Source organism: Malaclemys terrapin, chromosome 3, assembly GCF_027887155.1.
Source record: "Malaclemys terrapin pileata isolate rMalTer1 chromosome 3, rMalTer1.hap1, whole genome shotgun sequence".
Classification (NCBI taxonomy): domain Eukaryota; kingdom Metazoa; phylum Chordata; order Testudines; family Emydidae; genus Malaclemys; species Malaclemys terrapin.
In genome coordinates, this window is record NC_071507.1 from 207,806,996 (window position 1) to 208,087,433 (window position 280,438).

The window sequence follows — 280,438 nt, forward strand, 5'->3', positions numbered from 1 at the left end:
CTCAAAAAAGCCAGAGTTCTCCGAAAGTTAAGTGCCAAGAAACAAAAATAGAGGGCTTTGTGAGTTTGTTTTGTTTGCTTAAGGACCTTGAACCTTCTGAACACTGCTAAAACTGTTAAATATCTGTGTCTTGAAACCATATGGAATCGGAGTATTCCCTCTTTTGCAGCACATTCTTTCAAAGCATATTTCCAGTATGAAGCCTGATTAACTTTTAACTGAAACCAATCATCTGATTAATAGCAGGAAAGATAGGAAATGAACATAACATAGAGCTGAATTTAACAGTGTGATCATGAGAAGATGTTTTACAAATCTATGACAGCAAGGAATACTCCCAGTTTTACACACAGGAATGTCCTGAATCTCATATGTCATTCATTCCTGGCAAAGTCTGTCCTTTGTCTACATATACTTCATATCCCGCCCCCTCCCCCAAATACAACAGCAGTCAGTTATATAAGTGCTGGTCTAATTTGTGCCAGATTTAACTACTGTCTACAATAACTTTTAATGAAGCATTTCATCTTCCTATCTGAACAGTGGGCTAGATGAGCAACTTAATCATACTACCAATTACATCTGAAGTGTCATAATACACAAAATATTTTAAAGCAATGCAAAACAAAATTTGCCCATGCAGATCTTTCTTTAGTTTTAATAAAATGTCTTGACTCAGAGGAACTTTCATACCAGGGCAAATGTGAAAGCGAGAACATTTTCTACACAAGCAAGCAATCCTTTTACAGTCCTTTGCCTGAAACTTGCTAAATCCCCAGTTTCTACCGTTTTAAATGATCTAGGCTCCATCCTTGAAAGTCACTGGGAGTTTTGGGTGCCCAAGGACTGCAGCATCACCCCTTTTAACTATTATAAACTCTTTCTGCTTTTCAGCCTCGCTCCTCTTTCTGCTTAATTCTGCAGTGAAGTCATCATGAAATTCAGAGTCTGTTGCTGTAGAAGCAATCGTGATGTCACAAATTCAGCACTGCACTGTAGAAATATGGAGAAGATAAGCTAGGACAGAAACAACGTGAACTGAAACTCAAATTAGCAAAAAAGAGCATGGTTTGAAAAATATTTTTGTCATGTTGTTAATGGTTATTTAAAAGTGCAGCCCATTTGTGAAATTTCTGCCTAACGGGTTAAATCCTTTGCCATCCCACAGCGGAGTAATAGTCGGCTTGGGCACAAAGTGTTTCTCGGGGGCTGCGGGAAGAAATCCAAGCCCACTATGATAATCCCGAGTCTGCAGTAGCTCTTGTCACTTCTGCAGTCCAGCTCCACAGAGATCAGTGACTGCTGAACCCATGTAGCAACAGGTCTGTGCCCCCAGCATCTGGCCATCCTATGGCCCAATCATTTTTCATCCTCCTAAATACCATTGCATGGGGACATCTAGGAAAAATCCCTTCCAGTGCTGGGGTCCATGACCGTGTGTGGGCTACCCAAATCCTGCTATTCCTGCACCACAGAACCAGGTCAGTTCCACTGGGCCTGTGGTGTTTTGAAGAGGAAGAGGCAACTACTGCTGTTAACTGAAGGTTGTATCATTGGTGGGTGTGTGGATCTATATCGTCTGGAGCAAGCGGACTGAAGCAAATTTGTTCAGGTGCACCCGTCCCGTGTTGCTCAATGATTTGAAGTTTGTCTACATTTTCACTCATAAAGCCATCATGAATTTGTATTGAACAACTCGTGGCTCGCATATCTCAATACTCAGACACCAATTTCTCCTTTAGACTTGCGTTTGTCACTTATAAGTCTCAGACAGACTGCTTGCAGTATTTTGAAAAAGAGAAATTTCCCCTTCCCAACAATACTTGATTTTAAATGCTATTTTAATTTTTATTCTAGTTATCTGATAATGATGCAGCTTTTATCTTAGTGTTAAAATGCTTTGTTTCACTGTCTTAATTCACTAATACTGACAAGGTTCCAATTTCTAGACTGGTTACTCATATAATAAACATCTGTAATGAACAAAATACATTTAATAACTCAGTGCAGATAGGTGAATGGAGTGAAACTACAGATCTTCATATACAGCATTTCTTTTTCCAGATATATTTACTTACTAAAAGAAAGAATCCTTTAATCTCAAGAAATTATAAAATCCTCTACTGTGCTTGAATAAAAGAATCAAAACATTGAAATCTTTGCTCCTTCCTATACAAACAAGTCAGTCTTTATTAAAAGAAAATTATTTCAAACACTCCAAAATGATACATAAAACTCCACCTACTCAAAAGATAGCAATGAAAATAACAGAGGTATGCTTTTAAACTTGCTTGTAAGGTGTTTTTGGTACATGATTATATTCTGTTAGGAATGTTGCTGCAATTCAAAATGGAGATTAGAAATTCAAGATGGCGCCTATGTTAGGGAGGGTTTGAACTCCATCTTGGTGCCCTTCTTCATGGCATTTTCCCGCCAAAACTCTGTTTCCAGGCAGAACTTGAGGGACTGAGAACTGGCTGGAACCGGTTGGGGGCAGGGCCTGTCAGTGTGGGCCTCAGAAAGGCGCTCCACAGAGAGCGTCTAAGGCTCGCTGTCAGCTCAGATCTGTTGATCTCCTGCTTCGGCAGTAGATCCTCCGATGTTCCAGAGATCCCAAGAGGGATCATCCGTTGCCGGTGTCCTCCATCTGCAGTTAGAAGAGAGACAGTTATTATTTGGGGGCATTTATTAGTTTAGCCAAGGGAGAGTTTAAGGGCCTGGGCTTTATGTTCCCTTATTGGAATCTATTTGTGGGTAGTTGTATTTGTAGTGTTCCCCATAGTGAATCTTCCCCCAGTTGTATCTATCCCTTAATAAATCTTCTTTCTGTTTAAGGTTGGATTCTTTCTATCCTTCAGTTCAATGCAACAGGGGTGGGAGGCACACAGATTTCTAATTCTCCCAGTTGATAGATGCTGGTAGGAGTCGAACCTGTTGTATATGTCACCTCCTTATTATTCTACACAGAGATTTGGGGTAACAAAACCCATGTGCAATGAGAATTACCTTTTAGTTTTACCATGACTGCTCTGAAATTTCAGTTTCCTTTTCTTTTACTTTCCTCCATCTTTGCACATCAGCTTACCCCTTCTGCCTGCTGAGAATCTTAGATTCCGACAATAGAAATGTACTAATTTCTCTCTCTCTCTCTTTAGTGGCTTGTCATACATCACATAAAGAGTTCTATAAAAAATAAATTGATTGCGCGATGTTGACCTGTAGGAATGATGTTACACACTAAAAGTTACACCATTAGTTTGTGAGGAAAAGCAAGGAAGGAAATAGAATTCACTGGAGACAACCACTCCCTAAAATAGAACTGTTACACTTTAAAGGATGGAGCTTCCGAATGGCTTTAGTAGACTGTCCTTTAAGAAGAAGAACAGGAGTACTTGTGGCACCTTAGAGACTAACAAATTTATTAGAGCATAAGCTTTCGTGGACTACATATACATATGCATCCGAAGAAGTGGGCTGTAGTCCATGAAAGCTTATGCTCTAATAAATTTGTTAGTCTCTAAGGTGCCACAAGTACTCCTGTTCTTTTTGCGGATACAGACTAACACGGCTGCTACTCTGAAACATGAAATTCACAGTCTGTTGCTGTAGAAGCAATGGTGATGTCACAAATTCAGCACTGCACTGTAGAAATATGGAGAAGATAGTGTTACCAGATGTGCCCATTACTTTGGGGTATGCTCATTTATTCAGGTTACTCTTCTGGGGAAGGGGATTCTGTAATTCTATCAGTGTACTGTTTGTGTCACTTGTATTTTCATATGGAGCTCTACTTCTCTCTTCTGCAAGTCCCCTCCCAATGGAGCTATCCTGCAGGACCAAGGTTCCCCAGGGCTGGGTTACTGCAGCCCCAGAATCAGATAAACACCCACCCACCCACACATACATTAACAGAGCAAGTCTGAGCAGACCGGGTCCATCAGCACTGTCAAGCTGACGCCTTATATGTCTCTGGACTCATTGGGCTGGAGGAAGCAGCACTTTCAAGCTGCCTCTCCTTATATGCCCCTGGGCTCCATGGACTGGGTCAAGCAGCACTTTCAAGCTGTTACCCTTATGTGTCCCAGATTCAGCACGTCCCTATCCCCAATCTCACAACACAATTGTACTGGCAGTAACCTAATCGATGAGCAAACCCCACAATATTTTGGGCGCTGCAGGGATCTTTAGTTTATGTAAAAGAAGCGTTGCTGTAGAGTGAATGGGGGAAGCTAAAAACACAAAAGAGTAAAGTTCAGCAGGAGAAAAAGAAGCAACCAACTTAACCATAAAAGTTATTTATTGAATAATAGTGATAACTACACAAGGAGGGCTAAACCAACATAACCATACATGATTAAAGGTTAATACCTAAGGTAGAAAGGAAAACAGAGAGAGAGAAAGAGGGGGGATCTCACCCACTCCATGAGGCTTGAACTGGTCGGGGTTCCCAGATGATGGTGGTAGCTGAGGGTCCCGAATGCTGGAGACAGGCAGAGCCCCCAGCACGATCAGTCAGGAGAAGATGGAGTTCCAGTGGAACTGATGCATAGTTTGGATCTAAGCATCAGAACCCTGACTGGAGGGTGAGTAGGGATTTTTGTAGAGAAAATACAATGGTTGAAGGGAGAACACTAGATTTGTTTCTAGGTAAGCTGATGACTCAAGGGTTTTCTTTAGACTAGGCAATAGGAGCTGATGCCTCTTGGCTATGGGTGGTGTTTTCTTCCAGGGAGCTCACAGTGCAACTAGGCTGCTTCAGTATTTGGATATCAATTAAGGATTCATTACTAGAATTGGTCTGATAATTGCTGAGCTGGGTGTGTGCAGACATAGGTTCATTAGCATCTGGAGCAGAGATTCCCAGGATGCAGTGCTTCCCTGCTTTTTCTGGTCCCAGAATTCAGTGTGGTTCTCTGTTCTCCATTCTGTATGTAAACTGAGATGTCTTCCTGTCCCATCTTCCATGAAGATGAGGCTAGGGGAGTTGTCTCTGCTCTCCATTCTGTATGCTAATGGAGATGTCTTCATCTTGTCACCCTTGTCAGGAGGGGTCTAGGTGTGTCTCCCAACGCCCTTCACTGCTCTCTGCAAGTTTTGTCCTCTGATATGTTTTGGTTTATGCAGAGGATGGGGGGGCGGGGGTCTTTCATGAGTCAGGCTGGATACTGCACCCTGGTTCCCCAAGAACACAGAGGTGTCTGGTATCAAGTCCCCCTGTTGATGGGGTGCTTGCGCTGAGCGAGTATCCCCATCACATCCTTCCTCCGTGGTACCGGGTCTGATCCTCCATCCATTGCAGCCGCCGCATCAGTTCTTGTATCCAACAAACCAGCAGAACCAGACCAATTGCTAGTATAATTTGGAAACCGATGATCACCACAATGGGGTGAAGCATGAAATTTAAAAAACCTGTTGCTCTGGGGCTCCACCCAAGCAAAGTCTCCCACCAAGAGTGATGGCCTGTGTTTTACCTTAATGGCAATGAGACCCATTCCCAGTGACATGGGGGAAACCTCCTTGTTGAGCTCAGGATCGGCATTGAAATGTTGTACAGTCCATCTAGGCACAGAAAACTTAACATCACAACTAACAATGGTGGTTACATTATAGAAACCGTGATTAACGTAAGGCACCATAGGTGGACCCAATGTCCATTAATTAATACAATATTACATCTTGTCCTTACACACACACATGCTTTACCAATATAGACAATAACAGACCCCTCTTCCTGGATAAATCTAAGGAACGTTGAGACTCATTCCCAGGTTACCCACTCATCCCAACCCTTATGGCTAGTTCCAATCAGGGGAGCACATGCAGGTGCAATGTGAATTTAAACCAAATTGCTGGCATGAGCTCATCACCATGTGTGCCCTTTAATGGAATTACCCAGTCTGGGGGACCTTGCTGAATCAAGTCATGTCCAGCTAAAGTCCAGTTCAGCAGTTCCCAGTTCACAACGAATTGTGTGATATTCTTGCCTGTTGGCGTGATCAGAGACAGCTGCAGTTCCTCTCCAGGTAACGGAGGTGTCTGAGTTCCAATGACAATGATGACAGGTAGGGGCATGGTTGTTCCCCAAACAGCGGAGGAAACTCTTCCATCGCCAGGGTAGCGCTGGCGCAGGTCTGCCACCCGGCACAGCAATACTGAGAGGTGCCAGTGTAGACCCAAACCACTGCCCTCAGCCCCCGCCCTGACCCTGTTCCCTCAGCCTCCCCTGCAGTCCCCCCTGTACCTCCCACCCCAAACCCACTGCCCTCAGCCCCCGCACTGACCCTGTTCCCTCAGCCTCCCCTGCAGTCCCCCCTGTACCTCCCACCCCAAACCCACTGCCCTCAGCCCCCACCCTGACCCTGTTCCCTCAGCCTCCCCCGCAGTTCCACCTGTATCTCCCATCCCAAACCCACTGCCCTCAGTCCCTGCCCTACCCCAAATCTCTTCTTCAGCCTCTCCCGTCATCCCACCCCCATCGCTCCCCCTGCTGTCCCACCCCCTCAACTTCCCCCCCATTCCAGTCCTGCTCCCCTCCATCTCATCCCCTCCAGACCCTGTCCCTCTCCCCACCCCGTCCCACTCTACACAGCTCTCTACCCTGTCCCATTCATGCTCCCCTCAGCCCCTACCCTGCTCCCCCCATCCCAGTCCTGTCCCATCCCCCTCAGCCCCCCTAACTCTCCCAGTCCTGTCCCCCTCAGTTCCTCCACCCTGCTTCCCCTGGTCCATCCCCACTCACCCACCGACTTCCTTGACCTCCCTCTCCCCAATCCCACTGCCTGGACTCACCCCCGTGCCACTTAGGTCATGCAGGAAAAAGAAGCAATGGGCTTAAATTGTAGCAAGGGAGATTTAGGTTAGACATTAGGAAAAACTTCCTAACTGTAGAGATAGTTAAGCACTGGACAAATTACCTAGAGAGGTTATGGAATAGCAGTCATTGGAGTTTTTTAAGAGGTTAGACAAACACCTGTCAAGGATGGTCTAGTGTTGTTGTTACTCAGTCCTGCCTCAATGCAGGGGTTTGACTAGATGACCTGTTGATGTCCCTTCCAGTCCTACATTGCTGTGATTCACACTGAATTGCCTTGTGCCCATGTCTAGTAGTAGTGGCACACAGTTCTCTGACATGCAGGTTTATAACATTGTAATTAATATACACTTTAGAGCAGAGCAATTTTAAAGCCTGTTCAGACCAACTGAGCTGAAAATTGTGATCTATAGTATTCAAAACTATTCAGATGTGGGCGGAAATAAAATCAGCCTGAATTGCTCAACGATATCAATGGAATCAGCATTGCGCTGCTCTATATTGTAAAACATTCCAGTGAAATCTTGCAAGTATTCCATAGCACGCCGCCTTGCCCACGTGGTAACTAAGCAGAACATCTTCCTGTTTCAACGTTCTTAACTTGTATCCCAGAGCTCCTAAAAGTTGGGGGTTTTTCAAACACTGAATACTGTTAAGTTATGAGTTTTAACAGGTTTTTTTCTGTTAAACCACAGCACTGAATGTTATTCTAAATTTTTTTTCCAAATTTTCTTAAACTCCCAGTTTATCCCCCGCTGATGTTCATTGTGAAAAGTATTGCAGGTCTAATAATAATATTTGGCACTTCTGTAATTCACTGTCCAACCTGTGTTTTGTGCCCTCCTCTGGTGGATTTTTAGAGGATAACTGTATAGCTACCAGCTAAGGGAGTTAGATCTTGAACTCAAGTAGTAGAAGCTCATGCTTCTAAGTCTGGATGGATCGGGTTCAATCTTTGGTGACTAGCTATGATGGAGGTTGCTACACTTATAATCCCTTTAATCAGAGGTTCTGAATAGGCTTTGTTGTAGGCAGAGCTAGCCTATAGTTAAGCAACTGAAAATTTAGAATGGGAAGTGTTGAAATGTTGGGAAGCCTTATAATTTTGCCAGTCTGGAACGAACATCCCATCTGAGGGATGGGGGCGGGGAGAGAGGAGAGTGAGACAGGACCAGGAAACTGGGACAAGGAATCCAGAGCGGTAGTGGGGGGCAGTTGAAATCAGATGAGGAGGTGGGGCAGGTTAGACAGCAATAGGATAGACATAGACTGGAGGGGACGGGGAAGAAGGGTCTTTGACTACTAGAGACCACTCCATTCAGGAGCCTGGAATAGACCCAGGATTCCTGAGTTTCACAGTTACTCTTCTGTCAGCAGGTATCTGTGAAACCCACTGGCAAAAAAAGGTGTCTCATCCCCCTATAGGATGACAACCTACTGCCTCTGCCATCACTTACTCCATTAGCTCAAGTGGCAGAAGTCTGTGCAGTGGATCTAAAGGTTCATCGGCAGGGTTGGAGCCATGCGAGTTTCAGGATGATTCCACATGCCAGAACTTCTGGGGCAGTTCAGTTTTGATTTTTACAAAAAAACCTGGGGAAATGCATACAGAAATAGGGTGAGCAGATGCCTAAATTAGGGAATCTCAAGTAGGAGTAGAGAGGTTATTTTATCTCTGTATTTGGCACTGGTGCAACCACTGCTGGAATCCTGTGTCCAGTTCTGGGGTGCACAATTTAAGCAGGATATTGATAAATTGGAGGGTGTTCAGAGAAGAGTCACAAGACTGATTTAAAGGATTATAAAACATGCCTTATAGTGATCGACTCAAGGACCTCAATCTATTTAGCTTAACAAAAAGAAGGTTAAGAAGTGACTTGGTTATAGACTGTAAGTATCTACCTGGGGAACAAATAGTTGTTAATGGGCCCTTCAGTCTAGCAGAGAAAGGTAGAGCGTGAGCCAATGGTTGGAAGTTGCAGCTAGACAAATTCAGACTGGATATAAGGCATACCTTTTCAATGGTGAGAGTAATTAACAATTAACAGTATACTAAGGGTTATGGTGTTTTTCTAAAAGCTATCCTCTAGGAATTATTTTGGGAAAGTTCTATATCTGTGCTATACAGGCGGTGAGACCAGATGATCACCGGATCCCTTCTGGCTTTATAATCTCAGAACTGGGTACATCAATTCACATGAAAAATTCTCACTGAATTCAATAGGTGTCCTTGCCCTGTGGCTTGTGGTGCGGGCTGCAGCAGGGGCCGTACAACCCCTCTCGCAGCTTCCTAGGGCCCCCTCTCATGGCTCTGTGCATCTGTGTCTGTCATTGTCGTCCTCTCCCCTGCCCCTGCCCCGCTCGCCCAGTGTGTCCTGATATTTCACTCTTGCGATCTGGTCACCCTAGCTGAGGATCCCTGGACTGGAACCCGGAGTAGAGGGCAGGCCCCGGTTCCCCTACCAGCCACCGAGGGTGAGGCATAGACCAGTGGGGCAGTGAACAGGAAGACTGCCAGGGTCACTGCAGGAGTGACAGAGAATTGAAGGACTGTACTCCAGCAGGGGGGAAATCCTGAGTGACCTGACCAGGGGGCTGAGTCACAAAGAGGAGGATGTGGTTCCCGGAACAAGAGAGGAGCTGCAGCCTGAAGAGAACAGACTGTGTGACGACATGCAACCATGGAAAGGGTGTTGACCTTGGAGCTAATCCACAGAGTGACCAGCAGGAGGTGTCAAACGAACACCCCATGAGTGGCACACCCGGTCACACTCCCATTGTGCCACGTGCTGAACTCACATCTACAGGAGGACACGGTCCCTGCCCTGAAGAGACTCCAATGTCCAGCTCCTGCTCCCTCTGCAAAGGGGACCTGAGCCACCATTAAACAAAGAGACAGAGGGTGAAAAATCAGCCACGTCTCACTCAATCTGTGACACACCCAACAGCGGGGTCAGATTCCCTTGCCTTCAGGGGAATGAGGCCTCCAGGGAACCCGACCCAGACAAGATGGAAAAGACTAATCCCAACTATCCATATAAATGACGGGGTCTGTATTAGCTGTTACCACTCAAGAAAGAGATGGGACCATCCGCAGGCACAGCCACCCGCAGCGCCCAGTGGCTGCAGTTCAGCATTCCCGGCCAATGGGAGCCGCGGGAAGCAGTGCAGGCCGCAGGGATGTGCTGGCCGCCACTTCCCGCAGCTCCCATTGGCCAGGAATGGGGAACCACGGCCACTGGGCGCTGTGGGCGGACGTGCCTGTGGACGGTCAATGTAAAATTGTCTCGCGACCCACCACTGGATTACCCTGATGAGCTGTGTGCGGCCCACGGGCTGCAGGTTGCCCACCACAGGGCTAGACTGAAACCAGACACCTCTGTGTTCTTGGGGAACCCGGGTGCAGTATCCAGCCTGATTCATGAAAGACCCCCACCTCCCCCCCATCCTCTGCATAAACCAAAACATATCAGAGGACAAAACTTGCAGAGAGCAGTGAAGGGCGTTGGGAGAAACACCTAGACCCCTCCTGACAAGGGTGACAAGATGAAGACATCTCCATTAGCATACAGAATGGAGAGCAGAGACAACTCCCCTAGCCTCATCTGCATGGAAGATGGGACAGGAAGACATCTCAGTTTACGTACAGAATGGAGAACGGAGAACCACACTGAATTCTGGGACCAGAAAAAGCAGGGAAGCACTGCATCCTGGGAATCTCTGCTCCAGATGCTAATGAACCTATGTCTGCACACACCCAGCTCAGCAATAATCAGACCAATTCTAGTAATGAATCCTTAATTGATATCCAAATACTGAAGCAGCCTAGTCGCATTGTGAGCTCCCTGGAAGAAAACACCACCCATAGCCAAGAGGGATCAGCTCCTATTGTCTAGTCTAAAGAAAACCCTTGAGTCATCAGCTTACCTATAAACAAATCTAGTGTTCTCCCTTGAACAATTGTATTTTCTCTACAAAAATCCCTACTCACCCTCCAGTCAGGGTTCTGATGCTTAGATCCAAACTATGCATCAGTTCCACTGGAACTCCATCTTCTCCTGACTGATCGTGCTGGGGGCTCTGCCTGTCTCCAGCATTCGGGACCCTCAGCTACCACCTTCATCTGGGAACCCCGACCAGTTCAAGTCTCATGGAGTGGGTGAGATCCCCCCTCTTTCTCTCTCTCTGTTTTCCTTTCTACCTTAGGTATTAACCTTTAATCATGTATGTTATGTTGGTTTAGCTCTCCTTGTGTAGTTATCACTATCATTCAATAAATAACTTTTATGGTTAAGTTGGTTGCTTCTTTTTCTCTTGCTGAACTTTACTCTTTTGTGTTTTTAGCTTCCCCCATTCACTCTACAGCAATGCTTCTTTTACATAAACTAAAGATCCCTGTGTGACGTTGTGCAGTCTATATGGTTTTATAAAAACATAAGTGAATATAATGTAACTGGGATATGCTTCATGCAAAAGGTCTCTTGTAAGGTATCATTACAAAGCTCATAATCTACTGAGTGTGTGTCACGGAGTATTGGGGAACTCAGGGCCCTGCACCCCCGGCTTCCTGCGATTCACCATGACTCTCAGCCAGCCAGTAAAGCAGAAGGTTTATTTGGATGACAGGAATACAGTCCAAGACAGGTCTTGCAGGCCCAGACAACAGGGCCCCCCTCAGTTAGGTCCAGCTTGGGGTCCCAGGGCATGCCAGCCCACCCCCCTTTGGGGGGTCAGAGCCATCTCTGCCTCCCAGCCATCTCTCCAGCTCGCTTCCAGCACTCTGCCTTCAGCGACCCCTCCCACAGCCTTTGTTCAGTTTCCCGGGCCCTGGAGTCACACGGCCTCCAACCCCTTCCTGGGTTCTCATGTTACAAGCTCAGGTATGTTCCCTCGGGCAGACTCCCATCCACCGATGCAGACCATCCTAGCCACACTCGCCTGTCAGCATTCACACACCCCAGTAAGAACAGACCCAGTTCGTCACAGTGTGATCATCCTATTTGTAGAAATGTACCACTCTTGTATCTAAACTAGAAATATAAAACATAACTCTGAGGGCCTATTGTAATCATGTAAAGTATGGGCCATTAATGATGGTTTGGAATCTTGACGACTCCCATTAACAAGGACCATTGTCTGCAGATGGCTGTATTTACCTGTGAGTCTTCCTGTATATGTGTGTGCTGGCAAGTGGGCAATGAAGTCTTGCAGTGACATGTGATCATGTCACCTGAACTGGAATCCATCTTTAACCTGGTGCTTTTCCAGTGAGGGAGGGGGGTGGAAACCCAGAGGGACAAAGGGTTCTCGCCTTATGCAAAAGATCTATAAAGGGGTGGAAGAGAACAGAGGGGAGAGGAGCCATCATGAAGAATCCCCTAGCTGTCACCTGAGCTGCAACAAGAGCTGTACCAGGGGAAAGAATTGTGCCCAGGCTGGAAGGTATCCAGTCTGAGAAAAACTTACTGAAGCATCTCGGAGGGTGAGATTCTCTGTATTCAGTTTGATTAGACATAGATTTGCGCATTTTATTTTATTTTGCTTGGTGACTTACTTTGTTCTGTCTGTTACTACTTGGAACCACTTAAATCCTATTTTCTGTATTTAATAAAATCACTTTGTATTTAGTAATTTACTCAGAGTATGTATTAATACCTGGGGGAGCAAACAGCTGTGCATATCTCTCTATCAGTGTTATAGAGGGCGAACAATTTATGAGTTTGCCCTGCATAAGCCTTATGCAGGGTGAAACGGATTTATCTGGGTTTAGACCCCATTGGGAGTTGGGCATCTGAGTGCTAAAGACAAGCACACTTCTGTGAGATGTTTTCAGGTAAACTTGCAGCTCTGGGACAAGTGATTCAGACCCTGGGTCTGTGTTGGAGCAGACGGGAGTGTCTGGCTCAGCAAGACAGGGTGCTGGAGTCCTGAGCTGGCAGGGAAAACAGGAGCAGGGGTAGTCTTGGTATATTAGGTGGCAGCTCCCAAGGGGGTTTCTGTGATCCAACCCGTCACACCCTGCAACGCCCAAAATACTGTGGGGTTTGCTCATCAAGTAGGTTACTGCCAGTGCAATTGTGTTGTGAGATTGGGGATAGGGACGTGCTGAATCTGGGACACATAAGGGTAACAGCTTGAAAGTGCTGCTTGACCCAGTCCATGGAGCCCAGGGGCATATAAGGGGGGACAGCTTGAAAGTGCTGCTTCCTCCAGCCCAGTGAGTCCAGAGACATATAAGGGGTCAGCTTGACAGCGCTGATTGACCCGGTCCGCTCAGACTTGCTCGGTTAATGTATGTGTGGGTGTGGGTGTGTTCATCTGGTTCTGGGGCTGGAGAAACCCAGCCCTGGGGAACCTAGGTCCCGCAGGATAGCTCCATTGGGAGGGGACTTGCAGAAGGGAGTAGAGCTCCATATAAAAACACAAATGACACAAGCAGTACACTGATAGAATTACAGAATCCCCTTCCCCAGAAGAGTAACCCGAATAAATGAGCATACCCCAAAGTAATGGGCACATCTGGTAACAAGACCCAATCCACCCAGTCCTAATTGCAATCCATTCATAGTCAGCCATGTCAAGCAATGATCCCCAGCCCTACATCCCCAGGGGACTGTGTATGGACATGCACTGCTGTCCTGTGTTGCACAAAGCACATCAGACCAGATTAAGTATCTATTAGATTCTATTGTTTTCCTCTGAATAGCGGAGGAGCTGCTCCTTTCCCTCCTCAAGGGCTGCATTTCTGGAGCTCAGGGTCATGGGCCCCATTTCCAACTGCCACAGGTAAGTGGGTGGCTAACGAGTGTGATGCCGCCTGTGTATCCATCCATGGAGCATTACGAATGGATCTGCAGAGCAGTGGGTTTCAGAGGAACTTGATTAATGGCAGGAAAATGCCAAACAGTCTAAAACCAATAAAACTGATAAACCCTGGGATGAAATGTAGCGAAAGCCATTCCTATCCGCTCCGGGTTTCTGTCGGGATATTCAGAGGACCAGAAAATGTAAGTGGGTGATTTAAATTATCTGCAGTTAATTTAACTCCATAGTTAATCCATGGACCACAAATCTTCAATTACTGGAAGAAACTCTTCCACTCAAGAGAGAAAGGCGAATGACGCGGGTGGAACTGAGACTGGATTGATTATAGACTGATCAGGCATATGTGTGACTTGGGTTTGAGGGCAACGGTCCTGAGGTTCGTTCTCATCATAAAAAATACCAGGCAGTTCGGCAAGATGATCTGTCCCCTGCGCAGGTCTAGCGTCGCCAAGGGTGATGCAGAGCCGAGCAGAGCGGGATGCAGCAGCAGAGCTCAGCGGAGAGGGGCAGAGCAGAGGGCAGTTGCACATCAGGACTGAGAGTTGTGTGTTCAAGCCCATCACCCTCCAGGTGCATTGTTTGGACTGGACTAGCAGGGGCATGGCAGGCCACGGAGGATGGGTGATGCCTTGACACAGAGCTGTGTTGATGGTGCCCGTTGGATGCTAGTGAGATGGTGAAATTTGTGGGCCCCTTCTGTTAGTGGGCATGCTGGCAGGGTGGGATTCAGTAGTATGGAAAACGGTAGTATAAGGACCCTACCGTCAATCAAACCGTAACACCTCCCCTTGGCCCCTTAAACCCCACCCCCTGACCCCTTAAGCCCCGACCACCTGTCACCTGAAGTCCCACCCATGGGGGTTATTACTTCTGGGTTCAAGGCGGACACATGACCGGAAGCATGTGACCCCTCTAAGAACTCCTCCCACTTCCCTCTACCAATCAGGAGGGGTTTCAACCACGTAGGACTGCCCCGAGAGCAGATTTGACCAATCGGGGGTGTCCCGGGGCGGGGTGACCCGTCCGGAAGTGGATAATGTGACCTCTCTAAGAACTCCTCCCAGCGCCCTCTACCAACTGTGATGGGTTTCAGTCGCATAGGACCACCCCGAGAGCAGATTTGACCATTCGGCGGTGTTCCAGGGCGGGGTGACCCGCCCAGAAGAGGGTCGTGTGACCCCTTTAAAAACTCCTCCCAGCGCCCTCTGCCGATCAGAGTGCAGCACCATCACCCCATAAGTCCCAGCGCCGGGGCAGAAGGGCCATCTTTTACCAGGAATGCGTGCTCTAGAAATCGTGGAAACGTGGACTCCTTCACCACCCGTGTGAGAACTTCGGACTTTGTTTTAGCCCCGAGGGCCTTTGACCATCCATGGAGAAAGCGCTACATCAGCGACAGTTCCGAGGAGGAGGAGGGAGCGACCGAGGGGAGCCCTTTGGCCCAGCCGTTGATGGATACGCCAGAACCCGAAACGCAACTGCTTGTGAGACACCCTGATGAGCGTGGTGGCCTCTTGTCGTCCACGCCCGTGGAGGAGGAAGGCGAACACAGCTCGGGGGAGTCACCGGAGGACAAGGTGAACGGAAAAGACGTCACTCAGGTAAATGAGTGATTAAGAAGTGATGGTTGATGATGGGGTGTAATGGGGTTAGGAACCGTCGGGTTGTGTAAATCTAAAAACAAGCAGTGGGGTGCTTACTTTCTTTTCTGAAAATCTCTCAACAACTCAACAATGCCTTTCTAGAAGCCTTTGAGAACTTACACATCGATAGCCCCGTGGGAGTAAATAGACATAAGCAAAAACAGCTGATGCAGGATATGAGACACAGATATCAAGACGAAAATCTGGAAAAGGACAAAATGGAAGAATGAACCAGCGCAGACTCCCTTATGGAGTCCATTTTTACAGGCGGCTGTAAAAGGTCGTGTTAAACCAGGCGATTAATAAAACGTATTTATTGAAATGTGTCAATGTGAATGTGTCCCCTTTCATATTTGTGTTAGTAAAAGACGGTACCAGTAAGAGTCATGTCTACACAGGCAGCTCTGTTAAAAAAAATCTATTACACCCCCAGGGAAGTTGGGAACTTGAGCGCTATTTCTGAGATGGCCGCTACTAAATCGTCAGAGGCCGAACATAGTCTAGCCCTCCTTTGCTGCGGGGACGATTTGCTAAGTCATTTTAAAAGGACCAGGTTTCTCTTTACACAGCTAGACATGTGTTCGGTCAGCAACCCCAGCTGTTACAAGCAGTTCTTTATACAGAGGTTGCCAACAACTGTAACACCACAATATTCTCAAGCATAACAGACAGTGTTTGTTTGGCATTATCCAACACATTTTTTATAAAGTAACTTTTCCCGCAGTTGCTAGGCCCCGCGAGAATTGCAGAAAAGGGGTGTTTCCACCTCGTATCCATTTTTAAAAGCCGTAGGGCAGGGTTTTAAACCCTTCTCCTAGGACCTCTTGTTGTAAACGACTTTCAAGTGAGTTTAGGACCCTGCAGTGGTGAGCAGCAGCTGGGTGGGGGGTTGGGAATCCCAGTGGGGCCTGATTCTGGCAGTTAGGTGCCTAAACCATCAGTTAGGCACTTAAGCCCTTTGGTGAATCTGGCCCCAAGAGGTACCCTGAGTGATCAGTTCTAGGCACATCTTTTCCTTCAGTAATTTCTAACGATGAAGTACGCATCGTAACCTTTGGAATTGTGCGCTAGGAACGGGTAGTCCTGGAACTCTTTGCCAATAAAGGTCTCAACAAACATAGAAAGACACTCGTCGCCCTTAAATTCCCAGGATTTTTCTGGCTTTAGGGACATAACAAAAATGTAATTGGGCGTGTGCAACCCAGTCTCCTGCATGCATTCAAAATCATAAAAAAAGATCCTTTTCTGATGATTCGGGCTTTCTAAGGCTGTCCATAAAACACAGGTGACTGTCTACATCACCAGCGATCAAACCCTGACACTGCTTACACCGCCTCCCTTTACACCTGTGCCGCTTGGCCACATAAGACTGACACTTATCACACAACGTTTTAGACAGGCATTCGACCTGTTTTTTCGATGCACAGTCGACGTGTCCGTCTAAACTCTCTTTGGATCGACAATACGGTCTACAGCTAGGACACCTCAGCTGCACGCCCGTGCTGTCCAAGCATGTTACGCTCAAACAGAGGCGGCAACGATACCTGTAGGAGTGGTCGTGACTGTACACCGTGTGGCAAAACTCACAATAATTCTTCACACCAAACAACCTTTTCACATCCAGAACCCCGTAGTAATGCTCATCGTGCAACAGGATGAAAAAAGTCTTGGGGTACACTGGGCCCCCCGTTTTAAAAAAGCCCCATCCGCCTTTCGCCGCATACAGCACCACCTGTATATTAACTCCTAAATGCTGTTCAAACGTTGCTACGTCACTGAGCAGAACCTTTTTTTGATCTGACCCCCCCAGTTTCTCATGAAACTTTCTTGCCCCCGCTAACAATTCCGCGTCTGTAGGTTGACGGTCGGACATAACGGCCAAGAGCCCACCCACAAAACACAGATTGGTACCGGTGTAAATCAGGTCTACTAAGCATTGTCTCTTTTTATGGAGGATTTGACTACCGCGGATAGAATTTAAAACTCTACGAGCGCCCCCACCCCTGTTTTTTACAACTGTCACAACGAGGCACAATGTCCCATCGAGATGCAACTCTCTATTGCTCTGTAGCAGCTTTCAGGCCTGAGCTAAGAAATCCTCAGCAGACCGCTCATCCCTAGTTCTTCTGACCGAAAACAAAGGGTTAGTTACATTTCGGCTCTAAACGTAACTGAACATAATCATCATAATCACCATTAACGTCATCCAGAACTAACTGTATTCCCCTGTGTATGGCTTCAACAACCTGCTGAGCTGAATTTATTCCCTCGGGATTGACAAAACAAAACTCCTCACAATACACCGACCCCCCAAATCTAGGTAATCCACGTTGCCAACTTCTCACTCTCTCCATATACACCTCTGCATTTTCAGGGTTACGTGGGGGTGCCTCTATGGGACCGTCAGCGGCATCTTCTACAGCAGATGCTATTTGAGAGTCAGACTCCGAGGGGCCTCCGTGAGGGTCATCAGGAGGAGATGGGGACCTTCTAGAGAGCCCTCTGGGGAATTTTCTAAACCAGACTCTGCGTGAGAGTCGGGTTCCACCTCCCCATTTTCAGACAAGCCAGTTTGAGAGCCTCCAGTAGGGGGCATCTCTTTTTGTTTCTTTTCCTCATTACCTCTCCGGGTTTGTGAATTTGAGCAGTTTTGCTCAGTTTTCTCAGGGTTTGGTGTGGTGGTGGCCGCTGAGGAACTGGAGTTGTGTTTGCGTGGCTGGTCTTTACCAGAGTCTTTTGTTTTGTCCTTGGGTTTGACGTATATGAGGTTTGGACTGCCCTGATGCTTCTTCTGCACCCTTGTGCTCAGGGCCGGCGCAACCCATTAGGTGACCTAGGCGGTCGCCTAGGGCGCTACAATTTGGGGGCCGCTGACCGCGGTGATATTTCAGCGGCGGGACCTTCTGCCGCCTCTGTGGGGGGGGGGGGGGGTGGCATTTCGGGGCGGGACCTTCCGCCCCCTAGGGCGGCAGAAAAGCTGGCGGCGCTCCTGCTTGTGCTGTTTTGTGTTAGCGTTGTTAAAGGTCTCAAAGCAGATTCCTGGTTCTTTGGCGGTTCTGGTGGAGGTGTCCCTGTAGCTTCGACTACAGCATTGTCAGGAAAGCTGCCCGTGCCTATGAGAGGGAGAAAAGACATTTTACGAAACTGAACTTTACCATCTTTCTCACCCACACCTATGGATTTACTTAAAATACAAAACCTCATGAAACAACCAAAGAAATAAGCAAAATATATTTACTGGGCTTCATCCATCCATCAGTCATTGATGCTGGTGAATTTTCCTTTTCAGCTGTCTCTTTCCTTTTTCTTCTGAGCTTGTTTCCCCTCTCGTGTTTTGACCGTACTGTGAAGCAAACAACATTATAAAACACATGAAACTGTCTTGTAAACTTAAAAAAATAAAATATTTGTTACGGTGTTTTTCTATTTGAAAAGTCACAGCTTTAACACAGAATAATGCATTTCAGGCTGTACAACAAACACAGGTTTTGAGTTTATTTCTCCCGCTTTAAAAACCAAACCCACAAACATTTTGTAAAAAGACATCTCATTTTGCAAAATAAAAACCAAACTGTTTTTAAAATCCATAGAAAATACTTTTCAATAAACCCACATGCATTTAAAAGGCACATGGTTGTTCTGTCCACCACCACCCCGCCCTCACCCCTGCCATGTGTGTTTGGGCCTTCAGGTTAAAGAACAAACAAAAATGTTAAGTTAGGATTACCCCCAAATCCCTATACAACCTGTGTAATAGCTGAAAGTTTTTTTTTTTTAATTTAACAGTATTAAGCACATCTATAGTTAAAATGGTTTTTACCTTGGCCTGGTGGTGAAATGCAGCTTAAAGTTCCTGGTTCCATGCTAAACAGATCACACTGCAATAAAGCCAGGCACCATTATTTACTAAGACAGCATGGCCAAAGAATGGCATTATAGAATATCTATTTTCAGAGTTCAAATCAGGGCGCATACCTCCTCTTGCAGTCCAGCAGCAATTCAAGAGCGTTTCTGTTGGAAGAGACAGGCTCCAAGCTCCCTGAGGTTTTTATACCATCCTAACTCTTTGTTTCAAAATAGTCAGCAGGTTGATGGGCTCACCCCTCCCTAGCATTCCCTTTTGTGGGCTGGGCTGGGGGAATACGTTGTCTGCACAACTGGGCTGCTTTTCTTTTCTATTTTTTTTTCTTTTAGTTCAAATACATTTTTCTGTAGGGCCTCTTACAGTGCCCATTCCAAGTGGGGGCCCTTTGCAGAGCTCAATGAATGTCTTGGGGCTTGTTTTTTATCAAGGTCCCCCCTGGCGCTAAATGTTCTGGGGTTAGACACAGACATTGCGTAGCATAACCAATGGCAATACCAGTGTTTAATAGGATTTCCAAACACAGCTCAGCACACAGGCCCCCGAGTTTGCAGTTTATAGCCACTGAAGTCCAAGTCACACAGTCACGGTGCCGTTGGGCTGGCGCATCTATGACACAGCCCTCACAATCTTCAAAAAGCTTTTCCCTAAGGCAGTGATTAAGGACAGCATGAACAGCAACGCGTACAATAGTCCGCAGGACTTTTTTTACGCTCACAACGTGGCACTGGCTCAGTTAGTTCCATGCCAAGCCTCCTCCTAAACTCCTCATAGCCGTCATCCTCGGAGTCCTCTTCAACAATTTGTATCGGCGTTGAGCAGAACCAAGGTGGGCCCAGTTCATCTTCGCTGCTTGATGCAACGCTGTCCAGGGCCTCCTGCTCCTCTAGAAAGGCATCGTCGAGCTGTCGAGAGATTTTCAGAAAAGAAACAGTGTAAATTCCCACTGCTTGTTTTAAAATTTACACAACCCTCCCCGCCCCCGGTTCCTAACCCCATTACACCCCGTCATCAACCGTCACTTCTTAATCACTCATTTACCTGAGCGACGTCTTTTCCGTTCACCTTGTCCTCCGGTGACTCCCCCAAGCTGTGTTCGCCTTCCTCCTCCAGGGGGATGAACGACAAGAGGCCACCACACTCATCAGGGTGTCTCACAGGCAGTTGGGTTCGGGTTCTGGCGTATCCATCAACGGCTGGGCCAAAGGGCTGCCCTCGGTTGCTCCCTCCTCCTCCTCGGAACTGTCGCTGATGTAGCGCTTTCTCCACGGATGGTCAAAGGCCCTCGGGGCTAGAACAAAGTCCGAAGTTCTCACGGGAGTGGTGAAGGAGACCACGTTTCCACGATTCCTAAAGCACGCGTTCTTGGTAAAAGATGGCCTCTTCTGCCCCGGTGCTGGGACTTATGGGGTGATGGTGCTGCACTCTGATTGGCAGAGGGCGCTGGGAGGAGTTTTTAAAGGGGTCACACGACCCTCTTCTGGGCAGGTCACCCCGCCCTGGAACTCCCCCGATTGGTCAGATCTGCTCTCGGGGCAGTCCTATACGACCAAAACCCATTGCGATTGATAGAGGGCGGTGGGAGGAGTTCTTAGAGACATGGCCGGCTCCAGGCACCAGCCCACCAAGCATGTGCTTGGGGCGGCGCCTGGAGGGGGGCGGCGCGGCAGGGAGCTCTGGCCCGAGAGCGGGGCCACGACTGGGCTCGCCGCCCTCCCTGCGGCGCTTCGGCCGCCGGGGAGAGCAGAGAGCCTCGGCCGGGCTCTCCGCCCTCCTCCCGGTGCTCTGGCCGCTGGGGGCTCTCCGCCCTCCTCCGGGCGCTCTGGCCGCCGAGGGCTCTCCGCCCTCCTCCCGGAGCTCTGGCCGCCGGGAGGGCTCTCCGCCCTCCTCCCGGCGCTCTGCCCACCAGGGGCTCTCCTCCCTCCTCCCGGCGCTCTGGCCACCGGGGAGAGCAGAGAGCCCCGGTCGGCTCTCCGCCCTCCTCCCGGCGCTCTGGCCACCGGGGAGAGTGGAGAGCCCCAGCCGGGCTCTCCACCCTCCTCCCGGCACTCTGGCCGCCGGGGACAGTGGAAAGCCCCAGCTGGGCTCTCCGCCCTCCTCCCAGCGCTCTGGCCGCCTGGGGCTCTCCGCCTTCCCCCAGACGCTTTGGCCGCCGGGGAGAGCGGAGAGCACCAGCCGGGCTCTCCGCCCTCCTACCGGCACTCTGGCCGCCGGGGGCTCTCCTCCCTCCTACCGGCGCTCTGCCCGCCGGGAGGGCTCTCCGCCCTCCTCCCAGCGCTCTGGCCGCCGGGGGCTCTCTGCCTTCCCCCAGACGCTCTGGCCGCCGGGGACAGTGGAAAGCCCCAGCCGGGCTCTCCGCCCTGCTCCCGGCGCTCTGGCCGCCGGGGGCCCTCCGCCCTCCTCCCGGCACTCTGGCCGCCGGGGACAGTGGAAAGCCCCGGCTGGGCTCTCCGCCCTCCTCCCAGGGCTCTGGCCGCCGGGGGCTCTCCGCCTTCCTCCAGACGCTCTGGCCGCCGGGGAGAGTGGAGAGCCCCGGCTGGGCTCTCCGCCCTCCTCCCAGCGCTCTGGCCGCCGGGGGCTCTCCGCCTTCCCCCAGACGCTCTGGCCGCCGGGGAGAGCGGAGAGCCCCAGTCGGGCTCTCCGCCCTCCTCCCGGCACTCTGGCCGCCGGGGACAGTGGAAAGCCCCGGCTGGGCTCTCCGCCCTCCTCCCAGCGCTCTGGCCGCCGGGGACAGTGGAAAGCCCCGGCTGGGCTCTCCGCCCTCCTCCCAGCGCTCTGGCCGCCGGGGGCTCTCCGTCCTCTTCCCGGCACTCTGGCCGCCAGGGGCTCTCCTCCCTCCTACCGGAGCTCTGCCAGCCGGGAGGGCTCTCCGCCCTCCTCCCTGTGCTCTGCCCACCGGGGGCTCTCCGCCCTCCTCCCAGCGCTCTGTCCGCCGGGGGATCGGACGCTCTGGCCGCCGGGGAAAGCGGAGAGCCCCAGCCTGCTCCCGGCGCTCTGGCCGCCAGGGAGAGTGGAGAGCCCCGGCTGGGCTCCCCGACCTCTCCCCGGCGCTCCGGCCGGTTGGGGATTGCTCGGCGCCCTCCTCTGCCGCGCTGGTGGTGGTGAGGGGGGCAGCGGGTGGCTTTTTGCCTAGGGTGGCAAAAAAGCCAGAGCCGGCCCTGCTTAGAGAGGTCACATTATCCACTTCCGGACGGGTCTCCCTGCCCTGGGACATCCCCAATCAGTCAAATCTGCTCTCGGGGCAGTCCTATGTGGCTGAAACCCCTCTTGATTGGTAGAGGGAGGTGGGAGGAGTTCTTAGAGGGGTCACATGAACCCCTTCTGGATTGGTCACCCCGCCCTGGAACTCCCCCATATTGGTCAAATCTCCTCTCGGGGCAGGCCTACGTGAGCAAAACCCCTCCTGATTGGTAGAGGGCACTTTGCTTTCGGTCATGTGTCTGCCTTGACCCCGGAAGTAATACCCCCCATGGGTGGGACTTCCGGTGACAGGTGGTCGGGGCTTAAAGGGTCAAGGGGCGGGGTTGACGGTAGGGCTTTATACTACTACCAAACACCCTTGGAGGCCCTTGCCTTCCAAAAGGGTGGCTTTGTAAATTTAGTATCAGGTCTTCTTGAACGAAAGTCCTTGGACATTTGGGACTTCACTTTCTTTTTTAGCTCGGAGAAGGTTTTCTTGAGGCACATTAAGATCCGTTTGAGAACTGGAACTTTGCTCCTTGAAGGGGATGGTGTCCGAGCTCTGGAGGCCTTTGCTGGCTTTGGAGGAGAACCGTCAGGACTCTCAGTTGTTTTCTCCCCGGCTTGCGAAAGCCCTGTTGTACTCGTAGCAATGGACACCATCTGTGGTTGCTTGGTGGGGGCCGTTTTCCCCATTCCATCCTGCGTCTTGCTCCTGTCTTCCAGAAGGAGCCACACCACTGGCATCTTGTTGTGGTTGGATGACGCTGAGGAGTCTCCTGGAGTCCATCGCTGTGGAATTCCATGGGATCTTCTGGGCAAGTCAGCACCTGCAGAGACAGCAGGTCTCTTCTGTCGAACCTTATTGCACTTCTTGCAGACTCTGATTGGCGGCTGGTCCCTGGAGAGCTTTGAATTCACAGTTCCATCGAACCCGTGTGGAGCCGTGATGTCTCGAAGACCATGCGGCTCAGCAGATCCTTGTGTCTCCTGAGTTTTCTGACCCTTCATCGTTCCTGGATGTGCCTTGCGGCACAGCTGGCAGACTGAGACCTGACCCGCCAAGGGGCAGGAGCTGCTCAACATTTCCATCAGGTGCTTGATCTGCCGGTCGTGCGCAGCCTGCCCAGCAACGAGAGAGTCAAGGATGGATCTTGTCAGCTGCCGAGAGCCTGGTGCCTCTGGGGCAACCTGGTGGCATTGGGTCCTGGGAAGATCTGCCCTGCCCTCACCTGCCTGTGCCTCTGGCCTCAGGCAGGAGCCTTCTCCCGAGATAACCTTCCTCTCCATGTGCAGCTCCAGCGTCTCTTCGGTTCCTTCGGTGCCACTCACACTGGTCAGGGGCTTTCTCAACTCGCTCCTATAAATGTGGAGTGTCACTGCGAGCGTCTTCTCTGTTATTGCGGTTCCTGGAGGTGGCGATGTCAGATCCACCCCTGCTGGCAGAGTGCAGCGATCTGGGTTAGCCTGGTTTCCTGCCGCACCCTCACTCCTGCCCGTCTCCATGGTGGTATCTTCCACTGGCGTTGGAGGACGTGTGGAACAAGAGGAGCTTGTGCTTTGCTTCCCTGTCTGCGATGCGCTGCCATGGTCTGGGGTTTCGTTCCCTTTCGAAGCTGCTGCCCCAGGATGCTTCCAGGAGTAAGACCTGGCCATTTGCTGCCTTCTGTCGGTGGGTAGGGCATGTACATCCTCCAGCCACCTCTGACTGGGGGCCCTTAGAGGCAACTGAATAGACCGAGCCTCCTTGGAACGCACCTGAAAGGGTGACCGGTACGGAGTCACGATGCCCCCGCAGGTAGGGTGAGAGAGCCGGCCTCTCTCCTCTGGGGAAGGAGACATGAACCTCCTCAGGGAATCCTGGATCCTTATGGGCAGTCCCCATCTTTGCTGCACTTGAATCTTTGTAACGTGGAACACCAGCTGCTTTTTAATGTCCCTCCCAAGGAAGAGCGGCTCCCCAAGGATGGGAACCACCTCAACCTCGGGCTTTGCCTTCAGGGAGGACAGCTTGGGAACCGGGGGTAGGAAACCCCGCAGGGATTTCCACAGGGCATCCGGCAAACCCCACTCCTGCTGCAGCTTCTTCTGCTGCATGTGCCAGTCCCAGTTCTCCCTGACCTCATCGAGCAGGAAATCGGTCTCCATCTCACTGAACTCCACCCCAGCTCCCCTGGCTGGGACGGCGGGAGGCAGCTTTGCCGGGGGCTCTGGGTCTAGGGTGAGCAGGCCCCGCTGCATGACGAGATGCTCACGCCATATGTGGAGTGTGATGGGGTGGGCAGGCTGTTGTCCCATCGTTGGCAATGCCACTGTCCTGGGCTTGCCTGGCTCCCCAGGGGGGCGGAGTGGCCTAGGCAGGGCAGTCTCTCTCACGAGGGGAGCATCTCTGTGCGACTCTCTCACCATCTTAGGAAACGCCTTCATTTGGATCTCCGAGCATTTCTGAGCCACGTGCTCCTGCAGCTTGATCACTGCCGTGGGCACAAGCCTGGCGAGGATGGCACCAGGGGATGCCATGATCCTGTGGGCCTTTTGGGGCAGGGATTCCGAGGGGCAGACACATGGTTCCTGGATCTCCAGGGCACGCTGAGGGCTGGTGTTGGATCTCAGGGGTTTTGTTTGTGGAGCTGGAGGCAGAAGAGCCGTGTGGGGTTTCTGGGGGGTGAGGGGTAAGCCCTGCTCATGCTGGAGTCTCCTTGAGTGCACATGACAGTCCAGCTCCTCCTGGACTTCATCGCTTGGGAAAGGGCCCCTGTTCATGTAGAGCTTCGCCCTGGGGTCTCTGTCCGGTATTTGCGGAGCAGGGGCGTTAGGGATCACCTTGGCCAGCGACTCAGTGGATAGGGTAGGTGCCCCCAGTTGGCTCTCCAAAAGCTTCTGTCGGATGTTGAAGTCTGAGCCATGGGCTGACGTCTGGTCCAGACCCGTGATCTGCTCTCGCCGGTCTCGTCTGCTGTGGACAGGAGGCCTAGGGAGAGGTTGGGCTTGGATGGGATGAGTGGATCCTTCCCAGCCCGCGACAGGCACGATCTCCCTTGTGCGGCAGAGGGGCTCTGACCGAGTCACGGAGGCTTCTCCCAGGGAAAAGGAGCTGTGACTCCAGAGGGAAGAGGGGTTGCATTCCATAGACAAATAGGAGAACTGGCTCACCGCAGATGTTGTCACACTCGGCCTGTGGGAGAGAGCAGACAAGGACCGATGGGACATGGCCCTGCTGAGCAAAGGCGGGGCTTGGGCACAGCCTTCCAACTGTACAGCAATGGGGCCGTGCCTAGGCATGCATGGCACACCACACTCTGACACAAGGACATCAACTGGCTAACAGCGGACTGAGAGGGGGAGCTGGCACTCAATTGATCTATAACGATAACCCCTTTGTCACACGCACATGTGCAGCACCTAGCACAATGGGGCCTTGAGCATGATTGGGGACCTAGTGCTATTTTAATAGAAAGATTAGCTACAAAAATTGGTCTGGGTGAGGAAGATGTGAGCGTGTGTGTAACCCTTGCCAGAGCATGTTGTGAAGGCCAAGACCATAAACAGGGGTCAAAAAAGAACTTTACAGCAGATTCCAGGCCAGGGACCCTCAACCCAGCAGTTCTGGGCTTTCCTCTCCCAGCCTTCCCTGCTACTTCCCTGGACTGCTTCCTGCCACTCCTGGCTCCCCTCCTTGCTCTGGGTGCACCAGCTCCAAACACGTCCCCCTCGGCCCAGGGAGGGGCTGCCCTTTCCCAGTAGCAGCCCCTGTCTGTTGCCAGCTTCCTGGCTTTAGGGGCCCCGCCTATTCCTGCCCAGCTGAGCCTGCTTGCCATCAATTTCCTGCTCCCTGGCTCTTCCTCCAGGGGCACCCTGTGGAGTTAATGGGTCTGCCTGGCCACCTTAGCCCCTTCCAGTCCTGTGTGGGGTGGACACCCCGTCCCAGGGGGTCATCTGATTGCTGTTTCTTTCAAACACAGCAGGAAGCAGGGGCAGGTTCTAGACAGTCGCCTGCTGGGAGATATTGCCGGACAGAAGGATTTGATCCTACTCACAACCCAGCTTGTGGTCTCTGCATTTAATTTCTGATAATCCCTCACCTCACTGTCACTGGTATCTCACCTTGGAAGCTAAAGCCTCTTAGTGGCTTTCCCCTCTTATTTTAGGATCCTGGAGTGTCTGGTTTTCTCTGCTCCCGCCTCTCTCCATTCACTATCCCCTCCCACCCAGCCCCCAGGCTGGTGCCCCCCCGTGCAGTTGCCTTACGGTTTCAGATCTTCATCCAGGTGTCTGGCCAGGTACTGAATATTCCTCTCAATGATCCTGAGGCGGTGAGCCCAGGGGAGCTGCTCCAGGTGCATGAGGCAGCTGTGGAACAGACAGAGCAGGTAGCTGAGTGCCGGCCCTGCCCTCAGGCCCTCTTTCACCCAGAGGGGCGGCACTGAAAGGCTCCCTGTCCCATTCTCCACTGAGGCAGCCTCCTCCCCTGCAATACCCAGGCCTTGGATGTTGGGGTTTTGGATTAGCTGGATTGTTAGGTGACCCCTGTCTAGTGCAGAGAAGGGGAGAGTGTATCCTGCTGGCAGCGTGTGTGTCATGTCCCTTCCGCAGAAGCTATCAACATATAGGATAACAGCCTACTACAGCTACCAACTAATGCAGCTCCCTCTTTAGCTCTAAGGGGTGCTTTCTGCTGCAGAGCTGAAGGTCCAGGTTCCAATCCTACTGGGAACCCATGCTGCGGGGTGGAGTAGGGGCCATTACACAGGTGCTACCGGATCCTTTTCACCCTACTCACCGTACCAGAAAAGCCAGCCTTCCTCCTGAACTCTCCACCTCACCTCCCTGGTGTGCACGGGGCCGCTCCCAGAAAACATGTTCTCCCCCTCTTGGGAGGGGAGGATGGTCCAGTCCAGTCGACACAATCTACCGCCCCCCCCCCCAACCCCAGGTTAAATGAGCCGCATGATGCTAGAGGAAGGAATGACCCATTGTACGACGCATGGGGGTGGATTAGAGATGGCAGCTTCTGCTGGGTGGGGATGAATTGCATGATTCTAAGGAGAATAGTTGCTTGCCTGGTCTATAGGTCGGGGCAGGGGAGGGATTACTAGGGCTACTGCCCCTGGGGGGGGATGACGCGAGAGGAGGGGACTGACCCACTGCAGATTTACGGAGGGGGGCATTGCTTACCATGTCTCTAGGGGTGCACAAGTCTCCTCCAACCCTTCCTCACAGCGTCCAAAACCTGCCAGAAGTGAGACATAAAGGAGACCTTGAGCTGCTTGGGCACCCTCTGCTTCCTAGTGCCCCAGAGCCCCAGATTTCAGGGGCCCCAGCCAGCGCCTCTGCACGACTGTGGGCATGACTGTGGGGTCAGGGGCTGCTTACCTTTCGGCTTCTTCCTTTTGTCCCTGTGCCTCGTCTTCCTCGGAGAAGCCTGCCACACACAGAGATAGCAGCAGGGTTATAAGGGAACTCCAATAAAACAGGGATAACAACGAGCCAGAGGTGATTGCCATGTGGGGCCAGGGGGCAGTTTTTCCCATCCCCGCTCCCTCCTAGTGGAAAAATACCACCAGTCCAAAATGATGTCCAGTACCAGGTGACAGGATCACATGACCCTGCAATGTCAAAGCAGCATCCCAGGAAACTTCTCAGGAAGGAGGAAGTTTAGTATCTTCAAAGTCCTACTGGCCCATCCAGGCGGATTGCCTACTGTTTGGTGGGCATTCCCCTGGTACAAGCACTTTTGTAATTGATACAGAGCCCGTATTCCTAACTTCAGATACAGAAATGATACATCCATACAAATAGGATAATCACATTCAGTAAATCAGAACCTTTCCAATGATATCTCACATGACCCATCTTGCATAAAACATACCTTAGTTATGCCATATTCATAGAACAATATTTCTATGAAGAATATAGGGCGTAATGTCACAGGGGTGAAGAAGCATGTGGACAAAGGCGATCCAGTGGGTATAGTGTTCCTGAACTTTCAGAAAGCTTTTAGGAAGATCCCTCCCCAGAGGTTCTTAAGCAAAGTAAGTTGTCAGGGGATAAGAGGGAAGGTCTTCTCATGGACCAGTAACTGGTTTTAAAGATAGGAAACAAAAGGTAGGAATAAATGGTGAGTTTCTGGAAGAGAGATAAATAGCAATGTCCCCCAAGGATCTGTACTGGGACCAGAGTTGTTCAACATTTTCATAAATGATCTAGAAAAGGGGGGAAAGAGTGAAGTGGCCAGATTTGCAGATGATACAAAACTAAAGATCGTTCAATCCAAAGCTGAATATGCCCTCCTTCTTCCTAGATGTAGAACTCTGTGTTGGGCTGTATGAAATCACATTTTGTTTGACTGGGCCCCATTTGCCAAACAAACTCTCCAGAACTCTCTGTATGACTGCCTCTGTATGAATGCCCTCATCGTTATTTCCCATTCTGCCAATCTTTGTGTCCTCAGCATATTTTTATCAGCAGCAATTTTATATTGACATCCAAGTCATTGATAAAGATATTGAAAAGCATCAGACCTAATATTGATCCCTGCAGAGCCCCATTAGAAACACCCGCATTCGACGAGCCCTTTGACAATTACTTTTTGAGATCTGTCAGTCAGCCATTAGCCTGGTCTCAGTCCATGTAACCTGTGCTCCATTGATATTGTATAGTGCTAATTTTTTAATCCAAATGTCCTGCGGTCCTTGAATGCATAAACAGGGAATCTCAAGTTGGAGGAGAGAGGTTATTATCCAGCCTTCTGGAATTCCCTCAGGAATCCTACATTTGTTAAAAATTCATGTCAGTGGGCCCATAACCTCCCGAGCCAGCTCTTTGAGGACTCTTGGGTGTAGCTGATCCGAGCCTGCTGATTTAAAAATACTTCTGTTTGGTCCCTGCATTCAGCTGGCATCAATCCAGCCTTTCCCTCTCTCTAGGATTCTCACTTACCTCAGATCTGAGGCGCCTCAGCACAGCATTCAAGATGAGAACCAGGAGCAGTATCAGGATCTCTAGACAGGGGGTCATTTCCCCTGCTCAGACACTCTTACCGTTCTGACCTAGAGACACTCTTAAACCAGCAGCAAGTGCCCAGGCTACACCTGAGGGCAGGTTGCTGCTCTGGCATCTGGCAGGCGCTGATGTCGTCTCTAGGTCAGAATGGGGCTGCCCTCCTGCAATGTCCCCCTAGCCTGTGAGCTGTCAATGCTGTGCTTACATCAGGAGATAGGATGTGGCAACAGCCCAAGGGGGCTGAGCTGCTGAGCTCAGAACTAGGCAGGAGAGAGGGCATCAGATTTCCCAGGAAAACCCTGCGTCTTTTCCGAGCTTTATGACTCTCAATCCCCCAGGCAAGGGACGTTTTTTCCCTACTTGTGAAGCAGAATCTCCCAGCCTGAAGTGATAATCTAGTGTTACAAGTGCAGAAAAGCTTTCACGGTATCGCGTGCCCAAGCATTCCAAAACCATGAGCTGGGCCCCACCAAAATCATGAGATTGACTTCAAAATAATGATATCTTAAAAAAAAATTCATCTGGGGAACTCTTCATTTGCCTTCTGGTGTCTGAGCCACTAGGGTGCACTCAATTTACATTTTCCAGCTTCTCTTTGCAACCATGAGGGCTTAAAATGTGCTAACAAATAAAATGAAATGAAATCAAATCAAATAAAAACCCGAGATTCTCATATAAATCACTTGACTCCAGCAGTGGGAGCTTTAAGAAAAGCACTCTATATCATGAGATAATAAAGAGCCCTTCCTCTTATCTAACACTTTTAGTCAGTGGATCTCAAAGCACTTTACAAAGGAGGTGTAGCATTAGCCCCCTTTTAGAGATGGGAAACTGAGGCACAGAGAAGAACAGTGACTTACCCAAGGTCACCCAGCAAGACAGTAGCAGAGACAGGACTAGCACTTATGTCTCCTGAGTTCCGTCTAGTGCTCTATCCACTAGGCCACAATGCATTTGAAGTAAGGGGTCATAGTCAGTACATTCCTGTGGTGTGTTGTGGTTATTTTGGGCTCTCCCAATGCCATGGTTGTTGAAGTGACACATTTTGACCTGTGACCTGTGCTGGCACAGGGGCATCATTGTTAAAACGAGTTTCTCACAGCAGGTTCTTGTTAGGCCTGAACACAAGTTAACTGGACCATGTCTCCGATGTCCCATTGGGAAAGTTTAAAAGCCACTGAAGGCCTTGCAGTGCACTGACATACTGGGATTTTCAGAAAGCCTTTGACAAGGTCCCTCCCCAAAGGCTCTTGAGCAAAGTAAGCTGTCCTGGGATAAGAGGGAGGGTCCTCTCATGGATCAGTAACTGGTTAAAAGATAGAAAACAAAGGGTAGGAATAAATAATCCATTGCTCAGAATGGAGAGAGGTAAATAGTGGTGTCCCCCAGTGGTCTGTACTGGGCCCAGTCCTATTCAACATATTCATCAATGATCTGGAAAAAGGGGTAAACAGAGAGGTGGCAAAATTTGCAGGCAATACAAAACTATTCAGGATAGTTAAGTCCAAAGCAGACTGTGAAGAGTTACAAAAGGATCTCACAAAACTGGGTGACTGGGCAACAAAATGGCAGATGAAATTGAAGGGTGATCAATGCAAAGTAATGCACATTGGAAAACATAATCCCAACTCTACAGATAAAATCATGGGGGCTAAATTAGCTGTTACCACTCAACAAGAGCTCTTGGAGGCATTGTGGATAGTTCTCTGAAAACATCCACTCAATCAGCAGTGGCAGTCAAAAACGGAAACAGAAAGTTGGGAATCATTAGGAAAAGGATAGCTAACAAGACAGAAAATATCCTATTGCCTCTATATAAATCCAGGGTACACACCGATCTTGAATACTGCCTGCAGATGTGGTCTCCCCATCTCAAAAAAAGATATCTTGGGATTGGAAAAGGTTCAGAAAAGGGCTACAAAAATGAGTAGGGGTCTGGAACAGCTTCTGTATGAGGAGACATTAATAAGACTGGGACTATTCAGCTTGGAAAAGAGACGACTAAGGGGGGATATGATTGAGGTCTATAAAATCATGACTGGTGGTGAGAAAGTAAACAAGGAAGTGTAATTTACTCCTTCTTATAACACAAGAACTAGCGCTTACCAAATGAAATTAATAGGCAGCAGGTTGAAAACAAACAAAAGAAGTATTTCTTCGCACAACGCACAGTCAACCTGTGGAACTCCTTGCCAGAGGATGTTGTGAAGGCAAAGACTAGAACAGGATTAAAAAAAAAACTACATAAGTTCATGAAAGATAGGTCCATCAATGGCTATTAGCCAAGATGGACAGGGATGCAATATTACGCCCTGAGTGTCCCTAGGCTCTGTTTGCCAGAAGCTGGGAATGGGCAATGGGGGGGTGGATCACTTGATGATTACCTGTTCTGTTCATTCCCTCTGAAACACCTGGTATTGGCCACGGTGGGAATACACGATAGTGGGCTAGCTGGACCATTGGTCTGACTCAGTCTGGTCATTCTTCTGTTACAGTTGTTCAGTCTCCGTGATACCTGTGATGTCATAATCCTGCTCAGGTCTCCAGTCTTCCATGGAGTCTGGATGGAAAGACAGGGTAGATGTCACATGCTGAGCTGGGCCTGTAAGAGCAACCTGTGTTCAGGCAGAGAGTGGCTCCTGGGAGAGCAGAGTCAGTGCTCCGTTAAAGAGCCGGAGACCAGGGCCTGGCCTGAGTGTAACCCACCCAACTTGGATTCCACCCGTGCCCGTAATAATTCCATTTTCCTGCAGGGCCGGGGAGCAGGGTCAGTCTGTTCTGACAGCGGAACTCCCAGCTGTGGAGAACACCATAAATCTGCCAGTTGGGACAGGTGGGGATGCCAGTACCCTGAGTTGCTCCGATTTGGAGGAAAGACGCCACAGTGTAGTAAAGCTGCTCAAACGAAACAAAAAACTCCTTCCGTTGCTAAGAAGACAATTTGTGGGTTAACTAAGACGCCTCATAAACCTAAACATGCTCTTAGCATTCCAGCAATACAGCCCATACCGGTCAAAGAAAAATAACAGGATCCAACATAGAGATTTCTTCAGTACTGACAGGTACACGGGCCACTAATCCCATGCATTGAAAGCATGCGCTGCTTATTTGGCATTTATGTCCTCACACCCTCCTGAGCTGACCAGGCCGCAAGCACCTTGTTCTTTGACTAGGCCGGGATCCTTCTCCGGGCAGTTATCTGCTCGCTGCAGGTAGGCAAAGCAGGCCTGCGAACACCAGCCCTCAGGGCAGAGATCTTCACCGCCCCCCATACGCTGTCTCCCTCTGGGGCTGGCTGAACTGGCCGAACAAGTTGGCACCCCCTTTTCTTTAAATTTGGGAGTGGAATTGGCCTTTCACCCTTGGAGATGCCCTACTGAGCATGTGTGACCCAAAGCAGCCCTCTAGTCACACCCTACATGCTATGGTCATCATCTTTGTACGAAATATGCCTTGTGAGGTACCATTTGAAAACTAACGACCCTCTGGTCAATAAGATCATGATGCAACATTACATAGAGAGTTATGAGTTCCCCCTGTATGCCATTACTTGTGAAAACCCCACAGCCCCTCCTCGGTAACGTTGTTAAAGAGGTCTGTCCTAAACAAAGGAATGGGGTTTCTATAAGCAGCAAACAGGGTCCTCAAGACAGCCGGGGAAGGAGATGGTAGTGAACAGAGCGATTTACATTTCAGCAAACACAAGTGGGGGGGAAAAGAAGCGCACGTGTAATGTTGACAGACAGGATCAAACCTGGGACCTCTGGAGCTTAGTGCATGAGTCTCTACGCAGGAGCTAAAAGCCAACAGGCTCTTAGCTAAGGCTGCAGAGACTCATTTTAGCTCTCTCTCATGAAGTGGTCTTGGTGCCACTAGCTGGGACAGGACACCACCCCCAGGAGGTGTGTGGGTTACACACGGAGCCTTCACCACCAGACTTCAGGCGCCTTCCTCACAGCTTGGATACACTTTGCTTTGAGGGGTCTCCTTTAGAACAGTGACTCTCAACCTTTTCAGTCTCCGGTGCCCCTTTCAGGAGTCTGATTTGTCTTGTGTACCCCCACGTTTCACCTCACTTAGAAACTACTTGTTTACAAAATCAGACATAAAATACAGATGTCACAGCACACTCTGACTGAAAAATTGCTGACTTTCTCCTTCTGTCTGTAGGAAATTTTAGTTTGTACTTATTTCACTAGTGCTTTTTATGTAGCCTGCTGTAAAACTAGGCAAATATCTACAGGAGTTGATGTACTCCCTAGAAGACCTCTGTGTACCCCGTACCCCTGGTTGACAACCACCGCTTTAGAAGAACCCACTTCCAAGACTCAACGGACTATAAAAGAAAGGGGCAGAGAACCCCACCTTCTCTCTTTAACCTAAGAAAATAAAAATACCAGCACCTTTGGGCCCCTGGAAGAGAGCCTGACCAAGGGGAGAGCCAGTCACCATTTAGCTGGGAGACTATGGATGAGAGAAACCATCTTGAACAGAGCCTGTGTCTTGCTAGATGAAGTTTTAGACCTTTACAAGTGTATTTTGTTTTGTTTTACTAGTAACTCTTTCTAGTTGCATTACTTATACTTGAATTCAAGGAATTCTTTGTATGGTTTGTTAATAGACTCATTTCAGTTTGATCATCAACTCAGTGCTGCGTTTCAAGGGAAGGGTCTAGTTACCCCCAGTTAAGTTAATAAGCTGTGAAGGGCTTTGGTGTCTTTAAAGGAACAAACAAACCATATGATTTCTCTGGACTGTCCTCGGGTTGAGGAAAATCCAGGACTGGGCGTGTGTTGGGGTTGCCCTGCATGTAGTAACCAGGCCGCCTGGCACACACAAACTCAGGAGGTGGTTGGCTGGTTGCCAAACCAGACAGTCTCTACGCAAAAGAATGAATGGACACAAATCTGACATCAGGAATCATAACATTCAAAAATCAGTAGGAGAACACTTTAACCTGTCTGGTCATTCTATGACAGACCTGCGGGTGGCAATTTTGAAACAGAAAAGCTTCAAAAACAAACTCCAATGAGAGACTGCTGAGCTGGAATTGATATGCAAACTAGATACAATCAATTTAGGCTTAAATAGGGACTGGGAATGGCTGAGCCATTACAAACATTGAATATTCTCTGGGAAGAAGGATAAAGGAGTTTGAGGCGCAAGTGGTGTTCTCGTCCATCCTCCCTGTGCAAGGAAAAGGCCGGGGTAGAGACCGTCGAATCGTGGAAGTCAACAAATGGCTATGCAGGTGGTGTCGGAGAGAAGGCTTTGGATTCTTCGACCATGAGATGGTGTTCCAAGAAGGAGGAGTGCTTGGCAGTGACGGACTCCACCTAACGAAGAGAGGGAAGAGCATCTTTGCCAGCAGGCTGGCTAACCTAATGAGGAGGGCTTTAAACTAGGTTCATCGAGGGAAGGAGACCAAAGCCCTGAGGTAAGTGGGGAAATGGGATACCGGGAGGAAGCACAAGCAGGAGAGCGCAAGAGGGGAGGACTCCTGTCTCATGCTGAGAAAGAAGGACGATCAATGAGTTATCTTAAGTGCCTATACACAAATGCAAGAAGCCTGGGAAACAAGCAGGGAGAACTGGAAGTCCTGGCACAGTCAGGGAACTATGATGCAATTGGAATAACAGAGACTTGGTGGGATAACTCACATGACTGGAGTACTGTCACGGATGGATATAAACTGTTCAGGAAGGACAGGCAGGGCAGAAAAGGTGGGGGAGTTGCATTGTATGTAAGAGAGGAGTATGACTGCTCAGAGCTCTGGTATGAAACTGCAGAAAAACCTGAGAGTCTCTGGATAAAGTTGAGAAGTGTGAGCAACAAGGGTAATGTCGTGGTTGGAGTCTGCTATAGACCACCAGACCAGGGGGATGAGGTGGACGAGGCTTTCTTCTAGCAACTAGCAGAAGTTGCTAGATCGCAGGCCCTGGTTCTCATGGGAGACTTTAATCACCCTGATATCTGCTGGGAGAGCAATACAGCGGTGCACAGAGAATCCAGGAAGTTTTTGGAAAGTGTAGGGGACAATTTCCTGGTGCAAGTGCTGGAGGAACCAACTAGGGGCAGAGCTTTTCTTGACCTGCTGCTCACAAACAGGGAAGAATAGAAGAAGCAAAAGTGGATGGGAACCTGGGAGGCAGTGACCATGAGATGGTCGAGTTCAGGATCCTGACACAAGGAAGAAAGGAGAGCCGCAGAATACGGACCCTGGACTTCAGAAAAGCAGACTTTGACTCCCTTAGGGAACAGATGGGCAGGATCCCCTGGGAGAATAACATGAAGGGCAAAGGGGTCCAGGAGAGCTGGCTGTATTTTAAAGAATCCTTTTTGAGGTTGCAGGAACAAACCATCCCGATGTGTAGAAAGAATAGTAAATATGGCAGGCGACCAGCTTGGCTAAACAGTGAAATCCTTGCTGATCTTAAACGCAAAAAAGAAGCTTACAAGAAGTGGAAGATTGGACAAATGACCAGGGAGGAGTATAAAAATATTGCTCAGGCCTGCAGGAGTGAAATCAGGAAGGCCAAATCACACTTGGAGTTGCAGCTAGCAAGAGATGTTAAGAGTAACAAGAAGGGTTTCTTCAGGTATGTTAGCAACAAGAAGAAAGTCAAGGAAAGTGTGGGTCCCTTACTGAATGAGGGAGGCAACCTAGTGACCGAGGATGTGGAAAAAGCTAATGTACTCAATGCTCTGTCTTCACGAAGAAGGTCAGCTCCCAGACTGCAGCGCTGGGCAGCACAATATGGGGAGAAGGTGACCAGCCCTCTGTGGAGAAAGAAATGGTTCGGGACTATTTAGAAAAACTGGACGTGCACAAGTCCATGGGGCCGGATGCGCTGCATCCGAGGGTGCTAAAGGAGTTGGCGGGTGAGATTGCAGAGCCATTAGCCATTATTTTTGAAAACTCATGGCGATTGGGGGAGGTCCCAGATGACTGGAAAAAGGCTAATGTAGTGCCCATCTTTAAAAAAGGGAAGAAGGAGGCCAGTCAGCCTTACCTCAGTCCGTGGAAAAATCATGGAGCAGGTCCTCAAGGAATCAATTATGAAACATTTAGAGGAGAGGAAAGTGATCAGGAACAGTCAGCATGGATTCACCAAGGGGAAGTCGTGCCTTCCTAAACCTAATTGCCTTCTATGATGAGATAACTGGCTCTGTGGATGAGGGGAAAGCAGTGGATGTGTTATTCCTTGACTTTAGCAAAGCTTTTGATACGGTCTCCCACAGTATTCTTGCCGCCAAGTTAAAGAAGTATGGGCTGGATGAATGGACTGTAAGGTGGATAGAAAGCTGGCTAGATCGTCGGGCTCAACGGGTAGTGTTCAATGGCTCCATGTCTAGTTGGCAGCCGGTTTCAAGCGGAGTGCCCCAAGGGCCGGTTTTGTTTAATATCTTCATTAATGATCTGGAGGATGGTGTGGACTGCACTCTCAGCAAGTTTGCAGATGACACTAAACTGGGAGGTGTGGTAGATACACTAGAGGGTAGGGATCGGATACAGAGGGACCTAGACAAATTAGAGGATTGGGCCAAAAAAAACCTGATGAGGTTCAACAAGGACAAGTGCAGAGTCCTGCACTTAGGACGGAAGAATCCCATGCACTGCTACGGACTGGGGAATGAATGGCTAGGTAGCAGTTCTGCAGAAAAGGACCTAGGGGTCACAGTGGACCAGAAGCTGGATGAGTCAACAGTGTGCTCTTGTTGCCAAGAAGGCTAACGGCATTTTGGGCTGTATAAGTAGGGGCATTGCCAACAGATCGAGGAACGTGATCGTTCCCCTTTATTCGACATTGGTGAGGCCTCATCTGGAATACTGTGTCCAGTTTTGGGCCCCACACTACAAGAAGGATGTGGAAAAATTGGAAAGAGTCCAGCGGAGGGCAACAAAAATGATTAGGGGTCTGGAGCACATGGCTTATGAGGAGAGGCTGAAGGAACTGGGATTGTTTAGTCTCCAGAAGAGAAGAATGAGGTGGGATTTGATAGCAGCCTTCAACTACCTGAAGGGAGGCTTCAAAGAGGATGGAGCTTGGCTGTTCTCAGTGGTGGCAGATGACAGAACAAGGAGCAATGGTCTCAAGTTGCAGTGGGGGAGGTCCAGGTTGGATTTTAGGAAACACTATTTCACTAGGAGGGTGGTGAAGCACTGGAATGCGTTACCTAGGGAGGTGGTGGAGTCTCCTTCCTTGGAGATTTTTAAGGCCTGGCTTGACAAAGCTCTGGCTGGGATTATTTAGTTGGGGATTGGTCCTGCTTTGAGCAGCGTGTTGGACTAGATGACCTCCTGAGGTCCCTTCCAACCCAGATATTCTATGATTCTATTCTATGACCTTAGCCACATTTTTAAAAAGCACTTTGGTCCCATTTTCAGAAGCGATGGAGGTGCTTAAGAGCTTGTTTCACTGAAAGTCAATGGGCCTTAGGCTCTTAAGAGCCTGTTACTTTTGAAAATTTGAGGTGGGCACCTAAGTCACATAGGAAAATACAACTTCCCTGACTACACTCGAATTTAAAAATGTATTAGTTAAAACAGGCCCAGAGTACTACCCTGACTGCAATGGGACTACTTATGGTATGAGGTACTATTCAATGTGAATGAAGGTATCACATTGACCCCTAGGTTGTACATTCTTTAGGGCAGGGGTCTTCTTTTCATTATATGCGTTTGCACAGTGTCTGACACGATGTGACCCTGATCCTGACTGGCCTCTACAGGCTATTGTAATAAGAGTAATCATAAACAGGAGAAATGACCCTGCATGAGAAGTTCCTCCCTTCAGATGTGTGGGGCTTGGCGGGTCTGATGTTAGGATATCATTAGATGTGACATCCCACTAATAAAAAGTCTTGGATTAGGAATCATTGTTCACGTGACCGGCCCCTCTTCAAACAACATATGTATGTGTGTGATTTATTATTTATTTTCGTTATTAACAGGGGAACAAGGATCTTAACTTATTCCCAGAGAAACCCATCCTCTTTTTCTTGCATCCAGATTGCTTCAGCCCCAATTTATCTCTGGTATTGAATAATCTCATGCACACACTGGGCCAATTTAATCCCAGGAGTATTTATTATTATTTACTATTTGTATTACAGTGGTGGCTTGGGGCCCAGCATTCCCTGGTGCTAGATGCTGTATGTACACATAGTAAAACACAGCCTATGCCATGAAGATCTTACAATCTAAATAAACTAGACAAAGGGTAGAAAAAGAAAGTGTTCTCACCTTTGGACAGATGGGAAACTAAGGCAGAGATTAAGGCCTTGTCTGTACTAGAAAAATTGCATTGGTTTGACTAAATTAAACTGGTGAAAATCCCTAATATAGAAGCACTTAAACTGGTTTTTCGTTGATTCCAAGGCCAAAAGGGGCCACCATGATCATCTAGTTTGACACAGGCTACCACTAGAGAACCTTCCCTAAATAATTCTTAGAGCAGATCTTTTAGAAAAACATCCAATCTTGATATAAAAATGGCTAGGATGGAGAATCCACCACAACTCTTGGTGTAAATTGTTCCAGTGGTTAATTACCCTCACTGTTAAAATGATGCTTTATTTCCAGTCTGAATTTGTCTAGCTTCAGCTTCCAGACATTGGATCGTGTTAGACCTTTCTCGGCTAGATTGAAGAGCCCATTATCAAATATTTGTTCCCCATGTAGGTACTTTTAAACTGTGATTAAGTCACCCCGTAATCTTTGGTTTGTTAAACTGAATAGATTGAGCTCCTTTAGTCTATCACTCTAAGATATGTTTTCTAATCCTTTAATCATTCTCATGGCTCTTCTCTGAACACTCCATAATTATCAACATCCTTGAATTGTGAACATCAGAACAGGACACAATATTCCAGTAACAGTTGCACCGGGCTGAAGATAGAAGTAAAACAACTTCTTTACTCCAACTCAAGAGTCCCTTGATTATGTATCCCAGGATGGCACTAGCCCTTTTGGCCACAGCGTTGCACTGGGAACCCATATTCAGCTGATTATCCACCACAACTCACAGATCTCTTTCAGAGTCACTGCTTCCCAGGATAGAGTCCTCCATTATGACCTACATTCTTTGTTCCTAGATGTATACATTTACCCATATTAAAACATATTGTTTGCTTGCACCCAGTTTACTAAGTGATCCAGATCATGCTGTATCAGTGACCTGTCCTCTCGCCGTTTACCTCTCCCCCAATTTTTGTGTTGTGTGCAAACTTTATCCGTGATGGTTTTGTTTTCTTCCGTTGATAAAAAGGTTAACTAGCATAAGGCCAAGAACTGACCCCACTAGAAACAATCCTGCTTATTTTGATTCCCTGTTGACAGTTACATTTTGAGACCTATCAGCCAGTTTTTAATCCATTTAACGTGTGCCATATTAATTTTATATCATTCTAGTTTTTTAATAAAATGTTGAGCAGTATCAAGTCAATTTAAGCATATGTCTTAGAAGTCTACTTTGAACCCTTGCTTAATTCTACCAAAACAAGCTACATTGATTGAGTCAGACTAATACCACTTTTCTGGCATAGGCAAGGGCTATGGGACTTGAAAAGGTCACATTGAGTCAGCTCTCCTGAGCCCCAATCCAGTGCCTTAACCACAAAGTCATCTTTGCTCTCTGATTGACATTAAGGGAGTTAACTGAGGGTATGTCTACACTACGAAATTAGGTCAATTTTATAAAAGTCGATTTTGAAATTGATTTTATACAGATGATAATCCCAGGTCTGCAGTAGCTCTTGTCACTTCTGCAGTCCAGCTCCACAGAGATCAGTGACTGCTGAACCCATGTAGCAACAGGTCTATGCCCCCAGCATCCGGCCATCTCATGGCCCACTTGTACATGCTTTTCATCGTTTTAATTAAAAAACGCAAAAACAAAATGTTAATCACCCTGCAAAGGGAATTATCAAAATTCTGCAACTACATGTTCTGAATGCTGCCAATCACCACGCTAAACAGGGGTATTCAACACTGAAAACTCAGTTATATTTTTACTGTTAGACTCTATCCTCTATTTTTATGTGGTCCTATTACAATGTAATGCCACAGGAAGCATCAAACGATTAAACGCCTCTGACATGTTGAGCTAGTCTACAGGGAGTGAAGCAAACATTGACCTTTTCCTAGAGAGCATAGCTTGCAAAGTTGCTACTACTGTCTTTTGAAATTTACATCCTTTGGGACAATATTAAAAGACCCCTAGTCATTGCCAAATTGCGCAAATAGAGTAAAAAATGATACTGATTTGGTTTCCTATAGACTGGCTCCATGTTGCAGGGAGATCCTTGAATAATGTAATGCCTCCAACTGGCTAAACCATCATGTAAGAGCTGGAGTCAATTATCCGGGCTACATGTCTTGGAAACTAACAAAATCAGAAATGAGATTTTCAGTATTTGTGTGCTGAGTGCCCTTGTTAGTCTGGCAATTGAGACATTCAGTGAATACAAGCTAAAGGGGCCAGAATTTTGACAATTCTTTTAACAGCAAAAGCACATTTCAGATCACCAAATTCTGAGAAGGATTTGTCTGTCTGGAGCCTTTGACACCCGTTAACTCCCAACAATACTAAAAAAAGCCAGAGTTCTCCGAAAGTTAAGTGCCAAGAAACAAAAATAGAGGGCTTTGTGAGTTTGTTTTGTTTGCTTAAGGACCTTGAACCTTCTGAACACTGCTAAAACTGTTAAATATCTTTGTCTTGAAACCATACGGAATCGGAGTATTCCCTCTTTTGCAGCACATTCTTTCAATGCATATTTCCAGTATGAAGCCTGATTAACTTTTAACTGAAACCAATCATCTGATTAATAGCAGGAAAGATAGGAAATGAACATAACATGGAGCTGAATTTAACAGTGTGATCATAAGATTTTCTGACAAATCTATGACAGCAAGGAATACTCCCAGTTTTACACACAGGAATGTCCTGAATCTCATATGTCGTTCATTCCTGGCAAAGTCTGTCCTTTGTCTACATATACTTCATATTCCCCCCCCCCCCCCCCCAAATACAACAGCAGTCAGTTACATAAGTGCTGGTCTAATTTGTGCCAGATTTAACTACTGTCTACAATAACTTTTAATGAAGCATTTCATCTTCCTATCTGAACAGGGGCTAGATGAGCAACTTAATCATACTACAATTCCATCTGAAGTGTCACAATACACAAACTATTTTAAAGTAATGCAAGACCAAATTTGCCCATGCAGATCTTTCTTTAGTTTAATAAAATGTCTTGACTCAGAGGAACTTTCATACCAGGGCAAATGTGAAAGCGAGAACATTTTCTACACAAGCAAGCAATCCTTTTACAGTCCTTGGCCTGAAACTTGCTAAATCCCCAGTTTCTACCGTTTTAAATGATCTGGGCTCCATCCTTGAAAGTCACTGGGAGTTTTGGGTGCCCAAGGACTGCAGCATCACCCCTTTTAACTATTATAAACTCTTTCTGCTTTTCAGCCTCGCTCCTCTTTCTGCTTAATTCTGCAGTGAAGTCATCATGAAATTCAGAGTCTGTTGCTGTAGAAGCAATCGTGATGTCACAAATTCAGCACTGCACTGTAGAAATATGGAGAAGATAGGCTAGGACAGAAACAACGTGAACTGAAACTCAAATTAGCCAAAAAGAGCATGGTTTGAAAATATTTTTGTCATGTTGTTAATGGTTATTTAAAAGTGCAGCCCATTGTGAAATTTCTGCCTAACGGGTTAAATTCTTTGCCATCCCACAGCGGAGTAATAGTCGGCTTGGGCACAAAGTGTTTCTCGGGGGCTGCGGGAAGAAATCCAAGCCCACTATGATAATCCCGAGTCTGCTGTAGCTCTTGTCACTTCTGCAGTCCAGCTCCACAGAGATCAGTGACTGCTGAACCCATGTAGCAACAGGTCTGTGCCCCCAGCATCTGGCCATCCCATGGCCCAATCATTTTTCATCCTCCTAAATACCATTGCATGGGGAGATCTAGGGAAAATCCCTTCCAGTGCTGGGGTCCATGACCGTGTGTGGGCTACCCAAATCCTGCTATTCCTGCACCACAGAACCAGGTCCGTTCCACTGGGCCTGTGGTGTTTTGAAGAGGAAGAGGCAACTGCTGCTGTTAACTGAAGGTTGTATCATTGGTGGGTGTGTGGATCGATATCGTCTGGAGCAAGCAGACTGAAGCAAATTTGCTCAGGTGCACCCGTCCCGTGTTGCTCAATGATTTGAAGTTTGTCTACATTTTCACTCCCAGTTTTACACACAGGAATGTCCTGAATCTCATATGTCGTTCATTCCTGGCAAAGTCTGTCCTTTGTCCACATATACTTCATTCCCCCCCTCCCCCCAATAGAACAGCAGTCCTTTCCCAGGGGCATTTCCCCTTTTTCATTACCCATCTCTCTATTAAATGCCAACCACAAACTATACGGAACATGTCTCAGAATCATCCGGCAAATGCTGAGATGTTCTGGGCTGACTTTATGCTCTAACATTCCATTCAAGTGATGGGCCCCGCTGCAGGGACCTGTGGTCAAACCGCCCATGAATTCCAGACGCAGCAAAAGCTCCTTTAGCGGTACCCTGCTTTCAGGGAACACACCACGTGCCGCTACCTCATAGCCTCTCCCCCAGCAGTTCCACATCACAGAAGGGGAAAACTGGTATATTTTGACATGGTCATTGTCATCTTACCCATAAAAGCCCCAGCGGTGTGGGCAGAGGAGCACAGGGCCGGCCTTAGGGAAAATGGCAGTCTGGGCGAACTTGTATTTGGGGCCCTTGGCCCCCATGGGTGTGGTACACCCCCCATTTCCCCTGAACCCCCTCCTGCGCCCACATGAGGAAACTGACCTGGATGCACGGAGCGCACGGTGTTGCTCCTCGCTCCCCCCTCACAGCCCCTGGGGGAGGACGTAGGAATGTTGGAGGGGTGAGCAGTATCTGTATGTCATTGCTGCTAACCCCGCCCCTATGTTCCTCCACCGGGAGGGAGCAGGGAGAAATCTGGGCGCCTCCCACCTGGCGCTCCCCTGCCAGCCGGGAGCAGTTTCTAACTACGCCGGCAGTGCACACCTCTGCACTGCCGCATGACGCTTCCTGGTGCTCTGGGCAGTTGCCCGGAGGCCCACCCGTAAGGCCGGCCCTGGAAGAGCAAACTGTGCCACAGAGCACACCTGTCCCTCCCACCCCCTCCCACACTACAGAAGAACTGGCACAAGGAAAGGCGAGGAGATGTGCTCTGTGGGTGAGATCCTCAGCTGGTGTGAATCAGCAAGTTTAGGCACCTGGTTTAGGGCAACAAGATCAGGAGTAGGGGGAGCTCGGAAGGCCTTCGAGCCAGGGGGTTTCTGAGGCCCGGGGTGGTGTATTTCATAGGGCCCACGCGTAATAGGGAAGGCTGAGACAAGGAAGTGGTTTGGGGATTGGGCTGGGGAGAGGGACTATCCGTATAATAATCAGGCTTTCAAGCAATGGCTCCCACCAGCTGAATGTGGAGAGGAGAACTGCTCCTCATCCTTCCCTTCCCCAACGCATGAGTGATCAGCTAATCCACATCGCTCACATTTCAGATAGGGAGTACTGAATAATTCCAGCAGACGAAGAATGAACTGCAAATGAAAAAAAACTGTGGGCACAATTTGCTAATAGCTAAATGTCTAGCCACCTGCCCTGTGTGGCCAATCTAACAGCTCGACATTTAGGGGGATGTTTTCAAAGGCATAAAGGGGAGCAGTGAGACACCCAACTCATTGGGAGTTGTTGCTCTTGGCACTGAAGAGTAGCCCCTTAATTTCTAGCACTTGCATTCTCCATTAATTACATCCCTAACACCGAAGGCAGTTTCTAAAACAAGTCCCATCTCTTGGGGAAGGGGCTCTTGAAAAACATTTGCCAGCAGGTCCTTTGCTAATTTGGGGTTTGTTTGGATGGAGGTCCGCAGACGAGCAACAGAACATTCACAGGTTTTTCCATGTCACTGAGAAAAGTTTGTCTCTTATTCAGTGATTTTATTCTTCTTGCATGACTTTAAATAACAGCTACCACTGATCAGTCTCATTGTTAACCTCTTATCCCAGTCGAATATTTGAAGTACTCTCGGAAACTGATATCAGACAGTCAGTTTGTGCAGCCCATCTGGTCACTGTGGAAAGAGCTTGATTCACTAGGTCCTGTAGTCCTTACCATGATTGGGGAAAGACTGGAGTAAGTTCACTTCCAAAGGAGATCTCCGTATTTTAAAGACTGAAGATATTGATGGGAGGCCACACAAAGAGTTCACACATAGCTCAGAAAATACTCAAGTTGTGTGCCTTTTTTTCCTATTTAAATTTTTAATTAAAAGAGACATAGTGCAGCAGAGAGATACACCTGGAATATCATTAACGATAGATCGTCTTTTCTTTATCATAAAATATGGCGGTAACACGTCTCCCTCCGTCGCCCCGATAGTCGGACCTCGTAGTCCACTGGCCCAGCTCGCTGGACTACCTCGAAGGGGCCCTGCCATTTGGCCAGAAGTTTCGACTCAGCTGAGGGCAGCAAGAGCAAGACCCGGTCTCCTGGGCCGAAACTCCGCCCCCTAGTCCCGTGGTTACAGAGGCGTTCTTGGCTCGCTTGGCCTGTATCAAGTTCTCCCGGGCAAAGGCCCTTAGTGTTTGGAGCCACTTTCGGATGTGTAACGCGTACTGGGTGGTCCCAAGAACTCACGTCTCCTGGGCTTCCCACTCCTCCTTCAGGAGGTCCAAGATCCCCCTGGGCTGCCTTCCGTACAAGACTTGTTCAAAGGGCGAGAACCCTGTCGAGACCTGGGGTACCCCCCTTATGGCGAACAACAGTGCTGGCAACAGTGTATCCCAATGTGTAGGGTCCTCTTCCACGAACTTCCGTAGCATGGATTTCAAGGTGCCATTGAAACGTTCCACCAGGCCATCTGTCTGCGGATGGTAAACAGACGTCCAGAGCGTTTGTATGTGGAGGAGGTGACACAGTTCGGCTATCAGTTTGGAGGACACATTCATGCCCTGGTCTGTCAGGATTTCCGCAGGTATCCCGACTCTAGCAAAAATCTTAACTAGTTCATTAGCAATTGCAGGCGCTGTTGCCGTTTTTAGGGGAACGGCTTCCGGGTAACCTATCGTGTAGTCCATGATCACTAGGATGAAGCGATTCCCCGTCTTGCTTCTTTCAAGGGGGCCGACGAGGTCCATCCCAATCCATTCGAAGGGTATGCCGACGACCAGCATGGGTACCAGGGGTGCCCGGACTATCCCCTTCGGTCCTGCCAGCTGGCATTCCGGGCAAGACGCACAATAGTCCCGAACCTCTTGGTGTATGCCCGGCCAGAAGAACCGGCGAGCCACCCTCTGGAGGGTCTTCTCCCGCCCCAGGTGTCCTGCCCAGGGGTTTGCATGGGCTAGTTGTAGGAGGCCTTGCTGCAGCCTCCTGGGAATCAAGAGCTGGCGGAACGTCTCTTGGGTCTAGAGTTCTTGGGCGATCCAATAGAGACGATCCCGCCATATCTCAAAGCGGGGACCCTGTGGGGCTCACGGAGGCGGGTCTCCATTGGAGTCCGGGCTGGTGGCTTGTTCCCAGGCTCTACTTAGGGTTCAGTCTTCCCTCTTCTCCTGAACACAGTCCACGTCTCGCTCCAGTTCCGCCTGGGCCTCTCCCACCGAACGGGGCCTGGCTGCGGGAGGAGTTGCGGGTATCTCCTCCGGTGCCGAGGTCCCTTCTCCGGGGTCGATCCTCATCGTGCGCCCGAGCAGCCCCGCTCCCGGAGGCCTCAGCCTGCCCGTTCGTGGGTCGGGCAGTTGGTACTTCTGGAGAACCTCCCCGAAGCCTGGCCAGTCTCGCCCCAGTACCACCGGGTAGGCTAACCTGGGGGCCACGCCCACCCGGAGGCTCCCCTCGCGGCGGCAGACTTCTATCTTCACCAAGGCCGTGGGGTAAGGGTGGATGTCCCCATGTACACATTGTAAATGGATCGAGGGGCCCGAGTTTGAGGTTGGGGACCAGCCCCTCCCATATGAGGGTCTGGCTGCACCCCGAGTCATGAGGGCATTTGTGCGGATCCCCTCGACCCGGACGGGGACCACGAGCTTTCCCAGTCCTCTCTTCCGGGCCCTTCTTCCGGCAACCCAGGCTTGTCCATAATTGCAGTCCATAAATGGGCAATCCCGCCGAAAATGTCCCTCTTGTCCGCACTCCCAGCACCCCTCTCGGGCCGCGGGCTGGCCGGCTTCCGGTGCTCCGGCCGGCGGAATGGAACCACGGGCTGGCCGGCTCCCGGCGCTCCAGCCGAACAGAACGGGGATGCGGGCTGGCCGGCTCCCGGTGCTCCAGCCGAACGGAACGGGGCTGCGGGCTGGCGGGCTCCCGGTGCTCTGGCCAGCGGAACGGGGCCGCAGGCTGGCCATTAAGCTGGCCATTATCTGCTGGCAAAGTATGGACCTTGAGTCCAGCTATGACGCCAGCGGAGGCAGCTCTGAAAGCCCCACACCCCCGTCCTGCCCGCCTGGCACTGCCCCAGCCGGGGGGCGAACTCCCCTTGCCCTGAGCGCCTCCGCAGGCACCTCAGAATCACTCCAGCTGGGTTCTTGCCCGCTCTCGGCAATGCCGCGGGCTGGCCGGCTCCCGGCGCTCCGGCCGACGGAACACAGCCGCGGGCTGACCGGCTCCCAGTGCTCCGGCTGGCGGAATGGGGTCATGGGCTGCTCGGCTCCCGGCGCTCCTGCCGGCCGGCGGAACGGGGCCGCGGGCTGGTCGGCTCCTGGTGTTCCGGAGCTCTGGGCCTGCTCCGAGCTATGGGGGGCTGCAGGTCAGGAGTGAGGGGCATGGACATGGCTGTGTGGGGAGCCCAGGGCTGGGATAGCAGGGGGGCTGCAGGTCAGGAGTGAGGGGCACCAGCATCCCGGCTGGAAACAGCCCGTAGGCCAGGCAGGCTGCAGGGCAGGGAGCCCATCGGGACTGTGCAAGTAGGCGCTGGAGATTAAAAGAAGCCCACTGACGACTCCCAGTTAGTTTTGCTGGGAGCGCTGCTGTTTGCTAGACAGAGGCAGCAGCCGCCCTGCATAATGCCAGATGAGCTCATCTGGGCTGAACAATGAGGCGCCCGTGCGGCTGGAAGGGCAGGTGCGATTTGCCTGCACAGCCCTCCCCAGGTGGGGAAACCTCCAGCCTCCCCAGGGCTGGTTCAGCTTTTAAAAGCTCGATGCATTTCTTGGCCCTCCAGCTGCTGCCCAGTTCTCCTCTCTCTCACCTGCCCCTCCCCCATCTGAAATAAATATTTAAAGACATCACAAGGAAAGAACGTTTCCTGCCTCCATCAATAAAGCAGACTCCCCTCCGCCCCAGCTTTCCAGCACTGACAGCACCCCCGTCCCCTGGCTGCTTCCTCACGTCTCACTGCTTTCGTGCCTGCTGTTCCCATCTAGCAAGGCAGGGGAAGCCTCTTTGGAACGCTCCGTCTCTGGGACGTCCCACCTGGGAACCCCCGGGCCAGGCCCCAGCAATCCCGTCCCACCCCAGCTGGCTCTCAGGTGGGGCTGCCCCCAAAGGTGACATCCTCGGGGCATGTTCTGGAACTGGGAGTGACCCTAACTAGCCCCAGTCGGGGCTAATGGAGTTCCCCCCCCAAAGGTGGGTGGGGTGCGTGGACAGGGAGGCAGCTATTTGCAGCCAGATGGGAAGTGGGATCAGAGACCCGCCTGTGCTCTGGGTACAGCCCGCGAGCCTTGAACGCAGCGGGCCTGATCCTGATCCCACGTACACTGACTTTACCCCACGCAAACTCACTTCAGTGGGGCTACTCCTCATTTACACCAGCTGGAGATCAGAATCAGGCCCAATGCACCTATTGTGGGGTTGAGAAGGAAAGAAAGACAGAGAGAGAAACCCCCATGCAATCCAGTTATGGCTAGACAGATTAGTAGGAAAGAAAAAGTCAAATATACAGAATCCAGCCCCAGAGTAAACACTGGCCCCCACTTTTGGAAGGAAAGAACCAACCAGTGCATTTAGATTTGGACTCACTGCACTTTCTCCCTGCCGGGTGGATGCACCCACCAGCGGGGCACAGGCAGCCCTGCTCCAAGCACAGATGAGCTCTGGGATGATGAGGAAGAGGAAGGAGCTGGCGCCCAGCTGTTGGGGTGGAGCTGGGCGTCTCTCTTGGAGTGGTCCAGTGGCTCCCACTCCTGGATGCTGCTACAGGCACCGGAGCCTGCACCTCGCCAAGCAGCAAAGCAAAGTGGGCCCTCCCAAGGGGTGAGAGCGAGCCAGCACGTGGGAGTCAGACAGGACAGACAGACAAAGAGGGAGCCGGCAGCTGGACACACCCAGTGACGGGGAGCCACTCTGCATGGGGGGATCGCGGCGCTTTCAGCCCCTGCCCGGGCTTTTAGGAGACACGGAATAGAAAGACGGTAAACGGCGCCAATGGGTTTTGTAAAACCCCCTCGCGCCACTTCCTCCCGCTGGGATTGTCCTGCTAACCCAATGCCAGGCACAACCCACCTGGGATCCCAGGGTTCAAACCCACCAAAGCAACAGACCCCCCCGCTGGTCTCCCTCCCTGAGCTCCTCACTGCTTCGCTCCCACTGCCTTCCTTTGCTACTTACCCCCAACGCCCAGCGCCTGGGCTGTCGCGCCCAGTGCTACTCACTTAATGCTGTTAAATGCTTCACCAGGAAGCCCAACATGCCAGGATCTCGCTATGACATCACCCCCAAACCAGCTGATCTGCCGAGCCAATGGCCTTTCCTGATTGGGCAGCCTCTTGTCCGGGAAGCAGGGATTGGCTGAGTAACTCCTGGCAGGCCAGGTACCCAAAGGAGGATGTCACACAAAGAAGCTAGTTTCAACTCGGGCTCTAGGGTGAAAGGGGCTGGGGGAAAGCAAAGCTGGCTGGAGAGATCCGGGGCAGCTTTGGAGAATCTGGCCCTGCCCCCTATTAATGGACATTAGAGCGGTGCCCAAACGCACCAGCCAGGATCATGCTCTGTGACGGGTGTCCACACCACACAGGACTGGAAGGGGGTAAGGTGCCCAGCCAGGCCTATTAACGCCATAGGCTACACCTGGAGGAAGAGCCAGGGAGCAGAGAATTGATGGCAAGCAGGTTCAGCTGGGCAGGAATAGGCCAGGCCTATGAAGCCAGAAAGCTGGCAACAGCCAGGGCTGCTGCTGGGAAGAGGGGGACGTGTTTGGAGGCTGCAGAGATGCATAGGCTGCAGTCACTCCCTGGGAGGAGGAAGGAGTATTTGGAGCTTGTACTCCCAGAGGAAGGGGGGTGGAGGAGAACCAGGAGTGGTAGGAAACAGTCCAGGGAAGGAGCCGTGAGGACTAAGAGAGGAAAGTCAAGAACTGCTGGGCTGAGGATAGGGTGACCAGACATCCCGATATTATCGGGACAGTCCTGATTTTAGGGGACTTGTCCCGCGTCCCGACCTTACATTGGTCGGGACGTCTGGTCACCCTATATGAGGGAGACTGCGGCAAGCCGGCGCCACCGGCGCCACCCACCTTCCCTCCTGGGGCAGCGCGCAGCTGAGCTCCCCGCATGGGGGCGCCAGCCCATGGGGCCCCCTGCCTGGCCGGCCTGTAGGAGCCTGCAGAGCACAGCCCTGACCCTGCCCCGGCCCACAGAGCGGCAGCGAGGAGGTCTTGCTCCCGTGCATGCTGCAGCAGGGTGGGGCTTGTAGACTAGGGCAGGGAGCCCGCCCCAGCCTCCCTCCCCTCGACCCGACCCTAGGAAGGGGCCAGAGGGACTGGGAGGGACCTGCCTGCTGGATGCTTCCTGGGAGCCGCTCCAGGTAAGCACTGCTGGGCTCACCTGGCCCCCTGGGAGGTCCCTCTGGGGGGGCTCCCCTCAGCCCCCACCCTGACCCTGTTCCCTCAGCCTCCCCCACAGTCCCCCTTGTGCCCCCCACCCTCAATCCACTGCCCTCAGCCCCCCTGACCCTGTTCCCTCTGCCTCCCCTGCAGTCCCTCCCCTCCCCCCGATCATCTCACCCGACCCACTGCCTTCAGCCCCCACCCTGACCCTGTTCCCTCAGCCTCCCACACAGTCCTGCCTGTGCCCCCCACCCTCAATCCACTGCCCTCAGCCCCCACCCCGACCCTGTTCCCTCTGCCTCCCCTGCAGTCTCCCCTGTGCCCCCCACCCTCAATCCACTGCCCTCAGCCCCCACCCCGACCCTGTTCCCTCTGCCTCCCCTGCAGTCACCCCTGTGCCCCCCACCCTCAATCCACTGCCCTCAGCCCCCACCCTGACCCTGTTCCCTCAGCCTCCCCCACAGTCCCCCCTGTGCCCCCCACCCTCAATCCACTGCCCTCAGCCCCCACCCCGACCCTGTTCCCTCTGCCTCCCCCACAGTCCCTCCCCTCCCCTCCCCTCCCCCCATTATCTCACCCTGCATGGATGTGGAAATCTGTCCTGGATTCCAGGCTGTCGTTAGCCCCTGGGGCAAAAGATCAGCAGAGGCTTCCAAAGGGAAGTTTGCAGCCTTTGCTCAGACCCAAACATTTTCACTTAAATAACTAAATAAATAAATACCCAAACCCATCCTGGCACCCATCTGCTCTTTCCAGATTTGCTGTTATCCCTGTTGAGGCCAAAGTGGTTTGAAAAATTAAAAATCCTTGACACCATTGTGTTGCTTCCCCCTGTGTTGCTCGTTAATCTGATGGACCTGCCGATAAGGAATGAAAATGAATGCCCTGGGAGCAATGTGTCAAGCAGACAGTTTGTGAAGTAGGAATGTGAATGCTGAAGCCCTCACAAAATGCAGAGGCTTTTCTTAACCTGAGAACTGAAAAAGAGCCAGATCCCCTGCATGGGTTTGAAAGTGACAAGAGCCTAGCGACTGACCAGAGCAGCATCCGGTTTGACGTGTCGAGGAGGGTCTGTGTCATGAAGTCTGCATTTCCACTGAGGACTCTTCCATCGCCAGGGGAGCGCTGGCGCAGGTCTGCCGCCCGGCACAGCAATGCTGAAAGGTGCCAGTGTAGACCCGACCCACTGCCCTCAGCCTGCGCCCTGACCCTGTTCCTCAGCCTCCCCCGCAGTCCCCCCTGTACCTCCCACCCCAAACCCACTGCCCTCAGCCCCCGCCCTGACCCTGTTCCCTCAGCCTCCTCTGCAGTCCCCCCTGTATCTCCCACCCCAAACCCACTGCCCTCAGCCCCCGCCCTGACCCTGTTCCCTCAGCCTCCCCCGCAGTCTCCCCTGTACCTCCCACCCCAAACCCACTGCCCTCAGCCCCCACCCCGACCCTGTTCCCTCTGCCTCCCCTGCAGTCACCCCTGTGCCCCCCACCCTCAATCCACTGCCCTCAGCCCCCACCCTGACCCTGTTCCCTCAGCCTCCCCCACAGTCCCCCCTGTGCCCCCCACCCTCAATCCACTGCCCTCAGCCCCCACCCCGACCTTGTTCCCTCTGCCTCCCCCACAGTCCCTCCCCTCCCCTCCCCCCATTATCTCACCCTGCATGGATGTGGAAATCTGTCCTGGATTCCAGGCTGTCGTTAGCCCCTGGGGCAAAAGATCAGCAGAGGCTTCCAAAGGGAAGTTTGCAGCCTTTGCTCAGACCCAAACATTTTCACTTAAATAACTAAATAAATAAATACCCAAACCCATCCTGGCACCCATCTGCTCTTTCCAGATTTGCTGTTATCCCTGTTGAGGCCAAAGTGGTTTGAAAAATTAAAAATCCTTGACACCATTGTGTTGCTTCCCCCTGTGTTGCTCGTTAATCTGATGGACCTGCCGATAATGAATGAATATAATAATGGAGATATCCCATCTCCTAGAACTGGAAGGGACCTTGAAAGGTCATCAAGTCCAGCCCCCTGCCTTCACTAGCAGGACCAAGTACTGATTTTGCCCCAGATTCCCAAGTGGCCCCCTCAAGGATTGAACTCACAACCCTGGGTTTAGCAGGCCAAAGCTCAAACCACTGAGCTATCCCTCCCCCCCGAAAATGAATGCCCTGGGAGCAATGTGTCAAGCAGACAGTTGGTGAAGTAGGAATGTGAATGCTGAAGCCCTCACAAAATGCAGAGGCTTTTCTTAACCTGAGAACTGAAAAAGAGCCAGATCCCCTGCATGGGTTTGAAAGTGACAAGAGCCTAGCGACTGACCAGAGCAGCATCAGGTTTGACGTGTCGAGGAGGGTCTGTGTCATGAAGTCTGCATTTCCACTGAGGACTCTTCCATCGCCAGGGGAGCGCTGGCGCAGGTCTGCCGCCCGGCACAGCAATGCTGAGAGGTGCCAGTGTAGACCCAACCCACTGCCCTCAGCCTGCGCCCTGACCCTGTTCCCTCAGCCTCCCCCGCAGTCCCCCCTGTACCTCCCACCCCGAACCCACTGTCCTCAGCCCCCGCCCTGACCCTGTTCCCTCAGCCTCCTCTGCAGTCCCCCCTGTATCTCCCACCCCAAACCCACTGCCCTCAGCCCCCGCCCTGACCCTGTTCCCTCAGCCTCCCCCGCAGTCTCCCCTGTACCTCCCACCCCAAACCCACTGCCCTCAGCCCCCACCCCGACCCTGTTCCCTCAGCCTCCCCTACAGTGCCCCCTGTACCTCCCACCCCAAACCCACTGCCCTCAGCCCCCGCCCTGACCCTGTTCCCTCAGCCTCCCCCGCAGTCCCCCCTGTACCTCCCACCCCAAACCCACTGCCCTCAGCCCCCGCCCTGACCCTGTTCCCTCAGCCTCCTCTGCAGTCCCCCCTGTATCTCCCACCCCAAACCCACTGCCCTCAGCCCCCGCCCTGACCCTGTTCCCTCAGCCTCCTCTGCAGTCCCCCCTGTATCTCCCACCCCAAACCCACTGCCCTCAGCCCCCACCCTGACCCTGTTCCCTCAGCCTGCCCCGCAGTCCCCCCTGTACCTCCCACCCCAAACCCACTGCCCTCAGCCCCCACCCTGACCCTGTTCCCTCAGCCTCCCCCGCAGTCCCCCTGTACCTCCCACCCCAAACCCACTGCCCTCAGTCCCTGCCCTGACCCTGTTCCCTCAGCCTCCCCCGCAGTCCCCCTGTACCTCCCACCCCAAACCCACTGCCCTCAGCCCCCGCCCTGACCCTGTTCCCTCAGCCTCCCCCGCAGTCCCCCCTGTACCTCCCACCCCGAACCCACTGCCCTCAGTCCCTGCCCTACCCCAAATATCTTCAGCCTCTCCCATCATCCCACCCCCATTGCTCCCCCTGCTGTCCCACCCCCTCAACTTCCCCCCCATTCCAGTCCTGCTCCCCTCCGTCTCATCCCCTCCAGACCCTGTCCCTCTCCCCATCCCGTCCCACTCTACACAGCTCTCTACCCTGTCCCATTCATGCTCCCCTCAGCCCCTACCCTGCTCCCCCCATCCCAGTCCTGTCCCCCTCAGTTCCTCCACCCTGCTTCCCCTGGTCCATCCCCACACACCCACCGACTTCCACGACCTCCCTCCCCCCAATCCCACTGCCTGGACTCACCCCCGTGCCATTCAGGACATGCAGGAAAAAGAAGCAATGGGCTTAAATTGTAGTAAGGGAGATTTAGGTTAGACATTAGGAAAAACTTCCTAACTGTAGAGGTGGTTAAGCACTGGACAAATTACCTAGAGAGGTTATGGAATAGCAGTCATTGGAGTTTTTTAAGAGGTTAGACAAACACCTGTCAAGGATGGTCCAGTGTTGTTGTTACTCAGTCCTGCCTCAGTGCAGGGGTTTGACTAGATGACCTGTTGATGTCCCTTCCAGTCCTACATTGCTGTGATTCACACTGAATTGCCTTGTGCCACTGTCTCGTAGTAGTGGCACACAGTTCTCTGACATGCAGGTTTATAACATTGTAGTTAATATACACTTTAGAGCAGAGCAATTTTAAAGCTGTGCCTGTTCAGACCAACTGAGCTGAAAATTGTGATCTATAGTATTCAAAACTATTAAGATGTGGCTGAAATAAAATCAGCCTGAATTGCTCAACGATATCAATGGAATCAGCATTGCGCTGCTCTATATTGTAAAACATTCCAGTGAAATCTTGCAAGTATTCCATAGCACGCCGCCTTGCCCACGTGGTAACTAAGCAGAACATCCTCCTGTTTCAACGTTCTTAACTTGTATCCCAGAGCTCCTAAAAGTTGGGTTTTTTTTCAAACACTGAATACTGCTAAGTTATGAGTTTTAACAGGTTTTTTTCTTTTAAACCACAGCACTGAATGTTGTTCTAAATTTTTTTTCCAAATTTTCTTAAACTCCCAGTTTATCCCCCGCTGATGTTCATTGTAAAAAGTATTGCAGGTCTAATAATAATATTTGGCACTTTTGTAATTCACTGTCCAACCTGTGTTTTGTGCCCTCCTCTGGTGGATTTTTAGAGGATAACTGTATAGCTACCAGCTAAGGGAGTTAGATCTTGAACTCAAGTAGTAGAAGCTCATGCTTCTAAGTCTGGATGGCTCGAGTTCAATCTTTGGTGACTAGCTATGATGGAGGTTGCTACACTTATAATCCCTTTAATCAGAGGTTCTGAATATGCTTTGTTGTAGGCAGAGCTAGCCTATAGTTAAGCAACCGAAAATTTAGAATGGGAAGTGTTGAAATGTTGGGAAGCCTTATAATTTTGCCAGTCTGGAACGAACATCCCATCTGAGGGATGGGGGCGGGGAGAGAGGAGAGTGAGACAGGACCAGGAAACTGGGACAAGGAAGCCAGAGCGGTAGTGGGGGGCAGTTGAAATCAGATGAGGAGTTGGGGTGGGTTAGACAGCAATAGGATAGACATAGACTGGAGGGGACGGGGAAGACGGGTCTTTGACTACTAGAGACCACTCCATTCAGGAGCCTGGAATAGACCCAGGATTCCTGAGTTTCACAGTTCCTCTTCTGTCAGCAGATATCTGTGAAACCCACTTGCAAAAAAAAGTGTCTCATCCCCCTATAGAGCTGATCTATCACATATAGGATGACAACCTACTGCCTCTGCCATCACTTACTCCATTAGCTCAAGTGGCAGAAGTCTGTGCAGTGGATCTAAAGGTTCATCGGCAGGGTTGGAGCCATGCGAGTTTCACGATGATTCCACAGGCCAGAATTTCTGGGGCAGTTCAGTTTTGATTTTTACAAAAAAACCCTGGGGAAATGCATACAGAAATCGGGTGAGCAGATGCCTAAATAGGGGAATGTCAAGTAGGAGGAGAGAGGTTATTTTATCTCTGTATTTGGCACTGGTGCAACCACTGCTGGAATCCTGTGTCCAGTTCTGGGGTGCACAATTTAAGCAGGATATTGATAAATTGGAGAGTGTTCAGAGAAGAGTCACAAGACTGATTTAAAGGATTATAAAACATGCCTTATAGTGATCAACTCAAGGACCTCAATCTATTTAGCTTAACAAAGAGAAGGTTAAGAAGTGACTTGGTTATAGACTGTAAGTATCTACCTGGGGAACAAATAGTTGTTAATGGGCCCTTCAGTCTAGCAGAGAAAGGTAGAGCGTGAGCCAACGGTTGGAAGTTGCAGCTAGACAAATTCAGACTGGATATAAGGCATACCTTTTCAATGGTGAGAGTAATTAACAATTAACAGTATACTAAGGGTTATGGTGTTTTTCTAAAAGCTATCCTCTAGGAATTATTTTGGGGAAGTTCTATGTCTGTGCTATACAGGCGGTGAGACCAGGTGATCACCGGATCCCTTCTGGCTTTATAATCTCAGAACTGGGTACATCAATTCACATGCAAAATTCTCATTGAATTCAATGGGTGTCCTTGCCCTGTGGCTTGTGGTGCGGGCTGCAGCAGGGGCCGTACAACCCCTCTCGCAGCTTCCTAGGGCCCCCTCTCATGGCTCTGTGCACCTGTGTCTGTCATTGTCGTCCTCTCCCCTGCCCCTGCCCCGCTCGCCCAGTGTGTCCTGATATTTCACTCTTGCGATCTGGTCACCCTAGCTGAGGATCCCTGGACTGAACCCGGAGTAGAGGGCAGGCCCCAGTTCCCCTACCAGCCACCGAGGGTGAGGCATAGACCAGTGGGGCAGTGAACAGGAAGACTGCCAGGGTCACTGCAGGAGTGACAGAGAATTGAAGGACTGTACTCCAGCAGGGGGGGAAATCCTGAGTGACCTGACTAGGGGGCTGAGTCACAAAGAGGAGGATGTGGTTCCCGGAACAAGAGAGGAGCTGCAGCCTGAAGAGAACAGACTGTGTGACGGCATGCAACCATGGAAAGGGTGTTGACCTTGGAGCTAATCCACAGAGTGACCAGCAGGAGGTGTCAAACGAACACCCCATGAGTGGCACACCCGGTCACACTCCCATTGTGCCACGTGCTGAACTCGCATCTACAGGGAGACACGGTCCCTGCCCTGAAGAGACTCCAAGGTCCAGCTCCTGCTCCCTCTGCAAAAGGGACCTGAGCCACCATTAAACAAAGAGACAGAGGGTGAAAAATCAGCCACGTCTCACTCAATCCGTGACACACCCAACAGCGGGGTCAGATTCCCTTGCCTTCAGGGGAGTGAGGCCTCCAGGGAACCCGACCCAGACAAGATGGAAAAGACTAATCCCAACTATCCATATAAATGACGGGGTCTGTATTAGCTGTTACCACTCAAGAAAGAGATGGGACCATCCGCAGGCACAGCCACTCGCAGCGTCCAGTGGCTGCAGTTCTGCATTCCCGGCCAATGGGAGCCGCGGGAAGCAGCGCAGGCTGCAGGGATGTGCTGGCCGCCACTTCCCGCAGCTCCCATTGGCCAGGAATGGTGAACCACGGCCACTGGGCGCTGCGGGCGGCCGTGCCTGGGGACAGTCAATGTAAAATTGTCTCGCGACCCACCACTGGATTACCCTGACAAGCTGTGTGCGGCCCGCGGGCTGCAGGTTGCCCACCACAGGGCTAGACTGATACCAGACACCTCTGTGTTCTTGGGGAACCAGGGTGCATTATCCAGCCTGACTCATGAAAGACCCCCGCCTCCCCACCATCCTCTGCATAAACCAAAACCCATCAGAGGACAAAACTTGCAGAGAGCAGTGAAGGGTGCTGGGAGAAACACCTAGACCCCTCCTGACAAGGGTGACAAGATGAAGACATCTCCATTGCATACAGAATGGAGAGCAGAGACAACTCCCCTCGCCTCATCTGCATGGAAGATGGGACAGGAAGACATCTCAGTTTACATACAGAATGGAGAACAGAGAACCACACTGAATTCTGGGACCAGAAAAAGCAGGGAAGCACTGCATCCTGGGAATCTCTGCTCCAGATGCTAATGAACCTATGTCTGCACACACCCAGCTCAGCAATTATCAGACCAATTCTAAGTAATGAATCCTTAATTGATATCCAAATACTGAAGCAGCCTAGTCGCATTGTGAGCTCCCTGGAAGAAAACACCACCCATAGCCAAGAGGGATCAGCTCCTATTGTCTAGTCTAAAGAAAACCCTTGAGTCACCAGCTTACCTAGAAACAAATCTAGTGTTCTCCCTTCAACCATTGTCATTTCTCTACAAAAATCCCTACTCACCCTCCAGTCAGGGTTCTGATGCTTAGATCCAAACTATGCACCAGTTCCACTGGAACTCCATCTTCTCCTGACTGACCGTGCTGGGGGCTCTGCCTGTCTCCAGCATTCAGGACCCTCAGCTACCACCATCATCTGGGAACCCCGACCAGTTCAAGCCTCATGGAGTGGGTGAGATCCCCCCTCTTTCTCTCTCTCTCTGTTTTCCTTTCTACCTTAGGTATTAACCTTTAATCATATATGGTTATGTTGGTTTAGCCCTCCTAGTGTAGTTATCACTATTATTCAATAAATAACTTTTATGGTTAAGTTGGTTGCTTCTTTTTCTCTTGCTGAACTTTACTCGTTTGTGATTTTAGCTTCCCCCATTCACTCTACAGCAACGCTTCTTTTACCTAAGCTAAAGATCCCTGTGTGACGTTGTGCAGTCTATATGGTTTTATAAAAACATTATATTCACTTATTATCATGTAACTGGGATATGCTTCGTGCAAAAGGTCTCTTGTAAGGTATCATTACAAAACTCATAATCTACTGAGTGTGATCATCCTATTTGTAGAAATGTACCACTCTTATATCTAAAACCAGAAATATGAAATATAACTCTGAGGGCCTATTGTAATTATGTAAAGTATGGGCCATTAATGATGGTTTGCAATCTTGACGACTCCCATTAACAAGGACCATTGTCTGCAAATGGCTGTGTTTACCTGTTAGTCTTCCTGTATGTGTGTGCTGGCAAGTGGGCAATGAAGTCTTGCAGTGACATAGACTCATAGACTTTAAGGTCAGAAGGGACCATCATGATCATCTAGTCTGACCTCCTGCATGATGCAGGCCACAAAGCCGTCCCAACCCTTTCCCTTGACTCTGCTGTTGAAGTCCCCAAATCCTGTGGTTTAGAGACTTCAATTAGCAGAGAATCCTCCAGCTAGTGACCCCCGCCCCATGCTGCAGAGGAAGGCGAAAAACCTCCAGGGCCTCTGCCAATCTACCCTGAAGGAAAATTCCTTCCCGACCCCAAATATGACATGTGATCATGTCACCTGAACTGGAATCCATCTTTAACCTGGTGCTTTTCCAGTGAGAGGGGGTGGAAACCCAGAGGGACAAAGGGTTCCTGCCTTATGCAAAAGATATATAAAGGGGTGGAAGAGAACAGAGGGGAGAGGAGCCATCATGAAGAATCCCCTAGCTATCACCTGAGCTGCAACAAGAGCTGTACCAGGGGAAAGAATTGTGCCCAGGCTGGAAGGTGTCCAGTCTGAGCAAAAGCTTACTGAAGCATCTCTGAGGGTGAGATTATCTGTATTCAGTTTGATTAGACATAGATTTGCGCATTTTATTTTATTTTGCTTGGTGACTTACTTTGTTCTGTCTGTTACTACTTGGACCCACTTAAATCCTATTTTCTGTATTTAATAAAATCACTTTCTATTTAGTAATTTACTCAGAGTATATATTAATAGCTGGGGGAGCAAACAGCTGTGCATATCTCTCTATCAGTGTTATAGAGGGCGAACAATTTATGAGTTTGCCCTGCATAAGCCTTATGCAGGGTGAAACTGATTTATCTGGGTTTAGACCCCATTGGGAGTCGGGCATCTGAGTGCTAAAGACAAGCACACTTCTGTGAGCTGTTTTCAGGTAAACCTGCAGCTCTGGGACAAGTGATTCAGACCCTGGGTCTGTGTTGGAGCAGACGGGAGTGTCTGGCTCAGCAAGACAGGGTGCTGGAGTCCTGAGCTGTCAGGGAAAACAGGAGCAGGGGTAGTCTTGGTATATTAGGTGGCAGCTCCCAAGGGGGTTTCTGTGATCCAACCCATCACACCCTGCAACGCCCAAAATACTGTGGGGTTTGCTCATCGAGTAGGTTACTGCCAGTGCAATTGTGTTGTGAGATTGGGGATAGGGACGTGCTGAATCTGGGATGCATAAGGGTAACAGCTTGCAAGTGCTGCTTGACCCAGTCCATGGAGCCCAGGGGCATATAAGGGGGGACAGCTTGAAAGTGCTGCTTCCTCCAGCCCAGTGAGTCCAGAGACATATAAGGGGTCACCTTGACAGTGCTGATTGACCCGGTCTGCTCAGACTTGCTCTGTTAATGTATGTGTGGGTGTGTTCATCCGGTTCTGGGGCTGGAGAAACCCAGCCCTGGGGAACCTAGGTCCTGCAGGATAGCTCCATTGGGAGGGGACTTGCAGAAGGGAGAAGTAGAGCTCCATATAAAAACACAAATGACACAAACAGTACACTGATAGAATTACAGAATCCCCTTCCCCAGAAGAGTAACCCGAATAAATGAGCATACCCCAAAGTAATGGGCACATCTGGTAACAAGACCCAATCCACCCAGTCCTAATTGCAATCCATTCATAGTCAGCCATGTCAAGCAATGATCCCCAGCCCTACATCTCCAGGGGACTGTGTATGGACATGCACTGATGTCCTGTGTTGCACAAAGCACATCAGACCAGATTAAGTATCTATTAGATTCTATTGTTTTCCTCTGAATAGCGGAGGAGCTGCTCCTTTCCCTCCTCAAGGGCTGCATTTCTGGAGCTCAGGGTCATGGGCCCCATTTCCAACTGCCACAGGTAAGTGGGTGGCTAACGAGTGTGATGCCGCCTGTGTATCCATCCATGGAGCATTATGAATGGATCTGCAGAGCAGTGGGTTTCAGAGGAACTTGATTAATGGCAAGAAAATGCCAAACAGTCTAAAACCAATAAAACTGATAAACCCTGGGATGAAATGTAGCGAAAGCCATTCCTATCCGCTCCGGGTTTCTGTCGGGATATTCAGAGGACCAGAAAATGTAAGTGGGTGATTTAAATTATCTGCAGTTAATTTAACTCCATAGTTAATCCATGGACCACAAATCTTCAATTACTGGAAGAAACTCTTCCACTTAAGAGAGAAAGGCGAATGACGCGGGTGGAACTGAGACTGGATTGATTATAGCCTGATCAGGCGTATGTGTGACTTGGGTTTGAGGGCAACGGTCCTGAGGTTCGTTCTCATCATAAAAAATACCAGGCAGTTCGGCAAGATGATCTGTCCCCTGCGCAGGTCTAGAGTTGCCAAGGGTGCTGCAGAGCAGAGCAGAGCGGGATGCAGCAGCAGAGCTCAGCGGAGAGGGGCAGAGCAGAGGGCAATTGCACGTCAGGACTGAGAGTTGTGTGTTCAAGCCCATCACCCTCCAGGTGCATTGTTTGGACTGGACTAGCAGGGCCATGGCAGGCGACGGAGGATGGGTGATGCCTTGACACAGAGCTGTGTTGATGGTGCCCGTTGGATGCTAGGGAGATGGTGGAATTTGTGGGCCCCTTCTGTTAGTGGGCATGCTGGCAGGGTGGGATTCAGTAGTATGGAAAACGGAAGTAGTATAAGGACCCTACCGTCAATCAAACCGTAACACCTCCCCTTGGCCCCTTAAACCCCACTCCCTGACCCCTTAAGCCCCGACCACCTGTCACCTGAAGTCCCACCCATGGGGGGTATTACTTCTGGGTTCAAGGCGGACACATGACCGGAAGCAAATTGTGTCATGTGACCCCTCTAAGAACTCCTCCCACTTCCCTCTACCAATCAGGAGAGGTTTCAGAAACGTAGGACTGCCCCGAGAGCAGATTTGACCAATCAGGGGTGTCCCGGGGCAGGGTGACCCGTCCGGAAGTGGATAATGTGACCTCTCTAAGAACTCCTCCCAGCGCCCTCTACCAACTGTGATGGGTTTCAGTCGCATAGGACCGCCCCGAGAGCAGATTTGACCATTCGGCGGTGTTCCAGGGCGGGGTGACCCGCCCAGAAGAGGGTCGTGTGACCCCTTTAAAAACTCCTCCCAGTGCCCTCTGCCAATCAGAGTGCAGCACCATCACCCCATAAGTCCCAGCGCCGGGGCAGAAGAGGCCATCTTTTACCAGGAATGCGTGCTCTAGAAATCGTGGAAACGTGGACTCCTTCACCACCCGTGTGAGAACTTCGGACTTTGTTTTAGCCCCGAGGGCCTTTGACCATCCGTGGAGAAAGCGCTACATCAGCGACAGTTCCGAGGAGGAGGAGGGAGCGACTGAGGGGAGCCCTTTGGCCCAGCTGTTGATGGATACGCCAGAACCCGAAACGCAACTGCTTGTGAGACACCCTGATGAGCGTGGTGGCCTCTTGTCCACGCCCGTGGAGGAGGAAGGCGAACACAGCTTGGTGGAGTCACCGGAGGACAAGGTGAACGGAAAAGACGTCACTCAGGTAAATGAGTGATTAAGAAGTGACGGTTGATGATGGGGTGTAATGGGGTTAGGAACCGTCGGGTTATGTAAATCTAAAAACAAGTAGTGGGGTGCTTACTTTCTTTTCTGAAAATCTCTCAATAACTCGACGATGCCTTTCTAGGAGCCTTTGAGAACTTACATATCGGTAGCCCCGTGGGAGTAAATAGACATAAGCAAAAACAGCTGATGCATGATATGAGACACAGATATCAAGAGGAAAATCTGGAAAAGGACAAAATGGAAGAATGAACCAGCTCAGACTCCCTTATGGAGTCCATTTTTACAGGCAGCTGTAAAAGGTCGTGTTAAACCAGGTGATTAATAAAACGTATTTATTTAAATGTGTCAATGTGAATGTGTCCCCTCTCATATTTGTGTTAGTAAAAGACGGTACCAGTAAGAGTCATGTCTACACAGGCAGCTCTGTTAAAGAAAATCTATTACACCCGCAGGGAAGTTGGGAGCTTGAGCGCTATTTCTGAGATGGCCGCTACGAAATCGTCGGAGGCCGAACATAGTCTAGCCCTCCTTTGCTGCGGGGACGATTTGCTAAGTCATTTTACAAGGACCAGGTTTCTCTTTACCCAGCTAGACATGTGTTCGGTCGGCAACCCCAGCTGTTACAAGCAGTTCTTTATACAGAGGTTGCCAACAACTGTAACACCACACAATATTCTCAAGCATAACAGACAGTGTTTGTTTGGCATTATCCAACACATTTTTTATAAAGTAACTTTTCCCGCAGTTGCTAGGCCCCGCGAGAATTGCAGAAAAGGGGTGTTTCCACCTCGTATCCATTTTTAAAAGCCGTAGGGCAGGGTTTTAAACCCTCTCCTAGGACCCTCTTGTTGTAAACGACTTTCAAGCGAGTTTAGGACCCTGCAGTGGTGAGCAGCAGCTGGGTGGGGGGTTGGGAATCCCAGTGGGGCCTGATTCTGGCAGTTAGGTGCCTAAACCATCAGCTGAGCTGAATTGATTCCCTCAGGATTGACAAAACGAAATTCCTCACAATACACCGACCCCCCAAATCTAGGTAATTCACGTTGCCAACTTCTCACTCTCTCCATATACACCTCTGCATTTTCAGGGTTACGTGGGGGTTCCTCTATGGGACCGTCAGCGGCATCTTCTACAGCAGATGCTATTTGAGAGTCAGACTCCGAGGGGCCTCCGTGAGGGTCATCAGAAGCAGATGGAGACCTTCTAGAGAGCCCTCTGGGGAATTTTCTAAACCAGACTCTGCGTGAGAGTCGGGTTCCACCTCCCCATTTTCAGACAAGCCAGTTTGAGAGCCTCCAGTAGGGGGCATCTCTTTTTGGTTTTTTTCCTCATTACTTCTTTAACCTTTTTAAAATTTTTACTGAGACCCTGGCCTGGAACTTTTTGGCTGCCATTTGTTTGTCCACCAAGAGCTGTCCCCACTTTTGTTTACACCTGAGCTGATGAGTACCCTTGAGGGTGCCCTTTTTACCCAGGCCCCTTTCCACGGGTAGTCACGCCTGCTCAGAGCCCCCTTTTGGAAAAATTGAGGCATTTTTCAAAAAGTCACCCGCCAGAGCTTTTGCATTTTTGACGTGGTTTCCAGCTCTCCTTTCTTTTAGACCCCTGAGGATATAGCAGCCACCAGTATTCTGAACAAAGCCTCATATTTTCCCCTGAATGAAGCATCATACTTTCCCCAAATACTAGAATATGGGGGAGCTGTGACGAGCTTATGGTGTTGGGAGAATGGTTTGTCAGTCCTTGGTTTTTTATTCACAACCCCTAGAGCGCGTGCTCCGGGTTTGTGAATGTGAGCGGTTTTGTTCAGTTTCTCAGGGCTTGGTGTGGTGGTGGCCGCTGAGGAACTGGAGTTGTGTTTGCGTGGTTGGTCTTTACCAGAGTCTTTTGTTTTGTCCTTGGGTTTGACGTATATGAGGTTTGGACTCCCCTGATGCTTCATCTGCACCCTTGTGCTCAGGGCCGGCGCAACCCATTAGGTGACCTAGGCGGTCGCCTAGGGCGCTACAATTTGGGGGGCGGCGACCGCGGTGGTATTTCAGCGGCGGGACCTTCCGCTGCCTCTGTGGGGGGGGCGACATTTCGGGGCGGGGCCTTCCGCTGCCTAGGGCGGCAGAAAAGCTGCCGGTGCTCCTGCTTGTGCTGTTTTGTGTTAGCGTTGTTAAAGGTCTCAAAGCAGATTCCTGGTTCTTTGGCGGTTCTGGTGGAGGTGTCCCTGTAGCTTCGACTACAGCATTGTCAGGAAAGCTGCCCATGCCTATGAGGGGGAGAAAAGACATTTTACGAAACTGAACTTTACCGTCTTTCTCACCCACACCTATGGATTTACTTAAAATACAAAACCTCATGAAACAACCAAAGAAATAAGCAAAATATATTTACTGGGCTTCATCCATCCATCAGTCATTGATGCTGGTGAATTTTCCTTTTCAGCTGTCTCTTTCCTTTTTCTTCTGAGCTTGTTTGCCCTCTCATGTTTTGACCATACTGTGAAGCAAACAACATTATAAAACACATGAAACTGTCTTGTAAAGTTAAAAAAATAAAATATTCGTTAGGGTGTTTTTCTATTTGAAAAGTCACAGCTTTAAAACAAAATCATCCATTTCAGGCTGTACAACAAACACAGGTTTTGAGTTTATTTCTACCGCTTTAAAAAACAAACCCACAAACATTTTGTAAAAAGACATCTCATTTTGCAAAATAAAAACCAAACTGCTTTTAAAATCCATAGAAAATACTTTTCAATAAACCCACATGCATTGAAAAGGCACATGGTTGTTCTGTCCACCACCACCCCGCCCCCACCCCTGCCATGTGTGTTTGGGCCTTCAGGTTAAAGAACAAGCAAAAATGTTAAGTTAGGATTACCCCCAAATCCCTATACAACCTGTGTAATAGCTGAAAGTTTTTTTTTTAAATTTAACAGTATTAAGCACATCTATAGTTAAAATGGTTTTTACCTTGGCCTGGTGGTGAAATGCAGCTTAAAGTTCCTGGTTCCATGCTAAACAGATCACACTGCAATAAAGCCAGGCACCATTATTTACTAAGACAGCATGGCCAAAGAATGGCATTATAGAATATCTATTTTCAGAGTTCAAAACAGGGCGCATACCTCCTCTTGCAGTCCAGCAGCAATTCAAGAGCGTTTCTGTTGGAAGAGACAGGCTCCAAGCTCCCTGAGGTTTTTATACCATCCTAACTCTTTGTTTCAAAATAGTCAGCAGGTTGATGGGCTCATCCCTCCCTAGCATTCCCTTTTGTGGGCTGGGCTGGGGGAATACGTTGTCTGCACAACTGGGCTGCTTTTCTTTTCTATTTTTTTTTCTTTTAGTTCAAATACATTTTTCTGTAGGGCCTCTTACAGTGCCCATTCCAAGTGGGGGCCCTTTGCAGAGCTCAATGAATGTCTTGGGGCTTGTTTTTTATCAAGGTCCCCCCTGGCGCTAAATGTTCTGGGGTTAGACACAGACATTGCGTAGCATAACCAATGGCAATACCAGTGTTTAATAGGATTTCCAAACACAGCTCAGCACACAGGCCCCCGAGTTTGCAGTTTATAGCCACTGAAGTCCAAGTCACACAGTCACGGTGCCGTTGGGCTGGCACATCTATGACACAGCCCTCACAATCTTCAAAAAGCTTTTCCCTAAGGCAGTGATTAAGCACAGCATGAACAGCAACGCGTACAATAGTCCGCAGGACTTTTTCTACGCTCACAACGTGGCACTGGCTCAGTTAGTTCCATGCCAAGCCTCCTCCTAAACTCCTCAGAGCCGTCATCCTCGGAGTCCTCTTCAACAATTTGTATCGGCGTTGAGCAGAACCAAGGTGGGCCCAGTTCATCTTCGCTGCTTGATGCAACGCTGTCCAGGGTCTCCTGCTCCTCTAGAAAGGCATCGTCGAGCTGTCGAGAGATTTTCAGAAAAGAAACAGTGTAAATTCCCACTGCTTGTTTTTAAATTTACACAACCCTCCCCCCCCCCCCCGGTTCCTAACTCCATTACACCCCATCATCAACCGTCACTTCTTAATCACTCATTTACCTGAGCGACGTCTTTTCCGTTCACCTTGTCCTCCGGTGACTCCCCCAAGCTGTGTTCGCCTTCCTCCTCCAGGGGGATGGATGACAAGAGGCCACCACACTCATCAGGGTGTCTCACAAGCAGTTGGGTTCGGGTTCTGGCGTATCCATCAACGGCTGGGGCAAATGGCTCCCCTCGGTTGCTCCCTCCTCCTCCTTGGAACTGTCGCTGATGTAGCACTTTCTCCGCGGATGGTCAAAGGCCCTCGGGGCTAGAACAAAGTCCGAAGTTCTCACGGGAGTGGTGAAGGAGTCCATGTTTCCACGATTTCTAAAGCACGCGTTCTTGGTAAAAGATGGCCTCTTCTGCCCCAGTGCTGGGACTTATGGGGTGATGGTGCTGCACTCTGATTGGCAGAGGGCACTGGGAGGAGTTTTTAAAGGGGTCACACGACCCTCTTCTGGGCAGGTCACCCCGCCCTGGAACACACCCGATTGGTCAGATCTGCTTTCGGGGCAGTCCTATACGACCAAAACCCATTGCGATTGATAGAGGGCGGTGGGAGGAGTTCTTAGAGACATGGCCGGCTCCAGGCACCAGCCCACCAAGCATGTGCTTGGGGCGGCGCCTGAAGGGGGGCGGCGTGGCGGGGCGCTCCGGCCCGAGAGCGGGGCCGCGACTGGGCTCGCTGCCCTCCCCGCGGCGCTTCGGCCACCGGGGAGAGCGGAGAGCCTCGGCCAGGCTCGCCGCCCTCCCCCCAGCGCTCTGGCCACCGGGGGCTCTCCACTCTCCTCCCGGCGCTCTGGCCGCCGGGGGCTCTCCGCCCTCCTCCCGGCGCTCTGGCCACCGGGGGCTCTCCGCCCTCCTCCCGGCGCTCTGGCCACCGGGGGCTCTCCTCCCTCCTCCCGGCGCTCTGCCCGCCGGGGAGAGTGGAGAGCCACGGCTGGGCTCTCCGCCCTCCTCCCAGTGCTCTGGCCGCCGGGGGCTCTCTGCCTTCCCCCAGACGCTTGGCCGCCGGGGAGAGCGGAGAGCCCCAGCCGGGCTCTCTGCCCTGCTCCCGGCGCTCTGGCCGCCGGGGAGAGTGGAGAGCCCCAGCTGGGCTCTCCACCCTCCTCCCGGCGCTCTGCCCGCCGGGGGCTCTCTGCCCTCCTCCCGGCGCTCTGCCCGCCGGGGGCTCTCCGCCCTCCTCCTGGCGCTCTGCCCGCCGGGGGCTCTCCTCCCTCCTCCCGGTGCTCTGGCCGCCAGGGGCTCTCTGCCTTCCCCCAGATGCTTGGCCGCCGGGAAGAGCGGAGAGCCCCAGCCGGGCTCTCTGCCCTGCTCCCGGCGCTCTGGCCGCCGGGGGCTCTCCGCCCTCCTCCCGGCACTCTGGCCGCCGGGCAGAGCGGAGAGCCCCAGCTGGGCTCTACGCCCCGCTCCCGGCGCTCTGGCCACTGGGGAGAGCGGAGAGCCCTGGTCGGCTCTCCGCCCTGCTCCCGGCGCTCTTGCTGCCAGGGAGAGTGGAGAGCCCCAGCTGGGCTCCCCGCCCTCCCCCTGGCGCTCCGGCCGGTCGGGGATTGCTCAGCGCCCTCCTCTGCTGTGCTGGTGGGGGGGGGGCGGCGGGTGGCTATTTTGCCTAGGGCGGCAAAAAAGGGAGAGCCGGCCCTGTTTAGAGAGGTCACATTATCCACTTCCGGACGGGTCTCCCTGCCCCGGGACATCCCCAATCAGTCAAATCTGCTCTCGGGGCAGTCCTATGTGGCTGAAACCCTTCTTGATTGGTAGAGGGAGGTGGGAGGAGTTCTTAGAGGGGTCACATGAACCCCTTCTGGATTGGTCACCCCGCCCTGGAACTCCCCCATATTGGTCAAATCTCCTCTCGGGGCAGGCCTACGTGAGCCAAACCCCTCCTGATTGGTAGAGGGAGGTGGGAGCAGTTTTTAGAGGGGTCACATGAACCCCTTCTGGATTGGTCACCCCGCCCAGGAACTCCCCCATATTGGTCAAATCTCCTCTTGGGGCAGGCCTACGTGAGCGAAACCCCTCCTGATTGGTAGAGGGCAGTAGGAGGAGTTCTTATAGGGGTCACAGGACACACTTTGCTTCCGGTCATGTGTCTGCCTTGACCCTGGAAGTAATACCCCCCATGGGTGGGACGTCCGGTGACAGGTGGTCGGGGCTTAAAGGGTCAAGTGGCGGGGTTGATGGTAGGGCTTTATACTAATACCAAACACCCTTGGAGGCCCTTGCCTTCCAAAAGGGTGGCTTTGTAAATTTAGTATCGGGTCTTCTTGAACGAGAGTCCTTGGACATTTGGGACTTCGCTTTCTTTTTTAGTTCGGAGAAGGTTTTCTTGAGGCACATTAAGATCCGTTTGAGAACTGGAACTTTGCTCCTTGAAGGGGATGGTGTCCGAGCTCTGGAAGCCTTTGCTGGCTTTGGAGGAGAACCGTCAGGACTCTCAGTTGCTTTCTCCCCGGCTTGCGAAAGCCCTGTTGTACTCGTAGCAATGGACACCATCTTTGGTTGCTTGGTGGGGGCCGTTTTCCCCATTCCATCCTGCATCTTGCTCCCGTCTGCTGGAAGGAGCCACACCACTGGCATCTTGTTGTGGTTGGATGATGCTGAGGAGTCTCCTGGAGTCCATCGCTGTGGAATTCCATGGGATCTTCTGGGCAAGTCAGCACCTGCAGAGACGGCTGCTCTCTTCCGTCGAACCTTATCGCACTTCTTGCAGACTCTGATTGGCGGCTGGTCCCTGGAGAGCTTTGAATTCACAGTTCCATCGAACCCGTGTGGAGCCGTGATGTCTCGAAGACCATGCGGCTCAGCAGATCCTTGTGTCTCCTCCTGAGTTTTCTGACCCTTCATCGTTCCTGGACGTGCCTTGCAGCACAGCTGGCAGACTGAGATCTGGCCCGCCAAGGGGCGGGAGCTGCTCAACATTTCCATCACGTTCTTGATCTGCCGGTCGTGCGCAGCCTGCCCAGCAACGAGAGAGTCAAGGATGGATCTTGTCAGCTGCCCAGAGCCTGGTGCCTCTGGGGCAACCTGGTGGCGTTGGGTCTTGGGAAGATCTGCCCTGCCCTCACCTGCCTGTGCCCCTGGCCTCAGGCAGGAGCCTTCTCCCGAGATAACCTTCCTCTCCATGTGCAGCTCCAGCGTCTCTTCGGTTCCTTCGGTGCCGCTCACACTGGTAAGGGGCTTTCTCAACTCGCTCCTATAAATGTGGAGTGTCGCTGCGAGCGACTTCTCTGTTATTGCAGTTCCTGGAGGTGGCGACGTCAGATCCACCCCTGCTGGCAGAGTGCAGCGATCTGGCTTAGCCTGGTTTCCTGCCGCGCCCTCACTCCTGCCCGTCTCCATGGTGGTATCTTCCACTGGCGTTGGAGGACGTGTGGAACAAGAGGAGCTTGTGCTTTGCTTCCCTGTCTGCGATACGCTGCCATGGTCTGAGGTTTCTTTCCCTTTCGAAGCTGCTGCCCCAGGATGCTTCCAGGAGTAAGCCCTGGCCATTTGCTGCCTTCTGTCGGTGGGTAGGGCATATACATCCTCCAGCCACCTCTGACTGGGGGCCCTTAGAGGCAACTGAATAGACCGAGCCTCCTTGGAACGCACCTGAAAGGGTGACCGGTACGGAGTCACGATGCCCCCGCACGTAGGGTGAGAGAGCCGGCCTCTCTCCTCTGGGGAAGGAGACATGAACCTCCTCAGGGAATCCTGAATCCTCATGGGCAGTCCCCATCTTTGCTGCACTTGAATCTTTCTAATGTGGAACTCCAGCTGCTTTTTAACGTCCCTCCCAAGGAGGAGTGGCTCCCCAAGGATGGGAACCACCTCAACCTCGGGCTTTGCCTTCAGGGAGGACAGCTTGGGAACCGGGGGTAGGAAAGCCCGCAGGGATTTCCACAGGGCATCCGGCAAACCCCACTCCTGCTGCAGCTTCTTCTGCTGCGTGTGCCAGTCCCAGTTCTCCCTGACCTCATCGAGCAGGAAATCGGTCTCCATCTCACTGAACTCCACCCCAGCTCCCCTGGCTGGGACGGCGGGAGGCAGCTTTGCCGGGGGCTCTGGGTCCAGGGTGAGCAGCCCCCGCTGCATGATGAGATGCTCACGCCTTATGTGGAGTGCGATGGGGTGGGCAGGCTGTTGTCCCATCGTCGGCAATGCCACTGTCCTGGGCTTGCCTGGCTCCCCAGGGGGGCGGAGTGGCCCAGGCAGGGCAGTCTCTCTCAGGAGGGGAGCATCTCTGTGCGACTCTCTCACAATCTTAGGAAACGCCTTCATTTGGATCTCCGAGCCTTTCTGAGCCACGTGCTCCTGCAGCTTGACCACCGCCGTGGGCACAAGCCTGGCGAGGATGGCACCAGGGGATGCCATGATCCTGTGGGCCTTTTGGGGCAGTGATCCCGAGGGGCACACACATGGTTCCTGGATCTCCTGGGCACGCTGAGGGCTGGTGTTGGATCTCAGGGGTTTTGTTTGTGGAGCTGGAGGCAGAAGAGCCGTGTGGGGTTTCTGGGGGGTGAGGGGTAAGCCCTGCTCATGCTGGAGTCTCTTTGAGTGCACGTGACAGTCCAGCTCCTCCCAGACTTCATCGCTTAGGAAAGGGCCCCTGCTCACGTTGAGGTTCACCCTGGGGTCTCTGTCCGGTGGTTGCGGAGCAGGGGCGTTAGGGATCACCTTGGCCAGCGACTCAGTGGATAGGGTAGGTGCCCCCCGTTGGCTCTCCAAAAGCTTCTGTCGGATGTTGAAGTCTGAGCCATGGGCTGACGTCTGGTCCAGACCCGTGATCTGCTCTCGCCGGTCTCGTCTGCTGTGGACAGGAGGCCTGGGGAGAGGTTGGGCTTCGATGGGATGAGTGGATCCTTCCCAGCCCGCGACAGGCATGATCTCCCTTGTGTGGCAGAGGGGCTCTGACCAAGTCACGGAGGCTTCTCCCAGGGAAAAGGAGCTGTGACTCCAGAGGGAAGAGGGGACGGATTCCATAGACAAATAGGAGAACTGGCTCACCGCAGATGTCGTCACACTCGGCCTGTGGGAGAGAGCAGACAAGGACCGATGGGACATGGCCCTGCTGAGCAAAGGCGGGGCTTGGGCACAGCCTTCCCACTGTACTGCAATGGGGCCGTGCCTAGGCATGCATGGCACACCACACTCTGACACAAGGACATCAACTGGCTAACAGCGGACTGAGAGGGGGAGCTGGCACTCATCTGATCTATAACGATAACCCCTTCGTCACACGCACAGGTGCAGCATGTTAGGATATAGATATCCAGGCCTGTCTGTAAAGGCCTAGACTTTAGGAATTGACGTGTATTGTGATCACTTAGCTAGTTCTAGAGGTGTAAAAGAGAGAATCAGAATCACTGTCTGTCTGTGTCAGGGCCTTGTCGTACTGGGACAGTCTGAGGCCCTGTTCTTAGGCTAAGTAAGGCCTTTGGCGAAGCAGCAGAGGCAGCCCTGCGCTGAGAAGTGACCGGTCACATCCTCACACCCCAGACTAGTCCCATGGAAATAAGGTGCTATTGGGCTGTTAGGAATCCAATCCTGTCCTGATATTCCTGTCACCTCCAGAGAAAGGGAAGAGCCTAGAAGGTGTAAAAGGAAACTTCGGTTGATAGTTTTCTGTCTGGTAAGAACTCACTTATCAATAGACACAGCTGGAAAACCCTTATGTCTGTATAGATGTAGTTGTGAAATTCTTACTTTTGTATTGTTTTGTATGTTTATTTGCATGGTTTCCAGGGCCGCCCAGAGGATTCAGGGGGCCAAGTGCCCCGAAGACCCGCGGCAGGGGGCCCCCGCCGCCGAAGTGCCGCCGAAGACTCGGCACTTCGGCGGCCAGTTCCGGGCGGAAGGACCCCCTGCCGCCGAAGACCCGGAGTGGAAGAAGCTCCGGGGGCCTGAGCCCCGCGAGAGTTTTCTGGGGTCCCCGGAGCGCGTGAAGGACCCCGCTCCAGGGGCCCTGAAAAACTATCATGGGGGCCCCTGCAGGGCCCGGGACCTGGGGCAAATTGCCCCACTTGCCCCCCTCCTCCCCCCGGCGGCCCTGATGGTTTCTGTCTGGTTCTGTAATTGTTTCTGTCTGCTGTATAATTAATTTTGCTGGGTGTAAACTAATGAAGGTGGTGGGATATAATTGGTTAGCTAATCATGTTACAATATGTTAGAATTGGTTAGGTAAATTTGAGTAGAATGATTGGTTAAGGTATAGCTAAGAGTATTACTATATAAATTAGGGGCAAACAGGAAGTAAGTTGGGATTCGAAATTAAGAAAAAAGGAACTTAAATTTAAGCTTGCTGAAAGTTCACCCCAATAAACATCGAATTGTTTGCACCTTCAGACTTCGGGTATTTTTGCTCTCTGTTCATGCGAGAAGGACCCGGGCAGTGTAAAAGTAAAGGAACAAGCTCTCTAACACAGCACCTAGCCCAATGGGGCCTTGAGCATGACTGGGGACCTAGTGCTATTTTAATAGAAAGATTAGCTACAAAAATTGGTCTGGGTGAGGAAGATGTGAGCGTGTGTGTGTAACCCTTGCCAGAGCATGTTGTGAAGGCCAAGAGCATAAACAGGGGTCAAAAAAGAACTTTACAGCAGATTCCAGGCCAGGGACCCTCAACCCAGCAGTTCTGGGCTTTCCTCTCCCAGCCTTCCCTGCTGTGACGAACTGGGACTGTTCTTACTGTGGTCTGTGAATGCTGACAGGGGAGTGTGGCTAGGATAGTCTGCATTGGGGGATGGTGGACTGCCCGAAGGCGAATACCTGAGCGTGTAACATGAGAACCCAGGAAGGGGTTGGAGGCCAGGTGACACCTTGGCCCCAGAAACTGAACAAAGGCTGTGGGAGGGGTCGCTGAAGGCAGAGTGCTGGAAGCAGGCTGGAGAGATGGCTGGGAGGCAGAGATGGCTCTGACCCCCCAAAGGGGGGTGGGCTGGGATGCCCTGGGACCCCAAGCTGGACCTAACTGAGGGGGGCCCTGTTGTCTGTGCCTGCAAGACCTGTCTTGGACTGTATTCCTGTCATCCAAATAAACCTTCTGCTTTACTGGCTGGCTGAGAGTCATGGTGAATCGCAGGAAGCCGGGGGTGCAGGGCCCTGAGTCCCCCAATACTCCGTGACACCTGCTACTTCCCTGGACTGCTTCCTTCCACTCCTGGTTCCCCTCCTTGCTCTGGGTGCACCAGCTCCAAACACGTCCCCCTCTGCCCAGGGAGGGGCTGCCCTTTCCCAGCAGCAGCCCCTGTCTGTTGCCAGCTTCCTGGCTTTAGGGGCCCCGCCTATTCCTGCCCAGCTGAGCCTGCTTACCATCAATTCCCTGCTCCCTGGCTCTTCCTCCGGGGGCACCCTGTGGAGTTAATGGGTCTGCCTGGCCACCTTAGCCCCTTCCAGTCCTGTGTGGGGTGGACACCCCGTCCCAGGGGGGCATCTGATTGCTGTTTCTTTCAAACACAGCAGGGAGCAGGGGCAGGTTCTAGACAGTCGCCTGCTGGGAGATATTGCCGGACAGAAGGATTTGATCCTACTCACAACCCAGCTTGTGGTCTCTGCATTTAATTTCTGATAATCCCTCACCTCACTGTCACTGGTATCTCACCTTGGAAGCTAAAGCCTCTTAGTGGCCTTTTCCCTGTCATTTGAGAATCCTGGAGTGTCTGGTTTTCTCTGCTCCCGCCTCTCTCCATTCACCATCCCCTCCCACCCAGCCCCCAGGCTGGTGCCCCCCGTGCAGTTGCCTTACGGTTTCAGATCTTCATCCAGGTGTCTGGCCAGGTACTGAATATTCCTCTCAACGATCCTGAGGCGATGAGCCCAGGGGAGCTGCTCTAGGTGCATGAGGCAGCTGTGGAACAGACAGAGCAGGTAGCTGAGTGCCGGCCCTGCCCTCAGGCCCTCTTTCACCCAGAGGGGCGGCACTGAAAGGCTCCCTGTCCCGTTCTCCACTGAGGCAGCCTCCTCCCCTGCAATACCCAGGCCTTGGGTGTTCGGGTTTTGGGTTAGCTGGATTGTTAGGTGACCCCTGTCTAGTGCGAAGAAGGGGAGAGTGTATCCTGCTGGCAGCGTGTGTGTCATGTCCCTTCCGCAGAAGCTATCAACATATAGGATAACAGCCTACTACAGCTACCAACTAATGCAGCTCCCTCTCTAGCTCTAAGGGGTGCTTTCTGCTGCAGAGCTGAAGGTGCAGGGTTCCAATCCTACTGGGAACCCATGCTGCGGGGTGGAGGAGGGGCCATTACACAGGTGCTACCGGATCCTTTTCACCCTACTCACCGCACCAGAAAAGCCAGCCTTCCTCCTGACCTCTCCACCTCACCTCCCTGGTGTGCACGGGGCCGCTCCCAGAAAACATGTTCTCCCCCTCTTGGGAGGGGAGGATGGTCCAGTCCAGTCGACACAATCTACCGCCCCCCCCCCAGGTTAAATGAGCCGCATGATGCTAGAGGAAGGAATGACCCACTGTACGACGCATGGGGGTGGATCAGAGATGGCAACTTCTGCTGGGTGGGGATGAATTGCATGATTCTAAGGAGAATAGTTGCTTGCCTGGTCTATAGGTCGGGGCAGGGGAGGGATTACTAGGGCTACTGCCCCTGGGGGGGATGAATTGCATGACGTGTGAGGAGGGGACTGACCCACTGCAGATTTACGGAGGGGGGCATTGCTTACCATGTCTCTAGGGGTGCACAAGTCTCCTCCAACCCTTCCTCACAGCGTCCAAAACCTGCCAGAAGTGAGACATAAAGGAGACCTTGAGCTGCTTGGGCACCCTCTGCTTCCTAGCGCCCCAGAGCCCCAGATTTCAGGGGCCCCAGCCAGCGCCTCTGCACGACTGTGGGCATGACTGTGGGGTCAGGGGCTGCTTACCTTTCGGCTTCTTCCTTTTGTCCCTGTGCCTCGTCTTCCTCGGAGAAGCCTGCCACACACAGAGAAAGCAGCAGGGTTATAAGAGAACTCCAATAAAACGGGGATAACAATGAGCCAGAGGTGATTGCCATGTGGGGCCAGGGGGCAGTTTTTCCTTGTGGGAGAGTATTGCACTAGGAGGCATCATGGGTAGGCATTGTGCTTTCCTATGATGCAGCCAATATAGGACACACAGCACAGCCCATAACAGGGGTCACTGGGATAATCCAGGGGTTGGAGAAACAGGGATGGCGGGTACCAGGAGCCTGCAGAGTTTAGAAGCATTGCAGGAGAGAATAGAAGTGCTGTTGCTGGGTCTGGTGTCTAACATTCAGGAAGGACGTTGATAAATTGCAGAGGGGTCAGAGAAGAGCCATAAGACTGATTAAAGGATTAGAAAACCTGCCTTGTAGTGATAGCCTCTAGGAGCTCAGTCAGTGTCGCTTAAAGGGGTTAAGGGGGGTTTGATGAAAAGTCTATAAATACCTACATGGGGAACAAATCATTACAAACGGGCTCGTCAGTCTAGCAGAGAAAGGGCTAACATGTCCAATGGCTGGAAGTTGAAACTAGACAAATTCAGACTGGAAATAAGGCGTCCATTTTTAACAGTGCGAGGAATTAACCATTGGAACAATTTACCAATTGACAAAACATTAGCACACTTCCAGCCTTCTGGAATTCCCTCAGGAATCCTACATTTGTTAAAAATTCATGTCAGTGGGCCCATAACCTCCCGAGCCAGCTCTTTGAGGACTCTTGGGTGTAGCTGATCCGAGCCTGCTGATTTAAAAATACTTCTGTTTGGTCCCTGCATTCAGCTGGCATCAATCCAGCCTTTCCCTCTCTCTAGGATTCTCACTTACCTCAGATCTGAGGCGCCTCAGCACAGCATTCAAGATGAGAACCAGGAGCAGTATCAGGATCTCTATACAGGGCGTCATTTCCCTGCTCAGACACTCTTACCGTTCTGACCTAGAGACACTCTGAAACCAGCAGCAAGTGCCCAGGCTACACCTGAGGGCAGGTTGCTGCTCTGGCATCTGGCAGGCGCTGATGTCGTCTCTACGTCAGAATGGGGCTGCCCTCCTGCAATGTCCCTCTAGCCTGTGAGCTGTCAATGCTGTGCTTACATCAGGAGATAGGATGTGGCAACAGCCCAAGGGGGCTGAGCTGCTGAGCTCAGAACTAGGCAGGAGAGAGGGCACCAGATTTCCCAGGAAAACCCTGGGTCTTTTCCGAGCTTTATGACTCTCAAGCCCCCAGGCAAGGGACGTTTTTTCCCTACTTGTGAAGCAGAACCTCCCAGCCTGAAGTGATAATCTAGTGTTACAAGTGCAGAAAAACTTTCATGGTATCGCCTGCCCAAGCATTCCAAAACCATGAGCTGGGCCCCACCAAAATCATGAGATTGACTTCAAAATAATGATATCTTAAAAAAAAATTCATCTGGGGAACTCTTCATTTGCCTTCTGGTGTCTGAGTCGCTAGGGTGCACTCAATTTACATTTTCCAGCTTCTCTTTGCAACCATGAGGGCTTAAAATGTGCTAACAAATAAAATGAAATTAAATCAAATCAAATAAAAACCCGAGATTCTCAGATAAATCACTTGACTCCAGCAGTGGGAGCTTTAAGAAAAGCACCCTATATCATGAGATAATAAAGAGCCCTTCCTCTTATCTAACACTTTCAGTCAGTGGATCTCAAAGAACTTTACAAAGGAGGTGTAGCATTAGCCCCCTTTTAGAGATGGGAAACTGAGGCACAGAGAAGAACAGTGACTTACCCAAGGTCACCCAGCAAGACAGTAGCAGAGACAGGACTAGCACTTAAGTCTCCTGAGTTCCGTCTAGTGCTCTATCCACTAGGCCACAGTGCATTTGAAGTAAGGGGTCATAGTCAGTACATTCCTGTGGTGTGTTGTGGTTATTTTGGGCTCTCCCAATGCCATGGTTGTTGAAGTGACACATTTTGACCTGTGACCTGTGCTGGCACAGGGGCATCATTGTTAAAACGAGTTTCTCACAGCAGGTTCTTGTTAGGCCTGAACACAAGTTAACTGGACCATGTCTCCGATGTCCCATTGGGAAAGTGTAAAAGCCACTGAAGGCCTTGCAGTGCACTGACATACTGGGATTTTCAGAAAGCCTTTGACAAGGTCCCTCCCCAAAGGCTCTTGAGCAAAGTAAGCTGTCCTGGGATAAGAGGGAGGGTCCTCTCACGGATCAGTAACTGGTTAAAAGATAGAAAACAAAGGGTAGGAATAAATAATCCATTTCTCAGAATGGAGAGAGGTAAATAGTGGTGTCCCCCAGTGGTCTGTACTGGGCCCAGTCCTATTCAACATATTCATCAATGATCTGGAAAAAGGGGTAAACAGCGAGGTGTCAAAAGTTGCAGGCAATACAAAACTATTCAGGATAGTTAAGTCCAAAGCAGACTGTGAAGAGTTACAAAAGGATCTCACAAAACTGGGTGACTGGGCAACAAAATGGCAGATGAAATTCAAGGTTGATCAATGCAAAGTAATGCACATTGGAAAACATAATCCCAACTCTACAGATAAAATCATGGGGGCTAAATTAGCTGTTACCACTCAACAAGAGCTCGTGGAGGCATTGGGGATAGTTCTCTGAAAATATCCACTCAATCAGCAGTGGCAGTCAAAAACGGAAACAGAAAGTTGGGAATCATTAGGAAAAGGATAGCTAACAAGAGAGAAAATATCCTATTGCCTCTATATAAATCCAGGGTACACCCAGATCTTGAATACTGCCTGCAGATGTGGTCTCCCCATCTCAAAAAAAGATAACTTGGGATTGGAAAAGGTTCAGAAAAGGGCTACAAAAATGAGTAGGGGTCTGGAACAGCTTCTGTATGAGGAGACATTAATAAGACTGGGACTATTCAGCTTGGAAAAGAGACGACTAAGGGGGGATATGATTGAGGTCTATAAAATCATGACTAGTGGTGAGAAAGTAAACAAGGAAGTGTAATTTACTCCTTCTTATAACACAAGAACTAGCGCTTACCAAATGAAATTAATAGGCAGCAGGTTGAAAACAAACAAAAGAAGTATTTCTTCGCGCAACGCACAGTCAACCTGTGGAACTCCTTGCCAGAGGATGTTGTGAAGGCCAAGACTAGAACAGGATTAAAAAAAAAAACAGATAAGTTCATGAAAGATAGGTCCATCAATGGCTATTAGCCAAGATGGGCAGAGAGGCAATATTATGCCCTGAGTGTCCCTAGGCTCTGTTTGCCAGAAGCTGGGAATGGGCAATGGGGGGGTGGATCACTTGATGATTCCCTGTTCTGTTCATTCCCTCTGAAACACCTGCTATTGGCCACGGTGGGAATACACGATAGTGGGCTAGCTGGACCATTGGTCTGACTCAGTCTGGTCATTCTTCTGTTACAGCTGTTCAGTCTCCGTGATACCTGTGATGTCATAATCCTGCTCAGGTCTCCAGTCTTCCATGGAGTCTGGATGGAAAGACAGGGTAGATGTCACATGCTGAGCTGGGCCTGTAAGAGCAACCTGTGTTCAGGCAGAGAGTGGCTCCTGGGAGAGCAGAGTCAGTGATCCGTTAAAGAGCCGGAGACCAGGGCCTGGCCTGAGTGTAACCCACCCAACTTGGATTCCACCCGTGCCCGTAATAATTCCATTTTCCTGCAGGGCTGGGGAGCAGGGTCAGTCTGTTCTGACAGCTGAACTCCCAGCTGTGGAGAACACCACAAACCTGCCAGTTGGGACAGGTGGGGATGCCAGTACCCTGAGTTGCTCCGGTTTGGAGGAAAGACACCACAGTGTAGTAAAGCTGCTCAAACGAAACAAAAAACTCCTTCCGTTGCTAAGAAGACAATTTGTGGGTTAACTAAGACGCCTCATAAACCTAAACATGCTCTTAGCATTGCAGCAATACAGCCCATACCGGTCAAAGAAAAATAACAGGATCCAACATACAGATTTCTTCAGTACTGACAGGTACACGGGCCACTGATCCCATGCATTGAAAGCACGCGCTGCTTATTTGGCATTTATGTCCTCACACCCTCCTGAGCTGACCAGGCAGCAAGCACCTTGTTCTGTGAATAGGCCGGGATCCTTCTCCGGGCAGTTATCTGCTCGCGGCAGGTAGGCAAAGCAGGCCTGCGAACACCAGCCCTCAGAGCAGAGATCTTCACCGCCCCCCCATACGCTGTCTCCTCTGGGGCTGGCTGAACTGGCGGAACAGGTTGGCACCCCCTTTTCTTTAAATTTGGGAGTGGAATTGGCCTTTCACCCTTGGAGATGCCCTACTGAGCATGTGTGACCCAAAGCAGCCCTCTAGTCACACCCTACATGCTATGGTCATCATCTTTGTACGAAATATGCCTTGGGAGGTACCATTTGAAAACTAACGATCCTCTGGTCAATAAGATCATGATGCCACATTACATAGAGAGTTCTGAGTTCCCCTGTACGACATTCCTTGTGAAAACCCCACAGCCCCTCCTCTGTAACGTTGTTGAAGAGGTCTGTCCTAAACAAAGGAATGGGGTTTCTATAAGCAGCAAACAGGGTCCTCAAGACAGCCGGGGAAGGAGATGGTAGTGAACAGAGCGATTTACATTTCAGCAAACACAAGTGGGGGGAAAAAGAAGCGCACGTGTAATGTTGACAGACAGGATCAAACCTGGGACCTCTGGAGCTGAGTGCATGAGTCTCTACGCAGGAGCTAAAAGCCAACGGGCTCTTAGCTAAGGCTGCAGAGACTCATTTTAGCTCTCTCTCATGAAGTGGTCTTGGTGCCACTAGCTGGGACAGGACACCACCCCCAGGAGGTGTGTGGGTAACACACGGAGCCTTCACCACCAGACTTCAGGCGCCTTCCTCACAGCTTGGATACACTTTGCTTTGAGGGGTCTCCTTTAGAACAGTGACTCTCAACCTTTTCAGTCTCCGGTGCCCCTTTCAGGAGTCTGATTTGTCTTGTGTACCCCCAAGTTTCACCTCACTGAGAAACTACTTGTTTACAAAGTCAGACATAAAATACAGATGTCACAGCACACTCTGACTGAAAAATTGCTGACTTTCTCCTCTTGTCTGTAGGAAATTTTAGTTTGTACTTATTTCACTAGTGCTTTTTATGTAGCCTGCTGTAAAACTAGGCAAATATCTACAGGAGTTGATGTACTCCCTAGAAGACCTCTGTGTACCCCGTACCCCTGGTTGACAACCACCGCTTTAGAAGAACCCACTTCCAAGACTCAACGGACTATAAAAGAAAGGGGCAGAGAGCCCACCTTCTCTCTTTAACCTAAGAAAATAAAAATACCAGCACCTTTAGGCCCCTGGAAGAGAGCCTGACCAAGGGGAGAGCCAGTCACTATTTAGCTGGGAGACTATGGATGAGAGAAACCATCTTGAACAGAGCCTGTGTCTTGCTAGATGAAGTTTTAGACCTTTACAAGTGTATTTTGTTTTGTTTACTAGTAACTCTTTCTAGCTGCATTCCTTATACTTGAATTCAAGGAATCCTATGTATGGTTTGTTAATAGACTCATTTCAGTTTGACCATCAACTCAGTGCTGCGTTTCAAGGGAAGGGTCTAGTTACCCCCAGTTCAGTTAATAAGCTGTGAAGGGCTTTGGTGTCTTTAAAGGAACAAACAAACCATATGATTTCTCTGGACTGTCCTCGGGTTGAGGAAAATCCAGGACTGGGCGTGTGTTGGGGTCGCCCTGCATGTGGTAACCAGGCCACCTGGCACACACAAACTCAGGGGGTGGTAGGCTCATTGCCAAACCAGACAGTCTCTACGCAAAAGAATGAATGGACACAAATCTGACATCAGGAATCATAACATTAAAAAAACAGTAGGAGAACACTTTAACCTGTCTGGTCATTCTATGACAGACCTGCGGGTGGCAATTTTGAAACAGAAAAGCTTCAAAAACAAACTCCAGTGAGAGACTGCTGAGCTGGAATTGATATGCAAACTAGATACAATCAATTTAGGCTTAAATAGGGACTGGGAATGGCTGAGCCATTACAAACATTGAATCTTCTCTGGGAAGAAGGATAAAGGAGTTTGAGGCGCAAGTGGTGTTCTCGTCCATCCTCCCTGTGCAAGGAAAAGGCCGGGGTAGAGCCCGTCGAATCATGGAAGTCAACAAATGGCTATGCAGGTGGTGTCGGAGAGAAGGCTTTGGATTCTTCGACCATGGGATGGTGTTCCAAGAAGGAGGAGTGCTAGACAGTGACGGGCTCCACCTAACGAAGAGAGGGAAGAGCATCTTTGCCAGCAGGCTGGCTAACCTAGTGAGGAGGGCTTTAAACTAGGTTCACCGGGGGAAGGAGACCAAAGCCCTGAGGTAAGTGGAAATGGGATACCGGGAGGAAGCACAAGCAGGAGAGCGCAACAGGGGAGGACTCCTGTCTCATACTGAGAAAGAGGGAGGATCAATGAGTTATCTTAAGTGCCTATACACAAATGCAAGAAGCCTGGGAAACAAGCAGGGAGAACTGGAAGTCCTGGCACAGTCAGGGAACTATGATGTGATTGGAATAACAGAGACTTGGTGGGATAACTCACATGACTGGAGTACTGTCATGGATGGATATAAACTGTTCAGGAAGGACAGGCAGGGCAGAAAAGGTGGGGGAGTTGCGTTGTATGTAAGAGAGGAGTATGACTGTTCAGAACTCCGGTATGGAACTGCAGAAAAACCTGAGAGTCTCTGGATAAAGTTGAGAAGTGTGAGCAACAAGGGTGATGTTGTGGTTGGAGTCTGCTATAGACCACCAGACCAGGGGGATGAGGTGGACGAGGCTTTCTTCTAGCAACTAGCAGAAGTTGCTAGATCGCAGGCCCTGGTTCTCATGGGAGACTTTAATCACCCTGATATCTGCTGCGAGAGCAATACAGCAGTGCACAGACAATCCAGGAAGTTTTTGGAAAGTGTAGGGGACAATTTCCTGGTGCAAGTGCTGGAGGAACCAACTAGGGGCAGAGCTTTTCTTGACCTGCTGCTCACAAACAGGGAAGAATTAGTAGGGGAAGCAAAAGTGGATGGGAACCTGGGAGGCAGTGACCATGAAATGGTCGAGTTCAGGATCCTGACACAAGGAAGAAAGGAGAGCAGCAGAATATGGACCCTGGACTTCAGAAAAGCAGACTTTGACTCCCTCAGGGAACAGATGGGCAGGATCCCCTGGGAGAATAACATGAAGGGCAAAGGGGTCCAGGAGAGCTGGCTGTATTTTAAAGAATCCTTATTGCAGTTGCAGGAACAAACCATCCCCATGTGTAGAAAGAACAGTAAATATGGCAGGCAACCAGCTTGGCTAAATAGTGAAATCCTTGCTGATCTTAAACGCAAAAAAGAAGCTTACAAGAAGTGGAAGATTGGACAAATGACCAGGGAGGAGTATAAAAATATTGCTCAGGCGTGCAGGAGTGAAATCAGGAAGGCCAAATCGCACTTGGAGTTGCAGCTAGCAAGAGATGTTAAGAGTAACAAGAAGGGTTTCTTCAAGTATGTTAGCAACAAGAAGAAAGTCAAGGAAAGTGTGGGCCCCTTACTGAATGAGGGAGGCAACCTAGTGACCGAGGATGTGGAAAAAGCTAATGTACTCAATGCTTTTTTTGCCTCTGTCTTCACGAACAAGGTTAGCTCCCAGACTGCTGCACTGGGCAGCACAGTATGGGGAGAAGGTGACCAGCCCTCTGTGGAGAAAGAAGTGGTTCGGGACTATTTAGAAAAACTGGATGTGCACAAGTCCATGGGGCCGGATGAGCTGCATCCGAGGGTGCTAAAGGAGTTGGCGGATGAGATTGCACAGCCATTGGCCATTATTTTTGAAAACTCATGGCGATCAGGGGAGGTCCCAGATGACTGGAAAAAGGCTAATGTAGTGCCCATCTTTAAAAAAGGGAAGAAGGAGGATCCGGGGAACTACAGGCCAGTCAGCCTCACCTCAGTCCCTGGAAAAATCATGGAGCAGGTCCTCAAGGAATCAATTATGAAACATTTAGAGGAGAGGAAAGTGATCAGGAACAGTCAGCATGGATTCACCAAGGGGAAGTCATGCCTGACTAACCTAATTGCCTTCTATGATGAGATAACTGGCTCTGTGGATGAGGGGAAAGCAGTGGATGTGTTATTCCTTGACTTTAGCAAAGCTTTTGATACGGTCTCCCACAGTATTCTTGCCGCCAAGTTAAAGAAGTATGGGCTGGATGAATGGACTGTAAGGTGGATAGAAAGCTGGCTAGATTGTCGGGCTCAACGGGTAGTGATCAATGGCTCCATGTCTAGTTGGCAGCTGGTTTCAAGCGGAGTGCCCCAAGGGTCGGTCCTGGGGCCGGTTTTGTTTAATATCTTTATTAATGATCTAGAGGATGGTGTGGACTACACTCTCAGCAAGTTTGCAGATGACACTAAACTGGGAGGCGTGGTAGATATACTAGAGGGTAGGGATCGGATACAGAGGGACCTAGACAAATTAGAGGATTGGGCCAAAAAAAACCTGATGAGGTTCAACAAGGACAAGTGCAGAGTCCTGCACTTAGGACGGAAGAATCCCATGCACTGCTACAGACTAGGGAACGAATGGCTAGGTAGCAGTTCTGCATAAAAGGACCTAGGGGTTACAGTGGATGAGAAGCTGGATATGAGTCAGCAGTGTGCTCTTGTTGCCAAGAAGGCTAACGGCATTTTGGGCTGTATAAGTAGGGGCATTGCCAACAGATCGAGGAACGTGATCGTTCCCCTTTATTCGACATTGGTGAGGCCTCATCTGGAATACTGTGTCCAGTTTTGGGCCCCACACTACAAGAAGGATGTGGAAAAATTGGAAAGAGTCCAGCGGAGGGCAACAAAAATGATTAGGGGTCTGGAGCACATGACTTATGAGGAGAGGCTGAGGGAACTGGGATTGTTTAGTCTCCAGAAGAGAAGAATGAGGGGGGATTTGATAGCAGCCTTCAACTACCTGAAGGGGGGTTCCAAAGAGGATGGAGCTCAGCTGTTCTCAGTGGTGGCAGATGACAGAACAAGGAGCAATGGTCTCAAGTTGCAGTGGGGGAGGTCCAGGTTGGATATTAGGAAACACTATTTCACTAGGAGGGTGGTGAAGCACTGGAATGCGTTACCTAGGGAGGTGGTGGAATCTCCTTCCTTGGAGGTTTTTAAGGCCCGGCTTGACAAAGCTCTGGCTGGGATTATTTAGTTGGGGATTGGTCCTGCTTTGAACAGGGGGTTGGACTAGATGACCTCCTGAGGTCCCTTCCAACCCTGATATTCTATGATTCTATTCTATGACCTTAGCCACATTTTTTAAAAGCACTTTGGTCCCATTTTCAGAAGCGATGGAGGTGCTTAAGAGCTTGTTTCATTGAAAGTCAATGGGCCTTACGCTCTTAAGAGCCTGTTACTTTTGAAAATTTGAGGTGGGCACCTAAGTCACATAGGAAAATACAACTTCCCTGACTACACTCGAATTTAAAAATGTATTAGTTAAAACAGGCCCAGAGTACTACCCTGACTGCCATGGGACTACTTATGGTATGAGGTACTATTCAATGTGAATGAAGGTATCACATTGACCCCTAGGTTGTACATTCTTTAGGGCAGGGGTCTTCTTTTCATTATATGCGTTTGCACAGTGTCTGACACGATGTGACCCTGATCCTGACTGGCCTCTACAGGCTATTGTAATAAGAGTAATCATAAACAGGAGAAATGACCCTGCATGAGAAGTTCCTCTCTTCAGATGTGTGAGGCTTGGCGGGTCTGATGTTAGGATATCATTAGATGTAACATCCCAGTAATAAAAAGGCTTGGATTAGGAATCATTGTTCACGTGACCGGCCCCTCTTCAAACAACATATGTATGTGTGTGATTTATTATTTATTTTCGTTATTAACAGGGGAACAAGGATCTTAACTTATTCCCAGAGAAACCCATCCTCTTTTCCTGCATCCAGATTGCTTCAGCCCCAATTTATCTCTGGTATTGAATAATCTCATGCACACACTGGGCCAATTTAATCCCAGGGGTATTTATTATTATTTACTATTTTTATTACAGTGGTGGCTTGGGGCCCAGCACTCCCTGGTGCTAGATGCTGTATGTACACATAGTAAAACACAGCTTATGCCATGAAGATCTTACAATCTAAATAAAGTAGACAAAGGGTAGAAAAAGAAAGTGTTCTCACCTTTGGACAGATGGGAAACTAAGGCAGAGATTAAGGCCTTGTCTGTACTAGAAAAATTGCATTGGTTTGACTAAATTAAACTGGTGAAAATCCCTAATATAGAAGCACTTAAACTGGTTTTTCATTGATTCCAAGGCCAAAAGGGGCCACCAGGATCATCTAGTTTGACACAGGCTACCACTAGAGAACCTTCCCTAAATAATTCTTAGAGCAGATCTTTTAGAAACACATCCAATCTTGATATAAAAATGGCTAGGATGGAGAATCCACCACAACTCTTGGTGTAAATTGTTCCAGTGGTTAATTACCCTCACTGTTAAAAATTGATGCTTTATTTCCAGTCTGAATTTGTCTAGCTTCAGCTTCCAGACATTGGATCGTGTTATACCTTTCTCGGCTAGATTGAAGAGCCCATTATCAAATATTTGTTCCCCATGTAGGTACTTTTAAACTGTGATTAAGTCACCCGGTAATCTTTGGTTTGTTAAACTAAATAGATTGAGCTCCTTTAGTCTATCACTCTAAGATATATTTTCTAATCCTTTAATCATTCCCATGGCTCTTCTCTGAACACTCCCTAATTATCGGTTTCAGAGTAGCAGCCGTGTTAGTCTGTATCTGCAAAAAGAAGAACAGGAGTACTTGTGGCACCTTAGAGACTAACATTATTTATTATTATGCTCTAATAAATTTGTTAGTCTCTAAGGTGCCACAAGTACCCCTGTTCTTCTTTTTTCCCTAATTATCAACATCCTTGAAGTGTGGACATCAGAACTGGACACAATATTCCAGTAACAGTTGCACCGGGCTGAAGATAGAAGTAAAACAACTTCTTTACTCCACTCAAGAGTCCCTTGATTATGTATCCCAGGATGGCACTAGCCCTTTTGGCCACAGTGTTGCACTGGGAACTCATATTCAGCTGATTATCCACCACAACTCACAGATCTCTTTCAGAGTCACTGCTTCCCAGGATAGAGTCCTCCATTATGACCTACATTCTTTGTTCCTAGATGTATACATTTACCCATATTAAAACATATTGTTTGCTTGCACCCAGTTTACTAAGTGATCCAGATCATGCTGTATCAGTGACCTGTCCTCTCGCCGTTTACCTCTCCCCCAATTTTTGAGTTGTGTGCAAACTTTATCCGTGATGGTTTTGTTTTCTTCCGTTGATAAAAAGGTTAACTAGCATAAGGCCAAGAACTGACCCCACTAGAAACAATCCTGCTTATTTTGATTCCCTGTTTACAGTTACATTTTGAGACCTATCAGCCAGTTTGTAATCCATGTAACGTGTGCCATATTAATTTTATATCATTCTAGTTTTTTAATAAAATGTTGAGCAGTATCAAGTCAATTTAAGCATATGTCTTAGAAGTCTACTTTGAACCCTTGCTTAATTCTACCAAAACAAGCTACATTGATTGAGTCAGACTAATACCACTTTTCTGGCATAGGCAAGGGCTATGGGACTTGAAAAGGTCACATTGAGTCAGCTCTCCTGAGCCCCAATCCAGTGCCTTAACCACAAAGTCATCTTTGCTCTCTGATTGACATTAAGGGAGTTAACTGAGGGTATGTCTACACTACGAAATTAGGTCAATTTTATAAAAGTTGATTTTGAAATCGATTTTATACAGTTGATAATCCCGGTCTGCAGTAGCTCTTGTCACTTCTGCAGTCCAGCTCCACAGAGATCAGTGACTGCTGAACCCATGTAGCAACAGGTCTGTGCCCCCAGCATCTGGCCATCCCATGGCCCAGTTGTACATGCTTTTCATCGTTTTAATTAAAAAACGCAAAAACAAAATGTTAATCACCCTGCAAAGGGAATTATCAAAATTCTGCAACTACATGTTCTGAATCCTGCCAATCACCAGGCTAAACAGGGGTATTCAACACTGAAAACTCAGTTATATTTTTATTGTTAGACTCTATCCTCTATTTTTATGTGGTCCTATTACAATATAATGCCACAGGAAGCATCAAACGATTAAACGCCTCTGACATGTTGAGCTAGTCTACAGGGAGTGAAGCAAACATTGACCTTTTCCTAGAGAGCATAGCTTGCAAAGTTGCTACTACTGTCTTCTAAAATTTATATCCTTTGGGACAATATTAAAAGACCCCTAGTCATTGCCAAATTGCGCAAATAGAGTAAAAAATGATACTGATTTGGTTTCCTATAGACTGACTCCATGTTGCAGGGAGATCCTTGAATAATGTAATGCCTCCAACTGGCTAAACCATCATGTAAGAGCTGGAGTCAATTATCCGGGCTACATGTCTTGGAAACTAACATAAACAGAAATGAGATTTTCAGTATTTGTGTGCTGAGTGCCCTTGTTAGTCTGGCAATCGAGGCATTCAGTGAATACAAGCTAAAGGGGCCAGAATTTTGACAATTCTTTTAACAGCAGGAGCACATTTCAGATCACCAAATTCTGAGAAGGATTTGTCTGTCTGGAGCCTTTGACACCCATTAACTCCCAACAATACTAAAAAAAGCCAGAGTTCTCAGAAAGTTAAGTGCCAAGAAACAAAAATAGAGGGCTTTGTGAGTTTGTTTTGTTTGCTTAAGGACCTTGAACCTTCTGAACACTGCTAAAACTGTTAAATATCTTTGTCTTGAAACCATACGGAATCGGAGTATTCCCTCTTTTGCAGCACATTCTTTCAATGCATATTTCCAGTATGAAGCCTGATTAACTTTTAACTGAAACCAATCATCTGATTAATAGCAGGAAAGATAGGAAATGAACATAACATGGAGCTGAATTTAACAGTGTGATCATGAGAAGATTTTCTGACAAATCTATGACAGCAAGGAATACTCCCAGTTTTACACACAGGAATGTCCTGAATCTCATATTTCGTTCATTCCTGGCAAAGTCTGTCCTTTGTCTACATATACTTCATATTCCCCCCCCCCCCCCCCCCCAAATACAACAGCAGTCAGTTACATAAGTGCTGGTCTAATTTGTGCCAGATTTAACTACTGTCTACAATAACTTTTAATGAAGCATTTCATCTTCCTATCTGAACAGGGGCTAGATGAGCAACTTAATCATACTACAATTACATCTGAAGTGTCACAACACACAAACTATTTTAAAGCAATGCAAGACCAAATTTGCCCATGCAGATCTTTCTTTAGTTTAATAAAATGTCTTGACTCAGAGGAACTTTCATACCAGGGCAAATGTGAAAGCGAGAACATTTTCTACACAAGCAAGCAATCCTTTTACAGTCCTTGGCCTGAAACTTGCTAAATCCCCAGTTTCTACCGTTTTAAATGACCTAGGCTCAATCCTTGAAAGTCACTGGGAGTTTTGGGTGCCCAAGGACTGCAGCATCACCCCTTTTAACTATTATGAACTCTTTCTGCTTTTCAGCCTCGCTCCTCTTTCTGCTTAATTCTGCAGTGAAGTCATCATGAAATTCAGAGTCTGTTGCTGTAGAAGCAATCGTGATGTCACAAATTCAGCACTGCACTGTAGAAATATGGAGAAGATAGGCTAGGACAGAAACAACGTGAACTGAAACTCAAATTAGCCAAAAAGAGCATGGTTTGAAAATATTTTTGTCATGTTGTTAATGGTTATTTAAAAGTGCAGCCCATTTGTGAAATTTCTGCCTAACGGGTTAAATCCTTTGCCATCCCACAGCGGAGTAATAGTCGGCTTGGGCACAAAGTGTTTCTCGGGGGCTGCGGGAAGAAATCCAAGCCCACTATGATAATCCCGAGTCTGCAGTAGCTCTTGTCACTTCTGCAGTCCAGCTCCACAGAGATCAGTGACTGCTGAATCCATGTAGCAACAGGTCTGTGCCCCCAGCATCTGGCCATCCCATGGCCCAATCATTTTTCATCCTCCTAAATACCATTGCATGGGGAGATCTAGGGAAAATCCCTTCCAGTGCTGGGGTCCATGACCGTGTGTGGGCTACCCAAATCCTGCTATTCCTGCACCACAGAACCAGGTCCGTTCCACTGGGCCTGTGGTGTTTTGAAGAGGAAGAGGCAACTGCTGCTGTTAGCCGAAGGTTGTATCATTGGTGGGTGTGTGGATCGATATCGTCTGGAGCAAGCAGACTGAAGCAAATTTGTTCAGGTGCACCCGTCCCGTGTTGCTCAATGATTTGAAGTTTGTCTACATTTTCACTCCCAGTTTTACACACAGGAATGTCCTGAATCTTATATGTCGTTCATTCCTGGCAAAGTCTGTCCTTTGTCCACATATACTTCATTTCCCCCCCCCCCCCCGCAAATCGAACAGCAGTCCTTTCCCAGGGGCATTTCCCCTTTTTCATTACCCATCTCTCTATTAAATGCCAACCACAAACTATACGGAACATGTCTCAGAATTATCCGGCAAATGCTGAGATGTTCTGGGCTGACTTTATGCTCTAACATTCCATTCAAGTGATGGGCCCCGCTGCAGGGACCTGTGGTCAAACCGCCCATGAATTCCAGACGCAGCAAAAGCTCCTTTAGCGGTACCCTGCTTTCAGGGAACACACCACATGCCGCTACCTCATAGCCTCTCCCCCAGCAGTTCCACATCACAGAAGGGGAAAGCTGGTATATTTTGACATGGTCATTGTCATCTTACCCACAAAAGCCCCAGCAGTGTGGGCAGAGGAGCACAGGGCCGGCCTTAGGGAAAATGGCAGTCTGGGCGAACTTGTATTTGGGGCCCTTGGCCCCCATGGGTGTGGTACACCCCCCATTTCCCCTGAACCCCCTCCTGCGCCCACATGAGGAAACTGACCTGGATGCACGGAGCGCACGGTGTTGCTCCTCGCTCCCCCCTCACAGCCCCTGGGGGAGGACGTAGGAATGTTGGAGGGGTGAGCAGTATCTGTATGTCATTGCTGCTAACCCCGCCCCCATGTTCCTCCACCGGGAGGGAGCAGGGAGAAATCTGGGTGCCTCCCACCTGGCGCTCCCCTGCCAGCCGGGAGCAGTTTCTAACTACGCCGGCAGTGCACACCTCTGCACTGCCGCATGACGCTCCCTGGTGCTCTGGGCAGTTGCCATTGAAACGTTCCACCAGGCCATCTGTCTGCGGATGGTAAACAGACGTCCAGAGCGTTTGTATGTGGAGGAGGTGACACAGTTCGGCTATCAGTTTGGAGGACACATTCGTGCCCTGGTCTATCAGGATTTCCGCAGGTATCCCGACTCTAGCAAAAATCTTAACTAGTTCATTAGCAATTGCAGGCGCTGTCGCCGTTTTTAGGGGAACGGCTTCCAGGTAACCTATCGTGTAGTCCATGATCACTAGGATGAAGCGATTCCCCGTCTTGCTTCTTTCAAGGGGGCCGACTAGGTCCATCCCAATCCATTCGAAGGGTATGCCGACGACCGGCATGGGTACCAGGGGTGCCCGGACTATCCCCTTCGGTCCTGCCAGCTGGCATTCCGGGCAAGACGCACAATAGTCCCGAACCTCTTGGTGTATGCCCGGCCAGAAGAACCGGCGAGCCACCCTCTGGAGGGTCTTCTCCCGCCCCAGGTGTCCTGCCCAGGGGTTTGCATGGGCTAGTTGTAGGAGGCCTTGCCGCAGCCTCCTGGGAATCAAGAGCTAGCGGAACGTCTCTTGGGTCTAGAGTTCCTAGACGATCCCACCATATCTGAAAGCAGGGGCCCTGTGGGGCTCACAGAGGCGGGTCTCCATTGGGGTCCGAGCTGGTGGCTTGTTCCCAGGCTCTACTTAGGGTTGGGTCTTCCCTCTTCTCCTGAACACAGTCCACGTCTCGCTCCAGTTCCGCCTGGGCCTCTCCCACGGAACGGGGCCTGGCTGCGGGACGAGTTGCGGGTATCTCCTCCGGCGCCGAAGTCCCTTCTCCAGGGTGGATTGTCGTCGTGCGCCCGAGCAGCCCTGCTCCCGGAGGCCTCAGCCTGCCCGTTCGTGGGTTGGGCGGTTGGTACTTCTGGAGAACCTCCCCGAAGCCTGGCCAGTCTCTCCCCAGTACCACCAGGTAGGCTAACCTGGGGGCCACACCCACCCGGAGGCCCCCCTTGCGGCGGCAGACTTCTATCTTCACGCAGGCCATGGGGTAAGGGCAGATGTCCCCATGTACACATTGTAAGTGGATCGGGGGGCCCGAGAGTTTGAGGTTGGGGACCAGCCTCTCCCGTATGAGGGTCTGGCTGCACCCCGAGTCATGAGGGCATTTGTGCGGATCCCCTCGACCCGGACGGGGACCACGAGTTTTCCCAGTCCTCTCTTGCGGCCCCTTCTTCCGGCAACCCAGGCTTGTCCATAATTGCAGTCCATAAACGGGCAATCCCGCCGAAAATGTCCCTCTTGTCCACACTCCCAGCACCCCTCTCGGGCCTCGGCGGGTCCCAGGCCTCCACCCGCTGGGCTCCCTCTCTCTCTCGTGGGAGCGGGTCCCTGTGGGTCGGTACCCGGTGTGTCCTGTGTCTGGGCACTGGGCTGGGGAGCTTCGGGGCCATGGGACGGGCGCCGGACGATGGCTCCCAGGCCCCCAATCTCTGGGGATTTCCTTTGCCCAACCCGTCCCTTTGTCCAGAACTTCCTGTTGCCCGGGGTGGCGCCTCAGCCCCTTCGGCGGACAAGTAGTCCCCCATCAAGGTTGCTGCCACTGAGAGGATGGCCGGTCGATATCGGCGTGCCCAGGCCTTTCCTCCCGGGGGCAGGATCTGGGTGAACTGCTCCAGAGCCACCATCTCTGCTACCTGGGGTCCGGTTAAGCCTTCCGGGTTCAACCACTTCCAACAGTGGTCCCGTATCCATTGGGCCACAGCCCGGGGCCGGGCCCCCGGAGGGTACTGTTCTTTGTGGAGGCGTTGGCAATAGATCTCAGGGGTAATGCCACTGTGGTCCAGTATGGCCGCCTTCACCCAGGGGTATTCCAGGGCCTCCCAGGGGTCAAGGCTACAGTAGGCGGCCTGGGCCTGTCCCGTCAGATACGGGGGCTAGTAAGGTGGCCCAGTGCTCAGGGGGCCACCTGGCGGTGGTGGCCACCTGTTCAAAGGTCACCAGGAACGCCTCCGGGTCGTCCTCTGGCCCCATCTTAGTGAGGCGTACCGGCAACTCCCCTACATTCTCCCTGGGACCGGCCCCAGCAGGTACGGTGGCTGCGGCTCCCGCCGGGTGCAATAGTGTGGCCATCTGCTGCACCAGGCGTTCTTGTTTCGCCTGCTGTTGGACTGCCAGTTCCCGGAGGAGCTGCTGCTGGTGCTCTTGGTGCTGGGTTATCAGCAGCTGCTGCTGGTGCTCTTGGTGCTGGGTTATCAGCAGCTGCTGCTGGCTGGCCGTCTGCCGCATCATCTGCACCACTTGCTGCTGCTGTTGGGCCGCCTGCTCTTGCTGCCGTTCCAGCATCCATTTTAGGAGCTTCTCCGTCTCCATCTTGGGGTTCAACGGGGTTCCCACGGTGCAACCCTGTTCTCACAGACCTTTCAGCAGGCCCGGATCGTTGCCTGCATTCTCCACCACGTGTGAGGGTTTGCGCCCCGCGTCACAGGGCAGCACGGCCCAGTGGCCAAAGTCCAGAGAATTGCCCCTGGTTATAGGGCAGCACGGCCTAGTGGCCAGAGTCCACAGAAGTAGCCCTCATTGCAGGGCAGCGTGGCCTAGTGGCCATAGTCCATAAGATAAGCCCTGTTCCGAACCCACCCAATACGGTGTCCATAATATCTCTTTTAACTCTGGGGTGAGATGTATTCGGGAGGGACAATTTATGCGTCCTTATCCAGGCTAATAATATGGGGAGAGAAAAGGGTGTACACTTGGGCTTTATTTCTGGGACAGCGTGTACTGGCTGGATGAGGATCTCTGGGCCTGAACCCAGCTGTGAAGGGCCAGCTCTGGCTGGCTGGACGAGGAGCTCTGAGCCTCCTCTTGCCTGCGAAGGAGAGTCTCATCCCAGAGAGAGGAGCAGCAGAGACATTCCTCCTGCTCCCTGGAGGAGCCTGGGGCCTGCTGTGGGCGGGGCAGCCCCTCCTCATCCTCCCTCGGCAGGCGGCACTCCGTTTGCCGGCTGGCTGCCTGGCGCTCAGGAGGGGAGCGGGCGGGAAGGAGCCCTGCGTGGGTGGGAGGACCTGGTCGCCTACACGTGTCCTAGAGCGGCACCACTGCAGCACGTCCAGGCCTCTCCACGTGGAGCTGTCCAGCAGGTTCCTCCCTTTGGAGCCGGAGGGACCCACGCGCCGGCTCTGTCGGTGTGCAGCAGCCACTCGGCTTGCCGGGCCACAGGGCCAGTAGTGTAGTGGTGCTACGGCCGAACGGGGCCACGGGCTGGCTGGTTCCCGGCGCTCAGGGCAAGGGGAGCTCGCCCCCCGGCTGGGGCAGTGCCAGGCAGGCAGGACGGGGGTGTGGGGCTTTCAGAGATTCCTCCACAGGCACCTCAGAACCACTCCAGCTGGGCTCTTGCCCGCACACGGCAATGCCACCGGGTCCCTGTCCTGCGTTGCTGCCTTGTGTCCGCGGGAGCCGTGTGGCCCAGGCAGGGCACCCGGCTGCTCCCCTGGTCCTGGGGTCGGGGCGTCCGGCCCAGCAGCTCCTCCCGCCCCCATTCCCCAGATCCCCGCAGAGTCACCCTGCGTGCAGAGGGAGAGGGGGAGGGTGGCTTGTGGGAGGGCTGGGCTGGGGGGGGGGTGTCATGAGCAGGGGCAGCAAGTTATATGGGCCCATGGTACCCAGGCTCCAGCAATATTCAGGGCATGAGGACCCGGTGCGGCAGCAATCCAGCTTTTTCACTTACCTCAGATCCGGCGAGCCTCAGCACAGCACACAAGATGAGAAGCAGCAGGGTGAATGTCAGGATCTCTAGGCAGGAGGTCATTTCCCCGGGCTCAGACACTGGAAGCAGAGAAAGCACTAGAAAGCTCAGCTGTGACGCACACACGGGACTCCTGGCTCTGCCGGGGACGCAGGGGGCTGGCTCCGGCTCGCTGGTTCTTGGCAAGTCCATGGTGTGGTTCTAAGCCCTGTTCTGTGCCCGTCGGCCCGGCCTCGGGGCTGCGCAGGGTCAGGGGTGGCAGGGGGCCGGAGCTCCGGCCGGCCGGCGGAACGGGGCCGTGGGCTAGTCTCCAGCAGGCTGTTCACCAGGTCTGCCACGAACTCGCAGGTGCTGGCCAGGTCCTTGGACGCTCCCTGCAGGTGCTGTTTGTAAAAGTGCTCCAGGGCTGCTCCGTCAGGGGAGTCGGGATCCCGGGTGCAGGTGTAGGGATATTAAAGAAGGTTTATATTAGACATGGTTTATATGAAAAATGATTTATTGATTTATTGTTGGTTGATACCTTATACCTGAAGAAAGAAGAAAAGGAGTACTTGTGGCACCTTAGAGACTAACTAATTTATTAGAGCATAAGCTTCCGTGGACTACAGCCAATCAACTACAGACTAACACGGCTGTTACTCTGAAACTATACCTGAAGGTTTATGTTAGAAGTAAATTTGTGGTTCCCAACATTTAGCCTCTAACCTGCAAGCCCCGAGCTGTGTGTGTGTGACGCCTGCTCAAAGAAATACTTTGTATAAAACTTAGAGAATTTTTCACTTGACCAGAGCTCAAAGAGCTGGGAAGTAATGGACTCTAAGGGCCTGTTCTCTAAGTGGCACTTTGTAGTTGCTACCTTACTTTGTATCGGCCGCTGCAACCTGCTCATTGGTTAATTGACTCAGCGCCCGAGCCGTCAATTGACCCTGAGCCTGAGGCAAAACTGTACAATTACTACTTTGTAACCACTGCAGTAAGCCAAAACAGTGGCTATTATAGTATAGCAATAGAGACCCCCCCTCTGTAAATTCATTTTTAGCTCACTTTCTGTTTTTAAAAGACAGGGAGTCTCACACCCCAAAAGGCAAACAGACAGTGAAATAACTGTGATTAAGATGAAGAATGTATGGGAATGAGTGCCTAGTTTAAATAATGAATGAATGGTTCGGGAGTTACCAGCCTGAAAAATTCAGTGCCGGCCGAAGAAGGTGACAAGTGGAATCAACCAGATGACCCCCGGAGGGCGAACTGGAATCCACCCCAGCACCTCAAAGGAAGGAAAAAACCAAACATCTGACAGAATGGAGCCAGCCACCTGCTGATTGATTTAGCAACAGCAGAATGGAACAACTCCCATGAACTAACATAGGGAAAAATCCCTATAAAGCTGCACTCTGAAGAATAAGGACTTGGAGTCTCTGGTTCTGCTGCCAGCCTCCAGGAGCATCAGGTGCACCTGCCCCGGACTCGGCTCCACCTTTGTGTACAGGACACCTGGCCAGTAGTCTGTCCCAAGCCACTTTAGGCTGGTAACTAGAATATCCATACCGAACGTGTACGAATGATTGTGTGACTGGATATATATATAAGTAATCACAGGAATAAGTAGCCAAACAACGTTGTTTACTGTTAACCTTTATTATGCTATTTACAACAAATGTGCCAAATTTCTTGTCGTCCTATATAATCTCGCTGCTCCGGCGTCATCCTCCTGCTCCTGCTCGCTGCTGGAGTCCCAGCTGTACCCAGGCTCCAGGCTTGGCCAGCCCGGGATCGGACCCCCCAGCCCGGGATCGCACCGCCCAGCCCGGGATCGCACCGCCCAGCCCGGGATCGGACCCCCCAGCCCGGGATCGCACTGCCCGGCCCGGGATCGGACCCCCCAGCCCGGGATTGCACCGCCCGGCCCGGGATCGGACCCCCCAGCCCGGGATCGCACCGCCCAGCACCGCCCAGCCCGGGATCGCACCGCCCAGCCCGGGATCGCACCGCCCAGCACCGCCCAGCCCGGGATCGGACCGCCCAGCCCGGGATCGCACCGCCCAGCACCGCCCAGCCCGGGATCGCACCGCCCAGCCCGGGATCGCACCGCCCAGCACCGCCCAGCCCGGGATCGCACCGCCCAGCCTGGGATCGCACCGCCCAGCACCGCCCAGCCCGGGATCGGACCCCCCAGCCCGGGATCGCACCGCCCAGCACGGGATCGGACCCCCCAGCCCGGGATCGGACCCCCCAGCCCGGGATCGCACCGCCCAGCACCGCCCAGCCCGGGATCGCACCGCCCAGCCCGGGATCGCACCGCCCAGCCCGGGATCGGACCCCCCAGCCCGGGATCGCACCGCCCAGCACCGCCCAGCCCGGGATCGCACCGCCCAGCCCGGGATCGGACCCCCCAGCCCGGGATCGCACCGCCCAGCACCGCCCAGCCCGGGATCGCACCGCCCAGCACCGCCCAGCCCGGGATCGCACCGCCCAGCACCGCCCAGCCCGGGATCGCACCGCCCAGCCCGGGATCGCACCGCCCAGCACCGCCCAGCCCGGGATCGCACCGCCCAGCCCGGGATCGCACCGCCCAGCACCGCCCAGCCCGGGATCGCACCGCCCAGCACCGCCCAGCCCGGGATCGCACCGCCCAGCACCGCCCAGCCCGGGATCGCACCGCCCAGCCCGGGATCGGACCGCCCAGCCCGGGATCGGACCCCCCAGCCCGGGATCGCACCGCCCAGCCCGGGATCGGACCCCCCAGCCCGGGATCGCACTGCCCAGCCCGGGATCGGACCGCCCAGCCCGGGATCGGACCGCCCAGCCCGGGATCGCACCGCCCAGCCCGGGATCGCACCGCCCAGCCCGGGATCGCACCGCCCAGCACCGCCCAGCCCGGGATCGGACCGCCCAGCCCGGGATCGCACCGCCCAGCCCGGGTTCAGACCGCCCAGCCCGGGATCGCACCGCCCAGCACCGCCCAGCCCGGGATCGGACCGCCCAGCCCGGGATCGCACCGCCCAGCCCGGGTTCAGACCGCCCAGCCCGGGATCGCACCGCCCAGCCCGGGATCGCACCGCCCAGCCCGGGATCGGACCCCCCAGCCCGGGATCGCACCGCCCAGCCCGGGATCGCACCGCCCAGCCCGGGATCGCACCGCCCAGCCCGGGATCGCACTGCCCGGCCCGGGATCGCACCGCCCAGCCCGGGATCGGACCGCCCAGCCCGGGATCGGACCGCCCAGCCCGGGATCGGACCCCCCAGCACCGCCCAGCCCGGGATCGGACCCCCCAGCCCGGGATCGCACCGCCCAGCCCGGGATCGCACCGCCCAGCCCGGGATCGGACCCCCCAGCCCGGGATCGGACCCCCCAGCCCGGGATCGGACCCCCCAGCCCGGGATCGGACCCCCCAGCCCAGGCCAGGTGCTGCCCCCCCCCCCCCCCCCCCCGGCTCTGGTTCCTGTTCGAAGTCCGGCTGCAGGAATGTCCCCGCCAGGGCCCGCGCTGCTCCCGCTGCTGCGCCCGCGGCACCGTCCCCGGGTCCTGCCTGTCGCGGCCCGTCGGGGGCAGAGCCCGATGCCCAGCGCGCCAGGAGGAGCAGCTGCCCAGCCATGGCCTGGAGCAGGGGAGAGAAAATCACTCAGGGGGCGGAGGGAAAGGGGGGGGTATCCCGCCCCCCCCTTCCACCTCTGCCAGAGTGCTGTCGTCGGGCCCCTACGGGGTTAAACGCGGCCAGCCTGGCTGCCCCTCACAAACATGGCTGCCGGCCGGGGCGGGACCTGCCCCTCACAAACATGGCTGCCGGGGCGGGACCTGCCCCTCACAAACATGGCTGCTGACTGGGGGGCGGGGCCTGCCCCTCACAAACATGGCTGCCGGCCGGGGCTGACAGGGGCGGGGTCTGCCCCTCACAAACATGGCTGCCGGGGCGGGACCTGCCCCTCACAAACATGGCTGCTGACTGGGGGGGCGGGGCCTGCCCCTCACAAACATGGCTGCCGGCCGGGGCTGACAGGGGCGGGGTCTGCCCCTCACAAACATGGCTGCCGGCCGGGGCTGACAGGGGCGGGGCCTGCCCCTCACAAACATGGCTGCCGGCCGGGGCGAGGGCTGCCGGAAGCTGCCGGACTCAGGGGGCTGCAGGATGCGCGGGGCGCTGGGGTCCCTGCCCGAGCTGCTGCTCCGGGGCTGGGGGGAGCCGCTGCCGCTGCTGCTGGCCGCCAGCGCCGCCTTCCTGTGCTACTACTGGGTGCGCGTCCCGCAGGTCCGTCCGGTCAGCGCTGGGGGGTCTGTCTGTCCGTCCGGTCAGCGCTGGGGGGGCGGGCGGTCGGTCCGTCCGGTCAGCGCTGGGGGGGCGGTCGGTCTGTCCGTCCGGTCAGCGCTGGGGGGGCGGTCGGTCCGTCCGTCCGGTCAGCGCTGGGGGGTCGGTCCGTCCGTCCGGTCAGCGCTGGGGGGTCGGTCGGTCCGTCCGGTCAGCGCTGGGGGGTCGGTCGGTCCGTCCGGTCAGCGCTGGGGGGGTCGGTCGGTCGGTCCGTCCGGTCAGCGCTGGGGGGTCGGTCGGTCGGTCCGTCCGGTCAGCGCTGGGGGGTCGGTCGGTCGGTCCGTCCGGTCAGCGCTGGGGGGGGTCGGTCGGTCCGTCCGGTCAGCGCTGGGGGGGGGGTTGGTCGGTCGGTCGGTCCGGTCAGCGCTGGGGGGGGGTTGGTCGGTCGGTCCGTCCGGTCAGCGCTGGGGGGGCGGGCGGTCCGTCCGGTCAGCGCTGGGGGGTCTGTCTGTCCGTCCGGTCAGCGCTGGGGGGGTCTGTCTGTCCGTCCGGTCAGCGCTGGGGGGGCGGTCGGTCCGTCCGGTCAGCGCTGGGGGGGGGCGGTCCGTCTGTCCGGTCAGCGCTGGGGGGGCGGGCGGTCGGTCCGTCCGGTCAGCGCTGGGGGGGCGGGCGGTCGGTCCGTCCGGTCAGCGCTGGGGGGGCGGGCGGTCGGTCCGTCCGGTCAGCGCTGGGGGGGCGGGCGGTCGGTCCGTCCGGTCAGCGCTGGGGGGGCGGGCGGTCGGTCCGTCCGGTCAGCGCTGGGGGGGCGGGCGGTCGGTCCGTCCGGTCAGCGCTGGGGGGGCGGGCGGTCGGTCCGTCCGGTCAGCGCTGGGGGGGCGGGCGGTCGGTCCGTCCGGTCAGCGCTGGGGGGGCGGGGTTAGCTGCCGCGTGGCGGGGGAGCTCCCCGGGCGGGCTGTGACGTTGTGCAGTCTATATGGTTTTATAAAAGCATGATAAGAAGTGAATATAATGTAACTGGGATATGCTTTGTGCAAAAGGTCTCTTGTAAGGTATCATTACAAAGCTCATAATCTACTGACTGTGATCATCCTATTTGTAGACATGTACCACTCTTGTATCTAAAACTAGAAATATAAAACACAACTCTGAGGGACTATTGTAATTATGTAAAGTATGGGCCATTAATGATGGTTTGGAATCTTGACGACTCCCATTAACAAGGACCATTGTCTGCAGATGGCTGTGTTTACCTGTGAGTCTTCCTGTATATGTCACTGAGCTATCCTGTGCTGGCAAGTGGGCAATGAAGTCTTGCAGTGACATGTGATCATGTCACCTGAACTGGAATCCATCTTTAACCTGGTGCTTTTCCAGTGAGGGGGGTGGAAACCCAGAGAGACAAAGGGTTCCCGCCTTATGCAAAAGATATATAAATAGGGTTACCATATTTCAGCAAGCAAAAAAGAGGACGGGAGGAGCCCCGCCCCTGCCCCTCCCACTTCCCGCCCCCCCAGAACCCCCAACCCTCCCCCCGTTCCTTGTCCCCTGACTGCCCCCTCCTGGGACCCCTGCCCCTAACTGCCCCCCAGGACTCCACTCCCTATCTAAGCCTCCCTGCCTCTTGTCCCCTGACTGCCCCAACCCTTATCCACGCCCCCACCCCCAGACAGACCCCTGGGACTCCCACGCCCCATCCAACCACTCCCCACCCCCTGACATCCCCCCCACAGAACTCCCAACCCATCTAAACCCCTCTGCTCCCTGTCCCCTGACTGCTCCGATCCCTCTCCCCACTCCTGCCCCCTGACAGCCCCCCCCCAGAACTCCCAGCTCCCCACCCCCTGCTCCTTGTCCCCTGACTGCCCCCTCCTGGGACCCCTGCTCCTAACTGCCCTCCAGAACCCCACCCCCTACCTAAGCCTCCCTGTTCCTTGTCCCCTAACTGCCCCCTCCTAAGACCCCCCCCCCAACTGCCCCCCAGGACCCTACCCCCTACCTGTACCCTGACTGCCCAAAACTTTCTCCACTCCCCCCAAAAAGCCCCCCCCGTTTCTTGACTGCCCCCTCCAGAACCTCCCTGGCCCCCTTACCCTGCTGCTCAGAACAGGGTGTTGGGCTCTGTGCGAGCGGAGCCGGACACATGGCTGCGCTCCCCAGCACAACAAAACCCGGTCCCTGGCCCTGCACAGTGCTGCTGGACCGGGCTGCAGGGGAGAGCTGCCGGCTCAGAATGCAGGGCGGATCCGGCTCCTCTACAGCTGCTCCAGAGTCCAGCCCGGGACTTTCCTGCAGCCCTCCCAGCTGCTCGCTCTGCTCTGCCGGGGGAGGGGGGGAATCCCGGACATTTTGAGTGTTTTACAAATTCCCCCCGGACGCTATTTTTAGCACAAAAAGGAGGACATGTCCGGGTAAATCCGGACGAATGGTAACCCTAATATAAAGGGGTGGAAGAGAACAAGGGGGAGAGGAGCCATCATGAAGAATCCCCTAGCTATCACCTGAGCTGCAACAAGAGCTGTACCAGGGGAAAGAATTGTGCCCAGGCCTGGAAGGTGTCCAGTCTGAGAAAAACTTACTGAAGCATCTCGGAGGGTGAGATTATCTGTATTCAGTTTGATTAGACATAGATTTGCGCATTTTATTTTATTTTGCTTGGTGACTTACTTTGTTCTGTTACTACTTGGAACCACTTAAATCCTACTTTCTGTATTTAATAAAATCACTTTGTATTTAGTAATTTACTCAGAGTATGTATTAATACCTGGGGGAGCAAACAACTGTGCATATCTCTCTATCCATGTTATAGAGAGCGAACAATTTATGAGTTTGCCCTGCATAAGCCTTATGCAGGGTGAAACGGATTTATCTGGGTTTACACCCCATTGGGAGTTGGGCATCTGAGTGCTAAAGACAAGCACACTTCTGTGAGCTGTTTTCAGGTAAACTTGCAGCTCTGGGACAAGTGATTCAGACCCTGGGTCTGTGTTGGAGCAGACGGGAGTGTCTGGCTCAGCAAGACAGGGTGCTGGAGTCCTGAGCTGGCAGGGAAAACAGAAGCAGGGGTAGTCTTTGCACATCGGGTGGCAGCTCCCAAGGGGGTTTCTGTGATCCAACCCATCACAGGGGGGGTAGCTGCTGCCGGGGGGGGACTCCTCGGAGAGGGGGGCTGGGTTAGCTGCCGTGGGAGGGAGGGCGCAAGGTGGAAGTTTTGCCTAGGGCACGAAACTTCCTTGCACCAGCCGTGCTCCACCCAGCCTCTCCATACTGACTCTGTGGAGGTGTCTCCCTCTCTAAGGGAGGGCGCAGCTTAAGCCAGAGCTGGCCTATGCCAAGAGCAGGCCTCCAGGCCGATCCACTCGCATTGTGCTGGTTGGCCCGTCTTCCCCAGCCCTTCCGGCCCACTGACACCACCCACCTTCCATTATTACCCACTCTCTGTGAAGGCTCCAGGCGGAACGGGGCCGCGGGCTGGCCAGCTCCTGGTGCTCCAGCCGGCCGGCGGAATGGGGCCGCGGGCTGGCTGCCTCCCGCAGCTCCGGCCGGCCAGCGGAACGGGGTCATGGGGTGGCGGCTCCCGGAGCTCTGGGCCTGCTCTGAGCTCTGAGCTGCCTTTTCAGCTAAGGGGGAATTTCCCCCTGCTGCAGCCGTGCATGGGCTGATCCCCTGTCAATGTAGTTACCAAGGCTGGAGGGGGCTCTGACATTCTATGCAGCCCGGCCACCTTGATTGGAAGCGCTCTGCTCCGATTGAAACGCACGTTCCCCAGCTGCCAATGAAGAAGTGCGCTGTAGGGGCCGCGGGCTAGCCCTTCTGAAGGCCTGATTGAAGTGAATGCTTGAAACGATTCCTCCCAGACCCCAGTGCATGTCTGTCTATCTCTCAGCATTGCCACACAAATCTCCACATTGTACCTCTTTACTCAAGAGAGGCTAAGAACTGGGATAGCCGGGGGGCTGCAGGTCAGGAGTGAGGGGCATGGACATGGCTGTGTGGGGAGCCCAGGGCTGGGATAGCAGGGGGGCTGCAGGTCAGGATTGAGGGACACCAGCATCCCGTCTGGAAACAGCCCGTAGGCCAGGCAGGCTGCGGGGCAGGGAGCCCACCAGGACTGTGGAAGCAGGCGCTGGAGATTAAAAGAAGCCCACTGATGACTCCCAGTTAGTTTTGCTGGGAGCGCTGCTGTTTGCTAGACAGAGGCAGCAGCCGCCCTGCATAATGCCAGATGAGCTCATCTGGGCTGAACAATGAGGCGCCCGTGCATCTGGAAGGGCAGGTGCGATTTGCCTACACAGCCCTCCCCAGGTGGGGAAACCTCCAGCCTCCCCAGGGCTGGTTCAGCTTTTAAAAGCTCGATGCATTTCTTGGCCCTCCAGCTGCTGCCCAGTTCTCCTCTCTCTCACCTGCCCCTCCCCCATCTGAAATAAATATTTAAAGACATCACAAGGAAAGAACGTTTCCTGCCTCCATCAATAAAGCAGACTGCGCCCCCCCCCATTTCCAGCACTGACAGCACCCCCGTCCCCTGGCTGCTTCCTCACGTCTCGCTGCTTTGGGGTCTGCTGTTCCCATCTAGCAAGGCAGGGGAAACCTCTTTGGAACGCTCCGTCTCTGGGACGTCCCACCTGGGAACCCCCGGGCCAGGCCCCGGCAATCCTGTCCCAGCTGGCTCTCAGGTGGGGCTGCCCCCAAAGGCAACATCCTCGGGGCATGTTTCGGAACAGGGAGTGACCCTAACTGGTCCCACTCAGGGCTAGGGGAGTTTCCCCTCTGTGACGATGCGATTCTGGCGGAACCCAACTGAGAGTGCCAAATCAGGACAAATTGCTTAAAACAGGGCAGTTACAGCCCCAGGCTGGGGTTTTTCTACCTCTAAGGCAAACCAAACCAGCCAGACTAAAGGACTTCGGTCTCACCCCACTGGCTAACCGCAAGTCTCACAAGCAATCTCCTTAGACACTCCAGTTTCCCAGTACTCCCACCAGTGCCACACGTTATGGGGACAAATGGTTATGAAAACCAATACCCCAGTAAAAGGAAAAAGGTTCTCCTGATCCCAAAGGACCAAGCCCCAGACCCAGGTCAATATACAAATCAGCTCTTACCCACGAATCACGCTGTTGCCAATCCCTTAGAATCTAAAATCTAAAGGTTCAGAGCTTCAGTTTGTAGCAAAGTCCCTCCAGAGGTCAGAAGCAGGATTGAAGACAAAATGGAGATGAGGCATCAGCCTTATATAGTCTTTCCCAGGTGTAAGAATACCTCTTTGTTCTTACTGTGGAAAATTACAGCAAAATGGAGTCTGGAGTCACATGGGCCAGTCCCTGCATACTTTGCTGAGATACAAGGCGTATCTGCCTTCTCTCAATGGGTCCATTGTATAGCTGATGGTCCTTAATGGGCCATCAAGCAGGCTAGGCAGAGCTAACACCAGTTTGTCTGGGATGTCACCCAGAAGCATAGCATAAGTTTGAAATACAGACAGTGTAGAGCCAATATTCATAACTTCAACTACAAAACTGATACACACATATAGACAGCATAATCATAACCAGTAAACCATAACCGTGTCTTAGACACCTCATTTGACCCCCTTTATACAAGATTTGTTGCCACTACAGGACCTTGGTTGCAACAATGATCTATATGGTCCCAGATTATATCAATAACGTCACACCCAGGAACCTATCCTTGCAACAAAGCCCAATGGTAAGACAACTCCCACTTGTTCATGCTCTCTGTATGTGTGTGTGTATATATATCTCCTCAATATATGTTCCATTCTATGCATCCGAAGAAGTGGGCTGTAGCCCATGAAAGCTTATGCTCAAATAAATGTGTTAGTCTCTAAGGTGCCACAAGTACTCCTGTTCTTTTTGTGAATACAGATAACACGGCTGCTACTCTGAAAGGTTCAAAAAGGATATTGAACAAGGTGACCTAAAGAACCTACCTGAAGGGGGGTTCCAAAGAGGATGGAGCTTGGCTGTTCTCAGTGGTAGCAGACGACAGAACAAGGAGCAATGGTCTCAAGTTGCAGTGGGGGAGGTCCAGGTTGGATATCAGGAAAAAATATTTCACTAGGAGGGTGGTGAAACACTGGAATGGGTTCCCTAGGGAGGTGGTGGAGTCTCCTTCCTTGGAGGTTTTTAAGGCCCGGCTTGACAAAGCCCTGGCTGGGATGATTTAGCTGGGAATTGGTCCTGCTTTGAGCAGGGGATTGGACTAGATACCTCTTGAGGTCCCTTCCAACTCTGATATTCTATGATTCTATGAATGATTTGTCTAAACAAAAGACTTGGCCTGACAAAAACTATTGTAAATGTACCCATGATAAAACTGATGTTATGATTGTAACTAACTTGTTGCTGGTACTAAAATTGTAAAAATGTACAAGGTGCATGGTCTTTTGGAAAAGGCTTTGAGCATGTTAAGAGTGGTACATAATAGAAACCCTTATGATTATGCTGTTTGGTTCAACAAGAACACACTTTGTGTTAAAAAGCCTAATAATGTTGAGGTTTCACAGCTGATGCATAGACATATTTCTAAAACTTTCCACAGCAGAAAAACCACTACAAGCTTGAACTGCTGTGCAAAAGGGGAAACTGAGGTACAACACCTCACAGCCTTCATGGCTGAATACCGAGTAGGTGCTCTCTGAAGAACATTAATGACTATGTTAAGTCAGCACATAGACCAAACCCCGGAATCACTAAAGTGTTTCGCAAAGTTTGGACTAAGGCCTTGGCTACACTTAAGAATTCACATTGCTGCCGCTGTGCTGTGAAGCGCGAGTGTAGTCGCGCCGCCAGCGCTGCGAGAGCTCCACCTGTCCGAGGGGAATAGCCTGCAGCGCTGCGAGAGAGCGTGCAGCGCTGTAATACTCCACCTGTCCGAGGGGAATAGCCTGCAGCGCTGCGAGGGAGCGTGCAGCGCTGTAATACTCCACCTGTCCGAGGGGAATAGCCTGCAGCGCTGCGAGGGAGCGTGCAGCGCTGTAATACTCCACCTGTCCGAGGGGAATAGCCTGCAGCGCTGCGAGAGAGCGTGCAGCGCTGTAATACTCCACCTGTCCGAGGGGAATAGCGTGCAGCACTGCGAGCGAGCGTGCAGCGCTGTAATACTCCACCTCTCCGAGGGGAATAGCCTGCAGCACTGCGAGGGAGCGTGCAGCGCTGTAATACTCCACCTGTCCGAGGGGAATAGCGTGCAGCGCTGCGAGGGAGCGTGCAGCGCTGTAATACTCCACCTCTCCGAGGGGAATAGCGTGCAGCGCTGCGAGGGAGCGTGCAGGGCTGTACTACTCCACCTCTCCGAGGGGAATAGCGTGCAGCACTGCGAGGGAGCGTGCAGGGCTGTACTACTCCACCTCTCCGAGGGGAATAGCCTGCAGCACTGCGAGGGAGCGTGCAGGGCTGTAATACTCCACCTCTCCGAGGGGAATAGCGTGCAGCACTGCGAGGGAGCGTGCAGCGCTGTAATACTCCACCTGTCCGAGGGGAATAGCGTGCAGCGCTGCGAGGGAGCGTGCGGCGCTGTACTACTCCACCTGTCCGAGGGGAATAGCCTGCAGCACTGCGAGGGAGCGTGCAGGGCTGTAATACTCCACCTGTCCGAGGGGAATAGCCTGCAGCACTGCGAGGGAGCGTGCAGCGCTGTAATACTCCACCTCTCCGAGGGGAATAGCGTGCAGCGCTGCGAGGGAGCGTGCGGCGCTGTACTACTCCACCTGTCCGAGGGGAATAGCCTGCAGCACTGCGAGGGAGCGTGCGGCGCTGTAATACTCCACCTGTCCGAGGGGAATAGCGTGCAGCGCTGCGAGGGAGCGTGCAGCGCTGTAATACTCCACCTCTCCGAGGGGAGTAGCGTGCAGCGCTGCGAGGGAGCGTGCAGGGCTGTACTACTCCACCTGTCCGAGGGGAATAGCCTGCAGCGCTGCGAGGGAGCGTGCAGGGCTGTAATACTCCACCTCTCCGAGGGGAATAGCCTGCAGCACTGCGAGGGAGCGTGCAGCGCTGTAATACTCCACCTCTCCGAGGGGAATAGCCTGCAGCACTGCGAGGGAGCGTGCAGCGCTGTAATACTCCACCTCTCCGAGGGGAATAGCCTGCAGCACTGCGAGGGAGCGTGCAGCGCTGTAATACTCCACCTGTCCGAGGGGAATAGCCTGCAGCACTGCGAGGGAGCGTGCAGCGCTGTAATACTCCACCTGTCCGAGGGGAATAGCGTGCAGCGCTGCGAGGGAGCGTGCAGCGCTGTAATAGTCCACCTCTCCGAGGGGAATAGCGTGCAGCGCTGCGAGGGAGCGTGCAGCGCTGTAATACTCCACCTCTCCGAGGGGAGTAGCGTGCAGCGCTGCGAGGGAGCGTGCAGGGCTGTAATACTCCACCTGTCCGAGGGGAATAGCGTGCAGCTCTGCGAGGGAGCGTGCAGCGCTGTACTACTCCACCTGTCCGAGGGGAATAGCCTGCAGCACTGCGAGGGAGCGTGCAGTGCTGTAATACTCCACCTCTCCGAGGGGAGTAGCGTGCAGCGCTGCGAGGGAGCGTGCAGCGCTGTAATAGTCCACCTCTCCGAGGGGAATAGCCTGCAGCACTGCGAGGGAGCGTGCAGCGCTGTAATACTCCACCTGTCCGAGGGGAATAGCCTGCAGCACTGCGAGGGAGCGTGCAGCGCTGTAATACTCCACCTGTCCGAGGGGAATAGCGTGCAGCGCTGCGAGGGAGCGTGCGGCGCTGTACTACTCCACCTGTCCGAGGGGAATAGCGTGCAGCACTGCGAGGGAGCGTGCGGCGCTGTAATACTCCACCTCTCCAAGGGGAGTAGTGTGCAGCGCTGCGAGGGAGCGTGCAGCACTGTAATACTCCACCTGTCCGAGGGGAGTAGCGTGCAGTGCTGCGAGGGAGCGTGCAGCGCTGTAATACTCCACCTCTCCGAGGGGAGTAGCGTGCAGCGCTGCGAGGGAGCGTGCAGCACTGTAATACTCCACCTGTCCGAGGGGAGTAGCTTGCAGCGCTGCGAGGGAGCGTGCAGGGCTGTAATACTCCACCTGTCCGAGGGGAGTAGCGTGCAGCGCTGCGAGGGAGCGTGCAGGGCTGTACTACTCCACCTGTCCGAGGGGAATAGCCTGCAGCGCTGCGAGGGAGCGTGCAGGGCTGTACTACTCCACCTGTCCGAGGGGAATAGCATGCAGCACTGCGAGGGAGCGTGCAGGGCTGTACTACTCCACCTGTCCGAGGGGAATAGCATGCAGCACTGCGAGGGAGCGTGCGGCGCTGTACTACTCCACCTGTCCGAGGGGAATAGCCTGCAGCGCTGCGAGGGAGCGTGCAGGGCTGTAATACTCCACCTCTCCGAGGGGAATAGCGTGCAGCGCTGTGAGCGAGCGTGCAGCACTGTAATAGTCCACCTCTCCGAGGGGAATAGCCTGCAGCACTGCGAGGGAGCGTGCAGCGCTGTAATACTCCACCTCTCCGAGGGGAATAGCCTGCAGCACTGCGAGGGAGCGTGCAGCGCTGTAATACTCCACCTCTCCGAGGGGAATAGCCTGCAGCGCTGCGAGGGAGCGTGCAGCACTGTAATACTCCACCTGTCCGAGGGGAATAGCCTGCAGCGCTGCGAGGGAGCGTGCAGCGCTGTAATACTCCACCTCTCCGAGGGGAGTAGCGTGCAGCGCTGCGAGGGAGCGTGCAGGGCTGTAATACTCCACCTGTCCGAGGGGAATAGCGTGCAGCTCTGCGAGGGAGCGTGCAGCGCTGTAATACTCCACCTCTCCGAGGGGAATAGCCTGCAGCACTGCGAGGGAGCGTGCAGCGCTGTAATACTCCACCTCTCCGAGGGGAATAGCCTGCAGCACTGCGAGGGAGCGTGCAGCGCTGTAATAGTCCACCTCTCCGAGGGGAATAGCGTGCAGCACTGCGAGGGAGCGTGCAGCGCTGTAATACTCCACCTCTCCGAGGGGAGTAGCGTGCAGCGCTGCGAGGGAGCGTGCAGGGCTGTAATACTCCACCTGTCCGAGGGGAATAGCGTGCAGCTCTGCGAGGGAGCGTGCAGCGCTGTACTACTCCACCTGTCTGAGGGGAATAGCCTGCAGCACTGCGAGGGAGCGTGCAGCGCTGTAATACTCCACCTCTCCGAGGGGAGTAGCGTGCAGCGCTGCGAGGGAGCGTGCAGCGCTGTAATACTCCACCTCTCCGAGGGGAATAGCCTGCAGCACTGCGAGGGAGCGTGCAGCGCTGTAATAGTCCACCTCTCCGAGGGGAATAGCCTGCAGCACTGCGAGGGAGCGTGCAGCGCTGTAATAGTCCACCTCTCTGAGGGGAATAGCCTGCAGCACTGCGAGGGAGCGTGCAGCGCTGTAATACTCCACCTCTCCGAGGGGAATAGCCTGCAGCGCTGCGAGGGAGCGTGCGGCGCTGTAATACTCCACCTGTCCGAGGGGAATAGCCTGCAGCGCTGCGAGGGAGCGTGCGGCGCTGTAATACTCCACCTGTCCGAGGGGAATAGCGTGCAGCGCTGCGAGGGAGCATGCGGCGCTGTACTACTCCACCTGTCCGAGGGGAATAGCGTGCAGCACTGCGAGGGAGCGTGCAGCGCTGTAATACTCCACCTCTCCGAGGGGAGTAGCATGCAGCGCTGCGAGGGAGCGTGCAGCGCTGTAATACTCCACCTCTCCGAGGGGAGTAGCGTGCAGCGCTGCGAGGGAGCGTGCAGCACTGTAATACTCCACCTGTCCGAGGGGAGTAGCGTGCAGCGCTGCGAGGGAGCGTGCAGCGCTGTAATACTCCACCTCTCCGAGGGGAGTAGCGTGCAGCGCTGCGAGGGAGCGTGCAGCACTGTAATACTCCACCTGTCCGAGGGGAGTAGCTTGCAGCGCTGCGAGGGAGCGTGCAGGGCTGTAATACTCCACCTCTCCGAGGGGAGTAGCGTGCAGCGCTGCGAGGGAGCGTGCAGCGCTGTAATACTCCACCTCTCCGAGGGGAATAGCCTGCAGCACTGCGAGGGAGCGTGCAGCGCTGTAATACTCCACCTGTCCGAGGGGAATAGCCTGCAGCACTGCGAGGGAGCGTGCAGCGCTCTACTACTCCACCTCTCCGAGGGGAATAGCGTGCAGCACTGCGAGGGAGCGTGCAGCGCTGTAATACTCCACCTGTCCGAGGGGAATAGCCTGCAGCACTGCGAGGGAGCGTGCAGCGCTGTAATACTCCACCTGTCCGAGGGGAATAGCCTGCAGCGCTGCGAGGGAGCGTGCGGCGCTGTAATACTCCACCTCTCCGAGGGGAATAGCGTGCAGCGCTGCGAGGGAGCGTGCGGCGCTGTAATACTCCACCTCTCCGAGGGGAATAGCCTGCAGCGCTGCGAGGGAGCGTGCGGCGCTGTAATACTCCACCTGTCCGAGGGGAATAGCCTGCAGCACTGCGAGGGAGCGTGCAGCGCTCTACTACTCCACCTCTCCGAGGGGAATAGCGTGCAGCACTGCGAGGGAGCGTGCAGCGCTGTAATACTCCACCTGTCCGAGGGGAATAGCCTGCAGCACTGCGAGGGAGCGTGCAGCGCTGTAATACTCCACCTGTCCGAGGGGAATAGCCTGCAGCGCTGCGAGGGAGCGTGCGGCGCTGTAATACTCCACCTCTCCGAGGGGAATAGCCTGCAGCGCTGCGAGGGAGCGTGCAGCACTGTAATACTCCACCTCTCCGAGGGGAATAGCCTGCAGCACTGCGAGGGAGCGTGCAGCGCTGTAATACTCCACCTGTCCGAGGGGAATAGCCTGCAGCGCTGCGAGGGAGCGTGGAGCACTGTAATACTCCACCTCTCCGAGGGGAATAGCGTGCAGCACTGCGAGGGAGCGTGCAGCGCTGTAATACTCCACCTGTCCGAGGGGAATAGCCTGCAGCACTGCGAGGGAGCGTGCAGCGCTGTACTACTCCACCTGTCCGAGGGGAATAGCCTGCAGCACTGTGAGGGAGCGTGCAGGGCTGCAGGCGCTGATTACACTGGTGCTTTACAGCGCTGCACTCGCTGCGCTCGGGGGGGCGTTTTCAAGGGGCGGGTCCCTGTGGACTGCACAACTCACACCCCCGTGGCAGCTAACCCCGCCAAGGCCTAAGTTTTTGGCTGGGGCCAAAGCATGCCTCAGTAATTTGGCCTTACAAAGAATTCAATGTAAACCCAGCTCGTATCAATGTTGGAAGGTCCTTAAGGTGTATCCAGGAGCTCTAATTTCACCCTTGCACACCAGTCTCACGTTGGGGGTGTGCCGCGTGGCTAGAAAGGGTTAAACAGCTTGCAGTCTGAATGAGCAGCCCACCGTTAAAGTCATGTTAGAAAGGTCTGGGAAGGATAATTAGGGCCATTCATGCTATATAGACTAGAACTTTGAAATGCAACATACATTGTTAGAAGTAATACCAATTGTGTGCAGCTGAGATGCTCCCCTAAACAGACCGTTCTGCTTTGCCACTAACTATGGATTCAGAGATCAAAAGGGAATATTAACATTTGGATGAATCTTGAGTAAAATAATGTCATTGTCTATGTGTCTCTTTGAAGCTTGCAATAGACTGCCTAATGGATAAACTGCCCTATGTTAATTTGTGTAACTAAATACTGGGGGTGTTTAGAAAGCCAAAGGTTACATCAAAAGCCTATTGTTTAACCAGGACTGTGTGGTCCAGTGGATGCTGGAACACTGATTAAAAAGACCCTTGGGTCCTGATTTGTCATCTCAGATCTGTGTAGGCTTCATCAGGGGAAGTTTGAGTCACAAGACTGAGGTCCCGGTTATACTGGTTCGCCCTGACTATGAGATTTGGACATTGGACTGTAACCTATGAACTATTTCTGAATGACAGGTTTCAGAGTAGCAGCCGTGTTAGTCTGTATCCGCAAAAAGAAGAACAGGAGTACTTGTGGCACCTTAGAGACTAACAAATTTATTAGAGCATAAGCTTTCGTGGACTACAGCCCACTTCTTCGGATGCATATAGAATGGAACATATATTGAGGAGATATATATACACACATACAGAGAGCATAAACAGGTGGGAGTTGTCTTACCAACTCTGAGAGGCCAATTAATTAAGAGAAAAAAAAAAGAGAAAAAAAAAAAAAAAACATGGACTACAGCCCACTTCTTCGGATGCATACAGAGACACTCTAATAAATTTGTTAGTCTCTAAGGTGCCACAAGTACTCCTGTTCTTCTTATTTCTGAATGAACTCTTTGAAGCTACGAAGCTCACCATCTCTGCTGTGAATCTGAACCTCAATGAATTGAACTCAAGTCTGTCTGTATATTGATATTTTAACCACACTCTTTCTCTTTTGTTTTTTAATAAATTTTAGTTTAATTAGTAAGAATTGGCTGTGTGTGTATTTGGGTAAGATCTGAAACATTCATTAACCTGGGAGGTGATGTGTCCGATCCTTTGGGGTTGGTAGAAACTTTTCTTTTATATGATGAAATAAGATTTACAGACATTTTCATCATATCTGACGTGCGTACCTGGACGGAGGCCTGAGGCTGGGCACTTTAAGGGAACTGCGTTGTCTGGACTCTGAGTAACCAGTGAGGTCCTATAGAAGCTGTTTTATGCTGGTTGGTAAATCTAAGTATTGGAATATCCACCAGCTTCTGGGGTTTGGCTGCCCCATTCTTTGCAGTTCACCCTAATTGAGTGACCTCAGCTGGTTCCCCCCTGGGACTCCGGTCACACATGCATAATTAAAGGACACTAAAAAGAAACCCAAACGTATTGCGGTGAGGATATGCACAGTGAGGGCACCCAAACGATGTCCCTTCTGTCCTTTAGTGACACCATGAAATACCTTACTTGCAGCCATACCGTTATTTCCATGTGTGTGGGCTCAGATGAGATTAAACTGATTGTTAAAGACTTTTTTTTTTTTCTTTCCCTGTGTCCCTGCAAGTCAAATAGAAGGTGGTTGGGTACCCAAATTGTGCATTTCCATAACCCAGTTTGTTGGGATTTCTTTTAACCTTAACTCTGATGTTCCTGGGTTTATGATGGTGATAATTATAACAACCATGTAACTTCTGGGTGTGATGTTCTGTCCCATCTAGTCGCACTGAGACCACTTAGAGAGAGAGTTAAATGAGTCTGTTCTACAGTCTTAGCTAACCGGCAGTTGGCTTTTAGCTCATGGGGTAGACGCTCATGCACTAAGCGCCAGAGGCCCCACGTTTGATCCCGCCCACCAACGACTGGGGTCCGGCAGTGTTATGTGCGCTCAATCTTAAATCCCCTTTAATATGCATTTTGGCTGGGAATTTCCTTGTTTTTTAATTAAAAATGTGTTACATGAACATTGCACAAGAAACTCAAAGCAAATGCTACCATGCGATATTTCTAATGATTTGAAGAAGCTGTTTTGTGCTGGTTGGTAAATCTAAGTATTGGAATATCCACCAGCGTTTGGGGTTTGTCTGTCCCGTTTTGTTTGCAGTTCACTCTGATTGAGTGACCTTAGCTGGCTCCTACGGGCAGCACCGTCACAGGGGGAGCATGATGGCATCAGGAGGGTGGCACTCGGTGGGGGGATGGGTCTGTTGGGTGGCACTGGCTGACCTGGGGGGTGGCACCGGTCAGGGGAATGGGTCTGTTGGGTGGCACTGGCAGAGCTGGGGGCATGGGGTGGGAGCTGGTCTATCGGGTGGCACTGGGGGGCAGGGGCACCGTGCACGGTGGGGCACAGGCAGGGGGCAGGATGGCATGGGGCAGGGGATGGGGGGAGGCGGATGGCACCGGGTGAGGGGAGGTGGGTGGCACGGGGGAAGCTGGGTGGCATGGGGAAGGGGCGGGGGGAGGCGGGTGGCACCGGGCGGGGGTAGGGTGTGCACCGGGTGGGGGGAGGAGGGTGGTGTGACAATGCGGTTCTGGCGGAACCCAACTGAGAGTGCCAACTCAGGACAAATTGCTCAAATAGGGCAGTTACAGCCCAAGGCTGGGGTTTTTTCCACCTCTAAGGCAAACCAAACCAGCCAGACTAAGAGGACTTCAGTCTCACCCCACTGGCTAACTGCAAGTCTCACAAGCAATCTCCTTAGATACTCCAGTTTCCCAGTATTACCACCAGTACCACTCGTTATGGGGACAAAGGGTTATGAAAACCAATACCCCAGTAAAAGAAAAAGGTTCTCCTGATCCCAAAGGACCAAGCCCCAGACCCAGGTCAATATACAAATCAGATCTTACCCACAAATCACGCTGTTGCCAATCCTTCAGAATCTAAAATCTAAAGGTTTATTCATAAAAGGAAAAAGATAGAGATGAGAGTTAGAATTGGTTAAATGGAATCAATTACATACAGTAATGGCAAAGTTCTTGGTTCAGGCTTGCAGCAGCGATGGAATAAACTGCAGGTTCAAATTAAGTCTCTGGAATACATCCCCTGCTGGGATGGGTCCTCAGTCCTTTGTTCAGAGCTTCAGTTTGTAGCAAAGTCCCTCCAGAGGTATGAAGCAGGATTGAAGACCAGATGGAGATGAGGCATCAGCCTTATATAGTCTTTTCCAGGTGTAAGATCACCTCTTTGTTCTTACTGTGGAAAATTACAGCAACATGGAGTCTGGAGTCACATGGGCCAGTCCCTGCATACTTTGCTGAGGTACAAGGCGTATCTGCCTTCTCTCAATGGGTCCATTGTATAGCTGATGGTCCTTAATGGGCCATCAAGCAGGCTAGGCAGAGCTAATCTCAGCTTGTCTGGGATGTCACCCAGAAGCATAGCATAAGTTTGCCATACAGACAGTATAGAGCCAATATTCATAACTTCAACTACAAAACTGATACACACATATAGACAGCATAATCATAACCAGTAAACCATAACCTTGTCCTAGACACCCCATTTGACCCCCTTTATACCAGATTTGGGTGCCACCACAGGACCTTGGTTGCAACAATGATCTATATGGTCCCAGTTTATGTCAATAACGTCACACCCCCAACGCAAAATTGATGCAGGAAGGGATGACACAAACATCACTGACTGCATCCCAAGAGCTTCCCATCCTGGGTTCTGTCTCACTACAGCTAGTATTGGGTTAGAAGCCGTACCAGTGTATAACAGAAATGGTTTATCAAAGTCATGTTCAATAACATGATTGAACCTCTTTACAAACTCAAGGTAACACTTAGTTAGAACAATAGTGGATTGGATCTGCTCTGGCAGCATGGTTCCTGTATGTGCCATGTGATCTTGCCAAGAGCTAAAGAAAACTGCTACTTTATCCATACAAGCTTGGGCCAATGTTTGGAACCCAATTAACATCGCATAAATGCAGATATTAATGTTCTTCATAGTCCAGGAATCTTGGCATTTAGCCATGAAAGCAATATGGTAGTGTGCCTCAGTCTTCCTTTTCATACAGCACATTAGGTCTGGAATGTCCTTTTCCCTGTGAAAAGTTCCCATATTGTTTATATGCATTACCTGTGAAACCCCAGTGTAACAAGGCCTTTTAACATAATGTGTGTTTTCATGTATTCCTTTTAACATGTTCAATGAATTCTCCAAAAGATTAGGCACATTGTATATTTTTACCGTTTGTGGCAATAGCAACACATTAATTACAAAATTTAGCAATAACAACAAGTTCATTGCAAGAGTCCATCTACAGTCATGTTTGTCATGCCACCCCTTTGGCTCAATACCATTGGAGTTTGGGCATTTTAGGGTCAACCTGTGGCTTCCCTTTGCAAAATTCAGTTTTCTCTTTCCTCCTTGTCCTGCAGGATCAAACCCTGATTTCTCTTGCTTAACAGAATTTACTGGCTGATGGGGTGGGCCCTCTTTGCTAACAGCTATTAGCAAGTCCTTCCTTTCCCAGCCAGGCAAGTAATTTGCACTACCCCAGACCAGAGCCAGTCCACCAGTTTTCATATTTGCAACTGCTATCATCTCCAAGGCTGGACTCTGTCTTAAAGAGATACCACACAAATTCAAAGAGTCTGCGGGTGAGAGTTTGCTTCCTCTCCCCCGCATCCTCAAGCATTTAGCCATAAAACTGCTCTGCTCTGACACATTAGTAACCAAATCTGTCCTCAAACCCCGAAGCACAAACTGCTCATTTAAAGAATCAGAAAGGAGACATTCCTGTTCCAACACCATTGTCTCCCCAACAAGTTGGCCCCACACAGCCACTTGGTTATAGGGATGCCACAATCCCTTAACAACTTTTACTTCCTCTGAGACCTTCTCAAAGCTACCCACACTGGATCTTTTACAAGGAAAGTTAGTGGATCCCTTCACAACAGACAATTTTTGGCTGCTAGGAACTGAAACTTCCTTGATTAAATCACTCTCACACCCTTCAATTGCAGGGAACTGCTTGCACCGAGTACCATGAGGATTCCTTTCTCCAGGAGCTTTTCTAAGCAGCAATTCACCCCTCACAGAAATTCTGCCCTTACCCTCTTCACCTAGGGCTTGCCCTAAAGGAACACTTTCCTGAGCAACAACAGACTCTGTCTGGATCTTACTTATATTCCGGATCACCTTTGGCCCATCAGGCAGATCTCTACACAATCCCCTTTCAGGCGAACCCATAGACTTCCTAGATAAAAGGTTAGAAATACTTCCCTTCTCTTTGCCACACACAAGCTTAGGAATTTTTTCCTTTTTGCTACAAGTTGTTAAACTGTCCGTAGGTAACACAACCAAATTACCTTTCTGCTCTCCTTGTGCCCTGGCTAGGGTATCACCCTGATCAGACAGAGTTGTTACACCCTTCTCCAACCACACATGAGCAACAGGCAAAATACAAGCACCAGAACTGTTTGGTCTCTGGGATTTTGCTAAGCCACTAACTGGATGCAACCTAGTTACGGGGCCATTCTCCCCAGCAGATGCAAACTTAGGACCATTCCCTTCCTGGGCTTTGGTTGAATCCAGAACCAACTCTGAGACAACTAAATTACTCTCAACCATCACAGGCCGAAAGGCACCTTCTGTCTGCTCCACAGACAAAAAAGAGTTGGAGACGCATTTTCCTTTACCAGACATACTGTTTGGGATTTCATTTCCCTTGTTCCAGCACACCGGGCTGTTCACAGACAACTGCTTGGAGATTGGGGTAGCTTCCTCCATAGGCAAGTCAACACCCCTGACAGACACAGGCACATTTCCTTCACTGTCACTATTCTTCGCACAGGAAACAGATAAGGTATAGGGGCACCCATCTTCCACTCTCCTTGCCTTCCCAAACTGCTGACTAGATAAAGCCATTAGCTCACAAGACTGCCTAGGCTCATCCAAAATCTCCTTGTTCTCCTCTCCCTTCGCTTGATCTAATTCCAGATTTACTTCTGAGACATTAGATAGACATTCAGAAACTTCATTCACAGCCAAACAGCTACTTTCCAAAGACAAACTTTTGGAGAAACCCTTCATAGGCACAACCTTAGGATCAATTCTCTCTTGTGCCTGGTTTGTATTAACTTGACTGACCATAGCTTTAATATCATTTCCAATCATAATATCCTTAGGGATTATGTCTTTTACTCCCACAACCATGGTGCCCTCCAATCCCTTCCATTTCAGGTGGATTTTAGCCAAAGGCACCCTGACAAAATACTTAGATAAGGCTACAACAGTTACATCTTCACCTGGCAAATAATCTTCCTTCCTGACCAGACTTGCTTTAACCAGAGTAATATCTGCTGCGGTGTCCCTCCATGCCATACACCTCACTCCATTCACTTCTGCATTGCTAATAAACTCTGCATTATTTCCCCCATATTTAGCTTTAATGTGAGTTTTAAGGTCAAATCCTTCAGAGACAACAGAAACAGCATTTGCACACAGGGCACCAATGCTGGGCTCTGTGTGGCTTGCCTGTGAGTTTACAACAACAGGGTTAGCATTGGCCGTGGCATTTGGGGTTGCTGGTTTTGGGCTGCCCTTCAGTGTCGGGCAGTCTGGTCTCATGTGGCCCAGCATACCACAGCGATAGCATGTAACCTGCTGGGGATGTGAGTTCCTACCCTCCGGGCCCCTTTGAACTCCTTTAGAAGAGTCAGGTTTATTTTTAAATCCTTCCCTCCTCTTGAACTGGGGAGAATGGTGATTAGTTTTCCCCGGGGTTTTACACCCTTCTCGAGCCCTGTTTTGGGTATGGGCATCAGCAATCTCTGCTGCCCGTAGGACTGACTCAGGGTCCCTGTCACACACAGCTGCTCTCACATTGTCAGGCACAATGTCTAAGAACTGTTCCAAAGTTATTAAATCCAGCAGTTTTTCAAAACTCCCATGAACCTTGGCTCCCATAACCCACTTTTTAACAAAACCCATCAGCTTATGAGCACATTCTACAAAAGTACAATCCTTAGACATTTTAAACTCTCTAAACTTAACTCTGTAAGATTCAGGAGTAACCTTGAACCGCCTTAACACAGAATCCTTAAACCGCTCATAATCTAAGGCTTCTTGTTCCCCCAAGTCATTGAATACCTCCCTGGCTTTTCCAGTCAGTCTGGTCAGCAGGACAGGCATTCGCTGACCCTCAGGGATCTGGTACAGATTGCAGAGGCGTTCAAAGGTAGACAAAAACTCCTCTATATCCTCAGTATCATTGTAAATGGGACACATCCTTTCCCAGTTTTTCTCATGGCGGGGGGGAAGTGGAGTACCAGGTGGGGATGACTTTCTCCGCTCTTCCATTACTTGGAGCTGAAGTCTGGCCGTCTCCTGTTCCATCCTGTGAGTCTCCTGCTCAGCAGCGAGCAGCTCTAGACGCCCCTTACGGGCTCTCTCTTCTCTCTCATCAGCCTCCTTCTCTCTCTCAGCAGCCTCCTTCTCTCTCTCAGCAGCCTCCTTCTCTCTCTCAGCAGCCTCTTTCTCTCTCTCAGCAGCCTCTTTCTCTCTCGCTCTTTCTAACTCTGCTATTTTGTGCTTCTCCAGCAATCGAAGATCTGCTAGCTTCTGTTCATGCTCAAATTGCAGTTTACTTGTCACCCTTTGCATCCTAATTTTTTCTGCCTCTTCTGCAGCCTCAGGTAAGGGCTGTGCTCTTGCCCCCTGATCACTGGCTATTAGCAGATTTCTCAGTTCTTCCTTTGTAGCTTTCTTTCTAAAGCTTATCCTCTTTTCTGAACACAAATTTTCCAGGGCTTTTTTCCCAAGTCCCTCATATGCTCTTTGCTCAGCCATTGCAGCAGCTCTTTAACCAACAAAACTCTCAATCCCAAAATTCAAATTTGGATAGCGTGGGGTTCTGACCCAAAGCTTAATTGACCTGGTTCTGTGGATCCTGCCGACTACGCCACTGTGACAATGTGGTTCTGGCGGAACCCAACTGAGAGTGCCAACTCAGGACAAATTGCTCAAATAGGGCAGTTACAGCCCAAGGCTGGGGTTTTTTCCACCTCTAAGGCAAACCAAACCAGCCAGACTAAGAGGACTTCAGTCTCACCCCACTGGCTAACTGCAAGTCTCACAAGCAATCTCCTTAGATACTCCAGTTTCCCAGTATTACCACCAGTGCCACACGTTATGGGGACAAATGGTTATGAAAACCAATACCCCAGTAAAAGAAAAAGGTTCTCCTGATCCCAAAGGACCAAGCCCCAGACCCAGGTCAATATACAAATCAGATCTTATCCACAAATCACGCTACTGCCAATCCTTTAGAATCTAAAATCTAAAGGTTTATTCATAAAAGGAAAAAGATAGAGATGAGAGTTAGAATTGGTTAAATGGAATCAATTACATACAGTAATGGCAAAGTTCTTGGTTCAGGCTTGTAGCAGTGATAGAATAAACTGCAGGTTCAAATCAAGTCTCTGGAATACATCCCCAGCTGGGATGGGTCATTCAGTCCTTTGTTCAGAGCTTCAGCTTGTAGCAAAGTCCCTCCAGAGGTAAGAAGCAGGATTGAAGACCAGATGGAGATCAGGCATCAGCCTTATATAGTCTTTCCCAGGTGTAAGAACACCTCTTTGTTCTCACTGTGGAAAATTACAGCAACATGGAGTCTGGAGTCACATGGGCCAGTCCCTGCATACTTTGCTGAGGTACAAGGCGTATCTGCCTTCTCTCAATGGGTCCATTGTATAGCTGATGGTCCTTAATGGGCCATCAAGCAGGCTAGGCAGAGCTAATCTCAGCTTGTCTGGGATGTCACCCAGAAGCATAGCATAAGTTTGCCATACAGACAGTATAGAGCCAATATTCATAACTTCAACTACAAAACTGATACACACATATAGACAGCATAATCATAACCAGTAAACCATAACCTTGTCCTAGACACCCCATTTGACCCCCTTTATACCAGATTTGGGTGCCACTACAGGACCTTGGTTGCAACAATGATCTATATGGTCCCAGTTTATGTCAATAACGTCACAGGTGGCACCGGGCGGGGGGAGGCGGGTGGCATGGGGCAGGAGGAGGGGCCAGGCGGGTGGCACCGGGCGGGGGTAGGGTGTGGCATGGGGGGAGCTGGGTGGCATGGGGCAGGGGGAGGCGGGTGGCACCGGGCGGGGGTAGGGTGTAGCTACGGGTGGGGGGAGGCGGATGGCACGGGGGGAGCTGGGTGGCATGGGGCACGGGGCGGGGGGGGCGGGTGGTACTGGGGGGAGCTGGGTGGCATGGGGCACGGGGCGGGGGGGGCGGGTGGTACTGGGGGGAGCTGGGTGGCATGGGGCACGGGGGGGAGGCGGGTGGCATGGGGCACGGGGAGGGGGAGGTGGGTGGTACCACGTGGGGGTAGGGTGTGGCACCGGGTGGGGGGAGGCAGGTGGCACGGGGGGAGCTGGGTGGCACCGGGCAGGGGGATGGGCCAGGCGGGTGGCACGGGGGGAGCTGGGTGGCATGGGGCGGGGGGAGGCGGGTGGCACTGGGGAAGCTGGGTGGCATGGGGAGGGGGAGGCGGGTGGTACCGCGCGGGGGTAGAGTGTGGCACCGGGTGGGGGGAGGCGGGTGGCACGGGGGGAGCTGCGGGGCACGGGGCGGGGGAGGCGGGTGGCACTGGGCGGGGGTAGGGTGTGGCACCGGGTGGGGGGAGGTGGGTGGCACCGGGCAGGGGGAGGCGGGTTGCATGGGGCAGGAGGAGGGGCCAGGTGGGTGGCACCGGGCGGGGGTAGGGTGTGGCACGGGGGGAGCTGGGTGGCATGGGGCAGGGGGAGGTGGGTGGCACCGGGTGGGGGTAGGGTGTGGCTATGGGTGGGGGGAGGCGGGTGGCACGGGGGGAGCGGGGTGGCATGGGACACGGGGAGGTGGGTGGCACCGGGTGGGGGGAGGGGGTGGCACGGGGGGAGCTGGGTGGCACCGGGCAGGGGGATGGGCCAGGCGGGTGGCACGGGGGGAGCTGGGTGGCATGGGGCAGGGGGAGGCGGTTGGCACTGGGCGGGGGTAGGGTGTGGCTACGGGGGGAGCTGGGTGGCATGGGGCAGGGGGAGGCGGTTGGCACCGGGCGGGGGTAGGGTGTGGCTACGGGTGGGGGGAGGCGGGTGGCACGGGGGGAGCTGGGTGGCATGGGGCACGTGGTGGGGGTCGGGTGGTACTGGGGGGAGCTGGGTGGCACGGGGCACGGGGGGGGAGGCGGGTGGCATGGGGTACGGGGAGGGGGAGGTGGGTGGTACCACGCGGGGGTAGGGTGTGGCACCGGGTGGGGGGAGGCGGGTGGCACGGGGGGAGCTGGGTGGCATGGGGCACGGGGTCGTGGGTGGCACCGGGCGGGGGGAGGGGGTGGCACGGGGGGAGCTGGGTGGCACCGGGCAGGGGGATGGGCCAGGCAGGTGGCATGGGGGGAGCTGGGTGGCATGGGGCGGGGGGAGGCAGGTGGCACTGGGGAAGCTGGGTAGCACGGGGCAGGGGGAGGCGGGTGGTACCGCGCGGGGGTAGAGTGTGGCACCGGGTGGGGGGAGGCGGGTGGCACGGGGGGAGCTGCGGGGCACGGGGCGGGGGGAGGCGGGTGGCACTGGGTGGGGGTAGGGGTGGCACGGGGGGAGCTGGGGGGCATGGGGCATGGGGAGGGGGGAGGCGGGTGGCACGGGGGGAGCTGTGGGGCACCGGGCACAGGGGGGAGGGGGTGGCACAGGGGGAGCTGGGGGGCACGGGGCACGGGGAGGGGGGAGGCGGGTGGCACGGGGGGAGCTGTGGGGCACCGGGCACAGGGGGGAGGGGGTGGCACAGGGGGAGCTGGGGGGCACGAGGCACGGGGAGGGGGGAGGCAGGTGGCACGGGGGGAGCTGTGGGGCACCGGGCACGGGGGGGAGGGGGTGGCACGGGGGGAGCTGGGGGGTATGGGGCACGGGGAGGGGGGAGGCGGGTGGCACGGGGGGAGCTGTGGGGCACCGGGCACGGGGGGGAGGGGGTGGCACGGGGGGAGCTGGGGGGCACGGGGCACGGGTAGGGGGGAGGCGGGTGGCACGGGGGGAGCTGTGGGGCACCGGGCATGGGGGGGGAGGGGGTGGCACGGGGGGAGCTGGGGGGCACGGGGCACGGGGAGGGGGGAGGCGGGTGGCACGGGGGGAGCTGGGGGGCACGGGGAGGGGGGAGGCGGGGGGCACGGGGGGAGCTGGGGGGCACGGGGAGGGGGAGGCGGGTGGCACGGGGGGAGCTGGGGGGCACGGGGCACGGGGAGGGGGGAGGCGGGGGGCACGGGGGGAGCTGTGGGGCACGGGAAGCGGGGAGACGGGTGGTACCGGGCGGGGGTAGGGGGTGTCACGGGAGGAGCTGGGGGGCATGGGGCACGGGGAGGGGGGAGGCGGGGGGCACGGCGGGAGCTGGGGGGCATGGGGCACGGGGAGGGGGAGGCGGGGAGCACGGGGGGAGCTGGGGGGCACGGGGAGGTCGGAGGCGGGTGGCACCGGGCGGAGGGGGTGGCACGGGGGGAGCTGGGGGGCACGGGGAGGTCGGAGGCGGGTGGCACCGGGCGGAGGGGGTGGCACGGGGGGAGCTGGGGGGCACGGGGAGGTCGGAGGCGGGTGGCACCGGGCGGAGGGGGTGGCACGGGGGGAGCTGGGGGGCATGGGGAGGGGGAGGCGGGGGGCACGGGGGGAGCTGGGGGGCACGGGGAGGGGGGAGGCGGGTGGCACCGGGCGGAGGGGGTGGCACGGGGGGAGCTGGGGGGCATGGGGAGGGGGAGGCGGGGGGCACGGGGGAAGCTGGGGGGCACGGGGAGGGGGGAGGCGGGTGGCACCGGGCGGAGGGGGTGGCACGGGGGGAGCTGGGGGGCACGGGGAGGGGGAGGCGGGGGCACGGGGGGAGCTGGGGGGCACGGGGAGGGGGGAGGCGGGTGGCACCGGGCGGAGGGGGTGGCACGGGGGGAGCTGGGGGGCACGGGGAGGTCGGAGGCGGGTGGCACGGGGGGAGCTGGGGGGCACGGGGAGGTCGGAGGCGGGGGGCACCGGGCGGAGGGGGTGGCACGGGGGGAGCTGGGGGGCATGGGGAGGGGGAGGCGGGGGGCACGGGGGGAGCTGGGGGGCACGGGGAGGGGGAGGCGGGGGCACGGGGGGAGCTGGGGGGCACGGGGAGGGGGGAGGCGGGTGGCACCGGGCGGAGGGGGTGGCACGGGGGGAGCTGGGGGGCACGGGGAGGTCGGAGGCGGGTGGCACGGGGGGAGCTGGGGGGCACGGGGAGGTCGGAGGCGGGGGGCACCGGGCGGAGGGGGTGGCACGGGGGGAGCTGGGGGGCACGGGGAGGGGGAGGCGGGGGCACGGGGGGAGCTGGGGGGCACGGGGAGGGGGGAGGCGGGTGGCACCGGGCGGAGGGGGTGGCACGGGGGGAGCTGGGGGGCACGGGGAGGTCGGAGGCGGGTGGCACGGGGGGAGCTGGGGGGCACGGGGAGGTCGGAGGCGGGGGGCACCGGGCGGAGGGGGTGGCACGGGGGGAGCTGGGGGGCACGGGGAGGGGGAGGCGGGGGCACGGGGGGAGCTGGGGGGCACGGGGAGGGGGGAGGCGGGTGGCACCGGGCGGAGGGGGTGGCACGGGGGGAGCTGGGGGGCACGGGGAGGTCGGAGGCGGGTGGCACGGGGGGAGCTGGGGGGCACGGGGAGGTCGGAGGCGGGGGGCACCGGGCGGAGGGGGTGGCACGGGGGGAGCTGGGGGGCATGGGGAGGGAGGAGCTGTGGGGTGGCACGGGGGGGCCGGGCCGGGCTTTGCGGTTCCGCTGCGGAGGCTCCGAGCCCGGGCGGGTCCCGCGGGGACCGGGGACGTGTCCAGCCACGTGGACTCGCCGCCTGGGGGCGGGGCCGAGCGGGACTCGGGGCGGGGCCGCAGCTGAAGCCCCGGGAGCCGGGAGCCGGGAGCTGAGAGCGGGGCCGGGCCGGGGACGCTGCGGGGCCGGCGGGATGCAGGTGCGTGTGTCGGTGCAGGGCCGAGCGAGGGCGATGGTGCAGTGGGTGCAGTGAATGCAGTGGGTGCCCTGGGGGCATTGTTGCAGTGCGTGTTTCTGGCACCGCGCAAACTGGTGCCTCCCTGGGCTGGGTGCAGTGGGGGGCCGTGTGGCTCTGGGTGCAGTGAATGCAGTGGGGGGCCGTGTGGCTCTGGGTGCAGTGAATGCAGTGGGGGGCCCGTGTGGCTCTGGGGGCTCTGTGCTGGGTCTGTGTGTTGGCGTGAGACCCCGTGTGCAAGGTGTGCCCACGTGCGCCGGTGGGGTCCCTGCATTGGCCATGGGGGTACCGGGGAGCGGCTGTCAGGGTGTTCTGTGTGCGGGGCTTTGCCGGCATGTGGCCGTGGGGTATGGTGTGGGGCAGGGCCGTGTGGGGCAGGGCTGTGTAGCCGAGGGGTGCGGTGTGGGGCAGGGCTGTGTAGCCGAGGGGTGCGGTGTGGGGCAGGGCTGTGTGGCCGAGGGGTGTGGTGTGGGGCAGGGCTGTGTGGCCGAGGGGTGTGGTGTGGGGCAGGGCTGTGTGGCCCGGGCAGGCTGTGGGAGGCTGTTGTGCGTTTCGCTGTGCCCGGCGGGCGCTGTCTGGCTGTGCCGGGTGTCCGGGGCCTGGCGCTGGCTGTTCTGTGTGTGTGGCGAGGAGCTGGGGTGTGCTCTAGGGGTTGTTGGAGGTAGGGGCCCCCCTGCAGGCTCTGGTCACCCTTCCAAAGGGCTCTGTGCCCACCCTGGGGCCCGGTGGGGGACGCTCCCTGCCCTGCACCCTGGCCAGATCTGTGTGTACGATGGGCATCTGGTGGCATTGCCAATCATGCTAGAGTGGGTGCTCCATCCCGCCCACTAGGCCTGGCCCAGCCCAGCTTGGGGTGTCTCTGTCTAACGCACGTCCTGCGGGCATCTCTGCCAGTGGCAGGGGAAGCCCCAAGGCATGCTGGGTACGCTCTGTATGCCAGGGCTGGGTGGCATTCACACAGACGAGGCACCTTAGAGCGGGGTGGACGCGCAGGGTCAGACGGCACCAGAGGGTGCCAGGGAGCTGGGACAAAACAGGGCAGGAGCGGGGCAGCTGGAGAGCCAAGGGGCTTGCACTGTCCATGAAGCACCTCGGCCGACTCGGAGCACCCTGCAGTGGGCGTCTCCAGAGGGCCCCGCCACGGAGACGCTGCGCTGGGCTGGGGCCTCGTCCTGTTGCAGCACCTGATATGGCGTCGCCCCTGGCTCTGGTCGGTGGAGACGAGGACCGACCGCGGCCAGGCCCACGGTGCTACCTTGGCTCCTGGCGGGGGCTGCAGACACAGTCACGGTGCCAGAGCAGGGCGCGGGGCGCCCGGATGCCCCACAGCAGCCTCCCCACCGGCTCAGCCTCCCGCAGCCGTGGCTAGCTGGCGCCGAGCAGATAGCGGAGCATGGCATGGCCAACCCGGGGGCCGTGACTCACCCCGCTCGGCACACGCCCGGGGATCCCGCCGTGCACCCCACAAGGTGCCTCGCTGGGGCTCCAGGCGCTCCACGCTGCACCAAAAGGCCAGGCCGCGGCGCAGTCGGACGCCACCGCAGGGAGACTCAGCCCATGAGTTACAGGAACCCGCACGCTGGGCTCCGTCAGGGGGGTGACGCTGCTACTTGTCCCCCCAGGCTGTCCGCAGCTCTGCTCTCAGGATGAGGAACTTGCTGCTAGTGTCTCTGCTGCTGGCCGTGACCCCTGGCTGGGCTGCGCCCAAGGACAGCGCCAACAGGTATGGGAAAGCAGGTCTGCCACGGCCCTGCCCGGTGGGCGGGATGGAGAAGGGAGCCCGAGTGGGGAGCGGGGCAGGAGCATTGCCTGGGGGAGCGCCCAGAGGGGGTGCTGTGGGGAGCGGGGCCATAGCACTGGCTGGGGGGCACTCTGGGGAACCGGACTGGAGCCCTGGCTGCAAGGGGTTGGTGTTGGGGGTAGGGCCAGAGCCCTGGCTGCAGGGGGTTGGTGTTGGGGGGGAGGGCCAGAGCCCTGCCTGCAGGGGAAGTGCTGGGGGGTGGGGCCAGAGCCCTGCCTGCAGGGGGGTTACTGGGGGGTGGGGCCAGAGCCCTGCCTGCAGGGGGTTGGTGTTGGGGGGGGGGTAGGGCCAGAGCCCTGGCTGCAGGGGGTTGGTGTTGGGGGGATGGGGCCAGAGCCCTGGCTGCAGGGGAAGTGCTGGGGGGTGGGGCCAGAGCCCTGCCTGCAGGGGGTTGGTGTTGGGGGGGGGGGGTAGGGCCAGAGCCCTGCCTGCAGGGGGTTGGTGTTGGGGGGGCGGGGGGGCAGAGCCCTGCCTGCAGGGGAAGTGCTGGGGGGTGGGGCCAGAGCCCTGCCTGCAGGGAGGGGGTGCTGTGGGGAGCCCTGGTGTCTGTACTGCCCCATTGGCTGCTCTAAGTCCCTGTGCCCTGCTGTGGGGCTGGATCCCGCCCCTGTGACCCCTGTTTCCCCGTTTGTTGCTCCCAGGCCTGAGGGCCCTGCTGCCGAGCCTGTTCCCAACCTTCTGCACCCCAAGCCGGAGGAGCTGCGGTGAGTCCAACTCCCCCAGGGAGGGACCCCGGGCCTGGGGCTGAGCAGCTGGCAGGGAGCCCAGCCTGTGGAGGGACAGGTCTGTGGGGGTGTTCCTGGGGCCCCACCCCCTGGATGTGTCGTTGTGGGGTGGGGGGGGCACTGACTGGGTGGGATCTGCCTGTCTGGAGGGTGCAGGCTTTGCAGGACGCTTTGCTGCAGTGCTGCGCCTGGCTGGGGCCCGGACCGCGCGACCTGGGACGGGGGGCAGGGGAGTGCCATGCTGGGGACAGGGAGTTGGGCAGGACAGAGAGAATCAGAGAAAGCATAAGCACAGCCAATGGTCCAGGTGGCCCAGGAGCCTGTCTGCCGGTGCCAGGCACTTCACAGGGAGTGAACAGAACAGGACAACTGTGACCCTGCCCCTGTCATCCAGTCCAGCTTCTGGTCTAGGGACGCCCAGAGCAGAGGGTGTGTCCCTGCCCAGCCTAGCTAATAGCCACTGATGGACCCGTCCTCCCGGAACTGAGCTAGTTCTTTTAGAACCATTCTAGTCTTGGCCTTCACAACATCCTCTGGCAAGGAGTTCCACAGGTTGACTGTGTGTTGTGTGAAGAAATACTTCCTTTTGTTTGTTTAAACCTGCTGCCTAATAATTTCGTTTGGTGACTCCTTGTGTTATGTGAAGGAGTAAATAACACTTCCTTATTTACTGTCTCCACACCAGTCCTGATTTTATAGACCTCTATCATATCCCCCCTTAGTCGTCTCTTTTCCAAGCTGAAAAGTCCCAGACTTATTAATCTCTCCTCGTATGGAAGCCGTTCCATACCCCTAATAATGTTTGTTGCCCTTTTCTGAACCTTTTCCAATTCCAATAGATCTTTTTTAAGATGTAGGTGTACCATGGATTTATATAGAGGCAATATGAGATTTTCTGTCTCATTATTTATCCCTTTCCTAATGATTCCCAACATTCTGTTTGCTTTTTTGACTGCCGCTGCACATTGAGTGGATGTTTTCAGAGAACTATCCACAATGACTCCAAGATCTCTCTTGAGTGGTAACAGCTAATTTAGCCCCATTATTTTATCCGTAGAATTGGGATTCTGTTTTCCAATGTGCATTACTTTGCATTGATCAACCTTGAATTTCATCTGCCATTTTGTTGCCCAGTCGCCCTGTTGGGTCCCAGGGATGAGTGCAGCAGGGGCAGTGCCCGTGGGAGCAGTTGGGGGGCAGAAGGGACCCCACTTGCCCTGCTGGCTCTAGGCCTGGTGCACTGCAGCCTGAGGCCTGCCCCATAGCAGAGCGGGCAAAGGACCAGCCAGGGATGAGACATGCCCGCGGCCTTGGCAAACCGTTCCTGGGGTTAATTCCCTGAGTCGGGTTTGTCCAGCCTCGCCTTGGCCCTTTCTCTGCTCTCCCCTGCCCCTGCCGTTCCTTTCCCCCGAGCCCCTCCGCAGCCCTCCGCCCCCCGCCCCCCTGCCCCCCGCAGCCCTCCGCCCGGCCTCACTCTGCTCCTTGTTCCAGGCTGTTGCAGCGTTACCTGCGGCGCGCCCGGCAGATGGCACAGGATCCTGCTGACATGACGAGGGAGCAGGGTAAGGGTCATGTCAGTGCCAAGCGAGGGGGGGCCGGGCCCCCGGGTAGCTGTGCTCATGCTGGGGGGTGAGGGGGTGCCCAGTGCCCGTTGGCTCTCACACAGCGATGGCAGCTGACACGTTCCGGCCCCATTCCTGGGCAGGGGGTGCCCACGTGCCATGCAGGCACCCCGCCCCCCGGCACTCCTGCCTAGCTCCCTCTCCACCTGCCACAGCCGCTCACACCCCCCAGTGCCCGGCCCCTCGTGACTCCCCCTCTCTCGCAGTGCTCCTCTACCTCTTCGCGCTGCACGACTACGACCGGAGTGGGCAGCTGGACGGGCTGGAGTTCATGCAGCTGCTGATGGAGGTGGTGTCCCAGCAGGCCCAGGGGCAGCCTTCTCCTGACGCGGTAGGTGCCACTCAGACCCCCTCCCCCCCCGGGGCTGGGGGACCAGGGGCCAGCTGGGCAGGGGGGTGGGTGCATCTCCCCTGGGCTGAGATCTGCACCTGGCTGGTGACTGGCAGCCTCCCTCTCCCCACAGAGCACGGGCAGCAGCAAGGAGACCCCGGGGGTCCCCCATGGGGGGCGGAGCTCAGGCACCACATGGTGCAAAGGGCCACTCCCAAGCCCGGCTCCTTACCCCATTCCCCACCCCTGAACCAGCCAGTCCCCGCCCTGGGGCCGGTTGGGAGCCAGCGCCCCCTACAGGGGACAGGCCCCGTCCCCCATTCCCCATCCCTGAACCAGCCAGTCCCTGCCCTGGGGCCGGTTGGGAGCCAGCGCCCCCTACAGGGGGCAGGCCCCGTCCCCCATTCCCCACCCCTGAACCAGCCAGTCCCTGCCCTGGGGCCGGTTGGGAGCCAGCGCCCCCTATAGGGGACAGGCCCCATGTCCCATTCCCCACCCCTGGCCAGGTGGGAGCCGGCGCCCCCTACAGGGAACAGGCCCCGTCCCCCATTCCCCACCCCTGAACCAGCCAGTCCCCGCCCTGGGGCCGGTTGGGAGCCAGCGCCCCCTACAGGGAACAGGCCCCGTCCCCCATTCCCCACCCCTGAACCAGCCAGTCCCCGCCCTGGGGCCGGTTGGGAGCCAGCGCCCCCTACAGGGGACAGGCCCCGTCCCCCATTCCCCACCCCTGAACCAGCCAGTCCCTGCCCTGGGGCCGGTTGGGAGCCAGCGCCCCCTACAGGGAACAGGCCCCGTCCCCCATTCCCCACCCCTGAACCAGCCAGTCCCCGCCCTGGGGCCGGTTGGGAGCCAGCGCCCCCTACAGGGAACAGGCCCCGTCCCCCATTCCCCACCCCTGAACCAGCCAGTCCCCGCCCTGGGGCCGGTTGGGAGCCAGCGCCCCCTATAGGGGACAGGCCCCATGTCCCATTCCCCACCCCTGGCCAGGTGGGAGCCGGCGCCCCCTACAGGGAACAGGCCCCACCCCGGTGCCAGCCAGTTCCCGCCCCGCAGTCTGCTCCCCGCCAGTGCTGTGCGACTGTCCCCTCTCTTCTCTCCTGCCCTGTGCCCATCCCCCCGGCAGGTGATCGTGGCGGTAGATGGGATCCTGGAGACTCAAGACCTGAACGGGGACGGGTTACTGAACCCTTCGGAGCTCCTGCTGCCCCCAGCCCAGGGCCAGCCTCCCCCGCCAGCCCCGACTGACGCCCCCGCTGAAGAAGGGGTTGTGCAGTGGGCACCTGAGGAACCAGAGCTGCCCGGCACCCAGGGGGCAGCAGGCCCCGGCGTGGAGCTCCCCGAGGCTGAGGGTCTCTTGCGGAGCCGGACGGGGCCAGAGGCGGCTCAGCCTGAAGAGGAGGCTCCAGGGGCCCAGGCTGGGGCCCCCAATGCTGAGATCTAGGCCCCCAGCCTAGACCCATGGAGAGCTCAGGGCACGGCCGGGGCAGATCAGAGCTGGCACGGGGACTGCAGGTGGGGGGCTGCTGGGCACAGAGAAACCGAGGTGGTGGTGGGGAAACCTCTGCCAGGGACCCCCCCCCCCACACACACACACACACACACTCTGGATCTGGCTGAGTGGTGCCGGGGAGGGGTGAGCAGGGGGGAACCTCCCTCCCCAGCCCTGGCGAGAGCAGCTGGGCTCAGCCCCTGCCGAGCGTGTGAGATGCCCCTAGGGACAAGGGGCTGTGGGGAGGCAGGTACCTGACCCCTCCCTGGGCTGGGGGGGGCCCAGGAGCTGCCCCGGGCGCTGCGGGCACAGCATCAAAGCAGGGTTACCCTCGCCAGCTCTGACCTGTCCCTGCCCGAAGCTGTGTGGCTGGAGCGAGGGGCTGGGCTGGGGGGGAGCACCGGGACATGTGCAATCCATCATGTAACTTACATTTTGAAATAGAAAAATATACACTGAGCCCCTGGGCTGCTGGCACCCTCGCTGGCTGCACTGCGCTGCCCCCCGGAGCCGTGGGGGTGGGGGGAGAGGGAAAGGAGTTTGCCTGGCCAGCAGGGCTCACCCAGCCAAGGGTGCCTCCTGCCCGTTGTCACGGAGTATCGGGGGACTCAGGGCCCTGCACCCCCGGCTTCCTGCGATTCACCATGACTCTCAGCCAGCCAGTAAAGCAGGTGGTTTATTTGGATGACAGGAACACAGTGCAAGACAGGTCTTGCAGGCCCAGACAACAGGGCCCCCCTCAGTTAGGTCCAGCTTGGGGTCCCAGGGCATGCCAGCCCACCCCCCTTGGGGGGTCAGAGCCATCCCTGCCTCCCAGCCATCTCACCAGCCTGCCTCCAGCACTCTGCTTTCAGCGACCCCTCCCACCGCCTTTTTTCAGTTTCCCGGGCCCCGGAGTCACCTGACCTCCAACCCCCTCCTGGGTTCTCATGTTACAAGCTCAGGTATGTTCCCTCGGGCTGACTCCCATCCTCCGATGCAGACCATCCTAGTCACACTCCCCTGTCAGCATTCCCACACCCCAGTAAGAACAGTCCCAGTTCGTCACACCCGTCCTCGAAATCGCCCCCGTGCCCTGCCCTGAGCAGGCAGCAGCTGCGTGGGCCGACAGGTGACCCTGCTCTGGGCACTGGCTGAGTGCCTGTCCCTCAGCACCCTGGCAGCAGGGCCTGGCACAAGCCCTCTCCCTCCAGCGGCCCCGAGCTGGAGGGCGGGAGAAGGGGGGGGTGCTTCCATCAGCTGTAGCAGGGGTTTAAGCCCTGCCCCCCTTCAGTGACTGGGCACCATAGCCCCCAGTGCACCCCGAGCCACGGTCCAGCCCACCCCAAGGCCTGCTGCCATGAGGTGGGCAGGAGGCCAGGCCCATGCAGCCAGCTCGGACGCTGCCTCACCCCGGGTGAGCTCAGCCAAGGGGCCTTCCAGGGCTCTCCTTGCATGGCCCCAGGCCAGTCCCTCTTCTCAGCCCGTGGCCACCTCCCGCTCCCCTCAGGCCAGACTTCGCCCTGCCTGCCCCAGGGCTGCTGGGCTGGGAGGCGTCATGCTGAGGAGAACTCCCTGGGAGCCAGGCCCCAGAGCACTTGGACCTACAGCTGGACGGACGGACACGGACACACACCCAGTCAGAGTGGAGCCTGGGGCCTGGGAGCCCATCGCACTGTGGAGCCCACAGGGCAGAGCGGAGGCACCCACCTCCTTTAGACGGCCCCCAGCCCCTCACCCTGCCTGCCAGGGGCTCCAGGAGCCTGTTCTGCAGAGAGGCAGCTCTTGGCAGGGTTCCCCTTGCAGCTCCCCCAAGCTGCGCTTCCTCTAAGGCGGGGAGCCGTGGGAAGCCCCTGCTGCACGGTCTAGGTCAGGGCCACAGGCTCCGGGAGCCCCAGTGCCAACCCCAGGCAGCAGGGGCTGCTGTCCCCAGGAGCAGCTGCGTCCCGGCTCTGGCTGCCTACGCCCTGGGCGGGCGCTTCCCCCACAGCTCATACACTGCCATGCGTCTGCCTAGCTCGGCAGCACCGAGCCCCCGCTCCAATGCCCGTGCCCCCAATGCCCCATAGCCAGAGCTCGCCTGCCGGCCGGACTGAAAAAAGCAAGGGCTGCAGCTGTTCCCAAGCGTTTATTGACTACACTGGACGGGGAGGGGACCCGCAGGGCCGGGTACAGTGCCCGGGCAGCAGGCATCATGGCACCCGGCGGGCAGCACCAACAGCTCAGCCCTTGCGCCCCAGGAAATCCCAGCAAGTCAGCACCAGCTGCAGCCTCCTGGTGCAAAGGGGGCGTCTCCTCCAGCGGGCAGCTCTGTTCACACGATGCCGTCGTACCCATGGACCCCGCACTTCCTGCCAGCCACCTGGCACCCAAAGGCCAGCGCCTCCTGCAGCCTCTGCCCTGCCATGGGAGAACAAGCTGCCCGTCAGCCCGAACCTGCCCTGGCCCCCCCAGTGCGCCCTGTGGGGAGGCTCCCGGCCCCCCCAGTGCACCGACTCTCACCTCTCGACAGGGCCAAGAGAACAGCGGCATTGAAGGTGTCTCCAGCGCCCAGTGTGTCCACGATGGTCTCTGGGGGGAAGGCGTCTGAGTGGACGAGCTCCCCGTCAGGCCCCAGTGCGTCAGCCCCTGCCTCGGCCCAGGCGCAGATCACAGTGGCCCTGGGGAGACAGCCCCTCAGCGTGACTCCACAGCCAGCCTTGAGCACCGTCCGCCCCTTGGGGCCAGCTGCCCCCTGGACTGCTCCCCCACAGGAAAAGACGGTTACTCACCGTTGTAACTGTTGTTCTTCGAGATGTGTTGCTCATATCCATTCCATTAGGTGTGTGCGCGCCGCGTGCACGATCGTCGGAAGATTTTCTACCCTAGCAACACCGGCGGGTCGGCTGTGGAGCCCCCTAGAGTGGCGCCTTCATGGCGCTGAATATATACCCCAGCCGACCCGGCGCCCCCTCAGTTCCTTCTTGCCGGCTACTCCCACAGTGGGGACGGGGGGCGGGTTTGGAATGGATATGAGCAACACATCTCGAAGAACAACAGTTACAACGGTGAGTAACCGTCTTTTCTTCTTCGAGTGCTTGCTCATATCCATTCCATTAGGTGACTCCCAAGCCCAACTTAGGTGGTGGGGTCGGAGTGAGACATTGCTGTGTGCAAAACCGCTGATCCGAAAGCAGCATCGTCTCTGGACTGCTGCACTAGTGCATAGTGAGCTGTAAATGTGTGGACTGATGACCAAACCGCTGCTCTACAAATGTCCTGAATCGGAACTTGTGCCAGGAAAGCCGTCGAGGAAGCCTGGGCCCTCGTGGAGTGAGCGGTGAGGTGCGGTGCTGAGACACCTGCCAGGTCATAGCAAGTCCGGATGCAAGACGTAATCCAGGAGGATAGGCGTTGTGAGGAGACCGGTGAGCCTTTCATTCGGTCGGCCACTGCAACGAAGAGTTGCGTCGTCTTTCTAAAGTGCTTTGTGCGGTCAATATAGAAGGCCAGGGCCCTTCGTACGTCCAGGGAATGCAAACGTTGATCCTGGCGAGTGCCATGTGGTTTGGGATGAAAGACCGGGAGAAAGATGTCCTGGTTGATATGAAAAGGAGAAACCACCTTAGGGAGAAAGGCAGGATGTGGACGAAGCTGCACTTTATCCTTATGGAAAACTGTATAAGGGGGCTCGGATGTAAGCGCCCTGAGTTCAGAAACGCGCCTTGCTGAGGTGATGGCTACAAGGAAGGCTGTCTTCCAGGATAGGTACAAAAGAGAACAGGTGGCCAGTGGCTCGAATGGAGGACCTGTGAGCTTGGAGAGAACCAGGTTGAGGTCCCACGTCTGAACGGGCTGACGTTGTTGTGGGTACATCCGGTCTAAGCCCTTGAGGAATCTAACGACCATCGGGTTAGAGAATACCGAGGACGCGAGTTCCCCTGGGTGAAAGGCCGATATAGCGGCCAGGTGAACTCTAATTGAAGATATCGCCAACCCCTGCTGTTTTAGGGAGAGGAGATATTCCAAAATGAGAGGAATGGGTGCCTGCAACGGGGACATGGCTCGTTGTTCGCACCAACAGGAGAACCGCTTCCACTTGGCCAAGTACGTGGTGCGTGTTGAGGGCTTCCTACTGCTCAGCAGAATCTGTTGGACAGAGTGCGAGCATTGCTGCTCTGCCTGGGTGAACCATGGAGCAGCCACGCCGTGAGGTGGAGTGATTGGAGGTCGGGGTGACGCAACCGGCCGTGGTCCTGAGAGATGAGATCCGGATCCAACGGAAGCGGGATCGGTGTCTGAACCGAGAGCTCCAACAGTGTGGTGTACCAATGTTGTCTTGGCCATGCAGGAGCGATCAGAATTACCTGTGCCTGGTCTCTGCGCAGTTTGAGCAGTACCTTGTGGACCAGAGGAAACGGAGGGAAGGCATAAAACAGGTGGTCTTTCCAGGGAAGCAGAAAGGCGTCCGAGAGGGAGCCCGGAGCTCGACCTTGTAGGGAGCAGAACACGTGGCACTTCCTGTTGTCTCGAGATGCAAACAGGTCTATCTGGGGAAACCCCCACCTCTGGAAGATGGAATGTATAATGTCCGGACGGATAGACCACTCGTGCGTTTGGAAGGACCTGCTGAGTCGGTCCGCTAGAGTGTTCTGGACTCCAGGGAGGAACGATGCCGTGAGATGGATTGAGTGGGCGATGCAGAAGTCCCACAGGCGAATGGCCTCTTGGCATAGAATTGACGAACGTGCTCCTCCTTGCTTGTTGATGTAGAACATGGCCGTGGTGTTGTCGATGAGAACTAACACACAGCGGCCACGTAGGAGATTGAGGAATGCCTGGCACGCCAGGCGTACCGCCATCAGTTCCCGAACATTGATGTGTAGGGCTAACTGGGATGCAGTCCACAGGCCCTGGGTATGGTGTTCGTTGAGATGGGCGCCCCACCCCAGAGATGACGCGTCTGTGACCAGGTGCAGGGAGGGTTGTGGGGCGTGAAATGGCATCCCCTCGCAGACTACAGTGTGATCTAGCCACCAGGTGAGGGAGGCCAGGACCGAGTTCGGGACCGTGACCACCATGTTCAGGCTGTCCCGATGTGGACGGTATATTGATGACACCCAGGTTTGAAGCGGGCGAAGTCGAAGTCTGGCATGCCTGGTTACGTACGTGCAGGAAGCCATGTGACCCAGCAGGGTAAGGCACGACCTCACCGTGGTAGTTGGGAAGGCCTTGAGCCCTTGAATGAGGTTCGTGATGGTGCCAAATCGGTTGTCTGGCAGGATGGCTTGTGCACGTCTGGAGTCTAGAACTGCGCCGATGAATTCTATTCTCTGGGTAGGTTCTAGAGTGGATTTGTCCTTGTTGAGGAGGATGCCCAACTCGTTGAATGTGTGCACTATTCTGTGGACGTGAGCTTGAACTTGCTCCTTGGTGCGACCGCGCACCAGCCAGTCGTCTAGGTACGGGAACACCTGTATCCCTTGCCGACGAAGGTACGCTGCCACGACAGCCATACATTTCGTGAACACCCTTGGGGCCGAGGATAGGCCGAAGGGAAGGACTGCAAATTGGTAGTGCACCGTGTTTACCACGAATCGCAGGAAGCGTCTGTGAGGTGGGTAAATTGCGATGTGAAAGTATGCGTCTTTCATGTCGAGGGCGGCGAACCAGTCTCCAGGATCGAGGGAAGGGATAATGGCCCCCAAAGAGACCATGCGGAACTTCAACTTTACTACGAATTTGTTGAGTCCGCGCAAGTCCAAGATGGGCCGCAGACCTCCTTTGGACTTGGGGATCAGGAAGTAACGGGAATAAAATCCCCTGCCCCTTAAGTCTATCGGAACCTCCTCTATGGCCCCCATGGCCAGGAGCGTAGAAACCTCCTGTATAAGAAGTTGCTCGTGAGAAGGGTCCCTGAAGAGGGACGGGGAAAGGGGGTGGGAGGGGGGGATAGAAGAAAACTGGATAGCGTATCCCCTCTCCACCGTGCGGAGGACCCAACGGTCCGAAGTTATAAGGGACCAAGCACGGTGGAAGTGGGAGAGGCGATCCCGAAAGGAGGGAGCTGGATCCTGGGGGATGACTGGGGCGCCGTCCTCGACCGCACCTTCAAAAGTTCTGTCTAGGACCTGAAGGTGGTCTTGGTGGCCCTTGGTTCTGACCGGGTTGAGGGCCAGCCCATCTTCTCCTACCACCTCGCCCTCGCCTTCTGGCAGGGTCCTGTCTCTGACGAGGTGGAGGGGGGTAAAAATGTTGAGGCTGCGGCCTAAATGGTCTGCGCTGGGGACCCGCAACATGCATCCCCAAGGAGCGCATGATTGTCCTGGAGTCTTTGAGGCTCTGCAATCGAGAGTCCGTCTTCTCCGAGAACAGCCCCTGTCCTTCAAAGGGCAAATCCTGTAGGGTCTGCTGTAATTCAGGGGGCAAACCCGAAACTTGGAGCCAGGAGGTCCTGCGCATAGCGATACCTGCGGCCAGGGTCCTTGCGGCCGAGTCCGCTATGTCCAGGGAGGCCTGTAAGGAGGTCCGAGCCACCTTCTTACCCTCCTCAACCATGGCTCCAAACTCTTCCCTGGACTCTTGGGGAATCCACTCCTTAAACTTCCCCATAGAGTTCCAGGAGTTGAAATTGTAGCGGCTCAGTAGCGCCTGTTGATTCGCCGCTCTAAGTTGTAGCCCTCCGGCTGAGTAAACCTTACGGCCAAACAGATCAAGCCGCTTAGCCTCTTTTGATTTTGGCGCTGCAGCCTGCTGGCCGTGGCGCTCTCGTGCATTCACTGATTCCACCACCAGTGAACACGGTTGGGGGTGTGTGTACAAGAATCCATAGTCCTTAGATGGGACAAAGTATTTCCTTTCCACCCCTCTCGCTGTGGGTGGAATGGAGGCAGGAGTCTGCCATATCGTATCCGCGTTCGTTTGGATCGTGCGGATCAAGGGTAACGCCACCCTCGATGGGGCATCCGATCCAAGGATATTCACGATCGGGTCGTGCACCTCCACTATCTCCTCCGTCTGCAGGTCCATATTACGGGCCATCCTGCGCAGGAGATCCTGGTGAGCCCGAAGATCTATCGGAGGGGGACCCGTGCATGAAGTGCCCGCCACTGCCTCATCCGGAGAGGAGGAGGAGGACGCCTCCGGTGGTAGTGGATCCAAGGGGGGGTCCCGGTCCCCCTGGTCTTGGGTCGGAGCGTCACCTGCACTTGGGTCCACGGTGTCGGGTGGTGTGGACACAGAAGCCTCCATGCCTCCAGGCGGAGGCCGAGAGATGGTGGATTCTGGGGCCCTTCTGACCGAGTGACCCGAGCGAGAGGTCGATGGTAATGAAGCCCCTTGCTCCTGGTGATACGCCCACGGGGTCCAAAACGACCAGTGAGATGGTCCATGAGAGTGGTCCTCTGCCCTCTCCTGCCAATGGCCCAAGTCTCGTTCCTCGGCCTGCCCCTGAGGGGGGTATGCCGATCTCGACAGGTCCTCCGAGGAGCGAGACGCCGATCTTGACGGCCATGGCGGTGCCGCGAAAGATGAAACGATCCCCGTGGTCTGCGGTGCCGCACGGTGCCGGTCCGGAGATGATCTATCTCTGTGCGGTGCCGGCGATCGGTGCCGGGACCGCGACCGGTGCCGATGACCTCGTCGGTGCCGGGAGTCAGATCTGGACCTCGACGAGGACCTAGAGTATGCCCGGTGCCGGGAGCGGCCTCTCGACGTCGAGCGTCGAGCGTGGCGGTGCCGAGAACTACGTCTCGACGTTGATCGGTGCCGACGATCATAGCGGTGCCGAGACGTAGACCGGTGCCGCGACGAAGATCTTGGCCGCGAGTACGACCGGTGCCGAGACGATATTCGGTGCCGGGACTGCGAGCGGCGTGGGGACCTGCTTCGGGACCTGGATCGGCATCGAGGTTCCAGCCCTTGTGATGGAGGGCGCATCAAGGCAGGTTTCCCTCTTGACTGTACCGGGCGAGTCAACGGTACAGTCGGTGCCGGTGGTTGAGGCGGTGCCGGCTCCGTGAGAGCTATCAAGTCTCTCGCCGCCGCGAAGGTCTCTGGAGTCGACGGGAGACACTGTATCACCGCCGGCCTCGGTGGAGACGCTATTTGTACCGGACTCGACGGCCTCGGCGCCGGAGTCGACGGTGCTGGAGGCGCCTGTTTCCGTTGCTCCACCGGCGGACGCGGCTCTACCCCCGGCACTGGGGGAGCCGGCGTCTTCGGCACGGACGTCCCCGTCTTATGGGCTTTTTTATGCCCTGGGGATAATGACCGGCGCCGCGGCACTTGCTGTGTTTGCGGTGCCGACGAGGTCCGGTGCCGGGGAGGCTTGTCTGACGCCACTCGCGTGGTCGTCATAGCCGGTGCCGCCGGGGCACTGCGCACCGAAGTGCTAGGCGTCGGAGTCTGGCCCGTGGAAGGAGTGTCCGGGCTAAGTGCCGCCTCCATTAGGAGTTGCCTGAGCCGAAAGTCCCGCTCCTTCTTGGTTCTTGGTTTGAAGGCCTTACAGATCTTGCATTTGTCTGTTTGGTGGGACTCTCCCAGGCACTTCAAACAGGAGTCGTGCGGGTCGCTCGTTGGCATAGGCTTAGCGCAGGAGGCGCACTGCTTGAAGCCGGGAGCGTTGGGCATGAGCCCGGGCCCGCGGCCGGGGGAGAAAGGGGGAGACGACCCCCTTAACCCCCTGAACTACAATAACAACTATAACAACTTTAAAACTATTTAACTATAAACACTAGAACTACAACTATAACTATAACTTTGAATGACTAAGTAAGCTAGGGAGAGTGGAGGACAGCTATGCCGCGCTCCACAGTTCCAACGACCGTCAGGGGCGGTAAGAAGGAACTGAGGGGGCGCCGGGTCGGCTGGGGTATATATTCAGCGCCATGAAGGCGCCACTCTAGGGGGCTCCACAGCCGACCCGCCGGTGTTGCTAGGGTAAAAATCTTCCGACGATCGTGCACGCGGCGCGCGCACACCTAATGGAATGGATATGAGCAAGCACCCGAAGAAGAACTGCTCTGAACCCACCAACCCATTTCACAGCAGCCACCGAGCAGCTGTTACCCTCCAGCGCCAGCTCTGGGCCCTGCCCCCTCCTCTGGGGGGAGCAGCAGGGTCCTGCTCCCCCCGCCTCGGGCAGCGTGGGCCAAGGAGGGCCTGGAGGCTGCCTGCTGCTGCGTCGCTCTGCCCAGGGCAGGGCAGTGAGTGAGTCCCTGGCCCCCCATGCCAGGTTCATCCTCCCAGTTTGGCCCCACGTGGCCCAGACCTACCCTGGTCTCACACGGGTGCGAAGCCCCTTCACGGCCTCGGGAGCCGAGTGGAAACCAAAGTCCTTTGCCACGTCCTTGCTGACAAATACCTGCCGGGAAAGAAGGAGTAAGGGGGCAGGGCCAGGTAGCCAAAGCCAATGAACAATGCCACTGTGCTCCCCACTGCCCCATAGCCAGCTCTGCCCCATGCCAGTGCCCCTCAGCCAGCACTGAGCCCCCACCCCCAATGCCAGGGCCCCCCCGTTCTCCATAGCCAGCACCGCCCAATGCCAGTGCCCCTCAGCCAGCACCGAGCCCCCACCCCCAATGCCAGCCCCCCCCCATGCCCCATAGCCAGCACCCCCCAGTGCCCAATAGCCAGCACTGCCCCTCTGCCCCAATGCCAGTGCCCCATAGAATCACAGAATATCAGGGTTGGAAGGGACCTCAGGAGGTATCTAGTCCAACCCCCGGCTCAAAGCAGGACCAATCCCCAACTAAATCATCCCAGCCAGGGCTTTGTCAAGCCGGGCCTTAAAAACCTCTAAGGAAGAAGACTCCACCACCTCCCTAGGGAACCCATTCCAGTGCTTCACCACCCTCCTAGTGAAATAGTGTTTCCTAATATCCAACCTAGACCTCCCCCACTGCAACTTGAGACCATTGCTCCTTGTTCTGTCATAGCCAGAGCTGAGCCCCTGCCCCAATGCCAGAGCCCCCAGTGCCCCCCAGCCAGCGCTGGGCCCCCGCTGCCAACGCCCCCAGGCCACAAGCCCCAGCTCCCTGAGCCATGCAGGAGCTGGCGTCTGATTGGCCAGCTGAGCAGTCCCACTAGCCAATCAGCTCCCTTCCTCGCTGGCCTCCCAGACACCTGTCATGTCTCCCACAGGCAGGTGCCCACCTAGACAGCCCCTCCCCGAGCAGTGAGCTGGTGCCAGCTGCCCAGAGCGCCCCCCACCCAGTGCACGTACCATAGAGAACGAGCCAGCTGCCCAGAGCGCCCCCCACCCAGTGCACGTACCATAGAGAACGAGCCAGCTGCCCAGAGCGCCCCCCAGAGGAAATGCCCTGTCACCTGGGTGTGGGCGGGGCTGGGCCCCCTGCAGCGCCCCCAGGGGGCAGGCCCCAGCTGTGCTGCTCTCCGGCTCCCCCCACACAGGGGCCCTGCTCTGGTCGTGACACCTCCCCCCATGAGGGCCCCCTCCAGGCAGCAGGGCCCCCCAGCAGGACAGGCTGGGAGAGCCAAGCTCCCTGCCCTCCCCCAGCCGAGACCCCCTGACCCCAGCTGCCCCCAGGGGCAGGGGATGCCAGGACCCGCGGGGACGTGCCCCATTATTTCCTACCACGTCTCCGTAGCCGAAGAGCTGGTACAGCTCCTTTCGGGGCTTCTCCACCTCCACCGACGTAGAGACTCTCTGGTGGGCTGGGCAGGTCCGGTTATACTCCTCCACGCGCTGGATCATTTTCACCTGCTCCGCAGCGTTCCTGCCCTGGAAGCAGGACAAGCTTTCAGCAAGGAGAGGGCCGTATCCCTGACCCCCTGCACCCACGGGCCTGGGCACAGCACGCCAGCCTGGCCTGGGTGCCACGGCGTGGACTAGCAAAGCAGCGACTCAGTGCAGACCCCAGCCTAAGCCACCCGGCAACTTGTGCTGCATGGGAAGGTGGGCTGGGCTGGGCCATGTGGACACAGAACGGGAGTAAGCACGAGCAAGGGCTCGTCTACACAGGGCTACCCAGCACCAAGCACTCAGTCCAGATAACAGCATCCACACCCAGCCACTCAGGAGCAAGGTCCCACATGGAGCAGCCTGCGAAGAGGGAAGTGGAGAGCAGAGAGCAGCAAGCCGGCGCATCTGCCTCCCATCCCACCTCCAGGACTCCCAGCCTCGAGCCAGAAGCACGGGGGCCAGTCTCTATTCCAGGTCACTCAGGCCCCCCCCGTCACTAAATCCTGCTGCTGCTGCCACCCCCTTGCGACTCCGAGCCGCCCCTTCCTTTCTGTGCCAATGAGCGAGTGTTTGGCCATGCCTTCGTCTCCTGCGGGGCTACCGTAACCGCCCCTGTCTGGCCACCCCAGCCCTATTCCACTCCTCACCAGCCCGCTGCCTGGCCCACTCCTCATCTCAGCTCCTGGCGCCACCATGACATGGCCCCTGGGCTGGGCAGCACTCCCATGTATGTGCCATCCCACTCCTCTGGCCTGCGTCTGCCTTCGCCTCCTCACATCGGGCACTGCCTGGGGTAGGGCCCCCCCGCCCTCCACGCTAGGGCAGCGCCAGGCCCCTCTGGGGAACCACTGAACAGTCAATGGCGGAATGGGGGGCCTCGCTGGCTGAGGGGGGACTCACCTCCCAATGGATCCACTTGTACTGGGTGAGGTCGACCTGCTCAAAATCCTGTGCTGTCACATCTGGCAGGTTTCTAACCCACGGGGGGGGGGGGGGGGGAGAACACAGGGGAGTCAGAGGGCGGGTGCACGGGGCCCCTCCTAGCAGAGAGGTTAGGGCTGAGGGGGACGGGGGGCGACTTTAGCCCCTGCAGTCAGCGAGCCGCTGGGGAATCTGGGCTAGCGGCCCCAGCAGGTGGGGAGTGCAGCTCCCAGGCAGTGGGGCCCAACACATGGCATGGCCTGCAGGCACTCACACAGACCCCCTGGCCTGCTCGGCGACACAGGGGGAGCCTGCCCCAGAGGACACCATGGTGCCTGTGCCCTCGGGCACTGCTCCCTCTGCATGCTCGGCTGGCAAGGCCCCTGCCCATACAGGGCTCCTGGTGGGGGTCCAAGGCCAAGCAACGGGGCAGAAGGGTGTGACAGTATGGGGCTCTGAGGGGCTGGACTCTGCCCGGCTGGGCTCACACCCAGTCAGGTAACCAGGCACCCATTCAATGATTAACCACAGCCTCTGGCAGAGGGGATGAAGGCAGGAGACCCTGGCCTGATCTCAAAGGGCATCAGCCAGACTTTGATCCCAGAGATCCCAGGGACGCGGACGCCCTTCAACGAGGGGAACAGAGCTCAGTGACACCGAGCCCCTGTGAATCACTAACCCCCTCCCCCACTTCTCCGGCTGCTGGATCCCAGCTCGACCCTCCTGCCAGCAAAGGGTTAACAGGGTCCCAGGCAAAGTCCTGCCGCCTGGTCCCAGCAGGGCAGGAGAGACGGCCCCATACGGGACCTGTGTTAACTGGGGGGGCCAGGATCTCCTCTGCTCCCCTCCTGTGCTGATGCCTTGTCCCATGTGTTCTAATGCACTGGGCCGGGCTGAGCCGAGCGGCCCCACAAAGACGGGGCTCACCCCGAGGGGCAGGCAGCAAGGGGCACCCCAGACCACCCGCCAGGAAATGGAGGGACGGGGCTGGTGTGGGCCAGGCGAGTTCCCAAGGGAGCATTCCTTCCCACTGGCAGAAGGGACCCAGTGAAAGGCCCTGACAGCCCTGCAAGCGCAGGGAGGTCACTGCTACAGCGGCCAGCCCAAGGCCCAAGGTCCCCTCTGAATGCCTACCACCTGCAAAGAGTCACAGGGCAACCCCCCATAAGCCCTGGGGAGGCAGCGGGGGTCACACATGCAGATTCCCCTCCCGCCCCCCCGAAGACAAGATTGAGATGTGCCAATTATGGCAGTGAAATTACCGGGTGCTGCAGGATTAGCATTGGCGCAGCTGATTGGCGTCTGCGTGCAGAATCAGTGAATGAATCAGTCAATCAGCCATGCGGGATGGGTCCCCTCTGACGGGGCAGCGCCGAGGCGAGACCTGAGGGCACGGGCCCCCGAGCCCCCGTCCGTGACAGGCAGGGCCCAAGGGCCCGGCACTGGGGTTCCCCCTGCGGGAGCCGCCTGCCTGCCAGGGGGGACTGGCGCGACGGCTCGGCAGATGTGCCCGGCCTTACGTGTCATAGAGTGTGACCGTCCGTGAGCCGTTGGTGCTGTTGACAAGGCAGCAGGCGCATGGCGTGTCCCCCCGGCTCTGCCACGCCACATGCGCTACATCCACACCCCTGCGTCGGAAGTCCGCCACGATGAAACTTAGCAGGGGAGGGGAGAGAACAGGGGGAGGGAGAGAGGGGTTAGATCCTGGTGGGCACAGCGGGCGCCGGGCACAGCCCCTACGCACCTGTTTGTGTGCAGGATGGTGCGGGTGCCCCTGCTCGCACTGCTGATGACGATGGAGGTGGGGAAGGAGCTCTCGGGGTGCGGGACCAGGTGGGTGAGCTCCACTGCATAGCGCCGCAGGTCGGCCAGGACGAAGCTGCCGGGGAGGGGGGCGCAGAGAGGGTTAAGCGCGGGATGGGAGAGCCGCTGCCCTGCAGTGCCTGGGTGCCAGAGGGGAGACAGCAGGTCTGGGGGCCCAGTCAGTCCCCAGCAGCTCCGACGCTCCCCAGCAAACCTGCCCCACTGCACTGGGAGCCCCACAGACCACGATCGGCCAGCGCAGCACCCAGGCTACAACCGGGAGCAGGGGTGAAAGGCTCTCCAGAGACCCCCCAGCAGGGAGATGGGGCCAGCGAGGGGAGGGGTTCCCCAGGAAGGGCTGGGGGCTCCGTCACTCCCCAGCAGGGAGATGGGTCCGGAGGGTGGGGCGGGTCTCCCTACGGGCCCTGTGGCTGTGGATATACCCACTCTCCTGGGTGATGCTTTGGAGAACAGACTTTGAGGGGGAGGGATTGCTCAGTGGTTTGAGCATTGGCCTGCTAAACCCAGGGTTGTGAGTTCAATCCTTGAGGGGGCCACTTGGGGATATGGGGCAAAATCAGTACTTGGTCCTGTTAGTGAAGGCAGGGGGCTGGACTCAATGACCTTTCAAGGTCCATTCCAGCTCTAGGAGATGGGATATCTCCATTAATTATTATATTATAGGATCTTGTGTCCCCTAGTCCCAGAGGAAGAGGCTGGATGGGACCCAGGGGAACCCTCTCATCTTGTTTCCATGGTGATGTAATTCACAGGGACCACCGGGGGAGCATGGACGCATCACACCACTTAGCAAGCAGATGTGGATTTTAGAAAAGCAGCAGCACACGCTAACCCCCTGCCGACGCTGCAGCAGATCCCCTGCACCCAGCTCCCGGACCCCTTGCCAGCTGGAAACACAGACCCCGAGTGAGGGCAGTGCGGCCAAGGAGCCGGACAGCCCAGCCCGTGGGAAAAGGCCAGACGGAGCCCAGCTGGGGGGTGCCAGAGCAGGCCGGATAGGAACTCAGGGGTCACAAGCCTTTAGAGGACACAAAACAGGGTAAAGGAAGCCCCAGGTCTGATTTGCCCCCTCCCCTAGCACAAGGAGGCAGCCAGAACCCCTGTGGTCAGCGGAGGCGTCACATCTCCCCGTCCCGAAAAGGGACAGTCCTGCCTGCGGGCTCCCCGCCCCCAACTTGCTGGGCCCGGTCACCTGGAAGGAAGGATTCTCTCTCAGTCCAGCGTGCTGGGGGCCAGGGCACCTGCCAAGGTGCATAATGGTCCCCTGAGCTGTGCCCATGGCAGGATACCCGTGGTGCTGGCTTGAGCACTCAGGCTCCCACCTCACTGCGGGCACGCTGACCCGCAGACCCCCCCGCCACCCCGCACCAGGTCCATCGCTTACTCTGCTGCGTGTCCGGGCGCCAACGAGCCCATGAAGGCACAGGGCGCCCCCAGCAGGGACAACACGGTGCAGGAATTTGAGGCATTGCCACCCCGCTGCCAGCGCTGAGACAGGCACCTAGAAGACAGACAGCCATGGCAGGGCGTGGCCGGGCACCAGGCTCCCAGCCCTGCACTGGCCCCAGTCGCTCCTGCTTGGCGGGATCCACACGCTGGAACAGGGCCGTTAGCTGGGCGTGGGATCGCAGAGCCAGCCGGGGGTTCCCTGCTGGCTGACAGGGGTGGGGTGGGGCGGGGCAGAGGAAGCTCATGCCACCCCCAGGCCCGCGTGCCAGGGCAGACAGTTTAATCGGAGGACTGTTCATGCAGGGAGCTCTTGGGGCTGGGTTCCCAGGGCAGCACCGCGGCCAGTGCGCTGGGCTGGCACCGCACGGGGGAGCGGGTCGGAGGCACCCAGGGGCCCGAGGGGTCTGCGCTGCTCTGCCCGGGAAGTCGGGCTGCAGGTGAAGTCATTTCTAGACGGTCGAGAGGGCGCCCGGATTCCCTGCTGGCCCCGCCAGGTCCTGCTCCTGCCAGCTGGGTACTCTCCAGCCACCTGAACACCGGGTGGATTTTCCTGGCCCAGAGAGGGCCTGGGGCTAGTGTCTGAGCATGGGCCTGGAAGGCGGCAGCCCCCCCTCCCCCCTGATCTTACCCTGGCTCAGACACCGATGCCAGGCTCCTGGGGGGCTCCTGGGGGAGAACAACCCAGACCGTCTGAGCTGGAGCTGCTGTGACGGGGCTGCCTGCCGCTGAGGGCCTGGCCAAGTCCCTTCCCTCCAGCCCCACGTCCCTAAGTCCCAGCCCCCCTGTGCCCCACCCCTCCCAGCTGGAAAACCGAGCTGGGGAGGCTCAGAACCACACCAGGGGAAGGACCCCGGGAACGTTATCTGTAACTGGCAAAGACAACCCCCCCTGCCCACTCGTGGGACTGGCGCAGGGATCCCAGAGCCTGCAGCCCAGGGGCTGGATTGGCCAACCCTCCCAGCCCACTCAGCCCCTCTGTGCCCCCAATCCAGCCTCCCCACGGTGCTGCAGTCCCCAGGGAGCCGAGCCCCCCGTACCTGGTGTCCGTGTCCTCGAGCGGGTACGTGTCCACCATGCTGATTATGTCCAGGCAAACCAGGCCAATGCACAGGATGCGCTTTTCCTCCATGGATGGGCTGCCCTGCCGGCACCAGCTCCCCGGGCACCTACCCCCTGCCCCTCCCTCCGGCACCAGCTCCCCGGGCACCTGCCCCTCCCTCCGGCACCGGCGCCCCGGGCACCTACCCCGACCCCTCCCTCCGGCACCAGCTCCCCGGGCACCTACCCCCCGCACCCGCTCCCTGGGCACCTGCCCCCTGCCCCTCCCTCTGGCACCAGCTCCCCGGGCACCTACCCCCCCGCACCCGCTCCCTGGGCACCTGCCCCCTGCCCCTCCCTCCAGCACCAGCTCCCCCAGCACCTGCCCCCTGCCCCTCCCTCCAGCACCAGCTCCCCCAGCACCTGCCCCCTGCCCCTCCCTCCAGCACCAGCTCCCCCAGCACCTGCCCCCTGCCCCTCCCTCCGGCACCAGCTCCCCCGGCACCTGCCCCCTGCCCCTCCCTGCACTAGTGCCCCGGGCCCCTAAGGTCCCGCCCCCGGTACCGCCGACCCGACCCGTGCGGTGCCCGGTGGCTGAGTCAGGACCATCCCGAGCCCGACAAGCCCCCGCCTGCAGCTTCCTGGCCCCGCCCACGGCCCCGCCCCTTCTCTGCCTGGCCCCGCCCCCGCCTCCAATCCCGTCCGCAGCTCAGAGCCCCGCCCCCCGCCGCACCACCCCATACTCCCCGCCCCGCACATGACACGAGCGGCCGGGGTCACGTGACGGGGGAGGGGCGGGTGCTTTAGGCTGGAGGCGGGGCGGGGATGGCGCTGGGGCTGACCCCCGCCCCCGGCCTGTGGCCCCCCCCCCCCTCCCTGGCCTGTTGCAGACAGAGCCCAGATGCACCAGGCGTGGGCTCGGGCTCTGGCCCTGGGTTCACAGGGGCCCTGCACCTGGCTTGAGTCTCACACACGTGTGCGAATTCCCCCATTGTTCTTTCTGGCCCCCTCACAGGGAGCCCAGGCAAGCCTGGGTGGGTGTGTTTGTGGGGAGGTGATGGAAGTGCGAAGGCTGCCTGTGTAACCTTAACTGTGCCCAGCGTGCGCTTACCCAGCACAGCTGTGAGCTGCAGGGTCCCTGGCATTCTCCAGGTCTACACTATCAACTGACCTCGCTCTGGGTAAGAAAAATCCATCTCCCCGGTGCACAGTGCTGTGCCGATGGGGGCGTCTCCCGCCTCTCGCAGAGGTGGATGAACTACGCCGGCAGGGGGCGCTCTCCCATCCGTCTTCGCTAAAGCCCAGCCGCGGAGTTTTAAGTGTTAGCCTGCCCTTATAATCTGCCAGCCTCAGGGACGTTTCTGGGGGTTTGGTGGGGATGCCATGGAGAAGGGCACGGAGGGAGCCCAGTGCCTGCGTCCAGCCCTCAGGACCAAGGCCCTGCAGGGGAAAGGCTCTGTGTCCAATTCCCCACCCCCAGGAACCACCTTTTCTTTAATGTGTGGATGTCCTGGCCGGCTGCTTGACAGGCCCTTGGGATTCCCATCTGCTGTACTTGTCCTCTGGCTAGCCACTGAGAGGAGCTCCGAGCACAGACCTGCCCCTGTTCTGCGCCAGGCCTATTCCCGCCCCCAGTGCCTGGCTGTGGAAGTACAAGCTCAAACCCTGCTCTGCCCCAGCCCTGCAGAGTGGCTGGGACTGGCAATGTTCACGAGCTGGCCCTACCTTCTCCTTTGGATCCCAATGTCCTACTTCACCGTCTCTGTGTCACAGGGCGGGCCTGGCAGCAGGAGGTGGGGCCGTGAAGCTGTCTGGAGGCACAAAGGTCCAGGCTGATAAGAGACTTGTTTATCCAGGGTCTTGTGCCCAGCCTCCAGACAGGGCAAATTTGGCAAGGAACCTTCTGAGTGAAAGCAAGCCGCCTGCCTTCCAGCTCCCCCGCAGGGCATTTCCAAATCCACACCAATCCCTCTCTGTGCCCTTGGGCCTCACTTCTCCTCCCCTTTTCTATTTCTAGCTCTTCTCTCCATCCCCTTGCTGTGAGCTGCTAGCCAGCTGCTGTGTTCCACCCAGAGGTGGCTGCATTTCTCTGGCAGGTGAGTAATTGTTACCCTACAGTCTGCAAAGCACTTGGGGATCCCAGGCTCTATATAGCTGTGGGGGATCATTATGCCTCCCACAGCCACTGTTTCCTGTTATGCCACCCACCTTCCTGAGGAGTTTGAGAGCTGGGATCTAGGAGTTATCCCTCTGAAATTAGACTGTCATCCATGGGTAGGGCCCCTACCAAATTCAGGGTCCACTTTGGTCAATTTCAGGGTCATAGGTTTTTAAAAATTGTCAATTTCATGATTTCAGCTATTTAAATCTGAAATTTCACAGTGTTGTAATGGTAGGGTCCTGACCCAAAAAGGAGTTGTGGGCGGGTTGCAAGGTTATTGTAGGTGGGGGGCTGCAGTACTGCTACCCTTCTGCGCTGCTGCTGGTGGCAGCGCTGCCTTCAGAGCTGGGTGTCTGGCCAATAGTGGCCGCTCTCCAGCCACCCAGCTCTGAAGGCAGCGCAGAAGTAAGGGTGGCAATACTGTCACCCCCGTAAAATAACTTTGTGACCCCCCCCTTGCAACCCACTTTTGGGTCAGGACCCCCAATTTGAGAACACTAGTCTCCCCTGTGAAATCTGCAAAAAGAACAGGAGTACTTGGGGCACCTTAGAGACTTTGTCAGTCTCTAAGGTGCCCCAAGTACTCCTGTTGTTTTTGCGGATACAGACTAACACGGCTGCTACTCTGAAACCTGTGAAATCTGTACAGTATAGGGTAAAAGCAGATAAAAAAACCTGTGTCACGGCCCAGGACGTGTTTTTCATGGCTGTGAATTTGGTAGGGCCCTACCCATGGGCCTGCCCGTTTCCCTGTGTTTGAATTCCCTGCCGTTATTCCCAACAGTACCCTGTCCAGTCTGTCTCCTCTTTCCAGGGGGTTGCATCCCACTCGGCCCCATGGGATTATCATCCACACTGAGGACATCCCAGGCCCAGACTGGGGAGAGGAGATGGAGCTACAATTATGGGCGGAGCTATGGGTTAAAGCAATTCATCATGACAGGCGGCATGGCCTGGTGGCCCGTCACTGCAGCTGGGGGAGAACTGCAGGTCCCTACAGCCCAGCAGAGATGGCCCGAGCCCTCCAGGGCAGCTGCTAATGGGCCTCTAGAGAAAGAGCCTGCAGTGACCCTGGCTGGAAGGAGAAGCAAAGGGCTCCCCCATGCTCATGCTCCAGGCCAGAGCAGCTGCAGGGTATCAGGAAGGCCATTTCTGTCCATGAGATCGTGTGGCAGTTAGGTGCTGGGGGGGGGGAAGGGGGAAAACAGGGTGCTATCACATAAGAACGGCCAGGCTGGGTCAGATCAAAGGTCCATCTAGCCCAGTGTCCGGTCTGCCAACAGTGGCCAATGCCAGGTGCCCCAGAGGGAATGAACAGAACAGGGAATCATCAAGTGATGCATCCCCTGTCGCCCATTCCCAGTTTCTGGCAAACAGAGGCTAGGGACACCATCCCTACCCCGCCTGGCTAATAGCCACTGATGGACCTGTCCTCCACAAATGTATCTAGTTCTTTTTTGAACCCCATTATAATCTTGGCCTTCACAACATCCCCTGGCAAGGAGTTCCACATGTTGACTGTGCGTTGTGTGAAGAAATACTTCCTTTTGTTTGTTTTAAACCTGCTGCCTGTCAATTTCATTGGGTGATTCCTAGTTTGTGTGTTATGTGACGGGTAAATAACACTTCGCTATTCACTTTCTCCACCCCAGTCATGGTTTTATAGACCTCTATCATATCCCCCCTTAGTCGTCTCTTTCCAAGCTGAACACTCTAATGTTTGGCGTCTCGCCTTGTACGGAAGCTGTTTCATACCCCTGATCATCTTTGCTGTCCTTCTTTGAACCTTTTCCAGTTCCACTCTATTGTTTTTGAGATGGGGTGACCAGGTCTGTGTGCAGTATTCAAGGGGTGGGCGTCCCATGGATTTATATAGTGGCATTAGGATATTGTCTGTCTTCTTAGCTATCCCTTTCCTAATAGTTCCTAAAGTATTCTTAGCCTTTTTGACCGCTGCTGCGCATCGAGCTGAAATTTTCAGAGAACTATCCACAGTGACCCCCAGATCCCTTTCCTGGGTGTTACCAGCTAATTTCGACCCCATCACTGTATGTGTGTGGTTGGGATTATGTTTCCAATGTGCATTTCTTTGCCATTTGGTTGCCCAGCCACGCAGTTTTGTGACTCCAACTCCTTGCACTCAGCTGTGGACTTAACTATCTTAAACAATTTTGTATCATCTGCAGACTTTGCCACCTCGCTGTTCACCCCCTATTCCAGCTCACTGGGGACTATGTTGAACACACAGGTCCCGGTACAGACCCCTGGGACCTGCTATTTACCTCTCTCCAGTTACTGATCCAGGAGAGGACCTTCCCTCTTACCCCATGGCTCCTTAGTTACCGCAAGAGCCTTTGGTGAGGGACCTTGTCAAAGGCTTTCTGAAAGTCCAAGTAATTCTAAAACTATTAGAGGAAATTCTTACTTCATCCCCATGCTATTCCCTGATGCCCCCGTGCCAATCTGCACAGTCCCCCGCGGGCTCTGCCGAGCAGCTGTGATGTGCTGTCACAACGCCCCTTTGGCTTCTTGAGACAGAGCTGCTGGCCCGTGTAGCCAGGAAGAGGCAGTGTGGCTTAGGGGTTGGAGCATGGGGAACTGGGAGTCAGGACCCTAGGGCGTTCTCACTGTGTCCCCCCAACCCCCCCCCCCAAAAAAACCGTTCTGCACCTCAGTTGCCCCAGCTGCTCTGCTCCCCCCCCCTCCCCCAGCTGTGTGCGAAGTGCTGGCGGTGGCAGATGCGCCAGCCCCAGCGAGGAGCTCCCCTCCCTGCCATGGCACATGAGTCAGAGCCTAGCTCTTCCCTCTGCCAGCATGTGGGAGGGAGGAGAGGCGGCAGACGGGGCTTGGCTGGGGAGATGCACCTGAGGGAGGGCTCGGCTTGGACCGCCCATGGTTAATGTGTCATCGCGGGGCTGCTGCCTCCAAGGGGCCCTGCAGCTAGGCCGGGGGGTGGAGGCCAGGGAGACCTGCCAGTGAGTGAGGAGCGCGGCTGGGCACAGGTAGGTTGGCTCTGTGCCAGGGGGCAGAGTCAGGGATGTGGGGGGAAGGGCAAGGGGGGCTGGGGGGCTCCTGCAGCCAGCGATGCTGTGGGAGGAGGGTGCAGCCGTTTCAGTCTGATTGCTGCAAGCGCAGGGGAGCTGCTGCCAGCTTGTGGGGGTGGGGGTTAGTCCGGACCCTGGCACCAGTGGGTGCTTGTGTCTGGGGCGGGGAGGGTGCCTGCAGGTAAGATCTAGGGAGATTGGAAGGGCACCTGGGCATGGGTGCCTGCGTGTCTTGGCATGCGTGTAGAGCCATGCGCCCGTGGCTCTGGTGCCAGGCTGGTGTCCCTGGCCCCAGCGGGCCCCGCACGGCGGCATGGGAGCCCTGCGCAGGGCACTGCTTCTGTAGGCGTTTCCTTCCCGCTCACCCTCCCTTGCTGACCTTTGCCTTGGAAGGAGCTGGCCCCTTGCTATGCTCTCCGGGTGGCTCTCAGGCCCCCGCCCCCAGCAGGACGCGCTGTGCTGCACTGGGGCACCGGCAGCGCTGGGGGTAGAGCCCAACCGTGCCCGGTCCTCCCCAGCGCAGGGAGGGTGTCTGGGAGCTGGTGTGACATGGGCAGGACAGTGACGCCAGCTCTGGCAGTGCAGGAACCGACCTGGGCCCGCTCCCGGCTGCCCGGTGGGCCTGGCTGGGAGGAGCAGGAGCCAGGCTGGGAGATGCCAGAGCCATTGCTGGGATCTTGGGGTCTGAGCAGGGATCCCCTGGCCCGGGCCCAGTGGCCCACCCAGTGTAGCTGGGAGCTGTGCACAGCAGACACAGCTCAGGGCCTGGAGGGACGAGCTTTCCAGATTCGAATGAAACCCCCTGTAAAGCAAGTGCCTCATCCTGGGGGCATCCGGGGTCTCCCGGGACCCGCCGAGCCGCACCTGGCCTCTCCGGTCCCCCTCAGCCACACACAGGGTGAGCATCGGGTCGGAGTCCTGCCCAGTGCTGGCCAGAGACCTGCCATTCCCAGAGCAGCCCGGCTAGTGGAGACACTTGACGGAACCCCCCGGCCCTGAGTAATTGTTAAACACTGACACCCCATTGCTGGCCGGACGTGGTCCAGGGTCAGCTGCCCCCCCACTGGACCTTCCTCTGCCGAGGGGCCCTGGCCCATCACCCCTGGGCTGCAGCCCCTGCCTCGCCGAGCGGCGGTTTGGGACTCCACCAACTACTGCGCCCCAAGAGATTGGGTTATTGTTATAGCCCCTCCGGGACCAATCCTCCCCCAGCCCCCAGATCAGTCCTTCCCTGCAGGGGTGGGCACCATCCTGTGCCCCTTGCTGGGGAGGGGGTGGGGTCCTTTTCTTCCCCCTCCGTGGTGTGAGACTGGCCTCACCTGGCCGGGGGTGGAGAGCTCCACCTGCAGCAGCTCTGATTGGCTCCTCTGCCCCAAGGGGCGGGGCCTGTCAGAGGTGGGTCCCCTGGTGCTGTGCTGCGCGCTGGTTACTCAGACCTTGGGGGGGGGTATGTGCCCCCCCGTCACAGTTACTGCCCCCTCGCCTCCAGACTCTCCAGCACTGGGCCATCCCATGGCAGGTGTGGGGCAGGGGTCCCAAGACAGACATGGGGCAGGCAGTGTGGGGCAGCCGGCATGGGGTGGGGTCCTGAGGCAGACGTGGGGCAGGTAGCATGGGCCAACTGGTATGGGGCAGGGGTCCTGAGGCAGATGTGTGGCAGGCGTGAATAGATGGCCCAGGGAAGGTAGTGGGGGGGTATAGGGCGGGGGTCACAAGGTAGATGTGGGGCAGGCCGCATGGGCCAGGAAGTATGGGGCAGGGGCCTGAGGCAGATGTAGGGCAGGCATCGCAGAGCAGGTGAGGGGCACCGTGGGGTGGGTGTGGGGCCAGCAGACAGTGCCTGCAGCAGGGGAACAGCTGAGAGAACTGGGGCTGGAAGGGCTATTCCTGGCCATGGGGGGAGCCAGGGCGCGAGGCCGCTTCTGAGGCAGGACAGGCTCCGGCAGGGGGCTTGGGGCGTGGCCAGGGGGTGTGGAGCTCAGGCTGGGGTTGGGCAGTGGGGCTTAAATAGGAGGGCTCATGGATCAGGCAGGGGGCTGGGGGGGCCATGGGCGCAGGGCTCGGGCAGGGGGCTGTGGGACTATGGAGTGCAGGGCTTGGCAGGGGGCAGGGGGGCCATGGGGTGCAGAGCCTGGACAGGGGGGCCATGGGGCGCAGGGCTCGGGCAGGGGGCAGGGGGGGCATAGGGTGCAGGGCTTGGGCAGGAGGTTGGGGGGCCATGGGGCACAGGGCTCCGGCAGGAGGCTATGGGGCACAGGGCTTGGGCAGGAATCTGGGGGGCCATAGGGTGCAGGGCTTGGGCAGGGGGCTATGGGGCACAGGGCTTGGGCAGAAGGCTGGGGGGCCATGGGGCGCAGGGCTCGGGCAGGGGGCTATGGGGCACAGGGCTCCGGCAGGAGGCTATGGGGCACAGGGCTTGGGCAGGAATCTGGGGGGCCATAGGGTGCAGGGCTTGGGCAGGGGGCTATGGGGCACAGGGCTTGGGCAGAAGGCTGGGGGGCCATGGGGCGCAGGGCTCGGGCAGGGGGCTATGGGGCACAGGGCTCCGGCAGGAGGCTGGGGGACCATGGGGCGCAGGGCCTGGACAGGAGGCTGGGGGGCCATGGGGCACAGGGCCTGGGCAGGGGGGTATGGGGCACAGGGCTCCGGCAGGAGGCTGGGGGACCATGGGGCGCAGGGCCTGGACAGGAGGCTGGGGGGCCATGGGGCGCAGGGCCTGGACAGGGGGGCCATGGGGCACAGGGCTCCGGCAGGAGGCTGGGGGGGCCATGGGGCGCAGGGCCTGGGCGGGGGGCCATGGGGCTCGGGCAGGGGGCTGGGACACAGAGTCTCTGTCTCTGGCTGCCTCAATAGTTTAAACTCCTCAGTGATCTTGGGCACATTGGTCACATGCCCTGCAACGCTGTGTCCTCTGCAGCCTCCCTCCCAACAGCCCCCCTGGACCGCCCTGTCTCTGGTAAAGGAGTGATACTATTATTCCTGTCCTTACTAGTGTTACTGCCACCACCGGAGCATTGAATTTCAGAAGGGGAACTACACACAAATGAGGAAGTTAGTTAAACGGAAATTAAAAGGTACAGGGACTAGAGTGAAATCCCTGCAAGCTGCATGGACACTTTTTACTAGAGGCCCAACTTCAATGTCTCCCCCAAATTAAGAAACACAGGAGAACCAAAAAAGTGCCACCATGGCTAAACAGCAAAGTACAAGAAGCAGCGAGAGACAAAAAGGCATCCTTTAAAAAGGGGAAGTTAAATCCTAGAGAGGAAAATAAAAAAGGGCATAAACTCCGGCAAGTGAAGTGTAAAAATATAGTTAGGAAGGCCAAGAAAGAATTTGAAGAACAGCTAGCCAAAGACTCAAAAACTAACTGCAAAATGTTTTTAAGTACATCAGAAGCAGGAAGCCTGCTAACCAGCCAGTGGGGCCACTGGACGATTAAGATGCTAAAGGAGCATTCAAGGACGATAAAATCACAAATGAATTCTTTGCATTGGTCTTCATGGCTGAGAGTGTGAGGAAGATTCCCAAACCTGAGCCATTCTTCTTAGGTGACACGGTTTTACAAAAGGTAGATTGTGCCAAACCAACCTGATCTCCTTCTTTGAGAAGGTAACAGATTTTTTAGACAAAGGAAACGCAGTGGATCTAATTTACCTCGATTTCAGTAATGCATTTGATATGTTTCCACATGGGGAATTATTAGCTAAATTGGAAAAGATGGGGATCAATCTGAAAATTGAAAGGTGGATAAGGAACTGGTTAAAGGGGAGACTGGTTAAAGGGCTGAAAGGTGAACTGTCAGGCTGGAGGGAGGTTACTAGTGGAGTTCCTCAGGGATCAGTTTTGGGACCGATCTTGTTTAATCTTTTTTACTGACCTTGGCACAAAAAGTGGAAATGTGCTAATAAAATTTGCGGATGGCACAAAGCTGGGAGGTATTGCCCATACAGAGACGGACCGGGATATCATACAGAAAGATCTGGATGACCTTGTAAACTGGAGTAATAGGATGAAATTTAATAGTGAAAAGTGCAAGGTCATGCATTTAGGGATTAATAACAAGAATTTTGGTTATAAATTGGGGACACATCAGTTGGAAGTAACAGAGGAGGAGAAGGACCTCGGAGTATTGGTTGATCACAGGACAACTATGAGCCACCAATGTGATATGGCCGTTAAAAAAGCTAATGCGGTCTTGGGATGCATCAGGCGAGGTATTTCCAGTAGAGATAAGGAGGTGTTAGTACCGTTATACAAGGAACTGGTGAGACCTCATCTGGAATATTGTGTGCAGTTCTGGTCTCTCATGTTTAAGAAGGATGAATTCAAACTGGACAGAGAAGGGCTACTAGGATGATCTGAGGAATGGAAAACCTGTCTTATGAAAGGAGACTCAAAGAGCTTGGCTTGTTTAGCTTAACCAAAAGAAGGCTATGGGGAGATACGATTGCCCTCTATAAATACATCAGAGGGATAAATATCAGGGAGGGAAAGGAATGATTTAAGCTCAGTACCAATGTGGACACAAGAACAAATAGATATAAACTGGCCATCAGGAAGTTTAGACTTGAAATTAGACGAAGGTTTGTAACCATCAGAGGAGTGAAGTTCTGGAGCAGCCTCCCAAGGGGAGCAGTGGGGGCAAAAGACATATCTGGCTTCAAGACTAAGCTTGATAAGTTTATGGAGGGGATGGTATGATGGGATAGCCTCATTTTGGCAATTAATTGATCTTTGACTATTAGCGGTAAATATGCCCAATGGCTGTGATGGGATGTTCGATGGGGTGGGATCTGAGTTACTACAGAGAATTCTTTCCTGGGTGTCTGGCTGGTGAGTCTTGCCCACACGCTCAGGGTTTAGCTGATCGCCATATTTGGGGTCGGGAAGGAATTTTCCTCCAGGGCAGATTGGCAGAGGCCCTGGGGGTTTTTCGCCTTCTTCTGCAGCATGGGGCACGGGTCACTTGCTGGAGGATTCTCTGCACCTTGAGGTCTTTAAACCACGATTTGAGGACTTCAATAACTCAGATATAGGTCAGGGGTTTGACACAGGAGTGGGTGGGTGAGATTCTGTGGCCTGCGTTGTGCAGGTCAGACTAGATGATCATAATGGTTCCTTCTGACCTTAGAGTCTATGAGTCTAACAGTCCCAGACTGAGGTGTCATTAGAGGAGGTTTTGGAACAAATTGTTAAACTAAACAGTAATAAGTCACCAGGACCAGATCGTATCACCCAAGAGTTCTGAAGGAACTCACATGTGAAATTGCAGAACTCCTAACTGTGGTATGTAACCTATCATTGAAATCAGCTTCTGTACCAGATGACTGGAGGATAGCTAATGTGATGCCAATTTTTAAAAAGAGCTCCAGAGATGACCCTGGCAATTACAGGCCAGTAAGCCTGACTTCAGTACTGGGCAAACTGGTTAAAACTATAGTGAAGAACAGAATTGTCAGACACCGAGATGAACACCATTTGTTGGGGAAGAGTTAACATGGCCAGGGCCAGATTTCCAGTTAGGCACATGCCTAGGGCCACTGGCGTTCTAAGGGCGCCTCACCTCTGTAAAACTGTGCAACACAAAGATCAGCTGTAGGCGGGGTGGCGGGGTGGTGAAGATGCTGTGCCTAGGGGTGCGTAAAGGGTAAATCTGGCCCCTGAACACAGCTTTTGTAAAGGAAATCGCGCCTCACCAGTTTCAGTGACACCTACATAGCCCAACTTCATAACTTCCCATACGTTAATAGCACATACAATCCAATGAGATATCACTGTCTAGCAGATCAAGACTTTTAGAATGACACCTCACAGGGCATACTTTGTGTAAAACTTATCCTAATGATATGACAGTGGTGAATAAGGGGTGCCAGGGTGTCACAAACATATTCATAAATGATTTGGAAAAAGGGAGAACAGGAGTACTTGTGTTCTTCTTTTTGCGGATACAGACTAACACGGCTGTGTTGCGGAGTGTGGGGGAGTTAGGGCCCTGCACCCCTCTTCCCGAGATTCACTGCGACTCTCAACCAGCCAGTAAAGCAGAAGGTTTATTTAAGGACAGGAACACCGTCTCAAGCAGAGCGTGTAGGTACGACCAGACCCCCTCAATTAGGTCCCTCTGGGAGGTTCAGGGAGCTTAGACCCCAGCTTGGGGTTCCCTGCGTTGCACCACCCAGCCCCAACCGAAACTAAACTCCAAGCCCCTCCCGCTGCTCCTCTCCTTTGTCCAGTCTCCCGGGCAGAAGGTGTTAATTCTCCCCACCCCCCGTTCCTGGCTCAGGTTACAGCTCAGGTAGCTTCCTTCAAGGGAAGTCCCACATCCCCACTGCAATCCCCCTGCAACATTCCCAGGTCAAATCTGCCCTGCTCCCTGCTCCGTCACAGGCTGCTACTCTGAAACTTGGAAAAAGGGGTAAACAGTGAGGTGGCAAAATTTGCAGAAGAAATGAAACTACTCCAGATAGTTAAGCCCAAAGCAGACTGTGAAGAGTTACAAAGGGATCTCACAAAACTAAGTGATTGGGCAGCAGACTGGCAGATGAAATTTAATGTGGATAAATGCAAAGTAATGCACATTGGAAAACCTAATCCCAACTCTACGGATACAATGATGGGGCTAAATTTGCTGTTACCACTCAGGAAAGATCTTGGCGTCACTGTGGGTAGTTCTCTGAAAACATCCACTCAATGTGCAGCAGCCGTCAAAAAAGCGAACAGAATGCTGGGAATCATTAGGAAAGGGATAGATAATGAGACAGAAAATCTCATATTGCCTTTATATAAATCCATGGGACGCCCACATCTTAAAAAAGATCTATTGGAATTGGAAAAGGTTCAGAAAAGGGCAACAAAAATGATTAGGGGTCTGGAACGACTTCTGTATGAGAAGAGATTAATAAGACTGTTCAGCTGGGAAGAGATGACTAAGTGGGGATATGATAGAGGTCTATAAAATCATACCTGGTGTGGAAACAGTAAATAAGGAAGTGTTATTTACCCCTTCTCATACCACAAGAATCAGGAGTCACCAAATGAAATTAATAGGCAGCAGGTTTAAAACAAACAACAAGGAAGTATTTCTTCACACAACGCAGTCAACCTGTGGAACTCTTTGCCAGAGGATGTTGTGAAGGTCAAGACTATTACAGGGCTCAAAAAAGAACTAGATAAGTTCGTGGAGGACAGGTCCATCAATGGCTATTAGCCAGGCTGGGCAGGGATGGTGTCCCTAGCCTCTGTTTGCCAGAAATTGGGAATGAGCAACAGAGAATGATGATTCCCTGTTCTGTTCATTCCCTCTGGGGTACCTGGCATTGGTCACCGTCGGAAGACAGGACACTGGGCTAGATCAGTTGTCACCAACCTGTTGATCACGATCGACTGGTCGATCCTGGAGCTTCTGCCAGTCGATCATGATCTCCGGGCTGCTAAAAGCCCAGCGGCGCAGCAGGGCTCAGGCTGGCTGCCTGGCTGCCCCGGCCCCATGCCGCTCCTGGAAGTGACTGGCTGCTGGCACGTCTCTGCGGCCCTGGGGGCAGGTGGGAGGTGGCTCCATGTGATGTCCCCTACCCCAGGGGCTGCAGAGACGTGCCAGCAGCCAGCCACTTACGGAAGCGGTACGGGGCCGGGGCAGCCAGGCAGCCAGCCTGAGCCCTGCTGCGGCTGGATGCGAGCCGCCTGGGGTAAGCGCCTCCTGGCCGGAGCCTGCACCTTGCACCCCCTCCCGCACCCCAACCCCCTGTCCCAGCCCAGACCCCCCTCCTGTACCCAACTCCCTCCCAGAGCCCACACCCCTCACTCCTGCACCCCAAGCCACTGCCCCAGGCTCAGCCCAGAGCCCCCTCCCACACCCCACACCCCTGCCCCAGCCCAGTGAAAGAGAGGGAGGGGGGAATGGAGTGAATGGGTCGGGGCCTCGGGGAAGGGCCGGGGCAGATCCTGGGTTGATCTTAAATTCAAAAAGTGATCTTGTGCATAAAAAGGTTGGAGACCACTGGGCTAGATGGACCTTTGGTCTGACCCCACCTGGCTGTTCTTTGGTTCACTGATCCTGTTCACTCTTCCCTCACCCAAAGTGCCATGCAGTGTTGCTTGGTGCAGTTGAACAGCTGCTGTGTTCCACCCCAGAGGTGGCTGTGAGGGAGCATGGGGGGTAAATACAGTATCAGACACATGCAGGGTAATTTAAATTCCTCAGTGCCCCACAGTAGGGCTCTCACTCATTTAGTTATTCAGGGTTGCCTAGCTAAGGTGTGGAGCCAAGAATTCATGCCCACGTATGTGGGGTAGGGATGTACCACAGTTAGGAGATAGGTAAGAAGTTACGGCATGTAAAGCAAAGAGAACGTGGGGAGTTGGTAAGATTTGATGAACCAGCTGCGTGACTCAGTTTCCCCACTCCCTGGGTACTGCTGCCAGCCCCTGGGGGTGAAGCATTAATTCCTGCTCTGGGGTGGGAGGTGTGAGCTGCTGGAATCTCTGGGAGATTCTGTTCAGGTTCCTGATTCCCCCTCCCGCCCCCCCCCCCCCCCCCGGGCAGTTTCAGTGGGACCTGGGATTCTCCGTCCCATGTGTGGCATCGCCATGGGGCGGGATCCAGGCAGAGGCAGCTGCCGTGCCGTGCCGTGCCGTACGGTGCCGTGCCGAGGGTCCCTGGGTGTATGTGCGGCCAGCGGTGAGGCCGGGGAGGGCAGGATTTGCTCCGTCCTGCTAGTGCATGTCCCTGTCTGTCTCCAACAGCCCGAGGACTGCGTAGGACAGCTGCCCAGCCCCTGCCCAGGCTGGGAGATGGACCAGCAGCTGCGAGAGCGGTGGCTGGAGGAGCGGGAGTATCTGCAGAGCATGGCGAGGCAGAGGGGCTCACAGGAGCAGGGTAAGGGGGACGGGGTGCTCGGGGGGGGGGGGGGCATGTGGCTTTCCCTGCACCCCAGTGTACCAGATATGGACTGACTACAGGGCTTACCTCGGAGCAAGGTAGCCCCCGGCTGGGTACATCATTGGGCCCTGCCAATCTCGGCCTGGTCTGGCCGAGGTTCCTTGTCTAATAGGTGTTTTGCACACAGGGCCGCCTAGCGTGAACAGTGACACACCGTGCGACAGTCCATTAGCCATGATCTCCAACAGTCCTGGGAGAAGGGAGAGATTCCAAACAACTGAAAAAGGGCAAATCTCTAAAAAGGGAAATCAGGACAACCCGGGGAATTACAGACCAGTCAGCTGAACTTCTGTATCCGGAAAGATAATGGAGCAAATAATTAAGCAATCAGTTAGCAAACACCTAGAAGATAATAAGGTGATAAGTGACAGTCAGCATTGATTTGTCAAACCAACCTGATCGCTTTCTGTGACAGGGTAACAAGCCTTGTGGATGGGGGGAAGCGGTAGACGTGGTCTATCTTGACTTTAGTAAAGCTTCTGATACTGTCTCGCATGACCTGTTCATAAACAAACTAGGGAAATGCAACCTAGATGGAGCTACTATAAGGTGGGCCAGGTTGGAAAACTGTTCCCAGAGAGTAGTTATCAATGGTTCACAGTCAGGCTGGAAGGGCATAACGAGCGGGGTCCCGCAGGGATCGGTTCTGGGTCTGGTTCTGTTCAATATCTTCATCAGTGATTTAGAGAATGGCACACAGAGTACACTTATAAAGTTTGCGGATGATACCAAGCTGGGAGGGGTTGCAAGTGCTTTGGAGGACAGGATTAAAATTCAAAATGATCTGGACAAACTGGAGAAATGGTCTGAAATAAACAGGATGAAATTCAATAAGGACAAATGCAAAGTGCTCCACTCAGGAAGGAACAATCAGTTGCACGATGTGACGAAGTGGGACTGTTCTTAATGTTTCCACTGAATACTGTGTGGGTGCCTCAGTTTCCCCTATGCATTTCTTAAGTCTTTAGGTGGTGGGGAAAGGCCAGTGTGCATAAATCACTGACACTCTGTCTCCCTGGCAACAAATGGCCAGGGCCCTTCCTCCCCTGCAAGGAAATAGCTAAAGGTGAACATAGAGATCAGGTGACCTCCTGGCTCAGGAAAGAGACAAAGCCGGGAGAAGGAGGGGCGGAAGGGGGTTTCAGAGTTGGAGCTACCTGGGGACTAGGAGTGAGGGCAGACGTGGGTGTCTGGCTCTCTGAACCCCATAATGGACCCGGCTGAGTGGTCCCGTTCGCCGCTGTACCTACAAGCTCTGTTTTAGACCGTGTTCCTGTCATCTAATAAACCTCTGTTTTACTGGCTGGCTGAGAGTCACGTCTGACTGCGAAGTGGGGGATGCAGAACCCTCTGGCTGCCCCAGGACCCCGCCTGGGCGGACTCGCTGTGGGAAGCGCATGGAGGGGCATATGCTGAATGCTCCCAGGAGAGACCCAGGAGGTGAAGCCGTGTGAGCTTCTTGCCCTGAAGACGGTCTGCTCCAAGGGAGAGGAGGCTCCCCAGAGTCCTGCCTGGCTTTGTGGGGAGCAGTTCCAGAGCATTGCCCAGGGACTCCGTGACAACTGGTGGCAGCAGTGGGATGTATGGCACCCCGTGAATGGCGCTTCTTGCAGTAAGTGACTGGGGAGCAGTAAAACAGAGGGCGGATGGTTTCAGGGGGCGATTAACCCCTAGGAGTGTGTGACCAGCGAGAAGGACTGTTGGAGTAACTGCAGCGAGCAGTCTCAGGGGCGGAGGAGCCTGCCGCTCGACCCTGGGAGAGAGAAGGACGTTTGCAGTAACAGGGTCCCCTGGGGATTGCAGCCAGCGGTCCCAGGGGCAGAGGAGTCTGAAGCTCGACCCTGGCAAAGAGGTGGTGACCACGAGAAGGGCTGGCACACTAGGGGTTCTTCCTGAAAACTTTGTGGGAGCTGAGAGCACACGGGCCTCTGAATCCAAAGCAACTTGGGAACAGTGAAGTGATGGCCTATCACCATCTCCTCAAGAAGGACATTGTGATCCTGTGCAAAGAGAGGGTTACGCATTGGGAAGTTCACCAAGGCCCAGTTAATCGTGCAGCTGGAGGACGAGGACCGCTCTAAGGAGCAGATTCCTGACCCAGACGGGGCTACAAGAGGATCTGGAAGCAGCTGGAGCAGTAGCCAGGCATCCCCGAGAGTCTGGTCCCCAACCAGACGGGGGTCTTCACGGTCGGGTTCCCCATCGGGGGATCGGAGACGGATGGGACTGGAGCTGAGTCCGAGAGAGCGAGAGGACCATGAGAGAGAGCGAGAGCCCGAGGAAAAGCGGCAGGAGAAGCAGCGGCAGCATGGACTGGCGATGGTGGAGCGGAGAGGCCTAGGGGGCTCCCCAGGGGTGAGTGGGGATAGACCCCGGGCTGCCAGTTCCGCAGGGAGCCTCGACACTAAATTGCTGCCCCGGGTAAGGAGGGGGGGGATGTGGATGCCCACCACACGGCCTTCGAGCAGGTTGGCGATTTGAACCAGGCTGGCCCTGCGGAAAAGCCCTGGTATCTAGCTCCCTTGCTGGGTCCCAAGGCCATAGACGCTGTCAGCCAGATGGGTGGGGTGGTGGATAGACTCCCACTCCTGGCCCCGGCCTATATGTCTGCATGGAGTCTCCTGGGCTCAGGCCCCTCGGACCCCCAGTGGGAACACAAGGTGGTGGTCAATGGGGGGACATGCCTGGGGTGGCGAGACCCTGGGACAGAGAGAACTGTTGTCGGGCCCCGGGGGTGCAGCCGCAGATGCTGAGGGGCTGTGAGACCTGGGTGAAGGTCCCAGGGATGAAGCCCCTCGCCCTGCCTATGGCCTGGATCCCTGTGCAGACCCAGGAGGGGTCGGGCTGGCTGGTAGTTGGGGTTCTCCAGGATATCGGCTGTGAGGTCCTGTTGGGGGGTGACTGTGTCTCTTTGGGACAGGATCCAGGCCCTGCTGCTGTAACGGCCGAGGATTTGAATTTGAATCCTGCTAACCAATTGGCTAAGAGGGAAATGGTCAGTGAAAATGCAAATGACCTGGCTGGCAGGAGGGAGGGGCTGCTGGACAAATTGGAGAGAGTTCAGAGAAGAGCAACAGAAATGATTAAAGGTCTAGAAAACATGACAACAGAACATACGATCGGCCAGACTGGGTCAGCCCAAAGGTCCATCCAGCCCAGTGTCCTGTCTGCCGACACTGGCCAATGCCAGGTGCCCCAGAGGGAATGAACAGAACAGGGAATCGTCCAGTGATCCAGCCCCTGTTGCCATAGGTGCTGATATTCCCTCTGCCCGGTGGGTGCTCGACCCTCCCACCCCACCCCTGGCCCACCTTTTCCTGCCTTTGCACCATCCTTGCCCCCATTCCACCCCTTCCCCAAAGTCCCCACCCCTTCTCCGCCTCCTCCCCTGAGCGCACCGTGTCCCCTCTCCTCCCCCTCCCTCTGGGAAAGTCCTAAGCGGGAAGCACTAGGAGGGAGGGGGAGGAGCAGTGAGGCGGCACGCTTGGGAGGGGGGAGCTTGGCTGGTGGGTGCAGAGCACCCACTAATTTTTCCCCATGGGTGCTCCAGCCCTGGGGCACCCACGTAGTCAGCACCTATGTCTGTCGCCCATTCCCAGCTCCTGGCAAACAGAGGCTAGGAACACCATCCCTGTCCATCCTGGCTAATAGCCATTGATGGACCTATCCTCCATGAATTTATCTAGTTCTTGTTTGACCCCTGGTATAGTCTTGGGCTTCACAACATCCCCTGGCAAAGAGTTCCACAGACAGACTGCGCATTGTGTGACTTATGAGGGAAGACTGAAAAAATTGGGTTTTAGTCTGGAGAAGAGACGCCTGAGAGGGGACATGATCACAGTTTTCAAGTACGTAAAAGGTTGTTACAAGGAGGAGGGAGAAGAATTATTCTCCTTAACCTCTGAGGACACGACAAGAAACAACGGGCTTAAACTGCAGCAAGGGCGGTTTAGGTTGGACATTTGGAAAAAACTTCCTAACTGTCAGGGTGGTTAAGCACTGGAATAAATTGCCCAGGGAGGTTGTGGAATCTCCATCACTGGGGATTTTTAAGAGCAGGTTGGACAAACACCTGTCAGGGATGGTCTAGCTCAGCGGTTCTCAAACTTTATCAACCTGAGAACCCCCATTTTGATTTAAAATTTTTCGGGGACCCCCAAGTGCCCCCCTTCATAGCCCTTGCCCCACCCCCTTCCCCAAGGCCACGCCCCTGCTCACTCCATCCCCCCTCCCTCCATCACTCGCTCTCCCGCACCCTCACTCACTTTCACCAGGCTGGGGCAGGGACTTGGGGTGCAGGAGGTGGTGTGGGGGATGGGCTCTGGGAGGGAGTTTAGGTGCTGGGTGCAGGCTCTGGGCTGGGGCAGGGTGTTGGGGTGCAGGAGGTGGTGTGGGGGATGGGCTCTGGGAGGGAGTTTGGGTGCTGGGTGCAGGCTCTGGGCTGGGGCAGGGTGTTGGGGTGCAGGAGGGGGGGCAGTGCTTACCTTGGACGGCTCCCAAAAGCAACCAGCACGCCCCTCTGGCAGCGGCTCCTAGGTGGGGGGCCAGGGGGTCTCCGGGTGCTGCCCCTGCTTGCAGGCACCGCCCCTGCAGCTCCCATTGGCCACAGTTCCCAGCCAATGGGAGCTGTGGAGTCGGTGCTCGGGCCAGGGGCAGCGCGCGGAGACACCCCACCCCTCCAGGTCGCAGGGACGTGCTGTCTGCTTCTGGGAGCAGTGCGGACCCAGGGTCCCCACTCCTCCCCCTCCCTCGCAGTGCCTCCTTCACGCCTGTCGTTCCGCTGTCGCGCTGCCGGGGAAGTGCCGTGCTGATCAGTCTGTTACGAGTCTCTGAATCATGCTGGTTTTCTAATTACACGGAGCGATCCCGTAACAACTGGGTCGTCTGGCTGCCCATAGGTTGCAACAACTGGCTGTGGTCGGTCTAAAATCCTCGAGTTGTCGTCTTGTTCTGCATCCGCCATCTGTAGGGTTGGCTGGGTCAATTGTTCTTTCTGATCTCGGCTGTAGATGGCGATGGTTTCTGCTGAACTCTCCTCTGTCGGTCTTGATCACACAGGATCTGGGTGCTGAATTGTTTTGATTTATGACAGTTGGGGCTGTCCAGCCTTTTTCTTCATCCAGTTTGACGTGAACGTGGCCACTAGCTTCTGTCCCTGCAGGTCTCTGAGTGACGCCTGTTTTAAAAGTGCCACAAGCTCGTGTGGCTGTGTTACCATACGTCCTCTTTTTCCCGGACATGTCCGGCTTTTCGGCACTCAAACCCCCGTCCGGGGGGAATTGCCAAAAAGCCGAACATGTCCGGGAAAATGGCAGCTCTGCTCCTCCCCGACTCTTCGGCTCTGTTTAAGAGCCAGGCTGCCCGAGCGCTACCGGCTTCGGGCAGCCCCGTGCCTCCAGACCCTGCGCCGCCGGAGCCCGGGAGGGGAAGTGCCCGGCCGGCAGCTGGAGTCCGGAGGCAAGGGGGCTGTCCGAAGCCGGTAGCGCTCGGGCAGCCTGGCTCTTAAACAGAGCCGAAGAGGAGCAGAGCCTCCAGCCGCGGCTCTGCTCCTCTTCGCCTCTGTGTAACTGACACGGTGTCAGTTACACAGAGCCACCGCGCCGGGAGGCTCTGCTCCTCTTCGGCTCTGTTTAAGAGCCGGGCTGCCCGAGCACTACCAGCTTCGGGCAGCCCCCGTGCCTCCGGACCCTGCGCCACCAGAGCCCGGGAGGGGAAGTGCCCGGCTGGGGGCGCAGGGTCCGGAGGCATAGGGGCTGCCTGAAGCCCAAGCGCTACCGGCTTCACGGTTTGCTGGGCAGCCTCCAGACCCTGCGCCCCCGGCTGGGCGCTTCCCCTCCCGGGCTCCAGCTGCGCTGGGGAAGCGCCGGCTGGGGGCGCAGGGTCTGGGGGCTGCCCGGGAAACCGTGAAGCCGGTAGCACTCGGGCAGCCCTTTCCCCCTGGCTGGGAGTGGAAGGGAGGAGGGGGCGGAGTTAGGGTGGAGAAGGGGTGGGGTTGGGGCAGGGCTAGGGGTGGGGAAATGGGCGGGGTCAGGGCCCGTGGAGGGTCCTCTTTTCTTATTTTTGAGATATGGTAACCCTAGATTTGGCTGCTCTTCATGTCTGGGCACGTTCCAGAGCTGGCACAGTAGTTCTGAGTTGTCTTCCCATCAGGGGCTGTGCTGGCCTGTACCCAGTAGCTGCTGGTGTTTATCTGTAGCTCAGGAGGGCAAGGAATGGATCTTCCTGCTGTGGGGTTTCTTGGCTGTCTGCGCGGCTCTCTCAGCCTCGCCATTCGCTTGTGGGTAACGTGGGCTGCCAGGAAAACGATCTAAGTCATATTTTGTCCATGTGCCGTTATTGACATAAACTGTAACCATATCGATCATTGTTGCAGCCGCTGTTCTGTATTTGTACAAAGGTTGTCGTGTAAGGTGTCTATGGAAAGGTGATGGTTTGCTGGTTATGACGATGCTGTCTGTAGGTGTGTACCATTTTTGTAGTTGAAGTTAGGAATATTGGCTCTGTACTTGTATCTCAATGTGTTTGATTCCAAGTAGCCTCAGTGAAGCTTTTGGTCAGCTTCTGGAGAAGGGACTATTCCCAGTAAGTGCCGTCAAGAAACACTTAACGGACAATGGACCTTGGGCGAGTCCAATCCACATCGGAGCTTTCCTGGGAACCTTCAAACTAACATGTGAACAATGGTGCCAGCCTGTACAGAACTGAGTCAGGCCTGGACATGTGACTTGCCCATGTGATTCCAGGTCCATCTTGCTGCTGTGATTGTCCACAGGGAGAGGATATAAAAAGCTGCTGCATCTCCTCCATCTTGTCTTCAATCCTGCTTCTGACCTCTGCTGGGATTTTGCTACAAACTGAAGCTCTGAACAAAGGACTGAGGACCCATCCCAGTGGGGGATGTATTCCAGAGACTTGATTTGAACCTGCAGTTTATTCCATCGCTGCTGCAAGCCTGAACCAAGAACTGTGCCATTACTGTATGTAATTGATTCCATTTACCCAATTCTAACTCTCATCTCTATCTTTTTCCTTTTATGAATAAACCTTTAGATTTTAAATTCTAAAGGATTGGCAGCAGCGTGATTTGTGGGTAAGATCTGATTTGTATATTGACCTGGGTCTGGGGCTTGGTCCTTTGGGATCAGGAGAACCTTTTTTCTTTTACTGGGGTATTGGTTTTCATAACCATTTGTCCGCATAACGAGTGGCACTAGTGGTGATACTGGAAAACTGGAGTGTCTAAGGGAATTGTTTGTGTGACTTGTGGTTAGCCAGTGGGGTGAGACCGAAGTCCTCTTAGTCTGGCTGGTTTGGTTTGCCTTAGAGGTGGAAAAACTTCAGCCTTGGGCTGTAACTGCCCTGTTTTAGCAATTTGTCCTGAATTGTCACTCTCAGAAATGTCCCACCAGTGGCAGCATCGTCAGTGGCGTAGTCGTGCCAGAATCCACGGAACCAGGTCAATTCACCTTTGGGTCAGAACCCCACGCTATCCACATTTGAATTTTGGGATTGAGAGTTTGGTTGGTTAAAGAGCTGCTGCAATGGGTGAGCAAAGAGCATATGAGGGACTTGGCAAAAAAGCCCTGGAAGATTTGTGTTCGGAAAAGGGGATAAGCTTTAGAAAGACTAAAGCTACAAACCAAGGACAGAGAGAGCTGTTAATGGCCAGTGATCGGGGACAGGAGCACAGCCCTTACCTGAGGCTACAGAAGCTGCAGAAGCCATTGGAATGCAAAAGGCAGCAAATAAACTGCAACTTGAGCATGAACAGAGACTAGCAGCTCTTGGATGGCTGGAGAAGCAGACGATCGCCGAGATAGAGAAGCCAAAGGAAGAATGGCTGAATGGGAAAGAGAGGCTGATGGAAGAAAGAAGGAGGCTGACGAGAGAGGAAAGGGCTCGTGTCCAGAGCTGCCGGCTGCTGAGGAGAGAGTTCGCTAGATGCAACAAGAAACTGCCAGGCCTCAGCTCCAAGTCATAGAATCCTAGAATATCAGGGTTGGAAGGGACCTCAAGAGGTCATCTAGTCCAACCCCCTGCTCAAAGCAGGACCAATCCCCAACTAAATCATCCCAGCCAGGGCTTTGTCAAGCCGGGCCTTAAAAACCTCCAAGGAAGGAGATTCCACCACCTCCCTAGGGAACCCATTCCAGTGCTTCACCACCCTCCTAGTGACATAGTGCTTCCTAATATCCAACCTAGACCTCCCCCACTGCAACTTGAGACCATTGCTCCTTGTTCTGTCATCTGCCACCACTGAGAACAGTCTAGATCCATCCTCTTTGGAACCCCCCTTCAGGTAGTTGAAGGCTGCTATCAAATCCCCCCTCATTCTTCTCTTCTGGAGACTAAACAATCCCAGTTCTCTCAGCCTCTCCTCATAAGTCATGTGCTCCAGACCCCTCATCATTTTTGTTGCCCTCCGCTGGACTCTTTCCAATTTTTCCACATCCTTCTTGTAGTGTGGGGACCAAAACTGGACACAGTACTCCAGATGAGGCCTCAAGCAAGGGAAGAACAGCAGAAACTGTCCTCTTGAAAGTCCAGTTTCTACCAGTGTTGGGATGTTGTATAACTGAGCCGTTGTCTGGGTGTAACCAAATGTACCCCAACACTGCCACCTTTTATGTAAATGCTGTTTCTGTGAGTTCAGTAGAAGGTGACCCTACAAGTTGTGCCAGTGCTCTGTATGAGAGTGGTATTGAAACATTCATAGAGTGTAAAAGTCAATGGTAAAAGCTGTTTAGGGCAAATGACGGTTTCTAACATCACTCTGGTTAAAGCAGATCTGGTCAAAGAGGAAGATGATTTACCAAATCAGCGTGTGAATGTTGTAGTCCTCTAGGAGTTTACTGTCCGTGTGCCTTCAGCCAGAATCCACCTTGGATGGAATGGGGCTCAGCAGGGAGTTATAGCTGGGGTAAGGAACTGATTGCCTAAGGATCTTTTGATTGGGGAAGATGAACAGTGAAAGCTTTGTTCAGTCCAGGTAGCCAGAGCCAGTCACAGGACAGGAATGATCTTAAACCTGTGTCTGTTGTGGGCAATGATTTGCTGGGGAGGGTTTCTCCAAAGGTTTGTCTGAGGAGAAGAGCAGTGGGTCTGGGAATGAAGTGTCTGAATGTCTGTCTAATGTCTCAGACGTGAATCTGGAGTTAGATCAAGAGCAGAAGGATCTCATTGGCCAGGACAGTGATTCTCAGGAGCAGATTAAAGTGGATGGTCAGGTGCAAGCCATAGCTGAGGCCTTGGCTACACTGGTGCTGTACAGCACTGCAACTTGCTGCGCTCGGGGGTGTGAAAACGCCCCCCCCCCGAGCCCCCAGCGCAGCGAGTGCAGTGCTGTAAAGCGCCCGTGTAATCAGAGCCTGCAGCGCTGCACGCTCCCTCGCAGTGCTGCAGGCTATTCCCCTCGGAGAGGTGGAGTAGTACAGCGCTGCACGCTCCCTCGCAGTGCTGCAGGCTATTCCCCTCGGACAGGTGGAGTAGTACAGCGCTGCACGCTCCCTCGCAGTGCTGCACGCTATTCCCCTCGGACAGGTGGAGTAGTACAGCGCTGCACGCTCCCTCGCAGTGCTGCAGGCTATTCCCCTCGGACAGGTGGAGTAGTACAGCGCCGCACGCTCCCTCGCAGCGCTGCAGGCTATTCCCCTCGGACAGGTGGAGTAGTACAGCGCCGCACGCTCCCTCGCAGTGCTGCACGCTATTCCCCTCGGACAGGTGGAGTAGTACAGCGCCGCACGCTCCCTCGCAGTGCTGCACGCTATTCCCCTCGGAGAGGTGGAGTATTACAGCGCTGCACGCTCCCTCGCAGTGCTGCAGGCTATTCCCCTCGGAGAGGTGGAGTAGTACAGCGCTGCACGCTCGCTCGCAGCGCTGCAGGCTATTCCCCTCGGACAGGTGGAGTAGTACAGCGCCGCACGCTCGCTCGCAGCGCTGCACGCTATTCCCCTCGGACAGGTGGAGTATTACAGTGCTGCACGCTCCCTCGCAGCGCTGCAGGCTATTCCCCTCGGACAGGTGGAGTATTACAGCGCTGCACGCTCCCTCGCAGTGCTGCAGGCTATTCCCCTCGGACAGGTGGAGTATTACAGCGCTGCACGCTCGCTCGCAGTGCTGCAGGCTATTCCCCTCGGACAGGTGGAGTATTACAGCGCTGCACGCTCCCTCGCAGTGCTGCAGGCTATTCCCCTCGGACAGGTGGAGTAGTACAGCGCTGCACGGTCTCTCGCAGTGCTGCAGGCTATTCCCCTCGGACAGGTGGAGTATTACAGCGCTGCACGCTCCCTCGCAGCGCTGCAGGCTATTCCCCTCGGACAGGTGGAGTAGTACAGCGCTGCACGCTCCCTCGCAGTGCTGCAGGCTATTCCCCTCGGAGAGGTGGAGTATTACAGCCCTGCACGCTCCCTCGCAGTGCTGCACGCTATTCCCCTCGGACAGGTGGAGTATTACAGTGCTGCACGCTCCCTCGCAGTGCTGCACGCTATTCCCCTCGGACATGTGGAGTAGTACAGCGCTGCACGCTCCCTCGCAGCGCTGCACGCTATTCCCCTCGGAGAGGTGGAGTATTACAGCCCTGCACGCTCCCTCGCAGTGCTGCACGCTATTCCCCTCAGAGAGGTGGAGTATTACAGCCCTGCACGCTCTCTCGCAGCGCTGCAGGCTATTCCCCTCGGACAGGTGGAGTAGTACAGCGCTGCACGCTCCCTCGCAGCGCTGCACGCTATTCCCCTCGGAGAGGTGGAGTATTACAGCGCTGCACGCTCGCTCACAGCGCTGCAGGCTATTCCCCTCGGAGAGGTGGAGTATTACAGCGCTGCACGCTCCCTCGCAGTGCTGCAGGCTATTCCCCTCGGACAGGTGGAGTAGTACAGCGCTGCACGCTCCCTCGCAGTGCTGCAGGCTATTCCCCTCGGAGAGGTGGAGTATTACAGCCCTGCACGCTCCCTCGCAGTGCTGCACGCTATTCCCCTCGGACAGGTGGAGTATTACAGTGCTGCACGCTCCCTCGCAGTGCTGCACGCTATTCCCCTCGGACATGTGGAGTAGTACAGCGCTGCACGCTCCCTCGCAGCGCTGCACGCTATTCCCCTCGGAGAGGTGGAGTATTACAGCCCTGCACGCTCCCTCGCAGTGCTGCACGCTATTCCCCTCGGACATGTGGAGTATTACAGCGCTGCACGCTCGCTCACAGCGCTGCAGGCTATTCCCCTCAGACAGGTGGAGTATTACAGTGCTGCACGCTCCCTCGCAGTGCTGCACGCTATTCCCCTCGGAGAGGTGGAGTATTACAGCGCTGCACGCTCCCTCGCAGTGCTGCAGGCTATTCCCCTCGGAGAGGTGGAGTATCACAGTGCTGCACACTCACTCGCAGCGCTGCAGGCTATTCCCCTCAGACAGGTGGAGTATTACAGCCCTGCACGCTCGCTCACAGCGCTGCAGGCTATTCCCCTCGGAGAGGTGGAGTATTACAGCGCTGCACGCTCCCTCGCAGTGCTGCAGGCTATTCCCCTCGGACAGGTGGAGTATTACAGCGGGCACGCTATTCCCCTCGCAGAGGTGGAGTAGTACAGCGCTGCACGCTCCCTCGCAGTGCTGCAGGCTATTCCCCTCGGACAGGTGGAGTATTACAGCGCTGCACGCTCCCTCGCAGCGCTGCACGCTATTCCCCTCGGACAGGTGGAGTAGTACAGCGCCGCACGCTCGCTCGCAGCGCTGCAGGCTATTCCCCTCGGACAGGTGGAGTACTACAGCGCCGCACGCTCCCTCGCAGTGCTGCACGCTATTCCCCTCGGACAGGTGGAGTATTACAGCCCTGCACGCTCTCTCGCAGCGCTGCACGCTATTCCCCTCGGAGAGGTGGAGTAGTACAGCGCCGCACGCTCGCTCGCAGCGCTGCACGCTATTCCCCTCGGACAGGTGGAGTATTACAGCCCTGCACGCTCCCTCGCAGCGCTGCACGCTATTCCCCTCGGACAGGTGGAGTAGTACAGCGCCGCACGCTCGCTCGCAGCGCTGCAGGCTATTCCCCTCGGACAGGTGGAGTATTGCAGCGCTGCACGCTCCCTCGCAGCGCTGCACGCTATTCCCCTCGGACAGGTGGAGTATTACAGCGCCGCACGCTCCCTCGCAGTGCTGCAGGCTATTCCCCTCGGACAGGTGGAGTATTACAGCCCTGCACGCTCCCTCGCAGCGCTGCACGCTATTCCCCTCGGACAGGTGGAGTAGTACAGCGCCGCACGCTCGCTCGCAGCGCTGCAGGCTATTCCCCTCGGACAGGTGGAGTATTACAGCGCTGCACGCTCCCTCGCAGCGCTGCACGCTATTCCCCTCGGACAGGTGGAGTAGTACAGCGCCGCACGCTCGCTCGCAGCGCTGCACGCTATTCCCCTCGGACATGTGGAGTAGTACAGCGCTGCGAGAGAGCTCTCACAGCGCTGCACGCTATTCCCCTCGGACAGGTGGAGTATTACAGCGCTGCACGCTCTCTCGCAGCGCTGCACGCTATTCCCCTCGGAGAGGTGGAGTATTACAGCGCCGCACGCTCGCTCGCAGTGCTGCAGGCTATTCCCCTCGGACAGGTGGAGTAGTACAGCGCTGCACGCTCCCTCGCAGTGCTGCAGGCTATTCCCCTCGGAGAGGTGGAGTAGTACAGCGCCGCACGCTCCCTCGCAGTGCTGCAGGCTATTCCCCTCGGACAGGTGGAGTATTACAGCCCTGCACGCTCCCTCGCAGCGCTGCAGGCTATTCCCCTCGGACAGGTGGAGTATTACAGCCCTGCACGCTCCCTCGCAGTGCTGCACGCTATTCCCCTCGGAGAGGTGGAGTATTACAGCGCCGCACGCTCCCTCGCAGCGCTGCAGGCTATTCCCCTCAGACAGGTGGAGTAGTACAGCCCTGCACGCTCCCTCGCAGTGCTGCAAGCTATTCCCCTCGGACAGGTGGAGTAGTACAGCGCCGCACGCTCCCTCGCAGTGCTGCAGGCTATTCCCCTCGGAGAGGTGGAGTATTACAGCGCTGCACGCTCTCTCGCAGCGCTGCAGGCTATTCCCCTCGGACAGGTGGAGTAGTACAGCCCTGCACGCTCCCTCGCAGTGCTGCAAGCTATTCCCCTCGGACAGGTGGAGTAGTACAGCGCCGCACGCTCCCTCGCAGTGCTGCAGGCTATTCCCCTCGGACAGGTGGAGTATTACAGTGCTGCACGCTCCCTCGCAGCGCTGCACGCTATTCCCCTCGGACAGGTGGAGTAGTACAGCGCCGCACGCTCCCTCGCAGTGCTGCAGGCTATTCCCCTCGGAGAGGTGGAGTATTACAGCGCCGCACGCTCCCTCGCAGTGCTGCAGGCTATTCCCCTCGGAGAGGTGGAGTATTACAGCGCTGCACGCTCGCTCACAGCGCTGCACGCTATTCCCCTCGGAGAGGTGGAGTATTACAGTGCTGCACGCTCCCTCGCAGCGCTGCACGCTATTCCCCTCGGAGAGGTGGAGTATTACAGCGCTGCACGCTCCCTCGCAGCGCTGCAAGCTATTCCCCTCGGAGAGGTGGAGTAGTACAGCGCTGCACGCTCCCTCGCAGCGCTGCACGCTATTCCCCTCGGAGAGGTGGAGTATTACAGCGCTGCATGCTCCCTCGCAGCACTGCAAGCTATTCCCCTCGGAGAGGTGGAGCACTTGCAGCGCTGCGAGAGCGCTCTCGCCTTGGCAGCGCTGTGAATTCCCAAGTGTAGCCAAGGCCTGAGGAAGGAACGGGGAGATTTTGGACGGGTGACGGATTGGTGGCTGATACAGCTTGGAAAAGGGAACCGGAAAAGGGTCACTGTGATTTGCTGGCAGTAGCTCAGTGTCGTGAGAAGAGCGGCAGCGTATCTGTTGGGAGCGGCAAAGTGCCTGGTAAGGAAAGCTTGGAGGAGCCTGGGCAGCCTTGTGAGCTGATGGCTTTATCTAGTCAGCAGTTTGGGAAGGCCAGGAGAGTGGCAGATGAGTGTCCCTATCCCTTATCTGTTTCCTGTGCGAAGAATAGTGACAGTGAAGGAAATGTGCCTGTGTCTGTCAGGGGTATTGACTTGCCTATGGAGGAAGCTACCCCAGTCTCCAAGCAGTTGTCTGTGAACAGCCCTGTGTGCTGGGACAAGGGAAAGGAGATCCCAAGCTGTGTGTCAAAGGGGAAGGTTTCAGAGTGGTAGCCATGTTAGTCTGTTTCAGCCAAAAGAACGAGGAGTCCTTGTGGCATTTTAGAGACTAACAAATGTATTTGGGCATAAGCTTTTGTGGGCACAAGGAGAGCAGAAAGGGGATTTGATTGTGTTACCCATTGACACTTTGACAACTTGTAACAAGAAGGAAAAGATTCCTGAGCTTGTGTGTGGCAAAGGGAAGGAAAATGCTTCTTACTATGAAATCAAGCAGTTTGCCTGAAAGGGGATTGTGTAGAAATCCACCTAATGGGCCAGAGGTGATCCTGGATGTAAGTGAGACCCATACAGAGTCTGTTGCGGCTCAGAAAAGTGTTCCTTTAGAGCAAGCCCTAGGTGAAGAGGGTAAGGGCAGAATTTCTGTGAGCGGTGAATTGCTGCTTAGAGAAGCTCCTAGGGAAAGAAATCCTCATGGTACTTGGTGCAAGCAGTTTGCTGTAGCTGAAGCGTGTGAAAGTGATTTGATCAAGGAAGTTTCAGTTCCTGATGGCCAGAAATTTTCTGCTGAGAATGAACTCATTGACTGTGCTCTGGAAAGATCTAGTGTGGATAGCTCTGAGAAGGCTTCAGATGGAAGGAAAATTGTTAGGGAATTTGGACAGCCCATTAACCAAGTGGCTGTGCTTGACCAGTTTGTTGGGAAGACAATGTTGTAGGGACAGGAATGTCTCCATGTAGAGTCTGTGAGTGACCTGTCGGTGTCTCAGGTTCAGAGGGAAGGCTGCGTAGCTGAGTCTGCAGAGCAGAACAGCTGTGTATATACCCATGACTGTCTCTACTTTCTGTATGGGTGATAGACCCTCACCGCTTATCGACTGTTTCCTGATCCCGCCCACCGGTTACCCACCCCTCATTGGGGACATTGCAGTCTGTATATACTATGTTTCAGAGTAGCAGCCGTGTTAGTCTGTATCCGCAAAAAGAAGAACAGGAGTACTTGTGGCACCTTAGAGACTAACAAATTTATTAGAGCATAAGCTTTCGTGGACTACAGCCCACTTCTTTGGATGGGCAGTAGTCCACGAAAGCTTATGCTCTAATAAATTTGTTAGTCTCTAAGGTGCCACAAGTACTCCTGTTCTTCTTTTTGTATATACTATGCGTGCTGCCCAACCCCAAAACACCAACATACCCCTATACTCTGTATGTTACCCCCAATGACCAATAACTGACGCTTCAAATTTTCTGTATCATTTTTTTAAATCTCTTAGAGAAGGCAGGGGAGGGTGAGGGCAGGTACAAGCTCATCTTTACACACTTGGGATATGACGTGTGGTCCCTCAGTGGACTTAACATCTGATTCCATGTGTAAGCAGAGGTTGGTAATGGAAGGACAACAGAACCTTACATCTAACATGCTAGTAAGAATGGACGGGATCTCTTTAAGCCTTGGAATTGGTAACAGTTAAGGATCTGAAAAGCAGTGAACCAGCTCCTGTCTGTGTTGATGCAAATGACCTGGCTGACAGGGAGAAGAAAGACTTGCTAATAGCTGTTAGCACAGAGAGCCGGCCAATCCACCAGTGGATTCTATTAAGCAAGAGAAATCAGGGTTTGATCCTTCAGGACAAGGAGGAAAGAAATAACTTAATTTTGCAAAGGGAAGCCTCAGGGTAACCCTAAAAGGCCCAAACCCCAATGGTATTGAGCCAATGGTGTGGCATGACAAAAATGATTGTAGATGGACACTTGCAATGGATTTGTTGTTATTGCTAATGGTAATTTTTGTAACTAATGTGTTGCTAATACCAAGAATTGTAAAAATGTACAATGTGCCTAATCTTTTGGAAAATCCCTTGAACACATCAAGAATGATGCATAAGAACACACTCTATGTTAAAAGACCTTGTGATACTGATATTTCAGTTAGTGCCTGTAAACAGTGTTGGAACTTTTCACAGGAGAAAAGACATTCCAGACCTAATGTGCTGTATGAGAAGGGAAACCGAGGCACACTATCCTATTGCTTTCATGGCTGAATGCCAAGATTCCTACACTATGGACACCATTAATCTCTACATTGACTTGATGTTAATTGGGTTCCAAACGTTTGCCCGAGCTTGTGTGGATAAAGTAGCTGTTTTCTTTAGCTCTTGGCAAGATCACATGAGACATACAGGAACCATGCTGCCAGAGCAGATCCAATCCACTGTTGTTCTAACCAAGTTTTACCTTGAGTTTGTAAAGAGATTCAATCATGTTATTGAACATGAGTTGGGTAAACCACTTCTCTTATACATTGATACGGCTTCTAACCCAGTACAAGCTGTAGTGAGATAGAACCCAGGATGGGGAGCTCTTGGGATGCAGTCAGCGATGTTTGTGTCATCCCTTCCTGCATCAATTTTGCGTTGGGGGTGTGACGTTATGAGTGTAATATAATATCTCATTGAAAGGTCACAGGGCCAGAAAGAGTTAATTAACTCACAGACTGACCTGACATGGCCGAACTTTAAATGCTGGTGAGGAAGATCTGTAAATGAACAGAGCTTTGAAATGCAGCCGGCATTGTTAGAGGTGGAAGGGCAGGTGTTTGCTCAGGGCTTGTGATGTAAGCAAACAAGTCTTGTCTATTGCTATAGCTTTGATTCAAAGATCAAAAAAGGAATATTAACATTTAGGAAGACACTTGAGTAAAATAGTATTATTGTCTCTATGTCTCTTTGAAGGTTGTGGTAATCTGTATCTGAACTGTTTAATGGATAAATGACCCTGTGCTAATTGCCAGGATGTTTGGGAGAAGGAGAGTTAAGCCTATCGTTTTCTCAGGCCGAAAGGCTGCTGGAAATGTATAAGAACCCTGGGACACGATCCTGCTTCATCTCAGATCTGCTTTGGGTTTCAAGAGGGGAAACCTTAAGCCACAAGGATTGAGATCCCCAGTCACTGACTAGAGTCACTCTGAATATGGACATTGGACTATAACCTCTGGACTATTTCTAAAAGGACTTTTGGCAACTACAAACTCACCATCTCTGCCATGTATCTGAACCTCAAGAATTGAATTCAAGTCTGTCTGTATATTGATCTTCTAACTAACTCTCTTTTCTTTTTTAATAAATTTTAGTTTAGTTAATAAGAATTGGCTGTAGCGTGTATTTTGGGTAAGATCTAAGTTATAATTGAACCTTGGTGTGTGACTGATCCTTTGGGGTTGGAAGAACCTTTTCTTTTATATGATGAGATAAGATTTTCAGTAATCATCGTCATATCTGACAGGTGTGTCTGGACGGAGGCCTGAGGCTGGGCACTTTAAGGGAACTGCGTTGTTTGGACTCTGAGTAACCAGTGCGGTCGTATAGAAGCTGTTTTGGGCTGGTTGGTAAATCTAAGTATTGGAATATCCACCAGCGTTTGGGGTTTGTCTGCCCCGGTCTGTTTGCAGTTCACCCTGATTGAGTGACCTCAGCTGGCTCCCACGGGCAGCACCATCACAGTGACTGTCTTCAGTAAAGTCAAAGGATCGAACGGTCTGCCCTGCTGGCTTGCTTCCCCACAGCATTCATTACAGAGGGTACCTGGATATCTCCACTTTCTTTGTGGAGTGAGTTTGTAATTCAAAATCTTGCAAAATGCTGTCTCCAGTCTGTCCTTTGGGAAGGTTCTTTGTGTTTCTCGGAAGATCCTTTAAAGCTCTGCCGGGTGGGGCTGAGGCTAGTTTTAAATAAGCGCTACGTGGTGGCTGAACAGTGTGTTGAGAAATGGTACAGTCAGTTACGTCACCGCACCTGGGTTCATTATGAAATATACTGAAGTGGCAGTCACGGTTATTCCTATAGTGCAGGGAAGAGGTTTGAGGTGATACTGGTCTTCGTGCAGCAGTGTCACATACACCTTGTGCAGAAGGTGGGTTCCCTGGTTATACATGTCGGCTGGTGTTGTTTATACGATTGTACAAGTTACGCATCTCGTCACATGTCACTAAAATCCATCCCCTTGGCATGTCCCAGTCCCCTAGCTGCCTGTTCTGGTCCTTCTTTATCTTTGTTTTGGATACTAGTGTCATGGATCCACAGAATCGGTGCTACAGACCTAGCTTTGGAACAGTCTCTGGGACAGTAGTGTCACGGAGTGTGGGGGGACTCAGGGCCCTGCACCCCCGGCTTCCTGCGATTCACCATGACTCGCAGCCAGCCAGTAAAGCAGAAGGTTTATTTAGATGACAGGAACACAGTCCAAGACAGGTCTTGCAGGCACAGACAACAGGATCCCCTTCAGTTGGGTCCATCTTGGGGTCCCCGGGCACCCCAGCCCCCTTGGGAGGTCAGAGCCCCGTCTGCCTCCCAGCCATTCCACCAGCCAGCTCCTGAAAAACTCTCTCTTCAGCGACCCCTCCCACACCCTTTGTTCAGTTTCCCGGGCCAAGGTGTCACCTGGCCTCTAACCCCTTCCTGGGTTCTCACGTTACATGCTCAGGTATCTTCCCTCTCGGCCAGTCTCCCATCCCCCAATGCAGACCATCCTAGCCACACTCCCCTGTGAGCATTCACAGACCACAGTAAGAACAGTCCCAGTTCGTCACAAGTAGTCCCCAAACTTTTCAGGGTTGCGTCCCGCCTTACCTCGGTCAGTGCCCCCCCGCCCTGAGCCAGGAGCGAGGCCTCAGCTTGGGGGGGGGGGGGGCGGCAGACAGTGGTAAGGGGGCCGAGGCTGGGGCTACAGCTGGGGGCAGGGGTGGGACTGGGAGCGGAGCCCTGGCTGGGGGCCAAGGTCAGAGCGGGGCCAGGAGCGGAGCTCGGTGATGCTACCTTCCCATCCCCCGTGGGAGCTGGCCCAGGCCCCAGCCAGGCCCCCCCCAAATGGCCCTCTGTGCCCCCTAGGCACGCTCCACAGTTTGGGGACCTCTGCTCTGGAGGGGCCCTTCAGTGGGCCACACACCCCGGGGTCTCACTTCCCCGAGGCCTTTGTTCCCGAGCTGGGGGGGGTGGCTCGGCCCCCTGCAGAGGGGTGGGGTGGGGGCATCCATGGTGGCTGGTTGCCAGGTGTCCACGTCCTGGCCATTGGATCTGCCCTTCTCTTCTCAAGAGCTGCATGGAGAGGGTCCAGGCCGCCAGGCGCCATCCACACCTATGTCTTCGCCTCGCCGATAGCAAACAGTCTCTTCCCCCCACTAGGGAACAAAGCAGCATACAGGGGAAATTGAGGCACACATCGGCTTCTTAAAAATATTACAAAACCCATCCCCCACTTTGTCACAACTAGCTTCCAGGCACTGGCCTGTGAAGGCGCCTCCCTCGCTGGTGCTGAGACGTAGAACGAATGGCTCTTGATTTTGGCAAGTTTCCGGTGCCAAATGCCGACTCAGCACCTGGCGGATTGATGGGTCCCTGGCGTAAGCGGCCAGGGGTGCTGGTCCAGGCCAGGGTGTATCACTATTACGGTGGTTGTGCACTGTGCGCTTGGTGCATTGTGCGCACCGATACCCAGCTGCCAGGCTGGTCACAGCGCGCGCCTGGGCCCGCCCCACAAGACCCCTCACCCAGACGCAGGTGGGAGGGATAGGGCGGGTATTGGGGGGCGGCTGGGCAGGTGCCTCATGCACTTCTCTCCCCACTGCCACAGGCGGGGCGCCGGAGGACCCCGGAGCAGGGAGCAGGGAGATTGCAGACCAGGCTGATGCCGACGGCGGACGGAGGCCGAGCAGGTCCCAGCCCATTGTCCCTGAGCCACTTGCTAGTGACGAGGCCCTGCAGGTGCCCCACGTCCCTAAGTCTCCCAGGTAACCCCTTGGGCAGGACAAAGACCTGCCCCTCCCCTTGGGACAGCCCAGCCAGCCAGACTCCCCCGGCGCAAGGCCAGCCCTGATCAGGCCCTGGCAGGAGCAGTGTCTAGGGTTCCTGGCGTCTGGTTATTGACTGGAATGCCCAGTCGAAAAGTGACCTTGGCAGGTCCAGTCAGCACTGCTGACCGGGCCATTAAAAGTCGGGTTGGCTGCAGCAGCCTGCTCCACGCGGCTCCCGGAAGCGGCCGACATGTCCCTCTGGCTCCTAGGCGCAGGGTCAGCCACGGGGACTCCACACGCTGCCCCCGCCCTGAGCACTGGCTCAGCAGCTCCCATTGGCTGGGAACCTTGGCCAATGGGAGCTGTGAGGACAGTGCCTGTGGCGAGGGAAACGTGCAGAGCCCCCTGGCCGCCCCTGCGCCTAGGAGCTGGAGGGACATGCCGCTGCTTCCAGGTGCTGCCTGAGGTCAGTGCCGCCCGGCTGGAGCCCCCTCCCACGCTCTGAGCCCCTCATCCCTGTCCCTAGCCAGAGCCCTCACACCCCAGCCCGGTGAAAGTGAGCGAGTGATGGAGGGAGAGGGGGAGCGGGGGGTGCGGCCGCAGAGAAGGGGTGTGGCGAGGGTTTGGCCCCCCTAGCAGTGTGCCCAGAGCTGGGTGCAAGGGGGCTGGGGGGTATTTGTACTAGAACATCCTGCCCCGGCCCCTGCAGTGTTGCTAGGGGAACAGCCACTGTCCTGTCGCTGTGGCCAGGAGGGTGCGGCATTGTGCTGGGACCTGCAGCTCTCGGGGCAGGGGGTCCCGCTGGCCGTACAGGGTCCTGGTTGGGCCTGGGACACCCCTGCTCTAACCAGCCCCCACCACAGCAGGCCGCTTCCCTGCACCTGGGCTGAGTGGGGTCTCGGGGCACGGCCTGGTGGCTCCCGCACGCTGGGGCCAGTGGAATGGACCGGTCCCACCTCTGGTCCCAGCCCCACCCGTCTCCCTCCCTTCCTCCCAGGGACCGCAGCCTGATTGCCGGGGCCGTGGAGCGGAATGACTTCCTGCGGCTCCTGGGCGAGGGCCAGGCAGATGCCATGATGCAGAGCTTCATGCCCGCCTGGCACGGCCCAGGGCAGACGGTGCTGGCCGAGGGCACCGACGGGGACGCCATGTACATCGTTGCTGGTGAGCGCTGGCCCCGCCCCGTGCATGTGTGAGCATCCGCCAGCCCTGCCCAGCCCCGCTCCACGTGCGCCAACCCAGCCCCGTGCGTGTGTGAGCATCCGCCAGCCCTGCCCAGCCCCGCTCCACGTGCGCCGGCCCCGTGCGTGTGTGAGCATCCGCCAGCCCTGCCCAGTCCCGCTCCACATGCGCCGGCCCCATCCCGTGCGTGTGTGAGCATCCGCCAGCCCTGCCCAGCCCCGCTCCACGTGCGCCAACCCAGCCCCGTGCGTGTGTGAGCATCCGCCAGCCCTGCCCAGCCCCGCTCCACGTGCGCCAACCCAGCCCCGTGCGTGTGTGAGCATCCGCCAGCCCTGCCCAGCCCCGCTCCACGTGCGCCAGCCCCGCCCCATGCATGTGTGAACATCCGCCAGCCCTGTCCAGTCCCGCTCCATGTGCGCCAGCCCCACCCCATGCGTGTGTGAGCCTGTGAGCCAGCCCAGTGCCGCCCCGCATGTGCGTGCGAAGGAGTGTGAGTGCCCGGCCCCGAGCCCACCGCCCTGCACTCCTGTCTGCACCCCCCCCCCAACAGTCCTGCCCTGGGTGAGTTACGCCAATTGACGTGGGGGGGGGAGGGAAGGGGCGGGTGCGTCTGACCCGTTTCAGGTGCTTTCCTTTGCAGAGGGCGAGCTGAGTGTGACCCAGCGCGGCTGCCCCCTCCGCACGCTGCTCCCGGGGGATGTGTTCGGGGAGCTGGCAATCCTGTACCACTGCAAACGCACGGCCACCGTCACAGGTGAGGGCTGGCCGCAGGCCCCGGCTCCCCACCCTGCCCCCACTCCCGCCCTCGCCCCGGGCCCCACCCCTGCTGCTGCCCTGGCTTCAGACCCAGGCCTCACCCCCACCCCAGCTCCACCCCCTACCCCTGCCCCAGCCCCACCTCCACCCCCTGCCCCCACCCCAGACCCCACCGGTCCCACCCGACCCCCTGCCCCTGCCCAGGCTCCAGGTCCTGCTCTGCCCTGGACCCCGGGCACTGCTCCAGCCCAGAGGGCTGCAAACAAGCAGAGCCACTGCCCCCCGCCTCCCCCCGCCTCTCACCAGCACAGCTCTGGTGCTGCCCCACTGGACGCGACTGCCCCCCTGTGGTGGCAGGACCGGGCAATGCTGGGTCCTGTGTGAGCCTGGCTGATGGAGCAGAGCTGGGACCTCTCCCCCACCCCCAGACTAACCCTTCCCCCCCCCCCCAGCGCTCACCCAGGTCCGGCTCTGGGCCATCGACCGGCAGACCTACCGCACCATCGTCACCAGCCAGGCCAAGCGCCGGCGGGCCGAGATCCTGGACTCCCTCCGCGAGTGAGTGGGGGGCAGACCCTTGGAGGGCGGGGGGAGCACCTGTGGGGGCGGGGCCCCTCGGAGAGGGAAGGGGAGCAGGGGAATGCCCCTGGGGGGCGGGCCTTTGGGCCACTCAGAGACTCCACGGCTGCCCTGAGCCCAGGCTCTCCCACCCCCCATCCCACCCCCTATCCTCCTGGAGCCAGGCCCTGAGCCCTCAGACCCCACCCTGCTTCCAGTGCTGCGGCTGCCCCCACCCTAGGGTCAGCATCCTCCCCACCTTCCATATCTCCCCACCCCTCCCCCGGGGTCAGTGCCCCACTCTGTCCCTCTCCGTGGGTCAGCACCCCATTCCTTCCCCCCACGGGATCCTTTAGCCCCATAAGCTTCAAGGCCAGAAGGGCCCATCCTGATCCTCCAATCTGACCTGCCCACTGCAGTCCCCAGAACCACACACACACACCCCCCGCAATAGGCCCCGAGCCTCTGGTGTCCTCAAATCAAGACTTCACGTGACAGAGACTCCACCATTCCCACTAGTTCAAACCAGCAAGTGACTCGGGCCCCAGGCTGCAGAGGGAGGCGAACCTCCCCCCACCCCCGGGTCTCTGCCAACCTGACCCGGGGAAAATTCCTTCCCCACCCTAAATCCGGGGATCAGTCAGACCCTGGGCATGTGGGTGAGACCCACCTGCCAGACAGCTGGGAAAGAATTCTCTGCAGTGTCCCATCACCGGCCGCTGGGGGTATTTGCTGCTAGCGGTCGCAGATCGGCTCCATGCCATCGTCGGCAGCCCCATCACACCATCCCCTCCATAAACTGATCACACTCAGTCTGGAAGCCAGTTCGGGGTTTTGCCCCCACTGCTCCCCCTGGGCGGCTGCTCCGGAACTTCACTCCTCTGGTGGTGAGAAACCTTTGTCTAAATTCAAGTCTAAACCTGTTGATGGCCAGTTTCTAGCCACGTGTTCTTGTGTCCACATGGGCGCTTCGCTTCAATAACTCCTCTCCCAGTCTGGTGTTTCTCCCTGGGCTGGATTTAGAGAGAGCGATCGATCTCCCCTCGGCCTGCGTCTGGTCAGGCTAAACAAGCCCAGTTCGTTGAGTCTCCTCTCGTAAGGCAGGTTCTCCGTTCCTCCGATCAGCCTCGTCGCCCTTCTCTGCACCTCTTCCAGTCTGAGTTCATCTTTCTTACCCGCGGCAGAGCAGCCCTGCTCGCGTGTTACAGCCGAGGGCTCACCAGTGCCTCTTCCTGGTGTAGGGGCGATTCTCCGGCCTTCCCCCTTCGCTTCTTTCCGGCTGCAAGTCCTCTTGTCATGGCCTCTCTTGCAATCTCCGGCGAGTTGTCGTCTGTCCTCCTGGGTCTGACCATTGACTTGTCCCCTCTTCTTTGGGCCTCGCCACTCTGCACTTCTTCCGGCCCCCGCCTGCCGCGCCCCTGCTGAGCAGCAGTGGGGGCCGCCTGCCGCGGAAGGAGAAGTGTATCCTCGGATACGTGCTGGCTAGCCCAGTGCCGGGGGCTTTAAACTACGTTCAACAGGGCAGGAGAGAAAAGCCCCTTGGCAAGCCCAGAGCCCTGTGCTGAAGGGTCAGAAGTGGGCCATCATGGCAGGGACAAAGGAGAGACGAGCACTAGGGAGGGGAAAGCTAAGGCACCTTTTAGCTGTCTGGGGGCTAATGCACGAAGTGTAGGAAAGAATCAGGAAGAACTGGACCTACTAGTGAATCATCCCGATTCCGACACGCCTGACCGCCCGGAGAGTTGGTGGGCTAGTTCCCAGGACTGCTGGACTGCTCCAGAAGGGTACAGCCTGGGCAGCGAGGACAGGCAGGAAGTGTTCAGTGTGGCCTTGTAGATCAAAGCTGTCTACACTTGCACTGGGGCAGACGTGGGAGGCAGACCTGCTGAAAAATTCTGGATAAAAATTAAAGAGGTGAAAAACAAGGGTGATGTCACGGTAGGACTCACAGACCCACAGGGTCGGGGCTATGCCCCCAGCCTGGGAACAATCTCTGGGAGGGGCCTTCAGTGGGCCAGACCCCCCGGGGTCTCATTCTTCCCCCAGGGTGAGCCACGTGGCCTCACCACCTCCTGAGAATGGGCCACTGGGGCTCCAGCCCCCCTGCCCCACCCCGGGAGCACCGGGCAGTGAGTCTGGGACAGACCCTGGGGGAGACGTGTCCTCTCCTCAGGGATCAGTGCCCCTCGCCCAGCGTCTGCAGGGACACTCACCCAGCGCTGTGAAACCAGGCGGGTTTATTGGTCACCTGGCACATGGCCCAGGCAGCCCCTCGGGCGGCCCAGAGAACTGACGGTTACAGCCCAGCCCGGGCAGTCGGCGCCCAGTTCAGCTGTTTGCATTTTCACTGACCCCTCCGGTCTGAGCCTTCTGATTCACGTAGTTCAGCCCCCGGGCTGGTGCAGAAACCGGGACGGAGTTTTGTCCTACAGTGACCCAGGCATTCCCCACAAGGACGTCAGAGCTGGTGACCTGGAGAACCCCGACTACCAGCCCCCCGCCCCTGGCTGTGTCTGCCCAGGGCTCTGAGCCATAGGCCGGGCGAATGGCTCCACACCTGGGCCCGTAGCCCCAGTCACAGCCCTTCAACATTCGATGGGGTGGCACCACACAGGGTGTGACAAGGGGCCTCTGTCCCAGACTCTCCCTGCCCCAGGAGTGTCTCCCCCTTGGCCACCTCCCTCCGCTCCCTGGGGGTCCGATGAGTCCGATGAGTCACGCACCTGGGGCCTGGAGTGGGAGCCCGTCTGCCACCCCTGTGCCCCCGAGGAGCTGGCTGAGTGGCTGCTTCCCTCCGATGGGTCAGTCACATCGTCCCTCTCGGAGCCGGAGCTCCAGGCAGCTTCGCTGGGCCTGGGCTTTCTCCAGCTCACCACCCCGGGCTCTGTCTGGTCCCTGTTCCACTAACCCTGGGCTTCTGCCCACGTACGCCCCGTTTTCCTACAGACATCACCGCTCAGGGCGCTGAGACCCCACATCCTGCTCCCCCCATTTGGGTTTACCCCAGTCCCACTTCTGGGGCAGCCTCACGGTCCCTCTCCCAGCACCCAGGCTTAGGCCAGTCCCCTTTGGGTCTCTCCACCCCCAGACCGAGTGTCCCCAAAGTGATCTGCCCACCGGCCTGCTCGGCACAGCCCCTTCGGCTTCCTGTCCACGACCCACGGTCTAGGCTCGTAGGGACACATCTCCTGGAGTAGTTCTGACCCAGCCCAACTATCCCCATATAGACTGGATACATGTCACCTCAGGACGGGATGCAGAGATAAAGTTTCTTGACACCTTAAATGACGGCTTCTTGGAGCAACTAGTCTTGGAACCCACAAGGGGAGAGGCAATGCTTGATTTACTCCTAAATGGAGCACAGGATCAGGTCCAAGGGGTGACTATAGCTGGAGCACTCAGTAATAGTGACTATAATGTAATTAAATTTAACATCCCTGAGGTGGGGAAAACACCCCAGCAGCCCAACACGGTAGCGTTTAATTTCAGAAAGGGGAACTACACAAAAATGAGGAGGTTAGTTAACCAGAAATGAAAAGCTACAGCACCAAAAGTGAAATCCCTGAAAGCTGCATGGGACCTTTTTAGAGGTTCAACAGAATGCTGGGAATCATTAAGAAAGGGATAGAGAATGAGACAGAAAATATCCTATTGCCTCTCTATAAATCCATGGTACGTCCACAGCTTGAATACTGTGTGCAGATGTGGTTGCCCCAGCTCAAAAAAGATCTATTGGAATTGGAAAAGGTTCAGAAAAGGGCAACAAAAATTATTAGGGGTCTGGAACAGCTGCCATGTGAGGAGAGATTAATAAGATTGGGACTTTTCAGCTTGGAAAAGAGACGACCAAGGGGGATATGATAGAGGTCTATAAAATCATGACTGGTGTGGAGACAGTAAATAAGGAAGTGTTATTTACTCCTTCACATAACACAAGAACTAGGGGTCACCAAATGAAATGAATAGGCAGCAGGTTTAAAACGAACAAAAGGAAGTATTTCTTCACACAACGCACAGTCAACCTGTGGAACTCTTTGCCAGGGGATGTTGTGAAGGCCAAGACTATAACACAGTTCAAAAACAAACTAGATACATTCATGGAGGACAGGTCTATCAATGGCTATTAGCCAGGCTGGGCAGGGATGGTGTCTCTAGCCTCTGTTTGCCAGGACCTGGGAATGGGCGACAGGGGATGGATCACTGGACGATTCCCTGTTCTGTTCACTCCCTCTGGGGCACCTGGCATTGGCCGCTGTCGGCAGACAGGATACTGGGCTAGATGGACCTGTGGTCTGACCCAGTGTGGCCGTTCTTATGTTCTTATACAAATCCTCCAGCTCAGTGACCCCTCCCCTACCCATTTGTGGGGAGATCCTCCCAGCGGGGGGGACCGGGGACTTCCATGTAGGTCACCCCCAGGGTCTTCTGCACACCCCAAAACCTGTTCCCATAAGCCTCAGGTGCCCATTCAGACTTGAGCAGTGGAGCCTGGCTGAACGGTTCCTAGTCCCCAATATCGGCTCTGCCCATCTGGCTGGGCGCCCCTATGGCTCTGGGACCGAGCAAGGGGGTGAGACGCGGAGCCGGCCTGCGGGATCAGCCTGTTTCGATCGCAGGCCTTCTCAAAGGCAGTGAGGTAGGACACGATAGCCCTCCTCCAACTGGGCAACAATTTGGGATCTAGGCTCCCCTAGAACCGGCATCCTGGGGCCTTTCCCCATTTTACCCTCGGTGGGTCCTCTCGCCCTCGGTTTCTCCAGCCCCCGTTCACACTTTCGCTGCCTCTCGTGCTTCTTCCTCGTGTTTTCGCTGCATCTCATGGGCTGCCAGCCTCTGTTCCTCCAGCCAAAGCTCCTTCACTCAGCTCCAGCTCCAGCTCCCACCAACTCCATCAGTGGGGAACCAGGTCATGAGGACGTCCTGCTGGAACACTTTTAGAGTGGGGGTGCTGCAGCTGCGCCTCCCCTTACCCCTGTCTGCACCCCCAACTGCCCCGTAGAGCTGGGGCTGGGAGCTGGGCCATGGCTCTGTGGGGAGGTGGGGGGGGAGAACGCGGACGGGGTAAAGGGGCTGAGGCTGGGGCCACAGCTGGGGGCGGGAACAGCCTGGCATGGGAACAGCAGCCGGGGCTGGGAGCAAAGCCCTGCGTAATATTGGGGGTGCTGCACCCCTAGTTCCCACGCCTATGGCTGCCTCCGTCACGCTCGTATCCTTCTGGAACCCCACTTGGGCCTGGGTCCCATTGGCAGGGCGCTGAGTCCCCCGGGCTGGGTGCCGTTGGCAGCGGGTGCCGGTCCCCTGGCTGGGTGGCGTTGGCAGTGTGGGTGCCGTTGGCGGTGGCAGCCAGTCCCCGGGCTGGGTGCTGTTGGTGGCGGGTGCCAGTCCCCGGGCTGGGTGCTGTTGGTGGCGGGTGCCAGTCCCCGGGCTGGGTGCCTTTGGCAGTGGATGCCGGTCCCCAGGCTGGATGCCAGGCGGGCCAGTGGGTGCCGGTCCCCGGGCTGGGTGCCGTGGGCGGCGGGTGCCGGTCCCCGGGCTGGGTGCCGTGGGCGGCGGGTGCCGGTCCCCGGGCTGGGTGCCGTGGGCGGCGGGTGCCGGTCCCCGGGCTGGGTGCCGTGGGCGGCGGGTGCCGGTCCCCGGGCTGGGTGCCGTTGGCGGCGGGTGCCGGTCCCCGGGCTGGGTGCCGTGGGCGGCGGGTGCCGGTCCCCGGGCTGGGTGCCGTGGGCGGCGGGTGCCGGTCCCCGGGCTGGGTGCCGTGGGCGGCGGGTGCCGGTCCCCGGGCTGGGTGCCCTGGGCGGCGGGTGCCGGTCCCCGGGCTGGGTGCCGTGGGCGGCGGGTGCCGGTCCCCGGGCTGGGTGCCATTGGCGGCGGGTGCCGGTCCCCGGGCTGGGTGCCGTGGGCGGCGGGTGCCGGTCCCCGGGCTGGGTGCCGTGGGCGGCGGGTGCCGGTCCCCGGGCTGGGTGCCATTGGCGGCGGGTGCCGGTCCCCAGGCTGGGTGCCATTGGCAGCGGGTGCCGGTCCCCGGGCTGGGTGCCATTGGCAGCGGGTGCCGGTCCCCGGGCTGGGTGCCGTGGGCGGTGGGTGCCGGTCCCCGGGCTGGGTGCCGGGCGGGCCAGTGGGTGCCGGTCCCCAGGCTGGGTGCCATTGGCAGCGGGTGCCGGTCCCCGGGCTGGGTGCCATTGGCAGCGGGTGCCGGTCCCCGGGCTGGGTGCCGTGGGCGGTGGGTGCCGGTCCCCGGGCTGGGTGCCGGGCGGGCCAGTGGGTGCCGGTCCCCAGGCTGGGTGCCGTTGGCAGCGGGTGCCGGTCCCCGGGCTGGGTGCCGGGCGGGCCAGTGTGCTGACATGGCCCCGCTCTTCTCCCCAGGGCGCCATCGCTGCAGGGCCTGGCGGACGCTCAGCTGTCCAAGCTGCTGGACTCCATGGAGGAGGTAGGAGCCGGGGGCTGCGCAGTCCCACGGGCCCCACGGGCTCCCTCGCGTCTAGGGATGGGGCTGCCCCATGGCACTGACAGTGCCTCCACGCCCCGGGAGCGGCACACAGGGACGGCTGGTCCCAGCCCTGGCTGGGGGCCGGGCCAAGGGTCAGGAACTGGTGCACGCGAGGCTGCACTGGTTCCATGCTGGGCCCTGGGGCTGGCGACACGCCTGGGCACAGGGGGGCACAGGTCGAGGACCCCGTGCCCTGGCACAGGGCTGGGTAAATCCCTGAGTGCCTCTCCCTGGGTCGCCAGGGCATCTGTCCCACCTTGTGGTGCCAGGCCTGTCCGCGTGTCCATCCCGCGGGGCCGGGCCTGTCCACGTGTCCATCCCGCGGGGCCTGGCCTGTCCACGTGTCCATCCCGCGGGGCCTGGCCTGTTCACGTGTCCATCCCGCGGGGCCGGGCCTGTCCGCGTGTCCATCCCGCGGGGCCGGGCCTGTCCGCGTGTCCGTCCTGCAGTGACGGGTCTGTCCATGTGTCCATCCTGCGGGGCCAGGCCTGTCCGCGTGTCCGTCCTGCAGTGACGGGTCTGTCCATGTGTCCATCCTGCGGGGCCAGGCCTGTCCGCGTGTCCGTCCTGCAGTGACGGGTCTGTCCGCGTGTCTGTCCTGCAGTGACGGGTCTGTCCATGTGTCTGTCCTGCAGTGCACATTCGCTCATGACAAGGTGATTGTTCGCGAAGGGGACGAGGGGAATAACTTCTACATCATCCTGAGAGGAGAGGTGGGTCCAGCCTGGCTGGGGGCACGACCCCTCCCCTGCCCTACCTGGGGCACGACCCCTCCCCCACCCTGCCTGGGACACTACCCCTCCCTCCCTCCCCTGCTCTGCCGGGGCACGACCCTTCCCCTCCTCCCCCCCTTTGGGACAACAGTTCACCCCCTCCCAGGGTTCTTGGGAAGTAGGGCAGGGGCTGCAGCCCCCACCTGGCACTCAGGACGCCTGGGTTCGGTTCCCCGCTCAGCTGGGCTAATGAGCCCAGGGCCTTGTCTCCCAGCAGCCCCTCCATGCAGCCAGCCCGGGCAGCTCGCGCTCACACCTTCCTCCGGGGGAGCCAGCGGGGCAGCCCGATGTGCCCTGCGCCACCCCCCCCGCCCGCTTACCCCCACCCCCAACGGCCCAGAGCCCACCCCCAGCTCCACGGCCACAGGGGAGCAGGGGCACTTTGGGGGCTCGTAGGTGACTCTGGGGAGCCTGGGGGTCAGGGTGCTGCTCCCGTCAGAGAGCCCAGGTATAAACAGTACCAGTCCCCTGCCCTGCTGTGCCCCTGGGTCCCCTGCCCCCTCTAACCCCCCCCCCCGAACTGGGCTCCTCTGCCAGCCCAGGGCCCCCTGCTCCTACCCCTCCAACCCCCCAAACTGGGCTCCTCTGCCAGCCCAGGGGCCCCCTGCTCCTCCAGCCCCCCCAGGAGCGATGCCCCAGCCCCCATCTCCCTGCAGGTTCGGGTCAGCAGGCGCGTGCACGGGCGGGAGGAGCAGATCCGGGTGCTGCGAGCCGGCGAGCACTTCGGGGAGCTGTCGCTGCTGCGGTAGGTGCCGCCCTGGAGCCCCTCGGCCCCGCCCAGCCGGCCCTGGTACGCGCACAGCAGGGGCCCATGCGGGCACTTGCAGCCAGACGTGCAACGCACACACACACTGTGGGACCCAGCACACACACTCACTCACACACACACCCCACAGGGCCCGGCACACACACGCGCGTGCACATACACCCCCCCACACACACACACACACCCTGTGGGGCCCGGCACACACACTCACTCACACACACGTCCCACAGGGCCCAGCACACACACGCGCGTGCACATACACACACACCCCCACACACACACACACCCTTGGGGGACCGGCACACACCCTGCAGGGACCGGCACACACGCACACACACCGTGGGGGCTCATGCAGGCGCTTGCAGCCGGACGTGCAACACACACACACAAACACTGCGGGGTCCAGCACATACACGCATGCGCGCGCGCACACTGCGGGGTCCACGTGGGCTCTTGCAGCCGGATGTGCGCTCTCCCCGGCGCTCTCCCCACCCCTGTCACCCCCCCAGCGCAGGCGGGCTCGCTGGTACTTGCCTCCCAGTGTTTCTGCTCCCCGCCCCCAGACGGACACTCCCAGCCCACACCCGGGGCGCAAACCCCCAGTCCCTGGCTCCCCGTCCCAGTAGAGACGCCAAGTCTCCTGTCCCCACCCCGCACCGCACAGCCCCCGACCTCCCTCACGGCTTCTCTCCTCTCTGCAGCAACATCCGCCGGACAGCCACCTGCCGGGCGCACGGGGAGGTCGCCTGCATCACCGTCACCAAGGAGTGAGTCCCCCCCCAGAGGGCGGGAGCCCCACGCTAGGGGGCACCGTGGGGAGAGGGGACTTGACTTCAAGCCCTGCCCGATGGCGCCATGGCCATGGCATGCGGTGCCCAGGGCTGGCTCCGCCCCCCCTTCCTCCACAGGCTTGCCAGGCAGAGTAACTGGAGCCAGAGTAGGGGAGCCAGGACTCCTGGGTTCTCTCCCCAGCTCTGGGAGGGGAGTGGGGGCTGGTGGGTTAGAGCGGGGGGGCTGGGAGCCAGGACTCCTGGGTTCTCTCCCCAGCTGTGGGAGGGGAGTGGGGCCTGGTGGTTTAGAGCAGGGGGGGCTGGGAGCCAGGACTCCTGGGTTCTCTCCCCGGTGCTGCCACTGATTTGCTATGTGAGCCTGGCCAAGTCTCTTTGTCTCTGCTCCTCCCTCCCCCTGTCTCTGGGTCAGGGGCTGCGCTGTGCCTTGGCTCCCGTGGGCAGAGGCTGTTCTGGGGGCTGGGTCCCTCCACCGGTCCTGCCAACGCCTCCCGTCTCCTCCCTCCCCACAGAGACTTCCAGGAGATCTGCCCCTTCTGCCCCACGCCCAGGCAGCTCTCGGAGCCGTGAGTGTCTCCGTGGGGACGGGGAGGGGGGGTCCTGCTCACACTGCCCCTCCATGGGGCCAGGGCAGCCCCATGTCACGAGGCCCAGCCAGGACCATGGGGGGCGGCTGCCATGGGGGGGGGGGTGCCATGGGGAGGGGGACCATGGGGGCAGGTGGCAGGGGTGGGTGCCCGGGGGAGGTGGGTGGCAGGGGATTCCAGGGGGCAGGTGCTGTGCAGTTGCAGGGGGGCAGGGGCTATAAGGCGGATGCCATGGGGAGGTGGGTGGCAGGGGGCCATGAGGTGGGTGCTATGGGGCAGTGGGTGGCAAGGGATGCCAGGGGGTGGGTGCCATGCAGTGGCAGGGTGGTAGGGGGCCATGAGGCGGATGCTGCACAGTGACAGGGTGGCAGTGGGCTATGAGGCAGGTGCCATGGGGAGGTAGGGAGGAAGGGGACCATGGGGGCAGGTGGCAGGGGTGGGTGCCATGGGGAGGTGGGTGGCAGGGGGCTATAAGACGGGTGCCATGGGGAGGTAGGGAGGAAGGGGGCCATGGGGGCAGGTGGCAGGGGTGGGTGCCATGGGGAGGTGGGTGGCAGGGGGCTATAAGACGGGTGCCATGGGGAGGTAGGGAGGAAGGGGGCCATGGGGGCAGGTGGCAGGGGTGGGTGCCATGGGGAGGTGGATGGCAGGGGATTCCAGGGGGCGGGTGCCACGCAGTGGCAGAGGGGCTCCTGTCCTGGTCCCGGGGGACTGACCCGCTGATCGGTTTGTTCTCTCCCTGCCAGAGATGTGGCCGTGCTGGAGGTTCCCTCCCTTCCTGAGCCTGGACGGTGAGTCCCGGCCCCGGGGCCCTGCCCAGACCCAGCCGGCCCTCGAGGGATCCTTCCCCCTCCGCCCGGGTCTCCCTGGCTCTGTCTCTCAGAGAGTCAGAAGGGTGGGGCTGGAAGGGACCTCGCGAGGGCACCATGTCCAGCCCCCCACGCTGAGGCAGGGCCGGGTGTACCTGGACCAGCCCTGACAGGGGTTTGGCCAACATGGGATCCTACAGCCTCCCTCGGGAGCGGGTCCCCACCTTCACTCCCCAGCCGCTGGACAGGTCTTCCTAGGCGCTAACCTCAGTCTCCCTCCCATTGCTTCTCGTCCTACCTGCCGGGGACGTGGAGAACAAGTGATCCCCCCCCGGTAGAACAGCACTGAGCAGCTCTGCAGAGTGTTCTCAGGTCCCCCCTCAGCCCCTTCTCTCAACACCAAACAGGCCCCAGCTGTGTGACCCTGCCTCACAGGTCAGCTTCTCTGAACCCCTGTGTGACAGGTTGGGCCCCTTGGGACGCCCCCCGATGTGCTGAGCTCCCCCGAGTCTGCCTGTCCTGCCAGCCTGGGCCCCCTTCACCTGGCTTGCTGAGCCAGGCTAGTACAGGCGAGTCTCATCTTATGCGCATTTAACATGCGCGAATTCAGCTTTGCGCGCTCGGCAAAACCAACAACAACAAAAGAGAAAAATAACAATTGAAATACTGTACCTGTAGTGCGAGCGATTCCGCCCGCCATTACGCTCAGTGGAATTTTGACTCTACGCGATTTTCGCTTTACGCGCTGACAGCGGAACGTAACCCCAGCGTAAGATGAGACTCGCCTGGAAAACCTCCTCGGCACACAGGCAGGGCCACCCCCAGCTGCAGGTCAGCTCTGGGCAGACTCCGCTCCAGCACTCGGGTGCTCACTCCTTTTAGGGGGACAAGCCCAAATGCGGCCCCTCCCTCAGTGTGGAGAGAGGTGTGCACACTTCTTCCCCACCCCACCCCCTGCTAGAAATTACAGAAACAAATTGTATTAACTATAAGGGTCAGCGTTTCAGTGGTGAAAGGGGTAACACACAGAACAACGCAGACTAAGCTGGTTTCACTAAAGACATTTCTCCCCCTGGATGTCATTGCAGGCAGGTTGCAAAGTTACTGTGGTTCCGAGTTCCAGTTATTCCTTTTCAGACTGGACCCGTCTCAGTCTGGACTCCCCCTGCCTTCCCTTCAGCAGTCTGTCTTCTTGGGCAGACAGGCCATGGCGAGGAGGAGTCCTGTTTGCCTTAAATAGGATTGACATAAGGCGGGAATCCTTTGTTTCCCAAACTTGACCCCCCCCCAGATAGTGGCTGAGGGGGTCACAACCATGGCAGGGTGGAGTCACAGCTGTGGGGGGAGGTAGTGGCTGGATGGGGTAACAGCCGTGGGGGGAGGTAGGGGCTAGGAGGGTCACAGCTGTGGGGGGAGGTAGTGACTGCGGGGTCACAGCCGTGGGGGGGCAGGCCGGAGCTGGGGGTCTGGCTGGGCCTGGCGTGGAGCACGTTGTGCGTCGGGGCCAGTTCTGGTTCTCATCAGGCCCTAGTGCCTTTTGCCCAGAGGCAGCAGGTGGGGTCTCTCCCCAGGCCCTGGGGCAGGGGGTGTGTGAGCGGGACCCGCCAGGTCAGGCTGGGGTGGGGTCATGGCGGGGCGGGTGCTGTCTGTGTGTCCTGCCTCTCACCGTGGGTCGCTCCCCCACAGCGCCCCGTGCCCCGAGACCACCCCGGCCCCGCTGCGGCTCCAGGACCTGGCGGCCGTGCGCTACGAGGACGGGCAGCACCAGGGCCTCCCCGTGGTCCTGGGCACCGGCGGCTTTGGCAGAGTTGAGCTGGTGAGACCAAGCAGCCCCTCCCGCCAAGCGCCAGTTCTGGGGGGCAGAGCTGCGGGCGTGCCGAGCCCTCACCCCCCAGCCTGCCCTGCCCAGCCTGGGGGGAGACCCCGGGCCCTGCGAGGCCCCTGACGCCCTGTTCCCCCCAGGTGCGCGGGCGGGGGCTGCTCTTCGCCCTCAAGCGGATCCGCAAGGAGCACGTGGTGCGGAGGCGGCAGCAGGAGCACGTGCGCACCGAGAAGCGGGTGCTGGAGCAGAGCCGCTGCCCCTTCATCGTGGGGTAGGCGCCGCCCCTGGGCTGGGGGCAGCGCACAGGGGGCAGCGAGTGCAGTGGTGCCCCTGGGGGGAGGGGCACTGGTGGGGTTGCTTGGGGGGGGCTGTCCCCAGGAGTGGGGGGGCACTGGTGGGGGTGCTGGAGGGCTGCCCCCAGGAGTGGGGGGCGCTGGTGGGGGTGCTGGGGGGCTGTCCCCAGGAGTGGGGGGGCACTGGTGTGGGTGCTGGAGGGCTGCCACCAGGAGTGGGGGGCGCTGGTGGGGTTGCTTGGGGGGGCTGTCCCCAGGAGTGGGGGGGCACTGGTGGGGGTGCTGGGGGGCTGCCCCCAGGAGTGGGGGGCGCTGGTGGGGGTGCTGGGGAGCATTGGCAGGATGCTGTGGCGCAGAGGGGGTCGGAGGCTCCAGTTTAACCCCTTCTCACCCTCTCCCCTAGGCTCTTTGGCACCTTCAGGGACAGCCAGTACGTCTACATGCTGCTGGAGTTCTGCCAGGGGGGCGAGCTGTGGACGAAGCTGCGTGAGGTGTACGGAGCTGGGGCACGCGGAGCGAGGGGGACGGCGTGGGGGGGGTGCTGGTGGCAGCGCGGGTGAGGCTGTGGCAGATGGGGGCTGGTGCGGGTGTAGGGTGGGCGGGCAGCGGGTTGGCAGGTGGCACAGGCGGGGCCATAGCGGGGTTGTTGGAGGCGGGTGGGGGTGCTGTAGATGGGCAATGTGGGCGGGGCCATGGTGGGATTGCTGGGGGCGGGCGGGGCCATGCTGGGATTGCTGGGGGCAGGCGGGGTAGTGGCGGGATTACTGGAGGGTGAGGGGCAGTGTTCACTGGCGGCACAGGCAGGGTTGTTGTGTTGCGGGCTTGCAGGTGGCGTGGGCGGGGCTGGTGGGATTGCTGGGGGCGGGCGGGGCCGTGCTGGGATTGCTGGGGGCGGGTGGGGTAGTGGCGGGATTGCTGGAGGGCGGGGGGCGGTGTTGACTGGCGGCACAGGCAGGGTTGCCGTGTGCCAGGCTGGCAGGTGGCGTGGGCGGGGCTGGTGGGATTGCTGGGGGTGGGCGGGGCCGTGCTGGGATTCCTGGGGGCGGGCGGGGCTGGTGGGATTGCTGGGGGTGGGCGGGACCGTAGTGGGGTTGTTGGAGAGCAGGGGGCGGTGTTGACTGGCGGCACAGGCAGGGTTGCCGTGTGCCGGGCTGGCAGGTGGCGCGGGTGGGGCTGGTGGGATTGCTGGGGGTGGGCGGGGCCGTGCTGGGATTGCTGGGGGTGGGCAGGGCTGGTGGGATTGCTGGGGGCGGGCGGGACCGTAGTGGGGTTATTGGAGGGCGGGGGGCGGTGTTGACTGGCGGCACAGGCAGGGTTGCCGTGTGCTGGGCTGGCAGGTGGCGTGGGCAGGGCAGTAGTGGGGCGGCTGGAGGATAGGAAGGGGTCAGGCTGGGGGCTGTGCCTGCGGGGGCCGTGCCGGCCACGGGCACAGGGCAGACGTGTGGGCACTGAGCCGTCATGCCCCCCAGGCGCTGCTTCGAGGAGGAGGTGGCCGTGTTCTGCTCAGCGTGCGTGGTAGAGGCACTTGACTACCTGCACGGCAACGGGATCATCTACCGGGACCTCAAGCCCGAGAACCTGATGCTGGACAAGCAGGGCTACATCAAACTGGTACCTGGGGGCAGGGCCGGCAGGCCCCGGAGCAGCCAGTAGGGCTCTAGCGGGGGAGCTGCCCGGGTCGGCCCCGGTCTTCCTGGCACTGGGGAGAGGCCTGGGGCACGGCCCCTCCCGGAGGCTCTTGGTGGAAGGCCCCTGGCCTGGTGGGGTGAAGGGCAGGACCCGGAGTGCAGGGAGGCCCCGTTCCCAGCCGGATGGGTGCCAGGGAGGGCTGGATGCTGCCAAAGCAGAGGTAGGGCTCCTGGGCCAGTCATGCCATCCCTGTCCCCGGGGCCTGCGCTGTGCCCTCCTGCCGGGGGGGGGAGCTGGGTGGCACTGTGCCAGTCCATGGGACCTCGGCTCCCTGCGCGGTGGCCGGAGCAGCAAACAGGTGCCAGGCCGCGCATGGACTGCGAGCAACAGGAACAGTCCCCAAGCGCTGCCCAGCCCCGTGGGCCCCTCACCAGGCTCTGGTCAGGCACCTGGTGCCAGGGCAGCGAGCAGGACGGGGTGTCTAGGCTGGGCAGGAGGGAGATAAGAGGTAGGCGAGGGGAACAGGTCTGCACCTGTTGAGCATGAGGAAGAGACGGGGCAATCGGGGCTAATGCTATTCCCCCCCTCCCCCGAGAGCAGAGCCAGGGATGGCTGCTGAATTGAAAGGTGCCAGATGGAGCTGTGGTCAAAGGAAGTGCCCTTCGCGCATGGCACTAACCTGTGGAACTCCCTGCCACATGACAGCATGGAGGCCTAAGAGGAGCAGGATTCAGGGAAGCGAAAGACCTTCTGTCAGGGATCTACAGGGCCGGGCTATGGCCCCAGCCTGGGAACAGTCTCTGGGAGGGGCCCTTCAGTGGGCCAGCCCCCACCGGGTCTCACTCTTCCCCCAGGGTGAGCCACGCAGCCTCTGGGCCTCTGGCCCCCAGCTTCCTGCAGAGACCCCTTGGGCCCCCCTCCCACCTCCCAGGCCTTGCTCTCTCGGGGGGTCCCTTCCCATCCCCCCAGCGGGGGGAAATCCCCGAGTCAGAGAGCTGGCATGGCCTGTCTCTGCCCCCTTGCTGAGCTGGGTCCATTTCGAGCAGTCCCTTAACTCTTTCTCGCCCCACCCAGCCAGGGCAGCGACCCCCAGCCCAGGTCTGTAGGCCTGGCCGGCCTGGCGGGGGTGGGGCTCTGCTCATGGCCCGCCTGTTGGCAGGTGGATTTTGGCTTTGCCAAGGAGCTGGCGCGGGGGGAGAAGACCTACTCGTTCTGTGGCACGCCCGAGTACCTGGCACCTGAGATCCTGCGGCACGAGGGCCATGACTTCGCCGTCGACTTCTGGATGATGGGCATCCTCATCTTCGAGATGCTGGTGGGCCGGTGAGGGACCCCGCGAGCCGCCCTGCCCCCGCCTGGGATCCCCGCGGTGCCCCCGGGGGGTCAGCCCCTGCCCCCATCTGTGCCTGGGACCCCTGTAGGGGTCAGCTCCTGCCCCTACCTGTGCCTGGGATGCTCGTGGTACCCCCCAGGGGTCAGCCCCTCCCCCACCTGTGCTTGAGACCCCCCGCAGTACCCCCCGGGATCAGCCCCTCCTCCACCATTGCCTGGGATGGCCAGTGGTACCCCCCCGGGGGTCAGCCCCTCCCCCACCTGTGCCTGGGATCCCTGTGGTACCCCCCGGGATCAGCCCCTCCCCCACCTGTGCCTGCGACACCTGCAGTGCCCCCTGGGGTTCAGACATGGAGCCTGGACCCCCCAAAGTGCCCCCTGGGGGTCACCTCCTGCCCCCCTGTGTCACAGAGTGTGGGGGGACACAAGGGCCTGCACCCCCGGCTTCCTGCAATTCTCCATGACTCTCAGCCAGCCAGTAAAGCAGAAGGTTTATTTGGATGACAGGAACACAGTGCAAGACAGGTCTTGCAGGCACAGACAACAAGACCCCCCCCAGTTTGGTCCATCTTGGGGTCCCAGGGCCCCACAGCCGCATTGGGGGGGTCAGAGCCCCGTCTGGGCTCCCCTCCATTACACCAGCCAGCTCCTGAAACTCTCACTCTCCCCAGCATCTCCTCCCCCAGCCTTTGTCCAGTTTCCCCGGGCAAAGATCTCACCTGGCCCAGCCCCCTCCTGGGTTCTCACCTTACATGCTCAGGTATCTTCCCTCAAGGCCAGTCTCCCATCCCCCAATGCAGACTGTCCTAGCCACACTCCCCTGCCTTCCCAGCCAACACTCCCCACCCAGCGTTCAAAGACCACATCAAGAACAGTCCCAGTTCGTCACACCCTGTAACAATGCTGCCTTTGGAAGGACACAACTGAAAATATCAATTCAGGACAAATTGCTTAGAGCAGGGCAGTGTGACGTTAGGAGTGTGATATAATATTTCATTGGAAGGTGACAGGGCCAGAAAGAGTTAATTACCTCACGGAGTGACCTAATCCATGGCCGAACTGTAGAGACTGGTGAGGAAGATCTGTAAATGAATAGAGCTTTGAAATGCAGCCGGCATTGTTAGAGGTAGAAGGGGAGCTGTTTGCTCAGGTCTTGTGATATCAGCAAACAAGTCTTGTCCATTGCTATAGCTTTGATTCAAAGATAAAAAAAGGAGCTTCTCGGCTCTATGAGCTGTGGTGCAAGTGAAGTATTTAGAAAGACACTTGAGTGGAATAGTATTATTGTCTCTATGTCTCTTTGAAGGTAAAAGAAAAAGGTTCTCCTGATCCCAAAGGACCAAGCCCCAGACCCAGGTCAAATGATAAGTTAGATCTTACCCAAATACACGCTACAGCCAATTCTTATTAACTAAGCTAAAATTTATTAAAAAAGAAAAGAGAGAGTGTTGGTTAAAAGATCAATCTACAGACAGACTTGAATTCAATTCTTGAGGTTCAGATACATAGCAGAGATGGTGAGTTTGTAGTTGCCAAAAGTCCTTTTAGAAATAGTCCATAGGTTATAGTCCAATGTCCATATTCAGAGTGACTCCAGTCAGTGACTGGGGATCTCAGTCCTTGTGGCTTAAGGTTTCCCCCTCTTGAAACCCAAAGCAGATCTGAGATGCAGCAGGATCGTGTCCCAGGGTTCTTATACATTTCCTGCAGCCTTTTGGCCTGAGAAAACAATAGGCTTAACTCTCCTTCTCCCAAACATCCTGGCAATTAGCACAGGGTCATTTATCCATTAAACAGTTCAGATACAGATTACCACAACCTTCAAAGAGACATAGAGACAATAATACTATTTCCCTCAAGTGTCTTCCTAAATGTTAATATTCCTTTTTTGATCTTTGAATTAAAACTATAGCAATGGACAAGACTTGTTTGCTTACATCACAAGCCCTGAGCAAACATCTCCCCTTCTATCTCTAACAATACAGACTTGCATTTCAAAGCTCTGTTCATTTACAGATCTTCCTAACCAGTCTAGGTTCGGCCATAGGTCAGGTCAGTCTGTGAGTTAATTAACTCTTTTTGGCCCTGTCACCTTCCAATGAGATATTATATTACACTCATAACGTCACACCCCCACCCCGAGCCTCAGATGCCCCACAGGGGTTAACTCACCTGAGCAGCAGGGGTCAGGTCCCAGGAGTGGCCCATGGGGGGGTCCTCTGGAACAGCCCAGCCCAGGGGGGTCCCGGGAGCTGCCTGCTGGGTGGCGGAGGAGGAGAGCTTAGGGGGGTCCCGGGAGCAGCCTGCCAGGTGCGTGATGCCCCCCTCTCTCGCCAGGCCCCCGTTCCACAGCGCCGAGCCCCAGAAGATCTACAGCAAGATCCTGGATGGGGTGTTCTCATTCCCGGCCTATGTGAGCGAGGCCGCCTGCTCGCTAGTCTCCAAGCTGTGCCGGTGCGTGGACTGGGCACGGGCTGCAGCTCCCTGGCACTGCCGCGTGCCCACGGCTGCAGGGTTGGCGTGGTGGGTGCTGGCCAGCCCACAAGGCCGGCTGTAGACGGCTCCAGGGCCTGACCCGGGGGAGGTGAGGAGGGTCGGGGGGCACAGGGCTCGAGACTTCCTGCCCTCCCGGCGAGCCCGTTGCTGAGCTGTGGGCAAAGGGCTCCTCCAGGCCCCTGCTGGAGCCGCGCCGTGGCCGGTGCCATGTGAACCTGCCGGGCAGGGGCACGACTGGGTGGGTTGCGGGGGGAGGGGGCAGTGACAGGGGCCGCACTGAGCCTGTTCTCTGCCCCGGCGCAGGCTCCGGCCGGGACAGCGCTTGGGCAACACCAGCACCGGCATCCGCGGCATCAGGAAACACAGGTAGGAGAGGGGCCAAGGGAGACGGGGAGCCCCCCACGGCCAGGGCCCCCCTCCGTCCCCGCACCCCACAGCCAGGGCCCCCCTCTGGCCCCGCTCCCCACAGCACCCCCCCCAGCCACAGTTCCCCCCTCCGGCCCCACTCCCCACGGCCATGGCCCCCCTCCAGCCCCACTCCCCACAGCGCCCCCTGCTGGGGGTTCCCTCCCCAGCTGGGAGAGATGGGGCTGGAGCAGCTGGGACCCCCTGTGGCTGGCGCTCCCGCCCCGCTGACGCTGTCCTTGGTCCCAGGTGGTTTGGCTCGGTGAAGTGGAAGCGTCTGGCCCTGCGGCAGGTCGATGCTCCTACCCTGGCGCTGATGAAGCAGGTGAGGGGCTGCGGGGGGGCACCCCTGGGCAAGGCTGGGGAACCCCTGGGCTTGGATGCCCAGTGTCGAGGGGCGATCGGTTGAGTCCTTGGAGCGGGAGTGGGGGTGGGGCTGCCGTGCTCTGCCTCCGTAGGGCCAGGGCCGACTCCAGGCACCAGTTTCTCAAGCAAGTGCTTGGGGCGGCCGCTCCGGAGAGGGGCGGCACGTCCAGGTATTCGGCGGCAATTCGGCGGACGGTCCCTCACTCCGCCTGGGAGTGAAGGACCTCCCGCCGAATTGCCGCTGCAGATCACGATTGCGATCGCGCCTTCTTCTTTGTTTGTTTTGGCTGCTTGGGGCGGCCAAAACCCTGGAGCCAGCCCTGCGTAGGGCACCACATCTCCCAGCATGCCATGGTGGATCACTCTGCCCACAGGATGGGGGGGCCCCCTGGCATGGCATCCCCCTCCCCCACGCACGCCGGCCAGGGACCCTGCAACACGGGGCGAGGGAGGTCCCTCCCCGGGGGTGCAGTCCAGGCCAAGCAGCCCACAGCTGCGGGAGCCCCAGGCAGGGCCAGAGCTGGGGGGTGTCATGGGGCGGGTGGTGAGCCAGGGAGGGAGGACCAGGCCGAGCCCCGTGTGGGGCAGGAGGGAGCTGGAGGAGACTGAGCCCCACGCCCTCCCTCCACAGGGCCCGCCCTACGCCAACTTCAAGCGCTTCTCGGTGGACTGGACGCCGGCCGAGGAGGAGTTCTCGGGCTGGGACGAGGATTTCTGAGCGGCCGTGGGGCCCAGGCCAGCAGCACCTCAAGGACTGGGGGGTAGGGGGCCGGTCTGCTGGTGGCCGCTGCCCTGGTGCTGAGCTGGGCACATGCCCCCTGCCCGCGGGAGGACGGAGCCCTGGGCTGGCCCCTCCTGGGCACAGGGCCCCAGCCTGGCAGACCCGCTGGTGAGGAGCAGAGGCCCTGGTCCTGTTCCTGCAAGTGGCTGCATGAGGGTGCAGGGAGCATCCTCGTCCCCTGGGCTGCCAGGCCGGGCGCGCTGGCCACCCTGGGGCGTGGCCAGCAGGGGCCGGCTGTGGGAGCTGCCCTGGGCCTGGCCCCACCGGGCTGTGGGCAATAAAGCCGCTGCAAGCCCCTGTGTGACTCCATGCAGCCTGGGCCTGGTCTCTGCAGCGCTGCCCGTGGGCAGGGAGGGAGCCCCTGCGGTGCCCGGGCAGGGGACGCGGCTGCAGCTGCTCGCAGGGCCCAGGGGCTCTGGCCTGGGCCAATGTGCGGGTGGCGCTGACGTGCGCCGGCTCTGGCAACGGTGGCTTCTCCCGGCTGCCTCTGCCCGGCGGCGCCTGCCCTGCCCTGCCCTGGCCCCCGCTGGTGGATGGGTGGGGGCACCCCAAGGTGGCTCTGCCCCTGGCAGTACTGAGGGGCAGCCGTGGGGGGGTTCACCCCACGCCTGGAGCCCCCGCTGCAGCGCCATGCTCAGGGCAGGCTGGCGCTGGCCTGGCAGTCCTCTCCCGGGGGCTGAGTCGGGCACCCCCGGGCAGCTCGCCCTGCGCCTTGCTCTGGTGAGGAGCCGCCACGGCCCCGGGCTGAGGAACGAGGCGGGGCCACAGGGTACAAAACACCGTGACGTTTCTTTATTAATACATGGAATCGGTGCCTGGGCAGAGCTGGCTCCTGGGCCAGGGTGGGGCACCGCCGCCCGCAGAGCCGTTCATGGCCCCCTCCCTCCCATGGCTCCCTCAGCCAGGCCCAGCGCGGGCAGTGCTGCCCGCCGGCTCATCTCTGGTGCTGTCTGTGCTGGGAGGGGGCCCGGCGCCGCCCCCCCGGGCGCTCTCCGGCCCTGGCGTGGGGGCGGCTGGGGTCTGTGACTGGGGGCGGTGAGGGGCTGAGCTGGTGAGCAGGAGCTGTGCAGAGGGGCGTGGCAGGCGGGTCCCCAAGGGTGGGCAGCAGGGCAGGAATGGGCGCGACAGGATGATAAATAACAGGGAGGTGCCCGGTCGATGTGGGTGGGGGAGGGGCCTGGCTTCAAGGGAGGGGGATCCCGGGCCCCAGGCCTGGGGTATCCCTGCAGGGGTCACAGCCTGGAGCCCCCCGCAGCAGCTGGCCGGCCTGCAGGAGACGCGTCTGCCTGAGGCCCCGGCCCTGGCCGGCCCCTGGGGTGCCTTGGTCATGAGCCCCCTGGGCCCCTGCAGCTGGGGGGTAGCTGGGAGCAGCGAGGGACCCGGGGCTGGGAGCCAGGAGCAGGGGGGCGAGGGGGGCTGGGCTCCACGGGGCTCTCGCTACCTCCTGCTCCCGCTGCTGCAGCACGTGGGGGTGGGCTGCCGACCTGGGCCCCCCTTTTCCCCCCATGCCAGGGAGCCGTGTCTCCTGCAGCGCCTCGGATCCCCCTGCCCCCCAGCACTGATGGGTCATGGCCTTTGCACCCCCTAGGGCGAGGGCAGGGCTGGAGCAGGATGCAACACGCCGGAGGCTGGGCTGGGGAGCCCTGGCTCGGCCCCTCCCCTGTGCCAGGGGGCAGGGACTAGCCGACCTCGCCCCCGTCGCCCGGGTACAGCAGCACCGCGCTGAAGACAGTGAGCGGCTCGTCGGCAGAGTGCGCCAGCCGGCCCGTCACCAGGTCCACGCAGAGCGTCTCGCCCGCCTCCAGCTGCAGCAGCAGGTTGAAGATGCCCAGGGAGCCAGGGTTGGGCTGGTTCTCGGCCACTGGCTTGTTCTCCAGGCCCTCGGGCTGGTAGCCACCCGAGTCGCTGCGGGCGATGCCCTGGTTGGAGCGCGACAGCACGGCCTCGAGCTGCTCGTTCCGGTGCCCCGTCAGCACGGCGCTGACGAAGTAACGCCCAGCCACGGGCACCGTGAAGATACCTGGCGGGGGGTGGGGGTGGCAGCCCATCAGTGGGGCGGGAGCGTCCCCCCAGGGGGGCCCATCACCCCAGGGCACTGCCCCTGGGCTGGGGGCGGGGGGCTGAGCACGCGATGAGCCCCTGCTACCCCTGCCCTGGGCTCCCCACACACATCTCTGCCAGTGCCCCAATCCCACCCCACAGCCCCCTGCCAGCCCTGAGTGCCCCACACACAGCTCTGCCAGTGCCCCCAATCCCGCCCCACTGCCCCCTGCCAGCCCTGAGCTCCCCACACACAGCTCTGCCAGTGCCCCAATCCCGCCCCACTGCCCCCTGCCAGCCCTGAGCTCCCCACACACAGCTCTGCCAGTGCCCCCAATCCCGCCCCACAGCCCCCTGCCAGCCCTGAGCTCCCCACACACGGCTCTGCCAGTGCCCCAATCCCGCCCCACTGCCCCCTGCCAGCCCTGAGCTCCCCACACACGGCTCTGCCAGTGCCCCCAATCCCGCCCCACTGCCCCCTGCCAGCCCTGCGCTCCCCACACACAGCTCTGCCAGTGCCCCAATCCCGCCCCACAGCCCCCTGCCAGCCCTGAGCTCCCCACACACAGCCCTGCCAGTGCCCCCAATTCCAAAGCACAGGCCCCTGCTACCCCTGCCCTGGGTCCCCCCTCAAGCTCAACCCCCAGCCCTGGGCTCCCCCGAGGCCCAGCACTGCCAGTAATCCTAAATCCTGCCCCCTCCCGGCCCCCTGCTGCCCCCCCTGAGCCCGAGGGGCGGCACCCTGGCGTGGGGTGATGTGGACACAGTCACTGCTGTGGGGAGGAGGGCTCGCTATGGGGAGCTCCCCTGTGGGGTGTGCTGGCTGTGGGGAGCTTCCCCCGTGGGGTGTGGGGGCGAGGGCTGGCCGTGGGGTGTTCCCCCCGTGGGGTGGAGGGCTGGCCGGGGAGAGCTCCCCCCCGTGGGGCATGGGGGGGCTAGCTGGGGGGAGGGCTAGCCGGAGGGAGCTCCCCCCCATGGGGTGTGGATGGGAGGGCTGGCCGGGGGGCGCAGCTCACCAGTGTAGGGGTCATAGGCGTCCCCGTCGTTCACCAGCAGCCTGTCGAAGGGGATGGTTCCGGGCTCCTCGTGCCGGGACGTCAGCGCGGCCGAGAAGGCGATTCTGGGCCACACGTCCGCCTTGCCCACCGGGCCTGGCACAGAGATGGGGTCAGCCTGGTGCCCGTAGGACCCCTCCCCCAGCCTCCTCCCTACCCCAGGCAGCTCTGTGTCCCCCCCAGCTCCTCGCCCATCCCCCCTGCGCCCGGGCCCCCATCCCATCCCCCCTGCACCCGGGCCCCCATCCCATCCCCCCTGTGCCTGGGGCCCCATCCCACCCCCACCTCCCCCGTGCCCAGGGGCCCCCATCCTGTCACACCCCCAGCTCTCCCTGCCCCCGGGCCCCCATCCCATCCCCCCTGTGCCTGGGGCCCCATCCCACCCCCACCTCCCCGTGCCCAGGGGCCCCCATCCTGTCACACCCCCAGCTCTCCCTGCCCCCTGTGCCCGGGGCCCCATCCCAGAATGTGCCCAGCTCCTCCACAGCCCCCTCCCCCTGCACGGGGGGGCAGCCCCATCCCCCCCAGCCAGGCCAGCCCTGTTCTAGCACCAAGAGGCCGAGCTCCGCTGCCCACGTGTGGGGCCAGCTCCTGGGGGGTGCAGGGCAGACCCTGCCGCAGGGCAAGTCCCCCATCCCCGGCCCACTGCCCACCCCCCCGCCCCCCAGCCGGTCTCACCTTGCTCGCCAGGGAACCCTGGAAGAGAAGAGAGAGGAGAGGTGAGGCAGGGCGGGGGGGGGAGCTGTGTGGTGGGGCCGAGGGTAGCGGGGCGAGGGGGTGGCTGTGCAGTGGGATGGAGGTAGTGGGGGGAGCTGTGCTTGGCCCCGGGTGGGGGTAGTGGGGCAGGCGGGAGCTGTGCAGTTGGGCCGGGGGTAGCAGGGCAGGGGGGGAGCTGTGCAGTGGGTGGGGGTAGTGGGGAGGGGGGACCTGTGCAGTGGGGTGGGGGGTAGTAGGGTGGGGAGGGAGCTGTGCCTGCTCCGGGGGGGGTAGCGGTGTGGGGGTAGCGGGCCGGGTGGGGAGCTGTGCAGTGGGGTGGGGAGGGAGCGGGGGGGGCAGTAGTAGGGGGGAGCTGTGCCTGCCCCGGGGGGGGTAGAGGGCCAGGGGGGAGCTGTGCAGTGGGGTGGGGGCGAGCAGGGCGGGAGGGAGCTGTTCATGGGATGGGCAATAGTGGGGGGAGCTGTGCCTGGCCCCGGGGTGGAGGTAGAGGGGTGGGGGTAGCGGGGCGGGGGGGAGCTGTGCAGTGGGGTGGGGGGAGCTGTTCATGGGATTGGGCAGTAGTGGGGGGGAGATGTGCCTGGCCCCGGGGTGGAGGTAGAAGGGTGGGGGTAGCGGGGCGGGGGGGAGCTGTGCAGTGGAGTGGGGGGGAGCTGTTCATGGGATGGGCAGTAGTGGGGGGGGGACTGTGCCTGCCCCCGGGGGGGGGTAGCGGGCCGGGGGGGAGCTGTGCAGTGGGGTGGGGGGGAGCAGGGCAGGAGGGAGCTGTTCATGGGATGGGCAGTAGTGGGGGGAGCTGTGCCTGGCCCCGGGGTGGGGGTAGCGGGGCGGGGGGGAGCTGTGCAGTGGGGTGGGGGGAACTGTTCATGGGATTGGGCAGTAGTGGGAGGGAGCTGTGCCTGGCCCCGGGGTGGGGGTAGCGGGGCGGGGGGGAGTTGTGCAGTGGGGTGGGAGGAACTGATCATGGGATGGGCAGTAGTGGGGGGAGCTGTGCCTGGCCCCGGGGTGGAGGTAGAGGGGTGGGGGTAGCGGGGCGGGGGGGAGCTGTGCAGTGGGGTGGGGGGAGCTGTTCATGGGATTGGGCAGTAGTGGGGGGAGCTGTGCCTGGCCCCGGGGTGGAGGTAGAGGGGTGGGGGTAGCGGGGCGGGGGGGAGCTGTGCAGTGGAGTGGGGGGGAGCTGTGCAGTGGGGTGGGGGGGGAGCAGGGCAGGAGGGAGCTGTTCATGGGATGGGCAGTAGTGGGGGGGAGATGTGCCTAGCCCCGGGGTGGGGGTAGCGGAGCGGGGGGGGAGCTGTGCAGTGGGGTGGGGGCGAGCAGGGCGGGAGGGAGCTGTTCATGGGATGGGCAGTAGTAGGGGGGAGCTGTGCCTGGCCCCGGGGTGGGGGTAGCGGGGCTGGGGGGGAGCTGTGCAGTGGGGTGGGGGGAGCTGTTCATGGGATGGGCAGTAGTGGGGGGGGAACTGTGCCTGCCCCTGGGGGCGGGGGGATATACAGGGTGAGCACCCAGGAAAGAGGCCCCGGGGCTGACGGGTCTTGTCATGGCCTGGGCCGGGTTCTCCTCTGTGGAGAGCTTGGCCCACAGTCCCCAGGGCAGTGGCTCAGGGTCCGTGACCCCCTGGGCACTTGGACCATTGCTGGGGGGACATGTGGGGCACTGCCCCCTGGCACCCGCCCATAGACATCAGCTGTGCCCGGCCGAGATCCCGTGTCTGAGGCTGGTCCCTCGTGCACGGCGGGCGTGAGGCCGACACCCGTGCGGGTGGTGACTGGGGCAGGCGGGTGCCAGGCTGTGTGACACCCTCATGAGGCTGCGGCGGGAACCAGAGCTGGGGGGTCCGGGGGCTGTGGGGGAGCCATGACCCTGCGATGGACCCAGCCACTCTCCTCCCTGTGGGGCAGGGCTGCTTCTCACCTGGGGGTCCCATGGGGCCTTGTTCTCCATCCTTGCCTGCAGGCCCTGCTGGCCCTGGGGGACCCGATCTTCCCATGGGGCCTTCGGGTCCAGGTGGGCCGGGGGGGCCTGCAACAGAACCCAGAGAGTCAGAGCTGCCCTCCCCCCCTGGGGCAGTAGGAGCCCAGGGTCCCACCCCACTCCCCTGAGCGTCCCCACCCAGATCAGAGCCTTGTCCCCCCCATCCCCCCGAGCATCCCCACCCGAATCGGAGCCCTGGGTCCCACCCCCTGAACCAGCCAGTCCCCACCTAGGGCCAATTGGAGCCGTGGCCAGTCCTCATCCCGGTGCTGTCCCAGCAGCCCCATGGTGCCTCGTCTCCTGCCCCCCCGGGTGCCCTGCCCCCCATGCCCAGCGGCACGGGGGCCGTACCTGCCAGGTCCTGGCGCGTGAGGTTGTGCACCTCGCCCTGCAGGCGCAGCAGGGAGGCGTTGAGGGCGCCCAGGCGGGGGTGGACGGTGCCCAGGCGGGCGTCCTGCAGCTTGTCGAGCAGGGCGCCGTGGGTACGCAGGGTGCCGTTCACCTCCTGCAGGCAGCCCCACAGCCCCGTCACGTGCTTGCTCAGCCCCTCCTTGACCTTGCGCAGGCTGCCGGAGACGGCGTCCAGCCTCTCGCAGACGCCCTCCAGCTTGGCCAGCCGCTGCTCCAGGCTGCCGGCCGCGCGCCGGCACTCCCCAGCCTCGCCCCGCAAGGTGCCGCCCAGGTGGTGCAGCTGGCGCGTCACCCCCTCCAGCCGCTCCTCGCTCTCGGCCGCGCGCTCCGTGGCCTCGGCCTGCACCTTGTTGATCTCGGCGATGATGCGGTCCTTGGTGGAGCCCAGCTCGTGGAGGTCGGTCTGGTGCTTGTCCACGGTGCTCTGCAGCCCGCGCAGCGTGTCGTTCAGGGAGCTGAAACTCAGGATCACCTCGGACAGCTCGCCCTGCAGCGACTTCAGGTCCACGGCCGACGTGCCCCCGAAGACGCTGAAGCCGTCCAGGGGCTTGTGGGCCTCCACGGGCTCCCGGCCCTGCTCCGGCTTCCTGGGCAGCAGCGGGCAAGCGCAAGCCGCCACCTCCCCGCGCAGCCGGCCCACCTCGTCCTGCAGGGCGGCGCAGGCCTGGCTGCAGCCGCGCTGCTCGGCCCGCACCGCGCCGCTCAGCCCCCGCAGATCGCCCTCCAGCTGGTCCAGCCGCGCCCCCGTGCGGTTGAAGAAGAGCGCCAGGTCCTTGGCGGTAGGGTCGGTGGCGCTGCCCCCCATGCCCAGCAGCTGGGTCTCCAGCTTGCCGATCTCAGCCCCCAGGCGCACCAGTGACTCCCCGTTCGCCCCCACCAGCTCCCGCAGCTTCTTCCCCTCGGCCTGCAGGGCCCGCACGGAGCCGGCCAGCCCGACCCCGGAGCTGCTGAGCTGGTGCAGGTTGGAGCCCAGGGTGCGCAGCTGCCCTTCATTATCCTGCACCCGGCGCGCCAGGTCACTGAGGATGTTGCTGATCTGGGAGTCCTGGCTGCCCAGAGAGGGGTCGTGGGGCGTGGGGTGCGGCCAGCCCTGGCCCTGCAGCTCCATCACCACAGCCACACTCTGAGCCACGCTGTCCTTCAGCGTCTCCACGTCCTGGCTCAGGTTGGCCAGGGCCTGGTGAACGTGGCCCTGGAAGCCGCTCAGCTGGCCGGCCACATTGGCGAGCTCCCCCTCGGCCCCGCTGAGCCGCCCGCTCAGCTCGCCCGCCAGCTGGCTGTGCAGGTGGGCGTCGTGCTCCTCCAGGCTGCGCTGGGTGGCGTTCAGACGCCGCTCCACCTCCACCAGCCGGCCCCGCCCCGCCCCCGCCGGCTCCAGACCAGCCAGCTCGTGGTCCAGGCGCTCGTTGAGCATGGTGAAGGAGCCAGAGACGCCGTCCAGCCGCCGCTCCAGGTCACCCATCCTGCCGCGCAGCTCGTCCAGCTGGGAGCAGCACTCCGCGGGCAGGCGCCCCGCCAGGCCGCTCACGTGCCGCTGGATGCTCTCCACCGCCTCCCGGTTCCGCTGGTCCACAGAGCTGATGAGCTTCTCCAGGCCCCGCATGCGCTCGCGGTCCTCGGCCTGCTGCCGCCGCAGCCCCTCGCTGCCCGCCAGGCAGGCAGCGCAGGACTCCTGCACCCGCCGCTCCACCTCCTGCAGGAGCAGCGCCCCTCCCTGCGGGGCCCCCGGCCCCTGCCCGTTGCTTAGGTTGGTCAGCTCGGCGTCGTGGCTGGAGATGCGGTTGTCCAGGTGCTGCAGGTGCCTCTGGATCTGGTTGAGGGTCTCCTTCATCTCGGGCTGGGCGGCCGCGTCGGCCAACTGCTTCCCATTGAGCGAGAGCTCCACCGCCTTGCTCCCCTCCTGCAGCAGCTTCTCCGCGGTGGCCTGCAGGTCCTCCAGCCGCTTGCTCAGGGTCTGCACCTTCTCCTCCAGCTGCTTCACCTTCTCCGCATCTCCCCGGCCTGCAGAGCAGAGCGCACTGAGCCGGGCCCCCCGCAGCCGGGCCCCCCCCAGCCCTCCCCACACCCCCGGCCTGCAGAGCAGAGCACTGAGCCGGGCTCCCCCCAGCCCTCCCCACACCCCCGGCCTGCAAAGCAGAGCGCACTGAGCCGGGCTCCCCCCAGCCCCCCTCCACACCCCCGGCCTGCAGAGCAGAGCGCACTGAGCCGGGCTCCCCCCAGCCCCCCCACACCCCCAGCCTGCAGAGCAGAGCGCACTGAGCCAGGCCCCCCGCAGCCGGGCACCCCCCCAACCCCCCCCACACCCCCAGCCTGTAGAGCAGAGCACTGAGCCGGGCCCCCCGCAGCCGGGCTCCCCCCAGCCCTCCCCACACCCCCGGCCTGCAGAGCAGAGCGCACTGAGCCGGGCTCCCCCCAGCCCCCCCACACCCCCAGCCTGCAGAGCAGAGCGCACTGAGCCAGGCCCCCCGCAGCCGGGCACCCCCCCAACCCCCCCCACACCCCCAGCCTGTAGAGCAGAGCACTGAGCCGGGCCCCCCGCAGCCGGGCTCCCCCCCAACCCCTCACACACCCCCGGCCTGCAGAGCAGAGCACTGAGCCGGGCCCCCCGCAGCCGGGCTCCCCCCAGCCCTCCCCACACCCCCGGCCTGCAGAGCAGAGCGCACTGAGCCGGGCCCCCCCCAGCCCTCCCCACACCCCCGGCCTGCAGAGCAGAGCACTGAGCCGGGCCCCCCGCAGCCGGGCTCCCCCCAGCCCTCCCCACACCCCCAGCCTGCAGAGCAGAGCACTGAGCCGGGCTCCCCCCAGCCCCCCCCCACACACCCACAGTCTGCAGAGCAGAGCACTGAGCCGGGCCCCCCGCAGCCGGGCTCCCCCCAGCCCCCCCACACCCCCAGCCTGCAGAGCAGAGCACTGAGCCGGGCCCCCCACAGCCGGGCTCCCCCCAGCCCCCCCCACACCCCCAGCCTGCAGAGCAGAGCACTGAGCCGGGCCCCCCGCAGCCGGGCTCCCCCCAGCCCCCCCCACACTCCCTGCCTGCAGAGCAGAGCACTGAGCCGGACCCCCCCCCAGCCCCTCTGTGACGAAGTGGGACTGTTCTTATGTTTTCCTCAGTTTCCCCTATGCAGTTCTTAAGTGTCTACGTGGTGGGATAAGGGTGTCTGGTTGCTGCAGAGCAAAGGGCCAGGGTACATAAATGCCCGACACTCTGTCTCCTGGCAACTGATGGCCTGGGCCCCTCCTCTGCAAAGGTGCCAACTGAAGGTGTTGGAGACAAAGGGGTCAGGTGACCTCCTGCCCCGGGAAAGAGACAAAGCCCAGAGGAGGGGCTGGATGGGGGGTTGGAGTTTGGAGCTAGCTGGGGACTGGAAGGGAGGGCAGATGGGGGTCTGCCTCACTGAGCCCCAGAATGGACCCGGTCGAGGGGTCCCGTTCGCTGTACCTACAAGCTCTGTTTTAGACCGTGTTCCTGTCATCTAATAAACCTCTGTTTTACTGGCTGGCTGAGAGTCACGACTGACTGCGAAGTGGGGGTGCAGGACCCTCTGGCTTCCCCAGGACCCCGCCGGGGCAGACTCGCTGTGGGAAGCGCACGGAGGGGCATATGATAAATACTCCAAGGTCAGACCCAGGAAGGTGAAGCCGTGTGAGCTCCTTCCCTGAAGACAGTCTGCTCCGAGGGAGAGGAGGCTCCCCAAAGTCCTGACTGGTTTTGTGGGGAGCAGTTCCACAGCATCGCCCGGGGACTCCATGACACCCCCCGTCCCGGCCTGCAGAGCAGAGTGCACTGAGCCGGGCTCCCCCCACCCCACCCCCAGCCTGCAGAGCAGAGCACTGAGCCAGGCCCCCCCCAGCCGGGCTCCCCCCAGCCCTCCCCACACCCCCAGCCTGCAGAGCAGAGCACTGAGCCGGGCCCCCCCCAGCCGGGCTCCCCCCAGCCCCCCCCACACCTCCAGCCTGCAGAGCAGAGTGCACTGAGCCGGGCTCCCCCCAGCCAGCCACGGCCCTGGCCATCACCCCCAGCTGAGGTGAGGCTGTGGGTCCCTTCTCCTGGCCCCCAAGCCGGGCCGAGGCCTTTCCCTTCGGGGTGCAGTTGCTCCGGGTGGCCACCGGCCACTCTCAGCTGTGTCCTGTGGAGATGGGGGGTCCCAGCATGCAATGGGGCCTGGCGCGGAGGCAAGAGGGAGCATTGCATGCTGGGAGTGGGGCTTGAGGCCAGCGCAGTCTGGAGGGCAAAGGGAGGGGGCGCTGGGGAGCAGGGGCAGCCGAGAGACTCCACAACTCTGCCCCCAACCAGCCCCCCCACACACCTTCCCTCTCTGGTCCTCACCCCCCACCCCAGCGCCCCCCACCTCACCTCTCCCCACACAAACCTGGCTCCCCCTCCCCCATCCCCAAGCCATCGGTACCTTCTCCGCCCAGGCCGCTCAGGGGGTTCCCAAAGCCGGAGAGCGTGGGGCGGCCAGGCTTGGGGCGCGGGCGGGTGGTGGTGAGAGGGGGGCCCTGGGCCGGCCCCTCCAGGCAGTCGTCACCCGAGTAGCCGTGGCAGCATTTCCACTCCATGTCCGACACCGTCTTATAGGCCACCTTGTAGCGGGGCCGCAGGTAACTGCGGTACCTGCAGGGAGAGGGAGAGCAGGTGAGACGCCGGCACTGCCCACCGGGGGCGCCGCCCTGCCCCGTGCTGATAGCGGGTGAGACGCCGGCGCTGCTCACGAGGGGGCACCGCCCCTGCCCCATGCTAATGGCAGGTGAGATGCAGCACTTCATGGCTCCCCAGGCCAGAAGGGCCCGGCGTGAGGAGCTGGTCTCACCCCCTGCCCAGCAGGGCCCCAGACTGTCCCCGGAGCGGAGCTGGTAGAGAAACAGCCGAGGTGCCGGTGATGGAGGATCCAGCCCAGCCCCGTGAATTGTTCCCGTGGTTAGTGACTCGCTGTCCAGAACTGACACCTTCTCTCCCCAGTGTCAGCTTCTAGCCACCGGCTCGGTGCGACCGTCCTCTGCCAGCCTGACGAGCCCTGTAGGGAGCCGGCTTGGCCGGGAGTCTCCCGGAACCAGGCTCCACCTCCCAGCGGCTGCTGAAGCCAAAGCAGGAGATTTTTGGCACTAACAGTCCGGTGGCGCAGTGGGGCTAAGGCAGGCCCCTGCTTACCCAGGCGCCGTGCCGCTCCCAGTAGTGACCAGCATGTCCGGTAGCGGCTCCTAGGCAGAGGCGGGGCCAGGGGGTCTCCGTATGCTGCCTCCGCCCCAAGCGCTGACTCCGCGGTTCCCATTGGCCGGGAACGGGGAACTGCAGTCAGTGGTCGCTGCAGGGGCGGTGCCTGCAGGCAGGGGCAGCGCACGGAGCTGCCTGGCCGCCCCTGAGCCTAGGAGCCGCTGCCGGACATGCCACCGCTTCTGGGACCCTCCCGAGGTAACCACCGTCCGCCAGGATCCCGCACCCCTCACCCCCTCCTGCACCCCAACCCCTGCCCTAGGCCCCTCCTGTACCCAAATTCCCTCCCAGAGCCCACACCCCCTCCTGCACCCCAACCCCTGCCCCAGGCTCAGCCCGGAGCTCCCTCCCACACTCCGAACCCCTCGGCTCCAGTCCAGAGCCCGCAGCCCCTCTCACACCCCAACCCCCTGCCCCAGCCCAGTGAAAGTGAGGGAGGGTGAGGGAGAGCGAGTGATGGAGGGAGGGGGGCTGGAGAGTGGGGCGGGGCCTCAGAGGAAGGGTGGGGCAGGGGCGAGGCCTTGGAGAAGGGGGTGGGGCAAGTGTGTTTGGGTTTGTGTGATTAGAGTTGGCAACCCATTGGACTATAACACTGCTCTACAGCCAAAATGCTTCTGAAATAAATGTAGTCAAACTTTACTAATTCTGGGTCACTGAGAACGAAAATGATGCTTAAAATTGTTGATTGGCTCTAGTTTTCAAGATATGCTATTGGGTCAGTATATACGACCCTTGACTTGGGAATGGCGGAGGATAAGTGAGTTATAAAGGGAAGGGATCTCAATTTAAACCAGAAATGACTAAAATACATCTTTGACTGGATCTATGAATAAATCTATGACTGGGTTTGGACAGAACTTGCTTTTTAGGCAAAACAATGAATGATGCAATCTGAAGCTGGTATTGCGTCATACATGATATGAATTGCATCATGTTATTCCTAGAAGTCATGGATGATGCAATCATAACGAAGCTTACATCACTCTGCTGAACAAATTGCCCTATATCAGCTCTAGAAATCATACAGTGTCGTGCTCTCTTATTTGTCAGTGTTTGATTTTACAAAGGGACACATTTCTGTTTAGCCAAAGTGAGCAGAGATGCCTCGTACTTGTGTGAACAGTGCAGATAACTTCTGCTATGTTTGTGGTGAGGTGACTTTTGCATCACAAAAGCGCAGTATAACCACTATGGTTAAGAAAGCCTATCACCTTTATTTTGGCTGCAAAATTGGAGATCAGGACAAGAGGTGGGCCCCACACATATGCTGCAACACTTGTGCAACAAATCTTCACCAGCGGTTGAACAGGAAAAGGAAATCTATGCCTTTTGCAGTGCCAATGATTTGGAGAGAGCCAACAGATCATACCAGCAATTGTTACTTCTGCATGGTGCCTCCAGTTGGGAAAGGTGTGTCAAAGAAGAAAAAGTGGACTGTGCATTATCCAAACATTCCATCAGCTATACGCCCAGTACCCCACGGAGAAGGACTGCCGGTTCCTGATGCACCAGAATCATTCTCACTTTAGTCAGACGAGGAAGAGGATGAAACTTCTGGTCCTGAACCATCAATGTCACAGGACCCACATTTTCTCCCATCCTCCTCCTCTGAACCACACCTCATAACACAAGGTGAACTGAATGACCTTGTCAGGGATTTGGAACTACCCAAGAGTAAGGCAGAGCTGTTGGGCTCCAGACTACAGCAGTGGAATCTCCTGGCAGGTGATGTTAGGGTTTCCATGTTCCGTGACCGTCAAAAGGAGCTTGTCCCATTCTTCTTCATGGAAGGTGATCTTGTAGCCTGCAACAACATCGATGGTGTGATGGCAGCCCTCAACATCGTTCAAGATCCAGATGAGTGGAGACTGTTCATTGATTCATCGAAGACGAGTCTTAAAGCTGTTTTACTGCATAATGGCAATGTTTTGCCATCAATTCCAGTTGGTCATGCAGTCCATATGAAGGAAACCTATGACAACATGAAACAACTTTTGAGGTGCATAAACTATGACCAACATCAGTGGCAGCTTTGTGGAGATTTGAAGGTTGTTGCTCTCTTGCTTGGTCTGCAGACTGGATACACAAAGTACTGTTGTTTTCTCTGCAAATGGGATAGTCGTGCAAGAGATTCCCACTACATCAAGAAAGATTGGCCACTCCAACAGTCATTGGAGCCTGGGAGGAAAAGTGTTCAGCATCCACCACTTGCTGAATCAAAGAAGATTTTGTTACCACCCTTACACATCAAGCTGGGTCTGATGAAGAACTTTATCAAGGCCATTGACAAAACACAAGCAGCTTTCAAGTACCTCTATGGAAAATTTCCAAGGTTAAGTGAAGCTAAGATAAAGGAAGGTGTCTTTGTTGGTCCTCAGATTCGTTAACTTCTTCGAGATGATGCATTTGACCATGCACTGCGTGGCAAGGAAAAGACGGCATGGAAAGCCTTCCACTTAGTGGCAATAAATTTTCTCGGCAACAACAAGGCAGACAACTACAGGTTGTTGGTGGAAAACCTCCTCAAGGCATACAAAAGCCTTGGTTGCAACATGTCACTAAAGATTCATTTTTTGCACTCTCATCTAGATTTTTTCCCACCGAACTGCGGAGCAGTGAGCGACGAGCACGGCGAGCGATTTCACCAGGACATTGCAACAATGGAGAAACGCTATCAGGGCAAATGGAGCCCATCAATGCTTGCAGACTATTACTGGACAGTGACAAGAGATGCTCCATTTAATGAATACAAGAGACAAGCCAAGAAGCGCCGAGTAGACACTGAATAGGACTAAACTATGTACATAATAGTTTTTTGCTTTTTGTTTCATAATAAATTTTATTTATATAACCCTTTTGCTGATTTTTAAAGTGTTACATAAACAGGACAGGTGAAATATTATCATATAAAAAATGGAAACTAGGACAGATTACAAAGGATGAATATAGGCAAACAACACAGGAATGCAGGGGCAAGATTAGAAAGGCAAAGGCACAAAATGAGCTCAAACTAGCTACGGGAATAAAGGGAAACAAGAAGACTTTTTATCAATACATTAGAAGCAAGAGGAAGACCAAAGACAGGGTAGGCCCACTGCTTAGCGAAGAGGGAGAAACAGTAACAGGAAACTTGGAAATGGCAGAGATGCTTAATGACTTCTTTGTTTCGGTCTTCACCGAGAAGTCTGAAGGAATGCCTAACATAGTGAATACTAATGGGAAGGGGGTAGGTTTAGCAGATAAAATAAAAAAAGAACAAGTTAAAAATCACTTAGAAAAGTTAGATGCCTGCAAGTCACCAGGGCCTGATGAAATGCATCCTAGAATACTCAAGGAGCTAATAGAGGAGGTATCTGAGCCTCTAGCTATTCTCTTTGGAAAATCATGGGAGACGGGAGAGATTCCAGAAGACTGGAAAAGGGCAAATATAGTGCCCATCTATAAAAAGGGAAATAAAAACAACCCAGGAAACTACAGACCAGTTAGTTTAACTTCTGTGCCAGGGAAGATAATGGAGCAAGTAATTAAGGAAATCATCTGCAAACACTTGGAAGGTGGTAAGTGTGACGAACTGGGCCTGTTCTCACGGTGGTCTGTGAATGCTGACAGGGGAGTGTGCTGGGATAGTCTGCATTGCAGGATGGGATCTGCCCGAGGGCGCATACCTGAGTGTGTAACATGAGAACCCAGGAAGGGGTTGAAGGCGAGGCGACTCCTTAGCCCGGGAAACTGAACAAAGGCTGTGGGAGGGGTCGCAAAAGGAGAGTGCTGGAAGCAGGCTAGAATGAGGCTGGAGAGATGGCTCTGACCCCCCAAAGGGGGGTGGGCTGGCATGCCCTGGGACCCCAAGCTGGGGGGGGCCCTGTTGTCTGTGCCTGCAAGACCTGTCTTGGACTGTATTCCTGTCATCCAAATAAACCTTCTGCTTTACTGGCTGGCTGAGAGTCGCAGTGAATCTCGGGAAGAGGGGTGCAGGGCCCTAACTCCCCCACAATCCGCAACAACTGGTGGCAGTGGTGGGATCTACTGCACCCCGTGGACGGCGCTTCCTGCAGTAAGTGACTGGGGAGCAGTAAAACGAAGGGGGATTGGCGGGGACCAGGCGCGCTGAAGAGTGAGAGAGAGACGGTTATTACCCCTGGGAGTGTGTGACCAGCGAGAAGGACTTTTGCAGTAACAGGGTCCCCCGGGGGGATCGCAGCGAGTGGTCCCAGGGGCGGAGGAGTCTGCAGCTCGACCCTGGCAGAGAGGTGGTGACCTCGAGAAGGGCTGGCACACTAGGGGGGCCCCCTGGGAACTGTGGGGAGCTGTGAGCACACAGGCCGGTGAGTGGCCAGCAGGAAGATGTATGCCAAGCGGCTTAAGAGCGACCTGGTGGAGTTGTGCAAGCAGAGGCGGCTGCGCATTGGGAGGCTCACCAAAGAACAGCTCATTGCCCAGCTGGAGGCGGAAGATCGCGCGAATGAACTGATCCCTGTGTCTCAGGGAAGCAGCCTGGCAAATGCAGCGCAGGCACCAGTGTCTGTCCCAGCTGGGAGTGGTCAGCCGGCTGCTGAGGGCTTCCCGAGACCCCTCCTTCCTATGCCTAGGGGAAGGGTGGGGAGGAGCCCAGCAAATACCGAAGGCGCCGTGACCCCCCCGGCCAGCAGGGGGTCCCCCCGGCGAAGCCCACCGGCCAGCAGAGGATCCTCCCGGCGACGTTCGGCATCCGGGGAGCGGAATTGGCTGGAATGGGAGAAAGAGCTAAAACTGAGGGAGCTGGAGGATCGTGAACAACAGAGACAGCATGAAGAGAGACAGCGTCAGCATGAACGGGAGGAGAAAGAGAGACAGCATCAGCGTGAACGGGAGGAGAAAGAGAGACAGCATCAGCGTGAAGAGAGACAGCGTCAGCAGGAACGGGAGGAGAATGAGAGACAGAGACAGCATGAAGAGAGACAGAGACAGGAGAATGAGAGACAGAGACAGCATGAAGAGAGACAGCGTCAGCATGACCTGGAACTGGCGAGATTGAAGGGCAGCGAACCCCCGGCTGCGGTGAGTGAGGGGGGACCCAGGACTGCACGGAGCTTTGATAAGTGCATCCTGGCCCCACACAAGGAGGGGGAGGACATGGATGACTTCCTGGAGGCCTTTGAGACGGCCTGCGAGCTGCACCGGGTGGAGCCCGCGGACAGACTCTGGGTCCTTACCCCCTTACTGGACCCCAAAGCCGTGGCATTGTACCGCCAACTGGGAGAGGCAGAGAAAGGGGACTACGAACTATTCAAAAAGGCCCTGCTACGTGAGTTTGGGCTGACTCCTGAGATGTACCGGGAAAGGTTCCGGAGTCAAGATAAAACCCCTGAGATCTCATATCTGCAACTAGCCGCCCGCATGGAAAGATACGCCAGCAAGTGGGCTAGTGGGGCCCAGACGAAGGAGGACCTGATTAAACTGCTGGTACTGGAGCAACTGTATGAGCGGTGCCCATCCGACCTGAGGCTGTGGTTGGTGGACAGAAAGCCAGAGAACCCGCGACACGCCGGGCAGCTGGCTGATGAGTTTGTAAAGAGCCGGTCAGGGGGTGGCAGGGAGGAGTCCCAAAGGAGCAATCCCACCACAACGCAGAGAGAGTGTCACCATGGGACCTCCCCGTGGGAAAATACAGAAAAACCCCATCAGAGGGGAACATCCGGCATCAGGACCATCCGACCCACTCAAGGGGACCCATGGGACATGGGCTGCTACCACTGTGGCCAAAAGGGCCACATACGGGCCCAGTGCCCCAGGCTCAGGGACAGACTGAGCAGGCCGAACCCACAGAGGGTTGACTGGGTAGAGACCCAGCCCGGCGAGAGGCAGCATTCCCAGGGAAGGGGGCCTGGCAGGGTACCACCTGCTAAGGAGGGAGGAGAGCCCCAGGCCAGCTTCTCTGGGGGGCCAGATGCTCCGGATTCAAAGTTCTCCGTTTACAGGGTTGGCGCGGGGCTGTCCCTGCGGAGCGAGTGCCTTGTTCCCCTGGAGGTGGATGGGAAGGAAGTTTATGGTTACTGGGACACGGGCGCAGAGGTGACACTGGCCCGGCCCGAGGTGGTGGCCCCAGATCGGGTGGTGCCCAACACCTTCCTGATCCTGACCGGGGTGGGCGGGACCCCATTCAAGGTTCCCGTAGCGAGGGTACACCTGAAATGGGGGGCCAAGGAGGGCCCCAAGGACGTGGGAGTGCACCACCATTTGCCCACTGAGGTGTTGATGGGGGGGGACCTAGAGGACTGGCCCAGCAGCCCCCAGACCACCTTAGTTGTGACCCGCGGTCAGAGCCGGCGAGGGGCACTGCGCCCTGGCCTTGGGGGGGGTGCCTTGCCTGGGGCGCAGGACCCTAACCTGGTGGGGAGGGAACGCCCAGGGACACGGCTCAGGGAGGCTGCAGCTTCGGACCCAGCGGGCGAGAAAGAGCAGGTGGCCATCCCTGTCCCAGCTGCTGAGTTCCAGGCCGAGTTGCAGAGAGATCCCTCCTTGCGGAAGATAAGGGACCTAGCCGACCTCAATGCGGTACAGACCATGGGACGAGGTGGCCGGAAAAGGTTCCTGTGGGAGAAGGGGTTCCTGTACCGAGAATGGGCTCCCCCAGGGAAAATGGAGTCAGGGGGGATCAGGAGGCAGCTGGTGGTACCCCAGAAGTATCGCCGCCAGCTGCTGTGCCGGGCCCATGACATTCCCCTCTCAGGGCACCAGGGAACCTGGCGTACCCAGCAGAGGCTGCTACGGAGCTTTTACTGGCCTGGGGTCTTTGTTACTGTCTGACAGTACTGCGGATCCTGTGACCCCTGTCAGAGGGGGAGGAAGGCCTGGGACAAGGGGAAAACAGCTTTAGGACCCTTGCCCAGCATAGAGGAGCCTTTTCGGAGGGTGGCCAAGGTTAAAAGGGCGGCTCTAAACCAAGAGAGCCCAAAGCACAGACCTCCAGACTGGAGCGCTGGGAGAAGACCACAGCCCAGTTGGAGCCCCAGAGGTATAGGGGTGGGAAAAGGGCGCAGGCCGCATAAACCTTCCCACATGCGAACTGCGAGTGCCATCAAGCACCCCCGACCTAAGGGGGGGCGTGAAACTGGAGGGGCCTGGTGTAATTCCCACCAAGGAATGGGAGGGATGCGGGGGCATCCATGGGAACGGGGGTAGGTTCGAACTTCCCTGGGTCACTGGCTAAAGTGACCCCACTCAGTTCGGTCTCGAAGGGGGGAGAGATGTGACGAACTGGGCCTGTTCTCACGGTGGTCTGTGAATGCTGACAGGGGAGTGTGCTGGGATAGTCTGCATTGCAGGATGGGATCTGCCCGAGGGCGCATACCTGAGTGTGTAACATGAGAACCCAGGAAGGGGTTGAAGGCGAGGCGACTCCTTAGCCCGGGAAACTGAACAAAGGCTGTGGGAGGGGTCGCAAAAGGAGAGTGCTGGAAGCAGGCTAGAATGAGGCTGGAGAGATGGCTCTGACCCCCCAAAGGGGGGTGGGCTGGCATGCCCTGGGACCCCAAGCTGGGGGGGGCCCTGTTGTCTGTGCCTGCAAGACCTGTCTTGGACTGTATTCCTGTCATCCAAATAAACCTTCTGCTTTACTGGCTGGCTGAGAGTCGCAGTGAATCTCGGGAAGAGGGGTGCAGGGCCCTAACTCCCCCACAATCCGCAACAGTAAGGTGATAGGGAACAGCCAGCATGGATTTGTAAAGAACAAATCATGTCAAACCAATCTGATAGCTTTCTTTGATAGGATAACGAGCCTTGTGGATAAGGGTGAAGCTGTGGATGTGGTATACCTAGACTTTAGTAAGGCATTTGATACGGTCTCGCATGATATTCTTATCGATAAACTAGGCAAATACAGTTTAGATGGGGCTACTATAAGGTGGGTGCATAACTGGCTGGATAACTGTACTCAGAGAGTTGTTATTAATGGTTCCCAATCCTGCTGGAAAGCCATAACGAGTGGGGTACCGCAGGGGTCTGTTTTGGGACCGGCGCTGTTCAATATCTTCATCAACGACTTAGATATTGGCATAGAAAGTACGGTTATTAAGTTTGCGGATGATACCAAACTGGGAGGGATTGCAACTGCTTTGGAGGACAGGGTCATAATTCAAAATGATCTGGACAAATTGGAGAAATGGTCTGAGTTAAACAGGATGAAGTTTAACAAAGACAAATGCAAAGTGCTCCACTTAGGAAGGAAAAATCAGTTTCACACATACAGAATGGGAAGAGACTGTCTAGGAAGGAGTACGGCAGAAAGGGATCTAGGGGTTATAGTGGACCACAAGCTAAATATGAGTCAACAGTGTGATGCTGTTGCAAAAAAAGCAAACATGATTCTGGGATGTATTAACAGGTGTGTTGTGAGCAAGACACGAGAAGTCATTCTTCCGCTCTACTCTGCTCTGGTTAGGCCTCAGCTGGAGTATTGTGTCCAGTTCTGGGCACCACATTTTAAAAAAGATGTGGAGAAATTGGAGAGGGTCCAGAGAAGAGCAACAAGAATGATTAAAGGGCTTGAGAACATGACCTATGAAGGAAGGCTGAAAGAATTGGGTTTGTTTAGTTTGGAAAAGAGAAGACTGAGAGGGGACATGATAGCAGTTTTCAGGTATTTAAAAGGGTGTCATAAGGAGGAGGGAGAAAACGTGTTCACCTTAGCCTCTAAGGATAGAACCAGAAGCAATGGGTTTAAACTGCAGCAAGGGAGGTCTAGGTTGGACATTAGGAAAAAGTTCCTAACTGTCAGGGTGGTTAAACACTGGAACAAATTGCCTAGGGAGGTTGTGGAATCTCCATCTCTGGAGATATTTAAGAGTAGGTTAGATAAATGTCTATCAGGGATGGTCTAGATGGTATTTGGTCCTGCCATGAGGGCAGGGGACTGGACTCGATGACCTCTCGAGGTCCCTTCCAGTCCTAGAATCTATGAATCTATGAATCTATGTAAAGCAACCATAAACACCTGAAAAGACCTAGGTTTACAATTCATGATTAAAACTCTACTATCTACACAATATACATAGACATAAAATGTAAAAACTTAAATATCTTAGAAACAGTAGCCAATCCGTTGTTTTAATTGTCATATTTGAATTCAGCACATCAAAATACATAATAAATAGCACATTTTATCTCTGAAGCAGACGACTTCTCCAAAATTGTAGACCAGTGTAACCTCTGGACTATTTCTAAAAGGACTTTTGGCAACTACAAGCTCACCTCTGCCATGGATCTGAACCTCAAGAATTGAATTCAAGTCTGTCTGTAGATTGATCTTTTAACCAACTCTCTCTCTCTTCTTTTTTAATACATTTTAGTTTAGTGAATAAGAATTGGTTATTAGCGTGTATTTTGGGTGAGATCTAAGTTATAATTGAACCTGGGTATGTGGCTGATCCTTTGGGGTTGGAAGAACCTTTTCTTTTATATGATGAAGTAAGATTCTCAGTAATCATCATCATATCTGACAGGTGTGTCAGGACGGAGGCCTGAGGCTGGGCACCTTAAGGGAACTGCGTTGTTTGGACTCTGAGTAACCAGTGAGGTCGTATAGAAGCTGTTTTGTGCTGGTTGGTAAATCTAAGTATTGGAATAACCACCAGCGTTTGGGGTTTGTCTGCCCCGTTTTGTTTGCAGTTCACCCTGATTGAGTGACCTCAGCTGGCTCCCCCGGGCACCGTCACCCCCCCCCCAGGTACTTACACCCTGGGGTCAAGTCCCCCCTGAACCTCCCCTTTGAGAAGCTAAGTCCAGCAGAAACTTTCTAATAATAGAAAACGGAACACACTAGCCCCTCCCTCTGTCCCGCCCCTTCCATGAGGCCACACCCCCTTCTCCCAGGCCATGCCCCCCCACTTCCATTTCCCCTCCCTCTGTCACTCACCCTCGCTCACTTGCTCATTTTCACCAGGCTGGGGCAGGGATTTGGGTGCAGGAGGGGGTGAGGGCTCTGGCTGGGCGGTGCGGGCTCTGGGGTGGGGCCGGGGATGAGGGGTTTGGGGTGCGGGAGGGGGCTCAGGGCTGGGGGAGGGGTGTGGGGTGTAGGGTGCGGGAGGGGGGGAGGGGTACAGGCTCCAGGCAGCACTTACCTCATGTGGCTCCCAGGAAGCGGCATCACGTCCCTCTGGCTCGTAGGTGGCCGGGAGCAGCTCCGCCGGTGCCACCCCCACAGCTCCCATTGGCCGCGGTGCCCCGTGGCTGCCCCTACGCCTGGGAGCTGGAGGAACATGCCGGCTGCTTCCGGGAGGCGCGCAGAGCCGGGTGGGGAGCCTGCCAGCCCCGTGCCAACTACCAGAGCCGCCAGAGTCCCTTTCTGACCCCATGTCCTGGTGACACCCGGCCGCCTGACACCCTGGGCAGAGCCACCGCGGCGCGAGCCCTCGGGAACGAAGGCTCTGGGTCCCCAACGTTCCCAGCTGAACGTTGCCTCAGGGCAGCTTTGGGAAAATGCTGCTTTTAGCCCGTTTCCGTTCAATGCCACAAGCCCAGAACCGGGCCCCTCACCCTGGCAAAGCTTTTTTCACTTCCCCTCGATGTGTTGGGAGTTTACGTTTACACAGCCCTGCTCTGTCTTGGTTTTGTGTCTGCGGCTGCCTGCTGGCAGTGCCGGGTCCTGGGGCGGTGCGGGGCTGACCGGGTTCTCCTGGAGTCACTCATTGGCAGCCAGATTTTCTAACCCTCTGATCCTTCCCCGGGCTCTTCCGGGATCTTCCTCGAGCGGTGGGCACCAGGCCTGGACCCAGGACCCCAGCAGCGGTCACATTGGTGCCCCATACATAGCGAGGACGCAGGGCTCACCCTGGAGGAAGGGTGAGACCCCTGGGGGACCTGGCCCATGGGACAGCTCCTCCCAGAGGCCAACCCCGTGGGGCCGTGATGGGCAAACAGCGCCATGGAAATAGGGCAGTTTCTGGTACCTCTGGGACCGGGCCAGGGCTGCTATGTCTGGAACAGGACCCAGACATCCCCACTAGGGGCGCCCTGCACATCCCCGTGGGGCACTGGATGGGGCCAGCTGCAGCTGCTGTCTCTGGGTCCCCTGCTCTGCCCCCTGCGCCCAGGGACAGGGCGATGCCAGGCTGCCTGGCCTCGTTCCCTCCATGGAGACCAGGACCCCCACCAGGCACCAGCCATGCACCGAACCCCACACCTCTGCTCTGCAGGCGCCCAACTGCCTGGCAAGGGCCCCCAGATTCCCCATGTGACGGAGCAGGGAGCAGGGCAGATTTGACCTGGGAATGTTGCAGGGGGGTTGCAGTGGGGATGTGGGACTTCCCTTGAAGGAAGCTACCTGAGCTGTAACCTGAGCCAGGAACGGGGGTGGGGAGAATTAACACCTTCTGCCCGGGAGACTGAACAAAGGAGAGGAGCAGCGGGAGGAGTTGGGAGTTTAGTTTCGGTTGGGGCTGGGTGGTGCAACGCAGGGAACCCCAAGCTGGGGTCTAAGCTCCCTGAACCTCCCAGAGGGACCTAATTGAGGGGGTCTGATCGTACCTACACGCTCTGCTTGAGACTGTGTTCCTGTCCTTAAATAAACCTTCTGCTTTACTGGCTCGTTGAGAGTCGCAGTGAATCTCGGGAAGAGGGGTGCAGGGCCCTAACTCCCCCACAATCCGCAACAACTGGTGGCAGTGGTGGGATCTACTGCACCCCGTGGACGGCGCTTCCTGCAGTAAGTGGCTGGGGAGCAGTAAAACGAAGGGGGATTGATGGGGACCAGGCGTGCTGAAGAGTGAGAGAGAGACGGTTATTACCCCTGGGAGTGTGTGACCAGCGAGAAGGACTTTTGCAGTAACAGGGTCCCCCGGGGGGATCGCAGCGAGTGGTCCCAGGGGCGGAGGAGTCTGCAGCTCGACCCTGGCAGAGAGGCGGTGACCTCGAGAAGGGCTGGCACACTAGGGGTCTCCCTGGGAACTGTGGGGAGCTGTGAGCACACAGGCCGGTGAGTGGCCAGCAGGAAGATGTATGCCAAGCGGCTTAAGAGCGACCTGGTGGAGCTGTGCAAGCAGAGGCGGCTGCGCATTGGGAGGCTCACCAAAGAACAGCTCATTGCCCAGCTGGAGGCGGAAGATCGCCCGAATGAACTGATCCCTGTGTCTCAGGGAAGCAGCCTGGCAAATGCAGCGCAGGCACCAGTGTCTGTCCCAGCTGGGAGTGGTCAGCCGGCTGCTGAGGGCTTCCCGAGACCCCTCCTTCCTATGCCTAGGGGAAGGGTGGGGAGGAGCCCAGCAAATACCGAAGGCGCCGTGACCCCCCCGGCCAGCAGGGGATCCCCCCGGCGAAGTTCGCCGGCCAGCAGAGGATCCTCCCGGCGACGTTCGGCATCCGTGGAGCGGAATTGGCTGGAATGGGAGAAAGAGCTAAAACTGAGAGAGCTGGAGGATCGTGAACGACAGAGACAGCATGAACGGGAGGAGAATGAGAGACAGAGACAGGAGAATGAGAGACAGCGTCAGCATGACCTGGAACTGGCGAGATTGAAGGGCAGCGAACCCCCGGCTGCGGTGAGTGAGGGGGGACCCAGGACTGCACGGAGCTTTGATAAGTGCATCATGGCCCCATACAAGGAGGGGGAGGACATGGATGACTTCCTGGAGGCCTTTGAGACGGCCTGCGAGCTGCACCGGGTTGATCCCGCGGACAGACTCCGGGTCCTTACCCCCTTACTGGACCCCAAAGCCGTGGCATTGTACCGCCAACTGGGAGAGGCAGAGAAAGGGGACTACGAACTATTCAAAAAGGCCCTGCTACGTGAGTTTGGGCTGACTCCTGAGATGTACCGGGAAAGGTTCCGGAGTCAAGATAAAACCCCTGAGATCTCATATCTGCAACTAGCCGTCCGCATGGAAAGATACGCCAGCAAGTGGGCTGGTGGGGCCCAGACGAAGGAGGACCTGATTAAACTGCTGGTACTGGAGCAACTGTATGAGCGGTGCCCATCCGACCTGAGGCTGTGGTTGGTGGACAGAAAGCCAGAGAACCCGCGACACGCCGGGCAGCTGGCCGATGAGTTTGTAAAGAGCCGGTCAGGGGGTGGCAGGGAGGAGCCCCAAAGGAACAGGCCCGCCGCGATGCAGAGAGAGAGTCACCCTGGGACCTCCCAAAGGGGGAATATGGGGAATCCCCTCCCACGGGGAATGCCCAGCATCAGGGACAACCGACCGGCTCGAGGGGACCCACGGGACATGAGCTGCTATTACTGCGGCCGAAGAGGCCACGTTCGGGCCCAGTGCCCCAAGCTCAAGGACAGACTGAGCAGACCGAACCCGCACTGGGTTAACTTGGTAGAGGCCCAGACGGACGAGGGGCAGGCTTCCCACGCAAGAGGGGCTGGCAGCTTATCAACTGCTCAAGAGAGAGAAAGGCCCCCGGCCAGCTTCTCTGTGGGGCCAGATGCTCCGGATTCAAAGTTCTCCGTTTACAGGGTTGGCGCGGGGCTGTCCCTGCGGAACGAGTGCCTTGTTCCCCTGGAGGTGGATGGGAAGAAAGTTTATGGATACTGGGACACGGGCGCAGAGGTGACACTGGCCCGGCCTGAGGTGGTGGCCCCAGATCGGATGGTGCCCAACACCTTCCTGACCCTGACCGGGGTGGGCGGGACCCCATTCAAGGTTCCCGTAGCGAGGGTACACCTGAAATGGGGGGCCAAGGAGGGCCCCAAGGACGTGGGAGTGCACCACCATTTGCCCACTGAGGTGTTGATGGGGGGGGACCTAGAGGACTGGCCAAGCAGCCCCCAGACCGCCTTAGTCGTGACCCGTAGCCAGAGCCGGCGAGGGGCACTACGCCCTGACCTTGGGAAGGATGTCCCACCGGAGGCACCGAACCCTTCCCGGGTGGGGAGGGAACACCCAAGGACAGGCCGCGGGGTGGCTGGGGCTTCCGACCCAGCCGACGAGAGGGAGCAGGTCCCCATCCCTTCCCCAGCCGCCGAGTTCCAGGCCGAGTTGCAGAAGGACCCCTCCCTGCGGAAGCTAAGGGGCCTGGCTGACCTCAGTGTGGTACAGACCATGAGGAGAGGATGCAAGGAGAGGTTCCTGTGGGAGAAGGGGTTCCTGTACCGAGAGTGGGCTCCCCCGGGGGAAGTGGAGTCGTGGGGGATCAGGAGGCAGCTGGTGGTTCCCCAGAAGTTTCGCCACAAGCTACTGTACCTGGCCCATGACATCCCTCTCGCAGGGCACCAGGGGATCCGGCGCACCAGGCAGAGGCTGCTACAGAACTTTTACTGGCCCGGGGTCTTCACCAACGTCCGGCAGTACTGCCGATCCTGTGACCCCTGCCAGAGGGTGGGGAAGGCCCGGGACAAGGGGAAGGCAGCATTGAGACCTTTGCCCATCATAGAGGAGCCTTTCCAGAAGGTGGCCATGGACATAGTGGGACCTCTCAGCAAGACGACCCGGTCTGGGAAGAAATACATCCTGGTGGTGGTAGATTTCGCCACCCGCTACCCCGAGGCAGTGCCCTTATCGTCCATTGAAGCAGACACTGTGGCGGATGCGCTGCTGACCATTTTCAGCCGAGTGGGGTTCCCCAAGGAAGTCTTGACGGACCAAGGGTCCAACTTCATGTCGGCCCTACTCCGGTGCTTGTGGGAGAGATGTGGGGTCCGGCACAACTGGGCCTCAGCATATCACCCCCAATCCAACGGGCTGGTGGAGAGGTTCAATGGGACGCTAAAAATGATGCTGAAAACATTTATGAATCAGCACCCGCAGGACTGGGACAAGTACTTACCTCACCTGCTGTTTGCGTACAGGGAGGTACCCCAGGAGTCTACCGGGTTTTCGCCTTTCGAACTGCTATATGGAAGGCGGGTAAGGGGGCCCCTGGACCTGATGAGAGACGAATGGGAGGGGAAGGCCACTCCTGACGGAGAGTCGGTGGTGGAGTATGTCCTGACCTTCCGGGAACGACTTGCCGAGCTCATGGGCCTGGCCAGGGAGAATCTGGCCAGAGCCCAGAGGAAGCAGAAGGTCTGGTATGACCGCACAGCACGGGCCTGCGCCTTCGCCACTGGGGATCAGGTGATGGTCCTCATCCCCGTGAGGAAAAACAAACTCCAGGCCGCCTGGGAAGGGCCCTTCAAGGTTGTCAAGCAACTAAACGAGGTAAACTATGTGGTGGAGCTGTCGAACCGGGCACACCACCACCGGGTGTACCATGTGAATATGATGAAGCCATATTATGACAGGGGGAATATGGTGTTGGCCGTGTGTGGACAGTGGGAGGGGCAGGGAGATGACCCTTTAGTAGATCTATTCCCTGGGACAAGAGTTGGCTTCCCCCTGGAAGCAATTCCCCTCTCTGATCGGCTAACCCCTGCCCAGCGAGCTGAGATCGGAGGGGTGCTGCATCTGTACCAACAGCTGTTTTCCAACCTGCCTGGACGCACTAATCTGACTGTCCACCGGGTGCAGACAGGATCGCACCCGCCTATAAAATGCTCCCCCTTCCGAGCCACAGGGAAAACTGCTCAGGACCTGGAAAGAGAGGTCAATGACATGCTGGCTTTGGGGGTGATCCAGCCGTCTTCCAGCCCTTGGGCCTCGCCGGTGGTGCTGGTCCCCAAAAAGGACGGGTCGATCCGGTTCTGTGTGGACCATCGGAAGCTCAATGCCATCACTGTAGCCGATGCCTACCCCATGCCCAGGCCGGACGAGCTCCTAGACAAGCTGGGAGGTGCTCGGTACCTTACCACCATGGATCTTACAAAGGGCTATTGGCAAGTGCCGCTGGATGCAGATGCCAGGCTGAAATCGGCCTTTGTCACCCCTCTGGGGCTCTATGAGTTCCTGACCCTGCCCTTCGGCCTCAAGGGAGCGCCGGCCACCTTCCAGCGCCTGGTGGATCAGCTACTGAGGGGGATGGAGAGTTTTGCCGTGGCGTATATCGATGACATCTGTGTCTTTAGCCAGACCTGGGAGGACCACATATCCCAGGTTAGACAAGTGCTGGACCGACTCCAGAAGGCTGGGCTGACCGTAAAACCGGAGAAGTGCAAGGTGGGGATGGCTGAGGTATCCTACCTAGGCCACCGGGTGGGAAGCGGCTGCCTAAAGCCGGAACCAGCCAAAGTGGAGGTGATCAGAGACTGGCCCGCTCCTCAAACCAAAAAGCAGGTCCAAGCCTTTATTGGGATGGCGGGGTACTATCGGAGGTTCGTGCCCCACTTTAGCGCCATAGCCGCCCCCATCACTGAGCTGTGCAAGAAGGGGAAGCCAGACAAAGTGGTCTGGACCGAGGAGTGCCAGGAGGCTCTCCGGGGGCTGAAGGAGGCTCTGGTCAGTGGCCCAGTTCTGGCAAACCCAGACTTTGACAAGCCCTTTATGGTGTTCACCGACGCCTCAGACACAGGACTGGGGGCGGTGTTAATGCAGGAGGATGAAAAGGGGGAGAGACACCCCATCGTGTACCTGAGCAAGAAGTTGCTACCCCGGGAGCAGAACTACGCGGCCATCGAGAAGGAATGCCTGGCCATGGTGTGGGCCCTCAAGAAACTAGAGCCATATCTCTTTGGGCGTCACTTCACCGTGCACACCGACCACTCTCCCCTGACCTGGCTGCACCAGATGAAAGGAGCCAACGCCAAGCTCCTGAGATGGAGCCTGCTCCTGCAGGATTATGACATGGACGTGGTCCATGTGAAGGGACGTGACAACCTGATAGCGGACGCATTGTCCCGGAGAGGGAGCCCTGAATTTCCCCAGGTCACTGGTCAGAGTGACCCCGTACAGTTCAGTCTCGAAGGGGGGAGAGATGTGACGGAGCAGGGAGCAGGGCAGATTTGACCTGGGAATGTTGCAGAGGGGTTGCAGTGGGGATGTGGGACTTCCCTTGAAGGAAGCTACCTGAGCTGTAACCTGAGCCAGGAACGGGGGTGGGGAGAATTAACACCTTCTGCCCGGGAGACTGAACAAAGGAGAGGAGCAGCGGGAGGGGCGGGGAGTTTAGTTTCGGTTGGGGCTGGGTGGTGCAACGCAGGGAACCCCAAGCTGGGGTCTAAGCTCCCTGAACCTCCCAGAGGGACCTAATTGAGGGGGTCTGGTCGTACCTACACGCTCTGCTTGAGACTGTGTTCCTGTCCTTAAATAAACCTTCTGCTTTACTGGCTGGTTGAGAGTCGCAGTGAATCTCGGGAAGAGGGGTGCAGGGCCCTAACTCCCCCACAATCCGCAACACCCCACTCCCCTCCCTTCCCTCCCCAGGGTCAGTCCTCCCATCTCTCACCGGCCCCCACACGGCACTGAGGTCAGTGAGCTTCCGTCCGCTGGCAGCTCCCTGCCCCCCAGCCCCTCCCCCCGCCCCACAGAGCAGCACAAGGCCCCAGCCCAGAACATCTGTATCTTGGCCAGGACAGAGCCAGGCGCAGGGGCTACGCACACAAGGCCCTGCCGGTTCCTGGCCTGCAGCCCCCTGCCAGCCCAGCCCTGCCCCCCGAGCCCTGCCAGTGCCCTTCACTCCCGACCCGCAGCCCCTGCCAGCCCAGCCCTGACCCCCCGAGCCCTGCCAGTGCTCTTCACTCCCGACCTGCAGCCCCTGCTGTCCCAGACCTGGGCTCCCCCCAGCCCTGCCGGTGCCCCTCACTCCTGACCCACAGCCCCTGGGGCCCTTGCCCCCACACTCACGTCACAATGCGCGGGCACTGGAGCTGCCCCCACCCACAGGGCTGGTAGTCGGGTTTGACGAAGGTGTCCACGCCGTCCTCCACCACGCAGCTCACCGTGCGCGTCACCACGTAGGCGCACCAGTTCCTGGAGCAGGCGTGAGCGTCAGGCCCAGCAGGCACAAGATGCATCCCCTGCCCCCTACGTACAGCAGCCCCCCCCAGTGCAGCGAGCCCCCCCCACCCTGGTGCAGTGAGCCCACCCTTCCCCCCAGTGCAACGAGCCCCCACCAAGGCAGCGAGTCCCCCTTCCCCCCAGTGCAGCGAGCCCCCCGCCCTGGTGCAGCGAGCCTCCCCTTCCCCCCAGTGCAGCGAGCCCCCCCCACCCCCCAGTACAGCGAGCCCCCCGCCCTGGTGCAGCGAGCCTCCCCTTCCCCCCAGTGCAGCGAGCCCCCCGCCCTGGTGCAGTGAGCCCCCCCCACCCCCAGTGCAGCGAGCCCCCCGCCCTGGTGCAGCGAGCCTCCCCTTCCCCCCAGTGCAGCGAGCCCCCCGCCCTGGTGCAGCGAGCCCCCCCCACCCCCAGTGCAGCGAGCCCCCCGTCCTGGTGCAGCGAGCCTCCCCTTCCCCCCAATGCAGCGAGCCCCCCCCACCCCCAGTGCAGCGAGCCCCCCGCCCTGGTGCAGCGAGCCTCCCCTTCCCCCCAGTGCAGCGAGCCCCCCGCCCTGGTGCAGCGAGCCCCCCCCAGTGCAGCGAGCCCCCCGCCCTGGTGCAGCGAGCCTCCCCTTCCCCCCAGTGCAGCGAGCCCCCCGCCCTGGTGCAGGAGCCCCTGCCCGGTCGGGAGCTGGTCACAGCTCGCTGCTAATGGGACCATGAGCCTGTTACAGCCCCCCCCACACTCCCTTTGATCTCTGCCCTGCCCCATGCCCCTGGCAGCAGCCAGCCCCTTTGATCACAGAGGGGAACCAGCAGGGTCACGAGCAGGGTGACTCAGGGGAGGGGGGCAGGAGGTGCCTTGCCCCCCCCCCCCCAAGACTCCCAGGAACTTGGGGCAAAGGCCAATTCTGCCCCCCCCCCCCCCCCCGGCAGCCTCTCCAGCCCAGAGTCGTCCCGCCAGGTGGGTGGCTGCCAGGCCCCTACTACACTGTGGGGTGGCAGCAGGACTGTCTGCCCCACTGGGGCTCTTACTGCAGGAACCCACTGGCTGGGGGGCTGGGGTAGGGCTAGCCCTGGCACCAGGGGGCATTTGGGCGGGTGGGGGCAGGCTGTGCCAGGGGCCCATGAGGTGATTCCCATGGGGCACCCCCCAGCCAGCCCCATCGCCTCGTGGGTTCGATGGGGCCCAGCCCTTTCCCAGGCAGCTCCCTGCTCCCAGCCTGGGGTCTCCCCTGTGCCCCCGAGTCACTGCCCTGTCTCCCCGGGGCCAGCCGGGCCAAGCCGGCTGCAGCCCGTTCCCTGAGCCCCGGCCCTGAGCAGCTGGAGCCGGGCTGGTTAATCATTGCAGAGCTGGGGGGGCGGGGGCACAGAACTGCCCCATGGGCCCTGGCTGCCATGAAAACAGGGGGAGCCTGGGGGCTCTGGGGACGCTGGGCCCCTGCCCGTCCCCTGCATAGCTCCGGGGGTGTAGCCCCCCCACCATGCTGCAGGGAGACACCCCCCCACGGGTGCTGGCAGTTCTGGGGGGGGGAGACTTTCTGGTGAGCAAACACAGACCCAGCCGGGGGTCAGGGCGGGGGGCTCCGCAAGGGGCTCTGCGCTCCCAGACCCGGCTGTCGTTCCTGGCGTGTTCCTGGGGCCTGGCGGGATCCCAGCCTCCCTCCCAAATTCCTGCTCTTGGACACAAGCCGCTTCCCTTCCTGTCCCGAGTGCGGGGCTGCCCCACGCCTGCGGCCTGTTCTCCCCGTCCCCCCCACCCCCCCGCAGCTGGGACTCCCCGGCCCCGCAGGGGGTCCTACAGAGCAATGCCCCCCCGCGCTGGGCACGGACCTGCTGGGGCGTCCCTGCCCCAGAGAGCAGCCCATGGGGCCGAGATGGGCCCGGGTGGTGCACAGAGCTACCCATGGCCCAGTCCCCTCTGGCAGGCACCGAACGGGCCATGCAGAGCATGGGGCCAGGCCAGGCTGGGGAGCGACGGGGGCCTGTCCATGTCCTGTGGGTCACTAAGCCCCCCCAACCCCTCCTCCTGTCACAGCTTTGCGGGGGGGCCCGGCCAGCTGCTCCCTGCCCAGGGCTCCCCACAGGAGCGCCGGGCACTGCACCCCCACCCTCTGCCAGCCCCTGGGGTGTCTGGCTGCCCCACCACCTCCCCGGGCTGGGTGGGGCTGGGTCCCGCTCTGCCCCACCCGGCCGAGGCTGCCCCGCTGCGGCTGGCACGGCCCTTGCCAGGAACACGGTGCCCAGGCCGGTGCCCAGCGAGGCCGAGGGTCCCGCCCCCGGGCAGCTGCCCTGGCCCCGCGGGTGATATGGCTGCAGCTCAGCGGAGACGCCATGGCCAGAGTCAGCCGCCCCCTTGCCCGGGAGTGCCCCTCCCCCCCCTCAACAGTGACCCGTCCCCTGCCCGACAGTGCCCCCATGCCCCTGCCAGTGCCCCGTCCCCCTACCCCCCGACAGTGCCCCCTCCCCCTGCCCGACAGTGCACCCCTACCCCCCGACAGTGCCCCCCTCCCCCTGCCCCTGACAGTGCCCCCATCCCCCTGCCCGACAGTGCCCCCTGCCCCTGCCAGTGCCCCCTCCCCCTGCCTAACAGTGCCCCCGTCCCCCTGCCCGACAGTGCCCCTACCCCTACCCCCCGACAGTGCCCCCTCCCCCTGCCCGACAGTGCACCCCTACCCCCCGACAGTGCCCCCCTCCCCCTGCCCCTGACAGTGCCCCCGTCCCCCTGCCCGACAGTGCCCCCTGCCCCTGCCAGTGCCCCCTCCCCCTGCCTGACAGTGCCCCTACCCCTACCCCCCGACAGTGCCCCCTCCCCCTGCCCGACAGTGCACCCCTACCCCCCGACAGTGCCCCCCTCCCCCTGACAGTGCCCCCATCCCCCTGCCCGACAGTGCCCCCTGCCCCTGCCAGTGCCCCCTCCCCCTGCCTAACAGTGCCCCCGTCCCCCTGCCCGACAGTGCCCCTACCCCTACCCCCCGACAGTGCCCCCTCCCCCTGCCTGACAGTGCCCCTACCCCTACCCCCCGACAGTGCCCCCTCCCCCTGCCCGACAGTGCACCCCTACCCCCCGACAGTGCCCCCCTCCCCCTGCCCCTGACAGTGCCCCCGTCCCCCTGCCCGACAGTGCCCCCTGCCCCTGCCAGTGCCCCCTCCCCCTGCCTGACAGTGCCCCTACCCCTACCCCCCGACAGTGCCCCCTCCCCCTGCCCGACAGTGCACCCCTACCCCCCGACAGTGCCCCCCTCCCCCTGCCCCTGACAGTGCCCCCGTCCCCCTGCCCGACAGTGCCCCTACCCCTATCCCCCGACAGTGCCCCCCTCCCCCTGCCCCTGACAGTGCCCCCTCCCCCTGCCTGACAGTGCCCCCGTCCCCCTGCCCGACAGTGCCCCTCTCCCTGCCCCGGACAGTGCCCCCATCCTCCTGCCCCCGACAGTGCCCTTCCCCCTCCCCCTCGACAGTGCCCGCTCTCCCCCTGCCCCCCGAACAGTGCCCTCCTCCCCCTGACAGTGCCCCTCCCCGTACCCGACAGTGCCCCCCATCCCCCTGCCCGACAAAGCCCCCATCCCCCTGCCCCCGACAGTGCCCCTCCCCGTGCCCCTGATAGTGCCCCCCTCCCCCTGCAGACTCCATCTGGCTGTGGCTTCACACGCCCTGGGCCCCTCTCGCTCGGGGCTGGCGTGAGGCCAGCCCAGGCCAGGCTCACGCAGCGCTTCCCCATTGCCCCACACCCCAGGCTGCCGCGGGCGCCCCGAGAGCAGGGCACATGGGGGTGCCTGGGCCTGGTCTGTGGGGCGGGGGCCAGTCGGTGCTCCAGAACCCCCCAGCGCCCCTGTCAACGCACTGCAGCCCTGGGGGACCCCAGGCCGGGGGGGCCACATCCTCTCCCGTCCCCCACGGAGCCTCCCCCACACACGGGTGGTCATCCCCCGACCCTCCCAAGCACCCCCCCACCAGACACACGTGCTGCTGAGAATGTCCACGCACAGCCAAGCCCCCCGCCTCCCTCCCCCCGAGCCTCCCACCTCCCTCCCTCTTCCCCTGCTCCCCCACCACCCTCCCCACCCTCCCCTCTGCCCCCCACTCCTCGTGTCCTCTGGCTCCCCCACCCACCCACTCCTCCCTCCCCCACTCCCCTCACCTCCCTCCCTCCCCACTCACCCTGCCCCCCACTCCTCCCTCCCCCTGCTCCCCCCACCTCACCAACTCCTCCCTACCCCCCGCCCCCCCCACACCACACCTCCCTCTCCCCCGCCCCGGTCTGAGGCTCTCCATGTGCCTCACACTCAGGAATCTGCGCATGTCCCAGGTCACTGTCACTCCCCCACTCTGTGCCTGGGGAAACTGAGGCACAGAGCAGGGCTGTGGCCCACCTGAGGCGGCACTGTGCCCAGGGGCTGCCAGACAGACCCCATCCCAAAGTGACCAGGCCCCAAGATGTGCCGCCCTCAGCCACGGCTGACTCCTGCAGCAGCTGGGCCGAACCCCACAAAATGAGCCATAAGGAGACTGGTCCCCCTGCCCTGGGGGGTCCCCAGGGTGCCCCCTCCAGCTCAGGAACCTCCTCATCTCCATGGGGTGGGGGAGCCCCCGGGTGCCCTCCCAGTTCTTGTGCTGGGACCTCTTGTCCAAGGCCAGATGGGGTACCCCAGGGTGCCCCTCAGGGCCCACAGCCGCCCTCCCGCTCCAGGTCACCGAGCTCCCTGCCTCCAGCGAGTGGGGCCCTTGGGGCCAGGCCCCACGGCGCCCCCGGGCTGCCGGGGCTCACACTGAGATGCCCCCTGCCCCACGGGCCCAGGCCCCTCGGCATCCCCGACCCCTGGGCCAGAGGGGCAGGGTAAGTGCCCCACGGCTGCCCCGGGCTCAGCTCTCAGCTGTGAGACCAGCCTACCCCCCCACACTCTGCCAGTGGCGCCCGCCCGCCCCGGCGCGGCCCCTTACCTGTGCCGGCTGGCGGCCCGGGCGCCTGGCTGTGCCTGCGAGCTCCCCTGGGCAGCGGGGACCGGGCCCTGGCTCAGGGGCACGGCCCCCCCGGTGTAGAGGCTGTAGCGGGGCGGGTAGTTGGCGGCCCAGGCCACCCCTGCCAGGAGGCAGCAGAGGCTGCCCCAGAGCCACCCCACGGCCATGCTGGGCACGAAGGCGTCGGGCCGTCCCGCTCAGTCGCTCATGGCTCAGCCACGGCTCCCCTCGCCATCCACACGTCCCCACGCTGGGGCTGGCCTCTCCTCCACCCTCCCCCTCCAGCGCCTGGGCCGGCCCCTCCAGCTGTCAGCCCCGCCCGCCCCCCACTTCCTGCCTCCCCCCAGCCCTGCCTGGCTCAGCGCCCCCCACCCCACCCCACCCACGGCCACCTTGGCCCCTGCGAGGGGCTTTTCTGCAGCTCCAGGTCCTGCTCCCCCCAGCCCGCCCCCTCCCCCGCCCGGCTCCGCAATCACATCTGCTTCTCGTTAAGGCCCCGACGGGACAGGGGGAGAAAACACAGAGAACGGGAAAAGCAAGAGAGGCCGGGCAGGGGGCCAGGACGGCAAGCGCTACTGAGTGGGGCCCCTGCCGGGCCTGGGCTCAGCCCCACCGCAGCAACCCCGGCTCTGCCACGGGACCCCCAGTCCTGCCCCGGCCCCCCCAGCCCTGTCCCGGCACCCCGCAGCCCTGCCACAGGACCCCCAGCCCTGTCCCGGCACCCCACAGCCCTGCCCCAGGACCCCCAGCCCTGCTCCAGCACCCCCAGCCCTTCCACGCCCCCCACAGCCCTTCCATGGCACCCCCAGCCCCACCACGGCACCCCCAGCCCTGCCATGGGACCCACAGTCCTGCCCCAGCCCCCCATAGCCCTGCCCCAGCATCCCCAGCCCTGCCCTGGCATCCCCAGCCCTGCCCCAGCACCCCCAGCCCTTCCACGCCCCCCCAACGCTTCCATGGCACCCCCAGCCCCACCACGGCACCCCCAGCCCCGCCATGGGACCCACAGTCCTGCCCCAGCCCCCCACAACCCTGCCCCAGCATCCCCAGCCCTGCCCCGGCATCCCCAGCCCTTCCATGGCACCCCCAGCCCCAGGACAGCACTCCCAGCCCTGTCCCGGCACCCCCAGCCCTGCCCCGGCACCCCACAGCCCTGCCACGTCACCCCCGAACCCAGCCCCGGCACCCCCCAGCCCCACTCTGGCACCCCACAGCCCTGCCACATCACCCCCGAACCCAGCCCCGGCACCCCCCAGCCCCACTCTGGCACCCCACACCTCGTGCCACTGCTGGGATACAGGCCATGTGGTTCAGTATCTTGGCACCCCTAGGCAGCCCTGGTGCGGATTCTGGCCCAGCAGAGAGGGCTGCAGTCTTGCCCGGGCGTGGGGCTGGCGCCGGCCCGTTCCCTGCCCAGGACTCGCTGAATTCCCCAGCATCCCCTGGGCCTGCCGAGCTGCCAATGCGCTGGTGACCTCTGACCCCAGGCTCCTGAGTGCCCCCCGGGTGCCTGGCTGAGTGCGGGACTGGGACCAGGTTCATGGTCGGGGGGGGGCTCTGACCCGGCCCCCAACTACGTCCCCACTTCCAGTCCGGTCACAGCTGGGCAGCCCAGAGGCAGCACGGGGAGTGGGGGGGGGGAGTTGGTGCAGAGCTACACCTCTGCGGGCACTGGGCCCTGGAGCCACCACACCCGGGGCATTGTGTGCAGCTCCTCCCCCCATATACCATATGGATACACACACACGGATACACAGACCCACACATAGAGCGATACCCCCCCCACACACACACACATACATGCACACAATATGTGTGAATGATCATTGGGAAATGTTTAAGAACATTTTACTAGAGTCCCAAAATGCAAGAAACAAGGCCACATTGGTTAAAAATGCCACCCTAGGTTAGAGGAGATAATGAGTACAAATCAGAAGCTAGGCATTCTAGAAAATTCATAAGGGAAGCAAAGGGACACAAGGAAAACTCTACAGCCAGCAGAGATGAGGACCAGAAGAAGGAATTTTTTAAATTATATTAGAAACAAAACAAATCCTAGCAATGGTATTGGTCCATTACTGGATGGAAATGGTAGAATTGTCAATAGAAATGCAGAAAAGCAGAAGTGTTCAATAAATATTTCTGTTCTGTATTTGGGAATAGTTGATCTCATCATATCATAGGATAACACTCTTTCCGTTCCACTAGTATGTCAAGAGGATGTTAAAAAGCAGTGGTTAAACATTTTTAAATTGGCAGGTCTGGATAACTTGCATACCAGAGCTTCAGCGGGAAGTGTACAGAACAGAGCAATTATGGAGTGATCCACCCATCATCCCCCCCCTAGCTTCTGGCAGTCAGAGCATTGGGGTCGCCGCGAGCATGGGGCTGCGTCCGTGGCCATCCTGGCTAATAGCCATTGCTGGACTGATCCTCCAGGATCTTATCTGGTTCCTTTGTGACCCCATTAATACTTTTAAAATTACCACGGCCAACACTGACTGGATTCAAAACTGGCTAACTGATAGGTCTCAATCTGGAATTGCAAACAGGGACTCGGCCCTGGGTGGGATGTGTCTCCAGCGAGGTCCTGCCAGGATCAGTTCTTGTCTCGACGCTAGTTAACATTTTTATCAATGACCTGGAGGAAAACATAAAATCATCCCAGATAACGTTTTCAGACCCCCCAAACCCTGGGGGAGTGGGCAAGTCACTGATATGGCGCGACCTGGGCCAAGCAAACCATGTGTTTTAGTGTCCGTCTGGGACCAAGGAATACAGCCAGACTCAGGCTGGGGAGCGGGATCTTGGGCAGCAGCGACCCTGAGAACAATCGGGGGGCGTGGTGGACAATCAGCTGACCGGGAGCTCCCAGTGCAGCCAATGTGGCCGAAAGGGCTGACACCCTCGTGGGATTCAAACCCAAGGGAATGTCGAGCAGGAGCAGAGAGGTTCTCTGAGCTCTGCATTTGGCCCTGGTGCGACAGGAGCTGGAATCCGGTGTCCAGTGCTGGTGCCCACAATTCGGGGAGGATGTTTATCGCCTGGAGCGGGGCAGAGAAAACCTGCCCGATAGTGCCAGGCTCACGGAGCTCAGACTATTTAGCGTTGCAAAGAGATGTGGGGGAGCCTGGGTCCCAGGCTGTGAGCACCTCCGTGGGGACCAGTGTTTGGGAACGGGCGTCAGGCTGGCAGGGGAAGGGCTGACCCGAGCCAGGGGCTAGCAGCTGAAGCCAGACAGCTCCAGAGCGGCAGGAGGGGTTAATGTTTAGCAGGGAGGGACGGTAACTAATCACTGACCAATTTCCCAGGGGCTCGTGGCTTCCCCATCCCAGACAGTGTTTACATGGAGCTGCCAGCGCTGGAGTCTGGGGATTGTTCTGGGCGGTGCTCTCCAGGGGGGCAGACCCGATGATCACAATGGGGCCTTCTGGCCTGGGGATCTCAGCCCCTTGCCCCGATGGGTGCCCAGTGCACACAACCCCCCCCCCACCGGGCTCACAGCTGACCTGCAGTGGGGGTGGGCAGCGGGCTGGGGGAGCAGCATTTGCAGCTGACACTCGGCCGCCACCAGGCCGGGCACGGACCAGGAACGGTCTGGCCCAGTGGGGCCCTGGGCAGGTGTGGGGCACAGGGCTGGGCACCTGGTGTGAGGGGGCTCTGGGCAGGTGTGGGGCACAGGGCTGGGCACCTGGTGCGAGGGGGCTCTGGGCAGGGCGGGAGGGTCGCCCGGGCAGGTCTGGTGCTGGGCAGTGTGAGGGGACTGACGGAGGGACCCAGCAGTGACTGGGACAGAAGCGGGGCCCTGGCGCTGAGAGGAACCAGGACTCACAATAGCGGCCGGCCTGGAGGGACGGTGATGCCCTCTGCGAGGAGCTGCCAGCCCCTGGGGCCAGCGAGGGCATTCGCTACCCTGGCCAGGCTCGGGCCCAGCAGTCTCCACTGCCCCAGGGCAGCCCCCCGAGCGCCCCTTTCTGCGCCTGGCCCCTTGACGGAGCCGGCCCCTCCCCGCGGCAGCGCGCTCGCCCTGGGCGGCTCCAACCCGCAGCGGCCAGGGGCCCCGGGAGGGGCTCAGTGATGGGGGCACGGGGGGGCCTGGAGCCCCCCAGCACAGGAGCCACCTGCCGGAAGCAGCCTGGCGGAGCCCCTGCCGCTCTCCCCACCCGGCCCAGCCCAGGGTCAGCAGTTCCTTCCCCGGCCACTGGCTCGGCAGGAAGCCCGGGGGAAGCCCAGCTGGCCGGAGCATCCTGAGCCCCCGGGGAGCTGGGCAGGGCCTGCGGAGTCCCCTCCGCCCCATGGGCCGGGCTCCCGCCCTGCTGGCCCCCCGGCTCACAGGACACGGCCCCAGGAACAGCCTGGCCAAGGGGGCTTCCCCCCCAGATCTGGGCAGGAGCTGGGACCCCCGGCCTGTCCCAAGGACAACAGGGCCTCCGCTCCGGCAGGGGTGTCAGCTGGGCCCTGGTGGGGGGGTGGCTGGGATCCACGGGGGGGGGGGGGGGGCAGTGGGGGGGTATCTGGGCTGGGGGGGGGCTCTTTGACAGACGCAGAGATGGAGCCAGACGGGGCCAGTAATGATCTCCCTGATGCTGCAAAGTAACATGGAGCCCCCCAGCCCCCCCCATGGGTCCATCCCAGCCCAACCCCCGCTCAGCACAGCTGCCCCAATGGGCCATGGAGGGGGGGGTTGGTGCTCCCTGAGGGGGGGCTATTGGAGCACCCCATGGGGGATTGGGGCTGGTGTCTGGCCAAGGGGTTGTTTACCGGGGCTAGACATATAAACCCGAGCAGGGAACCTGCCGGGGGCTGCACACCCCATGACCCCCAGCAGCCCCCACCCGGCAGAGCCCCCATGTCACCCCCCTAATGGCCTGGCCCATCCCATGCCAGCCCATGACGCTGCCCATCTCCCTGCCATGGGCCGAGGCCGAGCTCAACTTGTCCCCCCCACCCCAAGGGGCGGCTGGGTGCCAGGACTCCTGGGTTCTCTCCCCAGCTCTGGGAGCGGAGGAGGGAGGGGGTCTAGTGGTTAGAGAGGAGAGGGGCTGGGAGCCAGGACTCCTGGGTGCAGGGGGAGGGGCCAGCCCAGCATGGGGTGCAGGGGGAGGGCCCCTCAGAAAAGCCTGGCCCGTCCCAGGAGCTCAGGGTAGGGCCGGGCTCTCAACCCATCCTGAGCTAAGGGCCAGGGCTGGATGGCTGGGGGGGGGGCAAGGAGAAAGCCACCCCCCTCCCCCCGGGCTGGAACACAGCCCTGGCCTCGTCTCCCATCCCTGGGGCATCTGGGCAGGGCCCCCCAGTGCCCTCCATGCCATAGCTGGGGGCCCAGAGGGCTCCTGCATCGGGGGGCCGCCTGTACGGGCCTGTGGCCACGCAGCATTTTCACACGACTCGCTGCTCCCCGGGGAACTGGCCACGTCAGTAAAACCCAAAAGCTGCTATTTGGAGACGGCTAATTATAGCAACTCCGAGCGGGGCCGCCAAAGCCGGCTCCAGGGCTGAGCACCGGGCGGGGTCCGGGTGGGACACTGAGGGGCACCGGCGGGGGGGGGGGGGCGTGGTGAGCAGGGGCTGCCGGTCCAGAGTGAGGGGCACAAGCCGAGCCAGGCAGGGGGCCCAGGGCTGGGGTCACAGGGGGCTGCGGGTCGGGAGTGAGGGGCACTGTCCGAGCGGTGGGCAGGATCGGGGGTCACCGACCCGCAGCCCCGGCTCCCAGGGGAATTTCTGCCCACGGGGACTTTTCCTGCTGCTGATTTCCCGGCAGAGCGGATGAGTCATGTCCTGGCATCGGCCCAGCCCCTTCCCAGCTCCCTGCTGCAGCCGGGGTCTCCCCTGGGCAGGTCCTGCCGAGCCCCGCGCCCGGACACCCCGACGGTGCCCGGTGACCTGGGCCCCACGGCAGCGCGGCAGGGAGCCCGCTGGACCCACAAGGGGGAGGGGAACCTGCTCCCCCACGGCCATGAAGGCCCCCATCCAATTCCCGCCCCCACCTCACCCAGTGCCCCACCCCCACCTCACCCAGTGCCGGGCCCCCACCTCATCCAGTGCCCCGCCCCCACCTCACCCACTGCCCCACCCCCACCTCACCCAGTGCCAGGCCCCCACCTCACCCAGTGCCCCACCCTCACCTCACCCAGTGCCCCACCCCCAGCTCACCCAGTGCCCCGCTCCCACCTCACCCAGTGCCAGGCCCCCACCTCACCCAGTGCCCCGCCCCCACCTCACCCACTGCCACGCCCCCCCACCCAGTGCCAGTCTCCCCCGATCCCACTCTGCTCATGCAGCCCCTGACAGTCCCCCCCACATTCTCGCCCTATTCCCCCAGCCACCCACCAGCCCCACGGGTGACACAGGCCCCGTCACCTGCCCAGCCAGACGTGGGCCCCCTGCTGCTGGGCAGCTCAGGGCCAGGCCGTGTCCTCCAGCAAGTCAGTGACTCTGGTGTCACGTGGCTCCCAGCACTGCCCGGGGGGGGTTACCCCTGTCGAGGCGGCAGCTGCTGCACCAAGTGGGGCAAAAACCCTGACCCGGCGGCACCCCCAGGCTGCAAGGTGCTGGCTCTGCTGGGGGGGGAGCTACAGCGCACGGTCCCTCCCCCACATCACCCCCCCAGCTCCTGCAGCCTCCGTGTCCCCCCAAACTTCTCACCCCCCTGCTGTTCCCTCCATTTTCCCCTAGGGGTCTGGAAGGGTCACCCCGGATCCTGCTTTCTCTGCAGCTCCCCCCAGCCAGGGCCGCTCACCCCCCACCCCACGGTGGTACTGCTCCCCCTGAGCACCCGTCAGCTCCCCCCAAGTCCTGGAGGGGGGGGGATGATGGGCGTGGGGGTTTGCTGGGGGCAGGGCTGGGATGATGGGGTGGGGGATGGGGTCACTGGGGGGCAGGGCTGGGATAATGGGGGTGTGGGGATTGTTGGGGGCAGGGCTGGGATGATCAGGGTGGGGGATGGGGTCGCTGGGGGGGCAGGGCTGGGATGATGGGGGTGTGGGGCTGTTGGGGGGCAGTGACTGTCCCGTCCCAGGGGCTGGCGAAGGGGTTCCGCCGTGGGGCCCCTGGGGTGGTGGGTCCTGTCGCCCCCTGCTGGACGGAGCCGTCCCTGCCCCCTGCACGGTCCCTCGCTGCTGGCTGGGGGGGAGTTGGTCGGGGGGGGGGGGGGCTGGCAGAGCCGGGCCTGGCCTGGCTTCCATTAGCCCTGACAGCGCCTGGAGCAGCCGCGCACCTTCCCTTGTATGGCGAAAGCTGCTGGCTGGGGGGGGAGGGGCCTGGGCTCTGGGGGGGGGGGGGCAGGGGGCTGGGCCTGGGTGACTTCTCTGGCGAAGCGAGTTCTGGGGGTGGGGCGCACAGACCCCCTTCTGGGAGCGGGGGAGGGGAATGGCACTGGCGGGGAGGGATGGGGGAATCCCCCCCCCGCCCGTGTGCCTGGGTGGGAGGGGCCGATGCTGAGTCTGGACCAAATGATGCTCACCCAGGTCACCACTGCAGAGCTCCCCCCCCCCACCCCGCCCACCTCTGACTGGCTCAGCCGGGCCCGTAGTGGGGCTGGTGGCGGGACGCTGGGGGGGACTGGCTGGCTGAGGGGGGCAGGGATTGGGGAATGGGGCCTGTCCCCACTAGGGGATGCCAGCTCGGATCCAGGTGATACACGGCGTCTCCGGCGTGCCCCCCACGTTCCCCCAGGGCGGCTCTGCGTGGGGCTGGGGGCTGACGCCGTATCGCCAACCCCAGGAGCTAGGCCCATCCTACAGCACGAGCTGGGCTGCCGGACCCGGCGCTTACGGCGAAATACTGGCTGGGGGGGGCTGGATTTGTGGTTTGATGCCCCGGGATCACATTCAGCAGCTTCCTCCAGCGCCCCGGGGGGAGAAACTCACATTTTCTGTAAGCCGGGAATCCCCCAGAGCCCCTGACTCCGGGAGCTGGGGCTGTAAGGAAAACCATACGGAGCAGGGGCTGCCTGCAACCTCGTGAGAGTTGGCACCACTGGTCAGGCCTGGGCCCTGCCCGGTCCCACCGCGGGACAGCCCCCATGGGGCTGAGCTGGGCTAAGGGCCGGGGCCTTTGGTTTTATTTCGACAATCGGCCCTTTGGGCCACAGCCATGAAGGCAGCTCAGCAGGGAGCACCCTGGGGTGCTGGGGGGAGTGAGCACTGGCTGCTGGGGGGGGGGAGTGCTGGCAGGGGAGGCTCCTGAGGGGTTACCTGGTACTGTTCTCATTAACCCTGTGGGTGCTGGGTGTCCCGGAAGCCAGGCTGGGGTATCTGGGCTCGCACCCTCCAATGGCACCCTCCAGGGCCAATGGCAGGGCAGGACAGGGGGGGAAGGGAGACGGGGGGGCGGGAAATCCCGGACATTTTCTACTAAGGCTCCATGTGCTCAGTGGGGGAGTGGGGGTCCCAGCTGCGCCGTGCCATGCCCAGCCTGTGCCATGCTCTCCCTCCCTCGCTGTCTGTGTCTCTCTCCCACAGGGTGGGCTGACTTCCCCAGTGGTGCCTCCAGCGCTGTGGGCTCCAGTCCCCGCTCGCTGGGCAGCTGCGCCTGCTGCTCGGGAAGAGACGCTGCCTGGAACCCGCGGGAGCCCCTGTCCCTGGCACCCCTGCTGCCTCGCCCATGGCACCCATCACATTGCCCAGGAGCGGCTGGAAACTCACCACTGCCTGGCAGCTCTCAGCCCCTCCCCAAGCGCCCTGCCGCGGGGGCCCGGGGCCGTCAGACACAGAGCACGAGGCTGCCCGTCCTGGGCCAGGTCGCGCCACGCAGCCTAGAGAACAACTTGCAGTGCGAGCACCTACAGGCCCCATGGGCGGGCCCGATGCCCCACCCCGAGTCCCCGGCCCGGCTGGTCCCCAGCGTCACGTTCAGCCCAGGCAGGGTCTCCTTCCAGCGCTCCGAGGGGTGTGCGGAGCTGGAGTGGCATGTTCCAGCAAGCAGCTCCGCCAGGAGCAGAACTGCCTCTGCCCAGCGGCCTACAGCCCCCTGCCGCCCCTGACCCTGCGCAGCCCCGAGGCCGGGCCGACGGGCACAGAACAGGGCTTAGAACCACACCATGGACTTTCCAAGAACCAGCGAGCCGGTGCCAGCCCCCTGCGTCCCCAGCAGAGCCAGGAGTCCCGTGTGTGCGTCACAGCTGGCTGGTGAGGCAGTCCCAGAGCAGCGCTGCCCCTGGCCCAAAAACTGCCCTGCCCAGCTCCAGCCAGCCCCGGGCTCCGGCATTCCCAGCCGTGCAGAAGGAGTCGGTCCGCAGCCTCGAGAGCCAGATCCTAGCCTCCCTCTGGGGCCTCCCCACGCTGCTCGCAGAGCCCCTGGCCAAAGGGCCGGGGAAGGAGGATGTCGCTGCGGTGGGCAGACAAGGACGGGCAGAGCCAGCAAGAGACACCTTGGCGCATCTGGGCAACATCCAGCCGCCCGCGCACCCCAGGTCACGCGACATCCAGACGCCTGCCCACCCTGGGCCACGTGCCACCCAGCCGGCCACCCACCCCAGGCCAGACCACACGCCACCCAGCCAGCCGCCATTCCAGCTCTCCGTCAAGAAGGGTGACTGTGCCCACTCCCTGCTGAGGGTGCGCAGCACGGATAAGCCAGAGGCTGCATCCCCCGCCTCCAAGCCGCTCCCCAGGGCAGTGGGCCCGCCGGGATCCCGGGCTGCCGGAGAGGAAGATGGCAGCGCAGTGCAGCCCAGAGGCAGAGTGGCTCCCCACGGCCTGTTCAGCCTGGAATCACCTGGGGAGCCCACAGCCATGGGGCTGCCCACAGCGTCCCCAGACTGGCCCTGCAGCCAACGCACCCCAGCGCCGGGCCTGGTCAGGTCACAGCACCACCCGAAGAAGCGTGTCGTCCTGAGGACGGACAGTCACCCCACGCTAGGGGCATGGGGCAGCGAGGGCCCCTCCTGCCCCCCAGAAGCCAGACACTCCCAGGGTGCCCCTGCCAGCCCCGAGCGGCTGATCCGCGCCATTGTGAACTCGCTGGGCCCCAAGTGGGCGGCGCGGGACCTGCAGCTCCGGCTGCTGGGCTGGGGCCAGTGGAGCGTGGAGTACCCCGTGCGCCTGCGGTGCTGCTGCCTGGAGAGCGGCTGCCCCCCCACACCGGACACCCCAGGGCCAGCGCGGCCCCCGCCTCGTCATCTACCCCAAGCTGAGCGTGAGGTGGGGCGGGGGGGGGGGGGCGCAGCCGCCTCCGCATGAGCCTGGGCTTCCTGCTGAAGATCAAGCGGAAAGATGCCCGGAAGTCGCAGCTGGACTTGGAGCCCCCTGGCAAGGTGGGGCCGGGCAGGGTCTGGGAGGGGGCAGCCTGCGGGCAGCCAATGGGCCAGCGGGGCCAGGACGGAGCCCTGGGTGTCCGGCACCCCAGGGAGCAGCCTTCCTGCAGGGCGTGCAGCCAGGCCTCTAGGGTGAGTGCCCCACGACGCCCGACCACGTCTCACTCCAGCCTGGGGCCCCAGAGCAGGGCTCCTTCCTGCTAGGACCACGGAGCCGCCTGGAGCCGCGACCGCCAGGACCCTGGAGCCCCCCCAGCACCCAAGGCCACCAAGAGACCAGAGCTGTGTCTGCGCCCCCACCAGGGCAGTCCCACTGGCACCAGCGCCCCAGAGCCAGTCCCGGCCAACAGCACCACAGCGGAGAGCCAGCCCCGCGCCCCCCCCGGCCAAAGGGCCAGGAGACACCGGCCTTAAGAGACTGTTCACATCTGTCCAGCAGGCCTGGGCCAGGCTGTGGGGCAGAGCCAGGCCCAGCCCCTACCCCAGGAGATTGGGGGCCCCACCGGTGCAGCCAGCCCCCAGCGGGTGCCCCCGCAGTGCTAAGGTCTCCAGCTGATCCAAGCCTTCCCGGAACTGGGCAGGCGCAGGGAGGGGCTACCAGCTGCCAGGGCACAGGGGGCCAGGCACCCTCCCCCCACCCATCGACCTGCTCTTCTGTTCTGGAGGCAAATAAACCCAGCTGGACTCACGTCTGCGTGGCATGACTTGTGCAGGGCACCACGCGTGCCCATCCCCCAGCTCTGCCCGGGGGGAGACAGGCCTCTGAGTGCTGGGCAGCTTCTGCCCCAGACCCCCGTTCCTCGGTTCACACCCCCCAGATCCCCGGTCCCAGCAGCCAGGGCGGGGAGGGGAACCAGCAGTGTCCTCAGGCTGGGGGTCCCAGGGACCGCCAGCTGCCGTGTCCTAATAGCAACCAGGGTTCGTAAGCTCCCCAGAGAGCCCACAAAGCATCACGCCCGCCGCGGGCAGGGCCAGGCACCCACCTACCCGGTGCCGGTTCTGCCCAGGGCTGTCAGCCCACTGGGCACCAGGCGGCAGCGTTCCCCTGGCCCTGCCCAGCCGCGCGCCCGTCCACACCTCGATGGCACCGGGGTAGTGACGCCCACCACTGGCACTGGGGCAGTCCCAGAGCCCTGCTGAGTGTTGTACTTAAAGTACTGCACAGGATCTTTTCAGGGGGAATAAGGCAAAACGCCACATTTATTAGCAATACATGTATTCATTAACACTGTATCATATGCATATAATATATTACACTTACACTCACACACACACACAAACACACTCCGTCTTGTTGTTACCAATTAGTTGCTCCCCTTAACTTCACTGGCCAGGTGAGTTAGATGGGGGAGGGGGTGGAGCCGGGCTTCTGCCGATCCGGATCGATGCTCCCATGTTGACAAGACGAGACCCGGGGTCCTCTGCAAGACACCTCACTTTTATAGCAGCTTTCCTCTTATGCAAATCTAGACCAGATTCAAACTCTGTGTCTGTGTCCATTGGTCCTTTGTGCTGCTTTCTTTTGAGTGTTGTCCCAATGCTGCAAAGAGGGTGTTTCCAAAAGAAGGTGCTTGCTTTTAACCCCCGAGGCCGTCAGTATGTCTGCTTGTCTTTAATGAGCCCACTTGACACGTTTTATTGTCCTTGGGTCTGGCTCCCAGCCCCTCTCCAACAGTTGAGGCTGTCTGGAGGTGCTGCCTTCCATGCCTTGCTCATCCACACCTCATTCATTCAACAGGGCAATTGATTAAGAGTGGGGGGGGAGAGCTCTTGTTCTACTGCTAGCAAAAAGAAATTTTTCTTCTATCTTATTCTATCCTTAGGGGCTATAATACTATACCAAGGGCAATGCAAAGTTTCTAAATGAGGCTTTGATACAAAGTTCCATGAAAACAGAGGTCACACGTGGGTAGACCCACCACAAGGTTATATGAAGAGGCACAATGTAAAGTCATATGAAAATTATCAGAGATTGATCTACATGAGCGCATGGGCGTCTGCTCCATTGCCAAGCCTGGCCCAAATTAGTACCGTCACTGTGGGGCTGGAAACAGCTGCCCTGCCCCGCCCCAGAGGGGGCTGCAGCCCCATGGCGGGGAGGGGCCCTGTACAGCTGCCTGGGGGTGGGTGCATCCCATGGTAGGGGTTGTGCCCCGGGGCAGCAGCGTGTGTGTGTGTGTGTGTGTGTGTGTGTGTGTGTGTGCACGAGACCTGGGGGGGGGGCCTGGCCCCCGCCCTGTGCTGAGTCAGCCGCTTATTCCTGCAGTGCCAGCTGGTTCCTCTCACCTTTGCTCTGCTGGGAGCTGGGCCAGGGCACGTGGCTGAGGCCCTGGCGCTGGGGGTGAGAGGGCAGCTGGGGGGCAGGGGGGGGCTGCAGAGCTCTGGATGGGCCAACCGGGGCAGCAGAGACCATCGGGGGGTTCAGGGAGATGGGTCCAGCTGGGGGGGATGGGGTGTTCCAGCGACATTTCACCTGGTGGGGGGCTGGGGGCGGGCGCCCCCATGGCACAAGGCTGGTGAGCACGGGGCTGTCGTCCGGCCTGGCACCCTGGCCAAAGGGCTGCGCCACCACCTGGAGGGAGCTACAGTCTGCTCCGGCTCCTGCCCCCCACTATGCCAGCCCTGCCCCCCGAGCACACAGCTCTGCCCATCTCCGCTCTGGGGCCGTCTCATCCCCCGCCCCCACGGGAAGCTGTTCACACTCCCATCTCCCTGCTGCTGACTCGGTCCCCTGCAGTTTCCTGCCGGCCCCGGCTCCATGCCCAGCTCCCAGTGACACATTTTGACCTGTGGCCTGTGCTGGCGCTCCCCCTGCTCCCCCCAGCTACGCTGCTGCCTAGACCTCACCCTAGGGTGCAGAGCCGGGCTGGCCAGGTCTCCACACCACTGGGCGAATCTCAGGATCTCTATACAGGGGGTCATTTCCCCGCGCTCAGACACTCTTACCGTTCTCTCAAACCAGCAGCAAGTGCCCAGGCTACACCTGAGGGCAGGTTGCTGCTCTGGCATCTGGCAGGCGCTGATGTCGTCTCTAGGTCAGAATGGGGCTGCCCTCCTGCAATGTCCCCCTAGCCTGTGAGCTGTCAATGCTGTGCTTACATCAGGAGATAGGATGTGGCAACAGCCCAAGGGGGCTGAGCTGCTGAGCTCAGAACTAGGCAGGAGAGAGGGCATCAGATTTCCCAGGAAAACCCTGGGTCTTTTCCGAGCTTTATGACTCTCAAGCCCCCAGGCAAGGGACGTTTCCTCCCTACTTGTGGGAACTCATAACACCCCATGACTGAGGCCTTGGCTACACTTGCGAGTTGCAGGGCTGTAAAGCCGCCCCCAGCGCTGTAAGTCACTCCCCGTCCACACTGGCAAGGCATTTGCAGCGCTGTATCTCCGTGGCTGCAGCGCTGCATGTACTCCATGTCCCCGAGAGGAATAGCGAGTATTGCGCTGCCGCTGCGGCGCCAGTGTGGCCGCCCAATGCGCTGTGACTGGCCTCCAGAAGTATTCGGCAGTATCCCACAATGCCTGTTCTAGCCACTCTAGTCATCGGTTCAAACTCTACTGCCCTGGCCTCAGGTAACCAACCATGAGACCCACCCTTTACATTCCCCGGGAATTTTAAAAATCCCCTTCCTGTTTGCTCAGCCCGGCGTGGCGTGGAGTGCTATCAGCGAATCTTTCCAGGTGACCATGTCTCCACGCGCCAAGCGAGTCCCAGCATGGAGCAATGGCGAGTTGCTGGACCTCATCAGTGTTTGGGGGGAGGAAGCTGTCCAGTCCCAGCTGCACTCCAGCCGTAGGAATTACGATACCTTCGGGAAGGTATCAAAGGACATGATGGAAAGGGGCAATGACTGGGACGCACTGCAGTGCAGGATTAAAGTGAAGGAGCTGCGGAGTGCCTACCGCAAAGCCCACGACACAAACAGCCGCTTGGGTGCTCCCCCCGCGACCTGCCGATTCTACAAAGAGCTGGATGCGATTAACCCCACCTTCACTCCGAGCACCACCAAGGACACTTCAGAGCCAGTGTGGGGGGAGGAGGAAGAGGAGGAGGAGGAAAACGGGAGTGATGGTGGTGGGCCGGATGGAGACACCCCGGAATCCCTGGAGCCATGCAGCCAGGAGCTCTTCTCGAGCCAGGAGGATGCTAACCAGTCGCAGCGGCTGGTACTTGGTGGAGGACAAACAGAAGAGCAGGTTCCCGGTAAGCGGGTTTTTTTTTGGGAAGGAATTTTTTCGGTGCGGGCTCTTTGGGAGAGGAGGGTTAGGCATGCATGCCTAGATGTGGAATTCTGCATTGATGTGGTTTATCACATCACGGTAATCAGCCTCGGTAATCTCCTCGAATGTCTCATCCAGAACGTGTGCAATGCGCTTGCGCAGGTTTATCGGGAAAGCCACCGTGGTCCTTGTCCCAGCCAGGCTAACGTGTCCGCGCCACTGTGCCGCGAGGGGCGGGGGACCATTGCTGCACACAGGCAAGCTGCATATGGGCCAGGGCGGAAGCCGCATTGCAGTAGAAGACCCTCCCTTGCTTCCCAGGTCACCCTCAGCAGCGAGATATCGTAGGGTTACCATTCGTCCGGATTTACCCGGACATGTCCTCCTTTTTGTGCTAAAAATAGCGTCCGGGGGGGAATTTGTAAAGCACTCACAATGTCCGGGATTTCCCCCTCCCCCGGCACAGCAGAGCGAGCGGCTGGGAGGGCTGCAAGAAAGTCCCGGGCTGGACTCCGGAGCAGCTGGAGAGGAGCTCCGCCCTGCATTCTGAGCAAGTGTCTCAGCACAAAGTGCAGCCCTCCCCTTTTGCAACTGGGAGCGGTTTCTGCCATGCAGCGTAGCAAAACGGGAGCGAGAGCACTTTGTGCTGATACAAGGGCAGCTCTCCCCTGCAACCCGGTCCGGACCTCGGACCGGGTTTTGTTGTGCAGGGCCAGGGACCGGGTTTTGTTGTGCTGGGGAGCTCAGCCACGTGTCCGGCTCGCACAGAGCCCAACACCCTGTTCTGAGCAGCAGGGTAAGGGGGGCAGGAGAAGGGGCAGGGAGGTTCTGGAGGGGGCAGTCAAGAAACGGGGGGGGGCTTTTTGGGGGGAGTGGAGAAAGTTTTGGGCAGTCAGGGTACAGGTAGGGGGTAGGGTCCTGGTGGGCAGTTGGGGGGGGGTCTTAGGAGGGGGCAGTTAGGGGACAAGGAACAGGGAGTCTTAGGTAGGGGGTGGGGTTCTGGAGGGCAGTTAGGAGCAGGGGTCCCAGGAGGGGGCAGTCAGGGGACAAGGAGCGGGGGGTAGGGGGCTGGGAGTTCTGGGGGGGAGCTGTCAGGGGGCAGGAGTGCGGAGAGGGATCGGAGCAGTCAGGGGACAGGGAGCAGAGGGGTTTAGATGGGTTGGGAGTTCTGGGGAGGGGCTGTCAGGGGGCAGGAGTGCGGAGAGGGATTGGAGCAGTCAGGGGACAGGGAGCAGAGGGGTTTAGATGGGTCGGGAGTTCTGGGGGGGGCTGTCGGGGTGGGGAGTGGTTGGATGGGGCGTGGGAGTCCCAGGGGTCTGTCTGGGGGTGGGGGTGTGGATAAAGGTTGGGGCAGTCAGGGGACAAGAGGCAGGGAGGCTTAGATAGTCCTGGGGGGCAGTTAGGGGCAGGGGTCCCAGGAGGGGGTAGTCAAGGGACAAGGAACGGGGGGAGGGTTGGGAGGTCAGGGGGGGCGGGAAGTGGGAGGGGCAGGGGCGGGGCTAGGGCGGGGCTCCTCCCGTCCTCTTTTTTGCTCGCTGAAATATGGTAACCCTAGATATCGTCCAGGACGAACTCCTGTGGAAAATGTTGGGACAGTGTTCAGTGTAGGTGTCCCCTGAAGCTGTTGGCTCTCCCCAAGGCACAGAAACCCAGAGGACAGTGCAGCCCTGAAACAATCAGTCCCCCTTACTCACCATTTTGAGGCTCCCGTGGGATATGTGTGCTCTGTTTCGGACGGGAAAATTATGCTATTGTGTAGACCCTGTGTGTTTTCTACTCCTTAAGTGCGGGGGGGGAATCATTACTCTGTCTGGTATAAACAATGCTGCCTCTGTTAAATGTTGCATTTTGCCTATACAGCTGCATCAACCTTGAGACCTCAGCCATCCTTCTTATCGCCTGCTCAGAGACTGCAAAGACTCAGGAAGAGACTGCGAAAAAGCAAAGAAGACATGCTGCAAGAAGTGATGCGGCAATCTATTAAAGAGAATGAGAAAGCACAGGACTGGAGGGAGAGAGAAAGCAGGATCCGCCAGGAAAATGCAGTGCACCGGCAGCAAAGCACCACGCACCGGCAGCAAAGCACTGATAGGCTCATAAGCATCCTGGAGCGCCAAGCAGACGCTATCCAGGAGCTGGTAGCCATGCAGAAAGAGGAGCAGTACCGCAAACGCCACCCCCCCTTACAGCCCTTGTCCCAGAACTCTTTCTGTTGTGCCCCACTGTCACCTCCAACCCACTTTCCCCAACTTCCGTGTACTTCACGCCACCCACTGCCTCCAACACCAGTATCTTCACCACCCAGCCCTGAAAACCACGACCCTTACCCTCTGCACTCAACCCCCATCACCATGCAGTATAGCTGTCCTGAAGTGCAGCACTCCCTGCACAGCACACCAGACAGGACATACGCGAATCTGTGATTGCACTGTTCCCCACTCCACCCCCTTGTTTCTTTTCAAGAAATATTTTTTTTCTTTTCAATAAATGGATTCTTTGGCTTTGAAAACATCCTTTATTATTGCATAAAGTAAAAGACTCCTTAGCCTGGGAAATAAACAGGCACTGCAAGTCTGCTTGTCTGCTAAGCAGACATTGATTCCTAAAGATTGGAACTACTGCACTTCACTCCCGTGCAGGGCACCAGATATCACTGCTGGTTTTCAGCCTCAAATTGCTCCCTCAAGGCATCCCTAATTCTTGCAGCCCATAGCCCTGCTCTCTGGCTGTGCAAATTCAGCCTCCAGGTGTTGAACCTCGGAGGTCCATGCCTGAGTGAAGCTTTCACCCTTCCCTTCACAAATATTACGGAGGGCAGAGCACGCGGATATAACCGCGGGGATGCTGCTTTTGGCCAAGTCCAGCTTCCCATACAGAGATTGCCAGCAGCCGCCAGAGGGAGCCGCTCGGCCGGGGGGGCCGGACTGGGCTGTGCCCCGCCCCGCCCCAGCTTACCTGCTGCCTCCCTGTTTCAGGCTTCCCGCGAACATTGGATTCGCGGGAAGTAGGGGAGGGGGAGGAGCAGGGGGGCGGAGGGTTCAGGGGAGGGGGCAGAGTTGGGGCGGGGCCAGAGTGTCCTCATTTTTTTAAATTACTATCAACCAAAATTTCCTTTTACATGTTCTAGGCTCTTCCCTTTCTCTGGAGGTGATAGATCGGATCCCCTTCCTAACGGCCCCAGACTGCCTTATTTCAATGTGACTAAACAGGGCCTCAGACCGACACAGTACGACAAGGCCCTGACACAGACAGACAGTGATTCTGATTCTCTCTTTTACACCTCTAGAACTAGCTAAGTGATCACAATACACGTCAATTCCTAAAGTCTAGGCCTTTACAGACAGGCCTGGATCTCTCTATCCTAACACACGTCTGCAAAGAATGAGCATGAGAACCAAAAGAATTGGAAAGTCCGTGTGTAACAGCGCCATCTGGTGGCTCCTGCTAGGACACTCTTTGTAACTCCACATCCACAGACTGAATGGCCATATGCATTTCATCAATTAAGAAACTCTTGCTGCAGGGACTTCCTAGTCAACCACGAGAATCACAGTAGGAAACGTTTGCTCCAGGAATGTAGCCCTACTCCCACCCCGTAACCAAAGGGAAATCCTTGTTCGCAGTGGAAGCCTTAGCGTTTATATTGCCCACGGAACTCCAATTACCCCAGGGCGATATGACCATACGCTTACAAATACACGCCTGGCATGCTGTCCCCCAGAGGGCAGCAGTCCCCCTACATGCCCCCCCTGGCTCCAGCGTCACACGCCTTTTAACAAACCGTGTACAATTCAACTCCCCTTTGTCATCTCCTCAAAGATCTAACTCCAAATGGTAACAGCGGGAACATTCAGATTCAAAACTGGGGTGAGGGGGAGTTCTGCCATTTTTAAGTTAACCCTTAAAACCTTTTCTCACCATTATTTTGAACTCCCTCCCTCCCATTCTGCCACCTCCTTGGTAGCATGAAATGAAAATCTACAGCGCCGGTCAAAACATTCAAAGTCAGGTGATTTTATTTCCTGGGGGGGGGGCGGGGAAACAAACATGAAACATTGTGCGTGAACTGCTGCCATTCAGACCCCTGGGATGTTGGCACTGAAACAATTATAGATCTCAAAGATTTCCAATCTATGACGTGTCATGGAAAAAAAGCTGGGTGATCATGGGGGACATCAGTTTGATGCAGGAGGTCTCATGCTGTCAGTACTAAAACATCCTTGGAATTTCTAAACATTATAGATGACAATTTCCTAGCTCAAAAAGTGTGGCAGCCAACACAGGGGAATTCTTTATTAGACCTTTTCTTAATCAATAAAAAGGAGCTGATCACAGAATTAAAAATGAATGGTAGCTTAGGTACAAGTGCTCATGACCTACACATTATGAATGTGATCAAGGAGCATACAATCCAGATCAATAATATACATATTTGGTGATTCAATATGGCCAATGTCATAAAAATGAAAATAATTATGAGCCAAATCAGCTGGGAGAAAGAATTTAATCAGAAAAATGTGAATGATAATTGGCAGCCTTTTAACAACAGCTCACCAGATGCCTCAAAAGCCACAGTCAAGAAGGTTGTACTGGTTTAAAAAATTGACGTGGCTTAGAGGGGATATGAAGACAGATTATATATATACACACACACACAAATAGAAAAAAGGAGAACTTGATCGTAATGAATATAAATCAGAAGCTAGGAATTGTAGAAAATTGATAAGGGAAGCAAAGGGACACAAGACGAACTCTATGGTCAGGGATCAGAGGGTTCAGAGAAGAGCTATGAGAATAATTAAAGGATTAGAAAATATGCATTATAGTGACAGACTCAAAGAGATCAATCTAATTAGCTAAACAAAGAGAAGGTTAAGGTATGACTTGATTACAGTCTGTAAGTACCTACATGTGGAACAAATATTTAATAATGGTCTCGTCAGTCTAGCAGAGAAAGGTATACCGTGATCCAAAGGCTGGAAGTTGAAACTAAACAAATTCAGACTTGAAATAAGGCATACATTTATAATGGTGAGAATAATTAATCACTGAAACAATTTACCAAATGTTGTGGTGGATTCTCCATCACTGACAACTTTTAAATCAAGACTGGATGTTTTTCTAAAAGATCTGCTTTAGGAATTAGTTTGGGGAAGTTTTCTGGCCTGTGTGATACAGCATTCTGGCCTTGGAATCTATGAAAGCACCTTTCAAAGGACAGTATGGGTTAGTAGACTATTAAACACACGGGGAAACTGAGGTACAGAGAGGCGACTCATCCAGGCTCATGCAACAGGTCAGTGCAGAACTGGGACTGCACTGAGGTCTCCTGACTGCCCAGCCAGTGCTCTGCCCATTGGAACACACTGCCTCCTCGATAGTACATTATATTCCCCGAAAATAAATTCTAAATAAATAAAGGAGAGCATTCACACTAGCAATCAGATTTCTTGGAGTTCTGCTCATCCAATCAGGGAACAGAAGTCAAGTCATATGACCCGAGTGTCCAGTCCACACACTGTGAATTTTAACTAGCAAACTGATTCCTGAATAAGAATTATTCATTGAACTCACCTGTGACGTTATTGACATAAACTGGGACCGTATAGATCATTGTTGCAACCAAGGTCCTGTAGTGGCACCAAATCTTGTATAAAGGGGGTCAAATGGGGTGTCTAAGACAAGGTTATGGTTTACTGGTTATGATTATGCTGTCTATATGTGTGTATCAGTTTTGTAGTTGAAGTTATGAACATTGGCTCTATACTGTCTGTATGGCAAACTTATGCTATGCTTCTGGGTGACATCCCAGACAAGCTGAGATTAGCTCTGCCTAGCCTGCTTGATGGCCCATTAAGGACCATCAGCTATACAATGGACCCATTGAGAGAAGGTAGATACGCCTTGTACCTCAGCAAAGTATGCAGGGACTGGCCCATGTGACTCCAGACTCCATTTTGCTGTAATTTTCCACAGTGAGAACAAAGAGGTGTTCTTACACCTGGAAAAGACTATATAAGGCTGATGCCTCATCTCCATCGGGTCTTCAATCCTGCTTCTTACCTCTGGAGGAACTTTGCTACAAGCTGAAGCTTTGAACAAAGGACTGATGACCCATCCCAGCTGGGGATGTTCCAGAGACTTGATTTGAACCTGCAGTTTATTCCATCGCTGCTGCAAGCCTGAACCAAGAACTTTGCCATCACTGTATGTAATTGATTCCATTTAACCAATTCTAACTCTCATCTCTATCTTTTTCCTTTTATGAATAAACCTTTAGATTTTAAATTCTAAAGGATTGGCAGCAGCGTGATTTGTGGGTAAGACCTGATTTGTATATTGACCTGGGTCTGGGGCTTGGTCCTTTGGGATCAGGAGAACCTTTTTCTTTTACTGGGGTATTGGTTTTCATAACGAGTGGCACTGGTGGGAGTACTGGGAAACTGGAGTGTCTAAGGAGATTGCTTGTAAGACTTGCGGTTAGCCAGTGGGGTGAGACCGAAGTCCTCCTAGTCTGGCTGGTTTGGTTTGCCTTAGAGGTGGAAAAAACCCCAGCCTTGGGCTGTAACTGCCCTATTTGAGCAATTTGTCCTGAATTGGCACTCTCAGTTGGGTTCCGCCAGAACCGCATTGTCATATCACCCCATGATTATTTTTGAAATAGGGATAAATTTGAGTACCCTGAAAGCTTCTAATGGAGAATTTGTGACGAGGAAAATGGGATGGATTCACAGCCTACATTATTCCCCATGAATTATTTGCTTGGATGTAAAGATAAATGCTTCCATACCCCCCACATATCGGCAAGTACTGCCGACCCGATACATTCAAACATCACAAGTCAGGCCTCCCAAATCATGAGATTTTAAAAAATTATCTGGGGGATTCTTTTGATTTGCCTTATACTTTTTGAACCTTTCGGGGGGTCACATTTTCAAGCACGACGTGCTAGACATCTACTATTTTTTAAATGAAAGTGGAGATTCTTGTGTGCTCGGGGGTGGCCCCACTCTGGGGCGCTCTCTCCGCACCGGCCACTTCCCTGACCCCTGAGCAGCACATTAAGTTCAAACCAACCACAATTTATTAAACAGCAACTGCAAGGAAAAGAAGGAAAAATGGAAGAGGGTTAAGGGGAACAAGGACCCGCCCTGTGGGCTTGGGGGCACCACACTCGGTGTCTCTGGGACGTAGGGAAAGTTCACAGCCTGTTCCTCACACGCCCAGCCTCCCTCCCAGGCCCTGGCTGGGCTGCGGTGACACCGCGGGTCGCACACGGCTCCGGCGGTGGCCACTCGCCCTCAGGCTCTACCCGGCCGGGCCCTTCTCCCCAGCATCGCCCCCCTCTCCCCCGTCAGGGTCACGTCCCCTCCCCCCGAGTCCGGCCTGCGTGTCTGGGGGCGTCTCCCTGAGATGGGCCCCTGCCCAGGCCCTCCCTCGCTCTCCCCAGCTGGGCCCCTGCCCATGACCCCCCTCGCTCTCCCCAGCTGGGCCCCTGCCCAGGGCCCCCCTCGCTCTCCCCAGCTGGGCCCCTGCCCATGACCCCCCTCGGTCTCCCCAGCTGGGCCCCTGCCCAGGGCCCCCCTCGCTCTCCCCAGCTGGGCCCCTGCCCATGGCCCCCCGCGCCCGGCTCCAGCGTTACCGGCGGCCCGGCCGGCGCCCGCAGTCCCGGCTCTGGCCCCGCAGCTCCCTGCTGCAGCGCGGCCCTGGCTCCCCGACGGCGCGGCTGGTCTGCGCTGCCCCAGCTCCCGGCTGCTCCAGCTCCCCCATCTCTGGCTGCTGCTCTCCCCTTAACTCAGCCCCGCTCGCCTCAGGCAGCTCCCCTCACACAGAGGACGGGACCCTGGGCTCCTGGCTCCCTCGTTGGCCGGCCTGCCCTGTCAATCAGGCTGACCTGGAGCGTTGGCGTCTCCCCATTGGCCCTGGGGGCTGTCAGTCTCAGGATCCTGATTCCCCTTTCGTTTGGTCCTGGGAGAGGCCAGCCAAAAACCCCACTAAGCGTCAGCCTAGAGCCAATCCTCAGAGCAGGCCCCTTGGACTGAACTGGAAATTGGGATTCAAAACACACACACGGAGCCCGACGCTTTGAGCTCCACCCTCACGAGCTTTTCATCTACCCCCCTCCAGTCCCTCTTCCGAGTGCACGGGCAGCCCGGGGCTGCACTGACACTCCCTTCAGCACATCTGCCAGGCACAGGGTAGAAACAGTTCCCATCCCATCCAGCTGCAGATAAGTCTGTTTGCCCAGGGGGCCCCTGTCTGGGCTCGGTTGGGGGGGGGGGGGGGTTCTTCAATGTAGAAACCAATGCAGATTGCCCCAGCACCTCCTGTCTGCAGCACAGGCACGCCTGGGACTTGGGGGTACTACAGGCTAAGGGGGGGTGCCCCTTCATCAGACAGTGGTAGCGACTCCCTGATTGGATGCCTCGACACTACCACAGTGGGCTCTATATAGAGCAAGAGCTGGGCACACAATTGATATTTCAGGTCAGTGGCACTTAGGAGAAATACATTATTTTAAAGTTTTGGTTTGGGTCAAACTGACTGTGACATTTTTCAGACTTTTCAGTGACTCAAGAACAGTCCATGGTGGGTCTATTCCAGAGCAGAGATTTGAACTGTTGTCTTTTACAGCGAGGGGAAATGCACCCGAACCACTGGACTAAAGGCAGGGCAGTTGCAACAACACCAGCAGCACCACCTTTCTCCTTCTCTCCTGGCCCTTTTGTGACTGGCCAAAAGTGTGTGTGTCAAATGCGCTATTCATTTCCGGTCACTCGAAACTGCATTTTTCATTTAATATTCCTCTTCATCCAAAGAATGTCACCCAGCTTGACATAGAACACCAAGAGCGAAATTCACAACGTGACTGAGGTGTGGTGACACTGAACGTCACCATGCCTGACTTTCGGACGATTCACAAAACCTGGGTTGGTGCCTGGGCTCCCTGTAGAACGACTAGGGAGAGGCAGACACCTATGATAATATAATTAATGGAGATATCCCATCTCCTAGAACTGGAAGGGACCTTGAAAGGTCATTGAGTCCAGCCCCCTGCCTTCACTAGCAGGACCAAGTACTGATTTTGCCCCAGATCCCTCAGTGGCCCCCTCAAGGATTGAACTCACAACCCTGGGTTTAGCAGGCCAGTGCTCAAACCACTGAGCGACCCCTCCCCCCTGGGAATACCTGAGAAAGGAATTCCCAAAAGCTGGCGATGGAGAAGACTCCAGATTCAAGTCCCACTCATTGTCACGGGGCTGGAGGTTGGGGTGCGGGGGGGGGGGGGGGGGGAGGGCTCTGGTTGGGGATGGAGGCTCTGGGGTGAGGCCAGAAATGAGAAGTTCAGGGTGTGGGAGGGGGCTCCAGGCTGAGGCAGTGGATTAGGGTCCCCAGGTGAGGACTTCAGCTGGGGGTTCAGGCTCTGGGAGGAGGCTGGGGATGTGGGGTTTGGGGTGCAGGAGGGGGCTCCGGGCTGGGGGGTTTGGGGAGTGGGAGGGGATCAGGGCTGGAGCAGGGGGTTGGGGTGCAGGATTTAGGTGGCGCTTACCTCAGACAGCTCCTGAAAGCAGTGGCATGTTCCCCCTCCGACTCCTACGCGGAGGCACGGCCAGGGGCCTCGGTGCGCTACCCTGTCCGCAGATGCTGCCCCCGCAGCTCCCATTGGCTGGGAACCACGGCCAATGGGAGCTGTGAAGCTGGCGCTTGGGGAGGGGGCAGCGTGCGGAGCCTCCTGGCTGCCCCTATGCGTAGGAACTGGAAGGGGGACATACCGCTACTTCTGGGCGCTGCGTGAAGCCACAGCAGGCAGGGAACCTGCCTTAGCCCCGCTGTGCCGCCAAGTGGACTGTTAACGGCCTGGTCAGCGGTGCTGCCCGGAGCCGCCAGGGTCCCTTTTCGACCAGGCCTTCCTGTCGAAAACTGGACACCTGGCAACCGTAGTGCCAGCCACTAGACCCTGCCCTCCCCCTGCTGCTGTGTCGGGCCCCAGATCACTCCTGCAGATTGCACGTAGAACAGAGGTTTATTAGCCAACTGCAAACCCCAACCCTAACTTTCGTCCAAGGCCGGGAGGCGGTTCTCCTCTTCGGAGGCGGCGCTGTTGAGTGACAGGGACAGCTTCCTCCGCCGGGCCTGCATCCTGTCCTGCAGGGCACACAGGTGCCCACGGCGCTCCAGGTGAGATGCTCCGACTGTCCCGGATGTGACCTCGGTGGCTCTTTCTCCCAGCTGGCTTTCCGGCCCCTCCTGCGCTGCAGCCGGATGTTCATTTCCCGCCGGTGTTCCTGGTCGGCAGAGATGGCCTGGGAGCGTATGACGCAGGGCGGCAGGTTGAAGGAGCCCAGAGCGTTCTGCGCCAGGTGGAAGTCCAGCCGGTGTGCCGCGGCCCACGGAGAAGCAAGATGCACCTGTACCAGTGTGGGCTCCTCGGGCGCTGGGCGAGAGGCTGCGCGAGCACTTTCTCCCGCAGACCAGTCAGAGGCCCTGGACTCGCTGCCCTCCAGAGACGACGGAGAGGAGCACGTGCAATAGTCCATTTCCAGGGGGCCCATGATTTCCCGAGACAGAGGCTGCTTCCCCCCGGGCCATGGCGGCTGTCCAGCACGTGCCTCCCTTTGGAGCCGGAGCGGGAGGTGGCCCTGGCCCGGCAGGGACCCATGCGCTGGCCTTGTTGGTGTACAGCAGCCACTCGGCTTGCCGGGCCGCCGCGTTGCACAGGGCGCAGTCTGCGTCGTCTAGGGTTACCATACGTCCGGATTTTCCCGGACATGCCCGGCTTTTGGGGGCTCAAATCCCCGTCCGGGGGGAAATCCCCAAAAGCCGGGCATGTCCGGGAAAATCGGGAGGGAGGGAGGGCTTGGCCGGGGCCGGTGCGGGGCCGGGCCAGGGTCGCAGTGCCGGGCCGGGCTGGGCGCGGGACCGGGTGGGGAGCAGGGGGCACGGTGCCGGGAGCCGGTCCGGGCCTGCGGGGCCGGGCCGCTGGGGGGTGCGCCGGGCTGGGCCGCTGGGGGGTCCGCGCGGTCGCGGGGGTGCGCCGGGCCGCGGAGCCGCGGGGGTGCGCCGGGCCGCGGAGCCGGGCCGGGAGCCGGGCCGGGGTCGCGGGGTCGGGGGGTGCGCCGGGCCGCGGAGCCGCGGGGTGCGCTGAGCCGGGGGGCCGGTCCGGGAGCCGGTCCGGGGCCGCGGGGGTGCGCCGGGCCGCGGGGCCGCGGGGGTGCGCCGGGCCGGGGGGCTGGTCCGGGAGCCGGTCCGGGAGCCAGTCCGGGGTCGCGGGGCCGGGGGGTGCGCTGGGCCGGCCGGCAGTGCTGGGCGGGCCGGGGGTGGTCGGCCGGGGCTGGCACCCCAGGGCCCGAGCCGACCCAGGCTGGAGCCGCCGGGGGGACCAGCCTGGGCCGCGCCTCCTCCCCCCCACACACACCCCCTTACCTGCTTCAGGCTTCCCGCGAATTAAATGTTCGCGGGAAGCAGGGGAGGGGGCGGAGACTTTGGGGAGGGGGCGGAGTTGGGGCAGGGGCATGGGCGGGGCTGGGGGCGGGGGCGGGGCCGGGGCCCCGTGGAGTGTCCTCCATTTGGAGGCACAAAATATGGTAACCCTAGCATCGTCACCCAGCAGCTGGCGGATGGAGCGGCGCCCGGGGGCTCGGCGAGCACGGCTTGGGGGGGTCCCGGCCCAGCCACTCATGCGGCTGCTTCCCCCGCTGCTTCTTTGCACCTAGAACAGAACAGCAGAGAGGGCTTCTGAGGAGAGATGGGGCCTGAAGGTAGCGGGGGCCACGGGCACCGGAACCGTGACCCCGCCCACCCGTACCGCCCCAACCCCGAATCCCCACTCCCGCCCTGCTCCTAACCCCGAGGCCCTGCCCCATGCCCGCCCTCCTGTGACCCATTCCCCCCGAGGCCTCGCCCCCACACCAAGCCCCGCTCCTCCGCCACTGCTTCCCTCCAAGACCCTTCTTCTCTGCACCCCCGGCCTCCCGTTGCTCGCCCTTACAGCCAGTCAAAAGTCAGAGGGCATGGCCCCCCAGCCCCCTCATTCCAGTGCCCTGGCCCCAGGCCGCTCTGCGCTGCTGCTCCAGGACCTCGCACGCTGAGCTTGTGAGAGCCCGGGGCCCGATGAAACACTCTGCCAGCACCACGCCGGGCCCCTCTCACTCTCTGCCAGGGCTGTGAACCTGGCCAGGGTGAAGTCCCAGCACCGTGAACCCGGCCAGGGCATCATGCCAGGGCTGTGAAACCGGCCGGTGAGCTGTCCCCGTACCAGAAACCCAGACGGCGCCTCGCCCTGGTGCAAATAACCCAGCCGGTGCCCCATCCTGCAGAAATGGGTCTCGCCCGTGTGCGGGATCCCAGGAAAACTCTCTGGCAAATGCCAGGGGCTGGCAGCACCTAGCAGCCTTGGCCTTGCAAGCCCTGGTACGATGCACAGCAACGGAGTGCCAGGGGGCTGCACCCCGATCCAAGCCAGAGCAGACGGGGTGAAAGAAAGACAAGATCCGCTGGGTAGTGGGCAGTGGGCAGTGCCTCCTGCTGGCAAAGCTGCCCTGTTCTGGAGGGTCCTGGGAAGGGCAGGTAGCCACCCCCCCTCTCCCCCCGATGCTCACCATTAGCCTGCACAAAGCCCTGGAGGACATGGGGACAACCTGCCAGAGGGGACAGACAATCGGGCGTTTGCTTCCATCAAGGCAAAGCCCCCAGATGACGCTTCGTTAGCACCATGTCAGCTTATCCCGGCTTCAGTCAGCACCTTGACTCCCACTCCCATCCCCAGGGGCAGGCCAAGCCTGGGGGGCCTCGTGTGGGACCCCTGGGCCAGGGTGGAGGGCTTGGGAGAGGCCCTGGGATTCTGAGCCCGGGAGCCAGCAGGGAGCATGTGGCAGGGCCTTACCTTCTCCCTCGCCCTCCGTCCCCCTCCGCCGGAGCCTGGTGACCCGAAGAGCCTGCGGGAGCCAAGGAAGCGGCAGAGTTACGTGGTACCCAGACTGAGGCCGTGCAGTGCCAGCCTCCCACCCAGCCCAGCCCGGTGCCAGGGGTTCCCGCGCTTCCCTCCACCTCCTGCAGCTGGAGAACTCCAGGCTCCTTCAGCCACGCCCCGGGCTCCCCACCCGAGTGTCATTGGAATAATCCCGGGTCCCCCCCCTGACATCGGGGCATCGCCACACCAGCGTCACAGCAGGACCCTGGGAGAAAGGCCAGGCTGTGCCCACAGCCTCCGCAGCCGCGCCCCACTGGAACCAGCTCACCCCGAGCGTATGGGCTGTTCTGCTGCCCCCGGACCCACACGCATGGGCCCCACCTGCCCTTGGAGCTGGCAGGGTGATTCCCAGCTCGCACAGACAGATTCACACTACATCCCCTCCCGCTAGCATGCTAAACCCAGAGATGTAAGCGTGGTTTCACGCACAGGCTAGTACAGACCCGTCTGGATGCTGTGGGTATGGACGGGGGCAGCCACATGCCAAGGGGTCCCTGGCTCGCCCTTGCCCCTCACCCAGCCCATGGCCATACGCCAGGGAACACAGGCTGGGGGGAATGCCCCGGGCTCCCCTTTCTATTGCCTGGGCACCAGGCTGCCCCCGGCACTCTCTCAGCCCCTTGGATTCCAGGCTGCCCCCTGTCCTGGGCCCAGCTGAGCTGCGGATTACAGACTCAAGAAACCGAGGCTGTAGGAGCTGCCGCATCGCCCCCGGGGCTCTGGGGACCCCGGCACCAGGAACCCAAGCAGGGCCATGTGCTGGGACGTTAGTTCTGGGACTGGGGCCGGCTGAGCCGTTCAAGGCCCGGTTGTTTTGGGGAGCTGGGTGACAGGCACAGACACTGTAGCCGGCTGGGCACCCTGCCCGGAGCCGAAACGGCATCAGCCGCAGAGTAACCCGGGGGGAGGGGCAGCAGGCTCCTCCTTCGCTGTCCGTGGGCCCTGGGCCTGACCCTTGCGGGGGGTGATTTCTGCCCCCGGTGTTCTGAGTCGAATGGGGACTAGGCCCTTGGGCTTCCCAATGTGCTCTGACTTCCTCTTCCCTCCCCGGCTCGCCTGGTTCCCACCTGTGACCCAGCTCCCCAACTGATCTGGGATGGAGGCAGGACTCTGCCTGCCCAAGGCAGGATCCCCAACTGACCACAGCCAACGGCTGTCCAAAGATCTGTCCCGGCTTCCCCCTTTCTCCCCCTACCCCCCCTTGCCTGCCCTCTCCCTGGCCGGCTGGGAGGCCAGGGACCCAGGAAAGCTTGTGGCTTTGGGAGGGAGCTGGGAGGGTTTGTTGGTCAGCTTCCCCGCGCGTAAGGGAATAACTGGCCAGAGCCGGCTCAGTGCCGGGGTGCCAGGGAACCATGAGGGAGAGCTCTGGCATTTCTAGCACTAGCTGGGGTGGTCGGGGCAGTAAGGAACAACCGATGGAGCCACGAGCTCGGTCTGTGGCCCTGTCTCTCTCTGTGGATGTGTCCTGCCAGCCCAATGGGGCCTGGTCAGAACAGGGGCCCTTGGGCACTCCCATCCACCCACCCAGGGCCGGCTTTAAGCCGATTCAGCCGATTCGGCTGAATTGGGCCCCACGCCTAAGAGGGCCCCGCAGCTGTCCACTCCGCCCCCAGCTCACTTCCCCCTCCTCCCCTCCCCTGAACGCTCCGCCCCCTATTCCTCCCCCAACCCTGCTTCCCGCGAATCAGATGTTTGCGGGAAGTCTGAAAAGGGGCAGGCGGCGGCAGCAACAGGAAAGGGGGGGGCGCAAGGAGGGCTCCTGGGAGGCGCGGTGCGGCCCAGTCCAGCCCTGGCCGAGCGGCCCCGGCGGCTCTGGCTCCAGCCCGGCACGGGCCCCGGGACAGCAGCCCCAGTTCCGGTCGAGCACCCCCAGCACGGCCCCACGGCTCCAGCCCCGGCCAAGCACCCCCGGCCCCGGCTCGGGCCCCGGGGTGCCGGCCCGGCCCCGGCCCGAACACCTCTGGCTCAGGCCCCAGCGGCTCTGGCTCAGGCCCCGGGGCACCGGCCCCGGCCCCGGCCCCAGCCGAGCAGTGCCGGCCAAGCACCCCTGGCCCGGCTCCGGCCCCGGCCGAGCACCCCCGGCCTGGCTCGGGCCCTGGGGCGCTGGCCTGAGCGGCCCCAGCCCGAGCCCCTCGGGCCCCAGCGGCTCTGGCTCGGGCCCCGGCACACCAGCTTGGCCCCGGCCCAGCGGCTCCGGCACGGACCCAAACCCCGCGACCCCAGCCTGAGCGGGGCCCGATTCCTGGGGGCGGGGCTTGCCAGCGGCAAGCCCCGCCCCCAGGAATCGGGCCCCACTCTTGCTAAGGCCGGCCCTGCACCCACCCTCCCTTCCATGGGGCTGTATCCAGGCAAGCTCGGCTGAGCACGCAGGACGGCTGCACGGGGGTTGGGGGACAGGGTTCTCCTACATCCTGCTTCTCCTGGAGAAGCTTTGCTGGGTCGCCATGGCCATCCGGATGACCAGGACCAGAAGGACGCAGGTGTACAACACCCAGGAGCTGTCCCAGCAGGCCCAGAACCAGCTCTGTGTGATCCCCATCCTCGTGCTGGGGAGGACGGTCTGGACACTGGGCTCCCTGTGGTGCTGCCACTGGATCTCTCCCGAGAGGCTGTTTGTTCCAGTGATGCATTATAAAGGGCCAGGACCCTGGCTCCCTGCAGCCCCTCCCCAGCACCCCATGTAGGTACTTGGAGACTGTGACCGAGTCACCCCGTAACCTTCTCTCCGTTAAGCAAAAGAGATTGAGCTCGGTGAGTCTCTCACTAGGCGGCAGGGTTTCTAACCTTTGAATCAGTCTTGAGGCTTTTTTCTGACTTCTCTTTCATTGAGAACATCCTTCTGGAATGGCGTCACCAGCATAACCCCTGGGAGAATGGCATGAAATTGGAGTAACACCACAGTGAATCAGGCAGGTGCTGCGAGGCAGCATAGAGCACCCCTTAGCGCCTGCACTTGGCTACCTGCTCTCACTGTTCCACAGCCTCGGCAAGCTCCTGGAGCAGCTCCCCTTGGCTCCCACCCCCAGGATCGCTGAGAGGAGACTAGAGTACATGGCCAGACACCTGGATGAAGTTCTGATACCGTATGTCACGGAGTATTGGGGGACTCAGGGCCCTGCACCCCCGGCTTCCTGCGATTCACCATGACTCTCAGCCAGCCAGTAAAGCAGAAGGTTTATTTGGATGACAGGAATACAGTCCAAGACAGGTCTTGCAGGCACAGACAACAGGGCCCCCCTCAGTTAGGTCCAGCTTGGGGTCCCAGGGCATCCCAGCCCACCCCCCTTTGGGGGGTCAGAGCCATCTCTGCCTCCCAGCCATCTCTCCAGCCTGCTTCCAGCATTCCCCTTCAGCGACCCCTCCCACAGCCTTTGTTCAGTTTCCCGGGCCCTGGAGTCACCTGGCCTCCAACCCCTTCCTGGGTTCTCATGTTACAAGCTCAGGTATGTTCCCTCGGGCAGACTCCCATCCCCCGATGCAGACCATCCTAGTCACACTCCCCTGTCAGCATTCACACACCCCAGCAAGAACAGTCCCAGTTCGTCACATCTCTCCCCCCTTCGAGACCGAACTGAGCAGGGTCACTTTAGCCAGTGACCTGGGGAAGTTCGAACCTACCCCCGTTCCCATGGATGCCCCCGCATCCCTCCACTTCCTTGGTGGGAATTACACCAGGCCCCTCCAGTTTCACGCCCCCCCTTAGGTCGGGGGTGCTTGATGGCACTCGCAGTTCGCATGTGGGAAGGTTTATGTGGCCTGTGCCCTTTCCCCACCCCCATACCTCTGGGGTTCCAACTGGGCTGTGGTCTTCTCCCAGCGCTCCAGTCTGGAGGTCTGTGCTTTGGGCTCTCTTGGTTTAGAGCCGCCCTTTTAACCTTGGCCACCCTCCGGAAAGGATCCTTTATGCTGGGCAAGGGTCCTAAAGCTGTTTTCCCCTTGTCCCAGGCCTTCCTCCCCCTCTGACAGGGGTGTCACGGAGTATTGGGGGACTCAGGGCCCTGCACCCCTGGCTTCCTGCGATTCACCATGACTCTCAGCCAGCCAGTAAAGCAGAAGGTTTATTTAAGGACAGGAACACAGTCTCAAGCAGAGCGTGTAGGTACGACCAGACCCCCTCAATTAGGTCCCTCTGGGAGGTTCAGGGAGCTTAGACCCCAGCTCGGGGTTCCCTGCGTTGCACCCCCCAGCCCCAACCGAAAACTAAACTCCAAACTCCTCCCGCTGCTCCTCTCCTTTGTTCAGTCTCCCGGGCAGAAGGTGTTAATTCTCCCCACCCCCCGTTCCTGGCTCAGGTTACAGCTCAGGTAGCTTCCTTCAAGGGAAGTCCCACATCCCCACTGCAACCCCCCTGCAACATTCCCAGGTCAAATCTGCCCTGCTCCCTGCTCCGTCACAAGGGGTCACAGGATCCGCAGTACTGTCGGACAGTAACAAAGACCCCAGGCCAGTAAAAGCTCCGTAGCAGCCTCTGCTGGGTACGCCAGGTTCCCTGGTGCCCTGAGAGGGCAATGTCATGGGCCCGGCACAGCAGCTGGCGGCGATACTTCTGGGGTACCACCAGCTGCCTCCTGATCCCCCCTGACTCCATTTTCCCTGGGGGAGCCCATTCTCGGTACAGGAACCCCTTCTCCCACAGGAACCTTTTCCGGCCACCTCGTCCCATGGTCTGTACCGCATTGAGGTCGGCCAGGTCCCTTATCTTCCGCAAGGAGGGATCTCTCTGCAACTCGGCCTGGAACTCAGCAGCTGGGACAGGGATGGCCACCTGCTCTTTCTCGCCCGCTGGGTCTGAAGCTGCAGCCTCCCTGAGCCGTGTCCCTGGGCGTTCCCTCCCCACCAGGTTAGGGTCCTGCGCCTCAGGCAAGGCACCCCCCCCAAGGCCAGGGCGCAGGGCCCCTCGCCGGCTCTGACTGCGGGTCACAACCAGTGCCTTTTGGGGGTTGCTTGGCCAGTTCTCCAGGTCCCCCCCCATCAATACCTCAGTGGGCAAATACGGGTGTACCCCCACATCCTTGGGGCCCTCCTTGGCCCCCCACTTCAGGTGTACCCTTGCCACGGGCACTTTGACTGGTGTTCCGCCCACCCCCGTCAGGGTCAGGTAGGTGTTGGGCACCACCTGATCTGGGGCCACCACCTCGGGCCGGGCCAGCGTCACCTCTGTGCCCGTATCCCAGTATCCATTGACCTTCCTCCCATCCACCTCCAGGGGAACAAGGTACTCTCTCCGGAGGGACAGCCCCGCGCCCACCGTATAAACCAAAAACCCTGAGTCTGGGGCATCCAGCCCCCTAGAGGAGCTGGCCTGGGGCCCTTCTCTCTCTTGAGCAGTTGATAAGCTGCCAGCCCCTCTTGCGTGAGAAGCCTGCCCCTCGTCCGTCTGGGCCTCTACCAAGTTAACCCTATGCGGGTTCGGTCTGCTCAGTCTGTCCTTGAGCTTGGGGCACTGGGCCCGAACGTGGCCTCTTCGGCCGCAGTAATAGCAGCTCCTGTCCTGTGGGTCCCCTCGAGCCGGTCGGTTGTCCCTGACGCTGGGCATTCCCCGTGGGAGGGGATTCCCCATATTCCCCCTTTGGGAGGTCCCAGGGTGACTCTCTCTCTGCATCGTGGCGGGCCTGTTCCTTTGGGGCTCCTCCCTGCCACCCCCTGACCGGCTCTTTACAAACTCATCGGCCAGCAGTTTAACCAGCCCACCCCCCTTTGGGGGGTCAGAGCCATCTCTGCCTCCCAGCCATCTCTCCAGCCTGCTTCCAGCACTCTGCTTTCAGCGACCCCTCCCGCAGCCTTTGTTCAGTTTCCCGGGCCCCGGAGTCACCTGACCTCCAACCCCCTCCTGGGTTCTCATGTTACAAGCTCAGGTATGTTCCCTCGGCAGACTCCCATCCCCCGATGCAGACCATCCTAGTCACACTCCCCTGTCAGCATTCCCACACCCCAGCAAGAACAGTCCCAGTTCGTCACAAGAATATGCTCATAAGCGGAATGGGTTTTGTTAAAAAGTGGGTTGTGGGAGCCAAGGCGCATGGGAGTTTTGAAAAACTGCTGAATTTAATAACTTTGGAACAGTTCTTAGACATTGTGCCTGACAATGTGAGAGCAGCTGTGTGTGACAGGGACCCTGAGTCAGTCCTACGGGCAGCAGAGATTGCGGATGCCCATACCCAAAACGGCTCCAGAAGGGTGTAAAGCCCCGGGAAAAAAATAATCACCATTCTCCCCAGTTCAAGAGGAGGGAAGGATTTAAAAGTAAACCTGTCCCTGACTCTTCTAAAGGAGTTCAAGGGGGCCCGGAGGGTAGGAACTCTCATCCCAGGACGGAACAGGTTACATGCTATCACTGTGGTATGCTGGGCCACATGAGACCAGACTGCCCGACCCTGAAGGGCAGCCCAAAGCCAACGACCCCAAATGCCACGATAAATGCCAACTCCATTACCCTGAGCACTCAGGCTGAACCAAGCCCCAACAGCTCCACCTTAAGTTCAGGTGCAAGCACAGCAGTAGCTAATGTTAACCCCATCGTCTCCAGTGGCATGGGAGGAGGTGATAAGCTCACCAGTTATGTCAGGACTGAGGCATGGCAGGGGAGTGAGAGGTTTATCATGGAGGCAAAGGTCAATGATGTTGAATGCACGGGATGGCGAGACACTGGCTCGGATGTAACTATAGTCAAGGGACATCTGGTGAAGCCGGAGGACATGCTGCCGGGGGAGTATGTGACGGTAGTGGCGTTATCTGAGTATTCTGTGAACCTGCCGATGGCTAGAATCCACCTGGAGTGGGATGGCTTTAAAGGGGATGTGAAAGCTGCTGTCCGGGATTTGATTCCGGCTGATGTGTTGGTAGGAAATAACATATTGGGGGTGCCTGGCCAAGTGAATGTAGTGACCAGGTCACAGAAAGAATTTGGGGCTGTGGCAGATACCCTGACTGATGGCAGTGAGGGGGGCAGCAAACAGACAGAGAGTGCCTCTCAAGATGGATCAGGTGAGGGTTTGTCTGAAATATCAGAGATGATTCTGAATCCAAACAAAACCCAGAGTGAATTCATTGTGGCTCAGCAGAGTGATGTATCTCTAGAGAGGGCCAGGAATGATGCTCAGAGTCAGGTCCCGGCCTGTGAAGAGAGAGGCAGGTTTTTTATGCAGGATGGGCTGTTGTATAGGGAACCGCCTAGGGGAAGAAAGAATTCCCAAGCAGCAGCTCACAAACAGCTTGTGGTACCTGAGAGTTACCACAATGATTTGTTGAAGTTGGCTCATGATCGTCCCTTTGCAGGACATCTGGGTATAGGCAAAACGTGTGACAGGCTAGAGCAGAATTTCTACTGGCCTCACCTTTCGGGGTCAGTGAGAGATTACTGCAGGAGCTGTGAGCTGTGCCAGAAGCGTAAGGGGTTAAGGGGGCCTAGCAAGGTGCCCCTCCAGCCTCTGCCCATTATTGGGGAGGCTTTTGCCAGAGTAGCTGTGGATATTGTGGGGCCACTCCCAAAACCCTCCAGAAATGGGAAGAAATACATCCTGGTGTTGGTAGATTTTGCTACCAGATATCCGGAGGCTGTAGCCTTGGCTAATATCGAGGCAGAGACAGTGGCAGTGGCCTTGTTCTCTATTTTCAGCAGAGTGGGTTTTCCCAAGGAAATATTGTCTGACCGTGGGTCTAACTTTATGTCTGTGGTTTTCAAGCAGTTGTGGGAGTTATGTGGGGTGAAGCACCTGAAAGCTGCTCTCTACCACCCCCAGACTAATGGTTTAGTGGAGAGGTTCAATGGAACCCTGAAGTCTATGTTGAAAATGTTTGTGGATAGATGCCAGAATGACTGGGATGTTATGCTGCCGTATCTTCAATTCTTCCTGTCAAAGGTAGGGGCCCGGGCAGAGACAGATGCATCATGGAGGTGAATGCCTGGCTGCGAAGATGGTGTCGCCAGGAGGGCTTTGGCTTCCTAGACCACGGGATGCTATTTGAGGAAGGACTGCTAGGCAGAGATGGCGTTCACCTTTCGAGGAGAGGAAAGACCCTATTCGGACACAGACTGGCTAACCTAGTGAGGAGGGCTTTAAACTAGGTTCGACGGGGACAGGTGAGCAAAGCCCACAGGTAAGTGGGGAACATGGAGACCGGGGAGATGGGTCAGAAACGAGAGGGAGTGTGGGCTATATTGGCAGAGAGAAAGGAGAGTCAGGACAAAACTGGGAGGAAAGATCAAACCAGTATCTTAGATGCCTATATACAAATGCGAGAAGTATGGGGAATAAGCAGGAAGAACTGGAAGTGCTAATAAATAAATACAACTATGACATTGTTGGCATCACTGAAACTTGGTGGGATAATACACATGATTGGAATGTTGGTGTGGATGGGTACAGCTTGCTCAGGAAGGATAGACAGGGGAAAAAGGGAGGAGGTGTTGCCTTATATATTAAAAATGTACACACTTGGACTGAGGTGGAGATGGACATAGGAGACGGAAGTGTTGAGAGTCTCTGGGTTAGGCTAAAAGGGGTAAAAAACAAGGGAGATGTCATGCTAGGAGTCTACTACAGGCCACCTAACCAGGTGGAAGAGGTGGATGAGGCTTTTTTTAAGCAACTAACAAAAAAAAGCCCAAGATTTGGTGGTGATGGGGGACTTCAACTATCCGGATATATGTTGGGAAAATAACACAGCGGGGCACAGACTATCCAATAAGTTCTTGGACTGCATTGCAGACAACTTTTTATTTCAGAAGGTTGAAAAAGCTACTAGGGGGGAAGCTGTTCTAGACTTGATTTTAACAAATAGGGAGGAACTCGTTGAGAATGTGAAAGTAGAAGGCAGCAAGGGTGAAAGTGATCATGAAATCATAGAGTTTGCAATTCTAAGGAAGGGTAGAAGGGAGAACAGCAAAATAGAGACATTGGATTTCAGGAAGGCAGATTTTGGGAAGCTCAGAGAGCTGATAGGTAAGGTCGCATGGGAATCAAGACTGAGGGGAAAAACAACTGAGGAGAGTTGGCAGTTTTTCAAAGGGACACTATTAAGGGCCCAAAAGCAAGCTATTCTGCTGGTTAGGAAAGATAGAAAATGTGGCAAAAGACCACCTTGGCTTAAGCACGAGATCTTGTATGATCTAAAAAATAAAAAGGAGTCATATAAAAAATGGAAACTAGGACAGATTACACAGGAATGCAGGGGCAAGATTAGAAAGGCAAAGGCACAAAATGAGCTCAAACTAGCTACAGGAATAAAGGGAAACAAGATGACTTTTTATCAATACATTAGAAGCAAGAGGAAGACCAAAGACCGGGTAGGCCCACTGCTTAGTGAAGAGGGAGAAACAGTAACAGGAAACTTGGAAATGGCAGAGATGCTTAATGACTTCTTTGCTTTGGTCTTCACCGAGAAGTCTGAAGGAATGCCTAACATAGTGAATGCTAATGGGAAGGGGGTAGGTTTAGCAGATAAAATAAAAAAAGTACAAGTTAAAAATCACTTAGAAAAGTTAGATGCCTGCAAGTCACCAGGGCCTGATGAAATGCATCCTAGAATACTCAAGGAGCTAATAGAGGAGGTATCTGAGCCTCTAGCTATTCTCTTTGGAAAGTCATGGGAGACGGGAGAGATTCCAGAAGACTGGAAAAGGGCAAATATAGTGCCCATCTATAAAAAGGGAAATAAAAACAACCCAGGAAACTACAGACCAGTTAGTTTAACTTCTGTGCCAGGGAAAATAATGGAGCAAGTAATTAAGGAAATCATCTGCAAACACTTGGAAGGTGGTAAGGTGATAGGGAACAGCCAGCATGGATTTGTGAGGAACAAATCATGTCAAACCAATCTGATAGCTTTCTTTGATAGGATAACGAGTCTTGTGGATAAGGGTGAAGCTGTGGATGTGGTATAACTAGACTTTAGTAAGGCATTTGATACGCTCTCGCATGATATTCTTATAGATAAACTAGGCAAATACAATTTAGATGGGGCTACTATAAGGTGGGTGCATAACTGGCTAGATAACTGTACTCAGAGAGTTGTTATTAATGGTTCCCAATCCTGCTGGAAAGGAGTAACGAGTGGGGTACCACAGGGGTCTGTTTTGGGACCGTCTCTGTTCAATATCTTCATCAACGACTTAGATATTGGCATAGAAAGTACGCTTATTAAGTTTGCGGATGATACCAAACTGGGAGGGATTGCAACTACTTTGGAGGACAGGGTCATAATTCAAAATGATCTGGACAAATTGGAGAAATGGTCTGAGTTAAACAGGATGAAGTTTAACAAAGACAAATGCAAAGTGCTCCACTTAGGAAGAAAAAATCAGTTTCACACATACAGAAGGGGAAGAGACTGTCTAGGAAGGAGTACGGCAGAAAGGGTTCTAGGGGTTATAGTGGACCACAAGCTAAATATGAGTCAACAGTGTGATGCTGTTGCAAAAAAAGCAAACGTGATTCTGGGATGCATTAACAGGTGTGTTGTGAGCAAGACACGAGAAGTCATTCTTGCGCTCTACTCTGCTCTGGTTAGGCCTCAGCTGGAGTATTGTGTCCAGTTCTGGGCACCGCATTTTAAAAAAGATGTGGAGAAATTGGAAAGGGTCCAGAGAAGAGCAACAAGAATGATTAAAGGTCTTGAGAACATGACCTATGAAGGAAGGCTGAAAGAATTGGGTTTGTTTAGTTTGGAAAAGAGAAGACTGAGAGGGGACATGATAGCAGTTTTCAGGTATCTAAAAGGGTGTCATAAGGAGGAGGGAGAAAACTTGTTCACCTTAGCCTCTAAGGATAGAACAAGAAGCAATGGGCTTAAACTGCAGCAAGGGAGGTTTAGGTTGGACATTAGGAAAGTTCCTGTCAGGGTGGTTAAACACTGGAATAAATTGCCTAGGGAGGTTGTGGAATCTCCATCTCTGGAGATATTTAAGAGTAGGTTAGATAAATGTCTATCAGGGATGGTCTAGACAGTATTTGGTCCTGCCATGCGGGCAGGAGACTGGACTCGATGACCTCTCGAGGTCCCTTCCAGTCCTAGAATCTATGAATCTATGAATCTATCTATTATATGCATACAGGAGTGTGCCCCAAGAGTCTACAGGGTTTGCTCCCTTTGAACTGCTCTATGGGAGGCAGGTCCGGGGGCCCCTAGATTTGGTTCGTGACTCGTGGGAAGGTAATGTGGAGCAGGCAGAGCAGCCAGTGGCCGAGTATGTGGCTCAATTCAAGGAGAGTTTGCAGGAAATGATGGAGTTGGTTGAGCAGAATCTGAAAGAGAGCCAGGATACGCAGAAAGCCTGGTATGACAGAGATGCTAAAGAGAGAGCGTTTGAAATAGGGGACATGGTGTTGGGGCTAGATCCTGTCCGGAAGAACAAAATGAAAGATGTTTGGTCTGGACCCATGGAGGTAGTGGAAAGGATTAATGAGGTTACCTATGATGTGAGGAAGCCCCAGGTCCAGGGAAGTGTGCAGACAGTGCATGAGAACAGAATGAAGGCTTACCATGAAAGGGAGGTAAATGTGAACATGATCTGTTATGCTGAGGAAGAGGCAGGATCTGCCCCTTTAATTGACATGGTTGCTGAAAGCCAGGAGGAGACGCCTCTCAAGAGCATTGAGATGGGGGAGGATTTAACCCCCTCTCAAAGAAAGGAACTGCTGAGGCTGTTAAAACACCACAAGCGAATATTCTCCAATAGGCCAGGGCTCACAGATAGGATGACACGCTCCATTCAGACGGTGGGTCCCCGCCCAGCCCCTAGCAGAGCTTACAGGGCCAAGGGAGAGATGCAAAGACAGATCCAGGAAGAGGTGGAGAGCATGTTGACAATGGGAATAATCACCAGATCCCAGAGCCCCTGGGCCTCTCCCATTGTGATGGTGCCAAAAAAGGATAAGACCATGAGGTTTTGTGTGGATTACAGGATGCTATCACCCAGCCTGACCCTTACCCCACACCCAGAATAGAGGATCTACTGGATACACTGGGAGGGGCAAGGTTTATAAGCACCCTGGACCTGACTAAGGGGTACTGGCAAATACCCCTAGATGCCGAGGCACAAGGAAAATCCGCTTTCATAGTGGAATCGGGCCTATATGAGTTCAAAGTGCTGCCCTTTGGGATGCGAAATTCAGGGGCTACGTTCATGAGACTTATAAACGAGGTCCTACGGGGATTAGAATCTTTTGCGAGGGCCTATATAGACGACCTGGCCGTATTCAGCAGTTCGTGACAAGATCACTGAACCACATAGGGGTTGTGCTGCACCGGCTCAGGGAGGCCAATCTAACGGTTAAGGTTTCTAAATGCAGAATGGGAGCTGCTGAGGTGACCTACCTGGGGCACAGGGTGGGCAATGGGCAACTGCGCCCAGAGCCTGTAAAGGTAGAGGCCATTAAAAACTGGCCAACCCCTAGAACTAAAAAGCAGGTCCAATCCTTCATTGGTCTGGCCAACTATTACAGAAGATTTGTGCAGGAATTCAGCGACATTGTTGCTCCCATCACAGACCTGACGAAAAAGGAAAAACCAGACCGGGTGCTGTGGACGGAGGCCTGTGAGCAGGGATTTCAAAGCATAAAGAGCGCTTTGGCCAAAGAGCCTGTTTTGGCCAGCCCAGATTTCGAAAAGCCTTTTTTACTATGTACAGACGCTTCCAATATTGGGCTGGGGGCAGTGCTGATGCAAGAGGGGGAAGGAGGGAAGAGACATCCCATGGCATATCTAAGTAAGAAATTGTCCCCCACTGAGCAAAATTACGCTACCATTGAAAAGGAATGTTATGCCATTGTCTGGGCTGTCAAGCAACTTAAGCCCTATTTGTACAATAAAAAATTCATAGATTCATAGATTCATAGATTATAGGACTGGAAGGGACCTCGAGAGGTCATCGAGTCCAGTCCCCTGCCCGCATGGCAGGACCAAATACTGCCTAGACCATCCCTAATAGACATTTATCTAACCTACTCTTAAATATCTCCAGAGACGGAGATTCCACAACCTCCCTAGGCAATTTGTTCCAGTGTTTAACCACCCTGACAGTTAAGAACTTTTTCCTAATGTCCAATCTAGACCTCCCTTGCTGCAGTTTAAACCCATTGTTTCTGGTTCTATCCTTAGAGGCTAAGGTGAACAAGTTCTCTCCCTCCTCCTTATGACACCCTTTTATATACCTGAAAACTGCTATCATGTCCCCTCTCAGTCTTCTCTTTTCCAAACTAAACAAACCCAATTCTTTCAGCCTTCCTTCATAGGTCATGTTCTCAAGACCTTTAATCATTCTTGTTGCTCTTCTTTGGACCCTTTCCAGTTTCTCCACATCTTTTTTAAAATGCGGCGCCCAGAACTGGACACAATACTCCAGCTGAGGCCTAACCAGAGCAGAGTAGAGCGGAAGAATGACTTCTCGTGTCTTGCTCACAACACACCTGTTAATGCATCCCAGAATCATGTTTGCTTTTTTTGCAACAGCATCACACTGTTGACTCATATTTAGCTTGTGGTCCACTATAACCCCTAGATCCCTTTCTGCCGTACTCCTTCCTAGACAGTCTTTTCCCATTCTGTATGTGTGAAATTGATTTTTCCTTCCTAAGTGGAGCACTTTGCATTTGTCTTTGTTAAACTTCATCCTGTTTACCTCAGACCATTTCTCCAATTTGTCCAGATCATTTTGAATTATGACCCTGTCCTCCAAAGTAGATGCAATCCCTCCCAGTTTGGTATCATCCGCAAACTTAATAAGCGTACTTTCTATGCCAATATCTAAGTCGTTGATGAAGATATTGAACAGCGCCGGTCCCAAAACAGACCCCTGCGGAACCCCACTCGTTACGCCTTTCCAGCAGGATTGGGAACCATTAATAACAACTCTCTGAGTACGGTTATCCAGCCAGTTATGCACCCACCTTATAGTAGCCCCATCTAATTTGTATTTGCCTAGTTTATCGATAAGAATATCATGCGAGACCGTATCAAATGCCTTACTAAATAAATTCACTGTGTTGAGTGATCAGCCCCTCTGGTCTGGCTGCACAGGGCCAAGGGCAGCAACTCCAGGTTGCTGCGTTGGAGTTTAGGCCTTCAGGAGTATGAAATGGATATAGTCCACATAAGGGGAAAGGAAAATATTGTAGCTGATGCATTGTCCAGAGTGGAGAGCTCTTAGGATGCAGTCAGTGATGTTTGTGTCATCCCTTCCTGCATCAATTTTGCGTTGGGGGTGTGACGTTATTGACATAAACTGGGACCATATAGATCATTGTTGCGACCAAGGTCCTGTGGTGGCACCCAAATCTTGTATAAAGGGGGTGAAATGGGGTGTCTAAGACAAGGTTATGGTTTACTGGTTATGATGATGCTGTCTATATGTGTGTATCAGTTTTGTAGTTGAAGTTATGAATATTGGCTCTATACTGTCTGTATGGCAAACTTATGCTATGCTGCTGGGTGACATCCCAGACAGACTGGTGTTAGCTCTGCCTAGCCTGCTTGATGGCCCATTAAGGACCATCAGCGATACAATGGACCCATTGAGAGAAGGCAGATACGCCTTGTAACTCAGGAAAGTATGCAGGGACTGGCCCATGTGACTCCAGACTCCATTTTGCTGTAATTTTCCACAGTAAGAACAAAGAGGTGTTCTTACACCTGGAAAAGACTATAAAAGGCTGATGCCTCGTCTCCATCTTGTCTTCAATTCTGCTTCATACCTCTGGAGGAACTTTGCTACAAGCTGAAGCTCTGAACAAAGGACTGAGGACCCATCCCAGCTGGGGATGTATTCCAGAGACTTGATTTGAACCTGCAGTTTATTCTATCTCTGCTGCAAGCCTGAACCAAGAACTTTGCCATTACTGTATGTAATTGGTTCCATTTAACCAATTCTATCTCTCATCTCTATCTTTTTCCTTTTATGAATAAACCTTTAGATTTTAGATTCTAAGGGATTGGCAACAGCGTGATTTGTGGGTAAGATCTGATTTGTATATTGACCTGGGTCTGGGGCTCGGTCCTTTGGGATCAGGAGAACCTTTTTCTTTTACTTGGGTATTGCTTTTCATAACCATTTGTCCCCATAACGAGTGGCACTGGTGGTAATACTGGGAAACTGGAGTGTCTAAGGAGATTGCTTGTGAGACTTGTGGTTAGCCAGTGGGGTGAGACCGAAGTCCTCTTAGTCTGGCTGGTTTGGTTTGCCTTAGAGGTGGGAAAAACCCCAGCCTTGGGCTGTAACTGCCCTGTTTGAGCAAATTGTCCTGAGTTGGCACTCTTAGTTGGGTTCCGCCAGAACCGCATTGTCACATCGTGCTTCAAGGCTCTACACATAGCGTGCACCCGTCGGTGACGTAGGGTGGGATTATTGTGTAGCCCTTGAGGAAGGCGTGTGAATGTTACCTGCCTACCCTCAAATGTGAATGCAAACTTATGTCTATCAGCGTCCATTACCGGAATACTAAAAACGTGTTTGCTAGATCGATAACACTAAACCATTTGGCTCCCTGGTCAATGGTGGCCATGATCTCTTGGTATTTGGCTACTACAGCTGACAAGTGTGGGGTCACCCGATTTAACTCCCTGTAATCGATTGTTAATCGCCATGCAAAGCCATCAGCCTTCCTGACTGGCCATATAGGGGCATTGCAGGGGCTATTAGTGGCAATTAACATTCCCTGTTCCTCTAAAGATTGTATTGCCTGGCGTATGTGGGAACTGCTTCCACGGGGAAGCGATACTGTTTTTGTGGTCGTGGGTTAGGTCCAGGCACACTAGCCTCACCTTGGATCTGACCGCACTGAAGCTTATGTTTGGCAAAAGCACGGGGGTATTTTTGTACCAGTGCCAACACGTCAGGTTCCAAGGGTGGGAAGGAACACCCCTCTAGGGCCTTCATAGCCGTCACCCGGTGGGAGGCTGGCACTACCATTCCCCCTTGATCTTTATAACCTGCCTTCTGCAACAATAGGTTGGGCAGATCGACGACCACCTGCAATTTGCGCAACAGGTTGCTGCCTAAAATCCCACCACCACCCAGCGAACATTTCCCAAAAGAACCTGTCGTTTGGAAAGGCCCTACAGAGCATTTTAATGGCTCTGTGAAGGATATAGTCATTTTATCTCCCCCCGCATAGCCCTCAACCGTTTGTGTGAAGGCTACCCGGAGAGAAGCCACATAGGGGTTCTGCTCCTGGCACAATAGTGGCACTGCTGCCCCAGTGTCCACCAACACAGTTTGTGTAAAAATAATCCCAGGTTTCCCGCAGATGTTTATGACGGCAATTGGTCGGCCCCAGCCATCGAGTGTTAGTGGGGTGGAGGCTGGGCCACCATGGGAGCCGGGAGCTTGTCACAGCAGTGGCAGATGCGGATCTCCACCCAATGCCCGCTGTTGGTGGGCCACTAGCCTGCGGTTTAGCTCAGGGTGGGGAGTCCATCAATATCGGCCTTGCTCTCGTAGGCAAGAAGTTGGTTCTACACCAGCCTTCTAAATTCCTTCCGGATGGCATCGGAGGTTTGGCGGCGGCCTGTCCCCAGTGATTCTTTTTTTCCATATCGCTTTTGTGGCCGGGTAGAGGATTAGTAAAAGGGCTGTTAAGGGCCCCCCCCTTACTGCTGGCCACTGCTGCTACCTTTCGACTTCAGGGTCCACTGGGAAACGCTCCCCGTTGGAGTTCATACCCCTCCCTCAGGCGCGACTCTAATTCCCTAAGAGAGAGCACCTGTGGATCTAAGTGCCCTACCGCTATTCTTAGTGCCGGATTTAACCCTTGCACTAGAATTCCTGACAGTCACAGGTGGCCCCCCCCCCATTAGATACAATACTTTCTTTCTTCCTACGTAGCGTTCGGGCCATTCATCTGCCCGTTGCCTTTCTGAATAGAATCTGCCAATGAGGCTGCTACGTGGAAAGAAAAACTGAAACACACCGGTGTAAAGGTCGAGAGGCGTGGGGACAGCAGCGGCATGGAGCTCAGGAGGGAGACTGGCATAGTCCTCTTGTTGACGTCACTAGGCCTCACCCTAGGTAACTCGGGAGGGTGGAAGGCCACAAAGTGTCAATGAAGCCTTCCTGCACTAGGCCTGTATGAACCAAACTTCTTCCATGTTTAAACTCTAACCAACCGCAAAAGCCAGGTGCAATTGGAATATGTAAGCAACCAGTTATCCTCGTGCAACCCCCTGCTCACTCCGGTATCAAGCGGTAATAATGAGGCCTGCATGTTTCTGGCTGAAGGGAAAAAGGACAAGATAACGGTTTAAAGAAGTTACTAACAAGCTAGGCTTATAGCTGCCAAGAATGACTTAACTGCTTAAATGTAATCGTTATTTGCTTAGTGACTGTTACCAGGGAAGGGAGGGGTAGAGGGGGAGGAAGAGAGGGAAAGGGGGGGGCGAGGCTTAACTACAAAATGTATAAAAGAAGAAAAACTGTTCCTGTTAGTGTGCTTGATTTGAGACTTGCCAGTCTCCTTGCACCGCTTTGGGATCTCAAATAAACTTTGTTTGTTTCTCCCCCTGGTGTGTTTACTGGCGCGAAGCACACC

At 57.0% G+C, this 280,438-nt stretch overlaps 4 protein-coding genes and 1 long non-coding RNA gene across 16 annotated transcripts; 2 read left to right on the top strand and 3 right to left on the bottom strand.

Moving 5' to 3' along the window:
* Window positions 1-26,576: 26,576 nt before the first annotated feature.
* Window positions 26,577-27,746, bottom strand: LOC128833889 (uncharacterized). The gene is made up of 3 exons (XR_008444348.1): window positions 27,695-27,746; window positions 27,497-27,551; window positions 26,577-26,671 (listed from the first exon to the last, which is right to left on the bottom strand). It is a non-coding gene; the product is annotated as an uncharacterized LOC128833889 (long non-coding RNA).
* A 22,370-nt stretch (window positions 27,747-50,116) lies between these two features.
* Window positions 50,117-130,034, top strand: CGREF1 (cell growth regulator with EF-hand domain 1). 4 transcript variants are annotated; one of them, XM_054022116.1, is made up of 6 exons: window positions 50,117-50,140; window positions 125,230-125,330; window positions 126,050-126,112; window positions 127,625-127,695; window positions 127,962-128,086; window positions 129,210-130,034. In XM_054022116.1, exons 2-6 carry the CDS (start codon window positions 125,254-125,256, stop codon window positions 129,525-129,527), a joined length of 654 nt encoding a protein of 217 aa, XP_053878091.1. In that variant the 5' UTR covers window positions 50,117-50,140; window positions 125,230-125,253; the 3' UTR covers window positions 129,528-130,034. The 4 variants fall into 4 exon arrangements, with proteins under 4 accessions (XP_053878091.1, XP_053878088.1, XP_053878089.1 ...); XM_054022113.1 differs by lacking the exon at window positions 50,117-50,140 and adding an exon at window positions 98,041-98,249; XM_054022114.1 differs by lacking the exon at window positions 50,117-50,140 and adding an exon at window positions 98,041-98,234.
* Window positions 130,035-131,666: 1,632 nt separating this feature from the next.
* On the bottom strand, window positions 131,667-145,655 carry KHK (ketohexokinase). 5 transcript variants are annotated; one of them, XM_054022102.1, is made up of 9 exons: window positions 145,470-145,655; window positions 144,368-144,484; window positions 142,904-143,038; window positions 142,680-142,814; window positions 141,139-141,211; window positions 140,131-140,277; window positions 138,809-138,897; window positions 132,057-132,214; window positions 131,667-131,954 (listed from the first exon to the last, which is right to left on the bottom strand). In XM_054022102.1, exons 1-9 carry the CDS (start codon window positions 145,559-145,561, stop codon window positions 131,869-131,871), a joined length of 1,032 nt encoding a protein of 343 aa, XP_053878077.1. In that variant the 5' UTR covers window positions 145,562-145,655; the 3' UTR covers window positions 131,667-131,868. The 5 variants fall into 5 exon arrangements, with proteins under 5 accessions (XP_053878077.1, XP_053878078.1, XP_053878080.1 ...); XM_054022103.1 differs by lacking the exon at window positions 144,368-144,484; XM_054022105.1 differs by lacking the exon at window positions 142,680-142,814 and having other exon boundaries at window positions 145,470-145,654.
* Window positions 144,493-201,653, top strand: LOC128833865 (cGMP-dependent protein kinase 1-like). Of its 5 annotated transcripts, XM_054022084.1 has the most exons (22): window positions 144,493-144,869; window positions 147,488-147,566; window positions 159,421-159,553; window positions 179,370-179,526; window positions 180,527-180,693; window positions 181,352-181,465; window positions 181,920-182,025; window positions 188,386-188,449; window positions 189,145-189,222; window positions 189,939-190,027; window positions 190,750-190,815; window positions 191,349-191,402; window positions 192,170-192,214; window positions 193,919-194,048; window positions 194,195-194,325; window positions 194,751-194,840; window positions 195,817-195,958; window positions 197,136-197,299; window positions 199,646-199,762; window positions 200,108-200,170; window positions 200,459-200,534; window positions 201,207-201,653. In XM_054022084.1, the coding sequence occupies exons 3-22, from the start codon at window positions 159,469-159,471 to the stop codon at window positions 201,291-201,293; spliced, it is 2,025 nt and encodes a 674-aa protein (XP_053878059.1). In that variant the 5' UTR covers window positions 144,493-144,869; window positions 147,488-147,566; window positions 159,421-159,468; the 3' UTR covers window positions 201,294-201,653. The 5 variants fall into 5 exon arrangements, with proteins under 5 accessions (XP_053878059.1, XP_053878058.1, XP_053878061.1 ...); XM_054022083.1 differs by lacking the exons at window positions 144,493-144,869; window positions 147,488-147,566 and adding an exon at window positions 150,549-150,633; XM_054022086.1 differs by lacking the exons at window positions 144,493-144,869; window positions 147,488-147,566 and adding an exon at window positions 150,549-150,633 and having other exon boundaries at window positions 189,145-189,165.
* Window positions 201,654-202,126: 473 nt separating this feature from the next.
* On the bottom strand, window positions 202,127-235,752 carry EMILIN1 (elastin microfibril interfacer 1). Its single transcript, XM_054022082.1, has 8 exons — window positions 235,459-235,752; window positions 230,393-230,518; window positions 211,954-212,162; window positions 207,488-209,548; window positions 207,077-207,184; window positions 205,130-205,147; window positions 204,413-204,547; window positions 202,127-203,376 (listed from the first exon to the last, which is right to left on the bottom strand). The coding sequence occupies exons 1-8, from the start codon at window positions 235,641-235,643 to the stop codon at window positions 203,036-203,038; spliced, it is 3,183 nt and encodes a 1,060-aa protein (XP_053878057.1). The 5' UTR covers window positions 235,644-235,752; the 3' UTR covers window positions 202,127-203,035.
* Window positions 235,753-280,438: the final 44,686 nt, after the last annotated feature.

What these genes read in the sequence shown, in the direction of transcription:
- KHK (XM_054022102.1), bottom strand. Translation starts at nt 145,561, where the DNA reads ATGGAGGAAAAGCGCATCCTGTGCATTGGCCTGGTTTGCCTGGACATA. An exon ending in CTCGAGGACACGGACACCAG is followed by an intron (nt 144,485 to 145,469) that starts GTACGGGGGGCT and finishes TCTGTCTTCTAG; the next exon opens with GTGCCTGTCTCAGCGCTGGC. An exon ending in ACAAGTGGATCCATTGGGAG is followed by an intron (nt 140,278 to 141,138) that starts GTGAGTCCCCCC and finishes TCCTGCTTCCAG; the next exon opens with GGCAGGAACGCTGCGGAGCA.
- EMILIN1 (XM_054022082.1), bottom strand. Translation starts at nt 235,643, where the DNA reads ATGGCCGTGGGGTGGCTCTGGGGCAGCCTCTGCTGCCTCCTGGCAGGG. An exon ending in CGGGCCGCCAGCCGGCACAG is followed by an intron (nt 230,519 to 235,458) that starts GTAAGGGGCCGC and finishes CGCCTGCTCCAG; the next exon opens with GAACTGGTGCGCCTACGTGG. An exon ending in CACGCGCCAGGACCTGGCAG is followed by an intron (nt 207,185 to 207,487) that starts GTACGGCCCCCG and finishes GTTCTGTTGCAG; the next exon opens with GCCCCCCCGGCCCACCTGGA.
- CGREF1 (XM_054022113.1), top strand. Translation starts at nt 98,073, where the DNA reads ATGGCTGCCGGCCGGGGCGAGGGCTGCCGGAAGCTGCCGGACTCAGGG. An exon ending in ACTGGGTGCGCGTCCCGCAG is followed by an intron (nt 98,250 to 125,229) that starts GTCCGTCCGGTC and finishes TTGTCCCCCCAG; the next exon opens with GCTGTCCGCAGCTCTGCTCT. An exon ending in GGCAGCCTTCTCCTGACGCG is followed by an intron (nt 128,087 to 129,209) that starts GTAGGTGCCACT and finishes TCCCCCCGGCAG; the next exon opens with GTGATCGTGGCGGTAGATGG.
- LOC128833865 (XM_054022084.1), top strand. Translation starts at nt 159,469, where the DNA reads ATGGACCAGCAGCTGCGAGAGCGGTGGCTGGAGGAGCGGGAGTATCTG. An exon ending in ACGCACGGCCACCGTCACAG is followed by an intron (nt 181,466 to 181,919) that starts GTGAGGGCTGGC and finishes CCCCCCCCCCAG; the next exon opens with CGCTCACCCAGGTCCGGCTC. An exon ending in CGCGGCATCAGGAAACACAG is followed by an intron (nt 200,171 to 200,458) that starts GTAGGAGAGGGG and finishes CCTTGGTCCCAG; the next exon opens with GTGGTTTGGCTCGGTGAAGT.